Genomic DNA, 288,358 nt, shown 5'->3' with positions numbered 1-288,358 from the left:
TTGTTTTAGGATGTCGATGGAAACGTCACTATTTAATTAGGAAATGCATAATATTTCCTAAATTTCTTATTGAACTTATAACATAAATTAACAATTATTTTTCAAAAATATACATTATTTAAGTAAGCTTTTACACGCACTTTTGAATCTTTATTTTAAAAACTATAACAAGTGACACTACCAAGGGATCGGAATGTAGGTACTTCCGAGAAGAACTGGCAGGAAACTCAGCACTCCTTTCCAACATTAGAAATGGAATTTCGAAATAAACTTTATTGAGCCACCCTAATGAGCCAATTATTTTCTCTTTAAGCTCCTTTGAAGCAATTAATGTACATATTGAAAATATCCTTAACAGCAAACAAAGCCAAGCTAATTATATGTTTGATTGAACAAGTATTGCCACATAAAATATATTTCTGCTGAAAACATTTGATTGTATTATATATAACTAATATTAAAAATACACGGAAAGGTAATTAAAAACTATTATTATTATTACCTAGATTTTATCAGCTTTGTAACTATTATCTAGCTAAGAAATTCTGTTCGTGTATTTAAATACTCTCTGGATGTGCCGGATTTGCGTGTGATCGAATTTTTGTTTTAACGTACCTAGTTGCTAAATATATAGAACTAAACTAACCATCTGGATGCACAGATGTTATGTCCCTTGTACCTGTAGTTACACTGGCTCACCCTTCATACTGGAATGCAACAGTATTATTTATTGCTGCTTGGCCCTAACTTATATGATCATTAATTATATGCCAATGTAATTACAGGCACAAGGGACATAACATCTTAGTTCCCAAGGTGGGCTTCCGGTAGTCTTCAGTTTTAGTGTTTGTACCCGGAAGATAGAAAACTCATTTGAAATATTTTACGATTTCCTATAAATAAAAAGTTAATGTCACGTCGTCGTTACAATTAAATATTTTAGTTATATGATAATTTATTAATAGGAATAAATAAAAAAAAATATTGTATATAATTAAAATATATTTATATACGAAATTTTCTGTAAAGAAGTAATAGCAAGATATATTATCGTCATCAACTAGAAAACAAATTACTTGATATTTAACAAACTTTTTATTAATACACTAGCTGTGCCCGCGACTTCGTGCACGTTTGAATTTAACAAGAAATTATTGATGTAGCCTAAGTTACTTCTTATTACATCAGCTATCTGCCAGCGAAAGTCCCGTCACAATCGGTCCAGCCGTTCCAGAGATTAGTCGGAACAAAAACACAGACAGACAGACAAAAGTGGACAAAAATTTTATTTTGGTATATGTACCGTGTATATGCATTCAGTAAAAAGCAGCTATTTTAGTACTACAAACGGACACTGCAATTTTATTATATGTATAGATAGAGAAAAAAACCCATATTTAAATTCGTTTCAAGGATTCATAAATCACTTTTGACGTTTATAGCAGCCGCAGTCCAACGAAATCGAAATACATCATAATTAAATAATTGATAATTGGATTAATTTGCGGCGAGTGTGTCAACATAGCAATAATTAATGGAGCCTACGAGCAAGATTTCCACTTGAATGTGCAGAATTTTTAAACATACAAGCGAATTTATCAAAAGCCTGTGCTTAACTTTAAATAAAACCATAATATTTAACGGTAATTTAAAAATGAATAATATCGATTTTTAAGGAAGCTTGGACAAACTTGTTCTGAATTCTTGAGTGTCTTTACCTTCCTTCAAGCTAATTTCATTATTATTACCTTTGTAATAATTTACAGTCAAAGTGTAACGTGTACGTTACACTTGCTTATTGGTTGTCAAAAATGATGACGAATGACGACCTCCGTGGTCGAGTTGTGTGTACACCGGTTCTCATGGGTACGCCACTCCGAGGTCACGGGTTCGATTCCCGGCCGAGTCGATGTTTAAAAAGTTCATTAGTTTCCTATGTTGTCTTGGGGCTGGGTGTTTGTGGTACCGTCGTTACTTCTGATTTTCCATAACACAAGTGCTTTAGCTACTTACATTGGGATCAGAGTAATGTTGTCGAATATTTATTTATTTATTATTTATTCAAAAATCTACCACCAGTTCGGAAATAAAAACCTCGGACATAAAAAGAACGGGCTAAGTTTATTACCTTTTTGTAAAACCATATTTAACAAATATGTATATAATGACAAGGCTAACGCAATTTAATAAGGTTTGGAGCTTCTTTCAACGTTCTACTCCAATGCGAGTTGGTGGTGGATACACGTGTGACTCTTCATTCAATACATGCAGGTTTCCTCTTAATGTTGCCGTCGCCCACACAAGATGAATTATAAACACAAATTAAAGATGGAAAATTAGTGATCCTAACCGGGGATGTACCCCGAATCATCGGTTAGGATTCACGTGTACTAACCACTGACTTCTCTTCATTATGGTTATATAAATAAAACATCCTATAACAAAAAATATGTAATATATAAATTACGTAAAACTCTAACAAAAAAACGACATAATAATGCGAAGATATAAATGATCTAAAAGCGAATTTTCGTTTCGTTTGAGGCTTTGTAGGAATTTTGTAGGCCAACCTGTTTCACTACATGTAAAATTAAGATTAAAACTCGTGCCCTAAAAAGCCTTTGTCCGGGGCATATGTTGAAAAGATTCTGGGTGGATATTAATTTACAGACGAAATAAGGTTATTTTAGTTTCACTTAAATCTTCATCTGGGGCAAGGGGGGCGGGGGTATCATTCTGCATTGGGAGTAGTAAGAAATAAAAACTATGATACATACAGCAAACGCATGAAATTATATGAAAAAATTCGTAAGCTTTTCCTGATGAGAGACCGTATGTCTAGTCGCCGCAGCCAATATCAAAGACAAGGTCATCAGTGTGGAAGATATTAAAGTGCTCAATTAGTGTGTGCACGAACCCAAGCATAATCTCTATTCCCTGTTTAGTCCGTTGGGACCGCAATCTAATATGACCGATAACAAATCATGCGCAAGACCATCATGCAATTTAGCAATTCTGATTCATTCATTTGCCCGATTAGGGGTTCGAACTTAGGACTGAATTATCACCCCGTTTTTAGTTTATCAGTGGATACGTCATCACTATCCAATATTATATTTATATAAATCAACATCAAAATTCTAAGAATTTTTAAAGGTACTCTTCCAATATGTTCGTAAGCTGAACTCATATAAGTAGCTTAGTAACATCTTGGCTTGGTTGAAAATACTTTGGTATTAGGAAATCGTGTAAAATGAACCGCTCTGATCCCTAGAAATCCGCGAAGCCTGTACACTGTAAGATACAAATCTATATATCCCGTAAGAAACTTACTAAGAAATAAAAGTTTCAATATAAAACCTTACATTCTAGTTACTAAAATAAAAAAATGCAGTATTTTTTTTAACAATTCTACTGGTAGTTGTCTATTGCCTGTATATATTTCACGTCTAGGTTTAGGCCACCGTTTAAGGCGTACATTTGGAGTTTATTCCCACACGCTGCTGTAATGCCTGTTAGTTGTGATGTATTTTCTTTCGACACATACGGGCTGTCCTCAAATGTTTTCCGTCACCACTGAACATGAGATAAATTAAGAACACGTACTATCAATTCAGTGGTGCAGGCCATGATTTAAACCTGAATTCTTCGGTGAATCACCTCGGCTGTCGTTGCTTTCTACAAAAAATATATAAAGCATTATATATAGTTGAGAAGAACATAGCACATTATAATAATTTACAACAGTCACGATGTACGAGGATCTTGAATAATATTAATTCTGTCACTACACGTGACTCCCATTTGAACTTTACGACCGTCAAGTTTATTGACATACGAAGTTTCTTTGGATGTGAGACTCCAAAATTATGCGAATTGTCATAGTTAAATATCTTGAAAATATTTCGACCCAGACGAGAAACACTTGGATTTAATTCTTAATTCGTGTTTATAATTCATTTTGTGCTTAGCAATTTAGGAAAACAATGTGTAAAAAAATGGCGGATACAATTCTGACACGTTTGTCTGCCAGTGTTGGAGAATCTTGGTGGAATACGTTCAAAACTAATGAACAATGGAGTCAAGCAGTAAAACTTTAACGTCAGGGTTGACCTCTTGAAATAATCAGTAAGTTTGTAGGTAGACAAACTAACATAGTTAATGTATAACCTCTATCTGCGAAGCATTGACTCACTAAAGTTATTTTATACGCTTGGATAGGAACGGCCAGGAATATTCGTCGTCTATAAATATTTCTGCCGGGTCGATAACGTCTGTTTTCTTTACATATTGTAAGATGTGGTCATGTGATAACCTGATTTCCTAATGTAACCTTTATATGCATAACTATAGAGTCTATTATTCTTATGACACCATGTGGACGCATATGGGTGAACTTCAATAAATAAACCCCTGTCTTATGTAGATTTATGATATCACACTGAAATATTAGAATACATGAAATGATTTATAAATCATATAGTTAATTATTATTACTAAGAAGATAAAAAAGGTACCTTTCATATAATTATAGTAAATATTTACCAATTAAGTTCCAGGCCTGGGTAACTATGATCATTTATTTCGTGGTCGGTGGAGGAGACGAACATCTTCAAGTAACCTGCATGTTTTCGAATATAGAAGTTTGTGAGTTATAATTTAGCCGTCGAACTATTGTCGCCAGCAATGGAACATGGTGTCACATCACAAATCACAATACAATATTGAATTGTACCCCATACACCTAAACGTGATTTCAAATACTTGAAGCTTTCACAATTATTATAATAATGTTAACTAAACACAAGCCTACGGCATGATTTATTCATGAAAAACATGAATCAATGATGAGGAATAAAAAGAAACGATAATCTAAAAACGTCTGCTACATTTCCGAAAAAGAAATGTTTCACAGTCATATTTTTATAACGGTAAAACATTCTCGTGCTTAAGCATAGCTTCATCAATGCAGAGAATTATTTATATTTCTGACTTTTACATTTTGCTAGATAAACCGACCTAGTATCTTTATGAGCATTTGTTTCCCGCTATTAAGTCGTCGATGGCCTCCTGAACATTGCATTCCAGCTTTACTTGGTGCTAATGCTTTGCAAACCCCAATTTTGGTAGCCAAAAATTGAGGTTGGTAACCCAATTTTATTTGGGGTAGTCATTTCTCATCGTCTCATAAGTTCATTTTCATTTTATTATTCTTTCTAGACATATCGTCTTTCACAATCCATCCATCGTTTCTTTGATCGTCCTAGGGGATGGGGATGGATATAGAGGTAGGCCTCTATATCTCCATCCACGTCCATGCTCAAGATCTTCCTCACAACATGGTCCTCGTTCCTCAGCATAACATGCCCATACCATGACAACCGGCTTCCACATAGCTTCTTAGTTATAGGTGCCACTTTCCCTTACTTTGGTTGGTTCCACTCATTCGTCATATATTCGATCACTAAGCAGCACTACTTTTTATTTATATGTTGATTTTTTAAGGCACAAAGGACGTAACACGTCAGTTCGCAGGGTTGGTGGCGCATTGGCGATATAAGGAATGGCTGATTTTTTACGATGCCAATATCTATGGGCAGTGGTGACCGCTTCCCATTAGTAGACTATTTGCACATCCGATCCTTGAAAAAAAATACTATTGACAAATAACAATAGCCAATTGCGCTGGAGATGCGTTATAGTTCCAGTGTTCAAAACCACAGGTTCTCCCTACTAACTCAATCTCATAATCCGATAAGTCAATTACAGGAAGACGGGAGAGATGAGGTCCCAATACCAAGAGCTTTACGTGTTTTTAAAAGAAAGGCTGTGTGATGCTACCGAATTTTAATCTCAAAAGCCGCTGCTGAGCAAGTTTTCCTGTAGAGAAAAAACAACTTCACTGGTTAGGTATACAATAGCATAAGCTAACTATCGCAACAACGAGCCATTTGTTGTAACGATTTGTTATAAACTTAGTCGTAATACATTTTTATAATAACACCCTTAGCAAAGCCCTTATCTCTGACGTAATATTTAAAGAGTTTGGGATTGAATAGATACCGTAGAATTTGGTATATGCTATAAGAGGCAGCGAGGTTTTATATTTATTCGATTTATATTTGAAATTCCTTGTTAACGTATGGGGAACTAGTATCAATAAAATATAATAAATTACTATACTTAAAAAAAATGAACGGTGTCTTGCTTGTAACAAAGAGGTTTTCGCTATATAATAACAGATACAAATATATACATTTTGTGAATTAAAAGAAATAACAATTTTTTTTTTGATATAACTTTTTTAAAGAAGGAGGCCGAGTGAAATAACTCTTTTGCCATACGTGACGATTTCTACCAAGTCACTAATATGACGGTAGCATGCGCAAGCGATCCCGTAATACCCCCCTGAAAAGACGGAAAGGGTACCACTGGTTTTTGAGTGGGTATTCCTTCAGCACCGGCGATCCCCATATTACCGCCCCCCCCCCATCCCCCGCTTTACATGCGGGAAAGCAGTAAGTGGGGATTTTCAGTGAAAATAAAAAGGTCACTCTATTGTAAGCGTATAAGAACTTCTCTCAAAAAAGGTAAATACGTCAGCAATGCACCTGCAAACTCCTCGGTGTTGAAGATGTCTCCTTCACGTTTACCACCAATTTCCTAAAAAAAGTGACATAATCCATTATTTATAAATGTAAACTAATTGCCGCCCGCGACTTCGCTCATGTCCTATTTGTTAGTCATAAAAATATATTTATGTCCTTCCTTGAAGTTAAAGTTTAATACCAAATTTCATTGAATTCAATTCAGCGATTTGGCTGTGAAAGCACAACAGACACACAGCTTTACTTTGGCATTTATAATATTGGTATGGATTTAGTTATACAGAAGAGTTATCTACAAATAATCATAGATATATATGTAATTACCCTGTATAAATCCTGTAACTTGAACTACAGAAAATCAGTTCAGAACAACTTAGATACAATATTTATAGGAAACTTGAGAGAAAGTTTCATGGCAAGTAGCCATGTCGGATCGAACGATATTACGCTTTTTGGGATAAAGCATTTTGCCCATTAACGATGTATTTACTCCTTAACTGCCAAAAGAAAATATATTGATAAAAACTTTATTCTTAAATTAAGAACAGACGCAGATTAGTGAATGGATCATTTTATACCAAATCGGCTTTATAGGGTAGTACAGACAAGACATTTTACATTGTTAGTAGTCTTTATTATGTGTATAGGTATAAATTTGTAATTGTGTAATTGTAATTTGCTAATTTGTAATTTTCGTTCTTAGCTCTTTTTTTATAATAAGACGATGTATTCGGATACATAGACCCAATATTCATTGAAATCAAATTCTTTTACGCGGCTCACAGTAGATGAACTAGCTGAAATCGTCACGTAAGAAATATATTAAATATAAATATCAAAATAAGTGCTATCATCTAATTAAATAAGACAAACATACACATGTAACAAAGTTGTGATCTTTAAATTATTATTTGACCAAAGGCTGGGTTATGAAGGGTTCTTAAGACTCTTGTGATGGCCGTTCTTGAAACGGATCACATTGAACGCGGGGTTTTCGCATAACATCGACCACATCTTCACAAAACGAAAGCAAAGAAAAATTACATAAATCCTAAAAAAAAAAAACATTCACTATCCTTACTAATAAATAAGAAGACTTTTGTGTAATGTCTCGCAAAAAATCTATGCGATGTATAATATAAAAATGAATCACTGAATATATTGCTAAGCGCAAATCTCGAGAACAGATGAACCAATTTCGCTAATCCTTTTTTTAGAATATTTCTTGAAGTACGAGGACGGTTTTTTACGCAGATAATTCAAAAAATGCCGGAAAAGTCTGTTATCAGCACTTTTCTATAATCCCAAACAAATGATTCGTAATAATACTTAAAAGTTAATTTGAACTTTAATTTAAACATACCATAAAGTTTTAGTGGATAAGTTCAAGGAAGGCAAAACAATTGAGTGACTTTAGTATTGTATGAATAGATCAATGTGGCCCTTTACATCATGGAATTTAAATTAATATTTTCGAAGATATTACAGATTTAAAACACAGGGACACAGCGGTTTGTATTGTCTAATGTCAAAAAAGCTGTGAACGCTGTAGGACATTCTGTAGTATATTTAGTATACCCGTGCGAAGCGGGGGCGGGTCGCTAGTAATATTATATAACTAGCGCTTCAATCGCTTTAAATTTAGATTCAATAATCTAAATTTATGCTTGTCACGTAAATACAAGCGCGAATTTGATCGTCTTGTGTTCTATAATTGAATTAAGATACGATTGACTGATATATGAGAAATTATATTAATATTATTATTAACTAGCTGTAAGCGCGACTTCGTGCGCGTTTTAATTTAATAAAAAAGTTATTGTTCAGTTCGCACATTTTACTATAATTTATTAATTCTGTATAAGGCAGCTTTTGTGATATTAAGTCGTTGGTGGGAGGAACCCGACGTGATGGCGGCGCGATGCTGCGCACGGTACTGGTACAGTATTTGTACATTGCAGCCTGGCTTTATTATTATTTTATATATGATTCAAAATAAAAAAAGCCTAAGTTATTACAGTTCTTATTACATCAGCTATCTGCCAGTGGAAGTCCCGTCAAAATTGGTCCAGCCGTACCAGAGATTAACCGAAACAAACAGAGAGACAGACAGACAGAAAGACAGACAAAAATATGAAAAAATGTTTTTTTGGTATATATATAGTAATCATGTATATGCCTTAAGGAAAAAGCGGTTATTTTAGTATTACAAGCAGACACTCCAATTTTATTATATGTAATGTATAGATAAGTTTATCTTTACTATTTTTCATCTGTGGAACTATGGACGTACATATTTTTTGCAAAGAAATATTTTACGAAGAAGAGTTTCATAATAAGGTTTTTAGCCCAATATTCACAAATTCACGAGTAGAAAATAGCATTCTATGAAGTCGGCGACGAGATGACGTCCCCTCAACGATGATTAACTGCAGTAATACCGAAAAATGCATGCATTCCTCGATAAAAACCTTTAATAAAGACGACAATGATATTTCGAGGGAAAGAAGTGGAAAGCACAACTATGTTTGATAAATATCGAGCATTCGATACAAATATATGTATATATATATATATATAAATAATTATTCGTGCGTGTGTGTTAATGAACTCTTCCGAAATTTCTATTTTCTTTATTTTCTTTGTGCTTAAGTGGACCCCAGAATGGTTTTGATTGTACTCGGTGGATGACACCGCAATGGGTGTTACCGAATTTTTCCCTTTTTTTTTAATTCAATAAGTTCATATAATCGCCCGCGCGAAGTCGAGACAATCAGCATATATAATATACTAAACATCACGTAGGACAACTTATACAGTCACTATTAATAATATTCTATAGAGGATATTTATATTTTTAATATATGATATCGAAATAATGTGAATTTCAATTAAAATTGGCGATCTGCTGAAAGCCTTTTTACCGCACTCTAACATACTGCATCAGATTTAAATTGACAGATCTATATATGGGTAGTTAGCTATATGAATATACTAATAGTATTTATTAGTATTTTTTTATAAAGAATACTAACGCAGCTCTAAATTATATAAGGATTTTTTAAATATATTCTATTTACCCCTCTTTTAAGTTTATCACTTGTGTTAGGAGCGGGGACGAAAATAGCCCAAGGGGTCGATTCCGCGACTTTTTACAACGTAAACAATTGCGCTATTGACGCTTAAATAACTTATATTTACTGGGTTATTAATTTTATACGTCAAATACACATATATTTATTTACATAAGAATTATTAACATCAAGCCCTTAAATATGTATACAGATATGAATTAAAATAGTTACTGTATAAATATAGACCGAGTGGAATAGTGGCAGGAACTCTACTGGCATTTCCCCGTTGAATCGCAATTCCGATCCTTTGGGCAAAAAACGAACCAGCCCTCCTGTAACCAGTGGCGGCAAGAAGGCGAGGTGTTATACTTTTAATGAAGCTTTTTGCTCTACCATTCCATGGGCCAAGTGTTTCGACAGTAAATGGGACAAAAAAGTAATGTGACTTCAAGTTGAAGTATTAACATTAAATTAATCATTAAAAGTTAGTTATTTTAAGACTAAAATTTTAGTAGTACATATAGTAAAGAAGGAATCGTAAATAAATAACGTGTTTTAGTATTAGTACATCATAAGTATAAAATCTCTTGGGATATATTTTCAGGAATTTCGCACAATTAAAACAAAAGCACGTACGTTAGATCCCATTTACATAGTCGTATTTAGACTTGCAGAATATTAAAACGGGCCAACGGGTTTAGACAGCAGCTCCTACAGCACTGCGTCGTTTTTATAAAACACGGAATTAATATAATATTTAAAAACGTAACATCCTCTAAATAGTCCACGGCTGGGATATGTGGACTGTAGGGTTTCATCAGAAACCTACACCACCGTGTTGAGCGCGAGTTGAATCACCACAAAATCATTTTTTTATTATTATTCAGTTGTGAATCATTGTGTTACAGACTACCATCAGGTCGGAAAGTAGATTCTACCGAAAAGAACCGAAATGAAACTAAATTGTTACTCTTTTCCACCATTTTGTTTATTGTACTTTTAAATTTTATCCTGCCTAGAAATCAATAAAAAAAAAAAAGAAATCAATAAATATCTTCAATATTATCTTGTATTGACAAATATGCCTTATTAATCAATGTTTTGTTGACATGAACTTTAAATTTTTTAATAAGACAAGTTAAAAAAACTGTGGCACCTTATTATACATACGAATGCCGTTCCCCAGAAATGATGCGAAGTTGGAAACGAGATGTTATTAGTTTACCATTCCTCCTCGTGTCTATACAATGATTTTCACCGTTTCTTTCGAAAAGGTCTATATTATTGTGAATATACATAATATTGCTGTAAGCATATTGTAAGTATCTGTTAGTATACCCACTTTATTTAAACATCCCGAAACACATTGAATAAAACCGATTGATTCGGGTAAGCTTCACGTGTGTGTGCCTAGCCAATGGGCAACACAACTCTGCTATTGCGCCGAGATTGCCCAGTGGTTAGAATGCGAGAATGTTAACCGATAATTGTAGGTTATTGCCCATGTAAACACCATTTAATGTTTATGTGATTAATTTGTATTTATAATATATCTCGTACTCGGCGGTGAAGGAAAACCGTGAGGAAACTAACATGTGTCTAATTTTAATGAATTTGTCCGCCAACTCGCATTGGAGGAGCGTGGTAGAACTGGCTCCAAAAACCTTCTTCTCAAATGGAAAGGAGGCCCTAGCCCAGCAGTGGCACATTTACCGGCTATTACTCTATACTTTTTTTATTCACGTATCTTAGCCACTGGGTATCCTTTACTCTGAATACATTTATGTAATACGCATACGTCACGATTATAACCAAGTTTTTGTTAAACCGCGTTAAGCGCTTAGTCATCGGCATTAGCTTGCACTTATCCTGTTATTCCGGGTTTCGTATAAAACATTGCAAAAAAAATATCAGGGTGAATCTTTCCGCCGAAATTCAACCCTCCTTCGCGATGCTTTTGTTTTTGCTGGTGGGTTTACCTTCGGTTATACGGTTGGTTTGGACGTAAAATATGAACATAGCAACCATGAGCTTAAATGTAGCGAGTCCTTTTGTTCTATATGGCACAAAGTCTGTTTGATAAAAACATAAATAAAATGTTATTAATAATGAAATACAGTTGAGATATAAATGATAATTTTCTGCGTCCATACTCATTAGCTCAAGAACTCATTATTGTCATGTTAATTCTGTATTGGGTTCCAATTCACGGCTATATAATTTTGGAAGCAAATTTAAATAACAGACACGTCTGGCAATTTAAGCGTTTTAGCGCTACATAAACATCTATATTCAAAAAACGGTACAAACATCAAGTTTTGGAAGTGTAATGTTGCATTAGCATTAGCATTAGCAGCCCGTAAATGTCCCACTGCTGGGATAAAGGCCTCCTCTCCCTTTGAGGAGAAGGTTTGGAGCATATTCCACCACGCTGCTCCAATGCGGGTTGGCGGAATACATATGTGGCAGAATTTCGTTGAAATTAGACACATGCAGGTTTCCTCACGATGTTTTCCTTCACTGCCGAGCACGAGATGAATTATAAACACAACAAATTGTTGTTGATTTGTGTAATGTTGATTTTCTCCAAATATATTGACAATGTGATTATGATTATCGTGTTCTTCAATTTCAAATTGTTAAATTCCTTTAAAAAAAGTAATTCCGTACAACGAACGTAACGTAAAATAAACGCGATATGAAGCGTTTTCAGTTTCGCTCTTCAATTAAACCTAACCAAACCTAACCTGTATAACGAATGTCTAAACCTATCCTCTTTCTAAAATCGTCCTTCTATCGTTTAAACCAAACGCCCTGTCATCTTCTTTCGTATGTAAAATTACCGATGACAGAAAGAGATAAGTGTAATACATATATAATTAAATATAATTAATTATTAAGACCGATATAAATCTCTTCACTCACGAAGGCGCGCCTCCACGTTAAAATATCGCCGTGTATTAGTATGAGTGATGCTTGTGCTTACGAGATGTCTTAGTCTGCGTAAGATGACTGATGAAAGAATAAATACAGCAAAAGAAATTAAAATTACATCATACTCGTTAATACATGCCGATCTAAAATGTTCATCATATGTTTGTGTGTGTTTTTATCACTGTTATGTTACACTAACATCACTAATAATAAGCATTACATTCTATTATGTTCGTAGGAACGAAGAAAACACATAAGTTCACACACGTGAGACACAAGAAAGCTTCATTCTGTCACACACTATTAGAACTATAAACTACCCCCGACTAAGGAAAATATCACATCAAAAAAGTACTAAACGTTAAAGTATTCTCATCTGACATTCTTACCTACATATTATTCTTGTAAACAATATTTATCATTAAGATCAGATCAGATTAGATCAGACAGACTGGCGCCGTAACGCGTTACGTAACGAAGCGGTTTACTCTCCCATAAGAAGTTATCACTTCAAAAATAAGAATAATCATTAGCCATTTATTCCAGACAATCCAACCGAAAATGAGACTTAAACATAAAAACAAATAAGATCTATAATTATTTAAAAAAATATGGTACTTATTTCAATATTATGTTTCATAATGACGAATACAGACGTACGCTCTCACTTAATACTAGGATTTAATGATGATTAATTCTATAGTGAGTGTAAAACGATTACAAATTACATTACACGGCTTGAAAATGTAGGCAATTTAGTACAAACAGTTGACGCAAATAGTTCGTAGTTAGTTTAACATTTAAACTTCTCAAATTGCCTCAAACTAAGGTACCCTTTAGCTGTACGGTTAATTTTGAAATTACGTAACTTATACCGAGAATACTTTCAAAATAAGAACCATTGTAAAATTATTTTTGTAAATAAAATTTTCGCTTAGTTTTGTCACCGCACAACCTTGTCATTATATAATTAACAAGTTGTCGCCAGCGACTTTACTCGCGATTTCAAAGTTGATCGTTATGTTTAATGTATAAAGATGTACTCTCTGTCCTTCTTTCAGCTACAAGCGTTCTTCATATGAAATTTCATCAAATTCGGTTAAGTCGTTTGGCTTTGAAAGAGTAACAGACAAATTTACTTTTGCATTTATATTATTAGTAGAGATATTTAACAAATAATTTTGCTTTCAAATGAAATAATAGTTGTTTTTAAAGAATAATAGCAATACCCCAAATTAATTAAGGCACTAATATTCATATTTACACCTCCTTTTGAGCTTATCACTTGTGTTAGGAGTGGGTACGATAGCCCAAGGGGTCAGGATTGATCCTGCAACTTTTTACATTGCTAGGTGGCCCGTAAACCACTGCGCTATTGAGGTTTAAATATTTATTCATGTGTTCAAGCCTTAGTCGTATTACATATTGTCATTTTCTTGTTATAGAGAACAATTCAATAGTATCAAGTATCGCCACACACACTCGGGTTTAATTGACAATTCACCTTTCGTAGGGTTCGTCCCGAGATAAGAGTTCGAATTAATCGTGTAAGTTACAACTGACATTTGGTTGAAACCAATTGTTGTCATTTGAGGCATCTTGTAGGAGAATCTAGGCTCGAAAGTTATAGGAAACAATCATTATAAATCTATAATAACATTGAAACGATACAAAAATAAAGTAGCGTGTTACGTTAATCAGTTTTTAACATTTCAAGAGTGAAATAAAAAGCGAGTTCTTAGTGAGTTCTTACAGAATACTGCAGCAGTAAAGATGTTTAGTACGAACAATCTCAATAGAAAAACTCTCCGCAAAACATGATCGTGAAATGTTAAAAACTGACGTGTGACCTTTACTATAATAATTGATAATAATTACATTTACACGATACACGTAATAAAATTGCGTATAGACGTATTCAAAATGTCACGAGTGGGATACGATGTGAGTTTTACAGAATAGAACTGGTAACTTTTAAATTGTAATGTTTTTTATTTTACATGACGTACGTTTTCTCAGAATATCTTGAACTTGAGTCTGTGATTAATCAGGGTTGCTTGCACACAATAAGGGTTGTCCGTCCGCACACATCTACAAATCTATATACATACAGCTGTTCCACGTTTTTATGTGATGTAGGTTTACCTACAGGTTTGAAGCGACAATGTGCCAGTGGTGTTGTAAGCATTGCGATATTTGTATAATAAATATATCATGAATGAAGTATATTATTTTATAAATCCAGGTGTGTGCCTACAAAAATATGCATTTTATATAATTAGATTTTAATCTTAGATAGCATATTAAGTATCGTAATACACATATATGTATATAAATTTGGGCAATTTTGACCATTACAATACTATGGTTTAAAAAAAATGTTTTATTTTTTCCGTAACGAAGCTTCAAAAAAATCTAAAATAATAAACATCAAGAAACGAAGTAAAGCTAAAATCGACGTTATATTAATAGAAATGCAGTTCAGTTTCAAATCACAGAAATGTAATCCTCGCAATGATATCGTTTTTTACAAGGTTCTGTAGAATTCAGGCGGTATTTATCATCTCCCTACTCCCCTAACCATTATAAGGCGTCCTTCTCACTGATAGGCAGCATTAAGCACGCCTAATGGTGTGTTTCCACTGAAACTGTTTACAAGTATAACATTTTAAAATCAAGAACATTTACACTAAATTGTTTATTCGGTTACAACATAAATTTATTAGAAAAAAAAAATGGCGACAATGCACCTTTATGCAATTTTCCTTTGATAAAATCATGATATAGTATGTTGTTTTTTTTTATTACTTCTTTTGTTTAACACTATTTGATACGTCATTAGAATAGCACAAAAATATAAATATTAAAATTAAAATATATTAAATTATTTGTCATAAATAAATCATTACAACCGCAACAGTAAACTACTGACAAAAGTAAACTATTTTGACCGTATTAATGTTAAATATAATTTAAGTATAGTTCACCTTTAATGCTATCAGCGAATCTTAAGATAATATATTTTTATTCGTGGCGCTATTTGTATGAAAAGCAAGCCTAAGGTTCCTCAAGCTCCACTTCGCTTAGCGTCTCGAGTCCCTACTCATCTATAGGATTATTTCACTTTCAAATAACACCGAATGAAGCTCGGAGAATGGGAGGATATTAGAGAATTTTCAGTAGTGCTTATAAAATGTGTGAAATTCTTTTGTATATAAGTAGAAGATCTTTAAATTTATCAAATAAGTGTATTATACGAGTATGGCGGTATCTTAGTTGCAGGTTTTTTTTGATGGTAAGCAGACTTGCCTGTCTATATAGGGTAAATAGACCTTTTTTCACCGCCGCCCATAGATAAAGGTGCTATGAAATATTACACATTCCTTGCATCACCTACGTGCCACCAACCTTAGGAACTAAGATGTTATGTCCCTTGTGCCTGTGATTACACTGGCTCACTCACCCTTCTAACCGGAACACAACAATGCAGAGTACTGTTATTTGGCGGTAATATCTGATGAGTGGGTGGTACCTACCCAGACGGGCTTGCACAAAACCCTACCACCGGTAAAATAGTATCTCGGGACGAACCCTACGAAAGGTGAATTGTCAATTAAACCCGAGTGTGTGTGGCGATACTTGATACTATTGAATTGTTCTCTATAACAAGAAAATGACAATATGTAATACGACTAAGGCTTGAACACATGAATAAATATTTAAACCTCAATAGCGCAGTGGTTTACGGGCCACCTAGCAATGTAAAAAGTTGCAGGATCAATCCTGACCCCTTGGGCTATCGTACCCACTCCTAACACAAGTGATAAGCTCAAAAGGAGGTGTAAATATGAATATTAGTGCCTTAATTAATTTGGGGTATTGCTATTATTCTTTAAAAACAACTATTATTTCATTTGAAAGCAAAATTATTTGTTAAATATCTCTACTAATAATATAAATGCAAAAGTAAATTTGTCTGTTACTCTTTCAGAGCCAAACGACTTAACCGAATTTGATGAAATTTCATATGAAGAACGCTTGTAGCTGAAAGAAGGACAGAGAGTACATCTTTATACATTAAACATAACGATCAACTTTGAAATCGCGAGTAAAGTCGCTGGCGACAACTTGTTAATTATATAATGACAAGGTTGTGCGGTGACAAAACTAAGCGAAAATTTTATTTACAAAAATAATTTTACAATGGTTCTTATTTTGAAAGTATTCTCGGTATAAGTTACGTAATTTCAAAATTAACCGTACAGCTAAAGGGTACCTTAGTTTGAGGCAATTTGAGAAGTTTAAATGTTAAACTAACTACGAACTATTTGCGTCAACTGTTTGTACTAAATTGCCTACATTTTCAAGCCGTGTAATGTAATTTGTAATCGTTTTACACTCACTATAGAATTAATCATCATTAAATCCTAGTATTAAGTGAGAGCGTACGTCTGTATTCGTCATTATGAAACATAATATTGAAATAAGTACCATATTTTTTTAAATAATTATAGATCTTATTTGTTTTTATGTTTAAGTCTCATTTTCGGTTGGTTTGTCTGGAATAAATGGCTAATAATTATTCTTATTTTTGAAGTGATAACTTCTTATGGGAGTGTAAACCGCTTCGTTACGTAACGCGTTACGGCGCCAGTCTGTCTGATCTGGATCCCGTTCTCTTATACATTCTTAGTTACAATTCTTGAATATGTCCATTAGAATTTTGTGTATGTGCATATTCAAGAATTGAAATTAAGAAAATAAAATATTTTATAATTAATAAAAGATTTTATTAATAAAGAACCTTTCTTTACATTAGCATACTAATAAAGGTAGATAAAAATTAAGTGATAACTTAAGCTTTTCTCAAGTTAAACAATTTCAATATTAAATAGTTCAACTTAGATTAGTTTAAGTTATCACTTCTGTTTGGTGGATCGGCGGACGCGTAATGCGTTTTCCAGTAACATAAAAAATGGGCCAATAAGTTACCCGATGCTTAGCGATCACCACTGTACATTGACATTAGCGCTGTAAGATATATTAACCTCACCTTACCAATGTCCCACCAATCGTGGGAATTAAGATTGTACGTCCCTTGTGCCTGTCGTTACACTGGCTCACTCACCCTTCAAATCGGAACACAACAGTACTAAGAATTGCTGCTGGCACAGACCTACCACCAAGAAAATCGTTCGATTTTTAAACAGTAGAATTAGAAATAGTTTTTTAAAATGCATTGATTTTTTTAAACTTGAGGAAATTTTAACGAAATGATTAAAAAATTAACTATACATACATAGTAAAATATTACTAGGCATATCTTTCTGGGTTTATTAAATATGTTTTCACAATTTAAGACATAAATCCACACGAAAAAGTATTTATATCTAACTTAAAAAACATAAAACCTATCCACAGAATACTTAACAAATCATTTCGGATACTTAACAGATACTAGATACCGTACTTTTTCATCTGATAAATTATTGCAATATCATTTATTACCCGTTCCTTATATTTTATTCAAACATCGTAAAACATTTCTTATATTTCCTGATCCTTCGTAACAATTTTATGATAATAGGCCGTGCCGGTTTGACTTGGAGCAAAGCACGCGCTCCGAGTTGGTTCTGAAAATTATGCGTCAAAATAAAACCAATGACTAATTGGCTCAATTCGATATTATATTTACACACAGTAACACTCGTTACTCAACTTATAATTTAATAACTTTAAGTACATTAATTTTATTTCTTTATACATATATTAACTTGTGGACGTTTATCAGCGTACGATCAAGTGAGCGTCTAGACTATAACTAGGGCGTTCACTTTCATTCAAATAGTACCACACATATGTAAATTTATAATTAGTTACTTTATCAATTATTTTTTTCGCTACCTATGACGTGACGTAGCTACTGGCGACCACAGAATACCAGCGTTGAAGCTCATTTAACAATGGTTTCAACACAAGCTGAGTGGTTTACCAATTTGGGCATCACATTCTTTCCTGTTTTTTGTCATTTTGTATATTTTTTATTTTATTTTATGATTTGTACAATGTGTATGTCCAAATAAAGAGTTTTTGATTTGATTTGATTTGATTTGATTTGATATTTGCAGCCATTAAGGGTAGCCACTAGACCAATATGATTTACCTACCACATTTTTTTATGATATAGATAGGTGGACAAGTTAATGGGTCATCTGATTGTAAGTGGTCACCACCCCCCATAGACCTTGACACTGTAACAAATATTAACCATTCCTTATATCGCTAATGTAACATCAACTTTGATAACTAAGATAATATGTCTCTTGTGCATATAATTACACTGGCTCACTCACCTTTAAAACTGGATCACAACAATGCTAAGTATTGCTATTTGGTGATAGGCGAGTCACAGCTCAAGACGGACAAATCCATCCAATGAATAACGTTATAAAATGACCTTGAACAAAAACATTGTAATAAATAACGCGAAATATTAAAATTGATGGTATCATCTACAATACTTATACAATACAAGATCTCAATGAAAGTTATATTATTGTTCGGAAGATAATAGCAACGGTGAGTAAACGACGTTTTCAACAAAAAGCGCCCCAGGTGGTGACTCGGATGGATTTGGCAAAACGCTGCGTCCATTTACGGTGGAACGTTTTAATATAATTCTTCTCTAACACATTTATCGTTGCCTTAAAATGCTGCCAAAAATCTTTCAAGGACTTTGAGGTTATTTTCAGCGTGTGATTTATGTTGTTCGACGTTTATGTCATATGGATAAATGTTATTTGCAACGCGTACGTGAATAAATTTTTCGGAACGTTCCGTAAAAGAATAAGTTACGATGGCCGTACATTGTCTACGTAAAGTGCACATAGCCAAATTAAATCGAAATTCTTTATTCAATACAGAAGAATTACACTTACTTATTGACTGTCAAATAACAAACTATTACCACGAATATTCTACAGTAAAGAACTATCGATTGCTTGAAGCACATTGTGAATTAAGCAGATTTGACTATGACTGTATTTTTAATGATTTTCAAAATATCTGCCTTTAAAAAAAAAAAACATTTTTATAGTTTTAAACTTGAAAATGATATTTATAGCATCTTTCCTATAATCAATGAATTATCTATCAATATTTTTTATAAGAGCCGTAATGGCCCAGTGGTTAGAACGTGTGCATCTTAACCGATGATTTCGGGTTCAAACCCAGGCAGGCACCACTGAAATTTCATGTGCTTAATTTGTGTTTATAATTTTTTAATTAATTCATCTCGTGCTCGGCGGTGAAGGAAAACATCGTGAGGAAACCTGCATGTGTCTAATTTCAACGAAATTCTGCCACATGTGTATTCCGCCAACCCGCATTGGAGCAGCGTGGTGGAACATGCTCCAAAGCTTCTCCTCAAAGGGAGAGGAGGCCTTTATCCCAGCAGTGGGACATTTACGGGCTGCTAATGCTAAAAAATGCTAATTTTTTATTTGATAATATACCGTGTTAAATTATTACGATATGATATTATACCGATACTTCAAATATGTGATACTTGATATCGTATTTTTCATTTTGTAAATTAATGCATTGCTATTTAACATTTTTTATATTGCTAGATCCTTCGTTACATCCGTTTGATAATATGCCGTAGACCCGGTTCCACTAGAAGCAGGCGCTCCGAGTCGCTAGTGAGAATTACGTATGAGAAAAAATAATTAACTCGGCTCGACTCAGTTCATAAACTTGATGTTAGCCATAATAAGTATGCTTATACAAATATATGATGAAGAGGTACGACTTTCTTGTTGTATGTATGTTTGTTGTAGTTTTATTTTATTTGTTGTTCATGTTATTTTAGCAGCATTTTATGTGCCAAGTTCAGAATTCACAGTTTGTGGAAAATAGCTGAATAAAAGATTAATGAATGGTTCGAGGCTATTTATATAGAGACAAGGGGATTTCAACCTTTTTTTTCAACCTCTTGAACGTTGATGTGATTATTATGTAATTTTCTGCTTATCTTTTTATATTTTGACAGCGTGTAGGATATTTTCAACCGACTTCAAAAGAGGAGAAGGTTTTCAATTTCTCTGTAAGTATTATTATGTATGTTCGCTTATAATTCTTGTTTAGGGAATGATTTTGGCGGTTCCTTTTATGTTGGACACAGTAATGCTTTTGTTTTTGTTTTTATTTTTATTTTATGTTTATAAAGAGTATATATATATAATTAATAAAAAAATTTAAGAAATATCAAAATAAAATCAATATTAGGAAAATTTTAAAGGAATGTTTTTATAAGAACTTTAATTGGTACCAATTTTATACTTATGTTCTTTAGTGTACAGATATTAATTAGGTTGTACGGTAACGATCACCTTAAAGCTGTACGAAATTTGACCTTAATTGTTTTAGTGTAGTTGACTTTTAATGTTAAAAAGGTTAAACAATATTTTCGTAATAATCGTTTTCGACTTCTAGTATTCCTTGATATCCTTAATCTCTGGTTACATTTCTATTCGCAAAATTTTGTACAGACTTTTGGTACGGCTTAATTTTAAGCCAGTTCTACCTAGCTAATTACGCAAAAACCTTACACACTTTTTTCTTTCTCGAAACATTACAATCCAGTTTAGCATATTATAGACACTGAGATGGCCCACACACACACACACATCAGCCCGCATTCGTCCACTGCTGGACATAGGCCTCCCCAAATGCACGCCACTGTGGTCATTCTTCGGCAACTATGGCCCACGTGTATCATAATCGAAAATTACGGGTTCAAACCCGCACCTACGAATTTTCATGTGTTTATAACATCTCATGTTCAGCGGTGAAGGAAATCTTTGTAAGGAAACCTACCTGAGTCGGATGAAAATCAGGCACATATCTTACCTTTCTGCCTTGTAGAGACGTAGTGAATTTGCACCGCAAACCTTCTCCTCGTTAGGCCTGGGGCATAGCATTAGGACATTTATAGGCTGTCACATTTATACCAAATAATGTAATATTTTAAAATAAAATTTAGTTAAGAATTTAAAAATTTTGACTATAATTACTTAAGAATTTTGGAATAAACATCTTCATTAAATAACTCGATAAATAAATAAACTTCACATGTAATGCTGGACTCGTAATTCTACCTTCTAAATTTTGTCGTAAAAGCGTGCACCGTCGGTTTAATATGTCTCTCGGTGCAGCGCACGGAGGCAGGATTATGCATTATTCGAAAAGGTAATGCAGTGACTATGTGGTCAAGCAAATAGCCGCACATATTCGACTATTCGCTTCCATTTCAAAATTTGCTAAAATCGTTGAAACGAGAATTTAGAAAATAGGTAGTCCAAAATTATGAGTTTACGAGGAAACAGCCTTTTAATGACCACTGCTTGACAAATACCTATTCCCATGAGAAGGTTCTTCTTGACTTTTGGTAGTAGTACCATCACACAAAGAGAGCTGGTGAGTACACATATGAACTTCACCCAGCAGTAAAATATTTCATTTCATGAAAGTCAGCGATGCTTGGCAGGGTTTGATCTCGGGACCTTCAATTAAAATCCACTTTTTTCTGTCAACAACAAAATATAATGCACTCAAAATTTATAAATTCAAAGACGGAATCTACGCCATTGCTTAAGGATTTCAGTTATTCCGTATCACTCTGATTAGAAATATCCAAGTAGAAAATATTAAAAAAATATTTCAACTTGGTTGAGATAAAACATCTAATTTTGAATTTACAAGAGTGTACGCTTAAAAAGATATTATAGCTTACAAACTTCGACTATTTATGTCCTGATCACAGCCGAGACCGCGTCGAAAAAATATAGTCTACATTTGACTACTAAGTACACACAAACTTTCAACGAATTTTGACGTTTGGCGAGTGTCAAACATATGTAGCTGTCACGCGCACCAAGTTTACCCGTTCGTTGTAGTGCGACACTCTACCTATAATCCAAGCTTACAAATTATTAAACCTCCTTTAGATAGCGATTTATTAACCTTAGGAGATGGAGTTCTTAATTTGGAATCACAAATTAAGGAAGCGTTCTTTAATTAAGGGAACATTAAGATTCAACAAGAATGAGCGAGATTGCTAATTACGTGGAATTATTTATTTCGCGACGGTTAAGCAATGATTAAAATAGACATTGCATTGGCTTGTAAGTGGTAGTGCCACACTGCATACCTTCGGGTTGCAGCCGAATGGGCCGGCACGCCCGGGGAAGTACCACTCTCTCACTTAAAATCGGCGTGAAGTGGTAGCTATGTTACCGCGTTTCGTCTGGTATGTGAGAGTCCCGGAGGCCCGATACCCCCCCCCCCTTAAACATGATGGTTGTGCAGAATTTGGTTACATTACCCCAGGAGGGTACCATCAGCGACTGCGGTGGAGAATCCCTCTCTGGGCATCCATGCTCAGGACATACACCACCTGAGCAGGGATGCCCAGGCTGCCCTCCGAATTCTGGGGGGGGCAATTTTGCGCTCGCCACTGTTCGGGGCAAGCGGAGCAGGCATCATAAGGCAACCCCTACCACCCTCACTGTGGACTTCTGCAACATAAGGGGACTCAACTCGAACTTGAACGCCGTCCACTTTCACCTTGAGACGGCGAAGCCGGCCTTGCTCTTTCTTACCGAGACTCAGATATCTTCTCCTGCCGATACGACTTTTCTTTCCTACCCCGGGTATAAATTGGAACATTCCTTTGTACCACGAGCTGGGGTGTGCGTTTACGTCAGAGATGATATCTGCTCTCGACGCCTCGGCAGCCTTGAAGGACAGGACCTATCAATTATCTGGCTGCGTGTAGATTGTGACGACCATCCGCGAATCTACGCTTGCCTTTATAGGTCCCATAGCGGTAATGCCGAAACCGAGCGACTGGTTGAGCACGTCCAAATGGCTACAGATTCCGTACTGCAGCAGATCCCATCCGCAGAGATCGTTATTCTTGGCGATTTTAATGCCCACCATGCCGAATGGCTTGGATCGCGCACTACCGATCATGCGGGTAGATCTGTTCTCGACTTCGCTTTAGCATATGATTTGACACAACTAGTCCCCTCGCCAACGCGAATACCAGACGTGGAGGATCATACACCTTCCCTGTTGGACCTTCTGCTGACTTCCCATCCGGATGGCTACCAGGTTATCGTCGAACCCCCTCTGGGCTCGTCGGACCACTGTCTCGTCCGAAGTACAGTGCCGGTTGCGCGTTACTCACGACCTCGTTTCGTGGGCTGCCGCCGAGTGTGGCACTACAGGTCAGCAGATTGGGATGGGATGCGGTCCTTCTTTGCATCCTACCCATGGGGGCAGGTTTGTTTCTCGCCGGATGATCCGAGTGTTGTTGCTGACTCTGTTGCCGATGTGGTACTGCAGGGTATGGAACTATTCATTCCGTATTCTGCGGTCCCCATCGGTGGCAAGTCCCAGCCCTGGTTTGGTCGTTTCTGCAAAACGGCTTCACGCAGAAAATGGGAACGCTACCAAGACTGGGCTAACGCATCAGCGTCTCGTGATGTAAATACCAGCGCAATCAGAAAGGAATATAACTCTGCCTCTAGGTCCTTCAAAAACGTGATTGCTAAGGCGAAGACGGAGTACATTGGCAGAATTGGCGAGAGACTGGTGCGCCTCCCTTCAGGAACACGTGCGTTCTGGTCTCTCGCCAAGGCTGTCTTAGGGAATTTCTGTCAGCCTTCCTTACCATCTCTGCACAAGGACGGTGAGTCATTGGCCCATACAGCGAAGGAGAAGGCTGATCTTTTAGGCTCTCTCTTCGCAGCGAACTCGACTCTGGATGACCGAGGAAAGTCACCACCAACAATCCCGCGGTGTGATACCACGATGCCGGAGGTTAAATTCCGGCAAAGTGCAGTTCGTAAAGCACTTCTTTCCTTGGATATTCATAAGTCGAGTGGACCCGATGGCATCCCTCCAATCGTGCTACGGACTTGTGCTCCCGAGTTGGCGCCGGTCTTAACGCGTCTTTTCCGGCAATCCTATGCATTCGGCGTCGTCCCGAACTCCTGGAAGACTGCTTTGGTGCATCCGATCCCTAAAAAGGGCAACCGCTCAGACCCGTCCAATTATAGGCCTATAGCCATCACCTCCTTGTTCTCCAAGGTAATGGAGTCCATTATAAACTGCCAGCTCCTGCGGTACCTAGAGGAGTACCAGCTGATTAGCGACCGCCAGTACGGTTTCCGTCGGGGTCGCTCAGCCGGTGATCTTCTAGTTTACCTTACTCATAGATGGGCGGAAGCAGTTGAGAGCAAAGGGGAGGCATTAGCAGCCAGTCTGGACATAGCGAAGGCCTTCGATCGCGTGTGGCACAAAGCGCTTCTTTCGAAGCTTCCTTCCTATGGGCTTCCCGGGAAATTATGCAATTGGATTACCAGTTTTTTGGCAGATCGGAGCATCAAGGTCGTTGTCGACGGTGCATGCTCTGACTTAAAATTCGTCAATGCTGGTGTTCCACAAGGCTGCGTTCTATCACCCACTCTGTTTCTTCTGCATATCAATGACTTGTTGCAAATCAGTAACATTCATTGCTATGCAGACGACAGCACCGTAGACACCTCATACACCGGCCGTGCTAATATTTCTCGGGAAAACGTCGAAGAAAACCGGAACAAACTTGTATCTGAAATCGAGTCTTCGTTAAACAAAGTCTCGAACTGGGGTCGGCTAAACCTAGTTCACTTCAACCCCAAAAAGACGCAAGTTTGCGCGTTAACTGCTAAAAAAACACCATTTGTCGTATCTCCACGATTCGAGAACATTCCGTTAGCCGCTACAGCTAGTATCGGAATACTTGGCGTTGATGTTTCGAGTCTCGTTCAGTTCCGCGGTCAATTGGAAGGCAAAGCCAAATTGGCATCAAAAAAGCTTGGTGTGCTCAGCAAGGCAAGACAGTATTTCACGTCGGCCCATCGTCTAAGACTATACAAGGCGCAAATTCGGCCTCACATGGAATACTGCTCTCACCTCTGGGCGGGTGCTCCCCAGTACCAGCTCCTTCCATTTGACCGTATCCAACGTAGAGCGGCTCGAATTATCGACGATCAAGCCCTTTCCGATCTGCTTGATCCTTTGGCTTTGCGTAGAGATGTTGGATCGCTCTGCATCTTCTACAGAATTTATCACGGGGAATGTTCCGAGGAATTGTTCGAATTAATCCCGGCTGCTGAATTTCACCTTCGGACATCTCGTCAAAATTCCAAATATCACCCGCACCACCTAGATGTCCGAAAATCCACAACAGCGCGATTTTTAAGACATTTTCTGCCTCGCACAACCACTCTGTGGAACCAGCTTTCGCCGGCGGTTTTTCCGAACCGATACGACTTGGGAACCTTCAAGAAAAGAGCGTACTCTTTCCTGAAAGGCCGGCAACGCACCTGCAAGCCCCCCGGTGTTGCAGATGTCCATGGGCGGTGGTAGTCACTTTCCATCAGGTGAGCCTCCTGCTCGTTTGCCACCTTATGACATAAAAAAAAAAAAAAAAAAAAAAAGACATAAGTATCTTGTATAGTACACTTTGAGAATATAGTATGATAAAATTTGAGGTGGCCCAGTGGATAAATCATCTTGATATCTACCAGATGCAGATTTAAATTAGGCTCTTACCTATACCTAGTGACGTCCAATCCATAATTTTGATCCCTAGTACACACGTAACACGACTACGCCGTCATAATATTTAAATATTAATAAAAAAACATATCTGTTATTTTGGTGATAATTGTTGTGATGGAAAAAAAAAGATAAAAATGAAAAATCGATGTATGATGATGATAATGGTCGTCTTGAGCGATTTCGGTATCGGCGGTTAATCTCAAGCGAGATCAGCCAACTACGCAGGACACATTATAATGTGTAGTGCACAAGTGGTTTACGTACGTTTCGAGGCACGATATTGTACACACTTCCAACTGCTAGACTCTGAATATTTTTGGATATAAAAACCCAATTACTTTTTATCGGTTCTGTCTGGGGTTTGAACCCAGGATCTCGAAATCTATGGCCACAACAACGAAAATAAGATCAACGAGACAGACATATACACATACATTATATACTTTAAAATATACACTACTAGATAACCTCTATTGAACGCTCATATGTATTGGTAATCATATGTTTTTGTAACAATATGCCTATAACAACTTTATCAAGGTTAACCTGTCGTGAAACCTCTAGAGATTCGAGCACATTTCGAAAATATTATAAAGAAATATTTACAAGAAGTTGAAACTAACACGTACAACGTTGTAGGAGCTAATTCGCTAAATTAACTTCACCAGGGATTTGACTTCAGAAGTCATTGTGAGCCTCAATTCTTGTCAGTGAGACTTCACTCGTGTGCCTTTCTGTACTTTGATAAAATGTCATTTGACAGATGTGTGAAAGAAAATAAAATTAATATCGTACTCCACTGTGAAGGAAAACATCGTGAGGAAACCTGCATACTACGTCGAATGAAATTCGGTCACAAAATATGATACGTGGAATAAGTTCAAATAGATCTCCAACGTCTAACCCAGTGATTGGCTATTTTGTATTCGTTATACTATAATAGTACCGATCTATATATCAATATTACGTAACATGAAATACTACCAAAACTAAAAGATAGGTTTAAGTTCTACCAAAAGCTTTTTTATATTACTTTTTAGACGAACAGAATAAACAAAGGGTAAAGTTAACTTTGATTGATAACGGTATTCCAATAGATAGAAAAAACTCGACCATGCGTTACTTACGTGAAAAAATAATATTTATATATTGTATGTATGTTTAGTTGATCAGTGGCTATATAAGACTTTACTTGGTGGTAGGGCTTTGTTCGAACCCGCCTGGGTAGGTACCACCCACTCATCAGATATTCTACCACTAAATAACAGTACTCTTTATTGTTGTGTTCCGGTTAGAAGGGTGAGTGAGCGAGTGCAATCACAGGCACAAGGGACATAACATCTTAGTTCCCAAGGTTGATGGCGCATAGGTGATGTAAGGAATGGTTAATATTTCTTACAGCGCCTTTGTCTATGGGCGGCGGTGACCACTTACATCAGGTTTCCCATATGCTCGTCCGTCAACCAATATCATAAAAAAATAAAAATAAGACAGCAGATCCAGAGGTATTTTATTCGATGAATGAATATAATGCTTGCGCATTTTATTAAATGATTTCATACAAAATAAATTAATTCTTATTTAAAAACATATTTGAGCTACCTTCGGCATATTATACATTGATTAAAATAGTATTTTGCACTTAAACATTCAAATAAATACTTTATAAGCTATCACCGTTTCCGAATTTGTGTAACTATAAAGATCGTTCGCTGCAAAACGGGCGTTCGGATACTAACTGTAACAATAAAATTTTGACCTTTGCAGTTAGAATTGCTCAATTATGAATCAAGCCGAGACAACAAATTTGGATCTATTTTTAAAAAATAAAAATCCGTCACAAACTAATTTTAACATTTTTCATACTGTCTCTTTTATGGTCTACTCATTTACCTAAAAATAAACTTTATAAAAATCGAAAAGAAATATTTTTTACTCATGGAAAAACAATACATATTTATAGAATGAATGCTCTACAATGCTTGCGTATTTAATTAAATGGCTTCATAATAAATAATTTAATCCTTTAAGCACTTAAGACCAAGAACGTTATTAAGCTTATTTTAATAAAAACGAAGCACCCAAACACTGATTGTAATTCAATCCTATTGACTCATTCAAATAAATTAAAATCAATATTATGCATAAAAAAAATTAAATGCATAAAATGATATGAAAATACAGATCAAGCTATTGATGCATGTTTATAAAGGCGGAAAATTGTTACCGACAAACTTTTATTTTATAATTATTAAAGTCCCGACCCTTATGAATATATTCATGTTACATAAACTCAACGAATCGTCCGTGAGGTTATTCTTCGACATTTTTCTTTTTCAATGCTCCCGAGAGCATTTCTCTTTACATTTCCCTGGTAAGTTATGAATCTGCAATATTTCAATTTACGGACAACGACAATACAGATAATTATAAAGGATATAAAGTACATAGACAACATTCTTTTAATACATTTTTATTTTGATTTGTATTTATCTATGTAATGGAATCTTTCAATGTGACTTTCATCTTCAAGAAGACTGATTAACTTGACAATTAGCATTTTTTTTTGTTATTAGCCTGTAAATTTTCCCACTGCTGGGCTAAAGACCTCCTCTTCCTTTGAGGAGAAGGTTTGGAGCATATTCCACCACGCTGCTCCAATGCGGGTTGGCGGAATACACATGTGGCGGAATTTCGTTGAAATTAGACACGTGCAGGTTTCCTCACGATGTTTTCCTTCACCGCTGAGCACGAGATGAATTATAAACACAAATTAAGCACATGAAAATTCAGTGGTGCCTGCCTGGGCTTAAACCCAAAATCATCGGTTAAGATGCACGCGTTCTAACCACTGGGCCATCTCGGCTCGCCACTGGGCCATCTCGGCTCAATGACAATTAGTACACGTACTAAATAATAATTTTGTCTTAGTACCTGGGTCCGAATGGCGAGGATATCAAAGTGAAAATAAATAGACTGGTATTATTAAGTTGCCTACGTACCGTCCTCCTAGTGTCGGTAAATGATATTCCTTCGCCTGATTTTTTTTTTAAAAAGAAAGAAGTTTTAATGTCATTACGCAACTATGATATAGTCTATTATAGTATTTTAAAGTAGACTGAAAATCCGACTGAAGTATTCTCAAATTTGTTAATCGTCCAAACTATATTTATACAGAAATATTCGACGCGTTGATTTGGGTCAAAAGAGTTAGTTCGTTGGTAACGTTCCAGTTACACCCAAAATAAAGAATTTACCATTGTGTGGTAATAAATCTCAAAAGACTATTCTCACAGTAGACCGTGTAATATACTAATATACTGACGCCAATACGAGTATTGACATTATTCAAGTGTTTAATTTAATCGATTAAAGTATCATATAAATTATCAAATTCCCGATCAATTGCTAGATTTACAATTAATTTGACATTGTAAAATATTCAAAAATGCTTTTAAAAGTCTATTTAAAAAATCGAATAAGATTTTTTATTTAAAACTATGTAGTATTACATATAATTTTAAAAATTGTATATAGCTAACATTTTAGTAGCTTATGATATAAATATAATTCAATAAAAAAATACTGCATTAATCTGCGGATTCTGTATTGAACGAACATAATATTTATGGTCGGCTATAACTTGTACAGAATGCTTATCCGGCAGAAGGAATGGCGTTGATTTGATGGGCAAAGAATAATAAACTTTACGACGGTTCTTGATACAAAGATTGTTGTCTAAATCGTTCTATAAAAATTGTATTTTATTGAGTTTTAACAGACCGTTATACAAAAGATACAGAAATAAAAATATCGTAACTTTTACTTCGTGCGGTTTCACCCTTTCTTCTCGGACTTGGGTTATAGTGCAATGTTATATAGTCTATAGCCTTCCTCAATAAATAGGCTATCTAACAAATTAAGGTTATTACAAATCAGACTATGTATATCCTGCTATTAGCATATTCAAACAAAAAACTATTCAGCTTTTTATATAAGTCTAAGTAGGCTATATACATTATGATGGCAGAGCGGGGATGCTAAATCTTGCAAAAGCCGCAATATTGAAAAATAAATAATAAGCTACCCTATTTTAAACTTGTTCTTTATTTTTCCTTTAATCCTTATTCCGTAGAAATATTCTTAGTCTTAGTCCTAAAAATTTAAGTGTGACTACAACACGCATTACGTTTTAATCAACTTCTAATACGAGGTTACTAGAGATTAGATGAGTTTGAAAGATAAAATCGTTCAAAACAACTTTATATCTAAATGGCCAAGATGGATTCCGTGTTAGAACTTGTGAATCTCCTATTGGATCAACGCGCTGGTAAGTTCCAAAAACCCTTTTTATCTAATCGAGATGAGGTTTTTGCTTTTTTTTCATATCTAAACAAAATTAAACAAGAATTAATATTTTGTTTTTTTGTCGTCTCCTACAAGACACGATTGAATAAAATAACAATAATTGTCCATTTTGTGAATAAATAAGAAACATTTTATTTAATCACACGACATTCTCATGCAAATACGTTCGCTCCTGAAGTGAAAAGCTCTCTAAAGGATACTTTAGTGTGGGAAAATGGCGTTCTATTTTTAAATCTCGATCGTTGTTACAATAACGATGCTAATAGTAGAATCCCAGTACCATTTGAAATAATATATAATCATGCGGACAAAGAACAGAGGAGGATCTATCTGACAACTAGTATAACGTCAAAGAATTATGATAAATTTAAGAACTTCATTAAATAGTATAAAAAAGTCGCTTACCGCTGTCTGTCTCTGTGTATACTTAGATCTTTAAAATTACACAACGGATTTTGATGCGGTTTTTAATAGATAGATTAATTCAAGAGGAAGGTTTATATGTATAAAATACGCACAATGTAGTAGAGAAACACTGATAATCATTTTAGAGGTTTAGAACACACTGGAAGTAAATTCAAACTTTGCAATTATCGCAGAGCATGAAATAAATTATAAACCTGAGTCAAGCATGTCATGCAAACACATTTGCCCGGATTGGGAAAGGCGTTAATATATTGTTTAAGTAGTATTTTTGTTTCTCTTTTTGAGAACAACATATGCCTTTTTGATTCTATGACAAAATAAAAAACACTAAAGTTTGCCCTTTGTTTTTAGTGGTAAAACTCATCAGAAGGTTACGTTATTAATTTTGCCCCCTTCAGGCAAGAACTTCTACCAACTTTATCAAAATTATTTTTGGCATGTCTATCTCTCATTTTACAAATACAATAATCTATACACATATATAAACATATAGTTTTCAGATTAATCAACCAAATTATATCACCGCTGGACACTGGCCTCTCGCAAAGTGCGTCAAACCACCCAGTTCTCCGCCTTGTGCACCCTTTCGGGTTCCGCCAAATTGTTCAGGTCATGGGCCCGCCTGGCTTGGGGGACTCCTACGGTGCGTCTGCTAATGACACAAGTTATGCTGGTAACTTGGGATCTTCTTCGGATAACCTCATTTCAGATTTTATCTTTCATAAATACTTCGAGCATAGCTTGCTCCATAGCACGTTGAGCGACCTGTGATTTGTATATCATGACACGTGATATTTGATTGATTTTTTTTTTATTTTCAAACATAAAAAAAAAATCAATCAAATGTCACGTGTCGTATAATATAAGCATCGTAAGGACTTGACGATGGTTGCCAAATGCTGCCCATCCTAAGCGAATCCTTCTCACAAAACTAAATGATTTTGAGAAAAGAGTATCAGTTCACACAAGTGTACTCTAAACTTTAAATGTACTTAATATATTATTATAAAGGTATTACATAAACATATCAACTATTCAGTCAAATATATGGGATGTCGTACGTCAATTTATCATTAAAATATTCGTTGTATCTTCTTCGAAATGCACCAAGTCGATTTCTATTACTTATAATTTGTTGTAAGATAATATGACAATCTTTGGACAAACAAGTGGGTTCATAAAAGCACTTTTAAAGTTTCATGTTAAAGTGTTGATTGATACTGATTCGGAAAATAGATTCTACCGAGGAAAACCGGCAGGACTCAGTAGTTACTCTTTTCCATCATTTTAGTTACAGAGTTAGTCAATAAATTACAATTTAAGTCAGGTGACTTTTACCGAATGTGATGTTTAGAACTTGTACAAATAAACCACTTGTGTCTATATTTGAGGAGTTTATCCCTTAGGTAGTTGCTTATGAACTTTATGCTTTCTGTCCACATCCCCAGATCTTTCGAGCGTGCATTCTAAAGGCCAAGCTATAATGTTCTACTCGCATTAAAAATGTCTATTTGCAAGTAATCTTTATATTTTATATTGTTGTCAATAGAAGATGAGATACAGTAATATGATACCACAGACAGTCAATAGCAGTAGTATACAGTAACACTAGTATTGTTTATTGTATAGTAGTGTTGCGTCATCCAGCCTGCTATCATCACCCTGATAGCATCTATGAAATATCTTAAGCATGATTATCATTAAGATTGGTTTTTTTTCCTACTATTTTAGGTTTATAATATTTTACCAATTTATTTGATGGTAGGACATGGTGCAATCACGTTTTAGTGTATACCACCCACGCATCACATAGTCTACCACCAAACAAATTAGTATTGTTGCATTTTACTTTGAACGGTGACTAAGAATGGAGTAAAAATGGGCAAATGGGTTGATGGCCCATTAAAATTGCCTTGCCAACTATTTAAATTAACAGCCTGGTTATATTCCTCTGCAGGATTAAGGCCTCCTATTCTTTTTAAAGAGTTTATACTTGAATGACAGTATTCATCACAAACAGTGTTTCCTCACAATGTTTTCTTTCACAATCATAAACACAAATTAAGCACACGAAAAGTTAGTAATGTTTGTCTCGATATAAACTCGCAATCATCGCTTATTATTCAAGTGTTGGCAAACGAAAATCTGTTAATATTCTAAACGCAGTTAACGGTTTAATTTTAGTTATGAGTAATATTTAATGTAAGATTTTAAAATAACATGGTTAATTTTATTACTAACAGTATTTAAAACGGGAAATTTACCATGTTTTTATTTTTTTATTTGGTGGAACTCGATACTTCGACATTATCTACGAATGTCTTGTTCACGAGACTATTATATTTAATTTGGTTTTGCTAATAATACAAAACATGTCAGTCGTACTCTTTTTAAAACGGTTTATTTAAGGTATTCAATAATATATTTCAGATATAAAACATAGAACAATTTAAAAAATCGTAATGTTAAATACAATACATAGGGAGTGTGCAAATACGAATATTTTGTACGAGAATATTGAATAGATATTTAGACTCTTGGCAAAAAGTCCAAGTTGAATTCAACTTGGATTTATTATATCATGGACTAACATTTTTTCTCTTTGATACGTCACGTTACGTGAGATGAATAAAGGGAATTCTACCAAATCGCAACAAAGAAAATTATTTCTTGACTTTATCAATATTTTTTTAATTCTGTTTCAAAATATAGAATTTTGAATGTATTTAATGACATCACACATCACATCATCAGCCCATATTCGTCCACTGCTGGACATAGACCTCTCTAAATGCACGCCACTGTGGTCTTTTTTCGGCAATGTATTTAATCTTATAACAAAATTTACATAAGCGGAAAGGTTAAAAGTTCGCTGACTTTTATCTAGATTACTACATTATGAGGTTTTGTAAAGTGTTTGGGAACAGGACGCTAGCAGGTTTTCTAAGATAAGAGCTGTAAAAGGCGTATCGTGCATCTACCCGTTTTCCTTTCGCTCATATGCTTCTATCTACAGTAGATAGACGATTGCCTTGAGCTGTAACACTTTGTCCCGTTTTATTTGCTATTATTCTTCATGTGTCCATACAATTCTTAGTTTTTCTCCAACTACATAAATCAATATTTCTTATTAATACTCTCTCTACTAATCTCATGGTATAAGCCCTATCGTTTTATGCTATTTCATATCCCTCATGCTAAGGTTCTCTGAAAGACGTCGCTGCAATATAGCGCATTCATATAATTATATCAAAATATATTCTATTCAAGTAAGTTCTTTTAATCACGTTTGAGTCGTCATTTTATGAGATAACATTTAATTTAAATTTACCACCAGTTTGGAATGGTGATTTGAAATCAAGATTTACCCAGAAGAACTCACAGGAAATTTAGTATTTAATTATGTTAATGCATTTTATTGAGATAATCCTCTTAAACACTGTGGGTTCGACTAAGCAGAGCCCATCTAAATACTCGTTTGTCGTAAAACCCGACAAAAGGAACCAGAGGCAATCTAGCACATAAGCTCTTCGACCACCCGTATAATGGCGGGAAACCCACCAAAATTTTGAAGAAGAGTCATGGTCATAATGTTGTCTTAGATTTTCGCGATTATTACATATTGAAATAAAACTAGTTTTATTTCAAGAGTCATGGTCACTCAACCTAGACTTAGGGAACATATTGGTTGAAATCTAGAATACAAGGCTTGAAATTATAATACAGATATTATAAGTGCATATAACAATTGTTATGTTTATAAATTAAAAAAACAAAACATGAACGAATCAACAGTTACATTAGCAACACGTTCCATCATCATGAATATTGTAATACTGTTAAAACAAAACCTTTGAATGCAAATGTTTATGGTAATAGCGCTAGTTTCGATTCAAGCTGAACTCAAAATGCTGTCTATCCAAAGCGCTCTGGACCGTGGATAGGTTTTTCATTTTTAGCGTGGGCACGCCTTCGTGAGTGAACATATCTAACGCATATTTTATATATTATAGAAACAGTGTTGCTATATTTACGAAAACTGTGTGATTTTATCCTAGGATTCTACTGGCAGTAAAATGTTCATAAAATGTAAGCTTTAGCGATATTGGACGTGTCGATTCCCGTTCGAAACGGATGGTCGTACACATATTTGTTTTAGCCCGAGTGTTATCCGTATGGGCAAGCTTTACGTATGAAACGCATTTTTTTGCATTGATAACATGTAATAGTGCTATTATAAATATTCAATATGTGCTCCTTAATATCTCTACGCAGAAATTCTAAAGTAACAGACAATATAGAGAATATAAAAACGAGTTAAATATTCGAATAAAAACTTTAAAAAATTGTATACTATTCGTCAACAAAAAAGTATCAACGTCCGAGAATGGTTGTAAACACAGTAGTTACTCACTACCGTGTTTCTTCTCGGTAATTTGAGTAAAGAATATTTAGATTTTGAATATTGAATTTGATATTTACAAATTTTAATTTAATTTAAAATTATCACCGATTCAAAATGTTGTGTTATTAAATTCCATATTTCAGAGACCTCTTTTGTAGCATCATTAAGATTTACTCATTTGATAGTTTTAATTTCGGCGTCATGGACCCAATACCGTAGAACAAACTACAAATTAGGAAAACTAAAGTACAAAAATCTAGTAAAATACAAAACGCTATAATAACAATTTTATAAATGATCCTTCATTTGATATTAGTCCTTATTCTTTACTATTAAGGTATCTTATCATATACAATAAATAAAAGAAATTAATAGTACTGTTAGTCTTCTGCTAAACGACGCCTCGTATCACGTAACACGCATTTCTCAGGTATCAAATCGCTCACAATTTTCTGTACGTCATTGACATTATCATTGCTGAGATGTCTAACAATGGAGGATAAATTGTTATACTTTATGAAATCGCGTGCTTCGTGTTCTTTACTTCTTATATAATATTATTTTCATCGTCTAAATGTTCAGAAAAAATCCGAAATATTGGAAATATCATTATATGAAGACGAGAACTTGCCACCATTGACGTTCCTACTCATATCCTGTGGAATTAGTCGTTATGATGGCAGGGGACCCGATGGACTGGCATTGGTTCCCTGGGAACCAGGACGAGCCCTATTTTCGGACGCTACATGTGTTGGCATGCTGGCCCCATTTCATATCAGAAAAACAATTTTAAGAGAAGGAGCCGCTACTGAAAAAGCTGAACCGAACAATTATGATTTTGTCCTTTTGGCTTTTGAACCACTTGGACCAAAGTCCAAAGAGTAATAGCGCCAAAAACCTTCATTAAAAGTATAACACCTGGCGTTAATGCCTCCACTAGTGACAGGAGGGCTGGTTTATTTTTTTCCTGGAGGATCGGATTTGCGATTCAACGGTAAAATGGTGCTAACATTTTCGCCACCATTCCACGCGGTCATGATTTGTAAAACTAGTTAGTTTAATAAGTATAGATTCTAAATGAGCATTTTACTTAAAAACTTCTTTGTTCATCTAGTTCTTAATTAACCATCGTTAAAAATTACAGAACCTATTATGTGGATGTTACCACTAAACCCACGCAAAACACGAACGACGCTGAAGACGAATTCATATATTTACGTTCACTACAGACGAAACTTCAAGTGGAACCATAATATATTTCGCTGAGCGCAAGTAAAATCAAGTAGTTAAAGGCAACTTTTCAAAGAGTCTAGTACCACATAACTTGTAAAGAAAAAGCATATCTCAAAAGGGAATTCAAAGCATTCGTTTACGGTGAACTGCAGTGAAGCACGACTATACTTTACATCTGAATTCCTTACCAAAATGAAATCCGAATGAACGCTTAAACGAGATAAACCACGTTATGTACAATGTACATGCACGTGCGCTGAATCCAAAAACAAATATGTACGTAACATCTTTATAGTCTCTAAAGTGCATAAAACAAAGTCGATTTTCGAGTCTGTCTGTTTCTACGATCACTTTTTCTAAGCTATGATTTTGATGGTGGCTGGATGGTGGCCTTCACTTTGCTCTGGATAACTTATCCGGCAGGTTTTTGAGTGTAACATACATTAATTTTCATTTACTAGCTGGATTAAAGTATAAAATACACAGAATCAATATCTTACTAAAACTTTAGAAAAATAATGTGCTACGTGAAAATATATCGCTGAAAGTAATTATATGAACTCATCAGTGACCAAAATTAACTAAAACTTGCAATACAAATTGAATTACTTGTAAAAAATTAAATTCCTAAAACCGGTGGTCCAGTCATGAATACATTTTATAATACTAATATATTCGCGGGCGAATCCGAGGAGCGGATTAGTTTTATATACAATTTTCAGCACAATCTTCAATGGTTGGATTTAATCGCTCAGTCCAAATTATACGGAAGCTAACATGTTACTTGAAAATATGGGCAAGCGTTCCACTGGATAGTGATAATATTACTTGAGCATTATTGCTAAAATTAACTACAAACTTAACTCAATCAATATTAATCCATGCAATAATTCAGATAAATTGCCACTAACTAGCCGAGATGGCCAAGTGGTTAGGACGCGTGCATCTTAACCAATGATTTCGGGTTCAAACCCAGGCAGGCACCACTGAATTTTCATGTGCTTAATTTGTGTTTATAATTCATCTCGTGTAGTCCGCCAACCCGCATTGGAGCAGCGTGGTGGAATATGCTCCAAGCCTTCTCCTCAAAGGGAGAGGAGGATTTTAGCCCAGCAGTGGGCAAATTTAGAGGCTGCTAATGCTAAAAAAAAAAATCTAGCTGTACTTCGGTTTCATCAGATTTATTTGTATAAATTATATATTTCTCTTTTATTAATTGCATATCACTTTACGCACACATACATACATAATTACGATAATGTACTTTTGTACATCATTAATTTTATTAATTCTATTGAAAGATAGTTAAATATTCATTGTTAAATTGTGCTTAAAACATTGAATTGTCCTTTTATAAATCGGGTGGAAAACGCTGTCGACTGTGACATGGTTAATGATAGAACAGTCTTCAACATAATTTATTTTATAATTTACTCCCAATATATAAATTGTTATTGCAACATCTAGATTAAGAGAGAATTGTAAAATTTAAAAAAAAACAATAGTAACTCACTTTGAAAATATTTCGAAGGTTTTTATATAAACATTAAACGATTTAATAGAAACTATCTTCACTTTAATTATGTATACAAAGTAATAAGAAATCTTGTCGTAGTCCTCTCATATCATCTCATCATCATCATCAGCTTATCAGCTCATCGCTTAGTTTTCACATCTATTCTTGTAAAAAATCTTGACCATTCCTCACATTGCTAATGCACCACCAACCTTGGGAACTAAGATGTTACGTCCCTTGTGCCTGTAGTTACACTGGCTCACTCACTCTTCAAACCGGAACGCGACAATACTAAGTATAACAGTCTGGCGGTGGAATATGTTATGTTATGAATCAAAATATGTTTATATATATATATATATATATATATATATATTATATAACCCTCATTTGTTAATATATTTTCTAAAATATTATTCAAATTTATTCATTGGTATAAACAAAAAAATATATCCACGAAATTATATTATGGAAACGAATGCTTGCAGACTTTTCAACAATTTTAATATGTAGGCATAAATAAATCAAATCAAAATTCAGTTAGTCTAACTATTCTAGTCAGTCAATTTTGCTTGTTGCACATAAAAAAGGATTTCTAATCAAGCGTGACACGGATTCCTTAATATAATTCACTGTGTGAGATCGTATTCTATGGACACTTGCCCTAAGCCTAGCAATTGCGACAATGGCTACAGGGGTCGTTATGGCAGTTCCGTGGATGACCTACGTAATTGGCTCGCCTCTGTATGGCCAAATTCTACGCGATCCTGTACGCTCACATAATTTTCTGATATCAACTTCTAAGCTAGGGTTGGTAAATCTTATTTTTTTTGAAAGAATATTAACTGTTTGTCAGACAAGTACTAATAATCATATTTTCTAATTTTCCATAAAGTTAAGCGTTAATCATGTGTTCCGACTAAAACCAATAGGTTTAAGAGGTTAGGCTGGAACTTGCGACCTTCATCTCCCTTGACAACCCATACCGCTGACCTATTAAGGTTTTATACTATAAGATTTAGGTTATATTAGGTTATCTGGGGTTAATCCAATCATTAATCCCTAATAAAGTTATGTGCACTAATAAAATCTAGGTTGTAGGGCTTTGTGTATCCTGGTTTAGTGAGGTACCGGCCACTCATTAGACTTGTATTGTTTTATTCAACAACACACACAACACAACAATACTGGGTACTGCTGCTTACTGATAGAATATCTAATGAGTCCATGGAACCTACCCAGACGGGCTAGCACAAAGCCCTACAGCCAAGTAAATAGTTATTCGTTTAACATTATTATTCTATGGATAAAGATGATAATATTTTAATCTACGCTAAATATGTAAGTAAAATTATAGACCAATCAACAGAGTAGAACTGATTTAAAATTCAGTTCCAAGATTTGACTCTCGCATAATAACAAGGTGAAGTTACAATCGCTGTAAAAGCTTGTGAAAGCCATTACGTAACGTAATAACGTATTATATTTACGTATTTAAATATATACGCTTTTATATAATGCATTAGTTCTATGTCGAAGCGCAAAAGCGAAAATGCCAAGAATTACTATAATACTTAAAAGTGGTATATATACATACAAATACAGATCTTCTTTAAAAAATAGAGTCACAATCTTTGGATATCCCACTGCTGGGCTAAATGGTTCTCTTCTTTTGAGGTGGAGCTTATTCCACTCTCCTCCAATGCGGATTGTCATCAGACACGAGCGGTTCCTTTGTGATAATTTCATTCACCGTCAAACACGATATAAAATTTATTCTAAGCATAAATTAAGCACTTGAAAAGTTAGATGTGCTTGCACGGGTTTGAACCCTCAATAGTCTTTTAAGATTCACGTTTTAACCACTGTCAACTCAGTTCTTTTTTTATTGTCATAAGTCTATCTCGTAATAACGTAACTCAATATCTATATCACAAATCTTTAGAAAAATGTCTTAATATATAAAATCAAATAATCAACAAAAAATATTACAGTATCAGCACTAGACGAGTCTTTATAAATTTGTGATCTGCGAACTTTTTATGGATCTTATGCCTACGCATCCCTTGGTAATACGTTTTTCAATATTATCAAAATAAATTGAGCTCACAAAGTCCAAAAAAAACAAAATTCAATTCCATTGGAAGGTATAACATTCTTAAACAAAATTTATTTATCTATGTTTTTGTTAGGCCTATCATAAATCATAAATATTATAAATATATCATAAATATTACACGATGTGTGTAGAACCAACCAGGTTCTCCTTTAAGCGATAACGATTCAAGCTTCATCAATATCATCATGATCACCATTCAGTGCCCTACAGCTGGGTACAGGCTACTCTCTCTGCGAGCCATTATCTCGGTTCGGTGTAATTCTGGTCCAGATTGAGAAAAATACAGAAACAGTAATTGAGAATATCTTCAGTATTGCATTGCATTTTTATAGAATATAACTAAGAAAATTCGACTGAATTGATACAACTATCTCGACAAATACTCTAAGAATAAATACATTGCGTTTTTAGTAAAAAAAAAAGTACGAGCAAGTGTGAACAAATGCATAAACTTTTTTTACGACCTCAGAACAGAGACTCACATGATAAGCGCGAGAGATTCTCTGACTAGGGGGCGTGATGACGTTATTATATTATCTCATCAAAACATAAATGTGAAATGAGAGCCAAGTTCAATATTATAATATGGGCCTTGGTTGTTGACTACAACGACAAAAGAAGTGAGATCTAAATGGGTGCCAAGTTCAATGGCCTTATTTTACTTATAAGGTACTTATTTTTAATTTTGTGCATATTTTTTAATGTAAATAATTCTCGTAGTGAATTTCAAACAAATAAATTTAAAAAAATTAACTTGGCCCCGAAATATTTCATTGGCTGAGTTGCCATAAAGGATAATATTGATATCTTATTCATACATATTTAATTAATTTAAGTAGGAAAACACTCAAAAATATTATAATTGCTACAGGCTCTAATGGCCTAAACTCTAAAAATATTTTACTTAGTAATAGGGCCTCGTTCAAGCCCGTCTAGGTTTCACCAGACGTCTAGGTTTCACCAGTTACCAGTGACTTTCAGCCAGACAGCATTCAGTTTTGCTGTGTTCTGCTTTAAGGAGTGAATGAGCTAGTGTAACTACAGGCACAAGGGACGTAACATCTTCTTACCCACAGTTGGTGACGCATTGACCATGTAAGGAATGGCTAATATTTCAATATCTATGGGTGAAAGTGACCACAAACCATAAAAACGACCTAAGCACTTAAAGCCCTAAGTATTAGTAATTAGAAAATATTTTATTTACTGCACAAATTTGTTCAATATTTTTATAAAAATGTAAAGCAGTATTATAAATTGTTTTTATATTATTATTATATTTTTTATAGAAATTATCAATAAGCGACAGTCCCACGTCCATATTAATGTTCAAATATTTATGTACTGGCAATTCAAGCTTTGAACGCATAACTTGCACCACAAACAATGCTTCTAAGAGAGCCTTGCTTTCCGCACTACAGCACTATAATGAATGGGATGGTCTCGGTGAAATATGCATCTTACGTTTAATGGTTTCTGAAACATATCTTATTCAGATCTCTTCAGGCAGATAGTTTTGCTTAGCGGCGTAGATTGATGTTTTCTAAACTACAAAAGAGGACGTTTTCTATTCTAAATTCAGCAGATTAACTAATTATAAAGTAAATAATTGAACAAATTAAAAAAATAACTTTACATGACTATGACGTCATTTTAGTGACATGATATTGATGTATTTTATTTATATAATAACAACCAAAGGGAAAAATAATAATATTTGTGATACATTGCGTTTATGGGGTCAGTGAATAAGATGACGAATGTAAAGTTAATATTCTGTGCTGATTGAGGTGACAATATTGAGATGGGTTGTGAAATTTCGAAAATAGATGGAATAAGAATGAAATATTGAAGTATTTAAGCAGTTGCCTGACTTAACGTGAGAGACAAGTAACAAGTGAGCAAGCGGTGCTTCGCTGTAAGCTCCCAGAAATAATTCCTAAATATGTATTAAAAGTGAAATTAGTGGTTTTAATTATAGAGAATAAAAACTATAAAATACGTTCAGTTCTAGTTTTTAATTTTAACAGTGTTATAAAGTGTAATTATCATTGAAATTAGAAAAAAGCAAACAATTGAAACAAAAAACGGTTACTAATTTTGTGCATTTTTAGTGTTTTTGCTATTAACGCGTAAGCGACGCATTTTGCATGGCGTTTACGTCCTTTCTTTCGCAGTGATAGCGACAAGAAGCAATTCTCAGTATTTTTTTGACCCGTGCTGCGTATTCGCCGCATTTTTTATTTCGGAACATTTTAACGCGTTATGCTTTATTGCGTGCTGTAAGCGCTTAAAGTACTTCAACTGATATTCAAATAATAGCGTCTATTTTTTATTCTAACGTTTTTAAACGAACACAATGTCAACAAAAAATTGCAAAAACTGTTTAAATGTTATTAAGGCTAAGGAATACCTAGAATGTTCTAAATGCCACCAGTCCTACGATTATTTATGTGCAAACGTAATTGATAAGCGAATAAAATCCATGAATTCAACGCAAAAGATGAATTGGAAATGTTCCGATTGTATGAATAAACATCCCAAAGGCAATGCACCCGTAACCCCACTCTCATATAATGTTTCTAAAAAAGACAACGATGATACGAAAGACCCAATCTCGTTGAACGATTCTAATGTTACATTGCGAAATAAAATGTCCGTAAGCCAAAGTCCAGCATTAATTAATAATGCTAACAACGATACGCAAATTTCAATTAACACCGTGAGAGATATAATTAAACAAGAAATTAAAAATGCCCTTAAAGAAGTAGTTACGGAACAGTTTGCTAAGATGAACGATGTTTTGTCAAGCTTTCAACAATCCCTTAACTTCTTTAATGATCAGTACGAGTTAATGAAGGTATCTCTAGAGGAAAAATCTTCAAAAATCGAAAAACTTGAAAAAAATAATAACATTCTGCAAATCTCTCTCACAGACTTAACAATACGTATGAATCTCCTAGAACAACATTCAAGGTCTTGTAATATTGAACTACAAAATGTTCCCGAAAGTAAATCGGAAAACCTAATAAGCACAGTATTGCAACTAAGTAAAATAGTAAACTATGACGTAAAAGATGCTGACATTATTCATTGCACCAGAATTGCTAAAAAAGATACTGAGAGCAATCGACCGCGGTCGATTGTTGTAAAATTTTCTAGTTCTCGTCTTCGTGATGGATACCTTGCAGCGGCTATAAAATTCAATAGAGTAAACGCTAAGAATAAACTTAATACCAGTCACATCGGAATGGCAGCAGACAAAAAACAACCTATATATCTAATGGAACACCTTTCTGCTCATAACAAGGCTATACATGCAGCTGCTAGAATCAGGGCTAAAGAAATCGGCTATAGATTTGTTTGGGTACGCAACGGAAGAGTGTTCATGAGAAAAAGCGAAACAACCCGTAGTTTTTTTATCAATAGTAAAGAAATGTTAAATTCTGTTTTCTAATTTAGTATTTAATTTTATATTTTCTAGCATGTTATTATGGTTCATTAGTTTTTAAATTCGATAATCTTGATTTTTATTACCAAAATGTACGCGGACTAAAAACTAAAACTAAGAATTTTTATATAAATCTATCGTCTCATAACTATGATGTAATTGTGCTTACGGAGACTTGGCTTAACAGTAGCGTTTATGATTCGGAACTCTTCGACGATAGATATATAGTGTATAGGAGGGACCGTGAAACCAGTTCCTATAATATTCGCAAAGATGGTGGAGGAGTCCTAATTGCAGTTTCAAAACACCTTAAATCGGTAAGGCGTTCCGAATATGAAAGCACATTTGAGGATCTTTGGGTAAGCATTGAATTTAAAACTTCACGTAAAACAATTGATTATTTAAACATATGCGCTATCTATCTACCCCCACCATTAAAAAATGAAACTCTTATGACTTTTACTATACAGTCTCAAAAGGCAATTGACTTAAATAAACACACAATAATATTAGGAGACTTTAATTTAAGTAATATAAAATGGTCGGAGACAGATGCCAATTCAAATCTCTCCGAAACTTGTGCAACTTTACTTGAATTCACTTCCATTAATGATTTTACACAGTACAATAACATTTTAAACGACAAAGGTAAAGTTCTTGATTTGTTACTCAGCAATACTCATTTTAGTAAAACAATTCGTTGCACCAGACCCTTAATAAACGAAGATCCATTACATCCGGCTTTGGAATTTTGTGTTCCTCTTAATGCAGTTAGTCACTTACAAGTTAAGTCTATTAGTAGACCCAATTTTTTTAAAGCAGATTACGACAGGATATTGGAGCATATTTTCTCAATTGATTGGAAGCATGAACTTCAGAAGTGCTTATCAGTTAATCAAATGTTAGATTACTTTTACAAGACTTTAAAAGAAATAATCAAAAATTGCGTACCTATGAAAAGACCACGTAGCTCAAAATACCCCACGTGGTATTCTCCACATCTGATTCGTCTCTTTAAAGAAAAATATAAACTCCATCGTAAAATCAAAAAATTTAACAATCCTCTTGACTGCTTATACTTTGACAGACTTCGCGACAAGTGTCATAAATTATCAGTTGAATGTTATAATGAATATATAGCAATGCTTGAAAGATCTATTCATTCTAACCCCAGAGTTTTTTGGTCGTTTATTAAAGCTAAGAGAAAGGGTATTAGTTCTTATCCAGCCAAAATGCAACTCGACAGTAAAGTTGCTTCTGATGGTAAAGAAATATGTAACTTATTTGCTGAAAATTTTGTACAAGTATTTTCAAAGTCCGATAAAAATAATAATAATACATCTAACAGCGGTAATACCTCATCAAATTTCCTTTGTCATCTTTCATTTAGTACACTAGAAGTCTATAAATCACTTAAAACACTCGATGAACGCAAGGGGTCAGGTTGTGATAATCTTCCACCGGTATTTATAAAAAGATGTGCTAAAGCGCTAGCCTTACCTGTTACTTTAATTTTTAATCGTTCATTAAAAGATGGAGTATTTCCAGACCTATGGAAAGTAGCTTTGATACTCCCAATATTTAAATCTGGTGAAAAGCACCTTGTTAGCAATTACAGACCAATCTCGTTACTTTCAACTTTAGGCAAAGTTTTTGAAAAAATGATCACTGAAAAATTGTCATGGTATCTGAAACATCAAATTACCCCCCACCAACACGGTTTTATAAAGTCAAGATCAACCACCACTAACTTATTGTGTTTTACTTCCGCTTTATCCGAGAATGTTGATAACCGAATACCTGTTGATGTAATATACACAGATTTTAGTAAAGCCTTCGATAAAGTTGATCATTTGCTTTTAATACACAAACTTTCACAATTTGGTGTAGGTGGAGCGCTTCTTAATTGGTTTACATCATATTTGCAGAATAGAAGTTTCAAGGTCGTCATCAATGGTCATTGTTCGGATAGCTTTGAAGTGGTATCGGGCGTTCCGCAGGGATCACATCTCGGACCTATTCTTTTTAACGTATTTATTAACGACATCACTACATGTTTTTTCCACACAAGCTACTACCTATTTGCCGACGATTTAAAATTAATGAAGCCAATATTAACAAACGATGATGTAAATAAATTGCAAGAAGATATTAACAGATTGGAGATTTGGTGTAGGGATAACAATATGGTTCTTAATATAAAAAAATGTCACTGTATACAATTTACCCGTAATAAAAAAGCTGAGCCGAATAAATATTACATCAACAAACAACAAATCTCACTATCGCATTGTGTACGAGACCTTGGAGTTACTTTAGACTCAAAGTTGAGATACGACACACATATATTTAATATTGTATCTAAGGGATTTAAAATTCTTGGTTTTATACTCCGTAATATGAAGGACTTCAAGAACATTTCTACCAAAATTAAAATATTCATGACCCTAGTTCTTCCCATACTGGAATACAATAGCATTATATGGAATCCTCAATATAATGTCCACATCAATAGATTAGAAAAAGTACAAAAACGCTTTCTTTACCATCTCTCTTTCAACGATTTACAGGCTAAAAACATCACGAGTTACAACGACAGACTTAAATATTATCACATGACCTCCTTTATAACTCGTAGAAATACTATAGATCTTATAGTTCTATACAAAATTATACATGGGGTGATAGATTGTAGTGATCTTCTACATAAGCTTCAAATCAATGTTCCTTCTCGCTTGCCTCGTATAAAAGCATATAACCTTTTATATATTCCGAGATTTCAATCAAACCTAGGACATAACGCTGCTGTTCCAAGGCTCTGTAGACAATATAACGCACTTACTAGATGTAATATCGAACTCGATATTCATCGTTACAGCTTGTCCAAATTCAGAGTGTGTCTCAATAAAGTTTTAACGTAATATTATTAATACAATCTAAAAAAATAATTTTTTTTTTTAGTTTATAAGCTTTTTCCTAATTTTAAGATTTTAATTTTACTTTTTGTAGTTTTTACTTCTATTTACTACTTTCTCACTTTTAATTTCTTTATGTTTAAAAATATTGTTTTTTTGTGCATGCTGTGGTCTCCTGTAATTGAAGGAGCACATAAGTTGTGTAACCCTTACACTGTTTTATTTTGAATGTGTAATTAGTGTGTATCCTTTGTTGGGGACTCATAAATAAATAAATAAATAAATAAATAAATAAATAAACTGGAGGACTTTCGGAGGACGGAAAATCCGATACGACCGGAAAAAGTTCAAGGGCAGGACTCATGGCTATACGTGTTTTCCGAGGCACGGGAAACACACTATCAGATTCGGGGCTGTATAAAGGATATAAATAGAAATTGGTGGAAGAAATGAGCCCGGCGCGTTGACACTAAATTAACAGTATAAAAGTTAATAAACGCTGGAGCAACAATTAATGTTTAGAGAACGTGTTAATCTGCCAAAATAAAACCAATTAAACTACATTGGAAATTGTTTGATTACTTATTAATTGTGTAATAGTGTCGACCGCGACTATTTGATTACTTATTTGGAAAACATCGTCCATTACAACAAATAACACGTATTAATTATGTACTTGTGCTGACCGCCACGATACCGCAAACAGCACCCGAATATCTTACTAATAAAATTATGTTTATAGCCTATTCCGAGAATGACAAACTTGTTTGTTTGGACATTTCGTAACACATGTATAAATTTATTCTGCTGCGATACGCTCAATAAAGCTCTCAGACATACGTACGTATGTATAGATGGATATCTTTGCTTATGAATGGAAGAAACTTATTTATTCTCAGAAAAATTGGCGAAGAATACAGACTAACCTTTTCGTATTTATAGTCATATCTCCCTCGCTTTTTATCAATATTAGAACTATCTAGAACTTATGCATGAAAGTTCAACTTGGCGATTTTATTCGCTTAAAAAACATTTTTAATGGGCGAAGTAGGTTTGGAATTATACAGGCCCTTAACTTAATAAAAGTAATATTATTATATATATTTTGTCATTAAATTAAAGTATCAAATTCTTTTTTTAACGTAACTTTCATGGTCCGTTATACAATAACAGCCCGTAAAAGTTCTACTGCTGAGCCAAGGCCCCATATTCTATTAAGGAGGGTGCGTATGCAGATAATGCGAAATGCAAATCTGGAAAGTTATCCGTCGTTGATTCTCCGAGCAGTTGGCAATACGCCACACAGACCGACCTACATCAGAGGTCAGACACCTTGCCAATAACATATTTTTGTCGAACTCATTGTTGTTACGCTATGATATAAAAAGTTATTTACTTGATAAGTACCTTTGCCAAGTTTCAATAAAAAACACGTTATTAAAATGATAATTATTCATATACCTATTGATATCTATTTTTCTGTTACATAAATGTTGAAAACTATTGGTTTTATCGTAAAAAAACTTGCTAGTCCAGTTGACACTTGCCTTAATGTGGTTATTGTAATAAACAACAAACAAACAAACTGTTCCAATAATCTCTAAGTCAAAGAAAATTGATCGGTTCGCAAAATATAGTTTTTGGATACAAATTTTAAAACAGAAATATTTCAATTATATTTTCTCGGTCTTGAAATAATATTAAATTAAATATTCAAGAGTGGATATTGCACATTTATTATCCCTACTTTCGGAAAGTAATGGACAGTTTGAAATAGGATTTATCCTTGTTTTGCCCTTTCAGTGTTGTGACCCTAATACAGAGTCCTCAGTAGCCTTGCAAAACAAATTCCATAGGAGAAAGTACAAGATGTACACATTATTTATTTTTTTATTTATTTTAATTAAAAGTGCTAAGATAAGTATTAATTTCTTAAGAGGCTGGCGACTCACCTACAAGCCTTTAAGCCTACAAACGGTCGTAGTTAGTTTCCATCAGGTAAGATTCCTGCTTGTTTGCTACCCATGCCAAAAAAAAACATGCCTAATACTCATAACATAGCCTCAACTTTCACCGAGAAAATTGCCAAGTATACTGATTTGTCTATCTAAATTAAATCTCAGTGGAAAGTAAAAGTCGTAAAAACTATACCCATTACCATTTCATCAACTGGAGTCATTCCTTATTCACTTTTCTCCAGCTTACAGGCGCTTGGTATTCACAAACTCACATTTATTTTATTATAGAAAGCAGTTATACACAATACATGTAGAATTGTTCTTTTTTTATGGTATTGGTTGGCGGACGAGCATATGGGCCACCTGATGGTAAGTGGTCACCACCGCCCATAGACAAAAGCGCTGTAAGAAATATTAACCATTCCTTACATCACCTATGCGCCACCAACCTTGGGAACTAAGATGTGATATCCCTTGTGCCTGTGATTACACTGGCTCACTCACCCTTGTAATCGGAACACAACAATACAGAGTGCTGTTATTTAGAGGTAGAATATCTGATGAGTGGGTGGTACCTACCCAGACGGACTTGCACAAAGGTAGGGCACCTTCAAGTAAATTTTGGTTAGGACTACCGTATCTAATGATTAGGTAATCCTAACCAATTTTCTTTGGACAAAATCCCGCAAAAACGGAAAATAAAACCTCGATAAAACGAGTGCATTGAAAAAGTAAAAAATAAATATAATAATACTAAATAAGATAAGATAAGACAGAGAAAAAGAGGAAAAAGTTACTTGGAGCGGGCATAACTCTTATTCCTTACGTGACGAAATTTGAAAAGTTCATTCTACTGTAAGACGCCTAAAAGAAATTCTGTTCAAACACAAGTACACCCAATGCCTTCTATCTCCTCTCATTTACAATACTGAGCATAAAAAAGTAGAATTGTATCAACAGAGAAAAACAAGGCAAGCAACTAAATAATTATGACATAATAAAGGTTATCTTTTCTTTTTAAATAGCATAATTATCATAAAAATGAAATTTACAAACAACAGCTATATGTTTGAAAATCTTCATTTTTATTTTCAAAATTAAATATTTCTTTGTTTGTACAGTATTCTTTTTTTATTGTTCTTATTACGGAAGGTACACGATGGTAAGAGGTCACAGTCGTTCATAGACACCAGCAACTTGAGAGGAGATGCTGAATCTTTGCGTATCTCAAAGGAACCCGCATACTCCATGTTTGAAAACTCCCATATGATAACGCTCCGGGAATTCCTTACGAGGAAGACAATACCACAACCTACACCTGCATGGAATGAATTATCATTCGATTAAATTCATGCTCAATATAGTTTATTATTGAACTTTGCGTAAAGGTTTCTGGCATATCACCATTAACGGACAAAAATCTTCACAGATAAGTAATTAGAAAACAAAAATACTTTGCAACAAAGGGTAATCTTGTTCCTTATAAAAATCACGACAAAATATTTCAGATGTGAACATCACAATAAACTATTTTTAATACAAGACTTTTCTTTCATCTGCAAATTTCAGAAGAATTCATTATTTAAAGAAAGTGTAATGGCAAAGTCACTAACAACTCGGTTCCTCCGCACATTGCTATTAATATTCTTCGAAGAACTCAGCTTTCACCCATATGTTCGAATTTCGTATAACTCACATTGAATAAGAATAAGAAAAATGAGAAAATACTTTTATTTCATCGTAAGAACTAAACAATAAAATATATTACTCAATACTTATACTTATAGTTATATCATCATCTCAGTCCGAAGACGTCCACTCTTAGACTACTCGTATCCAGTGGTTTCTCGCGACCACCAGTACAGGGGGCCTAGCCACGCTGATTTTTCCGTTTCGTGGTCGCCCCTCGAGAACTTTTCTGCCCCACCGTCACCGACCGTCGATTCTACGAACTATGTGTTCCCATTCACTGTCACTTCAGTTCGGCTATACAAATTGTATTATATAGTGATAAATAAACCTCACATTCAGCATTAATTCACACAATTAAAAATAGCTCTACAGAGCTGGCGAGACCAAGATGTATTTTAGTCCGTTCCCTAATGAACCGACTGGAATACTGTAGAATAGAATAAGATATAAAAGCCGAAACCTTTTAGTTACATCCAGATAAGTTCAAGAAAGAACAAAAAAAAATAGTTAACAAAGTCTTTTCAGTCTCGAAACAATTTTCTCGGTAAATCTAGAATTTTCCAAAACAAAAGGAATAAGATAACATCTTCACGTTTCAATGTGATTTCTATCAAAGAATACAGTCGTCTTAATTAATAATAACTTAATTCGAAGTCTTAAAATTTTCAATAAAATGACGTCAGGTGGAGCTTGAATATCGTCTGGAGAGCAAAAGATCTCTCAATAAAGGTTTCTTTGGAGCGTGAAATTTCTAATTTACTTCCAATCTTATCGAGTTTTACTTAAACGGATTTATTTTTAGGCCAGATAAATGTTTAAACTTCCGTCTTCGATTCTGTTAAGGCTATGACATTTTAAAATTATTGCATAATTCATGGAAAGATAATAGGAAATCATATATCAAATAAATTGGTACGTCGTGGATGTTTTAGCATCGATTTGTGGTCTCATATCATATGAGATCAAATCGTTGCTAATTGTGAGAAAACCTAACACGTTCTTGACAGCTTTTAAAGGGTGCCATAATTCTATGTTGTGGATACAAATAAATAAAAGATGCCAAAAAAAGTAGACGTAAAGACGCAGATAACTTGAAGAAATTATCTGCGATTCATTGAACTCAGCATTTCTACGTACGTTTTCTTGCAACATAATATTTTTTTCAATAAAATGAAATAATATAAATTATTTTAGATATTTCTTATCTATCTTCTATATTTTAACATTGTATCATTTTCAGATTATATTAATGAAATATATGTTACATACATACTTACTTAATCAATCGTATATAACACGCGAGGCATAACCGTGACGCATACTTACTTTTATATTTTCTTCTTTGCAATAAAGTTCACTTCAAAAAGACAAGAACAGCTAAAGGAGTCGCTTTTTTATGATATATGTGGACGACCACCTGATGGTAAGTGGTCACCATCGCCCGTAGATATTGGCGTGGTAAGAAATATTAACCATCCCTTAAGACAGCAATGCGCCACCAACCTTGGAACTAAGATATTATGTCCCATGTGCCTGTACACTGTACTTAAACCGAAAGCTTTTAACTATAAAAGATAAAAAACTAAAAAATATAACTTTTATAATAATCTCGAAGGACCTGAATAACATGACGTAACTTGTTTCACTAAGTTCAAAGTATACGGATGAAAATTTTCAAGCTAAAATACGAACTAGCTAACTTATTTATACTCGCCGTACTTGTTTTGTAATTCAGCTGTATTATAACAAATAACAACGAACTCAATCGAATGTGGTTTCCGAACAAATATATACAAATTGCTATGATAAATAATTATCAATGCAAATTTTTTATATTTTCAATTCGAAAGTAATTGAACCTTTCTAACAGTATTATAGGTAGGAAAGGCAAATGGACCACCTTATGGTATGTGGTCACCACCGCCCATATACCTCTGCGCTGTAAGAAATTTTAACCATTCCTTACATTACCAATGTTCACCAACCTTGGAAGCTAAGATAAATATATAAATAATAAATATTGGCCAACATGTAACATTACTCTGATCCCAATGTAAATAGCTAAAGCACTTGTGTTATGGAAAATAAGAAGTATCGACGGTACAATGTACACCCAGACCCAAGACAACGTAGAAAACTAATGAACTTTTTCCATATCGAGCATAGCGTACCCATGAAAACCATAACAAAAAACACTACTCGACCAAGGAGGTCGTCAAAGTCGTAAGATTATGTCCCTTGTGTCTGTAGTTACACTAACTCTTTCTCTCCTCTAACCGGAATACAACAATATTAAGTATCGCGGTTAGGCAGTAGAATATCTAATGAGTGAGTACATACAAAGACGGATATGCACAAAGCCCAAATAAAACTGAACCTATTTTAATGATATTTTGACGGATAAAGTCTCAAAAGAGAAGATAATTTTTTTTCATTTACCCTTGAGAGAGTCGAATTTGGGACGAATTTTTGGGTTCTAGTTAGTTAATTTTTGAAAAAATGTTACAATATATAAACAATTTAATCATAAAATAGCTGAACAAATTCTTTGGTCACGACCCAAATAATACGCGGGTAAGATCATGGGTTCAGCTGGTTAACTAATTAAGGTGGCTCGGATTTAGTTCCGAATCATTTACCATAACAGATGATGCCATGAAGAGAGACGCTAAAGACCTTTACTACCACAGAGACTATTCTATCTATAGAGATAAATAGGGACTGGTTTTAACTAAATGTCTAAACTAATTATTGAATATGTATGTAAAATTGTAAAATACGATGCAATATTTATTATAGTTATTGAGTTTATATTTGTTTTTTTTTTATTTATTTATTTATCTTTATCTTGAATTTCGATCAAAAGCCACGATGGTTTAGGGAGAACTGGTAAATCTTAAACAAAGATTTCGTTTTAATAACCCGGCAAGCAAGAATGATCAAGTGCATGTATAATGGAGAAAAATGTCATGAGGTATGTATTTGATTACACCGTGTAGTAAAATATAACCTACAGTAAATATGAATAAAACGGGAATCATTTCCAAAGATATTATCGTCTACCTTACCCTACTATCAATACAGTGAAAAATTCGGCTTAGGCGATAATTGAACTAATAATTCGTTCACTAATATTTATCAGATTTAGTTTAACATTTCTAATTCGAAATTTGAATATGAAGAGAATTGTGTTAAGGATTCCGTTCACGGACTGTGGTTGGGTGATAAAACTATTGCCTGTAGAGATTTATTGGGTCACCGGAGAGACCCTTACAATCGTGAACCATTAATTAATATCTTGTAACAATGTACAGCACATTCACATTCAGTGTAAAATAATTGGACAAGTACAATTACTACAATTTTACAACGCACTTCATATTAATATTGCGTCATCTTATTTTTAAATGACGTAAAATTTTTCAGAGATGATACATTTTTTATCTGTTGCATAGTTAATTATTGTTTGATGTTTTTGCAATATTAAAATACCCGCTAAAACAATGTTGTGTTGCTTCGTGTATTTTTATTTTTAATTTATTATTTAGTCAATTATGTATCTTTTATTAATTACATGATTATGGGCCATGGCGTAATATATTATATCAATGCTTGGAATTATATCACCACCACTTTCAAACGTCCTCTTATGAGTACATAAGAGGAAGTTTGAAAGTGGCACCGGTAACCGAGAAGCTATCTGGAAACCGGCTGTCTTGGTATGGGCATGTTATGCGGAGGAATGAGGACCATGTTGTGAGAAAGGTTTTGAATATGGATGTGGATGGATATAAATATAGGGGACGGCCCAAGAAACGATGTATGGATTGTGTAAAAGACGATATGGTTAGAAAGAATGTTACTTGTGAGATGACGTCTAACAGAGAAGTATGGAAGAAGAAGACATGCTGCGCCGACCCCAAGTAAAATTGGGATAAGGACAGGAGGATGATGATGCTTGGAATTATATCATGTAGAAAGCGTTAAATAACCGACTATTAGTATTTTGATGCATTTTGAGCATTGAAAATTGTTTTTCAATTTATTTCGGAATTGCATACACTTGTTAAGATATAAAATGTTTTCAAACATTTCATCATCGAACTGTACATGGACTCCCGACACTTGCAGAATATCTTCAAGGTGTAAAATTCAATATAATCATATTATATTCAATTATATACAAGTTTCTCGTTATTAAATAATTTTAATATTATATTTATTTATATCTTAAATAACATTTAATATTTTAACGATCAAGCTTAAGTTAAACATTTTGCTTTTATTTTGTATAGACTATAATAGGGATATCGGCCACATATGGATTTTGCCGAAATAGAATATATCGTAGGTATTTTTTAGCTTCTATGAATATATTTACGCCCGTTGACCTCACTCTCCGGCCCGAACGATTGCGTAATTTAGTTTGTAATAAAATATTGTTACTTTCTTCAACTAGCCGAAAAACAAACTAAATCATAATATTCTTTATGTTATTCAAGTACGAGCCGAGATTGCCAGCGGTTAGAAAAGCGGGCATCTTAACCGATGATTTCGGGTTCAAACCCAGGCAAGCACCACTGAATTTTCATGTGTTATATTGTGTTTATAATTTATCTCGTGCTCGGCAGTGAAGGAAAACATTGTGAGGAAACCTGCATGTGTCTAATTTCTGCCACGTGTGTATTCCACCAACCCACATTGGAGCAGCGTTTTGGAATATGCTCCAAACCATCTCCTCAAAGGGAGAGGAGGCCTTAGCCCAGCAGTGGGAAATTTACAGGCTGTTAATGTAGTAAAATGTAATGTATTCAAAATAAAAGCACTTTTTCCGCCATTTTTATTAATATTTCAGTAAACAACAATTACATTTTTGTATATCCTGGCTAGAAATAAGTAAATACTAAGACCATACTTTTTTATCTATGATATAAACTTGACTAGACAGACTTCCAATATAAAGATATTTTTCCGTGACACTAAAGATAAACTAAAACATAATGTGTGATTTATAAATCGATAATTACGCGAGTCAATAGCAGCAGGCGATGATGTGTCTTACTAAATGATTCGAAAGGTAAAATAGATTTGTAATAAACATTCATAGAGACTGTCGTTAAAATAATTTAACCTGGAACGTCTTAGTCTTACTTGGCTCGTATGCTCTAAGCCTTCAGCGTGTGCTGCATTGATAATAAACGTTACTAGACTTACGTAGAGATCCTAGAACTATTGGTTATAATTTACGTCTGACTTGGAACTAAGACGAGAATAAATTCTGAGTAAAGCACAATAGAATTCCATTAAATTCATTCAACATTAGTGTTTACGTAGAATTCATAAAGTACAATATCCTTACAATGTTTCATAATTTGAAACTGCAAGTCCTATTTAATTTTCAGTATAGGATAGAAATTGACGCGTTTCAATTGTTTTATTATTTTATACACACAAACGAATATTAAATACTAGTTGTCTATGTTTTTCCTTGAAGTTCAAGCTAATCCGGTTCAGTGGTTTGGGCGTAATAGAGCAAACAGACAGAGTTACTTTAGCATTTGTACTATTAGTATAGCTTAAAGTGGCTTTTCACTTGACGTAACATTTGGGTATTTTGATTTTGTTGTTATTTATTTGTCGCCTTTCGATTATTTTTACAAACAACATTAATAAAAAATCGTCAACAGTCGTGAACATTCATATTTTAGGGTTTAGTCATATATCAATGAGTAAAATAAGCCAAATTATCGTTCATAGTATAAAAAGTTAGAAGCTATGTTTATGGTTTGAAAATAAGCAATGTATTTGTGATAACTCAAATTATTCGGTCATAGAGCGCGAAGTCATGTGAAGGGCAACGATAATATATATAATAAATTACAAAACAAAATGAAAGACGATAACTTTTTGTATAATTCATATTAACGTAATTTCATAAAAAATAAATTATCTACGTATAAAGATAAAAACAAGATGTTCTTAATTTATAGGCACGCACAAGGTTATAATTATATAAGGTTAATTTTTATTAAAGGACTTATGTTTTACCATTATTTTCAATCACTGCGAAATGTAAATTCTACCGAGAACGAGCATCAAGAAACTCAATAATTAATCCTTTACAACAATCATATTTTATAGCTGTTATCAAAGTCAAAGTCAAAGTCAAAAATCTTTATTCAATATAGAAGTGTTTGCACTTGCTTATTGATTGTCAAAAATCTACCACCGGTTCGGAATTTAACACCTCGGACCTGAGAAGAACCGGCGAAAGAAACTCAGCGGGATATATTTTTTTTTATTTTTTTTAACCATTTTCCATGTAGGTACAATGATAAGTATATTTTAGTTGTTTGAAACAGCCTGGAGGCGATCATTTCATTCCCAAGGTGTGCAGTCAACTAAAAAGTCATTAGTGTTGTAATATCCTTTAGCACACAAACGCTCTTTAACGACTCTTTTGAATTTTATAATTGAATAATTTTGAACGTTTTCTGGGATCCTGTTGTAAAAACGTATACATTGCCCCAAAAAAGAGTTACTAACCCTGTGTAATCGGGTACTTGGAGTAACAAGTTTATTCTTGTTCCTAGTGTTAATAGAATGTACGTCACAATTTCTGGGAAAATCATTTATGTTTTTGCGTACATACATAACATTATCAAAAACAAATTGAGAAGCGACAGTCATTATTTTAATTTCTTTAAATTTACCTCTTAACGAATCTTTTGGGACCAGGTTATAAATTGCACGAATAGCCCTCTTCTGCAGTACAAAAATAGTATTAATGTCAGCTGCATTACCCCAGAGTAGGATGCCATACGACATTATACTATGGAAATAACTGAAGTACACAAGGCGTGCCGTCACCTTAAATTGTCAACAGGATTTATTACAGTAAAGCTGTTCCACAAGAAGAAATTCGAAACTCACCGTAAACAGCGTGAAATTTCATAATTTGATATGCGAAATTGATATACACGTATCAAAATTGCGTACCAACATTTCGCGAGTGAGATACGAAGTGAATTCTTATAGAATCGCACTGCACTGTAGTTAAAGCCAAAAAATATCCTTGACTTTCTGAAAGGCAAATACAGATCACTATTATTTTAAAACGCTTAAAACCTACGCATTTCAAAAAATCTGCAATAACATTAAATTCTGCAGTTACACACAATTGTTATTAAACCTTTTTGATTTACCGAAGTAGGGTAAAAAGACAATTACGTAGCTTGTTATTCGTTGACCTTATATTTCGTTGCAGAGAGGTCAGGTCTGACAATCGACGAATGGACAGCAGCATTTTATCCGCTCTTCGGAACAATGAAGTCGCTGTTAAATGTCACTGAATACGGATAAAATTGTTTTGAAAAGAAAATAATATTGAAACCTTGTACAAAAATACTCCAATACTTTTAAGTCGTTTTATACAACAAAACTGTTGATTTTTTTTTAATTTTGTGGCAAGCGGAGATTGTAAAATATCACTTTTAAATTGAAACATGAAAAGATATCTTAATTAAAATTCAATATTTATATGAAAATTTATGTTTTGCGTGGTCCAATTACTTTTCGTTTTATTTTTAAAATGTTCATTACAAATACTCTGCTATAAACTCATACGACTATTTGTTTTCTGTTATATCTAATACTTAAAAATGAGATTATTTTAATTAAAGCTATATAGTTATCAAATAGCACATAGCAGGTCACTTCAATGAGAGCGATGCAAGAACTTAAATGCAAATGGAAATTGTAGTCTCGCTAATAAAATAATTTACTTTTTTTCATTTTACTTAACGTACTCAGCTTGTTTAATTTTTAACTAGTAAGAAGAGCAATCATTCTATATCATGAATGTATATTTAATTGAAAAAAACATATTGAATTTCATTAGGCTAAGATTTAATAAAAAATAAAAAATTTAACGTCAAAGTCAAAAATCCTCGTTCAATATAGAAGTGTTATTACACTTGCTTTTTGAAAGTCAAAAATCCACCACCTGTTCGGCAATTAACACCTGAAAAGAACCGGCGAAAGGAACTCAGAAGGATTTTTTAATGTAATTTTTTACAACTATTGTTTTCATGCAATAACAATTATTCTATTTTCGTTATTTGAAACAGCCTGGAGGCCATCATCTTATTCCAAAGATGTGCAATCAACTAAGAAGTCGTTAGTGTAATATCCCTTAGCACACAAACGCTCTTTAACGATTATTTTAAATAAAACAATTTAAATTATACTCCTATATTATTAATATCCTATTATAATCCTATAATTTGTTGATGATTGACACGATGTTATCATTCACAATTTTTCGAATAAATCGAAAAAATTCGAAGAGATCGCTATGTATAGCGATAAGGGCGCCAATATTGTACGCGTCTTTTATTGAGGCTATGTTGTATTTATTTATGTATTATCTCTGTGTGATGTACAATAAAGTATAATGTAAAGTATACTTTAATTCGCAATACCAGGAAATTCACGTTTTCTAACCACCAGGCCTCAGCTCAGCAGGTCTATATATAAAGTTAGCAACGTACATTTATCATTCCATATGCTATCTAAAATTGTCTTTAGTTATATTAAGGTTTGTATTCACAACAACCTCAGACTCAGACCTTTATAGAAATACAAGAAAAAAGGATTTAGTGGACTCTAAACCTCCTCGAGAATGTTTTACATGTAGGTCGGTTCCCCCACACCGGCTGTCGAGACGCTAAGTGCAAAGAGTATTTATGGAGTCTCTTAACGAGAAAATTTACCTGCTGCATACTTATTCGAATTTACGCTCGCTATTTTCGGCTAAGATCCACGTTTTCCATTCACTGATCCATTTGCGATCTTATTTATATTAATATCTACTATTTTTTTTACTAAATACAATGTTCTAATGGAGTCCATTATTTAGACAACAAGGCGTTTCAACGTTTAATTTTAGAAATAATCAATTATTAAGATTACAATCATAAAAAATAATGTATTTAATTAAATGAAATTGCGTAACTGCGGTACAGACACCGTCGTGAATGTGGTGAATTTTTAATGTGCCAATTTTTCAGAGTATAGAGGTATTTCGTTTGTACTAATTACTACTTTAAATTTAAATTACATGCGGGAATCAAGCGACATTTATTTAACGTGGATAATTGGAATAAAATATTAAGCATTTGCCAAGTGCGTGTACTTAATTATTTAATTTAAGGTAATTAAAAAATATATAGAAACTTAAATACTTAACCTTCATAGTCACACAAGACTAAAATAAATATACTTAAAATAAGAATAAAAGTAATAAGAATAAAAATAATAAGAATAAAAGTATATCATATACTTTTATTCATATATATATATATATTATGTCGCAGCGTCAGGTAATTAAATATTTTGATTGTAATCTCTTAGTTTTGAGATTTGATTCTGGATGGCCAGTGAAGTCAATCACTCTTTGTCACGTAGATTTGATTATTAATATTTATATTTCAACGAGATAAAGTTTATATTTTCTCATAAAATAATAACTCTTTATTGCATAATAACGAGTGATTGTTAAGCGATTACAATAAAACTGAGAACAGGGATACACGATTTCAGCCGACTTCAATTTGAATTTTATATATCTGTTTCACGTCGGTCAGATTTGACGACATTTTTCGTTGGCACCTTGGTGGATATAGGGTCCACATGAGAAACGTAAAAAACACTTTTTGAAATAAGTCTGGCAGTTCGCGCGTTCAATCGAACAATCTCTTCAATTTATCTTATAAGCTAACAATACCGCGTGATTTTGTCCGTTAAACGTTACCTTACATAATAAATAACTTAGACGCGAAACAAATAAAATAATCCTACGATTAGCACACTTAAAAGAACGAAATAAATCCTTTAGTAACTTTTTAATAAGTACCTATTGATAAATTTAATATTAATGTCAAGTGCTAAATATGTTAATGAGAATCCTATGCGAAGATATTAGATAGGTTTCGGCCATCCGTGCCTCTGGGATCCTAAACAACCAATAAACAGTCCCAAGTAAATTTCAGATCAATATCCTTATAACTTTTGCTATCAAAGCTTTCCTTAAGTAAACATCAAATAAAACTGCCGATAATATCAAGAAGACCTTCATTTTAGATTTAACAATAAATATCTTATACTCAAATCAAATCAATTTTATTCAAGTAAACTCCACAATGAAGCGTTTTTGAATCTTCGATATTAAAATACTACCAAAGTTTCAGAAAGCAGCCTCCACCGAGAAGAAACGGCTAATGTGACACATCTAAAATTTAAGTTTGATTTAATGGAAAATGGAAATGGATTTTTACAGTGTTCGTCGTGGTCGTCAGGCGTTAGACATGAAAAGTAACCTATGTCCTTCCTTGAAGTTTGATCAAATTGAGTGTAGTAGTTTGGCCGTGAACAAACAGACAGACAGAGATACTTTCGCATTTATAGTATTAGTAAAGATTAAAGTACGTTAAGTGCTCAAAAAAGTGGTCGCAGAAAAAATGTTTTTTTGGACAAGTCTTATATAAAATACAATATGTTTATTTAACAAAGAAAACATTATTTTTAAATATTGCTAATAAAAATTAGACATTTTATTAACAAGATTACTTGGTGGTAGGGCTTGCAAGCCCGTCTGGGTAGGTACCACCAACTAATCAGATATTCTACCGCCAAGATGAGCCAGTGTAAAACTACAGTCACAACGGACATAACATCTTAGTTCCCAAGATTGGTGGCGCATTGGTGATGTAAGAAATGGTTGATGTTTCTTACAGCGCCATTGTCTATGGGCGGTGGTGACCACGGACCCGATGATATCATAAAAAAGACATATTTTAAATGTGCCCAGTTAACATTTTACAAAATATGTTTTGAGATGTCGCTCGATTTTTACATAAAATCGAATACTTAAATGTTAATTCGCAATTAAGTTATGACTCCTTAAAAAAAAATACAACACTACGACAAATACAGTTTATTAATAACTCGACTAGCGACAATAATTGGGTCCAATTAAATACGAGTAATTTAATAATGCTATGTATTTGTACTATTCATCACCGCTACTCCGAAAAGTAGATTATAGCGAGAACGACAATCAAGAAACTCAATAATTACTCTTTTACGTCAAACGTATTACGTAACTGTCATCACCTGAAATTGTCAAACTAATTTATAACGGCAGAGCTATTCTTTAAGAAGAAACTCGAAACTCACCGCAGAAAACGAGCGTAAATTTTTGACTGAGACCATATTAATTATATTTTTTTAAAGATACAACTATCAAAATGGTGTATCCCTGTAACTCGTTGGCATATTTCACGAGTGAGAAACGAAGTGAATTCTTACAGAATCACACTGCAGGAGAGTAATATGTCTGATACATTAAATATGAGCTATATAAGCAATCATTCGTCATCCCACCCACTCTATTTTTTTTCTTATTTACGTAGAATTTGCTAGAACGAAATTGACTGGAATACAACCTACAAGTTTAGACTATTAATCATCACTTAGACAAAAGGAATATTTTATAATGAAGATGTGAATACTTCCTTAATTAGTCAAATTGTTCAGTAGTTACACGCTGACATGCCGATTTACTAACGGCTTTTGTATATAAATAATGAATTATAATGAATGAAAAGAAAAGCATTCATTCAATGGAAAATTTCTATCTTTATCAAATTGACATCCATAGAAATCGTTCCTGAACGAATTTATGTCATATTGAATATTTCGTTCAATATTGTATAAGTAGGAAATATCACACACATATACATGTACACAACGAACCTGTATAAAGAGATCCAATATTTGATTCACCGTTCAGAAACGAATGTCGCGCATATTTTTCTTTTATGCTTCAATAGAGATTGATCTATTTTCGTATGGCGTAAATAAAAACCAAATTTACCTTATAACGGCTATAGTCGCGGAGGAAAAACACTCACGAAAGCACACCCCTCCATAAAACTTAAAAAGAAAGGCTATCATAGTAAAGTAAACTAAACACACACACTGTTGAACGTAGACACTGCTTGGCTAATCCTCCTCTCCATTTGTATTGAAGATTTGAAGCTAATTGCACTACTGCTTTAGTGGGATACACATGTGACAGAATTTCAATGAGATTAGACACATGCAGGTTTCATTACGGTGTACGGTGTTTCATTGGGCAGTCTCGAGCTTATGCAGTGCCAGATTTAGGGGAGGGCATCTGGCGTAGCTGCTCTGGGGCCTCTTTAAAAGAGGGAACCCGGAATAGAGATTTCGACGAGTTAACTATTTTAATGAATAACAATGTTTAGATATCTGGATATAGACAAAATATAATAACATTATTTAGTACTATTTTAAAGGTTGCTGTTGAAAAGATTAAACATACCTATTATTCTCAAACTTGACTATCAAAAATAAAAATGTTCAAATTAATTTGTAAAATAATAATTAGGTCCTCCACACCTTGTTGCACCAGGACCTCTCTCCATTGTGACCTAAGGGCCTCCAAACTCTTCAATCCGGCTCTGGGCTTATGGTTGTCATAATATAATCTGATTTTTTTAGTCTTTATATGTTAATCCTCTCACACACAAGATACTACACACACACATACACATAAATACGAGTATCACTCACACACACTAATGCAGTACGATAACAATAATTTAGCACCTTCGTTAGTCAATAGATTCATACGCGCATTTATAAGCGGTTTTAATGAAATTTCATATTGGAAATATTAGCTCTGCATTGTTATTCCGGGTCATACATACATGAATGTGACGCGGGCTTACAGATAGTGAAGTTATTTTTAGGGAAAATATTCACGTTGCATTCAAATTCGTGATATCGGAATAAAACTTTTATTAGTTTTTCATGTTATTTTCGATTCATAGAATATATTAATATTATTTTGCATTGCAATTACATATATACTTATATTATAAACATAAGAATTGATAACATTAATTGCTTAAATATATACAGATATGAATTAAAAATAGTTACTGTATAAATCTTGACCGCGTGGAATGGTGGCAAGAATGCTAGCGGCATTTCCCCGTTGAATCGCAAATCGCAAACGAACCAGCCCTCCTGTCACCAGTGGAGGCAAAGAGTAATAATATTATAAATTTGAAAGTAATTCTGTTTGTTAACTCTTCACGCTTAAGCCGCTGAACCGATTTAGATGAAATTTTGATATGGAGATAGTTTGAGTCCCGGGATAGGAAAAAAGCTCCTTTTTTAATTTAATCCTCGATAGGGTAAAATGGGGGATGATTTACTTTTAGCATACAAATCATATGCTATAGGTAAAGTTTTATATATATCGCTTAGGTAATGCTGTAATTTAAGCAACATAAGTACATAAATATATATACTTATCTTGCTTAAATTAATATATATTGTAATTATTAAATTAATAACTATTTGGTTGCTCTCGTAGAGTCTGACCTTCAAAGAGCCTTAATTATTACGCCCTGAAAGTATCCCCGAAAAACAAAAATGCAGGAACATTCGTACGGCTACGAATAATAAGTTCCAGGTTTGAATTTCCGGGCAACTGAAACACACTATTTTTTTTTAATAAACTATCAGTTGTAGTGCGGATGACACTTTTTGAACCAGCTCGTACTTCAACAATGGTCCTTTTATATAATTTAAACAAAGTATGTGTTTAAATCAATGAGAAGACTTTTTCTTTTGTTCTGTCTATAAACAATTTTTAAATAAATCTTAAAGGTAGTCTAATCAGGAAATAACAAACAAAAGAAACTTAATATACACATTTATAATGGCGTCCTAACCGATTTCGGCTCAAGGGAGACCAGCCAACTACGTAGAACATATTATAGTGCGCTTCTGTGTGTGCAAATACATGTGCAATCTATATGCCCTAACTCTCATAATCTGATGAAACGGCAAATCCGACACACCGTAAAGGCTGAAACGGCGGTAGGTGCTTGCCGAGGCACGGGAGTATACACACTTCCAGCTTCCAGGCTCCGGGCTGTTACTGAGAAATTTCGATAGCAAAACCCAATATTTTTTTCGTCCCGACCTGAGGCTAGAACCCAAGACCTCAGAATCTACGGTCTATAATTACCCACAAGACTAACGAGGCATTGGGATATATATTTAACCAATCAACAGTAACGAAATAATATTCAAGGTGAACACAGACTGGGTTCGAACAACTAGGAGTCGGTTAAAGCTGAGTTCTCGTAGGAATATTAATAGCAATGTACGGAAGAGCTAAGCCTCTAGGAACTATGCAATTACACTTTCTTTAAAGAATGAACTCTGGCAGAAATTTCAAGCGAGAGAAAAGTTTTGTATGAAAATTGTTCGTTGTTGGGAGTTATGTGTAAATTTTACGTCTTAGTGCCTAGTTGAATTTTACTTACATTTTTATATAAGATTTTTTTATTTTTTTAATTTGCTGTAGGTATATTTAAGGAATATTGTTTGATTTTAAAAATAATCAAACAATATTCCTTAATTTTTTTTTAAATTGTGGAGATATATTACGATTATGATCCTTATATATTTATATAATCATAATACTTTTATCAAGGTATTATTTATAACTGATATGAATAATGAATACCTATTTCAATTAACACTTATTAAAAAAATATTTTATTATTATCATTTAAAAAGAGATTAAATTATGTGATATTAAATCAGAATTTCTGTACATATATTTATAAATACAAAATAAATAATATTGCATTCAAAGATTTTTTTATCTATATTTGAATAAACTTGAAGGAGTAAATCTAGTTCTCCGGGAATAAATCAGGGAATGGTTTTCCTTGGTAATCAGAGTACGCCTTGTAAACAAAATCGGAATCGCAATACAAACAAACGATTAAGTTACACTATTTGACTTTCTCTTTGTCTGTCGACTTAGTAAACTCAACCTCGGTACATTTGAGAATCAATCACAGTGATACTCGAGAGGTACAATGGAATCATTAAGATTGAAGTTGCTTGCTTCGTTGGTCTAGTGGCTAGCTTTTTTTTTATGTCATTGGTTTACGGACGAGCATATGGACCACCTGGTGGTAAGTGATCATCACCGCCCATAGACAAAGGCGCTGTAAGAAATATTAACCATTCCTTACATCACCTATGCGCCACCAACCTTGGAAACTAAGATGTTATGTCCCTTGTGCCTGTGATTACACTGTCTCACTCACCCTTCTAACCGGAACACAACAATAAAGTGTACTTACTGTTATTTGGCGGTAGAATATCTGATGAGTGGGTGGTACCTACCCAGACGAGCTTGCACAAAGCCCTACCACCAAGTAAAATATAGTAATAAGTAGCTTATAAGTTAATACATTTCTAGATCCGGGGTTTACACTCGAGCCAATAAAAAAGGTATTTTGTTATTCTGTCAATATACTATCAGTGGAAGATTTGAATCTGCAAGGGAAAAGACCTCCCGTCTTTTTCCTTGCCTCGTGAAGCACGTAAATCCAAGGTCAATGCTGATTCTCTGAAAAAGGTTTAAAAAAAGAAGCATTTCCTCATTGTAAGAAATAACTTATATTTCTGTTGTCTTAGATTTTCGCGATTATTACACATTGAAATAAAACTATCACGGGCAGACCACGAACACTGCAAAGTGCTCGAAACGTCGGGATGTTAAAATAATTAATATACGCGATTAAATCCGTTAAAAACTAGTTTTATTTCAACTTATATTTCTATTTACCCCTCCAATTGAGCCTTAAGCTAATGCTAGAAACGGGAAAGACAATAGCCAAAGTACTCAGGATCAAACCTCCGATTTATTACATTGCAAGGCGGCACACATACCATTCTGATATTGACCGTTTAAAAAATCGGTTTCTGCTGTTGTGGACAAAACACGACAATGACCTGGTCCTGCTAGTAAACGCCACAAAGGAAGACCTTACACAGCAGACACAGACAGCCGGCCCGCACTGCCCAACAGTAGCTCAAGAGAGAGAAAAGTAGAATTTTTGAAGGTTCACCAGTAAAAGGATTCTTACGAAAACTAACTAAAACTTCCAACAAATACGAAATGAAATAACTAAACATCTAAATAACATCTAATACAACTATTTTTAAAAACCAGTAATACTATATTTTTTTCTTCTATAAGTAGTCTAAGAAAAAAATATAAGTCCTTTTTTCTTAATTAATTATGGTTACGATACAGTGACACAATCTCAAAAATATCTAAAGAGATTTTACAGAACATTTAACAGAACATGCTTGACGTGTTAGATCATAAATCTGTCGACAAATAACTCAATTAAGCTGCGGCCTGCTCTGAATTCTGTACACTATTTCCTCGTATCAACCTGTCATTCGAAATTATTATGCCGTCACTAAACAATGTTAGAACTAATGGACTAAATGACGTTCAAAATTCTGTTTCGGACTAAATCCTAAGCATAAAAGCATTAACATTATACACAGCGTTCTTTATCCGTCTTACATTGCTGATTTATAATTAATGAGAGCAGAGATGTTCACTGCGTTAGCCATTACTCTTCGTTTTTCTTGATGCTATTTTTATTTTTCTAAAAGAGGAGTTGTTTAGTTTATAGTACTCTTCTACGTCACATTTATAACTTATAAAGTAGGTCCATAGTCATTTATTTCTTCGTATATCTACACTATTCCAATTGATTACCCAGTTTGACTCCCAAGCTAGAAGCTGATTCCAAACTGGTTAAAACTTATTAAATATGATGTGATAATGACAAAATAAGAATGCACAAGAATATTTCATGACAATATACCAGATGATCGTTTTATCCTGGAACAATTTATGTAATACTAGCAAAATCCTTCAGATTAATATCTGTCATATGTGTATACATAATTTGTCCGTTTAAATGGTTGTATTGTTTATACCAATTGTATAAATGGTTGAACGATATGAAAAACTTCAAGTTCACTTGTGTCCACTATCATATCGGTCAAACGTTGTCAAAGTCTTTTAATCTCAAAAATATAAACCAATATCCATTTATAACTATTGGAATTTGGACATAATCTTTTAATCCAACGCCTTTGTGAAATCAACTAAGAATTCGTTACCTACAACCCACCAATCATCTACTACGTTTGCCTAATATTTAAATAAAACTCAAAATCGTCTTTTTAATTATTTAAATAAGGTAGGAAAAATGTTTTGACCATTCTGTTAAATATACATTAATTAATTATTGAAAAAAAATCACTAAGGATTTTAAGGGTATCTTGTTACACTTTCAAAGTTACACCACGGCCTGTGGAGCATGGAATGCCGATGAGTCCTGAAATACCTCGGTTATGTCCTTGAGGTTACAAGATCAAAGGTATTCTTGTTGGAAAACATCGTACATTATTTTAATAAAAACGACATTCAACAGAAATTAATTTCTCCTACAAACATTAAATATATTAAAATTAGATACATAAGATTCTAATATTGTTATTTTTTATTAAATCTGTGGCGTTTACACGAGTTTCAATTTATTAGCATCTAAAACATATTTCTTTAGTTTACCTTTATTACTTACATTCATATTATTTTCAGTAATTCAAATATTAATTTGACATTTATTTACAAAGTTTACATTATTAACATTTATCCATCCAATCTCACAAGTCTAGTCTTCATTATTAAACATTTCTAATAACGTCTTCTTGATGCTAAATTACGTCAACAACTAACTGAACTTCTGAAGAATCTCAAAAAAAATTCTTCTCTTTGAATAAATGAAAAAACTTTAACACACGTCTCTGAAGCTCTTTCAATCGAAATTGCCTCCTCGTTCAACAATGCCAAAAGCCAATTGTCTTCAAATTCTCCACAAAAATGAGGAGTCGAATACAAAATAAAGACGACTGCTACGAGCCGTCAATAAAGATCCTTTACTTCTGTCTTAATATCCTGAATTCGTAGACGATTTTTTATATATGTATTCTGTTTTTGTATTTTATGGCTTCATTCGAACATATTGCTTCTAAAAGTTGCCTTTCATGTGTGTGTGACAAAGATAATTGTTAAAAGACATAGTAAAAAAAATATCGACTTCTTGGAATACTTGAATTATTTTTATACCATACAATTACGAATTTAAATCACAATAAAACAAAATTATCACTTTTGTTTGAAGTTATATGCCACTATTAAACTAGTCCAATTTGAATTACCTTATAATAAAAAAACCTTCACTTGATGTAGAAAAAAGGACATTAGTTTTCTATGTTGTCTTGGGTCTGGGTGTTTTTGGTACCGTCGGTACTTCTGATTTTCCATAACACAATTGCTTTAGCTACTTACATTGGGATAAGAGTAATGTATGTGATGATGTCCAATATTTATTTATTTATTTAATTTTGATATTCTGTCTTAAGTATAATATAATGAGGCGTTTAATTTTAGCTTTGGGTTACGAAGGGTCCATTTAACATTCAAACGAAGTATCATTAGTAATTCATTATAAACAAAATCATTTGTAATTAGGAAACAACAATATTTGCAATCTATTTGAGCAATTATTCTGATAAGTATGTAATTTTTTAATCAATGTATATTTCGAATATGTTGAAAATATTTTTCAAGAATTCTCTTCTTTAAGATAGCCCAATGGCTATACAAACGTGAATTCTAATAAAAAATTACAGGTTTCTTCTTGTCCGGTATTCTTAGTATTAACGACATCGTAGTTTTCATGTGCTTATTGCATTTTATTTTTTTTATAATATATGTAGGCGGACAGGCACATGGGTCACTAGATGATTTGGATTAACAACTACCCATAGACATTGGTTCTGCAAGAAATATTAACCATTCCTCACGTCGCCAATACGCCACAAACCTTGGGGGCTAAGCTAACCGGAACACACCTTGGATGATCCCTACCTAGATGAGCTTGAACAAAGTCGTACCACCAAAGAAAATGAGTGTGTTTATAATTCTTATCGTTTTCATCGTTGATAAATCACTTTATGAGAAAACTGGCATGTTTTAGACGAAAATATGTCACACGTCTATCCATCGATTCACATTAGAGCAATACGGTGGAATTAGCTAAAGGCTTTCTTCTCAATGTTACTTTTTTAAAAGTTTTAAAGTCATTATAAACGAAGAAATTTTAACCAGTTCTTTTATTGAAAGATATATTTTTGATTTAGATAAATATGGACGGTGTGCGTTGACCTCTGATACGGGTCAGCTGAGTGGCGAAATGCCAACAGCCTCCTCGGGGATTCGTCAACACATAAATCGAAGCACGTTTGTTCTAATGGACTAGCGCAACCATTAGTGATTACGTCATGCCTACTGTTTTTATATAATATACATCCTCTTTTACAATTTTTTTTTTTTTAATTTTAAAAATATCATGTTTAACCTAATTATGTTATACAAGCTACTCATTATTTATTCCACCGCCAGTTAAAAGAACCAAACAGCCACTACTACTTACAAACGTAAATACACAAACAAGGGTCATGACATCTTAATTTTCATGGTTCTCGGCGCTTAAACGATAATTAACGGGAATAGTTATATTGTTTTAGGAATATGTAAGATATTATAATAATTATTCTTGACACATTCTGAGACATGTATATTATTAGCAGAGGAGCAGGGTGATGGACGTCTTATATTTTAGGTTATTATGACATTAACGGTGTTATGTTATTTAATTCGAATTTGGAATGTATGTTTATTTTTCACGAAGTAAACTGTCCAATTAATCAATAAAAACACTAGAATAATCATATAACAGTATTGAATTAAATTTAAAGCTACCAATATTTTACGAATACTAGATTCTACTGAGAAGAACCGCCAAATACTATTTATTTTATCATTTTAAAGAAGATTTATTTAATATATTACAGGTACTATTTATTAACATAATAATTAATAACATTAAGTGCTTAAATACATACTTATATGAATTAAAATATATTAAATATATAATAAATTATCATAGATATAATCTTGTATTGAGTAATATGACTTATTTATGTGTTTTTGGCCAGAGATTTATTAAAAGTCCTAATTAAATATATCTATGGAATCTAATGATAATAACGAGTTCCGTTATAATATTAAGTTTTAAATAAGAAGTAAGCCTTTTTTAAATATATTTTTAATTAAATTAAATTTTCTCAAATAGGCATACTTTTAAAAAAAATTTATAGTCTTTGTATAAAGAGCGATGTACTCGTAAATATAAATAGGAGGTATGATCTGTTAATATGTTTTTAAGATTATTCTTAGTGTACAATTAAATTATTATAATATAAAAATAATGTTTAAAGAATGATCAGCATTATTGAAGCTAAAATTATAAAAAAATTTGTTCAAGCTTAAACAAATATATAATATTAGTGTTGAAGGTTATGTTTTTAAATAAAAGACAGTTTTGTCAGTATTTTTGGAAATCAGATATTGGAAATCCGTAAGTAATTAAATAATAAATAAAAAGTATAGTATTGAGAGATAAGCACACATCTTCGTTTTATAATTGTGGAAGTTATTTGATTTATTTTAATCTTTATTTATTTGAACGAATCTACGTTCCGAAGGTAGGTTCGTGTATGGCTTCAGCCAAAGGGGAAATTCCAAAAAATCTTAACATTCGATAGAAGTCAAATGTTTCCTAAGAATATACATATGTGCTAGTATATATATTAGAACTTTAACTTTCCAATATTTTTTTTTAAATTAAAACTTAAATATATTTGTATTCTTCAAAATATAACATGAATAAAGACTTGAAAAATGATACAACGTAGATTAAATAGCTGAATGGTTACGAACTCTGATATGGGTAATAACTTTGATGATAAAAAACGTGCATAGTTTTGAATATTGAAGACCTTTGAGGACTGATCTGGCAATTTGCCATCACGTTAAAACACATCGGTTATAACGCCTTGATTGACGTTTTCTAATGGCTATCAACTTTATGAAACATTTTTATTTTATTTTTTATTTAATAAACAAAGGTAGACATGGGAGAAGAAATCCGTACATGGACCGCCCGTAGATAGATAGACATTAGCAATATGAAAAGTAAAAGACATTCCTTATTATTATTTTTTTATGTCATTGGTTGGCGTCGAGCATATGGGTCACCTGATGGTAACTGGTCACCACTGCCCATAGGCCAAGGCGCTGTAAGAAATATTAACCATTCCTTACATCACCTATGCGCCACCAACCTTGGGATGTCCCTTGTGCCTGTGATTACACTGGCACACTCACCCTTCTAACCGGAACATAAAAATACAGAGTACTGTTATTTGGTGGTAGAATATCTGATGAGTGCGTGGTACCTACCCAGACGGACTTGCACAAAGCCCTACCACCAAGATGAGCCATAGTACAGAAGTGAAAAGTAATGAAGGATCCATCACTGATAAATAGTTTCTTTATTTATACACGTCCGAGCTTTACGCGGTTACAAATAGTATATACAACTTATAGATTGAACAAACAAAAGAGTTCTACTATGTAGGTTAAAATTCTCAGATTTTCTCTATTTTAATTCGCTCGTATTATACACATAAACTTTTTTTTTAAATCACTCTATTATTGATGAGAACCACATCGAAATCAAAGGCGGCGACTTTGTTTTATACTGTTTAGAGTCAGGTAGGCTAGATTTAAAAATGGGCCACCTTATAGTAAGTACAATTTAGACACTTCCAAACAGGAGTACAGATAAATAATCAACTTTGACGTTGAACTGACATGATATCGTTGAGATATTGAATCCTACTAATATTATAAATTCGAAGGTAACACTGTCTGTCTGACTGGGTGTCTGTTGTTCTTTCACGGCCAAACAATTGCACCGAATTTGATAAAATTTGGTATGAATCAAGCTTGAACTCCAAGACACACAAGGACACCTGCAACTGCACCTGATGACCAATCCCTAAAATGCGAACGAGGACACGTGCGACGATTATATTAATCTAGATATTCGTGAAATAATGGTGTTTTGAATTTCAGAAAATTGCTACCGAAACTTTGGAAATAAAATTAAAGTGAATAATAAAAATATTTAAGTGCACTAGTGTTGTATTATAAATAAAGATATATAAATCAAGAACTGTTTGTAATGTGCGTAATATAATAATATTAGCCAATCACATGTTATATGTAAATCTAAGGTTTGTTCTCCCCCCAATCACCACTTCGATAGGAATACTCTGTGAATATTATATTCCGTAACTTAAAACCAATGAGACCACTTTCATTGTAAATAACATTTAATATGGTGCCTACAGAATACTGAACGATTTTTTGCGGCATCGTTTAATTAAACTTTACAGAACAAATCTGTGTCGGCGAACATCGATTGCGTTTATTTATTTTGTTTTCTCTTGCCGCGCCGACAAATTGTTTCGTATAACATTCGGGACATTCATGGATAGATCTTTCAGTATAAATTGGTATAAATGACCATACAAGTAAAATATAAATTACGCGGTATCATTAAATTTATTTTGCTTTATTCGAAATAAAATAATAATTATATTACGTTAACTATGTTTGCAATTTGTCTATGTGTGGTGATCAAAACTTAACATCAAGGGGCACATATGCGAATATAATTGAAAAATAACACGATTTAATTATTAACATATAATAAAACGTTAAATACCAAAGATACAACTTGAATCTAATTGATAATTATATTCAAGTTGTATGTATATGTGTTAAGTTGTCTTGGCAATAAATTAAACGCCCTTTATCAATTTTCAACCGGTCATAAAACGTATACGTACTCTTATTTTATTGTTTTCTCTTATAATATTACTTACATATACATACATACATAAACAGCCTGTAAATTTCTCACTGCTGAGCTAAGGCTTCCTCTCCCTTTGAGGAGAAGGTATGCAGCATATTCCACCACGCTGGAGCAGCGTGTTGGCGGAACACACATGTGGCAGAATTTCGTTAAAATTAGACACATGCAGGTTTCCTCACGATGTTTTCCTTCACCGCCGAGCACGAGATGAACTATAAACACAAATTAAGCACATGAAAACTCAGTGGTGCCTGCCTTGGCTTGAACCCGAAATCATCGGTTAAGATGCACGCGTTCTAACCACTGTGCCATCTTGGCTCACTAATAATATTACTTATTTCAGTACTATTAAAGTAAAATATTTTATAAAGCATTTAATCTCTAAGCCTCATCTCTAAAGCAGTCACGGGGGATGTTGTCCACTGAACAAACTCTAAGTCTTGAACACCCAATAATCCTCCGTAAATCCAAAATCCATCGAACATTTGAAAATCCATGAAAGATTACCTGCTATATCTGAAGTCTTTTGCACACACTGGTAACTTTACTTTACACAGCAACATTATAAATACGCTACACTGCGCACACTTGTAAAAAGCCAATTTGTCTTCACTTGGACGCATTCCACTTTATTCTTTGGCCTCAGAGAGGAATGGACATGTAGATAACTACCGCATCACAACACAAGAATGTCGTAAGAGCCTAATGAAGGGTTTTTTCTTAGGGACATCCAATCAATCAAGCATGTAACCTTAATCACCCGTATGGTTGCGAGGAACCATTTCACCGGGAAAAACATTTCCAAAGACGATTGCTAAGCTAAGCTAAGCATGTGTTAGCGAGTAACCTTAGTCATAGGATGTCATAATTAATTATATCAAATTACATATAATGATTATAATCGAAACTATTTATTTTACATTATTATGTACTTATAAAATTATTGTTATAATTAGTTGTTTAATAATTTGTTAAACTTTAAATAATATTATTTTATATGGCATACTATTTAAGACTGGCACAAATGCATATACATATTATTTTTTTTCAATATTGGCCTGTCACGAGAAACAATTAGATGATTACGATATTTGTTAGAGAATTATTATCAAGCTTGCATTGATTTGTCAGCCTGATCTACTGAAATTACACAAGCGATGTTTCAAAAAACGACTGGCATATAATAACTTTTTGGAAAAATTAAAGTGAAAGTGATTACTGCCAAAGAAGACGAGATATTCAAAATGTATGCAACGGAGTTCAGGTAATCACTTTCTAAGTCGAGTAGATCACGAAATGCTCTGCCGCCCTGTTACTATGCTACCATAGTAATTGCATATTTCAAAAACAAGTAAGGCTGGCTCTTCATCGTTATCTATATCTTTGATGAGAAAATCAATCCACAGCTAATACTCTATTCTTTGGGAATAAACTCGAAATTTTAGATGCTTTTGCTTCATTGACTCCGATTATTTAATACTACACGTAACAAAAATATCAGTGATAATTGGATTTCAGAATTTTAAAATACGATCAAAGCATCAAACATATTAAATATTTTAATAGACTGTGATAAACTAATCTGTTACTTTTGCTTGACCTTTTGATTCTTAAAAAGCCGACATGACTTTAGCCAGCATGGCAGTGGTTCGAAGGCTTACGTCTTAACCAACGATTGCAGGTCCCAGGGAAGCATCACTGAATTTTCATGTGCTTTAATAGTGTTCATAATTAATGTTGTGCTCAGCGTTGAAGGTTTAATATTTCAATTTATTTTATAAATAAAGTAATAAAACTCGTCAGCTACGACACAAAGAAAAAGAATGTCGAAACATACATAGAAGAAAAAGGTACTTCAATGTTTTGTCGAAACTATAACATACATTTTAGTAAGTAAAAATCCTAATAAAAATTCCTCAAGCACTCGACTCGAGTTTCGTTTGAAAATTTTCGTTGATTAAATATATAAATTTCTTATACAATATGCAATTATTGTGTTTAGAAGTTCTTATTATTTTTTTATTATACTACTAGCAAATCCAACCTCCCCCCCCCCCCAACTTCGCACGGCTGCAATTTAATAATAAACTAAATTATAAAATAAAAATTAAATTTGTCGCCCTATAGCGTTCACGAATATCGTAGCTTTCTACGAGTGATTTTTTTTAGATACAACCAAATTTTACACTTTATAATGTCATTACAGACATAGATATAGATGTTCTATAGCGTGTAATATTATCGCTTACGCAATACGAGCTTTAGCTAAGGAAGCAGCGACGGTAACGTGGAACACGATAGTATTTCGAAGTATGCTCTTCTGAATAAATTTTCTCCAACTCAACGTTTTAGCTTCGCATCTGAATTATTTACATTTTTTATTTACCTTCTACTTTTGGGGATTGCTGGAAATATAGCGAGATTATAAAACATATTTCATTCAAATTACTTAAGACTAATATTTTTATATTAAGTATTGAAACAAACCAAATTAAATCAAAACATCTTTTATTCGAGTAGGCTTTTACGAGCACTTTAAAATCGACATTTTACAGAATTTCATTAAATGTCAAATCGTCAAGAAACTCAATAGTCACTTTTTTCAAGCATTCGAAATTCAAAGTTATGTCAGTTAAATACAAATTCATTTATGTAATACATCCTGCCTCGAAGTCAACAAATATTAACTCCATGCTTTTTTTGTGTTGAATATAATATGCCTCATTTATTATTTATTTTAACAAATGATTTGAATGTAGTTTAAAAATATATATACAGAATTTTGGAACATAAATCGTAAATAAATAAAATATAAATCGTAAAATCCTTATTAATATGATAAGTGAAGAGATAATCCACTGATAAGATGCCGATTTCTGTGTTCATACTTGTTTGTAAAACTTACGAAAATTACCAACCACTATACAACTATAATAAAATTATTAATTCAAGTCAGTAAAATGACATTTCCAGTGTTGCAGGTTTTTAATCTCAAATAAATAGTGATGTGATAGAATCTCGACTATAATTTTGGGAATTTCGACTAAAGCACTATTAGTAATTCCAGTCAGTAAAATAACAAGTGCAACTGTCACTGATACTGTTCGGCAATCCATAAGGTCCATATTTCTAAAATCATATTATTTAATACGGTATGTATTAATTTACAATAAAAAAAAACGCTTTGATACCTAATAAAATAAAGCATGACTAAATGTCGAAGTCTATTGATTGCCGAACATCACTATTGTAGCGGGTAACCCTTTTTTGTATCAGTGACAGTTGCACTTGTCATTTTACTGACTCGAATTAAAAATCGTACTTTAAGTATAATTTTAAAACAACGGTCTGGGCGAAATAAATACAGATACATGATTCCTACTCGAAATCCGACAATAATCTCAATTTTATTTTTCTAAACGCAGTTACAAACCTATATTATAGATAATACTTAATTTTAGTTCTGTATCGTTAAAAAAAAAACAACTTAATAATTCAAACTTCTACTAATTTGAAACGTTTATTAACCTAAAATATTGTATCACGAAATGGTATTTGAACTTAAAACGCAATAAAAGAAGCGAGAGTAGTCTTTTCTTTGTTTTAAAATTGAGGCAGTTAGAAAACAGAGCTTAGTACTTTAAAACTAAAATCTTGTTAAAACTTTTCTCATTAATACAAAGAGCAACGTTTCTTATAAAGAAAATAAAATAATTAAATACATCCAGTTCAACTTTATGGACGAACGATCAAATTTTTTTTTAAGTACTTGATTGTTTTAACAATAAGCCTTTATTAACTTTACTTGTGTGCTTGCGTGAAGTCGATTTTATTCTTCCTTTGAATATTGTATTAAAATTATGTAATTCTGATGATAATATGTATGACAATATCATTGACAGTAATATCTTCGTTTATAAGTCACTTTCACCTCATTTGTTTTGTTTTGTCAAACTCCATAAACTAAACTAACAATTAACGTACTGTAATCATATTATTTATTTTCTTCCAGTCAGTAATTGTCATTTTTGAGTTACTAGTGAACCGGTAAGTCGTTATGTATCATTATATGTTTTTATGTCACATAAGGGCATGTGACTTCGAAATTTAGAAAATCTTATTAATCGTTTATAATATTATATATATAGTATTATGAAGGCGAATGGTTGTATGTATGTTTGTTACTCTATCACGCAAAAACTATTGAATTGATTTTAATGAAACTTTACAATAATATAGCTTATACACCAGAAAATCATATATAGTCTATAATTTATAAATATAATTTTGTGAATAATACTTGACAACCCACACTTAAAACGCGAGCAAACTCACAGGTAAAACTATTAATATTATAAATGTTAAAGTTTTATCACGCAAAACCGGCTGGACGTATTGGACAGCTTATACCCTGACGCCACACATAGGTAACCTAACACCTGCCCTCCCCCGACACGCGGACTGAAGCTAGTCGTAACTGAATATATATTATTCACATATAAGTGACGTTTATTAATACCATATTGTGTATTCACAGATCACTCCGATATGTTAGACATTCAATTATAACTTTGTGTTTGATATATAACTATAAAATACAGAGGCCAACCAGTGGCGAGAACAGGGTCCAAGCCACCGGTGGTCAGGGCCCCAGAGAGAGGAACTTCCTCACAATACGCGCCGTGCCGAGGAGTACTGCCTTCTGCATCAGGCCCTTGACCCAGCTGCCTAACGAGGGCCTCTTAAGGTGTTGGTCGAGGCTCTTGGCCATTAGCCCATTCGCTGAAACGACTATCGGCACAACAACTGCTGTATCCACATCCCACATGTCGACAACCTCGTGAGCTAAGTCAAGATATTTTATTTGCTTATCCTTCTCAGCCTTCACGAGATTCTCGTCATGAGGGATGGTGACGTCAACAATTATCGTGCTAATAATAATATTAAAATCTTAATATAACATATACAATTGAATATATATGAATCTTTAGCACCATTGCTACATTTCCTTTTTTTTCGTCATTTAATTACTTTCATATAATTGCTTTAATTATAACTTTGATGTATTCATAATAATACATTTGAAAAGGGTTTCCGAACGGAAGATTCACGACGCCTTTAAATTTGTTTTTATATTCTACTAAAACTTGACACTTACCCATTACAATCGCCCCTTTCAATATCACTACGCCAATAATTTTGGTAACTAAGTTGTTATAACACTCGTGCCTCTAATTACACTAGCTCAGCCTTTAAACCGGAACATAACAACACTAAGTATTCATGTTTGACGGTAGAATATTTGATAACTGGATGGCACGTATCAGACAGACTTGCGTTAACCCGACTACCAAACTTAAGTCTTAATCAAAGATTGTGAGCAAGCTGCACTGAATTTTCGTATGCTTAATTTATGCTTAAAATTATTATTAATAAAATTATTATCTCGTGTTTTTTGGAAAATAAAACCATCAGAAGGCAAAATATCCATCAATCCGTATTGGAACGTCATAGTGGTTCCTACTTCAGCAATAGCCTACTTAAAAACCTTAGAAGTAGTAGAATATTTACAGTTGTTACCTTAGTATACATAAATGTATTTATTAAAAACTAGTTTCTGTCTGTGGCATTGCCCGTGTGTGAGTAGAAGGGGGATGAGGTGTTAATGATAAAAAAGTCATCAATTTGCTGTTCCAGGTTATAATCAATCTCAGTGCCAAATTTCATTGAGATTCGCTCGACCGTTCAAGCGTAGTAACAAACATCCATCTATCTTTCGCAATTATAATATTTGTAAGAAATACTACAACTTTTTTTAAATATTTCAAACTAATTCAAAATACTTGAATAGTGTTTTGATTTAGTTTGAAATATTTTAAATATTTTGAACTTCCATTTATTCGCATTTTATTAAGTTCTTATTCGTTCATTAGATTCAGATTTCTACTGAGCACTAATTTCATTCAACGCGATAAAAATTCTAAAGAAATACGTCACGCCTTGATAATTAAAAACGGTTGGATAATATATTTTTATATGGAAATAAATAACTAATTTACACTAATTTTAAGAAATAAATTATAAATTTTAGTTTACGTTTTTTTATTGAGTCATATATAAAAAAATATTGTTCCTCTTTATAATTTATTTCTATCTCATTTCTATCTCAGCGCCATCATTGTTTACATAATAAATGAAATAGTTAAATCTTACATTAATCTGTAAATCTATATATTTATCGGGTAGTTAATGCTTAAATAAAAGGAAGGCTAGAAAATAATCCTTTTCAACTTTAATGATCGAAAAGGCGGTGCATTTAACTCGGCACTGACAATAATAGACTTGGTCGGCAGAAGTTCCGGCCCTGAATAATTTGCTTAAACTGAACCAAGGCAAAGTGCCAGTAATTTCCTTTTAACACCCGCCTTACACAGTAATAATCCTAGACGACTAAAGGTTCTCCGTTCCTTTAACAAATTATTGATTCACAGCTTTATATTTGTAAATGATTACACGATAGTCCAGTGGTTAGAGCACGTAGTCATAATCGAAGATTGGGGGTTCAAAACCGAGAAATAATCATAGGTTTTTTGTATCCTGATTTTTTGTTTTTTTATTTCGTACTCTAAGGTGAAGGATAACATCATGAGGAAGCCTGTATCGGGTGAAAGCGTGGTGGAATATAATCGAAATCTTAACATAAACATGAAGATCAATCTTAGCACAGCAGAGGTAGATTTTTACTCTTATTAAAAACATTTGATTTAAAAATCATTCGATATTCAAAATTATTAAGCGATCTATATATCTATGTCATGGCATTCTAGTTAAATAATTGTATTTTTGTTAATGTTGTTACGAAGTAATACAACCGATTTCAGACTTTGCTAACAAAAATAAAAGCAAAAAGTGAAATACGAAATGGGAAATACTTAGCTGACATGAACACATCTTGTGTGTAATGACCAGCCATTGTGTCGCGAGAGAAAGTTTCTATGAGGGGCCTGAAGAAATCCTTCACAAGTACACGTTAAAGAGTAAATGTTTGAAACTTCACTTTTCTTTTGTTTCCTGCGCGTAGCATTGCTCATTAATCTTTCATTCGGCCCTTGTTCCCTCTAAGGGCTTATTAAGAAATGTGATGGTAACTAAAATGACGCTAAACACAAACTCTAGTTTATATTTAATTAAGAGATTAAATAAAAATGTTTTAATGATAGTGTATTTTTCTGCTACGCGTAATTTTTATAGTTCTACTAGTCACCGCGTTTAGTTTCAACTACCAAAGCGTATTTCCATAAGTTTCTTAATTAAGCAAGACTCATTCCTAGAAGAAGTCTATATAAAAAAGTCTTTTACTCAAAATTATTTTCAAAATATTTTCGAAGTAATAATTCTTAAAAAGTCCACGTAGCAAACTTTCCTTACCATCTTTAATACTGTCTTTAACACAAGCAAGTTAGCAAAATACATGTTACATTGTACACAAATATACATAAATATTATCGAATGAAATTTAAATAATTTAATTGGTTATCATTTAATAATTTAAACACATGTTAACATAACCGCTCAGCCGCAATGTCGGAACGTGTTTCTGCGGTTACACACGATTACGCTGGACTTAAAATGTAACGACAGTTTAGCTGTCCTACATTAACAAACAATGAGAAAAAACCGGAGCTCCGGTCCTCTTCTGAAATTGCCCCTTTCAGTTCGATTTATTCTTGTTTCGTTATTATAGGTTATTTTAAAAAAAATGGGTGTATTTTCTGTTCCAGCAAAAAAAGATCTTATTCTAAATACGTACGTTACGACATCGTAACTCTACACGATGTTGCAAACTTGTCACGTCATGACGTCGTAACGAGTTTATGTATGTTAGCCCTAAGTTTTGGATACTATTTAAATGAGCCCAAAAAAATCCGTATTATTTCCATAGTGATTGATTGCACAGTATTAAAATTGACGTGCTGCAGCGCAATCCAGACGAGTTACAATTTAATGGAATAATACATCAATGCTTTGTAATCCTATTCTGAAATGGCTTTACACTGACTCACTTACCTAAGGGTAGGTACAGATTTGCACATTAATAGTTTTAGGAATGGTTCGATATGTAATGATGGACCGGCAGATAAACAGGTCGCTCATTGCATTTGTGATATCCTATTTTGAATACGAAAAAATAATACTATTCAAATATATCAAAATCAAAATGTACTTTGAAACAGGTTTTGACGAGCACTTTAAAATGCATTTCATGAAAAAAACCTGGCAAAAAGCTCGATCGATTACTTTTTCCCCCAAACAAATAACATAAGTATTTTAATAAATAAAACCAATTTAAATTACTATTCCTTTGTTTTAATTATATAAAATAAATGCCTTTATATACTTATCGATGTAATATATATTTGATAAAAAAAAATTATCACGACCGAAAATTTTGCTGTCGACGTTTAACGTGACATGTAATCCGAGATCAAAAACACTAGTGGCAGCGCTCGCTGAGTAATAGATGAGCGTTATCCATCTTTCTCAAGTATCCTAAGAAAATAAGTTTAACTATATCACGTCGAAGCTATCGAGGCGAAGTAACGCCAACGTCGTGAAATTAATATCTTGCGATAACCGATGTCACGTCTGTCTGTACTCTTTTAAATAGTAACTTTTAATACAATATCTATTGAAAAAAAAAATTAATTCAGGGTGGTTATATAGTTTTACTGACCCAATTTTTAGGCAGTCTTTCTTAGTCGAAAAACAGATACTAGAAAGTCTAAAAGTATGTGTGAAAATCTATCAACAGTTTATTCCTTCGCCGCCAAAGATGAGGTAAATAAATAAATTAAAAAAATTGAAATATTCTTTTTTCAAGTAGGCTCTTAAAAACACTTTTGAATCTTCATGTCACAGTGTTGAATTAAATGTAAAGCTACCACCGGTTCGGAAAGTAGATTCTACCGAAAAGAACTTGCAAGAAACTCAATAGTTATTTTTTTTATACGTACACCGGTTTTCATAGGTACGCCACTCCGAGGTCCCGGGTTCGATTCCCGGCCGATTCGATATAGAAAAAGTTCATTAGTTTTCTATGTTGACTTGGGTCTGGATATTGGTGGTACCGTCGTAACTTCTGATTTTCCACAACACAAGTGCTTTACTTACTTACATTGGGATCAGAGTAATGTATGTGATGTTGTCCAATATTTATATATTGCATGTTTCTATTTCCAAATAACATCACGATCAAATCAGAATTCTGGTTTCCTAGGATGGATAGTCTTCAGACAGCCTGTCTATAAGAGGTTATCTCTATTATGGACCGCTATATAAAGATTACACTCAAAATAAAATTGAAAACATAAACTCAAAATGTAAAAACTTAGAATTGAACCCAAGTTCAGCTTCATCAGCATCAGCTTGTTTATTCCACTGAGCTATCTTAGATCACGCTACAATCTAACAATAATATAGGTAATTTATATATAATTATCGCCTGCTTATACCTACAAAAAACAATCAAAACTCATTATATTTTATTTTTTATTGTTTTAAATCAATCAAATGACGTGAATTTCATTTTATTGAAACTTAAACGAATAGACCAACCAATCAATAAGAGTTCGAGCCAATAAGAATGTGAAACAAGTCTGTGCCAAGGGAAGCCGCAATTCAATCAAGGAAGTTTTAAATTAGTTTGAGGAAATCCCTACTTGCTCCCAAATGCACATGTCAGCTGGTTTATATATTCAAGAACTCGGTCTTAGAGGAATTGCTTTACGTTAATTATGTTCTCTAAGTATACACAATGTTATTCCAAGTTACTCTTATGTAAACTTTTATTTAATATTACCTACTAAAAATGTATACTTGAATCACTTTTGAAATATTCACTTGGTTGTTGTGCAAGGGTAAGTACCACCTACTCATCAGATATTCTTCATAGTAATATTTATAGTATTTTTGTATTCCGTTCTGAAGGTTGAATGAGTCACACAAGCACAAGGGTCATAATATGCCCCAAGGTTTGTGCCCAAGGTTGGCGGCGTATTGGCGATGTAAGGAATGGTTAATATTTCTTATAGCGCCAATGTCTATGGACGGTGGTGACTACTTACCATCAAGTAGTCCATTTACCAATCCGCCTACCTATGTTGGTGGGTAAAAAATAACATTTCGTATACTAGCTTCTTACCCCGTGTGGACAAAATTTTGTATTGAACTGCTTTAAAAATCAGATGTAAGATTTGACATACACATACTAATAGGTGAAGTTTATTTATTAATCGTTTAATATTAAATATAATTTAATGACATTACATAATGTCGTGCAATATACATTGCAATCATAGGGAGGTTTATATTTGGTCTTTAGTTTGAGTATTCTCCATTACCTTATTGTCATTGTTCGTTTAACTTGCTTTAGTTTTAATACAATTCTGTAAAATGACCATTCAAAAGTGCTCGTAAAAGCCCACTCTAATAAAGTATATTTTGATTTCGATTGCAATATTTTTTTTAAACAGCTGCGCTGAAATGTGAATTCGGATAATTATAAAATATAAATGGAAGCCTGTAAAAAATATTTTCATTAATGTCACAAAAACGCCATTAAAACATTGAAGATTTCTCGTTTAAGTCGCTTTAAGACTTTTTATTCTGACAAAGAAAGTCGTCGTCGTCAGTTTAGTTTTGTCAAAAAACAATTAGACGGTAGAGCTTTGAAGCCCAATCTACGTTTTATGGTTGAGGAAACATTGTTTAAGAATTGAAAGAGTTTTCGTGCGCTGATTTAAAAATAAGTATTTATATTCCAAGAATCAAAGTCAAGTCAACTTTTTTTGTTACTGAATTTTGTGTTAATATATATTTAGGTACTTATCAATTATTCAACCGTGGAAGTCTAATTACAGGCTCACACAAGGGTACTACAATCTTAATTCTCAGTCTTGGTGGCGCATTAACGCTTAAGGTGTTATAAGTAACTTTTTATCATCTGGACAGCTTTCTCTTTCGCCTTACCATAACTTAGTTGCTAGAAACTTAATATTATTTAATTATATGTCAAAGAAGAAACCCCATTATCCTCCTTGACATCATTATTAGTATTTACAAGTCTTGTGGGCGCCATAAAGATTGAATGCGAGCACAAAACAAAGTATTAACTGTTTCGTACAATTTAATTAAAGTTTTATAATGTTCAATCGCTTTATAATACCATTAGTTCCGCCCTCAGTTCAATCGTAAAATAAAGAATTTTATTTGTGGTCATTTCTAATTTTATGAAAATTCTTATTGGTTTTATTAATTATTATTTATTATAAAGTTAAAAAAATGTATATTATTTCTTATTTCTAATCATTGATTATGTTTAATTTATGTTTTTAATACATATAGTGCAATGTGATAGGGCATGGTGACACTACCTGTTAATAGTAGAACATTTGCCATGATACTTTTGAAATGTAATCTTTTTTATTTTGTAAGATATTGTATCTACTGTTTGTTGTCCTACTTAAAATAAAATAAAATAATAATTTATTCACAGATACTAAGATTAAACATCAGTCAAACGGTTACAATCGAATCTCAACAAAACGGAGATCTAAAATCACTCAAAAAAAATATTTTATTTAATATTAACTTTTCCAATGATCCACCTCAATCGTGCCTCCTACCTCCTCAAAATTTAGGCACAGACTACATAACCATTACGTAATTCCCGCCAAAAATGCTAAGATGGCGCCCGCTACAGGGCTATTCTTCGGTCTGATTGGTCGTAAATTATGATGCAATATTGTAATAGTAATTTTGAATGTATTAGTAATATTTTGAACGCGAATAAATTTAAATAATAAACTAATCTGTGGCGGATTTTCCTCCGATATAAACATTAATATTTTTGTTACGAATATAAATCATATTTGTAAAAAGTTTTTAAATTGTCTTTGCTTTTTATTAGTTGAGACTTGACTGTATACGAGTATATGATATTTGACAGAACGCCAGAAGGCTCTATCAGAGTAGGGTCTAATAATTATACAATTTATGGGTTATTTATATGTTTTTTTTTTTTTTAATATGTACCACGACACGTCCAGTTTGTAATGGAATTCGAGGTAAATAATAAAAAAACTATGACCGTGTTTATAGCCATCCCTATTAATATTATAATGCCAAAGTCTATCTATTCACACTTAAACCGCTGAACCGATTCAGATGAAATTTGGTATAAAGATATGTTGAAGGCAGTTTAAGTCCCGAGGAATGATATAGGTTAGTTTTTATTATTAATAGGGGAGTGAAATTTTGACTAGGGAGTCCTTAATTTCTTAAATAAATAATAAAAACTTATTATAATTTAACTTTCGTTAAACAATATTTGAGCATTTTGACCAAAGGTATTAATCAGATTAAAATTCGCGCGCGTAAAGCCGCGAGTTCAGTTATAGAAATATTCATACAATATTAAAAAATATATATTGGACTCTATTCAAATAAGATATCGTAAATTTATAAAGCCAATATTGATTTATAGTCAGTTCTGTAAACTAAAGTTTGATTGAAACCGAATTGTTGTCATTCTCTTCAACATACAACATACAGCTGTATAGGTAACAGCCAATTGCCACAAAAGTTTTCGTAGCAGATTCTTTATACTTTCATCGTGACTTGTTGTTCACAGTTACGTATGACAATATGTCACAAGTCAAAGGTAATTTGCACAGATAAATAATATAAAAAGTATTCATACCAGTATACTTTTTTCAAATTCACCATAGTGTTCAACATCTGCACTAATAAATTAGAATATTTTAATGCTTCCATGAAATATTTAAATATATCTGAAACTTATATTAGAAGATGCAAAGCATTTCGATGAATGCTTTAATATAATTATGTAGGCAGCTGCGCTTCGCTGTTTCACCTGCTGTAAATTTAGATTATTGACGTGTCAAGCCAAAGAATAAAATTTAATATAAGTAACTCAAAGTAAGACTACATACAATTCATTCCAAATTGGTTTACAATTATCTAATCAAACAAAATAAAGAAGCAAGTGTATCGAAATATTATATTGAATATACAATAATGAAAAAACTGTAAATCAACAAATTAAATTGAGTTCTTATGTATTCACAAATACATTCAAAGTACATTTCGAACATTCGAAATTCTCTCGTCCGTGTGTTACATTTTTTATGTTATAAAAGGAATTTATTTAAGACAGCTTATAATTATAATTAAGTCCCTCTTTCCTGAGATAATTATAAACGTGATTACAGAAGTCAAATGCCTAATGAATAATAATGATTATTAACTCGGTATTTTGACTTGACTTATTTTGTACAGTATCTTTCGAATGTATAACTTTTATTACCATCTATTAATTTCCAATATTCAGGTAGTCATATATATTATATTGCATTTCAATATTTACTAATAAAGATAAAAAAATATATATTGTAATAGTTTCTGTACAATTATTATTAATTTTTTATTTTATTTAATAGGTGGATGGACCGGAAAATGGGTCACTTGATGTTAACTGGTCAACTGATGTCAACCGCCCATAGACCATAACCATCCCTTTCATCGTCAATGCACCACCAACCTTGCGAACTAAAATGTTATGTCCCTTGTGCCTATAGTCACACTGACTTACTCACCCTTCCAAACTGGAACACAACAGTACCAAGTATTGTTGTGAAAAATATCTTATCAGTGGGTGATGGTGGCCCAGACGGGCTTGCACAAAGCCCTACCATCAAGTTAAATATGAACGCAACAATTAAATAGTTGAATATATTTTGAAATAAAATTAAAACGGATGCTTAGTAAATACAAGTGAAACGTTTTGAATGAGAAGCGTTTCATATAAACGTTGCGTTCAAAAAGGTTTCATTTATACATAAAAATATTGAGACACAAATGCATTGAGATAAGTAATTTTCAATCGATAAATCGACCTCACTTAAATAAGTGTTGTTTAATTTTTGTTAATTAAGTAATTTCTCTCTTTTCGACCTTATTGATTTAACATACGCAAGATAAACACCTTTATTTGACTGAACAATACCTAAACAACATTTTTAGGTAATACCGTAAGTAAGTTTTAATAATTAAAAAAATCATAGCATATTTTATTACACTTATCGGTAGTATTTCTTATTCAAATTCAAATGGTACCAGACGGGAACTATACTCTCGTTAAAAAAACAACTATCCTAACCGCCTCATAATTATGCGACAGAGTTCTGAGAAACAAAGTTGAAAAAATACAAACGAATCGAGAACCTCCTCAAAAGGAGGACGTTCAATAAAAGATGAAGTCAGATAAAAATCAACACGCGAACTCTTATTACTTAGCCCACATTGCAATGTTTCCAAAACTAAAATTTCAGACCATTGCCTCAGAGAATACATCGAACCATGTCAGCCGCAATTTGTCCAATATTCCATTGTACTGAAACTTTAAATCGACGCAGATATTTTCTTTTACGACGCTATATGTTTTTTATTAACGTACTTAAGAAATGTGTACATAGCAGAGTTTCTTTAAATCCCTATATATAATAGCTACGTTCAACCCTAATATAATTGGATTTGATATTATATTGAAGAATATTTTTATACTATAAATAGTCTACAAAAGAGTATTTAATGTTTCATATCATAGAAACTATTGAAACTTAACCCAGCTCCTATTTATGAAAAAGCCTATATCCATTCTGGGACCATCATCAAAGTTTTGTAGCAATCGTATTAGTTTTATTTTAATTGATGAGTCAAAAAAAAACATATTTAAAATCAAACGATCCTCATCACATCGTTAAGTTAGTATGATGTTTTGATACTCGATTAAAAAATACTTTGGCTACTTTCATAGTATTATATTTTAGAGAATTTTTGGGGTAATGCTGCAAATATTGCTACAGTACTGAAAAAAAAAAGTTGTCCGGTCTATTTATAATCATGGAGCCTGAAACTCCCTTCGGGATGTTTTTATTAAGGTAGGAATCCTTACAGTTGCGTTAATCAATACGTTGACAATAATATTATGTATATTCACAATAATATAGAATTTCGAGAGAAACGGGTACAATCTTGGTATAGACACGAGGAGGAAAGTTAATACATTCTTCCTGGCCTCATATATTAAAAAAAAACAGTAATAAATAAGGCATATCACTCAGTACAATATTATATCAAAGTTAAAAAAGTGTGGACTTAGTATTTGTTTAATTGTACTTTACAGAGTTTCTTGCCTGATATTCTCGGTAAAATCTTCAACACTTTCACATGTCGATTCAAAAGTATTATTAGCCCTTTTATTAGCCCATTTGAATAAAGAATATTTTGATTTTGAATTGCTAATTAATTCATTTGAACAGTGTTGTTTCAGGCAGCCAGCTATTGGGATTTCACATTAGCATTCATATTGCTCGGAAGCTATGTATCAAATCAAATTAAAATCAAAATACATTTTATTCAAACAGGCTTTCAACAATTCATTGTCAATATAGCCAATGGATTGAAATATTTATATAATTTGCATATCTATACCTCTAAAATAGACCATTAAGGTTTTTTTTAAAGAAATTGGTGAACCTTTAGGAACTCCAATTAGGATGGCTTTGCGCAAATATATCTGGAAAGGAGGTACAATTTGGCTAACATGGTCTTACTCTAAATAAAACGGAATTCAGTAAGACATAACCGGCACTTTATGGTACAAAAAAAAAATATTTTTTGGAATATTTGTTCGTGTTTGTTGTTTTGCCGTGATGATGGGAATGAATATGATTTACTGTCACTGATTCCCTGAGAATGAGAATGTGGGATGTTACAAGCGTTGACATATTGATCTCCGCTCGTGTCAGAAAAATAAATTTTTAAAACCAGGGATTTTTTCAGCAGCGAACAAATATCACAAATATTTCCCTCTAATTCCGTAGTATATAGGTATGTATGGTTTCTAATTAAAAGAAGTTGGATACTGGTATAATATTAAATTTGCTCTTCAAAAACATTTCTATAAGATAAAACGACTCGTTCACCCAAATAATTAGAATTGGGAATCGACGGAAAAATACTCTCTTTTGGGCACTATTTGACGCAGTCACGATTTGCACAGTAACTATGTTTAATTTTATTTCGTATAAATTTATATTAATCTGTATTGTAAATTATGCTCAGAAATTAAATCATTACATATGAAAACACCGTGTATCAATGTCGTATAAAATATATTAATGTCTAAATTAAAATTAAAATCTTGAAATCAAAAAGTACTAAGTCCACGCTTTTAATATCCATATAAATTTCTATCGAACAATACGCCTTATTTATCGATGTTTTTTTGGCATGAGATATAAAAAATTTTAAATGTCAGTTTAAAAATAACCATCCTATTACTTTGCAAAGTCGGAAGCTAAGTGTTATTAGTTTACGTTTACTCCTAGCGTTTATAAAATGATCGTCACCTTTTTGTAAAATAACTGTAATATTATTGAAGATTTCTTCATGTTAAATAACATTTTATAACAATTATGTGAAATAATACAGATGCACAATGCACTTTGAGGGAAATTATTTTACTGTTCGCTGTCAGGGTTTGCGTTCTGTAAGAAGTAATTTGTTACAATGACAAAGCGTTCTATTTTTAGCAATACCATTAATCTTGGGCATAACAAACAGATTCCGTGAACTGAAAAAGATCAAATCCAACATTTTCATTGTTGTTAGATTAAAACTTGTACAGTCGGACTCAGAAATATTTATATATTACATTCGTAGAAAAAACTATATCGTTTATATTTATTTTAAAAGGAAGCTAATTTCAAATTATATAACGTAAGTAATGTACGTAAATTAATTTACAAATTAAAAGTGACACACTGATTGACTCAAATTTACAGTCGCATTTTTTTATCTGTCTGATACAGCACGGCGTCGATTGTCATTATAGTTTTTTTTTATTACCCTTAAATGATGGTAGGCCTTTGTGCAAGCCTGCCTGGGAATATACAATAGATATCACACACTCATATTTGATTAATAAGATATTCTGCCTCCGTACATAAATATTAAGTATTGTTATATTCTAGTTTGAACTTTGAAGCTGAGATTAATTATAGGACAAAAATATAACATCTTGCTTTCCATGGTTGGTGGCGCATTGACGGTGTGATGGAGAGTGAATATTTCTTACACAGCGAACGTCTCAATACTAATCGAAATTAAGAGTATTTTTCATTTAAAATACCCATTCATTAGAGTTACCGTTTGCACTTTATATAAACGGTACTTAAATAAACGCACGAGGAAGGAAGTACATTGTTCGGCTCAGTACTATATTATGAAATAAAACTAGTTTTTAACGGATTTAATCGCGTATATTAATTATTTTAACATCCCGACGTTTCGAGCACTTTGCAGTGTTCGTGGTCACGGGCAGACTGGCAATTAATATACGCGATTAAATCCGTTAAAAACTAGTTTTATTTCAATGTGTAATAATCGCGAAAATCTAAGACAACATTACTATATTATGATTTTTTTTTAATTAAAATTTTGTGTATTATTTCATAACGCAATCTGTAGTTCAATAGTTATTTATTTTTATACACAATTATTTAAAGGACCATACATATAATGCTCTTTTCAATGATATACTAAAACACACACATACACACACGCATACACGGCTTCACACTAGATTCTCATCTCTATACTCACTTTGTACCTTAATTATTATTTATTAATTAATAATATTTGAAATATATTTTTTTTCCTTCAAACAATATTGGCATATTCACAAAATCAAAGTAATTAAAAATATACGGACCGATGTAGTGTGTACACTGTTAAATTAAAATAAAGAAGTAACACACAACTCTATTAAAACAAACACAACAATTCCAATTCTCTAAAAAAAATATACAACAAAAACAATAATAATGCCACCCACTTATACAGATCTTTTGTAATAAAATAATTTTTTTTAAATAAATTATACAACATAATATTAGTAGCGTGTATTAATTACTGTTGGATTACCAAATAAATAAGTAAATATTTGTTCATCAGCATGTATTATTTATTACTTTGTATATACTTTATTTTGTACACTGTGTAAAATGTTAGGTAGTTGAGAAATCCGTTGTAGTTTGAAAGTGAATGCAAATTGTTGGGTTTAAACACTTTGTCCTAGGAACATGCATAAATGATGCAATCAAGGCGGAATTCAACGACGTTTTGTGAAGAGAATGTCCGTGGAAATGCAATCTAAAATGATGTCATTGACATTCATCATAAATTAAACTAAAAGGTATTAGAGCACATAAAACTATTTACAAATTACACATGACAAAATTGTAACTATTTTCCGTCAAAAACGTTACAGTAGTACGTAAAAAAAACTTGGATGTGTTAGAGTCGAGTTTTCGTCATTATATTCTTTTCGTCTAATGAATTCTCATTTGATTAATATTTGACAGATTTTGATAAAACTCTGGCGTAACCTAAATAACATTACCACATTACATTCATACCGTTAGAACGATTAATTTACTAGGATTCAAAATACAAGCCTAAACCACATAATAATTAATGCAGAAATACGTATAATGTACTCTAATGGAAGAATACTTCTGACTGTCGCTAAAAATAATTAGTCGACTTGATTAAGCATGCAATAACATTATTTTAAAGCTAATCCATTACAGTCCATTAAGGCCTTTCACAGAGAACCAATTAATCACGTGTCGTTATTTAAAAAAGTGAGATATACAAGTCATTATAACACGCGGATTTTCCAAACAGATTTGCTCTTACAAAAAACTCCGCTTCAGCCGCAAAACTTGGCACTCAACTTTGGCGCCATTTTTTCCCTTTATTTGTCAAAGGTTTCATAATCAATCTACGTCAGCTTAATCATTCGCCATCAATGAAGAAAGAAAATAAATTCCTTTAAAAACAATTGGCACAAATACAAATAAGAAGGCACAATAATTATTATAGGTGTCATTTTAAATGTACTTCAGATCCCTCATTTTCATCAATCAAATCAAATTACAACCATTCCTTACATTTCCAACCCACCACCAACCATTAGAAACAAAAAGTTCAGTGTCTTGTGCTTGTAGTTACACTGACTCACTCACCCTTCAAACCGGAACCGAACATACTAAGTATTACTGCTTTGGGTCAGAATATATGATGAGTGGGTGGTACTCACCCAGACGGACCTGCACAAAGCTCACCACCGAGTACATTATGTTACAATAGTACTTACTATTATTAGATAATTTTATAATATTCTTTCTCAATCCAGGGTCTATCATATGCTTGTCGTGGTCATATTAATGCAGTTCCGATGCTGAAATATTGACACACCTATTAGGTATTCAATATCAATATGAATTTTAAACCTATGTGTTAACAATTCTATCGTATAGATCCTTTTTTTTTAAAATTATTATCATGTAAGGCCAATAGTCTAAATTTAAGACGAGTGAAACTGCGAAGCACAGCTAATATAATATGAAATAAAATTATATACTAAGACCTTCTCTTTCGGAGAAGCACTGCATTTTATGTAGTATACATATATATAAGATTCGTATTTATTGATATTACAACAAACTCCTTCTGATTTATTAGAATAGATCATTGCGAAAGAAAAATAAACAAAATAATATTATAAATGTGAAAGTAACTTTGTCAGACACTTACAGTTTCACGGCTTAGCTATTTAACCACTAAAATAAATCACTCATTCATAACCTAAATAATATATGCAAGTAACTGCATGTAAATGTCACATTAGGCTAAAACTTGCTCTTCCTTTCAAGGAGAAGGGGAGTTTACTCCAGAATGTTGCTCCGATACGGGTCGGTGAATACAGATGTGGCCGAATGTCATTGAAATTTGACGCATGCAGGTTTCCTCCAGGTATGTTTGGCTTCACCACCGAGCACGAGATAAACATAAATTAAGTACATGAAAATTCAGCGGTGCTGAACTACTACTGTCTATAATTGAACCCGCACTCATTGGTTAAGAATCACGCGTTCTAACATTATTTATCATTGTTTTAAAAAAATAGACAAATCCACTCGTCACAAAGTATAAATTAAAATAACATTTACTCAACTTAAAAATAAACCATCTCATAGTAACACAATATTTCCATTATAAAAATAAACTGTTAATAAAATAAAGTTTATTCTAATTTATGAACTGAAAGTCAATAAATATAGAAATTGTATTATTGCATCGTAAACTTTAAATTTATTAATATCATGTACTGCACGACGAGAATGTCATGTAAATAATACAGCTAACAATATCGGTCTTCGCAAGAGAAATAGATTTACTAACCGTCAAGATGTTTCACACGTTGTTTGTTTGATGAATGTCCCATATTGTTACGTGTATGTTACGTATAAGCCTTTTTCAAAGAGTATTAAATAAAAATGCTAAATGACATTTAACATTGCACGATATATTCCACATCTTTTTCCCAAATATTGATTGGCGTGTATTGGAATTAACATTATAAAATCATAATCTAACATTAAGATGATACTAAATATAAATTCGATTAAAAATGTTAAAAAAAATAAGAAGCAAAATTTTTCAAATAGTGCATTGTACAGCAAAATGTAAGTCGTTTGTCACGGAAACATATCTGTAATTTACTATTTTTATATAATTAAATAGAGTAACGAAAAAAAAATAAACTGCAGTGGAGAAATCCAGCATGAGGTGGAATTTAAAAACCCATAAAGTACAATAACAAACATCTCATTGATGTTTGCCAGAATTCGAACCGAAAACTTATGTATTTTTAGTATTTACTTATAGCGATTAGCTTCTTTTCACGTGTAGCGATCACTTATATGAAATAAATATTATCGATGAAAATAAGGCGCCTAGCCTTATTTTCAAGCTATCTCAAAAACAAATTTGCAAGCGATATTTTAGTGCAAGTGTATCGGCATTACAATAGATGCTCTCTCCCTGTTCCTACTGCGATAATCAGTGAAAATAAATCAGGCGCAGGACCAGCAGCATGCGTTTCGGAGCATGTGTGTAGAAAAGGGCTTCCTCACTCGCTGCTAGTAGAATTTCTTGACTGGAAAGCCAAATAATATTAATTCCTATTAGCAAGATACTAGATCACTTTTGAATTAGTTTCTACGTTAATAGTTATCTACTTAAAGAAAAAATACTAGACCATATCCTAGAGCATCAACGCATGACTACAAATCTTAATGTTACGAAATTATATCAGACGTAGCGTTTAAAGCCAATCTTAATATACCAGGCAAGTTTATCCTATTTCTGAATATAAGCGTACGTAATAACTTTTATACCGCACTTAGGTAAGTAACGAACTCGATTCCCGCTGAGAGATTTTATCTCCAAAGTAATTTGGATCATCGCCATATGTGCTTCCTGAACCAATCTCTCTTCTTTTCAAAACACTACTTAAATCGAATTATACATTTGGCAATGTTTTCTAAGGGACTTTAAAATATTAGTAAGAATGTATTGAAAGCGGTTTGTTATAAAATACGTCGCCGTTACGGACTTGGATGTGATCATCGAAATTGGTGGTTTCTAAAGGAATTTATAATCAAAACAAACAATTTAATAAATATGGAGTAAAAATATAAACACAAAGTTTAATTCATAAAATGAATATATGTTTCTTCACATATATAATAATATAAAGAAACTAAGTAAATTATGTGTATACTGATGTACAATAAAGAGTATTTTGATTTGATTTTGAAGTATATAGTTTACGCATCATGCATACCATTATAAAGGATTAGAGAGCGATGGCAGCGAGCATGTTGACATAGATGAGCGTTGCCCCGCCGTTTCCTGTCCTAACATACAACTCAGTCGGACTTCATATTCTCTATTCTCGGTAGAATCTACATTCCGAACTGGTGGTAGCTTCACTTTAAATAGTTTGTTAAATGACGATTGAAAAGTGGTTTTAAAAGCCACTTGAATAAAGTATATTTTGAGTTTTATTTTTGATTTCATTGGCGTACCAACAAATGTTTTAGGTACTTAAAAGTTTAAATAATATTTAATTAAATATAATATCAAATCAATGACTGAACTAGTTTCAGTGTCATTGTGTAATTATGCAAAATTCAACGTGAAAACGTTTTGAACGAAGATATTTAAAGAGCTCTGGAATTAAAACTCCTAACATTTACTGAATAATAAATAATAATACTAATACTAATACTAATACTAATACTAATACTAATACTAATACTAATACTAATACTAATACTCGAGAATAATTATTTTAATAATACGAGAAGAGGAATAAAATGCGTATAAAAGGAAAATACACACAATACATTGAAATCGTAACAATTTCTTACCAAAAATAAGTATCATCAGTTATTAATAGCCATCTCAAACAAGATAAAATCTCTTATAATCCACAATATAATTCAAGTCTGACGCAGCTGTAGCGTTGAGGCTCAGTTTTCTTATAACATATATATATATATATATATATATACATAAATATATTTAAATAAAAGCAATATTGCGATTGTGTTTAATTACTATAATATTTATAGATTATAACAACTTTTTAACAAATTTAAATTAGTTTTGGAAAGGCGAAGTAGCACTTTGAGTCTTACTGAGAATTCAACAACAAATATATATTTACAAATAATAATATTTATGCTACATCTGAACAGTGTTATAAATATTATAAGAATATTATTTGACAACTTATCGAAAATTATATACTTTTTATCTACGTCCTTGTAATATATTTTTCCATTGTTCCACAATGAAAGTTTCACGATAACAATTTCACTACGCGGCCTTTCTGGGGTACGTGAGCTCGCGTCATAGGTGTTTTTATAAGTCCCGTAACACGAATTTCGAAACGTAAATGATATACAGTGACCACAAAGTGTTTTGAGCACTTATTTCACTCAATTTACGTTTTCGTTTGTCGAGCCTAACATATATATAAATAGAATACATATACGAAGTACGATCGATATAAAAAACCAAAAATAAGAAAATTAGAAATATAAATAACAAAATCGGAAATAAATATAAAAAAAATATTGTCAGCTCTTTTGTTTTTAAATTCAAATCGCTGCAATTATTCTCGACAATTTTGAAGACTCAAAATAAAATCACAAAAACTAAACGTCTGGAAAGTTTAAAATGACGACAAGAAGTCGGCAGTACTTTTTAGTTTGAATGAGCAACGATAGGCACAACTTTATTTTTCATTCTTAAACATAAAGCAATTAACAAAGTTTAGTTTTTAGTTTTATTAGTAATTCGTCTTTAATTTAATTAATATTCAGAATAAGGAGCTGGAAATGAAGAGCACGAATTTTTATTATTTATTGGTTTGACATTTGTTAGTGGTCGGCCATTGCGACACAAATAACTAGGATGAGAAATGCTGTAAATGAGAAATAATTTTATTATTCGCTGGATGCTAAAATATGTTTATTGAGTATAAGTATGTATACGTTTGACACGAACAGTAGCCTAATAGGCCCATTGTCATATGATACGGTGTATTAAGTTACGACATAATGTGTCAAGAAAACTTTAAGAAGATTTTGTAGTCTGTAAGTCGCCATATTGGATTTAGTAATGAGTAAACAAAAAAATGCCCTATCAAAGCAATTTAAAATCTAAATCTAAATATCCTTTATTCAAGTAGGCTCATAAAAGCACTTTTGAATTGTCATGTTACACTGTTGAATTAAATTTATAGCTACCACCGGTTCGGAAAGTAGATTCTACCGAGAATCGGCTAGAAACTTAACAGTTACTCTTTTCCACCATTTTAATTACAAAGTATGTAGATAGTGATCGTCGTCCTGACTGACCTTAAGTCATTTGGATGCGGGCCTCGAGGTTTTCCTCCTTACCCAGTTCCTCACCGGTGGCCTCGACTACCGCGTCATTTTCTTTTGACCCGAACGGTCAGGGCCAATTAGCCCAATATATTTGGTGTTGTCGGTCGTCATGTCCGATTGTGCGTCTTTTTTACGACGAAAACGTCAGTGCCATCGATGCCTGCAATAGGGCAGATGTCAGGCGACAGTAGGAGTTCCCGAAGCTGAGGACGCCCCTCTGGTGGTCAAGCATGCACGCTTGCATGCATGTCGTGGAGGTGCACGCACACACTATTGTTCGCTCGAGCGAACATCGTGTGCGCGAGGTTGCGAACGAACTCCTCCACGGTGGCCTCCCTGGTGTCACGATAAATAACATCGTTACAGAGTATGTCAGTAAACGACATTTTTTTATAAAAGTCTGTCTAGTCTAAGTCTGCCTATATACATATATATAATTATTATAATTAAATCTCATTTCTCAGCAGTAACGATTGTTATTTAAGTGCTTTTTGATATTCAAGTCAATGTATCAATGAAATATCGAAAACTCATGCGGTATCAATACGTTTCCGTGGAAAAGAAAAAACCTATAACACAAATAATCTCTCATGAATAACAAAGAAACCCGACTGGGTTCGTCAGGCCCTCGTGCCTCAAACTGAAAATGTTGAAGGCGTGAGGTGCGTATATATTTATAGCCTTGAAAACTACTCTGGTTTTCAACGCTATATATATAACTATCTTTGTCATAAGACAATTGAAATTCACTATGCTTCAATGTATGTATGTCTTTCGAACGGGTATCTATCGGTTTCATATAAACTAGGTATAAAAGAATAATTTTGGGCTAATAACTTTTCTCTTAAAATAGACATGAAACAATATATGCATTAAATATACTTTACTGTTTAATTGACGCATTAAAATAATAATAATTAATAAAAATAATAATTAATAATAAAATAATGTATAGTTTGGTATAAACAATTTGATAATTTATTAATATGTTTTACACAGATCTCAGGTATTTTTTTGTAATATTTAGTTCAATTACAGATAAGATAATAAAAAAAACGGACACATAATAGTAACGTCCTGTTTACCTTATACATCTTTATAAACATTATAATTCACAAAATTCACAAAATATTATACACACAATATATATTAAACATAAAAATAATACCGACTTTAAGATGACTGCATTTAGTTTCTTGAAAGCCCCGCAGTGAGATAACAAAAGCTATATTTTTATTTCACAATAGTCTAAAAGTCATTTTGTTGAAGTACGTCGGTTTAAAATGCAAGTTGTCTTCCTTTTGGAGAACGCTCTAATGCGGATTTCGAGATGGTCTGCGTTGAAACGTTTAATTGCATTTTATTTATGAAATATATATCTATAACTATACTAATATAATAAATGTGAAAGTAACTCTGACTGTCTGAATGTTATGATTTCCCGCCTAACCACTGAACCGATTTGATTAATTATTACTAACCTAACCTAACCTAAACTAAAACCTACGATCACTTCGCATAAAGCTACAATACAAAGCTATTGAAATAAAAGATAATTGTCGTGGGTTGGTTGGAACGATGTTGCCTTTGCTATATTTAATATGACAGACGCAATTAAATTAATAACAAGCCGAGATGGCCCTGTGGCTAGAACGCGTGCATCTTAACCGATGATTTCGGGTTCAAACCCAGGCAGGCACCACTGAAATTTCATGTGCTTAATTTGTGTTTATAATTCATCTCGTGCTCGGCGGTGAAGGAAAACATCGTGAGGAAACCTGCATGTGTCTAATTTCAACGAAATTCTGCCACATGTGTATTCCGCCAACACGCATTGGAGCAGCGTGGTGGAATATGCTTCAAACCTTCTCCTCAAAGGGAAAGGAGGCCTTTATCCCAGCAGTGGGACATTTACGGGCTGCTAATGCTATGCTAATTAAATTAATAAATAAAATTTGAAAAAAATCGATGAAAATACAATTGTTATTAATAATCCCGTGTAAATTAAAACAATAACAAAAACTTAATTTAAATAATATTATATTAAACCGTATATAATAGACAGAGATAGAGAGAGAAATATCGCATGGACCCTTCTAGGCATAACACTTTTTCCTTACGATTTCAATCTACTGAGTTCATACTGAGTTACGATCTCTCTACCGAGAGCCGCGTAATAGAACTTCGTTCTTAAAATAAACCGGTTGATGATAATTATCTAGCATGCATAAACGATCTTTAATTAGTCTAATGGATGTGTTGCATCCAACTATTCCCGTAGATTAGAGAGGGATTTATTTCACAAAACAGATATCATAACATGAACATTTAGTTGTTGATTTATACTGTCACTATTATTAGTCGGTAGTGCTTACTTGGTACAACGGAGCTCCTCCACCTGCTCGTATTCTAACACCAAACAGCAATAATGCTATATTTTTATGTTCCAGTTTGAAGGGCGAAGTATGATCAGAACCGTCAAGAAACTTACTATATTACTATTCAGATCTAATTAAATAACATAGATTTATTAATAAAATACACTCAAATTTATACATTCTACATTAAAATCAAATAATAACTCCGTACTTTTTTATTTTAAATAAAATACTTTTAAATAGTGCAAATGTACGATTACAAATGATTTATAGTTCTTGCAGTAACAGTGTCTATTGGCGAAAGTGAACATTTGCTATCAGGTGGAAAATTGGTTGTTAGTCTTAAAAAACAATTATTATTCAAATCAAACCTTTATTCAATATAGAAACATTAAAATTACTCATTAATTGGTTCATTAAAAACTACTACCAGTTCGGAAAAAAAAAATCCTTGAGTTTAAAAGAACCGTCAAAAAAAACTCAGCGGGTCTATTTTGTCAATATTTGATTGTTTCCGTAATTTTCAAACAACATAACCTAACCTGAGAGAACCAGTGATACAAACTGAGAAGGTATTTTTCTTGAATTGAATTGTTTACATATATTCAATATAAAAATGAATATTATTTAATTTCTAATGCACCAACCATGAATTATATTTATATAATTTATTATGTGTATTAAAAATCAACTAAACACAATATATAAATAACCGATAACGTAGCTCTGACAAAGTCATCAAATTTACGAGAGCCGTCCTTTGTTTTGTTTTATTCACATTCTATTGACGGAATAAAAGTATCAACAACAATAGAAGATCTTATTCCCATTCGACGATTTCCAGCACTGTCGTATTCATTTCATTGTGATATGCAAATGAAGTGTCAGTATAACCGCATTGTGAATTCTCAATATCTCTGTCAGATTCGAGGCTGTCTCACATAACAATGCTTTGAAGGGTGAATATTATTGCCTATCCTATATTTCTCTAGTCGAAGTAATTCTTTTTCTGTAGGTCCATTGGCTTATAGAGAAAATTCGTACTGTATATAAGAAATATGGAATCAAAGCTTATACGAACTTTTGAATAGTCAAGTTATATGGATGATAAAATTAAATGTAAAGATACCGACGTGTACATACTACCGAGAAAAACCAAAAGAAAACTCAGCTGGCTTCTGCATTTAATATCTTATCCTTTTCGATCTAATAACGGTACTTTTTACTGTAATTAAAGAAATTTGTATTCGAATTTTATGATTGATATGTCCGAAGTGGATGCATCATTCTTACTTGGAAAGTTTTTTCTGTTTAAATTCGCTCATCTTGACTTCGATTAACTTATATCATGCCTCAATCCCTACCACGTATTTAAAAGGTGGTTATATTATCGTTAAGGAAGCGGTACCAGCCCAACCGGGATTACACAGAACCCAATCAACTTTAAAATTAATTCCTTTGTTGTCAAAAATAATTTATAGTTTGGTGTTGTAAGCATATTTTGATCGTATAAGCAATTTGATAATTTATTAATATGTTTTACACAGATCTGAGGTATTTCTTTCCGAACAGATAGGTTATTCAATAATGAATAAGTAAGCGTAATGCTTCTATATCAAACAAAAACTCTTTAATTTTAATGTCCACGATATATTTTATAAAAGAAATACAAATTTGGAAAAGAAGTATACAATTCTATGACACAACTTACATATCTATGTGTATTCGGGGTTTTTAATATTCGGCAAAAGAATATTTTTACCGTTCTAACCACAAATATTTACAGTTCACAGTAATCTTTTTAGTTATGGCTGTATAAATATTTAAATAACTCTATGTACTGTATTATCTCTTATAGCACAGGAATAAAAAATTAAAAATATTTTAAATTTTGTAGCTTTGGTTTACTTTGACTTACTACCAGTAAAAAGCGTAGACAACTTGCAAAAACATTCAAACCTTTGTACATTGCTGTACTAGTTTGTAGAGCTTTGTTTTTCATTGTTCAGACCAAAATATAAAAAAAATATAATAAAAAGTTAGATAAGGAATGTTGGACCTTGAAAGCCGACAGCGAGTTAAACGGATCTAGTGACCTAAGAAAGACCAGTGCCTATAAGACTTGTATTTTAACCTAAGATTAAGGAGTCAAATCAGGGTTTGAAACACAATAGAAGTTTCTATGTTTAATTTGTATTTGTAAAAAGAAAAAGAAAAGAAAGCATCAAAAGAAAACCTCCATGATGTGTTCGATAAAATTCGGCCCCATGTGTATACAAAAACCGGCAAAAACATCATTAGGCAATCTCTATGTTTTAGACAAAATTTGGCGCGTATGTATTTTATTGCTGATCTACTGAAGATATACATATGAGGAATAGGTTTTCCTAATAAATCTTTATATAATGCATTGAAGCTAATATTAAAAATATACGATTGGATTAGAAATTAAGAATTTTCTAGAAACTCATAAGCATAATGGAATGATTACAATTGAATAACATTAACAGTGCATGCAAAACGAAGCCACAGCGTTGTGGTTTTTCAATATCTTTTCTAACTCTGAACGTTGTAAATAGTTATAAGCCGCCCCATATTATACAGAGACTTGTTAATGTTTAAATGCAACTGAGGTGACTCAGTGGATAGAACTCGTAGGTCTGTTTCAATTGTTGCGAGTTCTAATTTAAGCCAGTATACCATTGAAATCTCATGTGCTTAATTTGAGTTTACAATTAATTTCATGCTTGGCAGTGAATATGAAGGAAAATACTGTAAAAAACGAAATAGTGGAAAACTGAAACCTACTTAAGATTGAAATATTGACATGTATTTAAAAAAAATACAAGCAGTGATTTGAGTAATTTACTCTTATCAGAAAATTTTCACAAAGTTATCAATATATTTTTTTAAATAAATAATAAAGTACCTCGTCATTTTTTTTATTTTTTTATTTTTCCATCACAGTTCAACCTTCAACCGTATTCAACAGTGTTCAACCTTATAATAGTAAAAGGTCGCCTTTACCCGGAGACAATAGAACTGGAGGACGTATAAACAATTTCCTAAATTGTCAACGCCACCATAGGATCGAAGATGTTATTTTGGCTGTAGTTAAAAATTGATGACTGTGTGAATACCATTTAGTTCGACGAACGGGAAAGTTATATTTTTAACCTATATAAATTTTTAATGCACATTTTAGAGAACTAAGACTTATTTGAGACATTATAAAATGATTAATAATAAGACCCCAATGTGACTTGCAAAAAATTTCGGGGCAAAACAAATTACAGCAGTCCTCGTTGCAGACAATTTTCTCCGTACAGCTTGATTCAATTTTCACTTTCCCGCGACCTACAAGTTTTCCCGCAATTTCGTTGAAAGAGTTCCGAAATTACGTTTTCTGTCCGTGACATCAAAAACATTAAATTTCACCAGTTTGAATCCGTCTGTTTATTTGAGATAGTCTCCGTAATAATCCAAGGCACCGTTCTTAGTTATTCTCATCGTCATTTCATTCTTTTCTTTTTAAATTTATGAACGCACATTATTTATTTCGTATAATCATTCGAGAACCTAAGAATAAGCTACTTTGACCCTTAGCTTCGCCCATGTGGCAACGGTGGGCTTCAGGTTGAGTATCCCATCCCATAATCCCACGCAACCTGATTTACCCCGAAGGAGCCAAAGGAGGAAAAAATCAAAATGGGTGTCCTAAGAGTTAAATAAGGATATAATGATATAAGCTATCTCTATTATTCCAAATTTCAGCCAAATCCGCCCAACCGTTTTTGCACAATTGAGCAACAAACATACAAAATTTCCAGAATAACAGGTTTTTTTGGGCATTAATCCATTGTATTGTAAACCGCTTGCAGTAACGTACGTAATATTCTTCGACATATTCCCATAACTATTTTGCAATATACCTAATTGGCTTCTTGCGATCTTGGCGATCTTCGAATCAAAACCGAGAACTTTGAGATTAAATTCATTGTTCCCGAGTTATACTGAAAATCCACAACCAATAAAACCTAATTTGTAGTAGTGCGAAGTTGTGGCGCATAGCTGTAGAATAATAAGCAACTTATCAATACTGGATTATTACCCAGTCTATTGCTTAGGGAAAGTAAACTTTATACAAGAAGTTTTTTTACTACGGAACCCCAGCTATCTACATATTTCACAATTTACTTGAGACTTGTAAGGTTTTTTACGATGTCTTTTTTCAGCGCAACACGAGACATGAATGACAATTTAACTTCATAACATATTTAGGAGCAAAATACAAAGTACAAGAATAATAGAGAAATACTTTATAATAAATTTCTTTTATAATAAAGTTCTTACATGGTAACGTTGTGCTTAAAATTAGTGAGCATTTAGTTGAACACTGATTTCTCTTTCTGACATTATTGATTTGACATACGAAAGAAGAAGATAAAAATAAATTAGTTGAGTTATATTAAAATCCAACTCTCGTCTGTTCTAGTTTTATTTCTTAAATATAAAATTATACTATCATATATAAAACTGCTGTTGGCTCACCTGAACTAGACAGACCATTTATTTAACTAAAGAAAATGTATTTTCTTATTTGTACAAAGCTTAATGAAGAAAGATTTACTTAGGATGAGTTGTTTGAACACACTTACAAGCAGAATAATACAATTACAATATCTCTTTTCCATTTAAAATAATAATCTAATTCCTAAAGACCTCAGCGTTTGTTTGAGTGGAGTGTTTAATCTATAACTCATACTGTACACTCGTTTTTGGTAAGATAAACTTTAATACGAAGGTAACCCTATGCCCTAATACAAACTCATGGAAGCCTCAAACCAAATGTTTTCGTTATATTATACAAACCTGTATAACAATATCCTACGAAACGGAGTTCATGGATAACATATATTGGGAAAGATTGCCAATTGACTATTTTATATTCGTATTCATATTGGAAATTGCTATTTATATGATTATAATAATTAAAAAAAAACCGTTGAGTCTCTTTTGTCGATTCTTCACAGATCAGAGTATTTCATTATCCGAACTTATTAGTATGAATTTTAATTTCGATATATTTAATAATTTAAAAGATCCTTTCCGACTACAGCAATGCTTTCATGGCACTAGGAACGTACATTATTTCGTTGCCATCTTTAATATATGATAAAAAATACCCTTGATATAATTTATTTTTTAATTATATAATTACTCATAGAATATCTAATAAGGAAGGGACAAATAAACATAAATATATTATTTTAAACGATTGACCTTTGAAAGGCCACAGTTATGAATATGGATACAGTTGAGAATTTCGTTTTAATGAAAATTTAAATTACTTGCCCAAAGCTTGCATAATTTATCCTCTTTAGAGTTATAGTTTTTATTATTAGAATTTTAATAAAAGGAAGCATGTCGCAAAAGCCAGCTATAAAAGTTACTAAAGAAAATAAAAAATAGTAATTATTATTTTCTTATTGTTTAGTTCTTAAGCATAAGTAAATATTGCTTATTGTTTAAATAAAACATGTCTATTTCAAATCAGTGTTAAACTTAAATTAGGTTTTTTTAAATAGCATCTACCTATCTTTATGTTTAAAGGATTATGAGGATCACCATTCGTTTGCATAATAATTATATATTTTGTAAATACCAGCCTGCAAACATCCCACTTCTGGACTTAGGCCTCCTCTCCCTTTGAGGAGTAGGTTTGGAACTTATTCCACGACACTGCTCCAATACGGTTTGATAGATAGTGTGTTCAATTTTCCTCGCGATGTTTTTGTCTATATATTGTTCTTTTTATACAGAGCGTCCCAACAGCGATTTTCTTAATGAATGCTTGACCAAATAATTTTCCGTAAGGCTATAATTGCACGGCAAAGATTTTAGTTGCTTTAAGGAAGGTTCTTGTCCGAATTGCTTAGTTGACTATTTAGAAGTTATCTATAGGTATATGATGAAGTAAGCGGTGCATCATCAATGACACACGATTGACTCATAAAAAATATTTAGTTTTGATACTAAAAAAAAAACAAAAATTGTATTTTTTATCCTACCAAATTTTAGAACGAAAAATTGTAACATTAAACAGTAATGATCTTGATGCTACCGATGCTAAAATGTTTTTAGGATTAATAGTATATTCTAAGCTTCAGTAGAATGATAATTTATCGTCCCTAGCAGGAAGGCTCAGCTCCGCAGCATAAGCAGTTAGAAAAGTTAGACAACTAACTGATATTGATACCGCTCGTGCCGTATATTTCGGTTATTTTCATAGTATCATGTCTAATGGCATATTACTTGTGGGTACGAAACAAACATTGAATCTTTTTTCATTTTGCAAAAGGGAGTTGTCTGGTCTATTTATAATCTTGTAGTAAGAGACTGCCTTCAGGATGTCTTTAACAAAGTTAAGGAATACTTACAGTTGAATCACAATATTTTTACAACAATGTTATGTATATTCATTGTAACATAGATCACTTTCATAGAAACAGTTATAATAATTGTATAAATACGAGAAGTAAGGATAAGCTTATAACGCCCAGTTTCCGACAGTAGTACATACTGAGTTGCCGGTTTTTCTTGGTAGAATCTACATTCCTAACCGGCAGCTGTACATTTAATACATTTTACAGAACTGAAAAAAACTTACTTGAATAAGTTTATTTTGATTTCGTTTTTTGATATAGTATAGCTTCCCGTCCCGGCTTCACATTGGTGCAATATGGTGATTTTGTGAGAGAGATATAGAATACATAGCACGTCCTTCTTTTATTAATATAATAGCCGCTGTGATATGTATAACATTGCCTGCGGATAGAAATGTTCATAAGCTTGAAAAACATCTGAATATCTCAGGAAACGTAACACTTCTACTGAAATCATATTTGGTTATCGTTTTATTATCACTGAAGTAAAATCGTCCTTTTTTGTACACTAAACGTATAAAATAAGTATGAATATACCAGTACTCGTAACGCTCTCATCCCGCGGGTCATAACGAACAGACGATTTTTTTTAAATGAACCCAGTAACACACGCCTATAAACATTTATTATATTATAAAAATATTAAAGATAACTTTTGTAAGCATTCTCTGTCGTAACAAAAAATAACTCGAATAAAAAAGTAATAAAGTTGTTAAGCCGAAACTCGATTCACGCAATATTCCGCTGTATTCGAATATTATTCCGACAAAATAACAATTAAACTTAACAGCATATATAATAATCGTCGATATGAAGCTTAAAATGGAAAAGGCTATTAATACGATTTATAAAAGTGATCGGATATTTTATCCCTTTTTTTTACATTTGTACGCATAGCTTTAGGTCTGTGCCTTATTCAGTGTTTTTTTAATATTTTGTGTATTCAATAATGTTAATATTTTTTTGAATTATTCACGTAACTGCGATTGATATTATGTTACTGCTACTCGAACTTCCATTGGTCCATATTATTACTATTATTTATAACCAGTCTGGTGTTACCCACTGCTGGGAACAAGTCCTACTCTTCTTTACCATATACTATTAAAAGCTATTTATTTAAGAGGAAACTTAAAAGAAAATGAACTAACTAAAACCATCATAGGATGAATCCTACTATTAAATAATTCTACTATTACTGAAGTAAGTGTGTAAACGAAGTTCATCGCGCAAGGCTTTGCCTTCCTTTCCTTTGTGCCTGATCCCAACGATCATAAACAACGTAAGAGCGAAAATTAGTACAGAATTTTTCCTTATTAAAGCGCTGCGAGAGTGAATAAATTAAGAGACAAATATGGCTTACTTCTTAATTAAGTTAACCTCGAATGTACAAAACATTGTGTACTTTCATCTTGTGTTTTATTATAACGTAAAAAAATTAGACCTTATTTACAAGAGTAATTTACGAAATACTTTTATATCCTGAATAATAAATAGATACCGAATACCTAATATCGTTTGTTTAAGAGAATATTTTTTCTTTTAATTTTTATTTATGATGAGTAAAAATTATAAATGGTAAATTATGAATGGTTTTATTTAAATTTACGACGAGTGTAAATTGTGAATAGAAGAATAAAAAGAAGTCGAACCAATACACGCCTGCATCACATTAGAAACGAAGCGCTTTCTGATATTTTATTTGATGTTTTACTTTATTTTTCAAAGATGCAGTGAAGTAACTGGCCGTAATGACCCACAGCTAAGACGGGGAGTCCTTTTGAGAAGGTTGGTAGGCATTCTACTCTACGAAAAGTCGGCGGATATGTTTGATTTTTTTTTTTGATAATTTCAGACGGTTTTGCAAATGCGCCGCTAGATGGTAAGAGATCACCACCGCTCATAGACCTTCACACTGGTAAAAAAATAACCATTCCTTACAATGCGCCAGCAACCTCGAGAACTAAGAAGTTATGTCCCTTGTGCCAGCTACACTAGCTCACTCACCGTTGAAACCGGAACTCAACAATACTGTACAGTGTTTCTGTTTGGCGGTACAATGTGATGATTGAGTGGTACCTACCCAGATAGGCTTGCAAAAACCTCTACCACCTACTAAATGAAAATTTCCTCTAAAAAACAAAATGTACGGATGAAAATCCAGTCTCTTGCGCGGATTCGAACCATTTTATTTAAATCGTCTCGTTCTATTCACTGAATCATTTTCGAGTATATCTGTAGGTATACTAATACTTAAGTATTATATTATTGTATTAATATTTCTTTAATGTTAAAGTATAATTTGATACGCACTCTATTAGAGTGATGCTCGCGTGACGTACAAATGACGAAATATAAATATTAATTAAAAAAATATAAATTTCCAAGAATATGTAAAATAATCATCATTAATATTATTAAATAGCTACCTGACTGTATAATGTGTCTACTTCAATGAATCTGTTACGTTCAATTTCTCAATATAGAATAATAAATTTAAATAATAATAAATTTCTCAAGCTTCCATTTTAATATAGTAATCGGTGTTGAAATAATTTATTAAAATATATGTATGACATGATTTTATTTTGGAATATCGTTCTCGGACCTTTGTTACTTTCTACGTGAAAAAAAAATTTACAAGAGCTTTGAATTTCATAATAGGCCAAGTTAAAAATAGCTGTGGAGTGTTATTATAGAAATGAATACCGTGCCCCAGGAAGGATGTATTAACTTTGCAAAGTCGGAAACTAGGTGTTATTAGTTTACCTTTCCTCCTCGTGTCTATACAATGATTGATGATGACATCTTCGGGAAATATTCATATATCCTAGTCGTCTCGACTATATAAAGCTATATTTTATTTTATATGAAAAATACATTTTATTATCGTGATCAAACATGTATTTTTTATTTAGCTTATATTCATAATAGTAGTAGTATAAAACAAAGTCGTTTACCGCTGTCTGTCTGTCCTTATGTATGCTTAGATCTTTAAAACTACGAAACGGATTCTGATGCTGGTTATTATACAATTAGTGAGTTTATAATTGATAGCACACCTTGGGAATGAAACGATCACCTCCTAGCTATTTCTTTTCGTATTGAATATATGTAAATATTAAAATTGTCAAAAAAAGACCCGATGAGTTTCTTTCGCCGGTTCTTCTCAGATCAAGTTATTTTCTTTTCCGAACCGGTGGTTGTATTTAATTTGATAATCAATAAGTAAGTGTAATGCTTCTATATTGAATAAAGGAATTTGAGTTTGAGTTTGATGCGGTTATTTAATAGATAGAGTGATTCAAGAGGAAGTTTTATCTAGACACGCGGTAGCGTGTCAGCCAAGTTCTAGTCACAGAACTGGCGTGCAGCACCGTGTGTAATATTACACGAACCATTTGGAGCCACTTTTGACCTCCTCATAACTCAAAAACTATTTGACATAAATGTGTCAAATTTGGCTCATATATTGAGACTCGCGAGATACATATGTGTTCCAAATTTCATAAACGCATCTCAAATGGTTATTTAGATATTAACGTCTAAAAATCGTCATTTTTATCACTGACTGACCTATAGATCAAAACTATAACCTACTTCCAGATGACCTAGAAAGTTGAAATTTGGCATGCAGGTAGATAATTAGGCCAATATAAAGGAAAAAATCTGAAACTGGTAATTTTTTATCATTTTATTATAATTTTTCATTTTATTGGGTCTATAGGAACACTTATATACTTAATACTTATAGTTCCTGTAATAACTGTAATAAAAAATGATGTAAGAACCAGCAATCAAAACTTATGACAGCCGGTCTTAATGTGGATTTTAAGGTCTTCACGTGAATATATAACAAGTTGAATACCACCCTTAAGTTTTTTAAATCCAAATATTATGTTTTATTACTTATTAGTATAGCCGACTTTGGTATTTATTACGTTATTAACTAGCATTTAGCGCACATCAATGGTGCAAAATCTATATATATACTTTAAAAATAAATAAATAGGCATTTCGGTACATGGCGCGCAACGTGACGCCGAAGCAGCGGGATAGAAGCGTTGTGATTAAACCTTAACGCGGACATGTCTGAGCGAGTGGCAACCGCGCTCTTAAGAATTATTTCAATGCCTTCCGATGGAAGCTGCCTAGTCTATTCGACTGCATATTTTTTGTTTGAGTATACTAGTATACAACAATAAAATAGGTTTCGTGAGACTATAGTAGAGTATGTATATCGTAACAGGAATGTTTTAAGTTTGTACTCTAGCGCTACAAACGGGGATCCTTATTGCTTGGAAGAACAGTATCGAGCGAGCACGCTGATGTCAGCAAAGGACTGGTGAATGGGTCCAATGGAAAAATAGAGAAAGTACATTGAGGACGTCGACAACAGCAATAGCGCACGTAAAATAACAATTCAATTTAAACATAATTTAATTTGCGAACTAGAAGCCAAACCAAGTTACAGATATTAAGTAATGTACATATATGTTCAAAGGAAACAATTCTCTATTTGCTTAGCATATTCTACTACTATACACAAATCACAAGGCCTTCGCCTTGACTGTGCTCTTTTCGACATAGGCTCCTCTATATTAAGTAAAGAGCAAGCTTACGTCGGCCTCTCTAGAGTTAAAAACTTAGATGGAGAACATCTTATCAATTTAGGTCCAAGTCAAATCAAGACACAAGAGAGCTCTATTGTAGAGTACAACCGTCTGCGCACATTATACCACCCCTACATGGGCAAATTAAGTATAAACAGAAAACGCGTAAAAAATATCCGGACACTGAATAGGCAATTCAATCGAACATTTAAGAGGTACCTACAAGAAAAATAAGAACGTATAAAAAAAAAGACAATTATACCCCGTAAACATAAGAAAATAGAATAGCTTAACAAAAACCATTTGGTATTAATTTTGTTATTAATAAGTACCTACTAATAATTTATATACAAAAAGTAGTGATATCCCATCAAAAACATAAATGTAAAAATGAGAGCCAAGTTAAATATTATGATATATACCTTGGTTGTTGTCTTCAACGACAAAAGAAGTGAGATCTAAATTTGTGCCAAGTTAAATAGTCCTTTCTGAAATTTATTTATAACTACATAAAATATCATTTCTTCTTATAACTTGGGGTAATATATTGTTGCCTAAGGTCTGACTTGGCTAGTTCTCATATACAAATTATATTTTAGCCTTCGTAAGTTCTAAGCCTGTTACAAATGAATTATAAACACAAATTAAGCACGCAAATATTCAATGGTACTTGTCTGGATATGAACTCGCAATATCTGGTTGAGATTCATGTTTTCTAGTGACTGGACCATCGCAGCTCTTAATGTACGTTAATACTAACTAAGCAATACTGAGCTATCCTCCATTCTTCTTAGATGTTCTGAGTTATAATTTGTTATTCTAAACAAAAACTACAATTTGTGTTTATAAACATATAAGAACTAGCCAAGTCAGACCTTAGGCAACAATATATTACCCCAAGTTATAAGAAGAAATGATATTTTATGTAGTTATAAATAAATTTCAGAAAGGACTATTTAACTTGGCACAAATTTAGATCTCACTTCTTTTGTCGTTGAAGACAACAACCAAGGTATATATCATAATATTTAACTTGGCTCTCATTTTTACATTTATGTTTTTGATGGGATATAAATAATACACGCATAATATACATAGTAGGGAAGCACTGATATAATTTTAGAGGATTCTAATGTGATGTCGTAATTTTTTTTGCGCTTACATTGCAAACTCAGCCAGCATTCAGTAACCTTACAAAATAATGTACTACAGTATTGTATATTTTAAAAAGGTCTACAAAAAGATCCGAAATGGTATATGTCTATGTCTTAGAAATAACCCATAATAACCGTAATTAAATCATTACTTTTTACGAGAAATAATGGCTTATTTAAGAATTGAGTTTAAGCAGTACAGCATTTATCCTTATCCCATTGAGTAACTTAAATACATTGTGCATTTAATAAAGATCGATATAGCCCTTTACAGCATGCAATCAAAATGAATGAAACGAATATATTACAGATTTAAAATACAGGAACAAAGCGGTATGTATTGTGTAATGACAAAAAAGCTGTGAACGTTGTATATAAAGACATTCTGTAGTATATTTAGTATTAGCATTGCACCCGTGCGACCCGGGGAGGATCACTAGTTAAATACAAAATACAATCACAAAATAAAAACAGTTACTGTACAAATCATGACCGTATGGAATGGTGGCAAGATTACTAGTAGTATTTTCCCCGTTCAATCTCAATTTCAACGTTGTGCTTAAACAATATGTCGTCCCTATAGATTTGATAGATAGTAGGATATCTTCGTCATTATTTTTTTATTATTTTTACGTATTTTACTTTCAACTTTAGGTTCACAAGTTGATTCCGATTTTCGAATTATTAGCGCCACTCTGTACGAAAAATTGAATGAATTATTCTATAACTATTTATTGTTCACCTAGAACAGTCTGCAGTTCAGTTCAGTCAAACAGATTGAGTGTTCGGATCGCCATATCTATTGCACACCGCATATCTAAAGATGATTTTATTATTATATTATGGTACGAGGGTATTTTATCAATATTTTAAACTTAAGAGCGTTTTCACATTTTCACAACTAAAATGTATAAAATATGTATCTGTTTTTCATATCAGATCGGATCATATCAGAGCCGACACTGATGTGGTGGCGGCACCATCGATGATACCCGTGAGACGTCGGACGATATTGTTTGTAAGTGTGCTATACGTGCATTTAAATTGTCTCTGCGCAGAGCCCTATCCGCGGCGGCCATTTTTGTTTTGTTTACTTGTTTGATTGTCAAATGTCATCATGGCGTCGTCATCATTTAAATACGACATTACATTAATTGAACTGGTAGAATCAAAACCATGCTCGTGGGATGACTCCATGTACCCAATACATTCTTTGTACAGATCTTTTTTTGCGTCTCAAATATCATGTATCGGCTATCGGCGGTCAGCTTTCGTCGCCCGACGCCGACATCGGATCTGACAATGTGAAAACGCTCTAAAGCGTTAATTCTCTCGTAATATTCCTTATCAAAGATTGTAATAAAGGTCATAGTACGAAACCATTTCCACGCGAGTTCGACTCGCACATGACCGAAGTTATTATATAATTTGCTTCGGTATGTAAGCTTTATGTGATTTTGTATATCAAGCTTTCCAAAAAATAATAATATCTCACGCGTAGAAAAATATTTGACGAAGGTCTGCCATTATTCGATATTATATTGTGAATTTATAAAAAAAGAAGTGAGTAAGGTTATGTATATTTAATATTGTATATTTTATTGTAAAAGATAGATTTAATATGACGTGTTTCTATGCAATTTTATTTCGATTGAACGAAAAAAAATTGATCATTTAACTTTTACGACATACTTTACTTTCGATAAAATACTTTTTTTTTATCAGTGTATTTAAAAGGCATTTTTTTAACAAAATTCAAAAATCTTTATTCTACATAGAAGCACTAGGCTTTCTTATTGATTTTCAAAATTTTACCAACGGTTTGGAAAGAAACACCTTAGACCTCAGAAGACCCAGCGAAAAAAACTCAACGACATTTTTTTGTCCGAAATATTTTTTTGCAACCCACACGATTTGCCACACGATTAATGAACTCGTACCGATTCTGTGCACCCTTCAAGTGAAACCGACGGTAAGCCGGTCTGAGTGGGTTCTACCCATTAATTAATTATTCAATCGCTTAACACCGATTAAATGTATTTCATGTGTTTACGGTGACGGGTGACATTACTATGTCAAGATGTGATATCTTGATTCTTGCTGACATAATCATTATAAAATACTTTTGAACATTTTAGACATGAGAAGGAATACTGAATGTAAGTATCGATTACTACTATTAATACGTCGAATGCCATGTACATTTTTTTTACATACATCGTGTTTATGTATTATTCCATGTGTATTTTGTTGAAATCGACACTATACTATTTGCAAACAGCGCTTATGCTAGGAAACACAATTTCATTGATTTTATGTAGGTAGACGTTTGCATTCATATGTAAGGACTTTTATTGGATTAAAATTGTATTTTTGAACTCAGTCAATTTTTCTTTTTGTTTTTGATGTTTCTTCCTTAATTTTAAACTTTGTAGCGAGTAGAAGTGTAGTCTAAGAAAACAGTTTTAACCGTTATATTATAATCAAAGTGCATTATTCGTGTAGTAGTTTAAGAGCGATGAAGCAAACTTGCTTATCTTTGACTTGATTTTACACGGGGAAACCTAGTTAAAAATAAACCAAGCCAACCAATAACCAAAGATAAAAATAAAATATTATATATGTAGCTACATTATACGTTCAAAACAGAATTCCTTCGATTATCCAATCCCAAGCTATTAGCAAATCGCATAAAATACGTAATCAAAGTTTTGTTTATCTTTATTCCATCTTCGACTGAAATAGACTACAGTAAATACCTACTACTGAAGTAGTATGACGTTTGGCGATTATCAAGAATATCTGTCACGCAAACTAAGATAAAATTTGGGTACGTTATTTTTACATTTTTGAAAATATATGACTGGACGGTGGAATTATTTTGTAAAAACCACACCAAAATCTTCGTAATAATTTATAAAACAAGCAAACAGGAAAAAATATTGAAATACATTCCGTATTATTATTTATTTGAACGACGTTGTCGATAAAAATAACGTAGGAATGAGATCGGCACAAGCGCTTAAGGGACGAGCGTGTAAAATATATTTGTTTTTGAAAGTGCTCTTAAATTAACTTATTAAATAAAGATTTTGGCAAATCTTTGTTTTCGTCAGCGATTATCACAACTTTCAGAAACAAAATAAATCTTCTTTTTTCCCTGTACACCTAATAAAAATATATGAGAACTTTTTGGAACTTTTATCTATCTCAATAAAATATTTAAATCAACCAAATCATCAAATAAGATAAAAAATTAAACAAATATATAAACAATCTCATAGTTTTGAAGTCGATTGAAAATAACGTACCCAAAACATTGTTTTCCCTAGGAACAAATTCAACATTTAACGGCCTTTCAACCATAACAAACCCTCAGAGCCAATAAAACTGCCATATTAATTCAGCCGATAGCAATAAATCCACCACATTGCTAAACAAGGTGATCAATGAAACCAATGAGAGCGAAACGAAATTATAGGGCGTATACGTTATTGCACATCGAATTAATACACAGCTTAGGGAAAATAATTTAAAGAAAATTTGACGTTAAGTTATTTTTTGGTACGAGTTACAATAAATAGGTAGGTATTTGCGGCGTTAAAAGAAAAGTTTAAAAATAAATTATTTATTTTATCAACTGTTACAAAGTTCACTTGTTAATTAATTCACTGTGCTCTTCAACTTCTCATTTTCCGATGAACACTCCATCACAGGATGAGCCTTGCGACTCTCAACGTTGACCGATTCCACGTTTTGACACGGCATCGTACTACACGAACGTTCATTGCTACATACATGTTGTCGCTCGTATAATTGAGCCAATCTTGACTGCTCCGAATACCTCTGGATAAAATTAGGTGGCTATTTAAGAAATTCCATTTATCGAGAAGTTTGTGTATATGAATAATTTTTATTATATAGTTTTTTTTTGTTTCAGCTAACATAATCAAAGATTATATGATGAGTGTGGGCGTGCAAGTGCACTTTTCACTTACTCTCCATAATATAATGAAAACAGCAATCCAAAACGATCGGGGATTGTTCAGGTGCAAGATATAAGCTAGTCAATTAGCTGGCGAGGTTAATAATTTACTACACTACACGATTATTACGATAGCGAAGTTAGGTTTCAGTGCCAACTTATTTTATTAACTCACTTAATATGTACTCATTTGTAACCAAAGACAAACCAATTTTCATTGACAATATATAAAGCTATTATAATTTACTAATATATCCCTCTACCACTAATTTCTTGGTGGCTTTGTTCAAGCCTGTCTGGTTAGGTACCACCCACTCATCAGATATTCTATCGCCAAAAAACAATAGGTACTGAGTATTGTTGTGTTCCGGTTTGAAGGATGACTGAGCCAGTGTAGGAAACTACAGGCACAAGGGACATAATATCGTAGTTCCCAAGGTTGGTGACGCATTGGCGGTATAAGAAATGGTTAATATTTCTTACAGCGCTTGGTCTGTGGACGGTGGCGGCCACTTACCAGCAAAAAAATATATATCATAAACATATCATCAAGTCATAATATAGTTTGTTTATTATTTGTGTGTATCCCAAACCTTTATTCAATATAACATAATGGCGAGAACAATATGGAGAACATTAAAAAATAACAAGAAAAGTTTTTTCAGTATTATGTAATATGATTCTCCAGCTACTCTTTTGTTCGTATGAAATTCGAACTGTTTGTTCAATCGCGATAAAAGTACCATTCGGGTTTCGTGTTATCCTCTTGACGTGATCCATAGAAAATAATAAAAAATATTGTTTTAACTGTGCTTTATTATACGCACGATATTCGCACACAGGTTTCTATGTTACTTATTGTTTAACAATATATTAGTAATTTTATAAAAATCGTAGACCAATTTTCATTAATAATTTTATTTGCAACTTAACCTAGATATTCTGTAATATTATTAAGTCTCGAAAATATATTGATTGATTTATTGACTCGCTTGATTTATTATACCTATTAGGTATGGGTATAGTAACGGGCAGTAATAGGTTACTGCCGGTTACTTTACAACATTCGTAAATGATTAATGTTTCTTTAACAAGCAGTTTGAAAAGCATAAAATTACACAAATTTAAAGTAAGTGATACTTTATGTCAGTTTTAGTGAAGCAAAGACACTATTTTACCATTTAATTTCTGAGCTAACTTAGTTTAACGTCATTTTACACGCAGCTGTTCGCTTTTTGAGAACGTAATTAAACGATTTTACCTCGTTATAATGTTCCTACTTAGGGCAAGTGGCGACATAATAACACTTTAAAATTGCGTCTAAGCAAGGCGAAATATTAATATTTTAAATATTAAATAACTTACTTTATGGCATAAACCATGAAGTAGAGAGGATCCTATTACTTTAAAATTATTATATTATGTACGCTATGAAAGATATGATACAAAAAATATATTTTATTTTTATTTTAATAATACTTAGTGATTATGAGTGGTCTATTAGCGCTGCAAAAGTTTGGCTTTTAAATTGTATAACAAAGTTAATATTTTCTATGTATCTTCAAAGCACTTTTGAATCATTATTTTACCAGTTTAAGTTAAACATAAAGATTTAGATATATAGGTATAAAAGCTACCACCATTTTGAATTTGATAAATTCACATAAAGTGAGTGGGTTGATTTTTGTTTGTATGTGTGTATTACGGCAATAAATATTTCACATGATTGACTTTCAAAATCCAAATTGTACCTGTCTTTACTTATTATTAATCTGATCACTAAAATAAACGTATCGCTATCATAACTCCCTAAAAACGTAGGGTCTAAAAAAATCCACACTAACAAATAAATAACAACGGCCCGCGAGCTTCGACGCTGATGACTACTGGGTAGACTGTTGATATAAATAAATAAGAAACACCATTGAATTATGGTTTTATTACGAATAAAATTAGACACATTTGAAAAGATAATAAATGACATTCATTTACTTTTAAATATTATATGTCATTCACCCCCTCCCTCAAGACACAACGTAATCGTTTAAATAGTTCGGCATTCTTCGCTGCCGTGTCGAACGACGTTCTTTGAATGACGAACTCGTGGAAGGGAGTTCAGGAGGTTGATTGTATTCATCAGATTCTTGGTTAGGAATGGGATTTTCATCTTGAATATTTTCAGAATTTTGGATTTCATGTTCTTCATTACAATCTTCTAAATTTTCTGGTAGTGGAGCCAATTGTCTGTTAGAAATTGTAGTTTCTCTTCCGTCTGGCAATCTAACATACGAATATTGCGGGTTGGGCTGGAGTAATTCTACTTCTTCAACTATAGGATCGTACTTAGTAGCTCTCACGTTCTTTTTCATTAAAACAGGTCCTGGATTTAACATCCAAGAAGGAAATGATTCGCCATTTGAAGTTCTTCGGGCATGGTTGAACATTCTTTCGTGAGGAGTTACATTAGTACTAGTACATAAAAGTGACCTGATGGAGTGTAAAGCCACTGGTAAAGCTTTTTCTCAATCTGATATCTCCATATCTTTAGATCGGAGGTATAATTGTATGTTTCTCCAAAGAGTTCCATTAAGTCTTTCAACTTGTCCATTCCCCTGGGGATTATATGGAGTTGTTCGACTACAAGCTATCCCAAGAGAGTAAAGAAATTGCTTCAATTGTTCAGACATAAATGTCGCTCCTCTGTCTGAGTGTACATAAAGCGGAGTGCCAAACATAAAGAAAAGATCCTTTAAACATTTAATTACAGTCGTTGCAGTCATATCTTTGCAGGGATAAGCGAATGGAAATCGGCTGTATTCATCAATAATCGTTAACATATATTTATTTTGCGTATTGGACGGCAAAGGTCCCTTAAAATCGATGTTCAATCGTTCAAATGGAGAAGTAGCCTTAATGAGTTGATATTTATTTTTATTAAAACGAGGCTTGATTTCAGCACACACTCTACAGGAAGTAGTTATAAGTTTTATATCATTGATAGAGTATGGAAGGTTTTTCGTTCTTACCCAGTGTGCTAATCTTGTTACACCGGGGTGACAAAGAAGTTCATGAATTTCTTTCAACTTACTATTATCAAAATTAATATGAGCACATACTCTAGATAGAGTGTCAGCAACCGTATTATCCTTACCAGGTCGATAAATAATTTCAAATTTAAAACTGGAAAGTTCAAGCCTCCATCTTTCAATTTTTTCATTTTTTATTTTGCTTGAATGTTTTTGATTGAACATGAATACTACAGACTGTTGATCAGTTAAAAGCAAGAAATGCCTACCCGTTAAATAATGCCGCCATTTACGCAGAGATTCAACGATTGCACTTGCCTCCTTTTCTATAGAAGATTGTTTGCACTCCGAGTCAGTCAAAGTTCGTGAGAAAAAGGCAACCGGACGACCGTTTTGAGAGAGTGTAGAAGCAATGGCAAATTCTGATGCATCTGTTTCTACCATAAATGTTGCATTTTCGTCGACCACTACCAAAGTAGATTTACAAACATCTGACTTTAAAGAGTTGAAACATGTAACAGCCTCCTGGTTTAAAGGAAAATGCTTAATACCAATAAGTGGTCTGATCTTTTGAGAAAAATTTTGGATCCACTTCGAATAGTGAGCAAATAAACCTAAAGTCCTTTTTAAGGTTGGTAAATCCGTAGGAATTGGAAGATCTAGTAGTGGTTTGAGACGGTCATTGTCCGGTTTAATCGTATTATTATATATTGAGTATCCTAAAAGATTTATAGAGTCGGTTCCAAAGACACATTTACTTTCGTTTAGAGTTAATTTGTATTTCTTAACTGCATTCATAAATTTATTAAGTTTTCTATCGTGGTCATCTTTACTCTTACCACAAACTGTGACATCATCTAAATATGCGAACGTTCCTGCTAATTTTTCTGTATCGATAATGTATTGTAATGTTCGCTGGAAGGCCGCGACGCCGTTTGTTACCCCAAAAGGTATCCTTGAAAATTGATAAAGTTTGCCACATGCTTCGAATGCTGTATATTTTCGTTCCGACGACAAAATTGGTACCTGGTGATAAGCGCTTTTCAGGTCGATTTGGCTAAAAAAATTAAATTTCGCAACCTTTTCAATTACAGACTCGATGCTAGGTAGAGGAAATGCATCTAGTTCTGTAAATCTGTTTATGGTAAGCGAATAATCAATAACAAGCCGCTTTCGATGTAAACCACCTCCTGTAACTAATACTTGTGCTCGCCATGGAGATACGCTGGGCTCAATGACGCCTTCTTCTAGTAATTTAGATATTTCATTGTTTATAAATTGTAAATCTTCTTCAGAGTAACGTTTGGATTTTATAGATATCGGTCTAATATTAGGAGATAAATTACTAAATAAAGTTGCAGGAGGAACTGATGCTTCTATAACACTGCAGACTTTCAGCGGTCCTTGGTTACCACCAAACTGAAATTCAAGCACTGAATGATTTTGTAATAAGTCATGCCCTATAATAAGGTCTGCACAAAGATTGTTTACAATTAAGAGTGGTTGACGTTTATAGATATGTTGACCAATTTTGATTGTCGCTACGCAGGAACCTTCCACAAAAGATATGTGATTAAGTGAGGCTAAAGTTATGGCCTGCTTACAAGGGTTTCTTTTCAGGTTTATTGTTTGCGCTAAAGAACCGCTTACGAAACTTACTGAACTACCAGTATCAATAAGTGCATCGGCTTCGTAATTGTTAATTGTTACTGATACCGTAGCTCTTTTTAAACTAGAAGGTGAGGCGGCAGAAATCATAGCAACTTCGACAGGTGCATCTTCGTTTACAACGTTGTTAAGTGTTTCTTTGTTACTACGGCAGACATTGGCGAAATGACCTGTTTTGGTGCAAAGTTGGCAGGTGGCATTACGAGCAGGACACTTAAATCGTCGATGAATGTTTCCACCACAAAAGAAGCAATGTTTCTTTCTTGAATAATTTGCTACAGCTAAGTTTTGTTGAGTTGGCGTTTCTTGCTCCTGCTTAGAAAGAGCGTTTAGATTAAAAGAATTATTATTTATATAGCCTTGAGAATTTCGTTCGGCAGTTTCTAAAGCAATCGCTTGATTCAGGGCCTCATCTAAACTTAAGGTATTGTTTTCTAAGAGTCTCTGTCGTATTGTTTGGGATGTGATCCCAGCAACAAATGCGTCACGAATGTATTCACTCTTATATTCTTCAGGGGTCACTGCTTTAAAATTACAATCATGTGCTAATAATTTCAGTGCGCGTACGTATTCTGTAATAGTTTCGTCCTGTCTTTGCTTTCGAGCAACTAGAGTATATCGAGCAAAAATTTCATTTTTGGGCTTTAAATATATGTGATCTAATAACGATACGGCATGCTCGTAGGATTTATTATCGCGTATATAGGAGTACACGGTAGGAGATAGATGATTTATTAATAATTTGAGTTTCATTTCATCAGTTTCGTTACAAGCTTCTTCTGAGATAAAATTTATAAATGTATACCGCCAGTGTAACCATCGCAAATCTGCAGACGCCGTATCAGGTTCCACATTAAAAGTTTCAGGACGAAGATATCTTGACATGGTCGATATGTAAGATGGCATAGAATATTCTTCTGACATTGAAATTATTTATTCGTAATAAATTGATATAAATAAATAAGAAACACCATTGAATTATGGTTTTATTACGAATAAAATTAGACACATTTGAAAAGATAATAAATGACATTCATTTACTTTTAAATATTATATGTCAACTGTCTTAGTTCCAAAATATCGCATCCCATTCTGGGATGGCATAAGACTAATCTTAATTAAATGCTGTCACGAAGAGGACACCAGGAAGAAAAAACCGCTTGAATGAAATTACTCCATTGGTATGATGTATTACAACTAATACTTTATTCGAGTGGAATGTAGATTTAACCAAGAAGAACCACCAAGGAACTCAGTAGTTACTCTTTTCCAATATTTGATATACTAAGTTATGTCGGTTAATTACAATACATATATACTGCCGGAATGACAACATCTATGTAATCTTGAGTTAAATATTATGCCTTATTTATTAAATGTTTTTTAACAATCATTTTAAATTATAAATCGGAAAAGTAATACTCCCGTTGTTACTGAAAACATTTCACATCGCTTTTTTTTAAATTTCTCGAAAATAAATCTTATAATGAATACTTTTATGTGCTAAATAATATAAAAAACAATACATAGGTACATGGAATACTACACTATTACACGATTTAGATTCTGCTTTTAGAAAAATAGCCGATCACTTATCGGTGAATACATCCCAAAAATTAGAACTCGTTTAAATTAACTTAAATCTATGAATATTTTATTTTGTGTTTTTTTTTTTTAATTTATTTAATGTGTACAATTTTTAACGATATACGTATCAATGCATGATACCAATTATTTTATTTATTAGAGTAAAATATGAAATACTTTGAACGCTTACAAAGCTTATCTAGACTATTTTTTTTTTCTTAAAAATCCTAATAGCATAAACGTAATTAATATTTTTTATTTATTTTTTCGTTTTTGTTGTGTAATTTATGTAGTAAAATGATAACAGAACCGATTCAACGTAAAATAGTAGAGTAGTAGCAAATGGACCAATCCACTCGATCAATCTATTTATTCATTTCATTCTATTATTTTATTATATTTATATATTTTGTGGATAGGTTGATAGGTGACTGGATAAATTTCACAATCTTATTACTCATGCGAATCAATTGCATATAGTCAGTAACTCGTTTGTCAATCAACTAAATTCTAGAATGATTTCATCGGATACATTTTACAAAACACCAGTTTTTACTGTTAGATTCAATCATAAGCATTTTAATTAAAAAAACGACAGGGCATAAAAACTTTAAGATAACTTTTGAACGCTCCTTAATCATACACCAACATTTTCTTGTCATCTGTCAAATGTCAATACTTTATAATCTGTCTCTGTACGTATATAAATTGATTTGTTTAAAAACGTGATGATCTCACAAATCAATTAGTAATTACTCAAAAATTTGAATAAGAAATAATACACACCTATCACATTTAAAAATAGTTGGCACCTACGTAACATTAACAATTTAGTTTATAAGAAAGTGTTGTCAAAAATGTCACAACAGATTATTTTTATCAAAAATGTCTGAAGTTGTAGAGAAAGAAGAAAAGATTATCGACTTTGATCCGATATTGCCAGACAAGGGTATTTTGTTTTATGAAGAATGCCCATCCGAGTATGAGATTGAAAAGCCTATATTACTACCGTTGAAATCTCCAACGCAAGTTCGTTTTGAACAATTACAACACGAAGCTGTGCAAATGTGGAAAGAAAAACAAAAACTAATTAAGAAAAACTAACATATGTGTCTTATTTTTTAACGTAAACTTAAAACAACTTAAGTAAAATGGCTTATACATTGTTTGTGATTGAAATTATATCGGCGTTCATATTAGCTGCTACACTATTATACAGATATGGAGACTGCTATAGAAATCACATATTAGTGACTGTGTCTGTTTTAACAGCATGGTACTTCTCATTTGTTATTATGTTCATTTTACCTCTGGATGTATCATCAGTGAGTATTTAAATAATAGGTTATTATTATTACAAAAAGAAAAGATTCTTGTTAGAAAACTAAATATCGCTTTGAAAATTATTTCAAAGCAATATTTAGTTTTCTTTGTTGTTTATAATTTACTTAAAATGTCAATTTGAAACATAATTCATGCATACTTTTACATTTTTAATTATATTTATTTATCATAATTGGCTACCTGATAGTAAGTGGTTGACTTCGAACATATATATTTTTGACTGCATGCTTCTTAGAAAGGATGCACCACCAACTAAGTATCAATGATGCAATGCCCGTCAAATCAGAATCTTTCTTGTATATATATATTTGTAAACTTGTGCTATTTGTAAAATGGAATCCTCATTTACTCAAAAATGCTATTGATGATGTCTTAAGAAGGACAAGAAATACAGTAGAATTAGTTTACAATATCAAACTTTATTTTTATAAAAGTACAGTGCTATAATTGAGTTCAAGTATATCAGTTCAAAAAAAAACAAAGGTGTTATTGTTTCATAATTTATAAAAAAATCAAGCTATTATTTCTACATTCTGAATTATGTATCACATAATTTTGTTTGCAATTTTACAAAGATATTAAGAGATTATACAAAAAAACTCATAATAAACCTCCTTACTACGGTTAACTTTTAAAAACATTTTCTTATATAATATATTATATTTCAGACTTTTTATCGGCAATGCCTAGATAACTCAACACATATAACAACTGCAACACCAGAGATTGCTATACCAAGTACAGCAGCACCACCAGAAAAACATTGCCAAGAACCATGGAGTTTTGTACCAGATTCTGTATTTCCTAACCTGTGGCGAGTAGTTTACTGGACCTCACAATGTTTGACATGGTAACACATTTTTTTTAACTTTTGTATGTCTATTAACGTAACAGCCTAGCTAATGCCTTTCGTCTTCTTGGAGGAACATTTTTGGAACCAGAATACTCCAATGCGAATTAGTGAATCTAACACATGCCATCTCCCCACAATGAATTCTAATACATGCGGTCTCCTAACAATGTCTTCTTTAATACTAAACTTCAATCCAAACATCAATGTGTTTTTATGTTGCCAATTAATTTCATAGTTTCTATTAATTAGGAACAAATTAAACAACAAAATTTCTATGTAGTTGTAAAAATGTTTATAATTATAACTGATGATTTTAAACATTGCCAACCTTGAGAAATGTTATGTGACTTGTGCCAGTACATTAGCTCACTTTACCATTAAACCGGAACAATTAAATATTGATATTTCAATAGAATATGTAATGAATGGGCTGGCACAAAATACCTTCCCCCAAGTAAAATATACAAGATATATACAAGTTGTTGCATAGCTTATTTTATACAAAAAATGTTTTGTCTTATCTAGGCTCCATAACTATTATTATCATTTTATTACAGGCTTATCATGCCAATGATGCAGTCATACAGTAAAGCCGGTGACTTCACTGTAAAGGGCAAACTTAAATCAGCATTAGTTGACAATGCTATATACTATGGTTCATACTTATTCATATGCGGTATACTGCTCATATACATAGCCTTGAAACCAGGAGTATATTTAGATGGACCAAAGATTAAAGCTATTGCATCATCAGCCAGTAATACCTGGGGACTGTTTCTCCTGATTTTACTTCTTGGCTATTCCCTCGTTGAAGTACCGAGAAACTTATGGAATAATTCAAAGAAGAATTATACTTTAACTTACACTTACTTTAAGATTGCTAAGTTGAGTACAGATAAATGTGAAGCGGAAGAAACTGTTGAGGAAATTTTAGAGGTGATTTAAATCTTTTTTCAATCTCTTATACTATCTAACGCCTAACTCGTTACCCTGATATCCTAGAATTGCTGGTTCTAATCCTGTATAGGGTTAATAAATAATGATGTGTTTAAAATATCAGCCTTATATGGCCATATCTTAGTCTACATAAATAAATAAATATTTGCTGTTTATGGCCTATACATATGATATCACAAAAACTTGATCTTGAATTGAATTAGTTTTAGAGATGGTGTTATTCATATTAGCCTATATATTTAGTTCAAAAGGACTAGCTTTCTAATTTCTATGAGATAACATTGTAATCATATTAATACCTTTGCTTATCATATTTTATTTTGTGTTTCTTAAGGTAATATAAAAAAGGCCCATACTTATTTTTCCTTATTTTTATATAATTACTAGCTGTGCCCGCGACTTTGTGTGTGTTTGAATTTAAGCTTTGGTTATTTTGGCATGCATATGTTTTAGTAAAAAGTGGTTATTTTAATATTACAAACAGACACTCCAATTATATTATATGTATAGATTAATATTCCTATTTTATTCTTCAATTAAGCACAATGCATAGAAGTCCTAAGCATTATAAAAGTACAAGGAGAAGGTTTGAACCTGTGACTGGTGTTTCTTTGCTTGTATTCCGATGAGCCGTTGAGGATTAAATGCTTAATATTAATAATGTTATTATACTAATCAAATTTTAATGAAATTCCATAGAGCCTAAACTCCATCACTGCAGCAGTAGGCCCCGGTCACCCCCTCCACCGGCACGTAGAAACAATAGTGCAGAAGTTACCCATCCAATTACGTGACAAGCTTAACTCTCGAGCACCACCTGAAAGACCTTCGCCACCTTCTCTTAAGTCACTCGTTAACTTGCATAAGAAAGTAAGTGAATAAATATTTTGATGTTGAAATATAAATGGAATTGTATTGAGTGATATTTGCCCAATTTTTATCTACTGGCTAGTTCATGTGACGGCCTAGGCCTAGGTCTAGTGGCTAGATATTAGGCTCCTGAGCCCTATGTTCTGGATTCTAACCTCAGATTGGGTTGATGAAAAGAATTTAAGAAAATTTTTCGGTAGAAAACCCCAATGGTTTTCTACCGAAAAATTCTCAGTAACGGCCAATAGTTTGGATTTTGAAAAAAGGTAGCCCTATCTTGGAATGCTTTTCAAGATATGGGAGCGTACATAAAGGCGATGGTCCTGCCCTTAAACTGTTATACTATGACGAATATGTCAGCGTTTACTCTTGCTCTATATTATATTATATTATATATATTAGGATTAAAAGATTAAACATAATGTTAATTTGTAGACTATTAAGTCTCTGCACGTTCTGCAACGCACGGAGACGCAGTGGGGCCTGATGCTGGAGCGCATATTCCACCTGGAGGACGTGTCGTCCAACTGCCGCTCGCCCGACCAGCGCTTCCAGCACACTTTCCACACGCCGAGACCCAGGATACAGCGGCTGCTCTATCCGCCTATTTTAGGTGACTTTAGATTTTATTTATATGAAAACGCTTTATATTTATTTATTTTATAAGTAACTTAAAATATGAATATACATTTTAAATTATGAGCCCTTTCCGAGATGAATAATATTTTTTTATGCTATAAGGACATGCATATGGGCCACCTGCTGGTAAATGGTCACCACTGCTCATAGACAAAGGCACTGTTAGAAATAGTAATCACTCCTTACATGCGTAACCAACCTTGAGACCTTGGAAACTTTGGGATGATATGTCCCTTGTGCCTATAGTTACACTGGCTAACTCACCCTTCAAACCGGACCACAGCTGTACTACTGCTTGGCTGTGGAATAACTGATGAGTGGGCAGTACCTACCCAGACGGGCTTGCACAATTAATATATTATAATTATATAAATTATTACACATTTTTGTCTGGGGCTTTTTGTATAATATATTTATATTTATGGCTTCGCTTATCTAATCATTGTTTATTGTTTGTTATCTGATAAAATGATGCTCAGAATGTTTACCACATTAAAAATAAATAACATACATAAAATAAACTTAAAGGTTATTATGTTATCAGAGGACTGACATAATTAAAAATTAAATAACCTGATAATCTTTTTTATATATGTCATATATAAATTGACGCGACCATTATTTTAAGATTGTAAATGTTTTTACTTCAAAATTTGTTGATTCAAGTAAATTTGATGCACTGTTATATTTATGTGTGCCATTCTTGCATACTACTGCATATCTCTATAGTGGATGCATATATCATAAACCAATTTAAAAGCATTCAGATATAATTCATAATTTAACTTAAATTACAACATTGCAACTTGCATTGTCTAGACAAAAAGAGAGGAAGGAAACCATAGTCTAGAAGTGGAGCACATCAATATTTATAAAACTGAAAATCTATTATATATTTGACGACCTCCGTGGTCGAGTAGTGTGTACACCGGTTTTCATGGGTACGCTACTCTGAGGTCCCGGGTTCGATTCCCGGCCGAGTCGATGTAGAAAATGTTCATTAATTTTCTATGTTGTCTTGCGTCTAGGTATTTGTGGTACCGTCCGTACTTCTGATTTTCCATAACACAAGTGCTTTAGCTACTTACATTGGGATTATTATTATTATATTATTATTGTTTTAGAATGGTACTGGGAGTGCTTCTTCAGGCAATATTTCCTGAAAGCAATGGCCGTTGTGACATGCATCATGTCGGTGGCTGTCGTGTGGTCCGAGGTCACGTTCTTCAGCAAGAAGCCCGTGCTCTCCATATTCGCTAATATAGTCATTACTGCAAATAAACACTACAATTATACTGCTATTGTGGTAAGTTATCTCTTATACTTTATATTATTAAAATATTATATTAAAATGGCATGCTTACTATGAATAATAGTAATAAATAGTTTGCTGTCATCGACATTACATATTTACCATATAATGGAATATCTCATATTTGTGTTATAAATAAATATAATTACTTTAAAATATGTTACAGTGATAATATAATATATATATCCCAATTCCAATGCCATTATCCTGATTGAATTCTGCCCAAAGTGAATAATTGACCGTGTATGTAGGAGATATTGAAAATGTAATGGGTACTCTCATCGTCCAATACAGTACAACAGTAATAATTTTTCGGGCCCGAGCCAGAATTCGAATCTGGAATCTCATGATCTGCAACTATACAGATTATCCATTACTACTAAACCAATGACACCATAAGGTTTGTTTTATATTAAAATATATTATTTTCTAGACAATATCAACATTAATCATCGGCTACATGTTCTACTGCGCGTACTCGACGGTGCTGAAGATTCGCCTGCTGAACCTGTACTACCTCGCCCCCCACCACCAGACCAACGAGTACAGTCTCATCTTCTCCGGCATGATGGTCTGCCGGCTGACGCCCGCTATGTGTCTCAACTTCCTCAGCTTGGTGCACATGGACTCGCATGTTATCAAAGAGAGGGTCATGGAGACATATTACACTCAGGTATGTAAAAATATATTTATTATTAGTATGTAATTATTATTTATATTGGTATAAGTTTTATATAAAAATAACAAAATATTAAGTAAATGTTTTAAAAGAAAATAGATATTGATTATGATTTAAAAGTCCTTGAATGAGATGTATGTTTATTATTTTCAATTTATTGATAAACCAATTGATGTATTAAGATCTAAGATCTGTTTGCCACCAAACACTGGAGCAATATGACTCTTGAAACTGGAGCAATATGAAACTTAGGGCTCGGCTAAGATTAATTAAGATGATGACAACAAATCATAAAGTGATTCGGATTCGTTGCTATTGTCACCATCGACAATTCGTATGAATGAGGTCTAGATTAAAATATTTGATACATTTTTTTTATTCAACTACAATTTTACATTTTTTTCAGATAATGGGTCACATGGACGTGTTGGGTATCATCGCTGAGGGATTCAACATATATTTCCCGATGCTGGTGGTTCTGCTGTGCCTCGCCACCTACCTCTCTCTGGGCAGTCGGCTGCTGTCGCTGTGCGGCTTCCAGCAGTTTGTGGGTGACGACGAGCTCACTACCGACCTCGTTGATGAAGGAAGAGAGATTGTTAAGCGAGGTTATTATGTCTTAACATCGTATCCATTATTCTCCTGCTAACATTCATAGTCTGTATATTTTCCGCTATGCATATGTGAGCCAACAGGCACCTTAGTTCCCATAGTTGGCGAAGTAGTGACCAATGAAAGAGTTCTCAGCAGTTCTCAGGATTCTTGTGGTCCGGTTTGAGTGAGCCATTGGTAACTGAAGGCATAAACGACATAACATCTTATTTTCCAAAGTTGGTAACAAATGGGCTATGTAATTCTTAATTTTTCTTACAGCACCATTGTCTATGAGCGGTGGTGACCACTTACCAGCAGCTGACATTATCTTGCTCGTCCGCCTATGTTATAAAAAAAAACTTAAATAACTTTTCGTGCTCATTCTGCGTTCTTAAAAAATAAACTAAACATTACATCATTTAAATAAGAGTCAAGACGCATAGAACACGTGAATTGTACGTAGAAATCCAGACAAGCGCCACTATTTGTGTGCTTAATAAGGAAGTAACAGGTGCTGTATAAAATTCTGACATGTGTCTGACACATAGGAACTCAGCCCAGCTGTGCGACAAACACATGTTGTTTTTATAACGTATTTATTTTAAAATAAAATATTGTTACAGAAAAACGCAAACGCCAACGGGCTGAAGAATCGATAGCACGCAGCCGCGAGTACAACGAACGCTTCTCCAACTACAGATCTGCGAGGGACAACCGAGACGGAGGTAATACGACCACGTTTGCTATACGGTGTGTTTTATTGATACAAATGAGTCAGCGGTTCAGTAATTTTGGACACACACTCTGGTATCCCTAAATCCCTTTTATATATAGGCTATACACAATCACGCTACGATCAATAGAAGTGAAGCATTCATGAAAAAAACGAAGGAAAATTATTTCTTTTGAGAGTTTCCGTTTCGTGCGCTGCTCTGCTGTAAACGATTGATTAAAGTTTTTCAAAAATATGTAATATAGCCGAGCGACGTCGGGATAGTTTAACATAACATTTTAACACGTAACTAAGCCGTGTCACTATATAGCACAGATAATGCAATCAGTTATTGTGCACGTCGGTCACATTCCAGCCCGCACCGGGCTGCTCAACGACGTGGACTCAGACTACTACGTGACGCCGAGCCCCGAGACGCAGCGCGGCGGCTACCAGCGCGCCGAGCCCGACGGCGCCCTCGCCGACCTCGAGCGGCGCCTCGGCGACGGCGCGCTGCCCGCCGTGCGCACCGAGCGCCGCGACAACATGACCATGCCGCCCCGCGGCCTGTTCGACGACGTGTAGCGGCCCTGTGGTCTATGTACAGACGCTAAATAAGGGACCGGGAGATCAAAAAATTACGTATAATAACGACCACACATCTTACTCATAAAAATCGTCTCGCTCGTTGCTAGAATTAAAATAATTGTAACCTAGAAATTCAAATAACAGACAAATCTAATCCTAAGTGTAAAAAATTACTATTGAAAGAGGACTAGTAAGTTTCAGCCTCCTCTTGATATAAATTTTTCATCTCAATCCTTCTTTCTGGAAACTAATGGAGGATAACTTTTATCGACTTTTTTTTGACAACTGTACGTCACGTGTGTGCAATGTTACGTTTCGCACGAGCTAACATTGTTTCCGATATACTTTTAATACTTTAGTATATTTATTAGGAACGGTCCTCAAACATGTTGTGAAGGTATAATTACTCGGATGAGAATGTATTATTTATATATATATTGTACGTAATTAATATAATTATATTGTCACACGTATTATTAGATTGGTTAAGATGTGTTATATTTTCAAATATTTTACAGGCCTAATATATGTATGCATGATTTCGCTTTAAAATATAAGTTAAAAACGTAAAAAAAAAAAACAAACTTCAAAATTGACGATTTTTTTTAATTTTGAATCGGGACGTTATAAAAATATTTATTATTATTATGAGAGTTATGGACTGAGATGAACAAAATTGTAATATTTTTATTTTTATATGTCCCTTCATAACATCTTGTCTATAACTTTTGAAAATAAATACGTCATCATGTAATAATTGTTATTTAGTAATGGTTATTTTTACACATTATGCATGTAAACCAATCTTTACTTGAAACGGGTACAAGAGACTACTGTATATTCACACTTCTTCAAAACCACGAATAAATAAAACCATCTGTCGTGATTATGGAAACTGTCAATTGATACCTTAATGTTATCATATAAGTTTGTAAATTATTTGTAATTACAATAATAATAGCAATTTGTATATCTGCAGCTGAGAAATATTAAATATATAATTAAACGAAGTAGATTGTGTAGTACTAGAATGAGCTAGCTAACATATTCTTATATAAGAAATATTACAAATCTTTACCGCTATCGTTTGTCAATTTGAATTGAAAACATTTTGTTTTTTATTTAAATCATCAAAATACATTAATACATTAAATTAGTACGTGTAATATAATAAGTATTCATCATTCGTACGTCCGTTATTTTGTAGAATATAAAAGTTTGCTATGTTTAGTTCAACTTACAATGTAAATATAATCTTATAGTATATAAATAATACTTATTCAGAACTGCTCGCTTATATACAACGCAGATCCATGTTGGGCCGATCAGTTATTCGGTTTTTCAGATGAAAAATTTTCAGTAGCAGCTCGTCTGGAAATTGCAAGTATGTATACTCCCATCATCCATGCCTCGAAAGCACGATAAGCCATCGGTCCTACGCCTGAACTCTTTCCTAACGCCTCGGTTTTGCGGTCCTATCGGACTATAAGGGCGAGGGATTAGAAGTGCACCTGTGTCGGCGTACGCACTTGCGCACTATATGTTCTGCGTAGCTGGCTAGTCTACCTTGAGATTAGCCGCTGTGAACAAAATCGGTCAAGATGACATCATTATCAAAAACTTATTATAATTTTTAGAAGGTCACATTTGTATGTATGTCTTCACGAACCCTTCACAGACTAGTTGTAATATTTAAAGGTATCACATAAAATATATTTATGTTGCGTGCGTGCGTGCTTATTTTTAAGACTAGTGATTTTTTTGTACAAAAATAATATTGATTTATGTGTTGTTTTTGTTATTTAATGAATAATTTAAGCTTTATTTACATAGGTTACTAATGTTTGCCATACGATTCTCTTGCAAATAATTTAATCTACTAATAAATTATATCAAATTATATTCAAAGTTAAAAATGGGTTAATATATTATGGATTTATATTATATTTCTAACATAAAATCTTATTAACGTTTATTTCATCATTTAATCTTCGTCATATAAAATGATTTTCAAAGTTAATAGAGCGTACAGCATTCCTTTTCAATAAATTAAAAAAAAAAAATGGCAATCTGAAAATGTCCTAATTTCCTCTTAAGTTTTTGGAGCTCATTCCACCAAACTGTTCAAGTGTGGGTCGAATCACTGAACAGACAAGATTAATTACTACGAACTAGTTTCTGTAAATTATAAAACCAGCTTAAGTGCTTAATACATACTCGATTATCTCTTCATAATAATACCAAATTGCAGACATAATAAAGGTCACTTGGAATTTTGCTTTAATTTTTTGAAATATTTTTTGCATGTTTTTTTTCAGTGTTGCATTTCTTTGTTTTAACATAAAATCAGTGATAATTAATGTATTCTTATTTTGTAAAATGCTTGAGACAGTCAGTTTTTAGGCGGAATTATAGTAATTCATACTTTTATTGGACAAGTAGCAAACAGGTAGCGCTAATACTTCTATTTATATGCATTCAAGTTTAATTTTGTACTTTGGAGTTAGTTGATATTTAAAATACTTGTGTGCAACGGACACCTTGGATCAGAATTATATTAATGAGTAGAAAAAAACCATTTAACTGATCAATTGTATAATAGATATTTACTCTGAACTAATGTTGCTGTTTACTAGTTTAAGTTTTTGTACATACAATATAGTCAGATGTTTACAAGTAATGTCAATTTAATATTATAATGTATTCTGTTATTATATTATTATCGTTTGTTCCATTCCATTCATAAATGCGATGCATTAAATATATGTGATAAATTTGTATGTTTGTTTTTATTTTTGTCAAAATTTTCAAAATTAATGTATCATCTCCGTACCAATTTTGACGACCTCCGTGGTCGAGTAGTGTGTACACCGGTTTTCATGGGTACGCCACTCCGAGGTCCCGGGTTCGATTCCCGGCCGAACGATGTAGAAAAAGTTTTCTATGTTGTCTTGGGTCTGGGTGTTTGTGGTACCGTCGTTACTTCTGATTTCCATAACACAAGTGCTTTAGCTACTTACATTGGGATCAGTGTAATGTATGTGATGTTGTCCAATATTTATATTTATATTTAATTATATTTTTACTAAATATGTATAAAAAATATTTTAATTTTTTTGGAAATAGTTACTATTTAGAACCATCAGATCAAATTTATATAGAGAATTCTATTCTAATGAAGTATGAGACAAATAAGACTTAGACGTCCAATTAACACAATACCTTGAATAATCTTTGATATTCGTTCGAAAGTTTGTAAGTGAAATTAAAGTGGATATATATTGATTAAAAACTATTAGTACTGCATAATATAGTAAGAACTACTAGAAAATGGTATGGAATGTGTAAGTCTAAAGGATTAGTTATATCTGCTCTTTCGATTGGAATAGCCTATAAAGCCATTCATGAATTTTTATTATCTTTTTTTTTTGTTACATTTGTATCTCCACAGATTTGTCCGTGTCTTTGGTGTGTCTATGATTAATTTGTGATTGTTTATTTTTGTGTGTGTCCCTGCAAAAAAAATTCATTACCAATCAGCATCAAAATTTAATTTCCAATATCATTACGAGTGTAATGATAGTATCGAGTCAAAAAAGAACAAATAAATATTCGGGGTATTAAAACGTTTAGAACAAAATATTCTCTTGAAAAACAATTTATTATAAGATTATTACATTTTACGTCAGTTTCTGGTATAAAGAACTCAATTGACACTGGTATTATTTACTACTTAAAGTAAACTTTTATATTATCTACTTTAGTTCGCAGTTCGTGTGAAGACTCCTTCGATAAATCTTGAGCGTAGGTTTGGTAAATGGCCTTTAACTGATTTAATTCGTCTGTTTTTTTAATTTCTGCAAAAATACCAAATAAATACAATCAGATATCGACATTACAATAAAGTATAATTTTAAGTAGCAGAAAAGATTGTCCATGCATTCGTTTTAAAGTACTGTAGAGGAATTCTGTAAGAAGAGGCACGTACTTGCACGTACGACAAGAACCTTGGAACATGATAGACTGAGACGCAAAGTGACCTCATAAAGAATTGCATTGCAGGTCATTACATTGCATTGAATATAAGCACGGTGAGAAACAAATGGCATGCATAGATATTCTAAGACGGTGCTGCAGGTATATTGTTAATGTTTCATTGCTTCAGAATGGCAATTAGTTTCATAAAAAAAATGACTTAAATGTTCAAAAATTAAAGTTAAATACCTTGTAATTGTTTTATCAAAATTTCCATTAAATTAAGTGCGTCTCTTCTATGCCGCACTTGATTGCTATTCTCTGTAAAACAAATAATAATGATAACCCTCGTTATACAAACATCGATTAATAAAAGTGGTAGTTAAAATATTACTTACTAAGTGTATACTCTATGATGTTAGCTACATGAGTGGTAACACTGCTGATTGCTTTATCCCGATTGGCCAAGGACATGTTATCCGTTTCCATCGGCTCTCCCGCAGCGCTCAGCACCGCGAGACGCTCGACCACACTGGCAATGGACGCTAACATCGCGAGTTGCGTCGACCGAGTGCTCGTGGGGTAAGACTTCGAACAATGCTCAAAGAATAAATCTTGATACTTTTCTGAAATTAAAATATAATTTGAATATATTTGATAATAACGGGTAAAACATGTCATGACTTTCATTATAATCGTTATTTTCGATAAATTTCAATTTAATTAACCTTGCGTGTGCGGATCTTTCGGCCACGCTTTTCCCAGTAAATCATAAGCAGCTTCTTTCAACGCCGTTAATTCTTCTCGTCTCTTTTTGAGTCCCTCATTGTCCTCCTCGTCCGATTCCTTATCCAACGAGTGCTCATCCTGAAAGCATTTCCTTCGAGTGAATTGACTTACTCCGAAGCTCGACCGGCACCGGTAACGGACACGGACCGAAGGTCATCGGGCACGGGCCGGACTTATCGCAGTGACCTTGGAGAGGATGAGCTTGACGAGCTCGTAGAGCTGGTGGAAGCTGTGCGGCGGCGCGTGCGGCAGCGTGCGCGCCAGCGCGCCCAGCGCGTGGCGCCGGTGCGCGGCCGAGCGCTTGCGGCTCTCCGCCACCAGCGCCTCCACGCACTCCGTGCCCAGCGCGCCCGCCAGCGGCGCCGCCCCGCCCGACACTCTGCACGTGCGTGTGGGTTTACATCATGTTAATGTTGTTCATTGTTTTTAGAGTTAATATATTTTTATTGTTTGAAGTGACGATGTGATTTGCAGATAATAAAGAAGGACGTAATATCGGGTGATCATATTACTTTGAATCTACAATGTTCTAATGAAAATATCACTCACGTGCAAAGGTCGGCTAAAGCTTCTAAAAGATGATGTTTGCCGTCGAACGTCTTTCCTTGGATCGCAGCGAGAACTGAACGAATAAACGGCTCCCTCTCCTCCCCTAGGTCGCTGGATAGCTCCTTGCATATCGTAGATATTGCTTTAGCCGCCTACAAAATATAAATTAATATTAATTTTACTCGCTTGTATTCTTTAAAAGCTTAACATATTTCAATCAGTGTGTCCTGTCACGCGCCCCGACGCCCTCACCTGTATCTTGTCGCCCCAGCCGGGCGCGGCGAGCGCGCGCTCGAGGGCGCGGCGCAGCGCGGGCAGGTGGCGGCGCACGCCCGCCGCGCGCGACGGACTCATGTCCGCCCAGAGCTCCTCGAACGTCTCCGCCGACGACGTCTCTGCGTTATATTCATATTATTGGAAGGTAAGTCTTGAAAGTATCTAGCTATGACGACGAGCTCTATCTGGGCCGTATTCATCTCCGGCACAGACCGAATAAAAAAATCCAATTCCAACGATATATTTAAATTATTTAGGTGTGTATATATTACCGTAAGATTACAAAAATCGTTAGATTACAATCTATCTCGTCAGAATGTAAACTGTCCAAATATTGTCAACCGTGAAATATGAGTGCAAATTAATGCATTATTTCGAATGAACGATGTTTGTAATCTTACGGTGACATATACATTTCCAGTGTCGACATTATTAAGACATAATCTTACCGCCGTCTTTAGGGCCGTGCATCGCTAAGAAAACGACGGGCGCCAAAATCTCCTCGTTGTCTTTTATATGTTCTATCTTAGCTTTCGCCACAGACTTCAGTGTGAGCGCGATGGCAGATCTCGATGCTTCGTCTTCCTTTGTTTCGTATAGATTTACCAATTTCTTCATTAATTTCTCTATCGATTGAGGCTGCAACATTAGACACGTTACTTAGAGCACGTTATCAGTTCAAGAAAACGTTGCTAAAATATTAACGACAACTACATCTACTTTATTAACTGTGCTGCAATTTAATCAGTAAATATATGTTAACAATTCAAAAAAAAATATGCAAAACAAATTTAGTTTACAAAAAACTTTAAATATTCACGGGAAATAATTATTTACCTTAGCAAAAGCGGATACTTGTCCGAGAGCTTCGGCATAATTTTTTCTAATCGTTGCGTTTCTATCGAAGATCCCATTCAACAGACTGGTCATGATTTTCCCCGCCACGGGCTCCAGGTCGGTCCGCAGGTAGTGCGCGGCGAGCACGAGGAAATGTGCGCACGACACTTTCGTGCCGAGTTGCGGAGACTTCAACAGTTCCAGTATTTTCGGTAACATCTCTTTCATTATTTCTATATTTATATACGGCATACACTGTAAATTAAAAAATAATTTTATTTGCAATGGTAGTTATTAAAACACCAATCGTATGTGTCGTTCGTGTCCGACCTTGACGATGGTGTCGGTGGTGTAGTGGTGGCGGGCGGCGCTGGCGCGCATGTCGTCCAGCATCTCCCGCGAGCCGCTGTCGGCCAGCGCCGTGCTGAGGTAGGACAGCTTGGCGGACTCCAGCTCGCCCGCCGCGCTCGCCAGCGCCGGCACCAGCCGCGGCAGGAACGGCGCCAGGCTGCTGCCCGCCGCCGTCACCAGCTTGGACACCGTTAGCAAGCTGCGATAAATCACACTCTCATATTTAACTGTGCGATTATTAGAATTATCATTTAAATGTTTTTAAATACAGAACTTAGATTTATGTTATAATTTCAAACAGCTCGCAACGTATACTATTACATATTTTTGGTAACAAATCGAAAACCTCTTCTTCTATTATTTTGTTGAAATATCTTAACACAGCAATAAGTTAGGTAAAGTCACAGACAAAGGTGTTCGACACGACTTGATAACAAGGGCTTACGAGATAACACCTTTCATCCAAGTAGTTTTTGCCGTAGAAAAAATAACAGTTGATGCACGTGAACATAATTTAAGGTAAAGAAAATTTAAAACTTAGGATCTCATTTATTTCAACATTAGGTCCATAAATAGGATACAAATTAGCGTTTTGTCGACCACTTTGATCTGAAATATCGCAACTTTGGTTAGGAATTCTAAATTCAAATTTATAAATTGATTTAGCTGGTACATTTGAATTTGATTTGATTTGAAACAACATTAACAGCCTGTAAATTTCACACTGCTGGGTTATGGCCTCCTCTCCTTTTTAGGAGAAGGTTTGGAGCATATTCCACCACGCAGATCCAATGCGGGTTGGTGGATACACATGTGGCAGAATCTCGTTGAAATTAGTCTAATTCAGTGGTGCTTGCCTGGGTTTGAACCCGCAATTATCGGTCTCGGGTCTTGAAAATAGTTATTAATTTTTTTACGAGTACGAGGTCTACCGTGGCACCAGCGCTGCAGGCACAGCTCAAATGATTAATGACGTGTACGGCGCTGGTGTGGCAAAAGAAAGCACGGTACGTTTTTGGTTTCAACGTTTTCGTTCTAGAAATTTCGACCTTCAGAACCAACGCCGTGGACGGCCGGAGAACAAAATGAAAAATGAAGAATTAAAGGCTATTGTGGAAGCGGATCCATAACAAAGAACTTCAGAGATAGCTGCAGGCTTCGGGGTAAGTTATAAAGCTGTCTTAATCCACTTGAAGCAAATCGGGAAAGTAACAAAAACTTGAACAATAGGTACCTCATGAATCGAGTGAATCGAACTTGCAAACACGCATCGACTGCTGTGTTACTTTGCTCAACCGACACAGTAAGTATTGAAGGGATTTTAAATCGATTCATTACTTGTGATGAAAAGTGGATACTGTGCGATAATCGCTGAATCCTGAAGACTATATAGACTGGAGATATTGTTTTATATGAAATGAATAATAGTGATATGTTGCAATACCCCTCGCCATAAAGTCATTTAGATACAAAGCATTAAAGTTTGTACCAAACCTAAATCTTTGCCATAAGTAGTAAAACTCACCTAACACTCCTGACTTCTTGGACGAGGTTCGTAATTCCTGTGTCCAGTAGCACCGGCAGTATAACCGACACTATTTCCTTGCCGTCCTTACCCTGGTTCACGTCGGACGCCTGAATACATAACTGCGGACAAACAATTTTAATATTTATACTACTACACGCACACTCGCATTTTTATTTTGACCTTATGAGTTTTTGTAGTTTTTATTTGGCAATTTATAATTTAAAAAAAAAATTCAATCATACATATATTTCGTATTACTTTTACAATGAAATTATATTAAAACGAAATAATAAAAAATGGGGCGCTGTAAGTCTTAATCTCCCGAGGGGCGCCAAGCGAGCCCGCGCCGCCGACCTTGGAGAGCACGTTGGCGGCGGCGGCGGCGGCGTGGCGCGTGCCCTCGTGCACGTCGTCCATCACGCGGAACAGCTGCGCCCACACGCACGCCAGCTGCGCGCGCGACGCCTGCAGGCTCTGCGCGCCTCTGCGCACACACGCACTCGTTGTAGCTTATGTCACTCGGTACTATTACACGATCGCGATTACGCTTAGTTATCGTTCGCTGACCTCAGGAGATCGGAGAGTGCGTTGCAACACGACATCCTCACTCTCCACTGGTTTGAAGTGAGGTTCGTCACCAGGTCGCTCAGTATCTCCTTGTGGTACTTGTGAACCTGTGGAATACCCCGTTTAGACAACGAGATTTCAAAAGGCACACGCGTTAATAACCAAAATATTTAATCATATTAATTGAGTTTTTAAGTATAGTACAATTACTTTTATTTCAAATTATGATTCTACAAAGGTTGACGTTTATTGCTATAAGTATATTTTTTGTATTCAAGTGTTGTATTCAAGATTATACACAAGGTAAGACCCAATTTAATCTAAGAGTAACTAGTATTACTGGCAACCTTATTAAATCATTTAAAATCACCAACGTCGTTAGACACGACACTAGTTGACTGATCACCATAAGATCACTAAAGCGTCAACCTTGCAACTATTATTGATATGTACTGTTATCTACATTATGAATAGTGTGAAACTAGCTAACTAGCAAAACATCATGTATAATCCACTCCGATCGCAGGATAAAAAGCAATCAACAACAACAATAGAGTCTAATTGGTGCGAGACATTTTAAATTACAACATTAACATGTATTAATAAACTAACGATTTGTAAATTATTTTTATTTTAAAAGTAGTTTTATTCCAGTAAATTACACGAATTAAGGCTGGAACTGTAATTGTCTTCTCCTGCCACCAGAATGGACCGCTGGTGTGTGTGAGTGTGTGTACGGGGGGGGGGGGGAGTAGTGGGGTATAGCTCACGGTGCGCTGCGTGTCGGGCACGAGCGCGTGCCAGATGGCGGCCATGGAGGCCTGTATGCGCGGCGTGGGGTCGAAGCGGTACCGGTAGAGGCGCGGCACGATGCGCGGCGCGTGCGCGCCCAGCGACGCGCCCGCCTGCTGCGCGATCGACTGGAACCCGAACGCCGCGCCTGCCACGCGCACTCCGTGTTACTCCCGCCCCTGCCCACTCATTGCCCGATTCTGCCGAGAAACTCTCAGCACACGCGCACTTGGCGAAAGTTGTTGAAAATTGTTGAAAAGCAAGCAACACTCGTGCTCTTCAAAGCACGACTTTGGTACAGCATTGGCGAAACCGGGTTTTGAGAGGCTCTTGAAGGACACACGTTTTTTTACAAATTTGGATTGAGTTAAATGGTTACTAGTCTTTTTCGAGGGGAGTGGGGTGTTTGACCACTGCATTTTGGGGGTCAATGCGCTGCGTTTACTTTGTGTTTACCCACGCCCTTACCTGGCTACACCAATGAGGTACGATTGCATTTTCCGTCGTATCGGATTGTCGTTCCATGAGATACTTTCTTTATTATTTTTTTATAAAATGAAATAAAATCCTTTTGACGTTATTATTATACTTAAAACATTACAATAATTCAAGTTAAATTGCTAAATTTTTATTCTTTTAAAAATTATATAAGTAATATCATATGTTACCTCTTTTTGAGTTCCATACAGAATTGTGATGAGCCAAATGCATGAATTTGTAAAGCAAATCTGGCTGATTCAAATCCGACGCAAGCGAACAGATTTCTTTATATGTCGAGAGATTTCCACTACAAAAATACAAAAAAAAAAAAATGTTTTTAATTTGTTACTAGCTCAATTGATCTTGATATATGTCTCGGCTTTCAAATTGCATTGTTCAATAAGAGTGCACTTTGTGTCGTTTACGACTTTTTAATTATATAATATATAATCTACTAAATGCCGCACGAAAAATTTATATATACTTATCTTATATCTATCAAATAACTGATCTAACTTGCAAAGTTTTGAAGGCATATTTTATTTTGATAAGATTCAATACTCCTTGAAATGCTTGCTTATTAAATATTAATTAATTCAATACCCAGTGGGAGCTTTCCCTAGCTGTCCTTCTTCAAATAACTTCGTGTCCTCGGTGACCTGCGACACGGCTCTTTTACCACTTGTGAGCTGGTCTATGATTTCTGCAACTAGCGCCTTCTTTTGACTTTCGTCCGAATTCTGGTACACGAGACTTAAGCCTTTGCTCGCAACGTCTTGCACTATATCTGTAACATTATCAAATAAAATAAAAATGGGGTAACGTTCCATATTCAAAGCGTCCGCTTAAAGTAGAAAACCGGTCAACAATATTTTATAATATGTAACGCCTTACCGCTGTTCTCAGATAAGAAGTCCATGAACATTTCCTGCATTTGTTGTAAAGAATTCTTTATGGGCTCGCGCTCGGGACAACTCTTCAACAAAGCCAGTAACCAAATACTAGTTGCCTGTAACAATTAAATATGATGTTCAAAAAATTGCAATGGTATAGAAGAAAAAGGTCTTAACTCCGTTAAATTACTGTTCAATTTATACTTTTGTTTAATAAAACTGTTTCCACCTTGAATATGTTTAACTTAAAGTTCATAACCAGCTTAGAAGTTTAAAAACTCAGTAGTTAGTATAGAAGTCAAATTTCCATCCCGCGTGCAATTTTGCGGTGAAGTCTACGTATTACTCCGTTTGTATAAGTAAGTTTAGCTATAGTTAAGTAAAGTTGAAATCAGTACTACGTTTGCCGAGTGTTAACACAATTTGGAAATTAAGCAACCACCCCAAACTACTTCAAACTCCACTCAGTAAGAAAACAATTAATAAAAAAAATAATACTTTTTACGAATAGATAGTACATTTTTTGTATAAGTTAATGTAATCTATATTGAGTATAAATATTTCAAGTTCGACTTACCTGTCTAGAATGTGGATGCGGCTGTCTGCCGATCGTGAACAACTCCACAAGCAACCATTTCAAAAGCTCATCATTCTCTTTCAATGCATCAACATCTTTTATTTTTGCATCACCCTGTTTAAATAGGAAAATAAACATTACTTCCATAAACACTTAAATTAAGGATAAATATAATTAGTATTATGTTACCTCTTTCGGTAATTCGGTCCAAAGATCTCGATTCTCATTCGAATTAACGCCTTCAACGCATAATACTAACGATTCGCCTATTTGAAGATGTATCTCGAATTCTTTGCTCTGAAAAAATGATAAAATGTTTTTAATATTTTACTAGGAAAAACGTATCACTTAATTAATAGTTGGTGACAATTAATTTTAAACGACAGAGGTTTTAAATGTTTTCTTGGTTTTTTTTTTAACAAGTGAAATGGTAACGTACGACACAATTCATATTTAATTTTTTTATATTTTTTTATTATAATTGTATAAGAACAATATACAGATATTAAGGTATTGTTAGGTGATCCCCACCACCCGCGGATAATGGCGCTCTCAGAAATGTTAACGATTCCTTACATCACCAATGCGTCACCAACCTTGGGAGCCAAGATGTTATGTCCCTTGTACCTATAGTCTGGTACTATGGCCTTGTACATATAGTGTTGTACTGGCTCACTCACCCTTCAAATTGGTTTGCAATAATGCTAGTTAGTTTAAGTATTGCTGTTTTGCGGTAGAATATCTGATTAGTGGACAAAACCTTACCAGAAATTAAATATGGAAGCAGTTGTTGAATTTCTAGTAGACATTTTGGGGGATATACAAATCTCTCGTACATAATATATTGTGTATATCAGAACAGTTTTAGCAGCGTTCGCACAAAAATGCCTCTACTGACGATTTTACCTGTTTACTGAATCCCACTGCTACTGGTTCAATATCCTGCTGTCCATTACCTGACGTACTTCCGCCTTCACCTGTCCATTGACCATATGGAGTTGTTGAGTATTATATTTCGAACTAAACTAATCCATATGATCAAGGGTCAAATGTAGGCTACCGGCTTCCGATTCATCCGACTCGAAGGACATTAAAGTTAAACTTATATAATAATCATTCAAACGATAACATAAAGGTTTATAATACCTAGGCTTCTAATAATAACGCTACGCTATTATATAGTTTAAAATATTAAATTAATGTTAAGGGGAAACTTTATTAATGTTTAATTCTTTGTTATATTTTCCGAGTCATGGGTGATCAGTGTTCTACAATGGACTGATTCTAAATTTACTAACGCGTATCACGTGTGGTACCGACCATCGACTCATGTATTCGGTGGTCATTGCACAAAACACACACAACTAAACTAACGAAGAAGTGCATGACATATGCCCAAGTGGTGATACAATTACTAGCATGTCAAATAATCACTATAACAAAATCTATAAATAATATGAGCACTAGAAACCCACGAATAAGAACTTCAAATAATACTTACATCTTTGGCCATTTGCAAAAATCCTTGAACAATTTGTTTTGCGAACGGTAGCCTCTCGCCGCAGCACATCAAGCCGAGCGTGAAGAGCGACCTCTCTTTGACTTTTGAAGGCAATTTCGCGTTCTCAACGATCCTGAACATTCTTTCGGCCACGGAGAACTTTGTCACTTCATCGTCGAGTATTGTGGCATTACTTTGGTCGGATTTAAACGGATTATCCGATTGTAAGAGGGACTCTTGCTTGGGAGAAATGTTGGGTAGAGGCAGAGCACTGCACCGGACCAGTAAAGATATCGCAGTGCATGACGTACTTACTAGGAGGGTTTGGGGGCTTGCTAGGAAATTTGCTGAAAAAATAATTATATTTGTTTTATAATGACATCGTTCTAAAATTATGTTGGATGGAATTAAGTCTGAGTATAATAAAGTATAAATCTGTATAAGTTTTAAAGAAAAGTGAATATACTTTGGTAAACAACGTGTTGCTGTTTGTCTATACAATATATTATATATTCAGGGGATTTACAAAGCACCACCAAATAAAACAATCAATGAAAGAATTTCTTACCTAAGCATTTAGCGCCATCTTTATAAGGTTCCCAATTACTCGGACTGAATCCCTTACCACCGAAATTTCCTTTCTTCGACAATACTATACACCTCTCGCACAGGTACGTGAATGCGATCATATAACCGCATTGAGATTCTAAATTCTTATTTTTCTGACTCTGCGTCACATACTCCTTGATCTCGCTTTCTATGGCTGCCTTCGTATTCGTATGAACTGTGATTATTGCGTAAATAGCGGCAGCGTTCTCTCTAATGTCTTCTTTAGTGCTGGTCGTGAATAGGTTCTTGAGGAAAGGCAAAATGTTCGTATATTTTTCGGACATCTTCTTTGGTATACATCCCACGACATCCAGAAAGCAGGTTAGCGCCATGACGCCTACAAGTTACGTATATAAGTTAAGTATATATTTTTGGTGATGATAAATAAACAATAAAAAAAATTCGAAATATGTTTTACATTAACAAATATATACTTTTATAATAAATTAAATAATGTCATAGAATAAGAGAAAAACATATAATCCTTATATTACCTGGATTAGCATTTAAGAGGGAAGTGATCATCGTTAGGTATCTATCCAGTGATTCGGTTTCCAGTAAGTTATCTTGGAAATACTTAGCGAGTATCGGAGAAGTAGCGTTGGGATGATTGGAACAATCCTTGAGGTTAGCGTCGCGGTTCAAACACATTCTCAGGTACCTCAATATCTTTAGAAAGAGAAAATATCATATGTCAAAATGTCATCGTGGAAATAACAAGTGGGACTTAAAGGAAGATTATTCAAATACGCGAAAGTTCTAAGTTCACTAAGTTTCATGTTTTTAATAAAAGTAAAGAAAAGTAACAGCATTTTACGTCTCACTCTTGGATAAAGGCTACCTCTGCCTTTAGAGGAGAAGGTTAAGGGCTTAAGAAGGGCTCCAAGGCACGTTCAGCGCGTGGAGGTCTCCTCGCGATGTTTTCCTTCACCGCAGCTCCAGATGAACAAATACAAATTGAGCACACGAATTCAGTGATGCTTGCCCCTGATTTGAACTCAGAATCGGTTAAGTTTCACGCCTTTGAGCGGTTGGGCCGACACGGCTCTTTGTGTTTAAAAATTTTTATGTAATCCATCTCGTGTTCAGTAGTGTTGATACATATTTTAAAGACAGCTATAGTTGACTGTTACTCTTTTAAAAGGCCTTATCACTCCCCATACTTTAAGGCTCTATTTAAATAACATATACAAACCTCTTGGTAAGTTTGAGGATGGAACTGCAGTACTTGATTGCTAATAACGAATCGATGCTTAGTGTTTGAGCCCTTCTTCCGTTTCTGCATCTGATCCCATATATAATTTACGACATCCTTAAAATTTGGTACTTTGAACTGAACTTCTTTTTTGTCCTTGTCTTTCGTAGAGACATCCTCATCTATACTCGCTACGTTCATCTCTTTCACTGAGACGTTGTTAACTACGTCTTCTATTTCATTCGGTCGTGATGTCCCATATAGATATTTCAACGCCTCTGTTGAAACGTCGTCTTGACTGGAATAAAGTATAAATTTCAGAATTAAATTATTGTTTGCAACCTTCGCTTGCTTGCTAGCCTAATAGCATCCAATTGGGGTCTACGAAAGAAATTTTTACACGCGAAACAATCAGTTGAAAAACGGAGAATATTACAGAACAGCCTTACGTCATACAAAACAATAGGATCCTAACGAACAACAAGCGTAATTGAGTAACAAATGTAAATACTTATTATATGGATAATAATGATTTTTAGTGAATTTAATGAAATGAAAATTATGAGTTTTGTATGAATATACATAAGCCTAATATATATATGAGATAAATACCTATCACCACTGGCTAGAAGCAGCAGGTATCTCGATGGAATATAGTCTTGAGGAAAGACAGTTGCCGAATATCTCATAGCAATGTACCGGATCATTGATTCCTCGCTATGCATGTAGCTGAAATAAAAAAAAACATCATAAATAACGGTTAAATTGCAATATAAAGATTGTCCAAAGAAAAACAAAGTTTTAAACATTTTTAACATAGCCGTGTAATACTTTAAATCTTTTTTAAACGAGCTCAAAAAAAAAGGAGGTTCTATGTATGTATCTTATATATGTTAGGGCATAATTTCACTATAAGTTATTTATTTTAAAAAATGCCTCATCCATCCATCACCTTAAATATCTTAATGTTACTTACTGGTCCAAAAGTGCAAATAAAGCAAGAGCTTGCGGCTCGTCTAACGGACTGAGCTTAGATTTCTTGCTCTCCGAACTCTCCTCTACATCCATGTTGTCGCTTTGAGAAGTGCTCGCTATTTCTGTTGTATCCATCGGTTCTGATTTATCTGTTGACATTGATAAGAGCGATTATTGTACGTTTCATATTAACAACTCGCGCCTTATTTCTGTTAAAATTAGTTGCTCATATTTTCTACTTATTTTTGTAAGGTCGCAAGAAAATTACTAACTAAATAAATAACTAGTACTACAAATAATGTATTATCTTAATATCTAAAAATCTAAAAAAAAGAAACATTTTATGTTATACATAAATATAGTCGTGATGCCCAACTTCGTGACGATTTTCTTGCTTAAAAACTTTGTTAAATTTTCTATCTTCCGAGTGAAGAGAATTGGTTAACAAAGTAGCATTTTAAATCTATAAAAAACCAACCTTCAGCGTTAATCTTATACGCAACAGCCATCTCTAGCAAAGCATCCCGAAGAGCGGTTTTCATTTCTGGGACAGCTTCTGGAATCTTCTTAACGAGCTCCTCGAATAGAGAGAACTGATTGTTAAAACTGCTTGGGCATTTCATCGCCAATCTGCCTGTGGTACGAAAGAGTGTAAACTCAGTACATGTAAAAACTTTTTATGTCAGGAACTCTGTACTGAAAGCCTTGCATATAAAAATGTTACATACAAATTTAATAGTATCATCACAATCCATGAAGACTCACTTCAAGAATTGAATCATTGTTTTTTAAACGACTGGTTTATTTTTAATTAGAAGAAATTATTTTTACCATTTTTTTACAAAAACAAAATAACAAACATATTTTTCAGAAAAGATAACAGGCGAATAAAAGTTTAACAAAAAAAACTCATTAATGATGACTCATTTAATAAATTTGTATGAGAATACAAAAGTCATAAAGATTCTGTCTCATAATATTAATTACTCATGACTCATACCTAAGCACATATATGCTTTTGGTTGGTGTTCCGTATGCTCATCAGATCTTATTAACTTCAGTAATCCTTGAAGGAATACAGTAGAAACTTTCTTCATTTGTACTTCGTCTCCGCTAAAAAAAAAAGACCATATTAATAATCAACTATATCTGTACAAATAATCCACTAAATATTCACTTGACCGTGAAGTCGTTACACACTTTTGTCTAACATAAGGTAATAAACTTTGAAGCCTATTTGCAGTTAATAGTATTTAATTAAATGTAAACTGTAAATGACAGTTTTATTTTAAATAAAATTTTAAGCACAATGTTTAATTTCTTTTTTTTAGTATAATAAATGATTTAAAAAATAATCTCTATATTATTAATTTTAATAAAAAACTTACTTATTGATAACATTCAGCAGAAACATCAGCGCCATGTTGCGAAGACGGGTATTAGTGTTAGGGTCAAATAAGGACGAGAACACGACCTACAGTCAAATATTTATATATCAGTTTATAGTATTGTATTTTTATAATGTAACAAATGCTTGTTTGTGTACACATAGACACAGTACGTAACGTGTATGTATACGTGTACGTGGGCGTGTCAATTTATGCGTGCAGTATGTGTGATTGAGTTTGTGCTTTAGTTTAATAATTATTTCATGACAAAATAAAATAAAATAATAAGGGAAAATTACGTATATTCAATTATACTAACTTGTACACAGTGAGGGAACATAACAGCAGCACCGGTTGCCTTATTCAAATATTGAATCAGCTTAAGACGCAATCTCGTACAAGCTGGAACCTAAAATAGTAAACAAAAATTCCTTAAAACTTTATAAAAAAAATACAATTTATTATTATTTTTCTGTTAAATAAGAACATATAATTTTACTAGTTGTGGCTCATATGGGGAATGAAAATAATTGCATACCTTGCGATCATCTGGGGGCACTTTCATTCCCCCCCATGTACCCAAGTACAGAGAGTACAGCGGTCCCACCACTGAAGGCAACGACCAGTCGACAGAACTGCAAATTAACAATACAGCATCAGTCGAGCTACATATTTTCTTTCAGATAAAATATATTTTTCCATTTTAATGACTTTCTGAACGATTTCCAACAAAGCGATTAAACACAGTAGCCTTTTCTAACCAATTTGTGTTAAAATTCTATGAAATTCATTATGGATTGTCACAAAACTTGCGTTTTAAGTGTGGGCGAAGCTGTTATCGGATCTTTGGAAATAAAATTAATGTGGCTTCAAGTAGTGGACTGAAAATGTGTTATATATTACAAACTAGTTTCCGGGAGCGGCTTCGCTTGCGATGTTATGTTACATTTGATATGTGCTTTTCCAGACCATAATCTATGCCTAAATTGTAATCAAATCCGTTCAGCCGTTCTGCTGATGTAACAAACATCCATCCGTTCAACCTTTTGCATTTATAATATTGATTAAGAACTGTTTCTACTGATTAATGTTACAGAGCTATTAGCAAATCGTATTAAATTTATTACGCAAACATACTCCAGGAAGATAGCTGAAGATAGCTACAGTGTACAAACTACTATATTTAAGAGAACATTATTTATACCTGTTAACACGAATGAGAGGACTATTAGCGTGGTTGGCAACACTGAAGCGAGAATCGGCTGCAGCGACGATAAGCGGTACAAGTATATCGTTCATGTTGAATATATCTTTACTTATGAAATTCACAATTGATAATTTCATCTGAAATAAATGAGTTATGTACTTAATTAAACTAATGTAAATTCATTGGGAATCATGTCACAAACATACTGTAGCAGACAACATTTGCATAGAGCAGGCTAGAAAAACATTTATTTAAATAGTTGTGAGCAATCAAATAATAAAGTACAAAACTCTGTAGATATTTAATGAATATATATATAAAAATAAATATAATATACACAAGGGTACTTGTAGACAAACCAATGACAGAGTATAGTAAGCAATGGTCAGTTCCACTCGCTACACTGACTATACAAATTCTCATATTGTAACACATTATATAATGAATGATACAAATCAGTCGCCTTAAGGTAAACATGCTTAGCACATATTAAGAATTAACATAATGAACAATACCTCTTCTAATTGATTGGGGTTAATTTGATTCTTTTCGACAAGTCTCTTGTATGATTTCATACTCATTCCTGGTGGCACTTGAAAGTCACTCTCACCAGCATTGGGCAATGCTCTAGAAATAAAAATGAATAATTACCAAATTTAAAAAAAATAATCCTTTTATAATAAATTCTGGTTAACTGTGATTATTTATACATGTTTGTTGTTTTTTTTATACAACACAAAGAAGAATCTTTGTTGTCCTGCTTCTAGTATACTACTACTACTATAGTAAAGCCAATTTAAATCTTTAAAATATATAAAATATGAATTGTTATGTAGGTACCATAAAATACAATTTTTTTTTATCTTTTCTTATATTAATTTAAACAAAAAAAAAAAGCTCTATTATCAATGTTTAACTATTTAAAAAAAACTTCAGCATATTGCTATTCACTAACAGTACTCACCTATAAGGCAACAGTAGAATATCAGTTGCAAATTTTAAGATTAAGATTGACAATTTGGACTTCTCTTTAAAGTTAAGATCTGTATCCTTAACATCTCCTAACAGCGGCATCACTAACATTAAAATGCTGAAAGTACAAAATATTACTCATTAACATCATTAATACACTCAAAATCACAAAAGATTAATTACAACAAAAAAAATTCACAATACCAACCTGTCTTGGTGACCCGCAGGTTTATTCTCAATTGCCTCAAGTAAAGATGGAGTTAAACTCAGTTGTTTATCTCTAGGAAGTCTTGGAAAACCCATTGTTATGTAGATTATAGAAAAATTCTAAAAAAGTAAATTTTCTTTATTATTAATAATAGGAAAAATGTTTATTCATACATATGTACCAATTAAAATAGATAATAGTTGTAGTATGTAGCTATGTGTAAATAAAATGTTTCAAAACCAAAACCATATGTGAAACATTTGTCAACTAAAATAACAATTGAACAATTTTATTTACCACTTCTTGGACTCTTCAGATAGTAATCAATACAGAAAATATAACTTTAAAAAATTCCAGGGAATTTCACTCAATGACTTAGAACTGCTTCGAAGTTTATAAATTTATTTATCATATTATGATAACATTAGAATACTAATAACAATATAAGTAAATATGTACTCACAATAATAAAACTATTGGCAGTTGGGTCCCTGTAAAGCTGGAGTAGAGTTTCAACCGGGAGTTGCACTTCGTTTCGACATTTAACCCTCTTGTTCACATGAATCAACAGCTCCATCACTTTAGTACGTATCTGATAATAAAACCAGTGATTTAAACCACGAAATAATAAAAAAAATATAAATCAATCATATTTTAAACATAGAATTTTATAAAATTACGATTTTTTTTAAAACGACTTGAGGATAGTCAAATAAATTAAAGCATTGTAGTAAATGTGTTGGCGTACAAACCTGCTCGTGAGGAGACGAAAGTTTCAACATAACAGGAGGCAGAAATCTGCTTAAGCAACTCTCCAACTGTTCATCGGTATTAGCATTCCCAAGTCGCAAAAACACTCGATCCAGAAGAACTGAAATAAACATTTGCAAATATAATTTATCATTTTATAAACTGTTTTATGTCATTAATAAGTAGAAATGTTAATTTACGCGAATCATTTGAGCATTCATTATTGCTCTCTGATATATCCATTTCAGACATAATTAAACATTAGCAATATAATTTTTGTTTAATATTTTGTATTTGTTCAAAGCGCCTTAGCCGATAAACGAAACAGAATGACATACAAAATATCGCTTGACATTTAAGACACTGACACTGACATTTTTCTGCACAATTCTTTTTCCTTTGAACCAGCAAAGGTATTAGCCGTACAGCCAAGTTATGGGACATTATTTTATTAAGTTATGTTTAAGAACAATATTAGAAGCAATATTACCAAATTAAGACACAGTTATTATTATCGATCAATATTATTCGTCTTTATAGTATTTAATCTATTTTTTAAATAAATAATAAAGTAAATAAACAAAGCCAGTTATTGCAACATAAGTTTTATAATGACAGACAAATAAAAAAAAAACAAAAATTGTTACAAGTTTATTCGGAATCGACTTAAAATATATTAAAAATTTGGCCTTAAAAAAACTGGAAAATAAGATGATAAAATAATTTTAGGTCCTAACAATATCACATTATACAGATTTTTAATTTAATTTAAACAAAAATACCAATATTAACATATGGAGTAAAATCTAATTAGTTTTACAATACAAAGAGCGACACAAGTACATTTTATATTACTAACATAACACAGCACTCTATCACTAATCTAAAAACAGTAGTAAGACCTGACCTTGAAAATATATTTTCTAATATACTATAACAATAAAGATACATAGTTCCAAAGTCACATTACACCTAAGAGTACTTTAGGAATGTTTAGCTATCCAATTCGAAAACAATACATTATTCAAATACCTTCACACTTCATTTTTTTAGAATATCAAACCAACATTTTAATTATTGTACTTTAGCACATTGGTATCAAATTATATTCTTACCTAGCAACACTGTTACTCTGAATATAATTATTATTATGATGAATTTAAAGCCTGAGTTTGCTTTTTTTATCATCAAATACATGTAATTGCATATATTTTTAGAAAATTTTGAGTCTTATTTTCACTTTACTCTATACCATGGGCGAATATCATGACAAGCCCAGGTTCCACCATCATGTGTTCATCAACATGAGTATTGTCACATTGTAATACCAGCACAGCTTGCTTTCCCGGTACTCTTTTACATACATATTTCTCATATAATCTGTGAAAAGAAACAACATTTTAAATACAACAGAAAAAACCTATAAAGTACATGACCAATTTCCAATGTAACATAATAAAAAGGGTAAATTTGTAGAACAAACCTTCTATTATTTTGTCTTGTTTCTAAGGAAGATAGACCAGGTGGCCACCGTCTTTCATGGCAATTCTCCATAAGATCATCGATAATGTGAGGAGGACAGCCCGACTCAGACAAACTTCGCTTGATCATCATCTGTATTCAAATAAATTATACTTAGGCCACTTTATAATATAAACAACCATTTCTGTACATGGAATTCCATTTCTCTGACAAGAAACTGGCACATTAGGTTAAAGTTATGAGAACATCCACTAATTTAGTTTATTTTATGAAAACTAGTATTGGATAGTACTGGCTGTATTAAGACTTGTTTTTATATGTCAATAATTATTCTCTTTATATGAGAATCAGATCTAAAAATATTTGTAAAAAATATGACATATTGGATTTGATAAAATTAACAAAACAAATTTAAATATATTCAAAACACAATTCAGTTAAAATTAGATTTTAAATAAAGTTATGATTGTGAAATAATTGAATAGTACAGAATAAATAATTATATGTTTATAATAAATGTACACTAATTCTATGTTACTATATAGTATAATTATAACATATTAGAGATCATCTATCATTTCTGTTTTCTATTCACATTTATTATCTTAAACTTAACCTTAACTCTGTTATATAATATGATGCAAATTATATTTCAGTGTTCCATAGCATAGCTTCACACACGCCACGCAAGCGGTTTGTGCGCAGCTACACTGTTGTGATTATTACCACCTGCAGGACGTCATCCGGAGTAGAGATCATGCCGCCCCATCGCGTAACACGCGCGCGAGCCAATGAGTTTGCCCAACGGATCACCTCTTCACGTTCCATCTGATCAGCCAATGCTCGCATAGTAGGATTTGATACGCGCATCGCTCGCATGAACTCCTTGAGTGGTTTTAAGAAAGTAAGTAAAATACTATATAAATAAATTATTATAAAAATAAAATCAATATGATATAAAGCAATAATATGAGTATAAGTGTTTATAATTATAACTCTGTGTAGTTTATCATTATCATAATTTGAAGCATCAAAATTAAAGGAATAAATAAAAATGTGATTCCGAAACTAACTTTAAGAAGAGCCAATTCACGCTTATGTTCATTAATAATAAGTCGTTGTTCGGCAAGTTCCTGCTGGAAATCTGTAAGTTTTCCTTGTTGTGTAGCTATAAGTGCTCTTAATTCACGAACACAGTTATGCTCTGCGAGTTCATCTTTTGGTATAACCAGACCACAGCCTGCCTCACATGGCATTGGTCTTTTAGGATTGAATTCACCTGTGAAAAGATTTTAAATTATTTACTTACACATTTAATTGAAGCATTTTATTATTTGCATAGACTAAGGTCTATTTATTTGTAATTAAGAGAAAAAAAAAACAATCTAGCAAATAGTTTATTACAGGTGTGGGTTCGGTTCTGCCTAAGGACATTGGAACCGTAACAAGTAAATAACTTATTTAGTGCCTATGTGTGCCAACAGTATAATCCATGATTTTATGTCCCTCGTGTATGAGCTCAGATAAATTAAACTAAATTTTTCTGTCTCCATAATTACACTTCATGTCTCGAAGAGGTGTGTTTAACATTTCAATAGAAATGCAAACATTAAAAATGTAAATTGCATGTCTTATTTTACCCCTTTAGCTAGGCTCATAACAACTTGTATAATTCAAGATTTACCATAATAACTTACCAGAGGGAAAACAGTAATATTGTGATTCTTTCAAAAACAAAAAACTTGCATATGAAAATAGTATTTAAATGATTAAGTATTATTGAGAAACATAACCCTTTCACTACTAATATAAGGTAACATGGACAGACAGGGTATTGAATGTCACTATGCAAGTGTCATGTTTCAAAGAAATATTTTACATAACTAGATAGTTTATTATATTATTGGTATAGAAAAGAGATTTGTGTTACTTAAATCTGAATAGGTGTAAAACTAAATATAACTGAAAACAGGTCATAAGTCATGAAGAAAAGATAACTGGTATAAAACAGGATCCATCATCTCCTCAAAAGAGTAGGCTAAAAAATTATCACTGCTACTACTTCTAGGTACAACTTAGCCAAGTTTTCTGAGAAGTAAGAAATGAAATCTTGAAAGGCAATAGAATTATTTGGAAAATTCTACAGAGATAGTAAAATTACATTTAATGAGACTATTCCCAAACAGACAACTAAATGGCAATCAGACTAATAAGAAAAATGTTGCAACATATTTTAGTTATACTTTAAGTGACATTATTACTAAACACAATTGTATTGTCTGAATAAAAAAGATAATTTTTTGTCTCAACAATTGGCATACTTACATTCAACTAAATGCGAAGCTAAAGAGTCAAGTTTTAAAACCGCATTACATCCATGAGGTGCATTATCACAGCCTGTACATAGTCTGAAAACAAATTAACATAATTATGAAATAATTACTACACATACTGACTACAAATAAGTACTTCTTTTCCACGCTACTTTTTTTAATAAACATTAAAGTCATATTTCTATAAATACATATGTATTTAATTGCGTATTTGTTTCACCTGTAACCAAAAAGCATAAACAAAGATTGCATATTTGCATAATTTTAAAATTGGACATATCCAGAAGTACTTAGATAAATGGCAATGTATTGGTGAATATATTCAATTCTTTTTTTTATGCAGTTGAACTTTTACACTATGTTATATATTTTAAATAAATGTATAAATCATAGTATGAATGTTCTAAATGAAATAAATGTAGTAAATGGTGTTTTATGGCAATGGGAACTAGGCTAAGTTCCTTTTTTTTGTAATATTAATAATATTGAGCCTTTGGACATTTTTCTAATGTATATAAATCAACTCCGTAAAGAAATATGTACTAACTATAAAATAGTAAAGTCTTACAGAAAAATTCATAACCTGAAAGTTAAACTAGTTATTAAATACTTTCGTGTTATAACATCACATTTGTAAAATGACCCACCTCGAAAGTAAGTTGCGTAGTATTCTTGGAACAGGTCGCAGCTGACATGCGGTCACCGCCTGTCGGTCCACTGGACAAGTCGGCTGACGATTTATCCATTCTGTTATACATGCACGGCAAAATGCATGTTCACAAGTTGGTGCCTACAAAATCAAACGAATCTTAAGTAAACATTTGCCAATTACTTTCTTACCATTTCTGTAAAAGTAGCTCAACCTGTAAAGGGTCTTCTAAAACTCCAGAACAAATGGGACATATAAGTTCTTCGTCGACGTCACCTTGAAACCTTTTGATTTCAAAGCCCATTCTTAATTTTAGGACTGTTAAACATTAGCCTAGCTATCTTTGTGTATAAAATAATAACAATCTTGTAATAATCAATCAAATACTTTTTTTAAATTCTAATATGTCACACAACACTCAGTCTACAGATTTGTGTCATCCAAATCCAAGTGAATATCAATAACAATAACTAACTAAACAACAAGCAGCAGAGTACGGAAATACAGTATCGTGCAACTAGGGTTGAGCTCAAATTCTTTTACAGTATAATTTAACTGACAACTGATAAAAACCGTTATTTTTTATCAATAATTTGTTAAAGATATACAGATACTAATAATAATTATATAATAGATACCATGTAATTTTCTGTTACATATATACTCGTTTATATGTAAAACAGTATTTCTGTGTTACTACTATTGCTATTGTTGTAAATTAAATCCATAAAACCCGCAGCTAGCGAGTTTTTACGAAGAAAATGGCTAATGTGGTTAAAAATCGTACGAAATTCTTTAAGTCGGAGTTCAATAATCTACAATATTCTTAGTGGACATATCTATCCGACATTCAGTATCGTAAAATTTAAAAGTTTTTGTTTCTTTTATAATTATATATATATTAATTTCCCAATCGATTTTTTCGATATAAATTGAACATCACTATAAAAGTATAAATAAGAGTCTTATACGTGCCTGTACTGAAAAATATATCTTTAAGATTAAAATAATTTGGTTTAATGCATTCGCATATTTTACAACTATTAACATTATATTTTTAGTTGATTATGTATCTATAAGAAGAAAGATTTTAGAAAGATCTCAATCTTTTATTTTATAACTATGTTATATATGGTAACATTTAATTCTGCCACTTTACGAAACCAATCTGCCATTCTGCGAATTATCTTTTTCTCTGTTCTCGCCTAGCCGTTTATGATTAAAAATGTATCCAAGATTTAGAATCAATTAATATGTGTCTATTTATTTTGTGATTTTTGAAATAAGTTAATATAAAACGATAGTCAACATGAGTGTTTTCAAATCTGCAATGGGGTACTTCAGTTCTGCAGGTGCCAACGGTGGCAGTGATAATGATTTTGTTGGGCAATTTGTTGAGATAGGGAACATGAAATTAAGAGTGAAAAAAGTTATCGCAGAAGGTAAAAAACCAAAAACAAAGTTTATTTAATGAACTCTTAACAAAAGAAAGATTTCTTATTAAGCAGCACTGGGTCATTGCATGCTATAAAAGTGGATTGGGGGCGTTAAAATTCATTGTTCAACAATTATATACTTCCCGTTCATATTTATATATTTATTCTTAAAACAAATTGATTCAAATAATAATTTAAAATGGCAACAAAAATATTATTACATTTATTGTCTCATGCAACTGTTATTATTATTAAATTAAAATGATACAAAATTATTTAGGCTGTAAAAAAGCAAATATTAATGAACATTTTTAATAAAAGTTCTCTTTATAACTAGCATTTTCTATTACAATGAAAATATTGTATGCTGATTTTTTTATTACATTTTCTTTCCTTACTTGTGACATAAGTTGGCTTTGATCCAAATATACAACAGATTATACAAATTTTTTTTTTACAATTATCCTTTTTAAAATCAGCTAATAAATTAAATTCTTACAGGTGGATTTGCATTTGTATTTGTTGCTCAAGATGTATCTTCAGGTACAGAATATGCTTTAAAAAGGCTAATGGCTGCTGATGAACAAGCAAATAAAAATATTATACAAGAAATTAGCATACTAAAAAAACTATCCGGACATCCCAATGTAATTAAATATGTAGCTGCTTCATTTATTGATAAGGCGAAGACTACCCACGGCATGGGTGAATATTTGTTACTAACGGATCTCTGTAGTGGAGGAAGTTTAATGGAGGCTTTACAAAATAGGGGGCAAGCTTTTCCACTTCCGACAATACTGAGGGTGTTTTACCAAACATGCAAAGCTGTGCAGCATATGCATGCACAAGTACCTCCTATCGCGCATCGTGATCTCAAACTAGAAAATTTCCTAATTTCTAATGAAGGTATGTGTTAATTATTACAACCAGTTCTGGGCTATCGATAGTGAGTTTTATGCAAATGATTGTGAGCTTCATATTTTTGCACATTGTTCTTATGTTTGTGGTAATGGATTTTTGATACTGACTTTTCTAATGAGATATTTGATATAATTTTTTTTATATTACTTAGCAGGAACCTGAAATGACAGTTGTTTCTTATTATGTATTCATAATTTGTTATATAATTTGCAAATTTTTTAAATTAGGCCTTAGTTAACTTCGAGATCTTTTCAGGTACAATTAAATTATGTGACTTTGGTTCTGCAACTACTGATATTTTCGCCCCAAATCCTTCTTGGAGTGCAAATCAAAGAAATATGCTAGAAGAAAATGTAAGTTTTTTCTAATATTTACATATAACCAGTAACTTTACTGGATTGTAAAAATGATTGCATAATTATTTATATTATTAGTTATTGTCCATAAATATTTTTAAATCAATTTAGGTGTTTATGTATGAAATCAAAAGCTTATTCTTATTTATTTTTTTATATTTTTAATGCACTGGGCTGTCTTAGGTGGATAAAACATGTATAATTGTAGGATTATCCTGCTAGATTTCCGTTGTTAGGTAATAAAACTTATCTATATTATATCATCCTAAACATTTTTCAGTTGGCCCAATTCACTACCCCTATGTACCGAGCCCCTGAAATGCTTGATACTTGGGATAATCGTAAAATAGATCATGCTGTGGATATATGGGCTCTAGGATGTATTCTGTACACATTATGCTACATGCAGCATCCATTTGAAGATTCAGCTAAACTGGCTATCTTGAATGGAAACTACAATCTGAACCCCAATGATCAACGATACAAATGCTTTCATGAAATCATAAGTAAGTATTTTATTATATAATATATGCTTTTTATTGTCAAATATGAATAGCAAGCAAATGTAAGGGATTCTCCTCTATGTTTTTTTGGCAAGTGCTTCTGATAGAGTAGGATATTGAAATCCTCCACTACACCACCTTTGAGGGATTATATTTTGAGGTGAATTTATTGAAAAGGATATCAAGTGCTCAATATGTATTAAACAAAGTATTTTAGGAATTAGATTTATTTGCTTAATAAAATAACAAAGAATAATATGAGCTCCAATTGAACCATTATAGAGGTCCTATACGCCAGTCTTAAGTGGCTTATAATAAAATAATCAAGCATTAATTCAATATTGATTGATACATGTGAAATCATCCACTGAGGTAGTTCTTGTTTGCTGTACAGTCAGCTACAGTAATTTGCATGAACAGTGCAGTATATAATGCAGACTACACATTGGAGCATTCCCAAATAATTTAGACAAGGAGAAATCAATGTTGACAATGAAGTACAGTAATCGGGATCTCACTTTCCACCTGTAAATGTATCGATAAATTGGTCTAAGCAACATTTTACTCATCATCTTCTTACTGATGAGAATGCTATATGCCTTGTTTTTTATATTTTAATTAAACTGCTATTTTATTAATCATAATGCAATGCAATAATTGTTTTTTTTTTTTAAAGTATGTTTGCGAATTTTGTCAAACACAATTTGAAAGATTAGCACATTGATCATATTTTGAAATATACTTTTAACATAATCTTTGTTGCTATCAATCATTTACCATTGGAACATTGCTTATATTCAAGATCATTAGTCTTGTCTTGTGACTGGTTTAGATAATGATGATCAGGGAATAATAGGTAACGGTCACCGCTTATTGATTTTTGACACTTTATGAAATGTTAATCATTCCTACATACATACAACGCTTACTCGCCACCAAACTTGAGCACTAAGAAGTCATTGACCTTGTAATGCCATTGCCTGAAATGATGCTGAATCTCTAAGACTTCTAACCGTTAAGTCCAGATAAGCTTGCATAAAGCCCTACATCATTACATTACATTAGCAGCCTGTAAATATCCCACTGCTGGGCTAAGCCTCCTCTCCCTTTGAGGAGAAGGTTTGGAGCATATTCCACCACGCTGCTCCAATGCGAGTTGGTAGAATACACATGTGGCTGAATTTCGTTGAAATCAGACACATGCAGGTTTCCTCACGATGTTTTCCTTCACCGCCGAGCACGAGATGAATTATAGACACAAATTAAGCACATGAAAATTCAGTGGTGCTTGCCTGGGTTTGAACCCGAAATCATCGGTTAAGATGAACGCGTTCTAGTTAACGTACCGCATTCTAATTACGCGTATATTATATATATATTAAATAAAGCCCTGCCAATTATTAATATCAGAATTAATTTTAAAATAAAAATGATTTTATATTCAAATATAATTCTGTTATACATTTTTCAATAGTCGTTTAACTGTGGGATATTATTCCCCGTTTTTGCTCCAGGCTTGTGCTAAGGTATGTTGAACTTACTACCAAGGAATATTTGGTTTATACTTATGTTATATCGCACCACTCTCTTAACCAACTGACTAATATTAATTGAAATTTAAAATTAATATAGGTCGACATGTTTGAAATTCGAAATGATTTTTTTTAATTTAGGTCCAGTAAACAAATCCAAGGTTAAATCTAACTGCGACATTTCTATATACGTTTACAAACGTTTGTGTCCCAAAAGGTTTCATTTATTTCATTCTGTCACGTTATTAAATATAATTGCACATGCTTTAATATTTTATAAACTGCCATTGAACACGAACATATTGTTCGCTAATATTTTTACATTTCATAAGATGTTATTATTATATTTAACTTTCCTAGTAACTTAAAAATTTCTGTTTTTTTTTTTGTAACAATCCTTTATTATCAGTACTGCTTTATGTGGGAGATGCATATTTACATAAACTTGCTCTAAAAAATAGATCAATTTACATTATAACTGTCTTCAATGATTTCGTTCGCGATGGCAATTCTTACTGATATTAACACTGATAAGCTGGTGCACAGTTGGATTCAAACAGGTGCACTCTATATTTCCGCTCGTAATCCGATGGGTAGGTTATCGGATATTACCGGAGTGTGTTAAGTCTACGTCTGTTCTACGGCTTTACGTCCCCTTCGGAGCAATGGTGTGTAAACAGAGCCAAATTTCTAACTCCAGACAGGTACTGAGAATTCCCCGATGAACCCGACTTTTGTATCCAGAATTACGGAAATTGTAATTTTATCTATATTAGAAACTAGACCATCGACGTTAATATACATTAATATGAAATAAAATCAAATTATAGGCTTGTAAAAGCAAGCTTTTGAATCGTCATATTACAGTGTTCAATTCAATATGAACCTACCACCGGTTCGGAAAGTAGATTCTACCGATAAGAACCGGCAGGAAATTCAGGAGTTACTCTTTTCCACTATTTTAATTACAGAGCATGTCAGTAAAAACTAATTAAAATAAAACCGTAGTATTAAAATATAACAACGTTAGTGGTATACATATGTTCGAAGAGGTTTTATTTTTGAAGCGAATGGGGTGGCAAGTGGTATGTTATATAACTGTACTCGTCCACAGATGGCTGCCTGACAGTGAACCCCGAAGAGCGTTTGCCCATAAGCAGTGTCCTGGAGCGGCTGGCGGCGATAGCGGAGTCCAACAACGTCAATCTCAAGCAACCACTCAAATTTGAGCGTAAAAAAGTTGAACAATCTGTGGCCACTAGCTCGCCAGGTAATAAGAAGTCAAGTAAATATTACACTACCATATCGTAAGACGCGTCGCGGCTCGTCGACACTTGTGATAACCGGAGCGCCTTAACCGTTCGAAGTCACTAGCGAATCCCTCGACCAGCTGTCCACACCGACCGGTCCATTATTATGTTCTGTTGCATTTACAACTCGAGCTATAAAATGGTCAAGTATTTTTTGACTTTTTACACTCAAATTTTAATTTTTTTTTTCATTTATTTCTCATAGTCTGTTTCGATTTGAGTTTATTGGTTAACTAACGGCAAATGTGATTTAACATTCCAATGTCGGTTACCGCCAAAACGAGCGTCGCCGAAGGTAAGAACTGTATTGGATAATTGGCCGATCGAAGGTAGTATAGCATTTATTTGACTTTTCATGTTTCTTTATTTATAATATATACTATATACGCGGATGCTGTTTTCAGTAAATATTCAATGATTATATTGCTTGAGCGACGCTAAATACTTTATGGTCTAAATAAGGTTAAATTGAATTAACATTACTAGTCCCAATTGAATGAATATTTCTAAATTATAGTCATGGTTTGAATATAGAAACTGTAAGCTTTATATTATGTACCAGGCTTACCTGGACTATATGAAAAAAATAAATAAAACTATGATATAGGTGTCTCAAATAGTCTCCATATAAGAAGCGATGAATCAGTATAAATTATTATTATTATTATGATAAATAAAGTTTTATTACCAAAAAGTACGGTACACATTTGAGAAGTGTGTCCATTATTAGATTTAGACTAGCATACTATATTTACATGCACTGTTTTATTCAATTACAATGAAGTCATGTACATTCCTCTAGGTTTAAGATATATAATTATATCATAGAAATCATGAAACCCCATAGAATAGTCACAAAAATATATTTTTACACGCATAATGTATTGTTTATATACTTAGGTGTATATTAACTGTGTAATAGACATCCATATGGTTTAAGATAGACGGTACATTCCTACATACTGATGACACTTGCATTGAATATCATCGATTTGTATTTGTGTCTAAAGTTCATTATGATTTATATTAGGATAAATATAATACAATATTAAAATGTTTAGGTGTTTCATATATTGCAACTAACATTTGGGAATCCATTACGAAGACTATGAGTCTGCACTAACATTTTCGGTGGCTTGGGTTCCAGCACTGTTTTAAAATTTTGTATTAACGGTCATTCACGTTCTATTGGTGTATTTTAACTAGTCGAAGGCTTAAAATATAATTCTAAGATAATTAAAAAAAAAAAAAGAAGAAAACATTGTACAAATTGGTAACATAAATCATGGATTTATGAATTCCCAGGACAATATACTATATAAATATCAGTGATAAAATGATTATTATATATGTAAATGAGAGTATAAATTTGTAATACTTTTAAAACCGCTCAAGCGTTTTATATCGTGGCGATATCATTTATTTAAAATATATTGCCAAAATAATTCAAGAATATTTTTTTTTTTCTGTTTATTTATATGATTATGTTAGTTAAAGGGAAATAAATGGATATATTATCATCATTATTGGTTTGTTTTTATTTATTTATAAACAGTTGAAGCAGTTTAAAGGAGGAATACTTTCGATGGGAATTCGTGGATATCGTAACACGGGTAAATTCACTTAAGATTATAAACTACCGCTACACTAACCGATTCTGTTTTTAACACTTATTTGTAATAAACGCTTACTAATATTACTTTGTCAGATAGCACATAACTCTAATTGGTGATTATTTTTATGTATTAACTGTTGTAACTAATAACTCAACCTGCATTAATATTTCAATGAATTGCATATTTTGTTAGAAGTGAAATTGTAAAAATACTTTTATGAGATTTTGTTATCTTCTATAGTTGAAGTTTTATTAATTAAATTTAAAAAATGAGATTTTTTTAAGAAATATTTTCATCTTGGTTATCTGTGGCTGTGTAGGCAACGTTCTAGGGGCATATTTAAATAAAATTGCGGTGAGGTAGGAAAAATATATTTCAAAAAGGTAGAAAATGCTACGTTTTCTCCGAAACCTGCATTGGCTATACCCGACATGCTTAACCCGGCCCTGAGTAAATCTACTCGTAATGTCTACAATTTAAAGAACAAAGTTTTGGCATTCCATAACAAGCTAAGTGTGTATCCATAAGGAAACAGATTGATGTTGGAGTTATAACAAAAGGAGAATAAGTTGTCGTACACCACTCTAGTAATAAAATGTGGAATGAATGAATGGAATGTGCATTTAGTATCATCTTCACAAAAGGAGGAATGAACTCTATTTTTCACTAAAAACAACGGAATTCTTCCACGATATATTAGAATAAGTTCATTTGCCAATATTCCAATCTGACGCCCCGGTACTCGGCTTGGTTCGACTCTCAGTAGAATTGAGAGGGAACACTTTGATCATTTCCTCCTTACGGAGCATCGGAACCCCATATTCCCACCAATCAGCCGATCTCCGATCTCCGTTTCTGAAAAATAAAGAAAGAAGAGTCAGTGATTCAAAAATTACAAAAAGGAGTTTCACCAAAATTGACAAACGCCAGGAGTGAATCGAACTTACGTTTTTAGGTTGCTCTACCACCAGGCATGCGGCTGATATACTTACTAAACGTAGACTGAACTTCAGTACGCTCTCCTCCGATTAAGAAAAATACTCAGTATATGTGCACCGCTGTGCATTAGTGTGCCATACTACTCTATGATTACGTACAATCCTATTGTGTACTTGTGCCTGTAAATAGTACTTTACGTTTGCGTGCCTCTGCTTCGGGCTTTCCCGCCCTTGCTTCGTGAGCAACCTCTACAATCTCACAATCTTCCTCTATAATTGGTATCTAATAATTCTAAGTGGTTTTACGAATCACAGAACTTTTTATTTGGATTTCGTCAAAGAACTTATTTTTTCTTTTGTAATTTTTTTTTTAAATATATTATTAATAACTTTCCATAGGGTTCCATACAAATTATAAGACAAATCATCTTTCAAATATGACGATTTTCGGTGTTATGGAGAAACCATCTCAGAAAATAGCCTTACATGATAATAGTACATCTGTATGATCGTGAATCTTAACGTTTTCGGTTATACGCAGTACAAGTAACACGCGTCCCATTATAACGTACTTCTAATGTAGTTGTAGAGACGAAGACAGTACATGAAATGTACCGCCGTTACACGATTGGTCGTAGCAGTCCCGTATCAACCTCAGTGACCCTTGGTATTGTAAAAACGCCCCATTATCGTAATATTGCTTTAAGTAAATATTTTCGATACACAATTTTTAAATAAATAAACAGACTCTCTCATAGCCGAAAAAATATTATATGTATATTTTATTATTGAAAGATTTTAATTATAATATCGTATAGAACATTTTACTCATCTTCCTAATTTTACCGCTCATGATTTTTTTTTGGGATAGGCATTAACCCTGAGTGATACTGTAAATCCAGCGCTGGATCGTACAAGGTGTCATTCTAATTAATATAGTAAATATATAGGTAGAATTTTTAACCAAAACTTTATCGTTTAGATATTATTGACCTTTGGATTGTTTTACTTGCATACGGATTTTTTACATAAGGCCATTTTCAAACATTAACTTCGACGTCGCAAATAGTTCTCCTCAAAAATTCTACTCGACGTACATAAATCATGTTATTATGTAGAATTTAATGAGTAAATAGGAGAAGTTTAACTTCTGTAAATGTAGCTTCTACAGATAAGCTTAAGACATACGGCTTGAAAAATAGTGTATACCACTACACGCTCAGGATCATTTAAGTGTAACAATACAATTTCAGCAATTTTATTAATATTGGTGTTGGTAATTTATAAGCTTGCTAGTATTTCTTCTCTTTATATACTTAGTTAATAATGCATTTTATTGGGTAATTAATAGGAATTAAATAATGTTACATAATTCACATTTTCAGGAGAACTTATTTTAGAGTTGTCATTAGTTGATCAATAAAAGGTTCACAGATGAACATGATTATTACAAACACGGTAGTGATAGTACATAGAGTAATCTCTTTCTTATTTATCGAAAGCGAAAAAGTTCAACACAGATTCACCTATCGTATTTATTCTGTATATGATTTGCATGTAATTATTTATTAGTCGCTTATTCGTTTTTTTTTTTAGTATGAGCTAATTCATTGCATGTTTTTCTTTATAGTCAAGAATGAGTCTCATGCCTTTGTTTTTGTCATTATTAAAACGTACAGACGTTAATGATTTTAGAGTTATTTCGACTATAGTTGTAGTTTGTACTCGATGTAAAAGGCATGTGACTTAAACGACGATTCGTTCTGTCTCCATGCATATCACGTTTTCTTTTTCATTTTAGGTGTTTTCAACTTTTTCGGATGCCCGATTGTTTTCTCGTTTAAATGACACGTGGCGCATGAATACTTGGACAACGCTCGCATCTTGAAAGCTTGCTAGAGATAATGGATATGCTCGCAATGATGAGTATTGTTTTTTTTATTAGTATTCTACAACGATATCGCGCCGCGCTGCCCGTCAACTAAACCTGTGCCAAATCTTAAACAATTGTCGTTATGCTTTAACATAACTATTTTTAATATTTATAGTTCAATTTTACTCCAATCTGAACGCTACGTGCGAGCAGATATAACATTCCTATAAAATTAATAATAAACTTTATTTTCATAGTAATAAAAGCACTTTTACAATTAAATCGATTATTGTCATAAATGTGACTGAGAGAATTTATAAAATTTCAGGATTGATTCTCAATAGTTGATATTCGTAACATATTTCTTGTATGGGTCATAATCTTTTGTAATATTTTTTGGTAATAGACACGAACGTACGCCTGTGTCATCGTTATAAAATTGTGTTATTAATTTCAATTGACATGACGTTTAGTGAGAGGTCACGTCCAACAATTGTATGGTTACTATTTTCGGAACAAATAGCAATTTGTTTTAATTTGCCACGATAACGACTAAATGTATCTTTGCGGTGCGGCGCTTTTGCGGGGATACTTTATTTTACTGCTTAAGTAACGTTTTTTTTCTTTTTGTTGTTATAAATTTAAGATTCTTAATTTAAATTATAATTTATTATCTTTCTTTTTGAATATATATATATTATGATAATATTAAGGTAATTTTAATATAATTTCATTGAATTGCTTTTATAAAAATCCTATAGATTTAGGTCTTAGACAATAATAATTAATTAATTACAATTAACGAGACAAATGTAGTATTATCGTAAGAATGTTTTTAAACATTCCATTAAAAAGACATAAAAAAAAATATACATATTGTTGAAAAATTGAATGAAAAATATTAGCTTCTAATAAGTTCCACGTAAGTGTTAATTATTGTTGTAAATCACAAGTATTTTTATTTTTTATTATTATTTTTTAATTTTAATAGTAAATTCGAAATTGTGTTGAAAACATATTTTTATATAATAATAAGTATTTGTGATAAAGAAGGTTTTGCTGTGCAACATTTAAAAATCTTTTATTTATCATAACAATGTGATGTCTTATGAACTTATCTGTGAATACATTTTGTCCTCTTTTGTATTTCCAAAGATTTTTACTAAATAAGCTTTTAAGCAGTAATGAAAACGGTATTTTTTTGTTTTTGATAGACAAATGTTCTACAGATAATGCTGAGTTCATTAAGGAGTTTTGATACTTTTTAGTTACCTTATTTTAATGAAATATTATTTTTTTTGCTAGCAATATATTTTAAATGTATTATATAACTTAAAAGAACTATTAATGGTCATAACAGGTGAATTAGCAGTATTCTTAAAATAATTCTTTAAGAATCAGAGGTAACCGAGAGACTAAATGAAATTAATGATAAAATATTTAATGCAGAATGCATTATTTTTTAATTATGCTCAAATTATACTGTTTGTAAATCTGTCCGTATTCGAACAGCCAGTAATAAAAAAAAAAATCGCAAATTTTCCGTCGTTGGTAATGTGTTGAAAAAAATATTAACGGTGTTTGTTTAAAAAAAATCTTTTGAAAAATGATAGTAAACATAGTACATACTATACTGTCTGTTTGAATTGTTTGAAGATATTCTCTTAAATATGCGAACCAACTCGCAGGCCTTTAAGCAATGGAAAGTAAGCATTTATTACAATAAACCTATTTTTAACAACTTACAAAACATTTTTTTTTTTTATTAAAAATTAAATAAAGAATATTATAAAAGTTCGAAAGTATTCCTCGAAAATTAATTTTACACTGTGACTTCGTAACTTCAAAGCATGTTTAAATATAACAATTTGTAATTAAAAAAATATTTTTGTATTTTTATATTCATAATTTAATATTGAGCTTAATTTAAATAAAGTCTTATGTGATAAATACTAGTAGTGAATCAATTTTGTCGCGGAGCAAAATGCCGGAATCCGATATGTGTGATTACTTTTTTAATGAAATATCTTTCAATTTTACATTATCAACTTTAGTACATGAAAGACGACAAATATATATTTTTAATGTTATTATTAATATACTTAAATATATAATACGTCTGTAACGAACCTAGTTACAGACGTGCAATCAACAAAATTTATTAATTTGTAAATATTAACGTGTGTGTGTGACACGTGCAGCCTATTCTAATCAAAATAAGAATGAAGATAAACAAACCTTAGATTTACTTGTTCTATGCAATTAGCTAATAACTCAAACTTTATTGTGCGCTACTTTATTAGTAGATTCTTGATTGGCATATCTTTATGATATAACAATATCCACTTAAATACTTATATCCACTTTAAATTATCTTTCAATGTTCCGATGACAACTTAGTCGCTTTTTTTTCTCAAATGTATTGGTTTAATCAAATCAAACTGTACTTTATTCAAGGAGGTTTTTACGAGCATCGTTGAATGTTCATTTAACAAACTATTTAAAGTTAAGCTACCACCGGTTCGGAATGTAGATTCTGCCGAGTAGAACCGGCAAGAAACTGAGTAGTTACTCTTTTTCAACATCTAAAAATGCAGTCATGTTAGTTAAATGCAATGATATATGTATGTTGTCACCTGCCTGGAAGTCAACAAGCACTAACTGCACGCTTTTTTATCATCTATATAATTTTTTATTGAAGAATATGCCTTCTTTACCAATGTATTATTTACAAATGTCTTGAATGTATGAAACGGCAAAGTTAAGTATTATTCAATCTCTCCACCAATTTGAATGTTTGGAATGGGATATATTTTAGTTTATATTTTAGATGCATTGCATTGATATTGACAGTACGAACTCCGCTCTCCTCATCCCTACCGTTTTCCCTTTTGTTTCTCAATCAAGCGACCGGTTTGATTCACTACTGGTATATATTTAAACGCTATGGTGATATGCTGTTTTTTGAATTTAGAATTTTATTTTTTTATATCACAGTAATTGTACCATAAATGTTAAATAATACAATATATTACCTTTTTAAGCAATTTGTCGCTTATCGGCATACGTGACATTGGCAGAATATTTTGCGCACATTTAACACGTTTAAAAAATATTTTAAGTGTTTCAGGAATGTGATAAAAGTTTGACGTTTGTTTTTAAACATAAAACGTAATATTATTTATATTAAAAATCTTAAATAAAACTGTTTTTGGAATTGAGACAACGGCTTGATCTACAAATATTGTATGTTGTATATTTCATCACATGAAGTAAATTTTAATGCAATATTTACCCAATATTAATTATCTAAGTAAAACGCTACAATATTTTTGTTACTATTAGATTTTAAGTGAAAAAAAAAATATGTAAAAATGTAAAGATTTATTTAAAGTTAGAAATAAATATAGAGTTAAAAAATGGAATGTGTGTTTTTATGTTAACAAACTTATTGTTACAACTTATAACGCTGAACTAAGACCAAATTTTGTCACTGGTAATTTTTGAATTGTAATTTAGTTTTCTATTTTACAAAACATAAATAAAACATCTTTTCAATTTATATCAATGATATAGAAAAATATACCTAAATTAAAAAAAGGTAATAAAAATATTACACATTTATATTTTCTGATGACAGCCGGCCCAAAGTTTTCGTTTTTATTTTGCAGCGGCCACCGATCCGGTGCCAAAGAGCCAAGAGCCCGTGAACCCGCGCCCGCCGGAGCCCACTCGCCCCCCTCCGCCCGCGCGCCCGCCCGCGGCGCCGCACTACCACGCGCCGCTGCCACAAGCCCCGCCCACTTCTGGCGGTCTCTTTTCATCTATTAAGGATGGTGCTGGGAGCTTTTTGAAAAATTTAAAGGATACGTCGTCCAAAGTAATGCAGACTGTGCAGCAGTAAGTTATATGTCATATTTTTATACTCTAATAATAACTGTTAATTAAACGCATTAATTGATTGGCCTTTATATTATCAAGTTTAGTTCAGTACACTATGACATCAGCGAATATTAATAGAAGTGTATCGATGTGATTTTTAAATTATTTTGAGCGTGCTACTACTAACTACTAACTACGTTCATAATTTATTTTGAAATATATACCCTTTTTTTTATTTAAGGATTTCTTGTATTGGATTTTGTAATGTATGTAAACATTAAGTTTATAAGTAAAGCTGTGTTATGATTTTCTAGGTCAATAGCGCGGGCGGATCTCGACATAAGCTATATAACGAGTCGTGTAATAGTAATGTCGTATCCGTCAGAATTATTGGAGAGTGCATATAAGACTAATCACATCGAAGACGTAAGGGTATGTATAGAAGATATTATACATCCTTATTCGTGGATTTTTTTTTAATGATATAGTTAGGCAGACGAGTAAATGGACCGCCACCGCCCATAGACAATGGCGCTATAAGAAATATTAACCATTTAACTAAGATGTTTATGTCTCTTGTATTTACGATTAACTGTATCTACAAGTGGTGCCGTTTGGCCAGACGGGCACGCACAAAGCCCTTCCACAAATTAAAATCGTCGATTACCCTCTGGCAGAGATTATGTTTTGGTGAATTTTAATATTTTTTAGAAGATTGTCAAGATGCCAAACTAACTCTTAATTTAAAACGTAATCGACGCGAAAGATCGGTCGCAAAGGCCCCGACCGCGTAACACTCCCGCCACAACCGCGCCAGGCGTCGAGTAACCCGTGTGCCGTGGCCGCAGCTGTACCTGGAGAGCCACCACCCGGGCGGCAAGTACTGCGTGTTCGCGCCGCTGGAGGCGCGCGCGCGCTTCCCGCGGCGGCAGCTCGTGGCCGACGCGTCGCTGTGGGCGGCCGACGAGCTGCGCGCGCCGCTGCTGGCGCCCACCTACGCGCTGCTGCAGCGCATGTACCGCTACCTCGCGCAGGACGACCGCGCCGCGCTCGTGCTCGCCTGCCAGGTCACTGCGTGCACCACCAGCCTGGAAATTTCCCGCCGCTGGGCTGAGGCGCTTTTTAACTAATTTTAACGCTGCCCCGATGCGGGTTGCTGGATACATATGTGGCAGAATTTCGTTGAAGCTAGACACGTGCAGGTTTCCTCGCGATGTTTTCCTTCACCGCCGAGCACGAGATGAATTATAAACACAAATTAAGCACATGAAAATTCAGTGGTGCTCGCCTGGGTTCGAACCCGCAATCATCGGTTAATCGACTTTGAGTTTTGACCTCCACGCAATATAAGCTACGAATACAGGTTCTATTGACTGGAAAAAAATAAGAGGTGGTCGAATCAGCCGGAAATTCGATTTGTTCGATCTCACCCCATTGCTGATCTTGCCCCACAGCATCCTACGTTACGCAGGAAGCGCCCGCTATCCGTATCGATACCTGACGACCGCTTGCAATGTTACACACGCCGAGCCAAACGTCCAGCCAACACGTTGAAATTTTTACAGGCTCGTTGAGGCTTGAAAAATGTGTGAATTTTTGGCAAAGTGTTTTTACGAGGAATTTCTTAAATTCCGTCCAGTTACTCGTAACTTCTTTTTAATACTATTGTTTTACTTATCGCCCATGGCTTCTTAGAGATATGTCATTATAAACATCAATATCTTTTCTAGGACGGTAAATCCAGATCCTGCCTGCTGCTCTGCGGGCTGTTGATGTACGCGAGGCTGGTGTCGGTTCCGGAAGACGCGCTACAAATATTTGCTGTAAAGCGTACGCCGATCAACCTCCCCCCGAGCCAGCTACGATATCTGTACTACCTAAATAATATAATAAGGTATGTAATCAATTTTATTTACTGTTATGCCTCTTTCTTATTTAATTAATAGTAGTGATTATATTTACATATTTATAGTGCACAAATTGTAATGGTTCACCTATGTTTAAAACGCAACATTCGGTTACAACCGGCTTGGTCCTACAAATTAAATTAGTACAACTCAGTGTATTCAGGATAAATTATTTATTACACACAGTTAATAATACGCGTAACATTAAAAAATAAATATTATTAATTATTAGAGAATAATCTCCTTTGCTTTTAAATTTAATATATTGTTATAAACTGTTAATTCTCTCTCGTTTCAGACCTGAGCCAATACTCCCGCATTTCAGGCCCGTGTCGCTGGTGTCGCTCACGATACAGCCCGTTCCGCTATTCACGAAAGCAAGGTTACTATCGATTGATAATAATGTTATATTATATGGAGAATTATCGAAACTAGCGAGAAACACAGAAGTTAGTCTTTTTGTATTTAATTACATATATGTTAATTATAATTGGTGGCACCACCCACTCATCAGATATTCTACCGCCGAACATCAGTACTCAGTATTGTACTCACTGCAGCCAAATATATTAGGAGAACATTATAATCTTTAAAACCTAAAGATAAAAATAAAGAAACTATCGATGCCATCTATGATATAAATAATTTTTTTCAGGGACGGTTGTCGACCATTCCTAGAAGTATACAACGAAGATAGATTGGTCTCACCTCCGTTGAGAAATTACGAAAGTATGCATCTGTTTATGATGACTGAAGGGAAGGTATGATGTTTAATTATCGTATTTTATATAAAAAAAGTAAATGTTAATAAGTTATGACGATGAAAGATATTCTCCACACGTCCACCATTAATCAAACTGTTGTATTCTCAAATTTAACAGTTTGACTTGGCTTCTCATCAATATTATAAATCTATATTAAGATTGTGACTTCTGTTCCATGCATATGAATATTTAAGGTAAATACGACACACACGTGCTCGACATCGAATGTCTCTATAAAAATAATAAGGTAATTCTAATGTCATAAATGTTAGTACAAGTGCGATAGTCTTTAAAATAATGTAATATATCATTCACAAACAATTATATATTCATTAAAAAATATTGAATAACTTTTCACAAGTACTCATTAGTTAACAAAGTTATAATATGTATTCTAGAAAATCACAAAAACATTAAGGACTATTCAATTTTATCTCTTATGGCAACTGATGATGGCCGCCTCGCCGGCCGCGTGTCATATATTTTCTCACACCACGTCATCTGTCCGGTGACGTCACTTCCCCGGCCACGTCACTCAGTATTCCTTCAACAATAATATCATATTGTATTATTTAGAAGATGCTAATTCCACGACGGCTCGGTCGGGCCGAACATGAGGTAGACATTAGGAATAGTGGAGCTGATCCCGGTGTGCGTGGCAGGTGACGCTGCCGCTGGACTGCACGGCGGTGGGCGACGTGTCGGTGTGCGTGTTCCACCTGCGCCAGCAGCTCGGCCGCCTGCAGCGCGTGCCCGTGCTGTCCGTGGCCTTCCACACGGGCTTCCTGCACTACGACCAGCACGTCGTCAAGTTCACCAGGTACCGCCCCCTCGCGGGACCACGTACTACCTTCCGTTCTATATCGCCGGCAATGGTTATGTTAACTAAGCACCGGGTCGATGTGTAGATTCTACCCTCAGTACATTCTATTCGAATTATGCACGAGTATAATATAATGTCTTAAGAAACTTTACATGATTGCATGGACTAATGGTATTCGTTAAAATTTTTAGATCAGAGATCGACGGTATAGACGAGTCGGGGCCGGTTAACGAGCACTTCTCGTCCAACGTGTCAGTTGTCATCAGCCTCGTCGTACAGAACGGAGAACGACGCAAACCACGCAGTGACATCTGGGAGGAGGACCACTCCTTCCCCGTCAGGACTCCCGACGTACTGTTCTCCACCACGCTTGAGAGAGACGAGACCATAGACAACTTTGGTGAGTTTGAATATACACTAAAAGCTCAATGTTTGTACGTATAAAATACAATAATAGCTGATGTATTGTACATTATATTTAAGAAGAGAAGTACGGGTATAAATGTTGATTTCTGTAAGACAAGAGGTGAAACAAAAAAAGGGATGGATGCTACTGCATTGGGTGTGTTAGAAAGGAACAGGAAATAAATAGAGATAAATAATAGAAACATTGAACTTGGTGTTAGCGATTTGTGTAATTTTGTCTGAGTATGTGACCACTCATCACTTATTCAGCCAATAAACAGCATTTGTATTGTTGTATTGCAGTTTCATTTGTGAGTGAGCCACAAGGGACAGTACATCTCATTTTGCAAGATTGTTAGCACATCAGTAATGCAAATATTTCTTACTGTGATAATTTCGTGGCAATTACTGACAACAGGAGGGCTGTTTGCTAGTCTGCCTACCTATTAAAAAAATAAAAGTGAAAATATCGACCCCATAATGAATAGGAGTTGGTTTCGTACATACGATAAAAGTTAATATGACGAAATATTAATATATAATTATACACTACTCTGTAAGAATGTATGTGAAACTAATTTATTTATGTATTACGTCTTCGTGAAACTTTTATATATTTAAGTATTTTTAAATTTATTGTGTGTATATTATCGCAGCTAATCTCCGAAGAGATCCATCGGCCATACCGACAAGTATGTTATTGATGTGGCGTAGACACGTTTGTCATATCTGTAGCTGCATTTATATTTGTTTATTTACTAATATATTGCAATATTAGTACACGCTTAATAACTTTTATCATTACATCATATCACAGTCTACCTTTTTTTAAAAAATAAAACAACACTATAACACACCGTTTTATGATTTCAATATAGTGCATGTTTGTAAAAGAATAAAAACGTTTTTTGGTTTTATATTTATTTTATTATAATTAATATTATTAATTGCATACTATATTTTTACTTTAAAAAATTAGACAATCAAAGGCATTAACAGCCAATAAATCGTTCACCAGTGACAGCCGAGTTCCCGGCGCGCGAGGCGGAGGCGCGCCCCCCCGCGCCGCACCGCCCGCCGCCGCCCGCGCCCGCGCCCGCCGCGCCCGCGCACACGGCCGACTTCCTGAACATTGCGAACAAACCCGCGCCAGAACAGAAACTCGATGGGGCAAAGACTGAGAAACTGAAGAGTGAGGACTCGTTCGACTTCTTCGGCATGCTGGAGAAGCCTACCACCGATGAGTCGTTCGGGGACTTCCTGAGCAGTAAAGTCGCTGAAAACCCACAGGTGAATTTTGCATTTTTCGAAACCGTTCTTATACGATGATAACTTTTGGCAATTATTATTCGATGTGCAGACTTTTTTTGCCGATCAATGAATATTCTATCACTATTCGACCAATACTTAATAACGGAAATAAATATCATGTAAAGTTGTAAATGCTGAAAATACCTAGCTCGTTCAAGAAAACGCTTTGAGATTCGAAACAGTGGTTTTTGACTAACCTAAGTATGTTTCAGCCATTCGTATCGGAATCAATATTCGGCGATCTCCCCCCACCGCCGACGACCACCGCTGCCAGCGTGAACGTGAACGCGACCGATAATTTCGATCCGTTCGGTCTCAACGATCCGTTGCCGAAGCAGGAGCCGCTCCTTACTCCACTGCCGGTTAAAGATGACGGTCATTATTTTGTAACTTTACCAAATTTGTACAAATTATTGTGTTGCATTTTTCAATTTTGATGAGTGTAATTATATGCACAAGAAACATTGGATCCTATGTTAAGTGTGATTTATAATACTTAAAATGCCAGTGTTAGGGCGAAAGTTTCATAGATTTTCGTACAAAGAAATATGTGAAATCGTTTTTCAAAAATAAAATATAATATATAAAGATTCTGAATATTGTGTGGATATGGATGAACAATAAATAAAAAAATAATACTAATAGATGCAAAGCATTTACCTTCTTATGTTTAAAGCAGATTATTCATTGTTTTATTACTTGTTATTTTCAGGTCGTCAACAAACGAATGCAGAACAAACTTCAGAAAAACGAGATCCCTTCGCAGATCTCGGCATGCTAGGGGCGGGATTACCAGGAGCTGCTCCAGCTGTCACGCCCATGACCACTCCTCTCGTTACGCCCATGGTTACCCCCATGGTGACTCCCCGAGCGTCCCCCGCACATACTCCCGCGCATCAGCCGCATACCCCCGCCAGGTCACCGGCGCATCAACCGGATTACAGGTAAAACCAATTTTGACATTTTGTATAAAATATTACTTGGAATATCTTGCCTAGGAAGTGAAAAAAATATAAAATAGGGTCAAGTATGTATTCATAAAATTTATTTTTTTATTCTTTTCTATCTAATTTAATTTAACTTTTTCCAGTCGTACTCACTTTGAGACAACAAAGCCTCCAACGGAGGAAAAAACTAAGAAGACGGGCGATGTTTTCGGCGATTTATTAGGTAGCCAAGGGTACGACTTCGCCAAACGTGAGTCTGGGCCTAAGACGATGAATGCCATGCGGAAAGAAGAAATGGTTAAAGAAATGGATCCTGACAAGTTAAAAATACACGAATGGGTAGGTATTGCTAAAGAGGTGAAATTAATAAATTAAATAATAAATCTAATGATAAACTATCTTATTTAATTTAATTTAAATTTCAATATGCATTAAATTGATTCGTAAAAGTGATAGCGCTAATATTTGACGTGACTACTTCAATGAGAGGTCATTGGCCGGTCGCATGTGTAACTTAACCTAACTCCGGAACTCATCAGACGGAAGGCAAGAAGGCCAACATCCGCGCCCTGCTGTGCTCGCTGCACGGCGTGGTGTGGGCGGAGTGCCGCTGGACGCGCGTGGACATGGCGCAGCTCGTGTCGCCGGCTGACGTCAAGCGCCACTACCGGAAGGCCTGCCTCGCCGTGCACCCCGATAAGGTATATTGTGATTGCGATAAAGTCGGTTTAAATAGTATTTTTTTTATAAAATTGGCTTTCACTCAGCCGAGAACCATATACAGGCTCCTATGAAAATATAACAAACTCACAATCATCATATACGAAGCGAAAAGGAAAAAAATATAATGGTAATACAGATTAAACTTTCTATAAACATCATATTAATAATTGTTTATAAGCATTTCTAAGAATCAGCATTTAGTCACAATTTCCTTTTCGAAATATCTCTTAAGATAACATTTTTAAAACGATTATAATTCCAAAATCATATAATGCAAGTCTATGTTTTCAGCAAATGGGTACGCCGAACGAGAACTTAGCGAAAATGATATTTATGGAGCTAAACAACGCCTGGAGCGATTTTGAAAGCGACGCGAAACAACAAAACTTATTCCAATCTTAATGTCACGTGATGACCTCATAAATGCCGATCCCTTAGTATTAGACAAAATAGATAGGTCCAAATGCCTCAACTTAATTGCTTCGTATATTATTTCTTCGTTCAAATATATATTTACATAGGAGAATAGATCAATGCGTGTTTAAAAATAAAGTTCAACGGGAAAACGCGGTAAACAGTGTCTAAATATAAGCATGCTTATTTAGCTGAACCTTCAACTAGGTAAATATTAAACGGTTGGTAGATGACAATTTACACTTTATCCTTTATCCTTTGGATAATTCGATTCATAAAATTATTCATTGAAAGTATCACATATGGATTATCCATGTAAGCAACGTCGGCAACTAAATGGGAAAATATATCAAAGCTGTTTTAATTTTCTGATGCTGTCCTTGTTTTTATAAGACAAACAATTTTACAAAAATAACTTTGTATTATTTTGATGTACGCCGAGATATTAAAAATGTGTCTGTTATACTAAGACGTAATAACCTACAAATGAGGAAAGACGCTTCGAGACTTGCATTGGCTTCACATGGCTGCTCATGTATGGTCTGTATAAACAAATGCAACAATTAAAACTTAATTATTTTAACGTATGTGCCATATTATAATTTCATCAATTTCATAATCAAGAAATCCTGAATGCTTTTTAAATAACATTTATGAAATGCGGAAAACAATGTCGATACAACTCAAGATGTTTAACCTCGTGTACTTATTACAATTTAATTGTGTAATGCAAATCTTATTCTCTTATTAGTAAATACACAGAGCAGCTTTATTACGTAACTTAAATCTCTTTACTAAATTATACAGAGATCCATATAAAATGTTTGTATTATATAAAATTAAACCGCATGCCCCAAACTAACAATGTTAATTTTAAGATTGAGAGTATTCAAGTGGTGCACATAGTGTGTAGATATCATTATACCAAGATAGCGGGTGCCTGTCTATATGAATCATATGATTTATTTATTTTTGTATTATGTATGTATACATGTGAGAATAAACACAACTTAGTGTCCATCAGATTAATTTGCAATCATATTTTTCTATGTTAGTGTTTTTTCTGACAAGCAAATACTCTACTCGATAAACATCAACTCGAACTTCTTCGTTAAAGCTACGTAAATAGCCAGTTAGTTATTTTTATGATTTAATATTCCATTACTATGTTTTTTCGTTAAAGTTTATTTTTGTATTATTGTAACGACTCAATGTAAGATATAATTATTAATGGTTAATTTGGCTATATTTAAAAATTTCATCATTCATAATGGATGTCGATATGAAAATATTTAAGAATATTTACTTATTAATTTTTGTACAGACAAAGTCTGAGATAGTACTTACCCAGTTAATAAAATTTAATTTGTATTTAGGCTTCAATATTTTAATATTCAGTTAGGTTTTTAGGAGGATATTTAAATAAAGAATGGAGAAAAATGGATTATCAGATTCTCATTGATTTTTAATAATATTTTCATGCAAAACTTCTAGTGTTTTACTCGGTTACAGTTTTATATGTAATATAAGTTTCAAAAGGGTGTTTGATATATTGTTTAATAAGATTCTTCGTTTGTACATTCCTTACATTCTGGGTTCTAATTGAATAAATGTTATTAACATTTCAATATTCTGGTAATGTTATTAAGTTAGTTTAAATTATAAATATATTTATTATAAATGGATATAATACATACAATGGACTTAATTTCGTTTAGCTAGTGCGATTGTTCCTAGATAATTTTTATAGAAGCTTGCTAGGGCCTAGAATTAAAGTAATATTAAGCCCATTTACATTTTTTATTTTGAATTCTTTGTATATTTTGCTTAATTTTGATTATGTAATAAAATGTTCTGGTCAATAAAAAAATTGTTCAAGAATAATAAATATAGCATACATATATATAAACTACTTTTTTTTAAAAAGGGAAACCTATGTTTAAACTAATTTAGAGGAGAATGGGGAAATTTTAAATAATAACGCTTTTTATAGTTACAAATATCCTATAACTAAATTTATTCTTACGTTAGCTCTCTTCCATTTTTACATCTAGACAACCATATTTTTCTAATAGTTCCTGTTTTTTCCTTCTTAATAGCGCTTCCTCAACATCTCTCTGTGATGGTACGGCCACATGTGATGTCTCAATGGGTTTTTCTATTTCTTCATCCTCTATCCTCTTGTCATCAGGCTAGAATAGTTTAAGAATAAATTATTAAATTAATAAAATATATTTTTTTTTTAAATTATAATAAACTGAAATAAATTGTAATATACTCACATCTTCTGGGTAAATATTTTCTTCTTCTGTTGTCTCCTGGTCTTTATTCTCCTCTTTGTTTCTTTTCCATTCATCGACGGCTCTTTCTATTGCTAGAAGACCAAAATTCAGCATGATTATTGTATTATATTCACGTAAGGACTGTAACACAATTATAACATTTTTCACATATTATGTAAACATATAAAATAAATTTATTAGATTTTTCAAATATTAATATATTAATATGGTTAGTGGAATGATTAGTGGAATGAAGTATGATAAAAATTATTATCCAAAAATTAAGTCATACTATTATTCTTTAAGTAAGCGAACGTTTGTAAATAAGTCAGTCCAGTTCAAATGTTGTGTAAATTTTTAAGTTATAAGATTTTTTTAGTTAAATCGAAAGTATAATTTAAAGTACTCTCTATCTACTGCTAATACTAATACTAATCAATACGCTAATATTCTGTGTTCTGGTTTGAAACGGAAGCCACTATACATTACAGACACGAGGGATATAACACCAGATTCCACAGCCCACGGTTGTCTTTGTACTTTTGATGTAAGGAATAAATTAATTATTTTTAATTAACTATAGACTTAATCACAATTCATATAGTACTTATGAAGTATGATAAAAAGGTGTAACGCACTTGCTTCGAAAATGCATATGTACTTGCATTGCCAGTGTCTCGTCGCAACATACCACTAACCAACAAAAGGTTCATTTGCTCGTTGACCGTTCAAGAATATATAAATAAAAAGTCACCTTCTTTCTCCGCTTCCTGCTCTAACGGTAACAGCATCCCGTCGTCGTCGTCTCTATAGCCGTAGTAATCCGCGTCGACGTCACGCATGAGGTCCGCGCGAGTCCGCCGCGGCGCCGCGGGGGGCTCCTGCTCGAACAGTTCGCGAACACCTATGCGATATAATAATTAGTTACCTGGAAACTGCAGCGACGATATGTTTGTATTAAATAAACATATTTCATGCACACATACACATTAAGTATATAACTTAATAAATATACAACTGGACAGAAAGGAATTATTAAAATTAATTATATATATTGAAAATATTTTGTTTAATGATCACTATAAATCGGTAATATTATGAACAGAATGAGTACTAGTATTTGCGGTGTGGTCCAAAGTTGATCATAATACATATTTACAGTATATGAAAAATGTAGGAATATTTTAAGCAAAGTTCAAAAATTAAACAAAAAATAAATCGGTTGACGGAGAAGATTTTAGTACTGAACTCTTTTGTTCGACTGATATGTAAAATGACAAGTTTAAACAAACCATATTAAAAGGTGTCTACTATATAAATTTAAAAGGTACCTGGTAAATCTTTAGCAGCTCCGAAATATTTATAGCCTCTGTTTCCCGGCACTTCCTTTCCGTCTTGGTCCAACATCCTCGGCCCGACGCGAGCGTGATCAGGTCCGCCGAGCGATTTTATTTGTACTTCCCAGTGACGTTTCTCCCGCATCAGTTTGTTGATCTCGTCGTTCAAGTCTCGAATACGAAATTCACCAAGACCAGCTGAAATATGAAACGAGCGTTACAGTTATATACTGATCATCCGGTGTCATGTTGTGCTTACGACGAAGCTGCTTTCCTGGTCAAGAGAGATTAAGGGAGGACAAAGAGAGAGCAAATTAGATTGTGTTTTTAACATCAGTATCAATTAACTCGACTTCCTACTAAAATACAAATGCATTTCTATCGGAAATCTAAAGAAAAAGTTTGAAAAACTTCTTAAAGAACACAAATTTCGACTAATTGTATGATAATATTATTTAAGACTAGTAGTCGCTTTGCGTTTTAGGGGTTGGTCTTCGTTGTAAGGATAAAAAGCCGTTGCCCTTCTTTGAGGTTCGAGCTTGCTTCATACCAAAACTCATCAAACGGTTCAGGGATTTGCCCGTGAAAGCAACAGACACATAGACAAAGTTACTTTTGCTTTTATAATAATAGTATAAATTCAATAAAAAACATAAATTAAATGAGTTATTTATTTTTTTATAAAGAGTTTTTTTTTTCTATTTTTTATTCTTTATTGATTTCGCAGCACTTTTGGCTTTGCTTTTTTTACTTGTTAAGTTAGATTTATTTTTCTTCTCTTTCTTTCTATCCTTTTTCTTATCTGATTTAGATGGTTTCTCTCTCAATGTATTGGAACTACATTGCTGAGCGATGTGATTGTTATCGACTAATCGTTTATCGCATGGAGCCTTTGGAGTAACGAGTTCTATTTCGAGATCGGTTTTTTTATCCCGAGTTTCTAGTTTCTTGCCTATTTTTAAAATGAACACGTCTTTTTGTGGGTGAACCATCTTTTCCATGTTAATTGGGACGGGGCAGTTAGAGGGGGTGACGTTTATTATTTTTCTGTCCCTGTTGTCATAGCCTTTATAAGTGTATTTCAAATTCGTTGAATAGGTGTTTGAACTCTTGTCCGGATAGCTCAACTCTCTGGGTAAGCCGAACTGTATTTGATCACCGGTATTATAAGGATTGTCTTCGCAGGAACACAGCTCTTGTATTCTATCATATTTGCCCATCCTCTCTATTTTCGTTGTTTTCGGGACTCGGATTTTTAACTCGTTTGTATTCATTTTTGTAAATATTTCATCATATTTTGCCAAATCATCTGAAAAGTTTATTTTTTTAATTTTGTGTGTAACATTTGTAATATTAATCTCAATGATACGCTAATGTACAGATGATAGTTTACAAGCGTGTGCGTAAACACAGAAGTAGAGAGCATTTAAATAGAGCTATGGCTATATGGAACGGCGATCCATAAAGGACGGTTAATATTTTTTACAGTGCCAATAGTAGTGACAATTTACTTGGCCTATTCGCTAGTCTGCCTATCTATTTGAAATATAAAAAGGCAATGGCTTTATGTGTATTCGGAGACACCAAAGTGTAGCACTTCTAACTTGCTCTAACTCTAGATTGCTACTAAGAATGGACGAAAGTAAAAACTTAATAATATTCGATTGGAAATCAGGGCAGGGAAACAAAATAACAGTAATTATAAATTACCTCGTTGATACCTGCGAATATAGTCATTCTTATTTAAATATTGTTTAGTAGACCCTTGTCTGCTTGAAAATTGAGATAGTGGACTTTCACACCCTCTCGCTGACACCGTGTTACTGCTTTTCGGTGCTTCCTTCCTCGTCAGGGTATTTTCATCTAATAAGATTTTACCCTGGCCGTCCATTTCAACATTTTGACACGAATACATTGACATACCATTATCCTCTTTCATCAGAACTGAGGTACATTTTGGTTTTGAGGAAGCGCAAAACGCTGTAGTGATTTCCTTGCCGAGAAATGACATTCGAGTTGCTAACTCAATAATGCCTATAGAATCACTGTGGCCGCTGTCGCCACAAGACAGATAATACATATTTCTGTTGAGTGGAGTCGACGTTGTGCATATTATATTGTCGTTTGGTTGCTCCTTCGTCCACTTCTTGCAGAGTTCATCTCGTAACTCTTTGAACTCATTTGTATAGTCTATTTTCGTTTCGGCAATTTTCGAAACACAATTCGAACAAGGTGGTTGTTTAGTTAGTGATAAATTCACGATGAAATCTGTAATGCTGCATATCTTATCATATGTCATTGCAAATAAGGCTGATTTTCCAACGTTCAGATCGGAAAAATCGTCAATTTTACCATACGACGAATCGTACAGTGTTATCGGTGGTTTTCCCAAAAATGTTGCTGCAATAACCAAGTTGTTGTAGTCTAACTCAAAGCATTCGCATTTCATATTAATTTTGTTGATTATGATTTCAATTAAAAAGAGATGGTATGGAAAATTGATATCTTCTTTTTGACCCTTTAATTCTTGTTTTGTACGAACAATACCTTCAGACAAGCTTTTTATCGATTCCCGCAAGGCATTGGCTTCATCTGTTAGTATTTTACTCATGTTTGATATTTTATTTATATTACTGTAAACGGGTGTATTGTGTAAGTGTTCTGTATTATCCGTAGGTTCAGCCTGCATTTTTTTTATTTCATTATTATTGTTATTCCAAACCTTAGGACTTGATAAGAAGTCCTCTTTTCCTATCACATTCTCTTCTCTGTTGTCATTCAAATCTTTCCTAAGGCTTAAACTTTTCAAACTTTTATTTTCTACTTGAGTCGCTTCCAATGATTCATTTTTGATACTTTTTTGACTTTTAAGTGACAATTGCACAGAACCTTTAACGGATGATGCAGGCGTAGTGACGACTGGTGATGTACGAAGAGTGCTGGTTTTAGGTGATTGAACTTTAGGCGACTGAACTTTTTCAATAGGCATGACAGGTGTAATTGGTTCAAAATCATTTCGTGATCTGATGCTTGATTCTCTTGGAGACTGGGAATTTGATAGCTTTGCTTCATTCACTTGTTCATCAGCCATACCTGTTCTGCTAGATTAATCTGGATCGTTATAGTAGAAAATATTTTCACACTACATAATTTTGTAATGTTTTATGATGTATTATTACCATCATAGCCTAATAGATTTTTATAAATTTGAATAGTTTTTTTTTATTTCATATAATATGCCTGTAAAATTAATTGTGGCTTTATAATGTGACTTACCATTTTGAATTTGTGCAACTTTTTTTGCAATTTCTCGGACAATTTGAAGTCTCCATTTTTCTGCTTGTGGGAGATCATTACACTCAGAGGCAAGGTAAGGGCGACGCTCCCTTTGCCCACCCGCTTCTTGTACTTGTGCAGCACGCCAACGGGCCAATGTTGTCCTATAAAAATATAAAATTTGTGCTTAAATAGTTTTTTTTTTTTATATAAACCAGACATTATCAGAAAATATTAAAGTATAAATTTAATATTAGAATGCTTTAACCGATTATACAAGTCATTAAAAAAAACCTACATTAAATGAAAACTGTGACTTTGAAAAAAGTATAAAAACAAAAAGTTAATATATTAATAAAGAAATAAATACAAGTTGACCATATGCATTTTAGGGTCTCATTAGCCATCATATTGTGATACAAGCTGTGTAACACTACGCTGACTAAAAAAATTAACAAAGAAGCACCATCATAGGAGAGATTTCAAAATTGAAGTACAGATTTCTGTCTGATGACCAATCATAGGTGTTGCTTTTGGTATCTATATGTTAATAATATACATTGAATATATTTTTATAAGAACTCATTTTTAAATGTTTTTTGAATTTGGTAATTTAAGTTAATGTTTTCTTTTGCATTGGATATATACTGGTATTATGAACTTACATAGCTTTTTCTGCATTTCTTGCCTGTAATAAAATAACAATATATTAATTTCATTTTGATTACATATGAACTAAAACAACAAAGTGCAACTATTGCAACAAATTACAACTTAAGTCGAAAATAGTAAGACAAAATACATATATAGATTAATATATCAAATGCAGCAAAATATTTAAGGCAAACACATGATTTATGTTCAAATAAGTTAAAAACTTAATAAAGTAAGAAACTCTTTTAATAAAAAAGAAATTAATGTTTGGGGGTGAAAACTAAATCGAGAAGACTTTTCTATACTATTAAATAGTGGAAACTATCTGCGTTTACTTACCATGTTTACTTATTGTTATTAACTTATTATTAAAAAATTACTAAAAGATAATATCTTTCAAACAATGCTCTCCAAGACTTATTTTGACATTGACATTTTAAGACATAACTGGCATTGAGATTTGACAAATGTTTTCATAAGATTTTTCGAATTCAGCAAGGCAAAGAATTCCCTCATACGGCCGTTGTAACCATAACAATCCATCAACTATTGTCAAACTCATCATTTATTTTTGAATAATGACTAATTTTATTTAGTTATAAGGAGTTTTTTGATTTTGAGGATTTTGAGGAATAGTTGATGCTAGTTGTCCGCCAAAATGAATGTAATAATTTAGCAGTAAGGACTGCTAAATTATTAATATTTATGGACGTAAGGACGTCCGATTACAAAAATAATATAATGATTACGTAACGTATTTTAAAAAAATGTTTTATGTTTCATAAATATACATTAACGATATTTTTATTATGTACATACTGTGAGACCGTGAGACGCTAGTATAAGTGTCTGACGACAGTTGACAAAAATGACACATGTTGTCAATTGTCATTGTTTTTGTTTAATGCTTATTTTTAAATTTTTTATTAAATAAATAAATACAAAAAAATAAATAAATAAAAATAATAGATAAATAAATGCATAATGCTGTTTATTATATAGTATAATTTAAATTGTATTTAACCATTTTCTTGCCTCCTTTAAATAAAAACTTATGCTAACTTTAAACAATACAAGGTTTATTCTAGCGTATTAATAATGTCTTTAGTGAATCCAAATAAACATATATCTTATTGGGCGAACTGTCCTGCTGATATTTTGCTAGTAATTTTCAGGAAATTGGATTTTAAATCTTTGTTGAATTCCATGTTTATCAACAAATATTGGCGAGATGTTGTTGAATATTACTGTCATGTAAGCCTTTTTACCAGTCTGTTTTCAATACAAAAAATACTTAAATATCGAATAAAAATGTGAAAGGTAAACATATAATTTTATTTTCTATAGCATTTTAATATCTGGGACAAGTTGATAGAACATGGAATTGATAATAAAGGCATGTCTTTTTGTGAAAAATCTACATTGGGCTATAGAGATATTATTCAATGTGCTCAGCGATGGTATAATGTTAAAAATGCTGCTGTACGTTTCCATCATCATTATACATTTGAAGTAGTTAAAAGTATATGTGTTTATAAGGGTAATAATATAAAATTTTCACGAAGGCATATTCCTTCTATATTAATTATATAAATTATATATCTTTATTGATATGTATTGGTTAATCATTCTAGATAATCTTATAGTTGTGACAAATGAGACTGTGAAGTATTTTTCCCTTGAAAATTTTCTACTTATGAAAATTTTAAACAGAACATGTAAGTTTGATAATCAATGAATTATGTCCACTGTTTAACTGTCCATTATTAATAACCCTACTAATATTATAAATGTTCAAGTAACTGTGTGTTACCTGTTCACTCTTAAACTGCTGAACAGGTTTAGATGAAATTTATTATTGGGACAATTAGAGTTCTGTGGACGGACATAGTGTACTTTTTTAATTTCATGGGGGAAAGAAAAGGTCATGGGTTAGTGGACTATAAAGTTTATTAAATTTTGTGCAGGTACCACAGGTTCAACTAGTAATGTATTGCTTTTGTAATCATGTACAAAAATAATTTGAAAATATTTTTTTGCTGGATAAATGGCATATTACAACTTATGAGAAGGACCTGCTCACCTTTTGATTATTGATTTGTCTTTATTGAACATTGAGCTTCATTGCAACAAAAGAAACAAACTATATACACAAATATATACAATATAGACCTTTTAAATGTAACCAAGATTATGTTAATGTATTCAATAATTTTGTCTTAATAAACATTGTCCAGGAAGGTATTTATTTCTGCACATAGAGTCTTAGAATAAATGAGTTTAATTTTTGTTGTATATCAATATGTAATCTATCAGAATTTAACAAATAATAATTTAACAAGGAAAAAGTAAAGTATGATTTAAGAGGACTACAAGAGCTAAGTGCCCTTGAGAATCGCACGCACACACTTACAAAATCGACAAAAACGGCAAGCCCGTGTACTAAGGGTTAAGCGAGGTAACGAGATTACGCCCAAATATTCTAATAGATGGCGCCAAACCGAGCGACGTAAGATCAATCATAAATCTCATAAAAAATAGATAGGACAACAGAATTATTTTTATTTCTTTCGATGTTAGTTAACAAATGATTATGAAATAAAACTGATTCAATTAAACTTACAATATTTTTATTTATATTTTGTATACAATAAAATAGACAGTTAGTTTTAACCTTTTTTTCTATTATTTATATTATTATACCACAATTAGTTCTTATACTAAATATTGAAACATACCAATTTTTAACATTTTATAAAAGTTTAATGATCTATTTATATAATAAAATCGTAAGTGTTCGAAATCTGTAGTGTAGTGACCGTGGGGTAACATATAGCGTAGTATTTGTTCGTTTTATTAATATTGGTTCATAAAGAAAAAATATATATTAAATTAAAAAAAAAAAAATCTAAATATTTACTAAAAAAGAAGTTGTCAATTCGGTTTGGTTGAATCATTGATGAATGAAAGGTTAATCATAATAGGTTTAATCATAAATCTCATAAAAATAGATAGGATATTAGAATTATTTGTATTGCTTTTGACTGTTATTCGAAAATGATTAAAAAATAAAACTGATTTAATTAAACTTAAAATATTTTTATTTATATTTAGTACTACAAAAAAAAAACATTTAGTGTTAATTTTTTTTAAAAAAATTTTATTTAATTTCACTTGTATGTATTAATGTTATTACATATGTCCTGGAATCTTGGAATAAATATTACACCCACTTTCAGCTAAAAGTTGGCACACATATTTAATCTCGATGACAATGCACGATTCATGAATTGCTGCTATATTCAATCCAATATGGCGGACGTTACAAAAAAATTTAAATTTATGAATTACGTACAAATGACACTTCTAAATATTCTAGTTCTCTGGTTCACAACAATTAAATTTTTTTTGTTACGACTTTACTTTTTTTTATTATTATTAAAATTAGTTCATACATAACTTTAATTCTTATTATAAACAATCGATAAAATTAAACTCTTACGCAATATAAATAGCTTCCGTGTTATTGTTTTCGACTTTCTTTATTCTGTAAAAAATAAATATATGTTAGTAATTACATTTTTATTAATTATAAAATTATGTATTTAAAAAATATGTATCTTAATATGTCATAGTAGTTATAATGAAAAAAAAATGCTTCGAGTTCATGGGGATCGAATGTAGTCACTTGATCCCCATGAAAGTCAATTGATGTTTTCCTTCCTTTGACCAAATACTCTATCGTAATTATTAAGAATTGCTCGAAAAATCTGATTATATGCAAACTGATTGCACATTTTTCTAATAGATGTTTTCAATATTCAAAATTTATAAAAAAAAAAATATGTTTACTAATTAAATACTCTTACCTTTTAATATCATTCATATATATGTTCGGCGCTTGATTTATATAAACGTTTTTTAGTTTTCCTCACGCGTTTCACTTTATTTCCCATATTTACACAATTAAAATTTATAACAAAAAATATTATTAAAAATCAAATGCCTAATTACTACTACACTATTTTAACTTAATATATTTATTTACAAGAAAGAATAAAATTTATTATAAGAAAACATGAAACAATGAATTTACAATTAAAATTACAAAAAAATATCTCGTAACGTAATGAATGATGCGGCGAAAAGATCGACACGTCTGTATAGCATCAGGCCTCGGCCGGCATTGTCTGTACACGGCGTTTACGCACACATGCGTACGCATTTTGTTCGAAAATAAGAATATCGGATTTAAAAAAAATCTATTGATTTTACTAAAAAAGTGAAACCGAGGTTAAATAGTATATTGCTTGTAGAATAATCTGACAAAAAACCAGAATTATGAAACGTATATAAGTATAGTTATTATTGATTAAAAGATCTTTTTAGAGGTAACTTTGTGATTTTTTTCTATCGTACCAAATTAATTACATCATGTTTTCAAAATAACAAATACTTAGCATGTATCCTGAAGATTATCATATATTTTTTTCATTTGGTTTACTGCATTGGATCATATACTTTTTTGCATTATAAAACTTGCATTTAGCTCATGTAGTCCCCTTAAGGGTTCCATTTTATACAATACACACTAAAACGAAACATTTCAATACACAAAATATTAAATATATATTATAACAGAGTTTTACACTATGATATTCCTGAACATTTTTATAGCCATTTTAGGCATGCCAAATTCGCGGTATGATGCTATTTTCCTGTAAAATAGAGTTTTAGCGCTGAGTTAATGTGTTGAATTTATGAGACAACAGTCGCCAGATTATTTCTTCGACGTATTTCATATACGGACTTACTATTTATTTACAAATAATGAATCAAAGTCCAGAGCATCTTTTTACCGTGAAATGAAATGATCCATATAATTGGGTCAGAATCTTCAACCCATACACTATTATGTATAATATTTTATTCAGCATGAAATATATTCTAAATTGACCAGATGAAACTCAGTGGTTTTGAGCAAATCGAACTTAAGCTTTGCATTACTTGCGGCCTTTTATCCACATGCTTTATCTAACGATATAACTCGTATATATTATTATTTTTATCATAACTTTATGTTTTAAGGCCTTAAATATGAGGAAACTAGCTCATTAAGAGCTAACTTGAGTCTTCCAATGGATGGTGTGATTGGATACAATGTACTTACGCTTATAAATAAATTACATAATGAAGACTGTGATTGTACTCAAGTAAGAAAGGCTGAGCTTTATGATATAAGTACATACAAGTAAGTTGTATAATAACATTTTCATGATCAGCTTCGTTTAAAGACACTTCGATTTTCAATTTAAATATACCCGCCCGACCCGGCTTCGAAAGGGTGCAATGCTGATACTGAATATTCTACAGTCTTTATATACAACGTTCGCCAAGTTTTCAGTCAATTCCAAGAATTCAGGGCCATATCGATCTATATTAAACGCACATTATATTTAAGGTACTTAGTTGGATAAGGATTAATGCTGTATTACTTAAAATCGCTTCGTAAGTAAGCCATTATTTATCGTATAAAGTTAAGGATAAAAAATGGTCACTGTGGGTTATCTCTAAAGGATAGACATATACCATCGTAAACTTTTTTGAGCTGTACAATACTTTAATAGACTATTTTTATCTATCTCGTAGGATTCAGCCAGCTTTTGCAATGTAAGCTAAAAAATGTGTTTATATATGACATAACATTAGAAACTAAAGTGATCAATGTTTCTCGAATAAAATATATATATATATATAAATATATATATAACCTTCGTCTGGAATCACTCTTTCTATTATAAAAAAAATCGCATCAAAATGCGTTGTGCAGTTTTAAAGATCTAAGCATACACAGGGACAGACAGACAGCGGGGAGCGACTTTGTTTATGCTATGTAGTGATGAGTTTATGGTTCATAATCTGTTTCTAGCCTTTGTCTCTGGACTAAATTTCATCAACAAGGTCATAACAACAAGCATGGCCGACCTATACAGTATTTATAGTATTCATATGAAAATATTACAATTAGCAAAAAATATATTTTCAGAGTGTATTCGAACTGTTGCTATGTTATTGACATAAAGAATGTTCTATGGGTGTACAAAGCCGATAAATGTGAATGGGGTGTTAATTTTATGGCAAGATACTACGGCAATAAAGATTCCATATGTGGTCTGAACGTAAACCAGGAGGAAGTGTATGTTTTACTGAAGAGAGGAGATGTCCTTCGTGTTGATAAGGAATGCAAGAAGTTTGAGAAGGTTTTTGAATTAGATGTTCCAATGCATTACTTGGATACGAAGCCGTATATGTTTGGGGACTACAGTGTATTATGTGCGGGTGAGGCTATCTTCTGTATGGCAATTTTTACGTGGTGGTAGGGCTAGTCTTTTGTGTACCACACTACACACTCGTTGATTTGGTCGCAATATTCCCAGTCTGCCTACATATTCTCAATTCTCAACTTTTGTATATGATTTAATATATAAATCTGCAAATGCTTGCTTTTTAAAGATTTACTTACTTACTTACTTACTTACTTTTTAAAATATTATTAATAATAAAGATGCTTATTCACCAAGCGCGAGAACAGTAAACAACAAAAAAATATTAGTACATGAAATAAAAAAAATCTCTGGTGAAAAAGTTAGTGGATTGCACTAGTATTATGCACTATTTATATAATTAATTACAATATATTTAAAAACGTTTCATTTTATAAGTTCCGACTGAAAAGGAGTTCCAAATCCACTCACAAAAAGGAGGAGACCAAATAGTAGCTGCTTGTCCCGGGCTCACATGCGTGATGGAACACGGACACGTCTTGCTATTGGGATACGAAGATGGCAAGGTATGATTTATGTCATAAAAAAATAAATTAAAGTAAATGTTCAACTTTATTATTATACTATAATCAAGAGCCGAGATGGTCTCGTGCTCGGCGGTGAAGGAAAACATCGTGAGGAAACCTGCATTTGTATAATTTTATCGAAATTCTGCCTCATGTGTATTCCACCAACCTGCATTGGAGCAGCGTGGTGGAATATCCTCCAAAACCTCTCCTCAAAGAGAGAGGAGGCCTTAGCCCAGCAGTGGGAAATTTACAGGCTGCTAATGTAAATGTAATGTAAAAATATAATCAAAGTAAGACAGACAGCAGAGTACACTAAAGATGAGCTAGTAAGACGTGTGCAGTTTAATTTATTTGCATCACAAACCAACCGTAACTCGATAAGTTCTCGATCGTTTGTTCCTTTAAAGTATGCTCATCATCAACTTCCTATACTCGTATTTCCTAAGGCACTAACTTCGAATGCCCTTAACGTACTCCTTACGATTTTATTATCATAAAAAAGAACTTTTAATTATTTTATTTTCAATTTATGATTTATGCAGATCGAGATTTTCCTCACGAATAATTTGATAAAAAATTTAACTACACCAGAGCTGCGATTCTTTTTACAAAGCTATTCAGAAACAACTATGACAAAAATCATCGCCTTGGACGTGTATGAAGACAGACATGGCCATCATCTCTTCGTAACCACCAAAAGTAATATCTACGAGCTCTTGATATACGACAAATGACATAATACTATTATTTTTAACGTGACACTTCTTAATAGCCGACTCGATAAAAATTAATACGAGATTTAAGAAAAAAAAATTACGGACGTGTCACATTTAGGCACATTTCGCTGCATGTGAGAGAGAGAGAGAGAACAGATATGTCTTCTTCTTTAATAAGAAAGAGAGCTATATATGTATACAGTCACTGCGCTAGTGGAGCAAAGGAGAGCGATATAAAGCGATAGAATAAGATAGGTTCGTACATATTCGCGTTGTAGATCTACGCCTTCCACGCTACATATTATGAACTATATACACAGGTGTTGCTATTTTTTTTTTAAGTTTCACTAATGTTATGTATACTGTGCTGCACGCGTTTTTTTTTGTATTTTATTTAAACAATTATGAGGCAAAGGTGGTAATTATTGTCGTTCCGTTTTATACTTGATTATATTTGATTGTTGATAATTTTATTTAGTATAACGGTACAAAAGTATGGTGTAATTAATACAGGTGTAGTTCAGATTAGAATAGGCTAAAGATTCCCGGAATTGTTAATAATTTTAGTATTTTTATTACAATTATTTAAATATTAATTGTTCAAAGTTTTGTTTAGTATTTTGTAATACATACAAAATTGGTATATTATATTTCTTATAAGAAAATTATAAAAAAAATGTAAGTAAGAAAAAAATATATAAAGATATAACTTTATCTCATTTATTTTCTAAATAATGTTACATTTGATATAATATGTTGAAAATCTACTTATGTATAAAATATGAATACAACATCGTGATACATTCGTCTACTAACATTTGTGTTCCAGACACGATACAACTCTGCCTAATTGATATGTACAATTTTTATATTACATAACCATTGTGTTGTAAATAAAACTTTTAATGCTTAAAACCTTATTCGTTTCTTTTTTTAAATCACACTCCAATTTATTAAAAAAAAATACCAATAGTAGATGGTTACCTTTAACCATATTTTTTCTTAAACCATCGTCTTGATCGATGATTTTTCTCTAAATTGATTAATTAATCCACTGTTCCCATATTCACATGGCATAGTGTTATTGAAATTCAAACCTTATAGTTTAAATGGAAGGTCTATTTTAGCGGTCTGTTGCATTGGGATTTGTGTACGAGAATCCTCTGAACGGTTCTTGATCCATCGATTTGAGGACCTGTGGTTCGACAGCAGTGAGCCGAGGCCGCTCGCCAGTAAAAGCCCGGTCGAAGTATTGAGTGTCCATTGGATGTCTCTGAAACAGTTATTTTTAAAATTTATATTCACCCTCATTTGATTTTTTTTTGGTCTTCAAAACTAAATTATATGTTGTGTCAGTGTTTATGTTCTGCTTTTTTTTTGACAATTCTCAGCTTAATTACGTCAGTAAATAATACAATATCACAAATACATATCGCATACCTACAAAAAGAGAATTATTTCTAGGTACTAAAATTAGAAAAGGACCTTAAATGTGTCCTTGTGGAACACCCATTTTTAGCACAGATACAGAATAATTTATTCCATTAATGAAAATATTGACTTAAGTATGAAGCAAAATCCCAAACATAAATCTAAGAAGTATCAAATTAATTCCTTTAACGACTACCTATATATTTATGTAAAAAAACACAAACGTATCCAAAAATAGTTGCCACTAGAAAAAATGAAATCTCACCACACGTGGTTTGAAGGTCGCGTCTAGTTCACGTCTCTCGAGACGATCCCATTGTACGGGATGGAAGAAGTCCTGGTCCCGGATGTCGCCGTGCATGCACTCCGCGCCGCCGAGCCGCGTGCGCGCGTCTTTGTCCAAAAGCTACGGAAACATAATTTTACAGAACAAACTTAATCTTAAAGTACAGATATGAGTGCCACATAATACATTGTCGACATAATATTTAATAACTATTAGACATAAATATTTCATAATTGTGATTAAATTAAAAAAGATCCTCTTATTCAAAATTAATTATTTCTTTAAGTACAAACTTACCCTTGTTAATATGCTAAGAGCCTCTGACGACAAGAATCGCGGGTATGAGGGCATTTCGTTGCAAATTGACCAGAACAGCTCGTCCTCATCACAGCCACTGAATGGACTCTGACCGATTAACATTTCATACAATAATACTCCAAAGGACCACCAATCGACATTTTGACCGTATTTTAGACCTTTGATTATCTGAAAGAAAAGTTTTTATTTTATTATAACAATAAAAAGTGAATTAAAAAAATAATAATCATATAACAGAATAGGCGTGAACGTGGATATATTCAAAACTTTTAAGGGTGTTTCTTCAAAGTATTAAAAAGAGACTAACTGAGAATAAGACTTAGAACGAGATGAATAGTATACAAGATAGAGATAAGGTCAAACAAATGATTATATATAAGGAAATAAAATATAAATACTTCAGGTGCCATATAGTCCGGTGTGCCGCAAAACGTATCCGCGGTCTTGTCTAGGTATATCTGTAACTTGCACATGCCGAAGTCTGCTATCCGCACGTGACCGTCGAAGTCCAGTAAAATGTTATCCAATTTCAAATCTCTATAAAAATATATATCGATTATTATATGATGTTAACATAGTAATTGAAATCGATTATAAATAGTTCCTTGTATAGTCATAATCATCCTATGGTCCAATTCTAAAAACGTAATAAAACATTACAACACATGTCAAAGATTGTATAAACGTAACGTTAATGAAACCAGTGACCGAAATAAGCGGTAATTTAAATTCCTACCTGTAAACAATGCCTCTTTTATGAAGAAATTTAAGTCCCGACACGATTTCGGCCGCATAAAACCGCGCTCTCGCTTCCGGAAAACGGCCGCTTTGTTGAATGTGAAACATTAGGTCACCGCCGTTCAAGTACTCCATTACGAAGAACAGATGAGACTAAAAAAAGTAATCAGCATTACACCCACGCATCGTTTTATTGTAATCGACGTACTATTTTATTCAACCGAAATATTTTTAAAACTTTAAGTGCAAAGCAATTGCTTCTACCGTCTAATTACGTCAAAACATTTGCACTAAACATAATTTATAGAGTCAGAATTGATCTCAAATAAATTCTGTATAATATATTACAGACTAACATTTATATATCAGGCTGTATATACCACATGCATATATTTTCATGAATAGTATATACGTTTATCTGTATTCAAGACTAGACCATTCATTAAGTGATTTTGATAATAGGATATGATTTATAATTAGATATGTTAATTATAAGCTACAATATATCTAACTAAGTAAATGCACGTCACAACTATGTAATAACGTCTGACAAGTCATATACGTAATTATATACTCACGTCTGTTTGGAAAGTCGCGAACAAATGGCAAAGGTAAGGATGATTTGTACCAAGTGCGAGGACTTTTCTTTCGATGAGTGTGCATTCTACGTCGTCATCTTCCAAGACGACATCTTTCTTTAAACATTTAACAGCGTAATAATACTCCGTGTCTCTCAACTCTGCTAACATGACCTGGAAAGTTTCAAAGATCTCAATAAAAATACTATTTTATCAATAAAATACTTCAAGCGTGTCTTGATCTCATTAAATTATTAATTACGTATTATATTAAAATTTAATTCATAAAAATCTCTTTCATTTAATATTTAATGTCGTAATTAACGAGAACATTTTGATGGGTGTCCATAAAACATTATAACAGCTTTGATTTATATAGCACGAAATATTTGACAAGCGTGCAACGTGTGCGAGGTTTTCATTTTAATCCTAATAAATTAGCGCTTTCTCCGTAATTTGGCCCATCGTCAAAGGCAATTGGGCCATGCGCCGAGCAACCGGGAAGACGTTCCAGAACACGGCCACCACGTCTCTAACTCTCTAAGCACGTGTCTAACGAGATAAACACTCGGGATTTGTATAATAACTTTAACCGTTAAAATAGTTCATACCTTTTAAAGTTCATGCATAAAAATTCAATAAGATCACCTACTACGTATCGAAAAGTTGTAGAGATAAATTCTACGTAGACGATATAATAGAATCTATCGCAATTATGTTTATATTGTCTTATGTCAGCAGGTGTGAGTAATTAGAATATAATTATAAACCCTAATAGTAATTATAAAAGTATAATATCGATTACAAATGGACACGAGGCCGAGGCCATTGACACGTGGTCTTTGACGTTTTATACGAATGTGGGCAGTGATGTCAAAACCGAGAATAGACCGTGTATGTAGTAATACTTGCAGGGCAGGTAAAGGAGAAATGCAGGTGGCAAGCTGCCATTATGTTCTGCCAGATTTCGCTCCATATAGATAATCGAGACCAAACACAAAGAACACGAGTATAGCGCTGACTCTGATAACCATTAAATGATCCTGTTCAGTATTATCTACAAATTACTGAAACTTATGAAGTTAAATTGGAATTATACAAGAGTCATAATTTAATCGTAAATTAAAGTAAAACTAAATAAATTACTAACTGAAATAATTATCTGATATGGTATGATATACCTATAAGATTCTTATTTATAAAAAAGTAGTTCGTAAATAAGATATTCTGATAAATATCAATGCAGTGAAAATTTTCGTTACGGTGCCAACGTGCCTACTGTAACTGTTCCTCCGAAGGTTCATCGTACTCAACTTGTTGATATAAATATAATTTGACATTTCCATACTGCCGAGACATAAGCGTCATACGTAAACGATATATTTGTCATTGGCTCTTTTGAATCAACCACAATTAAGAAAATAATTTAGTTTATTTAAAAATCATCTAACATTATTAAATTATTTGTTTCGTATTTGTAATGTAGTAAAATAAATCGACCGTTAAGAGAAAAAAATCATTTAATATGAATCATTATTATGACTGACACTTCGCCACCTACATTTTGTGTAATGTCTCCGCTATTATGAAATAGTTTACATGCAATTTAAATTGTTTCTGGACATAAATTGGTTATACTTTCATCACGTTATAAATATAAAACGAATTAATTTGATACGTTGTTTTTAAATTGTTTACATAAGACCGTATACCGTGCCGTACTAAATGTCCGTACATTTAGTACGGCACGGTATCATATCATTTTTAAAATTGATATGATTTAAATTATTTTTTGTCATTTTTGACAACAATATTAAAAAAAATGTCTCAAAGTATAAAACGTAGCTAAAAAATGTCTTAAAATATTAAGTTTTAAAAAGTTGCGTAACAAACCATTTTCCAGTGGCCCACTTTCATTTTTATATTTCTGTTTGTGGAGCAGATATATTTAATTTAATGCGTTTTGATTTTCTCAACGTTGAAACAATTATTGACAAAAATATACTAAGTGTGATCATTTATACGCCTGCAACACGATTCCTTATTTTTAATAAAACTGATACCAGCCAATTGAATAATTTTGGCATAAAAAGCAAACCATTTTTTAATTCCTTTTTTAACAACAAATACAAGAAAAATCTAAATTATTTATTATATTATTTGCAGTATTCAATCAGTTGATACAAATACAGTTTCAAGGCTTACACATATAAACAGATGAAATAAAATAAAAGATTTTGTACTCAATAAATATATAAAACTATAACTTTAGTAAAAATAATTAAAAAAAGGTGTTTATACACAGGAATACAATACATTATTTATATGTCAAAAAACTGTCAAGAATTTATGCTGAAAAATACTGAAAACTTTGTGTCGCTTCTTTGTTATATCTAAATTAAAACACGTTCTATTTTAATCTTGGCCATGATGAATTCAATCAGTGCGCCAAAACAAAATTTTTGTTACAATTTTAATTACATATTAGATATTAGTATTTACACATTACGGGTTTTTGCTCATTAGATAAACGTCTATACCGACCATTTTGTGGATGTTATCATCAAATATTTTTTTATATTTTTCAATGAACCTTGAATTTGGACGATAAAATTACAAAACATATACGCGAACTTGTCATTCTAAAAATAATATTTAAAAAAATAAGACAAGGGAATTTGCCAAGAAATAAGTAGCTTTCGCCTACAACAAAACGATTTAGAACCGGCAGCTTAGACACACGACCAATATGTGTGATGCATGTTTACGTTCTGAAAGACGTTTGATAAACTATTGTGACAAACTGCGTGCGCAATGCCTTATTGTACGAACTGCGTACTTCAGGTTAATGTTTATTTATTAGGTATTTCCTAAACCTTATTAATAATTATTAAACTAATTAAACTTTTAATTTAAATTCACTTTAAGCCGATAATAAGGTTATCCCATATGTACTCCACTTATATTTATTATACGAAATATCGATCAGTATTTAAATCAAAAAGTTAATAAAAAACCTGACTAATTATATGTATTAATAAATATGCTGAAATCTGATATATTTAGATGACATTAACACCAACACTAATCGTAAGTATGTGCTAAATGTCAGCTGAAATGATTAGATAGAACTGGTTTTGAAATTCAGTTATAACATTTGACTCGCACTAACAGGTGAAGTTAAATGAAAATAATAATGTTTAGTGGATAAGCTCAATCTATTGGTTCCAGATACAAAAAAATATATATTTCTACGCGCTATATAAGTTCCTTAAATAAATATCCGCATATGAAAGACGCGCTAGACGGCGACGAATCTGTATCTATTTATATAATAATTTATGTTTTCTCTGAAAGTATTCCTGAGGAAAAATAAAAGACTCATATCAAAGGCCTAATATTTTTGAATACCTTTGTAAACATAGTAAGCCAAATTTAGCTCTAGCATTTGTCGATTCTCTGGCACTCTACACTATTGACAATTGGGTCAACGGCAGAAAATAATACATTGGTATAGAAAAATACACAGGTCTCTTTTTAATTTACACTGGTCAACCAATTATAATTATAATAATATTATATAACAACAACACTACATCATTTTATTTTATGAAAATATATTGCGAACCTTTCAAAGAAATTTATTACTACTAAAAAAGACATGATATTATTAAGGAAACTAAAAATTGTAAGAAACATGTTTTTCTTTTAAAAATAATACTATTTTGTAATTTTAATTGATTTTACCTTTTTGAAAGGCATTTTTAAATATTATTATCCAATTCAATTCCAATTAAATTTTTTTAACTCGATGCTCGATTTGTCTATAAAATGTATAAGATCAACTTATTGCTGCATCAAAATTAAAATACTTGTATAATAATGGTAAATAGAGAGGAAGAGAGCGGAGGTAAGAGAGAGAGAGCGATAGAAGTATAAATACATAGTCACTATGATCAACACCCATCATTCAATTTTGCTTCTCACGTAACAAACAAAACAGGAATACTTTTGTTCTAAGAAAAAACAAATGCTTGTAGTGAATGTAAAAACCAAAAGAATAAATAAACAATTATTCTATTGAGTACGCAACATACTTAAAAAAATACTTATTTTAAATGTTATTTTTAGTCTGGTAGTTTGATTATTCTCAATATTTAATTTGGTTAGAAAGTAACTCACCTTGCCAAAACTTCCTTTGCCTAAAACTTTTATAAACTGAAAATCTTCAATCGTATATTTTCTGAATCGTGGAATGAATCTTGCGGGAGGCGTAAATCGTCCAGTTTTTCTGAAGAGTTCATATGCCTTCGAATGTTCTGGAAAAAGTTGCATCATATTAAATGTTATATTTTAGTAGATAGAAAACCCATTATATACGGAAACAAGTCTTTGAAAAAATTAGAAAATTAAGTTAATAGATAAAAAAATATAAATCATAAAATTATCTCAATATTATCTCTTTCACAAAATTTTAACCATGCTGGCTCGAGAGGTGTAGAGTTATGAATTAAGAAATTACGAATCCTCATTACAAAATAGTAAATAGCTATATATAATTACATAAACTTTTGGTAAATTTTCGTATAACACGTATTTATAAAGAATAAACCATCATCTTAACGTATAATTCGTTTATGCTTTATAAATAGAAAATATGTGTAATATTGTAAAATTTTAGCAAACTAGGTTATTTATATAGGTTTAATTTTATTTTTAAAAATCCATTCGATATCCTATTTTGACTTTTTTAATACGATTATACATTATATGTCTTTTTAATAAATATAATTTGTATCAACAATTTCAGAATACGACAGAATACTTTAGTAGTGTTAGAAAAATCACATGCCCTCTAAAAATAGCCCGTTAAAGCAGCAATATCAAGGTCGATAGTAAATATTGAAAATTTATATAAAGCTAAGATTTTTATAAAAACGCATCTTACATGTTGTGCGTTATATGTTGTATGCAAACGATCAATAAGAAATAAGAAAGTGTGGACATAAATCACAAATGATTTTTTTTTTTAAATTTTAATTTATTACTATGACGTAATTATTGAATATTATTTACTAGGGCTAAGTTCACATCACTGAATGCTTTTTTTACTTTTTTTATTTAAATTTATACATTAAACGTTTTTGTTCGAGTATAGAATTTAAAAATGTAACGGTTGGTACACATGTTTAATCCGCACACTCTTTCAGCCAGATTATAATTATCGGACAACATGTATCGTTGTAAATAATTATAACAATTAGTTGTTCTGGCACTGCTTTAACTCAACGTCTCATTTGAATAATTATGGCAAATAAAACAAGAATATACCGTTTTATTCCTATTGCATTCAACCGAAATGCATGAGTGGATGCAACGATTCGACAATGTCAGATATTAGAGAGATGTATTTAAATGTAAAAAAACAATATAATATTATTCACGTTGTTATAGCTTGTCTGTGAAGACAAGAAATAATCATAACAACCTTATTTTTTCGATAAAATTTACTGTAATTATTATTATTACCTGGACGTCTGCCTACTTAGACATATTTAATTTAAAACATTAGAATGACTTTTTTTCATATTCTATACGCTTTTAAGTAGACACGCTAATTAATATCATAAGAAAATTTTATTCTACCTACACAATATTATGAGTAGAAAAGTATTGAGCATAGTTTACAAATTTTATTAAAATAAAAACCGTATTAAATAATATAGAGCATAAATTACCGCGTAAACATATCCAATGCTTTTTTTGTTTGTTGAGCCTTATTCAGAAATAAATTTCGCGATATTTATCCTCTACTAGTTTTTCAGTATCAAAATGAAAAGGAAAACAAGTTTGTTTATCGGCTTTTATTTTGGACACGAATTATACGATAATGTCGCGTCTTTCAACTGTGACTGACAAGTCTGACAGATTATTTGGCCCCGACATTTTCCTTTATTCCATTTCAAGGAATTTAGGGATTTGCTTCATTTTATTTAAACATTATTATTATAGCACACTTGTTGTTTATATAAAATTGTCTACAAATACGTGAATAACGAAAATTGATAACGAGATATTCATATATAATTTAAAAAGTTCTTTCAGAATAGACAAATACGCAGTTATGCGAGCAAATGTTTTTAAATGTTGAGAAGCAGCAATTGGAATAAACACTAACAGAAACTTTAATTAGTACAATACAATATATAATTATTTATAAATAATGCTATTAGTACCAAGGAATACATTTAATCTTTTATTTATAATATAAATGAAACTTACTATAATTAATGATTTAATAGTTTTTTATGCATCTCAATGTTTCCGCTGAAGTATATAATGAAACGTATTTGTCGTATAACAATATGTGTTTGTGTGGTTATTTGAAATATTAAGCTGATTTTAATCTTCTTTGGAATGCGGATTCTAATACGATTTGAAGATTTGTAAGAGAAAGTCCTGACGTTTTCAGTGTAGATATTATTAGATAGTTTCGAAATTCGATTCGCTTTTTGCCAATTGTGTCAAGAAGCCTTTATTTATTACCTCCCAGCTCCCAAACGAAAGTTCACTCCGAAATAGAGATCGTTGAAAAGTTTGTTCGATAGAACTAAAATAAATCTGACGAATCATAACATGCAAAACAGATACTCACCGTTATCAAATATTATAAATTAGGTTATAAAATACATGGATAAATATAAGAATATGAAAGAAGTGTTTATACAGGACAAATATATACAAATTAGTTATATACAGCAGGCGAAGCATATGAAAGGTAGTTTATAGATAAAGAATACAAACAAAATGTTTAATACGTTTTTAAAGAGCTTATATATGTTTTTTCTTACCCAACTCTTGTTCTAAGATGTCGTGAGTATATGTTTGTGATGTTGAAGGTCCGGTAGAGGTGCTGGGATTGTCTCCACCTGCATATAAATATGATAAAACACTCTGCCCTAAGTTTCCTATGAGATTGAAAATGAAATTCGGCAAAATATTTACATAACGTTTTACTTAAAACCATTTGTTGATAATTTAACGAGATTATCAACGTAAAGCGTAATACCAAATTAAAATAATTTTATGTCACAATCCATTAGTTAGAATAAAAAGAGAATATTAAAATATTTAATAGGAATAGTTAGATGGAATAAACGGAGAAAATCTCTTTTATCAAATTCGTTAAGTGCCTGTAACCTATTTCAACCACAAGAAGAGTAAAGACGAATAACCGAATAAACAAAATTTTACATTGGAACGCTATCATTGGTCGAAAGCTTTAATAATTTAACCTATGATATTTATTACGAATTCCCAAAAAAATAGCGATTTGGAACTGTTATTAGAACTTTGGAAGTAAAATTAAAGTTGATATGAATATTTCAGTTCCATACTGTTGTATAATAAATAAAGATTTATTATACTAGAACTGTTTTGTAGTCCATAATATAACAGAACTATTAGCGAATCGCATGGAATACGTAAATATAATTATTTTAAATTTATTCATACTTTGATGGGAATAGGTTAGGTAAGTGTTTCTTAAGAAAAATATTTCAACAAAATACGATCTAAGCAAAATAGGATAATCTAATTAGCTAGTTTATTTCATTTTTTAGTAATTAAGTTAAAGATTACTGTTAATAAATTCGCTAAAAACACCCTAAAACAATACCACTAACGAGTAATGCCAACAAACAAGCGGGCGGTCTGGACGGATAAAAATACGTGACGTTTTGAAGGCCCGCCAAATAAATCGCCGATCATCGTATCTTCGCACTACGGGAACTCAAATACTGAGGTATCGATTTTACGTATTCTCGTAAACTAAGTGTACAATATTTATTAAATATAAAATTTTTAATATAATATTTTTAGTTTTTAAAATATGTATTACGTTTTTGAAGACGTTATGTTTACCGAGTTATATAATTAGGTATAATATTATTTCTATTGTACAACTTTAATATTAATTTATTTCCTTATGTACACTTTAAAAATAGAAAATTTTGGAAGAGTTATGCTGTTATAGGTTATAGCTATCTTGTTAACATTACTGGTTTTTGTTCAATCAAAGAATAGCTTCGTGATGCACCTACGCCGCTCCATAACGTAAACAGTTAAACTATATGCGGAAACATAATATATTCTTTTTAAGACTTTAAGCATGTTATGGTTTTGGAAACCTACCTCTCTTTGATGTAGTGCGTGATGCCAGTGCTTCGACTAAAAGCCGCTGGTTAACTCCACATAAATTCGCCGTCAATTTTTCACATTTTCGATGACAATTAACATCGCAGTCTATAACAAATTCATAATACCTTTGCTTGGCCCATAAAAATTAATCGATTCAATGTTTTTCCCTAACGATATTAGTGTGCTTAAGCCATGCAATGCTTTCATGCCCAAAAATAAAAATATAACTTAGGGATAGTTGTGTGTTATGTACAAATTAATTATTTTACACCTATTAACACACCGTATATGTACATGTTATTTTCGCATTTTTTTTTACCTTTTTTCGTGTATAAAAATCCTGAAGGAGACGTCGGAACTGATGAATCAAATCCGGAATCGTTAGATCCTGTTGAAGTTCTTCCATCCGGATTGTTTTCACATTCAAAAAAGTCAGCAGATGCTTCACTGGATCCTGACTCGTTATCATCACTCTCTTCATCAGATGATTCATCATCAGACGATTCAGAAGATGAAGACGAATTTACAACGTGAGGTTTCTTTTTTTGCAGCGGTCTTGGCGTAGCAATAAGAACCATCGGAGCTTTTTCCCTTTTTACAGGCTTTGCAATAGGCAAAGCGGAACTGGAACAAGGTAGTACTTCTTCTTTATCTGGTTTTGTACCTATATTATGTGTTTCATCGTTTGAATTATTTTCAATCGATTTCGAAGTCGAAGTTTTTTCTTTGCAATTATCCGTTGGAATGTTTAAATTATCAGCAATGTTATCATTGCTTAGAGATGATGTTTCTACAGCTAAAGTATTTAAACTATCTTTTTCAATACTTTTAGCTGGTTTTTCCTTTATATTTATCCCTTTGGAAATAATTTGATTTAAGTCTTTAGTTACAGAGTTAACTTTTACACCTGTCTCTTCGCATTTTGTTTCTTCTGGCTTATTTTCTTTTATCTCACAATCAACAGTGACAAGGTCTTCTTGTTCAGATACATTTGATACTGAACGTATTTGTTCTGTATTATTGATTAATGGTTGCACGTCATCTAACTCTGTATTAATTGGTCTAATAATATCATTGACGATGTTTTGTTCACATATGGGTATTGTCTCAATTAAATCTTTACTTGTTTTAGTCATTAAATCTGATGGCAAGTCCAAACTTTCACTTGGTATCTCGGTATTTCTATCTTCCGTTTCACTTTTTTCAATTTTGGTTATGATTTTAGATTCATTTTTACTTTTTTTATTCAATTTATCTAAAGGCAAAGAAGTTAAACATTCCGATGGAGATTCCTTTATTTCTGCAATAAGTAATACTTCTGTATTTTTTTCTATAGAAGCGTTCTGGTCATTGGGATCAGTAAAGCTTAATACCTTGTTATTATAATTATCGGAAACGTTACAGGTTTTATCCTCAATAGGTAAAGGAATTTTCTCTTTGATTTCTGTATCAGAAATATTCTCTTTGTTTTCAGTCGAATGTTTATCTTGTTTTTCTAACAATATTGGCACTGAATTAATTACTTCGTTGGTGTTTATAATCGTCTCTTTCACGTCGACACTTTTTTCAATTGTATTTTTTTCCAAGTCAATGGGGTCATTGTAATTTATATAATTTATCTCAGCTTCCTCATTTTCCGGAAACCAATATAAACGGTTTGATTTTTCTTTAGCTTCGTCTATGTTTTGTTTTCTGTTGATTAAGTATATTGTTTCTCTTTTACCGATTTTATCCCAAAAATTTCCATCGTCAGGTTCTGGAGATTTTAAATCATGATTTTCAACAATTCTTTTTGATCTAAAGCTTTTTCTGTGTCCTTTTAAAACCTTAAGTGGCGTTTCATTCTTTATTTTTTCGCTCATTTGTAATAAGTCATTTTCCTTAGTATTTGAAACTGTTATATCACAATTGATTTGGTTAGCCTCTTGTTTTGGTTTCGTCTTTAATTTTCTGCTTTTTCTATGTCCTTCTAAACTAACTAATTTTTTGGCCGTTGGGTCATCATCTACTGTGCTACTGTATATTATACCCTTTTTATATGGTACACATTTTTCTTCAATGGTTACTTGTTCCACAATAAATTTTAATGGGCTTGGTGGTGTTGTTGTTACTTCTACTGTAGATGTAATTTTTGTTTTAATTTTAGGTTTTAATTTTTTACTTGTTTCTTTTTTACAAATTTTATTTGCGTCTTTTTTTTCTGGTATAGTGGACACATCCATAGTAGTTAAATTTTGAGGTAGTTCTGTTATACGATCTAATTTGCAGATACTGCCACCCGACGAACACTTTCTTAAGCTTCGTCGTTTTGCATGTTTTGGGTCTTTCAATCCTACTGATAAAAGACGAGTGTTCAGAGAATGATCTGATTTTGTTGTTGTTAAAGGATTTTCCTGCTCTGATTTTCTTTTTTTGCTACTTTCTGATTCGGTTTCCTCAAAGCCAGAGAAGCTTTCGGAGCCAATTTTACTTAAATCTAAAGGCACAGTACTTAAATTCTCTCTCCTTATAAGGGAATCTAGCAAGGAAGCTTGTTCAGCTAAAAGTTCCATAGAGCAACGTCTACCTAAAGATTTATTTGAAGATATTGTTTCAGTAGGTATTTGAATTTCAGGTAAAATTTCTTTATCTATTTGTCTTGGAGGAGTCTTTTTTGTTATAGTAATGAATTCACTATCATCTTTATCTTTAAGTGTAAACTTTTCTACTAATTTAGCTCCCAAAGATTTCTTTTCTTTTGGTACTTTATATTCTAAGTCACTAGCTAATTTTTCTCTCCACTTAACTTGTTCTGATTGCTTTTCACTATCAACATTTGTACATTTTGAATCTTCATAGGACTTACGTGGAGAATCTCTTTCTTTTCGTTTTATGGTATGGAGTCTAACTACTGCGCGATCTCTTTTTATGGTACTACGATGAGGTCCAGGTGACGAGTCAATACCAGTATCGGGTTTATCATGTCCATTATCTCTTTCTATGATTGGACTACTACGTCTAGGTGGTAATCCGGTGACAGGAGCCGAATTCGAATCTGATAATTTATTTCGATATTTGTCTCTTGACACGTCAATATCAGCTGTATTTATATTTATAGGTCGAGGTGTATATGTTGACGTGATATAGGTTCTACTACTTATAGGTATCCTTCGGGGACTATTTATTCTCCCTGGACTTGATGTTCCTTTTTCAGAAATAGTACTTAATATTGGAGAATAGACCCTACTTCCACTTGTTAACCATCGGGATGTCAAGGGGGTTCGAGAGTACCCTCCCAAAGATGAATGAGACGAATAATTACCCCCTGGATTTAAGTAAGATGCACTGTAAGACGATCCATATGGTGACACTGAACTACTGTAATTATATGGCGAACTAGTATAAGACGGCGTTCCACTGTAATACATGTTGCTGATATGATCGGAAAACAGAGGCATAATAACGCGACAGGGATCTTGCGCGCGATATTTACCCAACAACGATGTCGGGCAAGCGCGCGACGCAGACTGACTGGGAAGGTCGCTCTAGCGCAGGTGAGCGCTCCGCCCACTATCCCGCCCGCCTAACAAGCCGGTTGATTGATTGGTGACGTATCAATGACAATAATAGTTTTCACTAAACCATCACTAGGTAATTTTTATAAAATTTTAAATTAATATAGACAAATTAGAATTTTTAAATAATATATCCGTAAACAACTTAATGCACTTGTTGGCTCGATTCTAGCGCGGAATGACGAAAATAAATCATCATACGAAATCATTATATTTAGAGGTGTACCGTGTTCTGTTTTAAAATGTTTTATGTCGGGTCTATGAATAGTATTTTCTATATAAAAGCAATGCTACGCTGCACTTTACGTAGAAAAGGATAATTTAAAAAAGAATGCATATTGTCGTGCGAGAGATAAAACAAATAGAATTAAAAACAGTAAAATTGAAAAAAGCAAGACAGACAGATGAAAATTTTTGTTTTCTTTAATTGTAGAGTAAAAAAAATAATTGCCTATAAATTTACCACACCTGGGAATAGTTCTCTCGTCTCGAGGTGAAAGTTTTACAGCTTATTCCACCTAGCTAATCCAATGCGGTTTTCTCATGATGTTTTCCTCTATAGCCGAGCACTAGATGTATTATAAACATAAATTAAGCACATAAGATTTCAGTGGTGCTTACCTGGGTTTGAATTCGGAATCAAGATTCATATCTTCTAACCACAGGGTCATGACGGCTCTTTTTTATAAATATTTATTATTATTTATATTTTTTACTCTCCCTATTAATTATAGACGGCCTTTTTCAGGGTTATTATTGATAATACTTAGTCAAAGCCTACCAAACAAATAAAATCATTAGTAAACAGAGTAGAAAAGGTATTAAAACTAAACTGATTTCCTACTAAACTAACATTGATATCTCAGATATATGAAACAGCTACTCGTCGCTATTTCACGTGGGCATAATAAGATTCGTTTACATTGAAGAACACACATAAAAAGAAAAGTTTGTTTCTTTTCAGCTAGGCAAGCTAAAATGCTCGACTTTTCTGTACTAATATATATATACATATATTAATGTATACATGTATTATATATATAAAATTTCCTCTTAATTTATGATATGTTTATTTATTAAAATTTCGTTAAAATCCGTTGCGAGATGCGACTTTGTTTTACACTATGTAGAGATACGTAAAAGGTGTTGAAACTTTTATTATCAATTGACGCTTTAACTTAAAGTCGCTTCGTTTTGCGCTACCGACGATTGTTATTTGCTTTGAATTTTGTATTCGCTTTTGTTGATTCACTATAATGCTTCGAGTATAATCTCCCTTTTGATTTATATTATTATAGTAATGTACAGACTCGTGTAGTATTACTTGTATCGTATGTTGGTTAACAAAACGTGTCGTACCTTCGTACGTGTCGTATATTAACGTAACTACATCAATAAAAATAAAAACGTAATGACATTATAAAGTTGATGAAACTAAACGTTATATTATGTATATAGTATTAATTTACATATATACAGTATAAATACCAGAAATAAGTAATAACGAAAAAAGAAGCGGTTGTAAAAACTACTAATTCAAAAACTGATAAACTAAAATTTACACCATACGACAATTTCAGTTTCACGTCTTTCATGTCACGTCAATTGTATTGGAAACCTAAAACTTTATAATTATTTATTTAATGTCAAAAATATTATTTATTTAGTAGTTCAATTAAAAAAATAATAGAGGGAGACTCATTTAGTGGTCGCCGATGCCAATAGGGCTAAACAAACTAAACAAAGAACTGTCTTTGTATATATATATAAGTTACAAAAATGTATTGCTTTAAGTAGAGTAATAGTCTGTAACTGACTAACTTTTGAAGAGAAGGATTGGAAACTCTACTACGCTGCTCCAATACGGGTTGGTGGATATCGTAGCAGATTCTCATCCGCTGCATGCAGGATGTTTTCCTTCATCTCCGGACATGAGATGAATTATAAACACAAATTAAACACATGAAAATTCATCGGATCACCGCGTACCTGTTAAGACTCATATCTTCTAACCGTTGGAAAATTAAGGATTTGTTTTCCCAAGACAGTCAAAAGCTTTTTTATGTTTATATATACTATATAATATCAATTCTCAACCTACAGAAGCAAATAAGTAATATAAGCAAATAAGTATAACAAAGCTAATGTGTCTAATATCTGTGGGTTTTTGACAGACAACGCCGGGTTTATTGGCAACTTTTCTACTCCACCCTCAAGTACTAACTTTTTCTATGAAAAATCATAGCCATCGAAGCCAACTTATAGAGCCCAAGTACTATGCCTTAAGCTTTCGAGAAGCTAGCTAGTAGTATTAATATCCCTTCAGCAACTATGAAAATGGCTCATGATTTTGAAACGGGTACATATTTTCTGCAAAATTTACAATTATTCAAATTCTTAATACAGAATATGGATTCTAAATCATATGGCGCCTCGAAATCATTGGTTATTGGAATAAATTCTGGTATTTTCGTTAGGATATAAACGGACTATAACTTTGTAGCTCTAGAGATAAATATGAACAAGATTAATATTTTTAAGAAGAATAATAATATTTAGAATAACGATAACCCTAATTATAATTTGTAGGTATCTTCTTCTTTCTTAGTTTTTTTTTTTAATTTCTAATTGAGAAACCTTTAAATATATTTCACTTTTTTACCTTTGAAATACAACTATGTATTGATAATAAAATAACGTAACCTTTCATCGTAGCGTTCACATCTCGTAGCCTTCGTAGCTTCGAGCTACGAATAGTTTATGAAGTTTATACATCAGCATAATTATTTGAAAAATATACTCCAATCGTTTTACATTAATTTTCGTATTCAAAAATATTACATTTGTATATTATGTGCAATAATGTGACTTTCAATGAACGATGAATTAAGCATTCCATTGCAAGAAACAAAAACAAAAACATAAAAAAGAAATACATGTCAGTTAATAAACACGAATAGGCTTATAATAAATAATGCGTTACTTGCAGCATTTGCATAGTTAAAGAAATAATGAATAATATGAATATTTATTATTATTAATAAAAATCATTTACAGACTAAGATTTACATAAAATTACATAAGTTATCCTATCTATATCTATTATATATAACATTTAGTATAATAGTAATATCGGGCTATAAATCCTATCTCAAAAATAAAAAATAAATCAAATCAATTGAATTATTTCATATCAAACAAATTCGTATAAAACACATTTTGTTAAAACATATTATATATATTTTCTACGTGTAAATAAAAAGATTGAAGTGCCACGACGATAATTTCTTATGAAATGTATCAAGTATTTTGAAACGAGAAAATAAAATGAAATTTACCTTCACACTTCAGTCCTTGCTTGAAAAATCCATAAAGAAGTGCACCGCAGTGATCGCAAAAAGTTGGAGACATAAATTGATGAGGACGAAAGCGATGAGGCACGTCTACTTTGAATCGCTCTCTCAAGTACTGTAACAAAGATACTATGTGAATATATAATATACATGAATATAGAGAGACAACTTATAGTTTTTCGACCTCACACATGGTAAAATAAATGTCCACAACTGGGGATAGATCTCCTGTCCTCTTAAGGTTAGAGATTATCCTAACACGCAATTGTTATGCGGATTTGTGTTAAATATCACCTGAAACAAGGAGGTTTCCTCGGCATGCTTATTATTATGTAACACTTTATAATCTATTGAAGCAGTCTGACTAAGCTTTAGGCGCTTTGTTTTTGTTTCGAGCGAGCTTAGTTAAATGCATTCGATTGTCGGAATTCTTTTTTTTGTAAAAAACAAAGCATCTTGCGCTTTAATATCAGTTCTATTTCCTTTTCCATGGAGTCGATAATACTCATTTATTTACTTTTTTTTTTATATAGTTTGACAGACAAGCAAATGGGCTACCAGATGGTAAGAGGTCCTTACATTCCTGAGAGATGCCTTACATCGCCAATACGCCACCAACCTTGAAAACTAAGATATTATGTCCCTTGTGCCTGTAATTACACTGGTTCACCCGCCCTTCAAACCGGAACACAACAATACTGAGTACTGCTGTTTGGCGGTAGAATATCTGATGAATGGGTGGTACCTACCCAGACGGGCTTGCACAAAGCCCTACCACCAAGTGCAAGCTGTTCATTGACAAGTGAAGTAGACAGCGCATAGAGCGATGTTTTTTAATTAGACTGTGTTGAAATGTTCAGTTTTATCTCACACAATATAATCTCTTTTTTTATATTTCGTAAAACAATAGCAACGTCTATCACAAAAAATACTATTAGGTATACTTATTTTCCTCTCTAATTAAGCGTAATTCTTGTGTTAGTAAGTACTGCAAATGGTCTTTATTATTTATATTTATCTTTATTACGACATGGACTTCGTTTGGTGACAAGTATTCCGTTTAGCTATTGCAGCTTTGAAATATAAAGTGCAAGGTACTTTATATTTTACATTCGTTTGTTGAAGCGTTAATCACAATCTGAACAATGACTATTTATATTTTAGTTCCTTTGAATGGCCTGCTATAACTTTGATTGGAGTACTCAGTTGTTTGTGGATTTAACCAATTCAATCTGCTAGTAACGGTTATATCATGAATAATAAATATATTTTAAAATACTATAAATTACACATTTATGGTTACATTTTTCTCACACCTTATAAAGAGCCTTGAGGTAACATATAATTTTAAATACATATATGTTGCTTTAGGTTTGCCATATATTCATAATCTTGCCTTTGTTAGAAATAGGTTTGTTAAACTAATCAAAAAGTAGTAATTTTCTACGAGATCAAGACTAATTGTTATAATAAAAATTGTGTACCAATATAATTGTTGCATATAAGGCTTGTTGCCTTTTTTTTTTTTCGCTGGAAAAACGCGTTACGCGTTTCCCCCACGTGGAAGTGGGGGGGTATGTGGGACTCGCCGGTGCCCAAGATGTTAGCGGCACACCGGAATACCCACTAAAAAACCAGCGGTACCCTCTCCGTCTCATCGGTAGGCGCCACGGGATCGCTTTCGCATACTACCGTGACGCCCTGACGGTCAGCCCACCTATGCGGGCCTCCAATTCCTAGGGGGGATTCCCGGGGTACTGAGAACCCTCCTAGCCCCTGTGGCAAGGCTTGTTGCCTTCTGTTGGCCATGTTGAGCAATTGAAGATGACCATAACAACTGAGAGCAATCGTTTGGAAGTAAGCCTCAGACTGGTGCATTCATTGCACTTTGAGATCAATGCAAAGAAACCCACAGCTACATTGGTGTTTATATAATAAATATTGGACAACATCACATACATTACTCTGATCCCAATGTAAGTAGCTAAAGCACTTGTGTTATGGAAATCAGAAGTAACGACGGTACCACAAATACCCAGACCCAAGACAACATAGAAAATTAATGGACTTTTTCTACATCGACTCGGCCGGGAATCGAACCCGGGACCTCAGAGTAGCGTACCCATGAAATCCGGTGTACACACTACTCGACCACGGAGGTCGTCAAAAAAAGTTAAAGAGCCAATAAGTGTTATAAAAGTTAATATTCTAAGAATAAGAAAACATTTTGTAACAATAAAGGCCTTTAAAATTAATTCCCGCTTCTCACATTTAACACATATTTTTGTATATCAATCGACTGCAGGGTCGATTTCATTTAATTTCTTTTTAGTCACTTATTTTCTTACCCTGTAGCCATTGTATGTCTGATTTCATCCTGGGCGTATTTTAAAAATGGGCGCATAAACCATCCTTCAATCAATGATTTTATTTAATATGAGATTTAGCTTATTTCCAACAATAAATAAAGAATAATTGTGGATGATGTTGTAGTGTTTATTTTTTATTTAAGTTTTTGTTATATATTAATTATATTAATAATGACAAATAAATTATACAATTCTAAAAAGTAATAAAATACAGGAGTTACAGAAATCTGTTTTTATTTATTTTAACAGAAAATTTTATAATGTTTTAGTTTCCTACGTGATCGTATATAACACACATATATTACTATACTTACCACAGTGGCATCCGAATAGGCAGTAGATCCAGGACATTTTCCCAGCAATTTGTTATGGCAGCGTTTGTGGACAGCAGTCTGGCATACAATGCAGCGGTAACCCTGCTTGCCGAATCCCCAGAGAAATTCTTTGCAGAATGCACAGAATGTTGGCTGCCGGAAAAATTTTGCCACGAAGCGATGTCCGTTGACTTCGTGGATTCTGAAAAAAAAATTAAGCATATGTTAATAATAATTATAAATGTATCGCGGATTTCATTTGAACATCTTGAGGAAAACTTAAGAGTGAGTTGTTCACTAATGCGAAAGTTAATTTCTGTTTGTCTGTTTGCTGCTCTTTCAAGACCAAATTGAATCGACTTTATTAAAATTGTGTATGAAGCAAGCTTGAACTCCAAGGATGAACCAAGGCTAGTTTCTATGCTTAATTCCTGACGACCAACCACTAGAATGGGAGCGAAGCCACGGGCGACAAATAGTTAATAATACATGCGGCAAAAGTACCTAAATCTATTTACGTCCTAAATATTTCACTCGAAAGTTATATAAAAATAAAATACCGTTGTAATTACTTTTGATTTAAATTGCATTCACATCGTGCCCGAAAGATTTCTACTTAGAAAACAATGTTTTTATAAAAATGTTATTTGAATTATTCTTTAAAGTAGAAAGAACAACCAAACATATCTATTCAAATTCTTTAAGAATAACTGACACCCACACACTGGTATAAAAACAAATACAGCGTTATTTATATCTGATGTTATTTGCCGCGATCTAACAATGAGTGTTTTGTAATTCATTCTTGGTAAAGTGAATACTTTCAATTTTATTTTCTCTGTACTAATTGATCACTTGAATGTTATTATTACTGTGTTTGAGTTCTCGGTATTTATCCATATTTAAAACTTTGTATTCTTATTGTTGACAATTGCATTTAGGTTTCTGATAACAATGAACTATTAGGTCGCGAATTGCATCGAATAATTTGACTATTCTTGATATTAAGTATAGAATAGCATACAAACAATTGTGCATAGTAACTCCGGCCTAAAAGTAACAGCCGCTTAAACAAATGTAGAGCAATTTAAGGCACCGTTCGTTAATTTGTAATATTGGATGATATTGTTTATAAAAAATAACTGATTTTGTAATAAAGAACACGACCATACCTAGTTATAATATCTAGTAAATGTTACTGATCATTATTTGTATTAAATATTTGAGAATATCACTGTTCAAATGTTTGGTTAGTTTTAAGGAAGGAATAAAATAGTAGATAACTGTAACATTCGAGTAAAGATACTCATATTTAAATATAAATTGATATTACAAATAATCATTTTCAATATTATTATTTAAAAAAAAAACATTTGGCCAAAAAGTTCTTTGTTGTTCTTATAAAAAAATAATAGTTCATGAATAATTTGAGGCAGACGTCAGGAGTTCGTAGTGTACAAAAAAAGTTTTAAAATGTTTTTTTTTTGGAAAACGGTTAGCTTTGTAAATAAACTTGTTACAATTGACACCGATTGATTTGATTTTAATTCATACAAAGAGTTAATTTACGAGACAAATGATTGGTGTGCATACCAGACGTGACACGTTAATTGACGGATGAGATTGCCAAAATCAACATCGCTATTCGTAACCGAACATTTTCCTCGTTATAAGTACCAAGAGAGCAATTGTGAATGGTCTTGTTATGATAACATTTTCATTGAAGTTCGACTACACACTGTTTACGTACAGATTCAGGCCAGGCTGTTAAAATGTTAAAGTGTTTTTATGTCGAGAAATTTTCGGTAGCCGCCTGGTATCTGTGTGTAGGCAATGTTAATACTCCCGTGCCTTGGAAAACACATAAAGTCATTGGTCTTTGGCTGAACTCTTTTCGGTTGTTTTTTTTATATGGCATAGGTTGGCGGACGAGCATATGGGCCACCTGATGGTAAGTGGTCATTAAAATTAAATATTAACCATTCCTTACATCGCCAATGCGCCGCCAACCTTGGGTACTAAGATGTGATGTCCCTTGTGCCTATAATTACTCACTCACCCTTCAAACCGAAACACAACAATACTGAGTACCTACTGTTGTTTAGCGGTAGAATATCTGATGAGTGGTTGGTAACTAGTGGGAATAGAGAGTACACTTGTACTCGTGCACATACTTGTGCACTATTATTAATCCTACGTAGATGGCTAGTCTCTCATGAAAGTAGGTCCGCCATTCTGGCTATATCCAACTCTAATATACGGATTTTTTGTGTTAAGCGTTAAAGAAAGACAGTAATCTTTTTCTAATAAATAAGAAACAAGACAAATATTTTTGGTCTACTCTCAAATAAATATTTGCACTGTTAGTTAAACTTACTTATGGTGCTTGATGGCTCCGCGCCGCTGCGTGATGCGCTTGGCGCGGGAGCGGCGCACTTCTGGTTCGCCGTCACCTCGCTCGCAACCGCGCCCGCCGCCTCCGCCTGGCAACCACTGAAACCGTAAGATAACTAAATTAATTATATTAATATATAAAGAGTTATATATATATATATATATATATATATATATATATATATATATATATTTAATATAAAATACAAAATTGAATCACATAAAATATTTTAAAACTTTGCTTTTTTTAGTCTTGCTCGATGAAATCATTTCATTACCTACTTGTTTTATTTAAAAAGTAGTTAATTATCATCAACAACAGCACTACCTCGTGTGACTAAATTTGAAGTAGATATATATTGTATCGTAATTTTGTATGATTTAATTAAATTTGAAACTACCACAATATCAGATCTTAAACTATAATAAAACAATAATTTAATGATTACTTAAATACATTATAAAAGTTTTTTTAAGATGTGGTTGAAATTTATTTATTGGCAAAGCTAAAAAGGTTTTAAGACTTTTTATAAAAAAGCAAAAGCCTTGCTTAAGACAGGATAATATTAATCTCATGTTTATACAATGTTTGTCACTGTTACGACCAAAATAATCAGTATTATTATGGATATATATAATATTAAATAAATCTGCAATTTTTTTTAAAACATCCCTGGAGGGCGTTTCGAGCTCAGAGATTGTAAATAGCCTCTTAATAGACTCTTTTTTTTATACTTAACTTTTAATAATTGATGCAGTATCATCAGTAAACAACACAATATCAAAAATATCTTAAACGTAAAAAGTTAAGTCATTAATATATATTAAAAATAGAAAAGGGCATAAATTTGATCCCTCTGGAACGCCCATTCTTAGTACAGACCCAGAAATCATCCAGTAAAGAAAACTTGTTGAGGTCTTTGAGTCAAGTATAAAGCAATAAGATCAAAAGATTTCCCTTTTGAAGGAAGAACTAACGTCAGTAATACTTATTGTATATGATATTTTATTATAAAACTCGTAAAATCTTTAATTTTTTTAAGGATACCAATAATACTCCCATGGGCTTCGATGGACATACAACATATCATATGTTAATATGTTAAACATTTTTTAATGTATGTGTTAACGTTGTCGGAGAGAAAATTGTCGGTCTGGGCGCTTTCCAAGTGAACGTTGCCAAGACAATAAGACACACGACAGTTTGTGCTAGCATCATTCATAGACAGGACACAGTAACTAATTTTATTGCAGTTGAAGTATACTCAGAAACTTTTGATTACTTGCATTCAAAGAAGAGTTTAAATTTACAGCATTTAAATTAATGGCGTATCAATGTGTAATTCTACTTAATTGTCAATACATTTCAAAGTAATATAATTATGATTGATTCTATAAATAAAACTAAGTATAACTGTTGTGAGTATAAAGGTGCCGTGCTCCACGGTTTGGTCTCAGGCAGTTTGTACATGGGCGAGACCCTCACGGAGTTGCACTTATTGCTTAGGTAGATACTTTCATTTATCAAAAAGTTACGGCTCTCGCCTTACTACTACATGTATTTACTAATAAATATCAATTGAAGTAGTGATATTATAATAGTACGGGAGATAGTGGTCCGTTTCTTATGTGAATTTATGCCACTACGTTTTTTTATTTTATTAATAGTTTAAATACAACTAATAAAAGCAAAGGTAAAATATATATATATATTATTAAATTAATTAGTCTGTAATAGTGTAATATAAAAATTCAACTACAATGTTTGATGTACTACATTAATGGGATATACAATTCAATTTATAATTCAACTGACGAACATTGAACTTTGTTAAATGCTTAAGTGTGACGAAATCCGAAATTACTCTCCACAAGTGACCGACGCATTACTTTTTTATTGTTGTAATATTTCTTTCCACAGAGCTCAGACGCATAACCAAAGGTTTTACACGCTCTCAATGCATAAGATGGTTAACACTGCATGCTCTAAACTTTCAATTGAGTTTTTCTTAACAGAAACCTTAAGAATTTATTGGACCGAACCGGAATTTGACCTAGAACCTAGGACATGAAAATCTACAACATTATGATCTAGATCAAGAATCACTAGACCGACGAGCTGCTGATTATTATAAATAATTTAAATATAAATATTGGACAACATCGCATACATTACTCTGATCCCAATCTAAGTACCTAAATCACTTGTGTTATGGAAAATCACAAGTAACGACGGTACCACAAACACCCAGACCCAAGACAACATAAATCAAAATCTAATAAACTTTTTCTACATTGACTCGGTCGGGAATCGAAACCGGGACCTCGGAGTGGCGTACCCATGAAAACCGGTGTACACACTACTCGACCACGGGAAATTTTCACAATTTAAACAATCATTGTGAAAATTTTTGAGTCGCATGAAATTAGTTTGGCGGATACTTTGTAAGTTTTGTATGTTTGATGGTAATCAAATGAAACCCATTACTAAAGCGGTCACAGGTATTGTGATGATTTTGTGATTTTTAAAGCTGCTTCCAAGGCCAGTAGCGAGACAGAAGATTGGGCATATCTATTGCTCAAACGTCATCCATAAATATGATTTTAGTGAGTTCCAAATATTGTTATTAATACTAAAGAAGAGTGGCTTTTGGTTTTATGTGTGTGTGATTCCTGTTATTAAAAATGAAAATATGCTTGTATTATCAAGATTTATTTTTATCAATACTATATTGATTATGCTTAATATAAATGGTGAAAATAGCAAATATTTAGGTAAGTTTGAACAATAGGGCGAACTTTGTACAAGTGTATCATGGTGGGTTAGTTAAGTATCACTCATTAGTTATGCTACCGCTAATAATTTTTTTTTGCTCTATACATTATAGAAAGCAGTTTTAATTTTTAAAGGTAAGGTACTTTTATCTGCATTAAAGGATGCGTGATATCTATTTTCAATAAATAAAAAATAATTTATCTTATACACAAATTAAATGTTGTACTAAATGTAATTTTATTTTTGAAGGTTTTGCCCCGTACTACAAACAAAAGCATTAATATAGTAATCGATTAAGCAATGAGTTACCGTAGTTTATTCGATTACTAATTCCGAATTTTGGATTAAATTAAAAAGTTGATGCATTTATATATCTCGCTCGACATTTAAAACATAATTTGTGATACAATAGATAACATACCCGAAACAAACGAGACATCCCACTTCCGCCGAGGTTAATTGTCGGTACATCGCCAACTCGGACGCCAGAAGCGTACCCCAACTACCTACTTAATGATCTGATTTGTTTATTTACATTTTGTTTACACCAATATGGCGCCCTTACAAATGAAGGGACGCTATCACGCTACTAGATACGTCGGTATTCGCTAAGAAATCGTCGCAACCTCAAGGTCTCATATGAATTCTCTGGCATGAGTCCGATAGCTGCTGAAATGGTGTGAACGAATGGCTAATATTGTGAATTTGTTTGACATATTCGTATCTGACGAGGCCGCGTCATTGCGATCGTGACTCATTCAAAACTATTCATTCACCCAAAGTAATTCTGTATAACATTATAGTAATCGCAATTCAACCCTTATTAACTGCTTATAAAATATAAAATTGATTTATTACCAAATAAATAGGAGAAATAGGTAGGTAGCCTGGGCAAAACCTACACCGTAATGATCACTTTAAAAACAAAAGAAAAGAGTCAAAGATTGTAAAAATGTTTAATTATTATATTATTATCATTGGAAACAGTTCAAACGTAAACTACAACACAAAGACTGTTTTGATATCGACTGCATCAACCCATACTACAGGGTCGGTATTCAGTATTAAATTTTATTATTTTTTTAGGAATTTCGAAACCCATGATAGGTTTTGTTTTGATTCAATTAATTGTAAACTGCAAGTCACTCATCTACATTTGGCGCCAAAGTGATGAAACTTTATTTAAATGTAGTTTTTAATATCAAACAATTTACTTTATTTTAATATGGGGGCACCATGGCAGCATAGAATCTATAGTGATATCAAAAAATTTTGTAGTTTCAATAAGGTCCAACTCTTCCAAAGTTATTACATTAGTTTTACCATAATTTATATTTGGAGTAATAAATTTGATACATTTAGTTTTTAGTAATTAATAGTACTATAAATAATAATATATACTGAACCAATGTACTATTTCAGAGAGAGCATTGTTTACATAGTTTGTCGTTTTTTTATTTTAAAAATCAAGGTAGCGTTATCAGAAGACAGTACTATTATGTCCTTCTCATCCAAAATATAAGGTAGGTCATTTATATAAATGAGGAAGAACAATGGACCAATAATAAATCCTTGAGAACCCCCATATTTCCCCTAGACCCGAAAGATCGAAAGGTATGAAAACAAAAAAGATTAAGTGCGGCCCTCGTATCAATATATAATTTGTTTAATTGCATTTTGGAAACATACAATTTTTGATTACACAATGTACAACCCGCACAGTCGTATATAAGCTAACTTCGGGAACCAGTAAAACACTTCACTTTTTACACTGACATTTTATTCTTCACGTATACATTATTATTTTTGAACTGAATACACAAACATTTCTCGAACATTAGTATTTACAACAATACCAAACGTTAGCGCGATTGAATTTTAGTACAGTGACATATATTATTTAAATAATAAAACATATTAGAAATGACTTTTAACTAAATACTTTTTGCATAGCTCTGATCTGACGTTGTATTTAAAAACTTACACCTAATGACACTAATCGAACTATAGCGAGATTATACACACATAAAAAAATGCATAAGTGAAGTATATATATATATAAGTTAAAAAAAAGAAGTTACATTAGCTATATAATTAAAATATATAAAACAATTGACAAAATAAAACAAATTAACAACGCTTAAGAATAATTAAATGAAATTAAGCACAATTGTTAAAAATCCCATATGAATTAAAAACAATAAAAAAATGAACTTTAATAAATATTATATAAAATCGTATATTATATAAAGAGACAGAGACAAAGAGCGAGAGAGAGAAAAGTTTCCTGGAGGGGACGAAACCCTTTATATGTTATATAAGCATTTAATTTGCTTTCCGTTTGCTTTCTAAAGTTTTTAATAATTAAAAACCAGCCATACGTTACATTTTATTGTGCGGACCATTCTACTATGAGAATTTACAATACATTCGACGATTCCATCAAACGTTTAACGCATTAGTTCCCTCTATTTATATCCGTGCATTTACTCTTCGATACTACGCCACTCAACCTTGATTCTTACCCAATTCCCCTGTACCATTCCAGTTTACCAGATGGCATGATATCTGTAATCGATTTCCATTGATTTAGATCGTTAATAATTGTCGTGTAAATTGGAAATAAGCAGACTCTAGTTCACATCAGGGAACGGTTTACATTAGTGCGCCAAAATGTATATTCATATAATGTAATTATATTTGTGTTGTATTGCAATGTGAGTTCGACCAATTTCTTATTAAAGATGTTCTAGTTTAGATTTAGAAAAAACACTAAATTATTTAAGGCAAATTAAAAGTAACAAGATTTATTTTTATATACATACATATACTACATCTATACTAATATTATAAATGCGAAAGTAACTCTGTCTCTTAAACTTTCACGGTCAAACCACTGAATTTAAATTTAAATAAAATTGGTATGAAGCAAGCTTGAAAAACTTTTGATGTCTAACACATGTCGATGAACTCCTTAAAGGCGAGCTAAGCCGCACATAACCACCAGTTATAACTATATGGGCGAAATTCATCAATTCCATTTTATATAAGTACATAGATTAATTTTTAGTTTCATATCTCTACTTTTATATAACACAGTTTAAGTTATTTAAATATGTACCCTCTTTTATTAAAATATATACGATATTCACGTATTAGAGACTAGAGTTTCGTATCATATTAATTCATAAGATTTTTTTTCTTTGTTTTATATATAACCTAGTATGTGTACATTTATTAATGTATATCGATTAATGAATGATTTATTAATTTATTGGGATTGAAGCTTACTTCATTGCAAAGTTCATCAAATTCAGATTAATAGTTAGCTGTGAAAGACAGACACACAGAGTAACTTTGCTATTTGTAGAATAGTTATAGGTAATATTATTGTATGCAATGACTGATTTTCGTTCGACACAAAGGATTCTTTCATGGAAAGTTAACTTATTGTTTAGGTAGGTAAGTTGGGCTATAGTCTCTAACATTTGTACCTGCCAGGTACTGTTTATTTCAGTCGGGGCAATATTCATCTTATGTTTGTCATGGTAAATTTCAGCGTCGGCTTTATCGGCACAGAAATTATTATAGTACACAGGTCTCTCTCATAGTCAAGAGGGCTCAGGCGTCGGAAGTGCTTTTGAAGTCATTCAAACTTGGGTACTCGAGGAAATAAATTTTGTTTGACTGGGTTTATATGCAAAGCCATGTAACCTAAATTTTGCCCTATTTTATAATTTCTTAATAAGTTACCTTTATGGAAGCATTTCATCCCTTTGTTCTCGGAACAATATGTAGATCCAGGACTCAAGCTTTCACCGTGATTCACTTATTAATAATCAAATTTTGAAAAGATACTTAAAAAAAATATTCAAATGTAGAAAAAATAAGTATCTAAAAGTAAAGAAAAAAAAAAAAACTTTAAGTTCAAATAGACTTTATTTCTGTATCGTAATTTAGAAACGTATATTGGAAAGAACCGGCAAGATAATTAGAAGCAATTTTTTCATGAGTCATATAAATTTAATAATTATATACATTTTTTTATGTATCCTGTAATTAAATCAATGAATACTAAATCCAAGCTCTTTTATCACCTACATAATCTTGTACGGTACAATAAGCCTTATTTATTAGTACTTTTTAACATGAGCTTTAAAATGATTTATTGGTAAACGTAAAATGGTCGTTGAAATGAATTTATAATCGGATCCCTGCCCCGCAAACGATATATTAATATTACGATCGTGTATCTTTACTTTTCGTGTTTATACATCGTTAGTCATCTATAGATATATAAAATAACATGTCTGACTGACTGTTTCACTGATTAACCACGAAATCTCAGACAATATAACAACTACAAACTTCAAATTTGGCAGAAAGGTTCCTTATAGGGTGTAGACATCCACTAAGAATTTTACGAAACTCCACCCCTTTGGGGGTACAACGGGCGTTGGAAGTTTGTGTTTTCTAAATTTCTCGCGGTTAAAACCGCAGAATCAGCTAGTTTTTCTATAAAAATATTGCATGTAACAATAGATATACATGATATCGTGACTCAACCGTAAGTATCCTTTGTTTTATAATATATCTGTCTGACCTGTTGTCCGTGCTTTTGGTATGTCTTATACTAATTCTAGTTTAGTAATTTAATGTACCTGTTTTATTTCCATTTAGCATCAAAATTACAAACCATTTTTTGTTTGTCTTCCTTCTTGTACCGTAAGTATACTACACACGTCCTGAGAGAAGTCTCTGGTTCCAAGTTTACAAAGAGTGTAAACAGCACGTTTCTGAACAATGATTACCTTTTTATGACTGAAGCGTTAACCCAATATACTTAATACCCAAAAGATATATACATATATAGCACTTGATTGTAACACTATACATAAAAAAAGGTAAATTAACTTTCAAATTTGCTTAAAATGTACACATATAGAATTGGTAAAATATACAAATAATTACCTATATGCAGTACGAATTATTTATATAAACATGAGTGATTAATTAATAAATTCATTCAAATGTCGTTATCCGAGTATTATATATAAAATTATAGAGAAACATACTGCTTATATATAACATCATTTTTGTTTATTAAGGATATTTTTACATCACTAAAAAATGTATACACTAAATGAAACTAAAAATATTAACACCAATTTATTTGTGATAAGGTTTAATACGATATTGTTATTTTGTATGTAAAATAATAAACAAATAAACCAAGGAAAACTGATAATGTTTTTATAACATCAATGAAAGTAAACCAGGGCAAAAGCTTTTAAGCTCACGCTTCTAGTTACAACGCAGACGCATGACATGACTCGACGGTACAATACGCTCCTTCCTTGTTTTGTTACAAAATAGATTGCTATGTGAAGGAAGATCAAACTTAACCTAAGTTTGAAATATTGGAACGATTTCTACGATAAATTGTCAGTATTGTTCGTAATTTAACGATACTTACGTTTTCAGCATATAGACGCTGGTAAGCGGGAGGGCGCGTGCGCGGCGGCGCGGGCGAGGTGCGTCGGCGCGCCCCCCCGCCGGTGAATATCATCGGCGCGAGCGCATCGTCGCCGTAGACTCTGCACGCGCACCCAACGCACGCCGCGCCGCCTCCGACAGGCGACAAGCGAGAAACACGCTGCTTCGCCTACCCGTACCACCCGCAGTCGCGTATTTATAAACGAAATTCCACGCGCGCTATTCGCAGCCGGATACAACTTTTTACACGACTTTCGGCACTTACGACGTACGGAGCACTGAAGAGGCGGGTTCCTGGATTGTCTACCGGAGTCCGTGAGTCAACCGCCTCCGCCCGCCTTCGTTCGACGAGATTTTAAACGATATACAAAAATGCCACTCTTAAAATAATTACAAGTATATGAGAATGTTGCGGCAAATAAATGATAGAGATACTATTTATAGTGAGTTGAAAATCTTTATTATTTTCAGATTCCGAGAACAGACAACTGTTGTCGGTTTTCTTAACATCACAATAATTGAGGAAAAACAGCAAACAATTTTATCGTTAATACTCATTAGTAATCGCCATTTATCAGTAAACTAGAATGGAAACGAGCTGAAAAATATAATATTACTGATTTAACGATTTTGTTACTTTGTGAAATGTAAATTTCTTATTTATTAAATTTTAATTTATATTGTTTTTGATACTTGGTCAAAATAATGATACAAATTAAGTACTTACAAAACACATTTTGTAATTATAAATCAAATCATTTTAATGTGTTAAAATAACATTATTATTAAATAAACAGACTTGATCTCTTGATTAAAATTAAAATACTCTTATTTAAATGGCAATTTATGAATTTGCTAATACTGAGTTGATTAACTTCTTCCATAACATTTCTGTAATTATTTTTTTTAAATAATTACCTTACAAATAAACAAGAATCCTTACAAATAAATCGTGAACTCATACTTTATTTTTTTTTATTTAAACGAATTATTATTTACGATTAAGAATAGTAAAGAGTGCGTAGGAGGACCTTAAGACCTGAAAAGAAACAAAAATATTTTACAACAGGATCCCAGAAAACGTTCCAAATACGTCTGTTGCCAAATTAAAACAAAAATAAAGGTACGATTGTGCGCATACAATTAATGAGTTCATTGGGAATGAAACGATTGACTCCTATTCTTTGTGATATCGAATATATGTGAACAATAACAATTTCACAAAAAAAGCCCGCTGAGTTCCTTCGAAGGTTTTTCTCGAGCAGGTTATTTATTTTTCCGAATCAGTGGTATCTGAATTTGACAAGTATCTGTAATGCTTCTATAAATACTAATATTATAAATGCGAAAGTAACTCTAACTGTCTGTCTTTCTGACGCTCTTCCACGGACAAACCACTTAACCGAATTTGATTAAATTAGGTGTGAAGCAAACTTGAACTCCAAGGAAAGACATGGTGTACTTTTTTGTGCCTAAAATCTGGCGACCAACACCTAAAAGACGAGCGAAGCCACAGGCGACAAGATGTATTGAATAAAGAAATTTGATTCGATCGTAATAAAAATATATCTTTAATTAATAGGTTTATAAAACTTCGACGATAAATGTATATCACTACTATAAAAAATATATATTCTTACAGATATATAAGTGTCCACAGATAATGGGATTACGCGGGCTATGCGAGGCTCGATCATACGTTTGCAACGTTCCATCATCACAATCAGGCGACGACGGAAACCAGGAGAGAGTGACAACCAATCCGACTGATAGATTGACTCGTTCACCAGCTCACTCTAAAGTAATAAAACAGCTTTTAAAACTAAAAATAATAATAGTGCTATAGTAAAAATGTAAGCGAAAATTGCAAATACTTATGATAATAGAAATAGTAATTTCTGTTTCTATGTTCACTTGGTTGTAGAACTTTGTGGAAGCCTGTCTGGCTATCAATTTCTTTTTTACATTAACAGCCTGTAAATTTCCCACTGCTGGGCTAAGGCCTCCTCTCCCTTTGAGAAGAAGGTCTAGTAACCCACTCGTCAAATATTTTACCGCCAAACAGCAATATATAGTATTGTTGCGTTATCTTGTTCCGGTTTGAAAAGTGTGTGAACCAATGTACTAGGGACATGCATATATCTTACCTTCCATAGAAAGCGGTACATTGGTCATCTACGGAATGCTTAATATTTCTTACAACGTCTCAATATTATGTTGGCAATGGTAACTAGATACCGTCAGTTGCCCATTTTCTCGTCGACCTTTACACATTATCTTATAAAAAGCTAGTGTTCGAGGAAATTCGGCCAAATATTTACCACCAACTCAAATTAGATTGTGATTTCTTTCCACTATACAGGATAAGAGGCCTATATCTAACAGGCAGCTGGTTTAGTCTATTTTAAATTATTTTTATTACGAATATAATATACCTACTTCAACTCTAAGATGTGTTCCGTAATAACAGTAAATAAACAGCTGCGCCAGCATACAGCCAAGGTACATAGCCATTGACACAAATTCTGCCGAAAATAACGGAAGCTGAAAAAATTTTTACAAAAAATTAATTATTTTTGCCTTTGTTTTCGAAAAAGATAAAATGGGCTTGTTGCTACTTACTCCGACTATCTTATACAGAGTCATGCAAATGACCCACGCTACAATAAAAAACTGGACAATCATTGCTTCGCTGAATATTGATTCTATTTCATGGACATACCTAAAAAATATATAATATATAAGTTTTTCTAAAATGCTTGTTTTGTAAAACCAGGTTGGAAATGTTTGTTATTTTATTTAGGTCAAGTCTTGCAAGCCGAATCAGAAATTATCTTATATTGCAAAATTAAATCTGTATATGTTAGCTCTGTATATGTTTCAATGAATATACATTTTTATCGTTAGCATGATCTGATTCTATACACAGAATTGGCTCCAGACGAGGGAACTTCTCAACGCTTAACAGCTTAGGCACGATTTTTTTATAAACATGCCTGTCTTTTAGTATACCTAATTATTGCCTACATAGAAGATAAATAATAAATAAATACATTTGGCCGAATTTTTAACATGACATCTTATTATATATGATGTTAGGGATTTGCCGAGTGGCAAAGATACCTCGCAATAATAATACGATATGTCCGATCGACCAATCGGAAGATCTAGAAAGACTCAGATCTGGGAAAGACATCAAGGGGCCAATTCTACAAAGTTATAATGATTACGATACGTTCCCGATTCTATTTCGTTTCAACTTTAACTATTATTCACAAAAATATTTCTCAGCTGAATCGTAACTAGAAACCAATTCTGCTAATTTATAATGGTTACAATACATTCCCGATCGTTGTGTAAGAAGAATAGGGATACGGCTGAAGGACAACGGTTACTTTTCGATTCGATTGCGATAAAATTACATATTGTTATTAAAAATTGGCACCCAGACTTTACGTGTAACACTGTCATATCCAATATTTATTTGTCACAACACAGGAATCAAAGCTTTGAGTCTCATTTGAATGAGCTAACAACTGTTCCCGACAGACAGCTATTCATTAAGCCATATTACTATACTGTTGCGTATTCATTTTCATAAAATATAATAATTCAATGAAATTACCATACAATCTTCTCATAATGCTTTATACACTGGACAATCTTTTTGTGTAAAATTTGCCTTAATTCCAAATCGTCATCGGCAAAATGCTTAAGAGCTCCTTCGTATTGAAATTCGTCGGCAAGATGTTCTAAGTTATATCTTAAAATTTGTAATTGAATTGTAGCAAAAGCATAAAATGCAACGATTGTACAGTCCATCGTAACATGTCCGTAACCTTGTAATGATATGAGTACGCCCAAGTAAGTGGCAGCTATCTCAAACCTAAAAATTAAATAACAATATTTCTAGTGAAACAATAAACGCTAGTTATCTATATATAACAATTATAGCCTAATTTTTAACAATAAATTCCATATATAATAAGAAGTAAAAAAATACCGAAATAATAGGGCTGTTCGTGGTTAGTACCAGCTGCTCATTAATTTCGGCAAACTGTCAAACTGCAGTTTGAATTGCTCAGTTCAAGTTTGGAGGGTGAGTATAATAACAGACGCAAAACGCATGACATCTTAGTTCTTATGATTAGCGGCAACGCGAGGTGGCTGATTTAATCTTAGTCGAAACTTATTGTTTTAAACAAAAATAACTTCTACAAAGATTTTTATACTTACGTTGGCGAGACGCTTGTATCGAACGGTACATACCCAGTAAGATAAACGTCATTACCTAAGGCTTTATCTATGAGTGGATAGGCTATAAAAAGGACGCTACAAATGAATATTGCAATATGATAGAACATTAAAAGGCGAGACATCGATAGGGCATTTGATCGCATCATATCTTCGTGGCAAGCGTTCTTTGGAGCAAAAAGTGAATCTGTAACAAACAATGTTAATTCTTACATATTAGAAAAAATAATTTTAAACATAAAAAAACCTTATTATTTCCATATGAACTCGAATATTCCAAACGTTCTTAAATAAACGAATCAAAATAAAAAAGTCCTGTGACAAATAAGATTCTTGCAATCATTTCAGAAACCATTCTACATTATTCTATAAGGTTTTACAAAATATAAATCTACCACAGAAAACCACTCTGGGTCTATAGACAATCGACCAGAAACTTAATAGTTGTTGTTTTCCAACAAATAAATGACATATGTAGTAACTAAATAAATAAAAATATTAGATAATTAATAAAATACGTTACAGTAAAATACTCACCATTGATTAAATTAATAACATTATCAACGCGTTTTACTCGGACATTAAATGATAATTGTTTCCCAAGAGTGTTCAAAGTTGTGAGCAATATAAATAGAGTTCCGACTAGCTGCTTTGTACAGTTTCGAGCCTAAAACGAAAGAGTTTTAATCTATGCATCCTTTCTTAATAATATAAATAAGAAAGTGAATTTATTTGTTAAGCACTCAAGATTTAAACTCAATCGACGATCATGAAATTCTACATATACGATGTCAGGGGTGCAAAAAGGACATTATACCATGGAATAGAGTCGAGAAGCCTTTGCCCAGCAGTGGGATTATTAAAGACTTATGCTTTACTTGCCTGTATTGCGCGTATGATATGTTGTAAGTTATATGCAACTACGCAAATCCAAATAAAAATACGATAATAATAATGTAATGTGTCTTTCCATTTGACATCTCTCTTAGAAACAATTTTAAAATACCCAACTCTCGCCAAAGCGTTAAAGTGGGATTGAAATGCTTGAAAACTTTCGTACATTTTGTGTAGATAATAACAAATGTTTAGGTTTTATATAAATCTGATAAACGAAAATTTTGAGCTACAGGATGTTGAGAAAAAATATGCATAGTTATATTGTACATTAAATGACAGTTATTAATTCATAAGTCACATTGTTTATGTTATTGTTTATTATGTCACTCAATTAATGTTATTTCTAATACAACGAAATTAAATCCTTTGAAAACGGTAGATAAAACTACTTTAGGAAAATTGCAATGCCTAACATAAACAGTCAACAGTACATAACCCAATAAAAAGGTTATGGCACCGTAATTACAGCTATGATTGCATTATTTGTATTCTTAATTAAATGCATACTTGTATATAAGAGTAATATAGTAAGGATTTACTTTTAAAGGAAATGCTAACATGCTGTATTATTATTTTTTTAAAGCTGATGTTTTATATTTTGGTAAATCACACATATCATAGAACTTATTCTTTTGCCACATTTAAATATTTAATGTAATAATTACTCTGTAGCATAAAATTAAATGATTTGTGAATTTAAGTGTCATTAGACTCATTAGCTTGTACTAATTAATTTTTCGATTCTATAAGTAATTATTCTCTCTCTATACCGTAGAGAAATAAATATATCTTTGATTTTGTTTATCGGTGAATGTCCGTCCGTTAAACTTTTTATAAAAATTGGTAAACTGTACAAGTAGATGTAGTACTTATTACAGTTCCTTAAAATAGAGGTAATGTTATTTTTGATTATAATATATTAATATTGTCTATAGTTTGAAAAACCATCAATCATCTATCGTGGTTAATAGTTGCAACTAGTATATTTAATTTTACTTCAGTGTAACTTAGCCATATGTGTATATTAAATGAACTATTTTTCCAATTTATTTTGTACGGAATCACCAATCTCCTAGTCTGAGTTGACATTGCCGGTTATCGAAACTTGTAATTTGTATTGTGATTGGAACATTCTTTAAAAAGAAAATATCGTAGTAAGTATATAATTAGGTGTGAGTTCAATTAAAATATGGTCAGAGTCTCATTAGTGATTTTATAGGAATAGGTATATAGTTAAAAACATATTTACTAGTTTCTTTAGTTTATTTGTTGCGCTGTATATACTTTCTTTCCTATTTGTAGGGTTATTTTTAAAATAGACAAACAAGATAAGTTATTTTCTTCTTTATTAATGTATGCCAGCCTAACTGAACAATTATAACTACTGACGTGTTTTGGATCAAATTAATTTAACGATAGCAAAATACAACTAAGATCACTTTAAAACGTAATATAAAATACTGTATTTTGATAATAGAAACAATTGATCTATAGATGATAATTTATTATTAAAAATATATTATAATATTTTGCAACACGTTTGCTGGTATGACTGAAATGGACATTACTGATCCAGTGGCGTAGCTAGGTGGGCAACGGCCCCAGTGCATAGGAAAAGAATCGGGCACTCACCCCCTCTTTCTACCCCCTCTTTAACTTATATTGCCCTTCAAAATTATAGATATAAAAATAAAAAAAATCTTGTGATTAGGGTCGAGGTTTTCTAGCCTTAGGAGCTGGCGAGTTGGCAGAGCCGCTCTTCTCAGAGCTTAGGTTAGAGGGCCCCCTTAGCTCCGGGGCCCTGGTGCACTGTACCACCTGGCCCTACGATAGCTACGGCACTGTACTGATCTATTTTAGACGAGGCATAATAATAATGAAGTTAATGAAAATTGAAATTATAGAAGGTAATGAAGTAAAAAAATTTCCCTCTACAAGATTAAAATAGAAGGTGAAACTGAGAAATTTTGTTTAAGCTATTTCTTGCCAGGTAGTACTAGAAAAGTTTAAGAGGATATGTATATATACATATATAATATTTACTTCGAATATCTCAATTAACATGAAAAGAGGTTATTAAAAGTTTTGTTAAATGAGTAATTCTCATGGTATTACAATCGTGAACGATCACTACCTTGAGGTCAGAAGATGATCGTTCAGGCTTGGCTTGGCTCCAAAAAAGCGTTTACGCGAGTAACTTTCACGGACGGTGCACTACATCACAAGAGTCCTCAAGTGCTGCTGAATCACCTCGTATGATACGTTAAGATATCTCCGCGCTATGCCAATGGTCATCTCCACTGCGAACACTGAAATACTTAATTGTCTAGCCATGTACAACAGTCTGAGAGATCGACAGGCGCCAACTACAGAGGCAACTTCCTCCCTTTGTCACTTAAGATGAGGCACCAGCCTGTGCATGGCACAGTTGTGGAACACTATGGCATATCGAAGTGGTGTACCTCAATACCTAAAAATAACTATTTGTGGAAAACTTGTGGAAGTCACTGGTTTAGTCACTACTGCTCATCGGTATGTTTGGGCGTTCCGCAAGGATCAAATTTGGAATCATCTCAATTTTTGTTGTAACTAACTAATAACACCTAGTTTCCAAATTCGCAAATTTAAAACACACTTCCTGGAACACGCCATTCGTTTCTATAATAAGATTAAACAGTTATTTTAAATAAATTAAATAAACTTGGCCTATTAAAAAATTTAAAGCTCACATCAAAAAACATTGATTAAAAAAACGTGGACTAGTATTTTTTGATTACTTGGTAGGATATATAACAATTTAATTGTACTTTACTGATATAATCTGTAATTGGAATGTTTTCTTTTCAGTAGAATCTACTTTCCGAACCGGTGGTAGTTTTACATTTAATTCAACACTGCAACATGACGATTCAAAAGTGCATACGAGAACCGCAGTTTTTATCGCCATTTTTCCAATATGGCGGCACGAGCGACGGATACGAGATGCCAAAGTTAAAATTCGAATGTATCAGCAAGTTTAGATTGTTGACGTGACAAGCGTGAACGTATTGTTTTTGTTAGAAATAATGGTCACAGATAAAAAATAAAATAAGCAGATACAAGTAAGACTCTTTATTGTTATTATATTTCAGAAAATAAATCACATGTTTATGTATTTGGTATTCAGCTTCGGCCGAATCAAATGTTTAGTGAATTCGCATTGCAAACATTGGAATGTTTTGTAACAATCGCCAAACTGATTTTTTTTTATAACTAGGTATATAGATGTAGATTATTCATACTAAACACAATGTATCCAATCAGGTCTTCTTTTAGATAATAGATATTACTTTAATACTATACCAACACTTCATTATGCTTTATTAATTTAATCATAAATATCCCTACTCTTTATTTACTTCATTAAATTTATAGCTTTTAGCAAGGAATTGATTAAATGAAGTTCTTATTTCAAGATAACATCACATAATTTTACACTGAGACATTTATTTACACTCACTAACATTCTTGGCACTGTCTCTTAGATGAAGTCTCATCATCGACAGGTTCTTTCCGTTTTAGTGCTTTAGTTTCTTTATCTTCGGACATATCTTCGCTCATGTTAGATTTTTCATCGTCAGTCTTATCATCTGAACAGTGTAGTCTATTTTTTGTGACATCACCTTGCCTGTTTGTTGGGGCATCTTCTGTCAGTTGTTCTTCGTCAAAATTAGAGCCTTCGTCTTCCTGATTTGAATCATCTACAGACTTTTCAAGGTAATCGATTTCATCAGCAGCTGCCTCCAATCTCTCGGCTGATCTTTGTGAGTTTTCGTCTTCTTTGGGGCTAATGGAACTACGCTTACTGAGTGAGATCCGCGCCATTAGTGCCCTGTGTAACTGGGAGATGTCAGCCGGCGCTCCCTAAAACATTTTACAGATAGACATTAATTCTTGGTGCTTGCTCAGTGTTACCTACTAAGCATTTGGTAAAAGATTTAATGTAATCCTATTAATTCATGGAGAATAATCTAGAGGATTACTTAATTATTTAACATTTAGTTTAGGTAATTTCAATAGTAGTCTTATACATACATACTAATATAATACCTGTGAAAATAGCAAACACTCTTGACATTTCCTAATGACTAAGCAAGTATATTTACAGTTATTGTATTGAATACTGTAGTAATAAATCCATATTTACACCAACGGCATCTTATTGCCAAGGATCTCGTAACGACAATATTGCATGCACTTTCAAACGAATTCGCACATGATACAATTACATTCATTATATACTATAAGACACTAACCATGATTAGGAAGAGTTTAACTTGCTGCTGAGCATCGGCAGCCGTTATCCGGAGCGACTTGTTCCCCGCGCGCTCCACCACCATGTCGGGCCACAGCTTGGTGTTGAGCACGACGCGCAGCGAGCCCGCCACGCGCGCCACGAGCCGCGCGCCGCCCGCCGCCGCGCCCCCCGCGCCCCCCGCGCTGCCCGCCGCGCCGTCGTTGAGCCGCAGCACGCCCCGCCCGCGCTCGCGCCAGCTGCCGCTCTCCCAGGCGAATAGTCTACATGATATCTGACAGAAGGAACATTACATAATATTATACATTTTTCATTTGTTTTTCGTTCGTGTTTAGTATAGGGTCGCAGCTCCTGAGGTCCTGCGTGCAATCCTCAGGTCGGGCCGATAATAAAGGTATTGGGTTCACTGTCGAACAATTCTCAGTAACATCCCGGAGTCTGGAAGTTCGAAGTGTGTACTCTTCTGTACCTTTGAGAGCACGTAAAGCTGTTGCTTCTGCGGTTGAAGTCTTTCCGGTCGTGTCGCATTTGTCGTCCCATCGGATTATAAGAGTGAGGAACAGAGATTTGTGCACTATAATATGATCTGCGTAGTAAGGCTGTCGTGGCTGAGGACGCTTATGAGGACATCATAATAATTCGTTAAAGACGAGAAGTTTGATCTCTATAAACTTTTATCTTGTTTGTGGTTAAATAACAGTATGCATGAATTTACCTGGAGCACATTAATTTCATCCTCCTCGCCGGTCATGGTACAGTAGGAGGTGGGGGGCGGCGGTCGCGCATGTGAACGTTCGTACTCAGCCGCCGCCGCCGCGAGACCTTCTCCACCTTCCGCGGCTGCCTCGTCTTGTACCTGAACAGAATATATTATTTCGATAAATCTTACTTGAAAACTGTTTTTTTTTAATTAACTAAAATTTAATCGGAATTCATTTATGTATATAATTTAAATCAGTCACATACAAATCAAAGTGCCCAAGTGTTTGAAAATTAACTTTTCGGAACTAGCTATTACGGCAACATAAGATATTGACTATCGTTTCGATTATTGGCACTAAATTAACATGTTTATCATTTTTTCTTGTTAGAATAAAAATGTTCTTTATTTTATTCAATCAGGCAATTTCGAGGCAGGTTTCGACGTATTGTGCTTATTATTAATACATTTTTTTAAAAAGCTGCTCTTTTCACTTCAAATTCATTTTTTTTTATGGCAAATAATATCTTAAAAATATTTAGCAAATTGTTTGTCGTATATAAATACTGAAAATTCAATGGACGCCTATTACGACATCCGTCCAACATTCAAATTAAAGTCAAATTATTTAATCTAACTGAAAGTAACTCTTAGTTACTACAGTTGTTACTGAAAAAATGAGTATGTAGATTACACAACATAACTTACTGGAACATTTTCTTTTACTGCCGATGCCACGGCACTAGTGAAAAGCAGCTCGGATGAACCATTTGAAGAGCTGTGATCTATGGATGCTTCACCATTATTTACAGTTTCTTTAATCACTACCCTCTCGCTTAAATTCTGACCAAACACAAAACCACTTGAGGATGTGCTTGTAGTAGGTTGCGCTGGAGCTGGAACTGATGTTGTGGTTCTTGGAGCAACACTACTAGATCCTAAAGGAACAAACTTTGGTGCTTCTACATCTTTTGTTTCGTTTAGTCTGGTATCGACCGATGTTACTGTTTCATTCTTTTTCTCAGCATTGCCTCCTTCTGGCTCAGACACTTTGAGAAAGGGATTGTTTCCTGGTTTTAGTTGTGGTGGACGCAGAACAGATCCTGCAAATAATTATTTTGTATTAACAATTGTGTATTTAAAACCATTATTGTTCTAAATGATAGTTGTGAATTTAAAACCATTATTGTTCTAAACGATAACCCGGAGATGTAAGGTTTTTTTTAATGATAAATTACCCTGGAAATTATAAAAAGTTAATTTATTTATTCGTCCCCGGTATTTAGCACAAGTGATCGCGTATGCGTAATTCTTAGTTGCAGAGGATAGGTGAGCATCATGTTAAAAAAAGAGATGGCTCAGTAGCAGTACGAATGCGATATTACCACTAAATTTTGAATATTTGTCATAACTAATTAAAATACCAAATATAAAGAGTAGACTAAATAAATTTTTGAAAACTACAAATTTGCCATTTTGTTAATCTATCTAATTCCTTCCCCCATTATATATATCTTATATTTTTCCCCATTTGTGTACAAAAACTTCTAGTAGAATTAGTAAATTTTCGAGAATTTTAACCATGATGAAGACGAATATTGTGTTTATTTTCTGTTCAAGGGTTTGGAACACATTGAACTTGTGTATCAATACAAAAGTATAGTAAATGATTATGGCACTGATAAGTTGGTATATCAGCAAGACGACATACATATAAGTAGAACACAACTGGTAACTCAGCTTTCATAACTCAACAACACATTTTTTTTAATTTTCTACAAGCACAGAAACTTAAATAGCTACCAAGAAATTATGTACTTACTAATATTTCCAAATATTAAAATATGATTCCCAAATATTATAAATTATCAGTTAGATATTAACTTCTACAAGAATTTAGCCTAGTAGGAAAGTGTGAGTCCACTCCCTATAGTGGACACCTTCACATTTAAAATAAAATAATTAAAGTTTGGTGCTTATTGGGAATGTGTGCCACAATGTGGAGTGTGGATTCACATATGTGGCAGATTTTTATCTGACACATGCAGATTCTCACTATTTTTTCATCGCTGGGCACAAGATGTATTTACAATTATAAGCACAAATTAAGCACATGAAAATTCAGTGGTGTTTGCTAGCGTTAGAATCGCATCCGTGTTCTAATCATCCTAGCTCAACTTGATTAAAATTGATGTTGCACAAATAATATTTAACATCATTAGAGTTTATATTCACTTATTATATTTTCTTCGTAAATAACCAAATCATATATAATTAGATTTTTTATTTCTTTGAAAGAATAAATCAATACCCTACCTTTGCACACAAATAAAATTAAAAAACTAATAAACCATATAATAACCATGCTATGACATTTACTATATTATATTCCTATAATAATTCGATGGTTAAAACATATAAAACATTTTCGAACTAATATTGAAGCATAAATTATTTTTACCACTTTGCATGTGTTTATAATTTTAAACTGAATTAAAATAATCATAATAAATTAACATACCAAATGGGTTACAGCTTTTGCTTGAACTAGAAGCGAAACTAGAAGTCCCAAATCCGCCAAGACGAGGTTTGGCAAGGACCACTCGAGATTGTGATTGTCCATTGTAAAAGTCTTCAGGTGTTTTACCTAAAAGTCAGGTTAAAATCCTAGAATATATTCTCTATGCAATTCGAGACTCCAAAATTTGTTACTCTAAAATTTTCCATATCTTTTTGATAATGTTTACTTACAAGAGTTACAAGCAAACACAAAATACGCCATTTCACATTTTACAAGGAAAAACCATTAAAATTAAAGAATTGTAATGCAGTCAGTAAAACAATTAACTGGTATTACGATTTTCAAAAACACTAAATTATAACTTTTTATCTCATTTCTGCTTCTATTTAAGAGAAAAGTGTAAAAAACAACACAACATTCAAACGTTCGGAGGTATTATTACCAGTAGATCATGTTTACGGAAAAAACGACTAATAATTTAAGATTTTTAACTGAGCGATCATAATATATTGAATTGTATTGTATTTATTATAAATATAAGGCAAAGTGCACCTTAGATGAATTTAAAACAAAAAATGCTGATGTTATAAAGTATGGTTATCTGGAACGGTGGCTTAAAGTGTAACCTCTATAGGTAGCCTTTAAGAGATACGATATGGTAAAAATATGAATAGATTCACATTTTCAATAAACTAGCATTAGAAATTATAACTGTTTGTACGAAATAAATCGACATACCTTGCTTAGCATCTGCCATTGTCGAATATTCACAAAGACAACACAGATTATAACAACAATACTAAATAGTTATAAAATGCGTAATGCAGCTTAAACGTGGGCTGCCAGCATAACTTTTTAATGTTTAGGGTTATTAAATATTTAAATTTACCAAGAATTTCTGAATTCAATTAAGGTACTGAAGAATTGGACTTATAACGTTTTATTACTTTTATTTATGAATTGTAACTGACTGCCAGCCTAATTTTATTTTATTTTTCTTATATTTATGGCTGAAAATAACTTTTTAAAGTAAAATTAACATTCTTAAAACGTAGTAATTATGTAATAATTATTTTTTAGTTTCTTATAAAAATAATTAAGGAATTGTGGTTTTTCTTAATGCAAATTCATATTTTTTTTTTGAGACTGGATAGAAAGTAAAAATATTCCAATCTGTTAGGATCTTTTATGTAATAAATATATTATTTTATGTTTTCTGAAATAATCACTTGGAGATTTATTTTTCCTTAATTATTGAATTTAAATTGATAGGGGTGTCATTATTACGTCACATAATGTTATTATGTCAAATGTTAGTTGTCAATTGTCACCAGTCATACTGATATCGTAGCTACCGTGTAGCTACGTTATAGTCATCTGTGGTGATAGGGAATAGGAATTATATGAGCATAATTGCATTTTTAATTATAATTTGATATACATATACAAAAAAAACATCACCTACCATATACGGACATTCCAAATTGTTGCTAATAAGATATTATAGTTTGTGTTTATTCAGAACCAATTTAATTTTATTAATTGTGAACTGTGAAATAATAAAGATAAAAAGTTTTACAAAGGATGGTAAAACATAGTCGTGCCTACATTTACTTTTGATTAAGTATAACCTTTCATATAAAGAAGGTAAGTTATTTATTAACTAAAATAAATTTTACAACCATTAAGTAACTATGAAAGCATTAGATTTTTTATATAATATTTGTACAATGACACTTTAAATACTGAATATTAATAGGAAAAATGTACATATTTATTTAAATTTGTTAATGCGTCATAAAAATATTTAAAATAACCGTAAATAGTTCTACTTTATTACCTGTGAATGACATGAATAATTTTGTCTTTCAATAAAAATGCACTTCGTTAAAAGCAATTCCTTTATAAAACAACTAAATTTTATTTGTATCGACTTTTAAAATACTTAACTATTGTTTTCAACCTTCATCATATTCTAAATTATGTTAATCAACATATTCTGTAGACACTAATATCCTTGAAAGTCTCAATCATTTATTTATTTGGTCCACTTCATTTCTTAACTGGTAAACTTGAATACTTAGAGATTTGTTTTTATTTTGTCGTTGAGTATACATGTTACTCTGTGCTTCGCTTGAGCAAAAGTAATCAACAACACTAAAGTACGATTGTGCAGATAATACACTTATCTATATAAAAAAAAAACTCAGTTTTACCTCTTAATATTTATTTATTGAAGCTTCTAAATGAATCTGATGAAAACCAGAAGTAATTAAACTAGTGTAGTGTGTTCTGTCCTTTTCTTCTAAGACTTAATTTCATACAAAATTATATTGCTAAGGTTTTTTATAGATATTTAACAGCATAAATGAAAAATGAGTTGAAACATTCTAAAGTATTACAAAATGTATGTAAATGTGTTTAACAAATCTCAAATGTGACATTACAATAATCATGTTGAAAGGTTACTTTGAAATTTTAACTACCTATAGATCTTACAGGTCAGTCATGTGTCCTGACTATTGTGATTGTAGACTATAACCATTTTTTTTTTAAATAATAATCATTATTATCATCAATTTGAATTTTCTGCTGCTGCTGATAATAGGAAACTCTCACGGTAAATTCCAGTACATTGTTAAAATTTAAGAACAATTTAAGAACATCACAATAAAATAAACCCTAGACCTGTGTTACGAGTTCTAACGGCAGTGTATATGGTTATAACAAAACTAGCTGTGCCCCAGGGACACGTATAATCCAAACATTGACATGTATGTCTCGTGCCTCATAACTTGATAGATTGATATCCTCCCAAGGTCCTCTATCTGCTTGACTTGTCAATTAAATGATGTTGTCTATATCCGTCTTCAATAAATGAACTATTTAATGCCAAATTTTATTTTAACTCAGATTGGTAGTTCGTGACATTAGCTCGTTCGGTCATACAAAATATTTTAAAAAGTTAAAATTCGAGATAAAAAGATCGTATTTAAAAAAATAGAAAACAAGTTGTAATATAATTATAAGTTTATCTTTATACTATGTCAATAATTTAAATTAGTATTTACATGCGTAAATAATAATCAGAAGAATATTGAATTCAAATATTTAGCTGAGTCAGTGTATGGGCTAAATCGACCGCGTGATGTGACAAAAAATCAAACAAAAATCAGTTCCCGCGTCCGCGGCGGCTAGGACGACCGCTCACATATCCTGCGCATGGTTTTACCATATTTAAATGTTTGTGACGAAAGTAAATGGTACAATATAGTGTTAAAAATATAAAAAATAAAAAATATTATTACGTAGGCTGTAAAGTGTATGATCGTTTCTTGTAATTAACTGGATTTTATAAATCATGATTGATTCACTATTCAAATATGTGGGTAAGTTAGACTATTAATAATAATGTTTACAATCCAATTAATATTAAAAAAAAACAACATACGTGTATCAGTTCTACTAGGAGGAAATAATTCATGTTTATGTTAAGGTAACACTGAATCACTGAACTTAGGAGCGGAAAAAAATATCTTTTGAAGCTACAAGTTCTACTGTTTAGTAAAATTTAGTATGTCGTGATTAAAGAGTATTTATTTTTAATTTCCGTAACAGTTTATTTGCACAGTGTTTTAAATATTATGTTAACAAAAACGTTCGTAATTCCGAGCAATTACAAACTTTTATCTCTTTTATAGGGATATAGATGCGTTCAATTTAATAAAAATAAAAAAGTTAAATGTGGTTGATTTTATTTTAAATTCAAATTAAAACCCTCAGAACTCTTATTCGATACCGGTAGGTATTTTCTGATAATTTCCCGATTGGCAGCCCTAACCTCTATAAATTTTGACAAGTTACACTATTTTACTATCAAATTAAAATAAATTCTTATTTACACGAATATTTATGGATGGCAAATTTTTGTAATCCATTCGAGAGAAAAGGCGAAGGGAGAGCGGCAGAGGGAGGCTTCTCTGAATGATCCCGATTCGCTGCCAAGGCCATAAGCAGATATTATAGAGTCCTACTCTCATAACCGATGGGACGGCAAACCGATTCAACCGCAGATAGTTCAGGAGCTGACTTTATGTGAACTAAAAATGGAGTACACTTTTTCTAAGATATATTACAAATCATTATATATAATATTATAATGCTTTGTACTTAGAAACGATGGAGACGGAAGATGACGTCGGACGCAACCTATTGGACGACATGCCACCGATAAACTGTGATCTGTTTGAGGGACCCTATGGTGGCAGCAACGATATTGGAGATATGACATTTTGTCTCGGAAACTACGTACCTGACTTTATGAAGGTAAATTTTATGTTTTCATTGATTTCATTCATTCATTTATTCAATAAAAATGTAGCTGAAGTTATGAATGGCGGAGGATCTTCAGTTGGAGCAACATTTGAAATGACCGATGCGAATGAGTGTGTGCTCGGCACAATGAACGATGAAATGATTGTAAGCTAAATAATTTATAGCTATATAAAATATAATTAATTATGATATTACTTCTCAAAAATTATATTTCTTCGGGAATATAAAAGTAGGTTGGTTAAATTTACCATCCAATGAAACACCTAATTTAACTTATAATGGCGTCTCTTTACTAAGAGGAGCCAGTCAAATAGCGGTTCTCCTGTTATTTTTTTTATATTGGGTAAAAAACCCAACTCAGTTAACTCTAAAACTCTATATGGCAAGACCACTCTTCTTTTTTCTTCTTTTCTCTAAAGTTTTTTATAGTAACCGAGGGGAATGTGGAATGTTATATTGTAATAATCGGTGCCAGCACTGCCAGCCAGCAGCAGACGCGTATAAATATTTGTTATTTATTAAGTACATTTTTTAATTTGTGTTTGTTCTGTGCTGGCTGGCAGCACTCCGTGTCCGTCCAACCAACATTATGTAATTATTTGGGTGTAAGGAAATCTTTACACATTGGTACATTTGCTGACAATTAACCCATGAAATGACAATCAAGCTGATAATGAATTTAGGATTTTAAACGCCACCCAAATCCTCATAAGTTCCGTTTAAATTCACATACAACGTTTCGTTAACATTAACGAGGTACAATTGTTTTAAGAAGTCATTTACTATACAATATTTAATTATATTCTAGTCAAGTATAAAGATGTTCGTAAAAATAATAATGAACGAATTACAATTATTTTATGAAGTGGATAAAAGAAAGGAAACTTTTTATATGACGAAATCAATTGAAATCTAGTAATCGTATGATACAGTTCTTAATGAAGATTATTATATTTACATATCTTTGAATCTACCATGTGGATTCGAAGTTTTTTTTTTTTTTTGATTTGACAGCTCTTTTATTTAGCATTGTAATAGAACGTATAATAAAATTCTATGATATGTCATTTATTATTAAACAACCTTTATAGTATCTATAATATTAAATATTTAACATAAAAATAAAATCTATGATAATGTACAATCTATTCCAACCATAACAGGAAAAAGGCCAAATAAACAACATTTGACAACAAATTGACGCGTTATCATTGGTCGAGAGCTTGATTACTTGTTAATCTATGACATTCACTATGTTCAGTAAAAATCAACTGCTAGGCTAAAGCCTCCTGTAGCTAATTGGATGCGGGTTGGTGGATAAACATTTGGTTGAATTCAATTAAAATTAGACACATGCAATCTGCACGTTGTTTTCCTTCACCGCTAATCACGAGATTAATTATAGAACAATTTAAGCACATTGAAATTCCGTGGTTCTTGCTTGGGTTGAACCCGCAATCTCGGTTAAGATCAACGCGTTCTAACCACTGGGACGTCTCCGCTCTTTAATGTAACCTCTGAATTATATCAATAATAATGAACCAAAATAGCAGCATTAAAATATTATCATTCGTCATCATTAAAATGTATTTCAGTTCGTTTATCAGTTATAATATTTTTTCTAATTTTTGCCAAGTCATTGAGATTTAAAAATACAGTATTTGTTATTTGCTTAGTCATTTACATAACATAATTTAAGTGCAAAGGCACTGCAACTTTCCAAACCGGATGTAGCTTTACATTTAATTCAACTAAAGTATAAAAATATCAAGATATTAACTGTTGCTTCTCAATATATATTCTGTAATGTTTTGTATGTACGGAAAAATATTAATGATTTTATGAGAAAATGTGATTCCCATAGCATGGGTACAAGGAACAAACACAATCTTGTTACTCCTGTTACTCGACTGCATAGAGTCAGTAACTCTTTTGTGGGACAATGTATACGGTTCTACAACAGGATCCCAAAGCTTTCAAAATGCTTCTGTTGCCAAATTAAAAAAAAAATGTTACGGAACGCTTGTGTGCGAAAGGTTACTTACTATACAGTTAGTGAGTTTATGATATATAGTACACAGTGGTAGTGTTTAATTTGACTATCAATAAGTAAGTGTAATGCTTCTATATTAAATAAAGGTGTTTGAGTTTGACAAAAAACACATGACGATTCAATGAGAGTTATTGATAATAAATATTTTATATTCGATACTATTTTTTATAATAGAGTTCTCCGACATAGACCTACTTTGACAACTAGTTTACACACACACATAACCATATGATTGTCTATACAATACATTGATTTGATAAAATCAATTAATACACTTCAAAAGGTAATATTTGGTTTGTATTTAAAATTGCTATGACTTATAGATGTCGTGTTGGCTTGTTAAAACACTGAACCGTTTATGAATCAATGTCTTGCTAGAAAACTTCACAGTATAAAGTTTTTGATAGCTGGTATTCCCGATGTATTAGCGCAAGGTACATGTAGTTTATATATGTTTACAGTCGTTATCGCAGAATGTTAAAATAACGCAAGACGCCATGACTCGGCAAATATTCACTCTTACACGTTGTAAACTAAATTATTTTTTAACACCGTTTATTTCCGTATTATAATCTTGTCTCAAAAGCAATCGTATTATTGAAAATATAATATTTGTAAAGTTTTCTTTATTTGCTTCTTTGTAAATATAATATAAAAAATGTGTTATGTTCGCTCGAGTTATAATATATTTAATAATATGTTGATAGATATAACTTTCATGATAATCGGTCATACTGTGTTCAAGTCTAGATATCTTTAATAGACGCAAAACAAATTAAACGTGACCAGCGTGATACAATCATCATTTTAGTATAAAAGGCGAACTCAAAGTTTTTTTTTTCTTATCTTTATCAAAATAAGATACGCTAGGTTCAAAGACCGAATACATTGAGCGCAACAACAGCTTGCGAAGCCTTGTGACGTCACTTCATGATACAGTTGATTGTTTACCTGTATTATGGAATCTAAACGCGTTCTTACGGTTTAAAAATCTCCAAGGTACAAAACAAAATTGATCACCGGTGGTCGGTGGTAGGCGCTAGTTAGTGTAGCCTTCAGTTCTAAGATATATAAAATATATACGATATAATTATTTATTCATGTGATATAAAATATTATGATAGTAATTCGTACGTCACTTTTATTTGTCCGCCAAAAAAGGGTGTTGACTTATTAAACTTAACTCAACAGATAAGAAATACTACAGTACCTATTCAATTGTTATTCAACGGACAATCAGCAATACTTTATGTCGTTCCGTGTGAGTAGTCTGTAGAGAGTAATTGTCAGTGTAAACCTGTAATACACTGGCTAACCTAATCGGACTCCGACCGCGGGTCTCCACGAAAGAGGGACCCGTAATAAAAAATTAAAAAACAGAAATCATCCTAATTCCGACGATTAAACACATTTTAATTTTGTGTATATATGTAAAATATAATAATTATACTTATGACAAGACAACTCCGTTACTGAGTGTGATTTGAATCCGCGGTCTCTGGTAGAGCACCACATGCTCTGTTTATTGAGCCATGTCAACTATTGATAAGAGACAATTATTTTAATAAAAGGATGATGTGCAAAAAAATAACCAACTTAGATAAAGAAAATAATCAAATAGAATAAAAAATAAGATAAATGATATGTAATAACCTTGACATTGGGTTATGTTAATTGATTAGTGAGCTAATTCAGATTTAGTTTTACTCTGTAATTTATTGTTATATACATAAACGGTGTAATAATGTTTATTATTCTTTCCAGATGTTGTTTACAATGCGATCGCATCATATGCTGACTGATGTTGTCTTGGAAGTGGGAAACGAATTGTTTCATGTCCACAAAGTCGTTTTAGCCGCTGGAAGCCCATATTTTAAGGTAAATATTATTATTATTTTAATTTTAAATACCGAGACAAGACTTGAAAATTGGTCTTCTGTTGATAAGTGGTAACCACCGCTCGTAGACATCGATACTGAAAGATATATTAACCAAGTCTTCCATCGTCAATGCGACACCAACCTAGATAACATAACATGAACACAATAATACTTAATATTGCTGTAAGGCACTGTGATATGTGATGGTGGGTGAGCCGGTGTATTTATAATTAACTTGAACATCTCCAAACCGATCATAATTGGTGTATCGACGTTTCTAAAAATCGATTTATACTTCTAATAGAGCAAGTCTCTGTCGAAAATACTACTTTCGACCAGTGCAACGTTCTACGATATATATGCAGAAAAATCGTGTGATTTCATGATATTCAGGGCCGGATCTACCATATGGCTTTTTGGGCTTCAGCCCAGGGCCCCGTGGATCAAGGGATCCCCAGCTAAGTCAAGTCAAAGTCAAAATAGATGATAATGATAATAACGACAGACCGTATGATTTGCAGCCCTGCGAATCCTGCAATTAATCAAACCCATTCAATTCATTTAATCATGTGTGTCTTAGGTGGGCCCCTAAGTAGTATTAGCCCAGGCCCCCTAAACTTACGGTCCGGCCGTGATGATATTATTATCAAAAAATCTTGATATAGTTGTGCAATCACACCGACGGTACGACATGAACTAAACAGAATACACATGTGGCAGAATTTCGTTGAAATTAAACACATGCAGGTTTCCCCACGATGTTTTCCTTCACCGCCGAGCACGAGATGAAGTATAAACACAAATTTAGCACATGAAAATTCAGTGGTGCCTGCCTGGGTTTGAACCCGAAATCATCGGTTAAGATGCACGCGTCTAATCACTGGGCCTCTCAGGCATATTGTACGAATACGTTAAATTTCTTTATTCACTATCGCATCATTACAATCACTTATTCCTTGCTTGGTGTAATATTATATAAGACTACTTATTCTAATTAACACTGATGTAACGTAATATATTCATATACAGCGCTAATGTAGTTATTTATGCGATACATACATTTTCATTTATTCCAATATATTTCGCTAATATCAATGCCATGTTTACGCTTAGGCATCCCGAATGATAGTTATTTACGAATATTACATGTATGAAGTCTCTAGAAGTCTTTAGCGTATGTCGAACATCAAAAATTAACTATAAACGACTATTTATTATTGGGTATATTCAAATCACATATTATCTCATCATAATCTTAGCGTATATTCTGTAAGAATAAACTTAACTCACCGCGGAACGTTTTCCATGACGTTAACGTTTCACGGTCGTAATCGTGAAATGTCAGAAAGTTATGCACACGACATTGACTTTAATAATTATGACATTTAAAGGATACATGTCTCAAAATCGCTTATCGCTGTACGTTGTTTTCGATTTTTCATAAGTGAGAAACGAAGTGATTTCTTACAGAATATGCCTCTGATCAATTTAATTTATTATAATTATAGCTGATGGTAAATTTTGTTACATTAATTATGCAATACTAGAGTTCGGTCCTCCTTGAACTCGTCTGAACACTGGCTCACTCCTACACAATACAACTAATCGGTTTGTTTCTAAAGAATAAAACATGAATTTGGTTTAAAATACACTTTCAACAGTTATGATTATATTACAGATAATATGTTTATATTTTAAGCTTTTTCCAATTTAAATTTGTTAATGTACAATTAATCGCAGGCAATGTTTACAAGTGGGTTGAAAGAATGCGAGATGTCTCGCGTTCGTCTGCAAGGCGTGTGCCCCTCGGCCATGGCGTGGCTCGTCTACTTCATGTACACGGGGAAAGTGCGCATCACGGAGGTCACGGTGTGCCAACTCCTGCCCGCCGCTACCATGTTCCAGGTACTATACTTATATATATTGAACGAAATCGTACAGATATACATATAAATATATATAAATAACATAGTCAATATCTAATTGAATCGAGCAAGTATAAGAAACTAATTTTCGCCTGCGACTTTGCCCATGTGGGGGGACATGTTTATGATGATCATGATTTCGCTATTGTTCAGTAGTAAAGACGTGAACGCCTAACAAACAAACAAATATACAAACTCACTTTCTCATCTATAATAATAGCTCAAACCGCGACTTTAACGAAGTGAAATTAATAAAATTCGATTCGAAGAGTGAATTGAAGTAGTCTATGTTCTCTCTTGGGGCTTAAGCTCACTCCGTAACAAATTTCATCAATATCGGTTCAGTGGCTTAGTCGTAAAAGCGTAATAGATAGACAGGCAGACAGTGATACTTTCGCATTTATGAAAAAGTTAGTATTCCGATTTTTTACTTTAGAATTTGGTACCGTCGCGCTAATCTCATAATAACTAGGAAGTAAAACTCTCAAGTTACTCTTGAGTCACGTTTTTACCTTTGAGAGTCAAATACTGTCATGTCACGCAAGTATCAAAATCTTTTAATTTAACTATAATATTTATTTTTCTTATCTACTAGTATACACGGTGATTCATATTAAAACGCTCTATTTATTGTGTCAAATGTATTATTTAGGTTTTATTATACAGTATGTTCGCTTATAATTAATTGCGTTAATATTTTTATATTAATAATTTCCAGATTGTTATCAAAATGTAGAAATTTTTATCTTATCATGAGAAATAGTTTTAATCTGTGAATACTTACGTATTATAAAACAGGAAATTGGTAAATGTTCGCTGTGAACAAGTGAATTGTGTAAAATTGTGTACATATTTTTCTTTATGACAAAATAAAATATATAACATACGATGGTATGATGGAAATTATTTAACGTTGTTTGATAATATGCTGATCAATTTTGGGTAGTAGGGCTTTGTGCAAGCCCGTCTGGGTAGGTACCACTTACAGATATTCTACCACCTAACTGCAGTAGTTAGTATTGTCATAACATCTTAGTTCCCAAGTTTGGTCGCGCATTGGCGATGTAAGGAATTATTAATATTTCTCACAGCGCCATTGACTATTTGTGATGGTGACCACTTACCGTCAGGCACTTACGCTCGCTACCTAGGTGCCTGGATGGTTAACGTTGGCCCTGGATATAAGTAGTTAAGTGGTGTTGTATTGTAAAGATTTATTAATCAAGAATTGTTTGTAGTGTAGAAGATACACCGTTAACGTCAAATAGCATGGAATATTTCAATCGAAGTTTTGCTTATCTTAACTCCGTCTGACCGATTTCGGTCACGGCGGCAAATCTTAAGGGAGCCTAACTGACAACAGCCAATATATTATAGTGCAAAAGTGGGGGCGCAAACAAGTGTACTTTATTCTGATGGGACGCCAAATCTGACCCGACCGGAAAGAGTTCAGGCGCAGGACCAACGGCTTTACATTATTTCTGAGGCACGAGAGTGTGTACACTTCCAACTTCCAGACACCGGGCCGTTACTCAGTTTGTTTTCGAATAACAAAACCCAATAAGTTTTTATCGGTTCGATCTGGGGCTTAAATCCAGAACAGACCCTCGGAATCTATGGCCTTATATCAGACCAACGAGAGAGAATGTGAAATAGGGTACAGTAAGTATAAACAACCAAGGATTGACGGATTATAGTTGCTGTTTATAAAACAATACCCACAGACCTTGAACGACAATATTCCAATGCTTAGAAATATTACGTAAATTTCTTCTGTTAACAATTCTAAATGTAATGCGGTTGTAATTATAAATGTACATATTTCATGTTTAAATGACGTTGCAGGTTTTGTTTTATTTTATTACAATTGAACGACTAATAAATTGTGTAGTCAAATAGAACGGCGGAGCAATTACGAGTTCGTCATAAAAATGTAAAATATAACTTTATTCAGCTCTTAATATTCAATCAAGGACATTGTCGACATTAAAATAGACTTCAACGATTGCAATATGTTGAATTATTCAAGAGTCGAACGGTAATATTCTCTCGAGTTTGATGTTAACTTAAGCAATAATGATCAATTTATTATTCCTAGATTTGCGTGATTTTGAACTTGGTTTCAATAAAAAGTTGTAATGTCAATCCTTTGTTCTTTTTGGTAACGTAACAGTTTCTTATCTAAGTGCTTAATTATGTTCATATAGATAATATAAATAGTTTTATTACTTTAATAAATTTTTTTAGATGTTACCCTTTTTTTAACATTTTCTGAGAACAAAATATAAATAATGTTAGAACTTAAGATATCCCTACACTTTAGTACTGCCTATGCAGTCCTATGAGATACGCTTAATTATATAAGTCGCTATTCCGTTTGAATGCCAAATTTGTCTCTGTGTAATTGTTTTTTTTTTTAAAGTTTAGTATTACCAATCTATACTAACATTATAAATACAAAAATAACGTTGTCTGTCTGTTGCTCTTTCACGGCCAAACCATTGAACTTAATTTGATGAAACATCGAAAAACCAACCCTATAAACGCCAGCGAAGCCGCAGGTGACGACTAGTATTTTATTTTAATTATCTTGGGTCTCATGGTGACAATGAACTGTTTAATAACATTTGTAAAAAGATGATTAGAATGTGAAAGGACATATATTGTAGTTGTGTGCTCCAGATATCGAACGTAATAGATGCGTGCTGCGCGTTTCTTGAGAGGCAGCTCGACCCCTCCAACGCCATCGGGATCGCCAACTTCGCGGAGCAGCACGGCTGCGCGGAACTCAAGCAGAAAGCGAACCAGTTCATTGAAAGACATTTTACACAAGTGAGATTATAATTTTAATACTAAATGTAACATTTTGTAACTGTCATTGGTTCTCCTTTTTGGGAGTAGGTTTAGATATTATTCAAGCACTCTGCTTCCAATACAAGTTGGTTGATACAGGCAAATTTTCAACCGACAGGCTTCCTCACCATGTTTTCTTTCGCCGCCAGGCACAAGAACAGCTTTAGGACTTTAAATTACTGTACTTTGCTTAACGAGCACAACATTAATTATTCTAATCACAAATTGTATATCGTCATGGAAATTCAGCTTTGCTTGCATGGCGATTTGAACCCGCAATCTCGCTTAAGATCCAAAATTTTAAGAAAATACAGAAAAACCTTTGCAACGTTGCCAATAATTTATTCGTTTAGGATGATCAATGTTATCTACTGCTACGTGATAATCAATCATTTATACTATTAACCAAATCATCTTTCCTTGCTATTTTTTATAAAATAAAAATAAAACAATAATGAGCGTGTGTGTTCAGATAAGGATTTGAAGCTTCTTGATACAGATAAGTTCCTCACAGTCATTTATAGATTGAAATATTAGTTATTCCTTTTAATATGTAGTTTAAAAATTGTGCCTGACACCGGACGGCCGACCTATGTATTACATTGATGGTAAATAAAATAAATTGTAATAAAAAAAGTACCAACAAATAAATATGGATTAAAACACAACACGGCGCAGTGGACAGGGGGCATGTCGGCACAAGATAGCGTAATGCCGTTTACTGTCACTCGTATGTGACAACTCGGTTTTACCCCCAAACTGCCCCAATAGATATTTCACGTCAACAATGTTTTTCTTTCTTATTTACTTATTAACAATAACAACTTCTCTTTGTATCGAACCCGAACAGAGTGAACTCGCTAAATCTGCATATTTTCGGATCTAACAGATTTTCGCCTTTGACAATAATTTGACATTTGCATCAACAATATGTACACAAACGTCAGATATTTTTAATTGTCTACGACAAGTTCAAATGATTTAGGAATAAATTTAACGATAAGATTTTTTAATTGTTTAAGTGAGTATAAAAAAATGGCGAAAATATTTTATTAGCGAGACTATATCCAGCAAGAAATCTTTGTAATCATTAAATAAATATATACTTGAATTGATTACCGCAGACCGCTCAAAAACAGCAATATCATTGCATTTTATCTGCATTACACTACATTAATAAACTTTCGCTGTGAATATTCGCTTAATCATCTTTGTAACCGACGCGTATTATTCCATTTCATTTCAACCTACGAATTGACGTCCAAGTAAAAAGATAAGAATATAATTTTTCACGAAAAACGTTTTATAATAATAAAAGATAATATACTAGCAATTCTGACACGACTAGTGAGTGCACTAGTCGTATCAGAATTGCTTTTAGTAATATTGATTTAGTGAATCTTTATAAGTTTTAATACCTCTGGCAGAAGCTTTCACGCAAACTTAGCGTACAAAGCCTCAATTCAAGGATCGATAATGCGTGAACGTGTCGAATATCAACCAAAACCAAGCATAAATCCACACTTGTTACATATTCAATGCGATTCTTACTAAATCTTTAGATCCAGTTTCATTTTACTTCAAAAATTCCAACTGAACTAGAACTGGTCCACATTCAAAACGGCATTTTTCACATATCCCTATGATATCATACACTTTTTAAACCTTGACCAATTATGTTTAATCATGACAATCATGACAGTTCAAGGTCGAAGTTGTTTATTTTCTATACTCTGACATTGGAAAAATGTATAAGTTGATTGTACTATGCAAGAAACCTTCATCCATGTTTCAACAATATTTGTACAAAGTTTCAATTTAATCGGATGAACGATGTTTGATGCACGTACATGTTTCACGTAGAGTTCGTAAATGTTATGTTAACTTTATTTATTTTTTAAAATCCTTTTTGTAGTAGAGTAGTACATAAAGTAGATTTTATAAATCAATATAAATTAAGAACACATCGTGATGGAAATATTTTTGGAGAACTAATGTAAGTAATTATACCTAGTTTGATTTTGTAAAGTCACTTTAACTCTGGGGAAATCCCCGACACCGTGAAGGAAAGTCCGCTTTCCAAAGTTGATATCGGTCACGTTAGGATACACTTATAGATACTCAATACAGATACTTAAAATTGATATTTTTCAAAATCAAATGTGTTATTGAGTCTTACAGTTATGGTAGCGTGGAATACAGCTGAATGAAAACGAAATGAAACAAAAAAAAAAGAACTTTTTCTCCTATTTTAATTTTACAACTAAATTTAGGCCATTTTTAGCACTGTGACAAATATAAGACGGTGTCCTTAGATTACAAAGAAGGGAAGGTTATAGAAATGAGGTCTTGAATGGTAACATAGGTTCGAACTAGTAGCATACTAAGTGAACCTCCTTGCTAAATATGTTGCTTTAACGTTTTACACCAAATCTTGTATTACTTTACTTACTTTCTGACCTTACTTCTCACTATAGTGCGGTAAAAATTAAGGTCAAGCAATATCTATTAGTTTATTTAATCGTGTGATAACAAATAATTGGTGATTTATTTATTTTGATAATCGTCAGGTTTGCCAAGAGGAAGAGTTTCTACAGTTGACGGCTCAGGAATTAATATGTTTAATACGGAAAGACGAGCTCAACGTGAGAGAAGAAAGAGAAGTCTACAACGCCGTGTTAAGTTGGGTAAGTTAATGCGATAATATTTCTCATTGTAACCAAATGATCTTTGACATAAAGTATAGACAAGAGTGCGATTTCTTCCTAGCAACCGTAATGCCTACTCCACACGAACTGCTCCCTCCACGTGTAAAGAGGTAGTTCGTGAATGCTTGAGGAACTTGAATCGTGTTGGCGACATCGTTCTGATGCGGTAAACATATCAGTGTCAATGTATAGCATTGAAGCACAGTGAATGAGGTTGGAACGTATGTTTGGAGAGTCAGTTTTGATGATGATGAATGTCAGAATGTTGTATAGTTGGATAAACGTGTGGAGCCTACAATTACGGCACTATTTACTATCTGACCTTGGAACTTATGAAAATATTTAGTTGGACAATATTTTTATGCATACAGATTATATAATAACAGAAATATAAGATTAAAATGTAAACAAAAAAACAGCTAAAAAGAGAATTATCAATTCAAATCTTTTTCCGTACCCCAAATAAATTAAAAGTGATATTTTTTTCACTTAGAATCCTAATATGTCGAATTTCAAGTACGAATAGCGTACGTCATTTCTAAATTCGCTCCTCGACGTTGTGTACGGTACACAGTCCGAATATTCAAGAACTAATCAATTAATCAACAGATAGCACGAGTTGAATCATATTGGTTACTAATAATAAAAATTGTATTGGAAGATAAAAATTAAACTCCAAAAACATTTAATTTTCAATGAGAAATAAATAAAAACAAAAAAAAAATGTTATTTTTTTCAATTATTTAACCAGATGAGTGCGCGGTAATCTGAATGACTCCGAAAGTCTACTAAACTTTTATATTGAATATCAGCGCCCTTTCGCACACGTAGTTATTAGATAATTTCTAATCAAAAAAATCCATGACATATTAAAATAATGTGAAAAATTTGTATATAATCGAGACTTAAAGTATTTTGTATTTGATTCTTACATTTATATGATAGTTTAAGGAAATAGCTCTTATATTCATTCCACTATTTCCTTATTCGTATTCGTTAAATCCGCGCAATTTCTTATAATAACGCTATTTTAATTTTACTTGGTGGTACGGCTTTGTACCCTAGCCCGTTAAGGTAGGTACCACCCATTCATCAGATGTGAGCCAGTGTAACTACAGGCACAAGTAAATAACATCTTAGTTCCTAAGTTTGGTGGCGCATTGGCGATGTAAGGAATGTTTAATATTTCTTATAGCGCCATTGACTATGGGTGGTGGTGAACACTTACCACTAGCCCGTTTACTCGACGGCCATTTGTATTATAAAAAACGTAAACTATATAATTATTTATAATTGAAATAAATGTTTCTAAATAAATTCTAGAAGATCATTAATATTCGTTGTAAATATTTTAAGAAATAATAACGGGATTCACGTACGATGACACGGAAAGATTTGAACTAATGACGTCGAATGTATACGAGGTTACTACATAATAGGTTTAACCCACTTTGCTAGTTATGATTCATAATGAAAGTAATTAATAATATAACACTTACGCAATTATTGACAGTTATTTAACCTATCCAAGGGTGACTCGCTGTGTACTGACTTCGAATGTTTATTTAGCATATTCAATAGTAGAAGACAAAATTAAACTTTAGATTTAAATTCAAATTTTTCAATAGCGATTTACTAAATGTCTGCTATATTGTAAACTGTGTACTTATTTACACTTAAATTTCACGACAACTCCGCTGAGGATAATTAAAATTCAATTTCTTTCACGTAAACCATAATGTATTAAAATAGATTATTCTAGATCGCTATGACGTTTTGTCAATTCAAGGACAAAGTTGTTTATTTTTCTTTTTTCCTTCTGTAATTGAATTTACAACTAATTTAGATTTCATAGATAATAAATAGCGCTATTATTCACTAAAAATGTAAGCAATATGACTTGACAAGGCGTGGTGGTTCTATATTGTTATCATATCATAAAAATATTAAATTCACTCAGCTTTAATTGTACTATTTAGCCGACCGTTGAGCCCACGCGTAATCTAAAAAAATATACACAGATAAAAACTGCTGAAAAAATACTAGTGAGCTGTGACTATCTAATTTTAATTAATTACGGCACATCATTATATCTTATTATCAATAAAAATGTATTTTTTTGACAATATTGTTTGAAATGTGAAATTTATACGAACAACCTTTTTGGTAATACGTGATATATTCTCGACATAAATTAAGTTTTTACATTAAAATTAAGTTGTAAAAAGAAACCGAATCCCAAAACATTCCTTCTATAATGAAATTACCATATTTTTTATTATCCTAGTTTATGAAATACACAACCTATTCTAGTCTTGGCAGGAGTAAAAAAAAACCTTAGATTTACATATTCTTAACATACATACATTACAATATGTAACTTCCTTGTTTGATATGTATTCAGTTATAACATAACAATTTTCTACTTAACTGTTAGGAAACTGGATACATTCCATTTAAATTATTTATATATATATCTCGAGTGTCGCTCAATCAAGAACTTAAACAAACGAACCAAGTTTATTATCTTGGTGTGTATGAAAGATACGCTTGACAATCGCCAAACGTTTTTTGGTGGTAGGGTTTTGTGCAAACCCGTCTGGGTAGGTACCACTCAATCATCAGATATTCTACCGCCAAACAAAAGCACTCAGTATTGTTGTGTTACGGTTTGAAGGTTAACTACAGGCACAAGGGACGTAACATCTTATTTCCCAAGGTTGGTGGCGCTTTGGCGATGTAAGGAATGGTTAATATTTGTTACAGCGTCACTGTCCAAGGGCGGTGGTGACCACTTACTATCAGGTGGCCCATATGCCCGTCCGCCAAACTACACTAAAAAAAACGTCGTACTACTTTACTAGTGCACGCAACTTAGTGGCTAACTCATAGCCACTATTTTTTCGACACTAGTTTTTTAACAGCAAATCTAGAACTGCTTGATGAAAGCCTTTATTACTTCTGTATTAGGTTCACTTAGAGAAGTTCTATATAATTTATAAACTAACATCCTTATGAAAATATGGATAGAATAAGTATTACGAACAAGTATAGCTCAATAAAATATTAATTATTTACTCCAAGGTTAAATTCGACGAGGATCGTCGGTACCCGCGCATGGAGCATATCCTGCAAGCCGTGCGTTGCCAATATCTCACACCCAGCTTCCTGAAGGAGCAGATGAGTACGTGCTCCGTACTCAAGAAAGTGCCTGCCTGCAGGGAATACCTCGCCAAAATATTTAAGGTTTGTTTCTTGTCTTAAATATAAGATCGAACATAACCCTTATAATTATAAAAAAAAAATAACTAAGGTAGTCCTGGAATGCCCAAAATTCTAATTGATTATTATTTCTTATTTAAGGCGTTTAAAGTGAATTAGACCTAATGTATAATGAACTTGTAACTTTATAGGATCTGACACTTCACAAAAAGCCAGTAGTGAAAGAGCGTCGACCCAACACGCCGCGTATCATCTACGTGGCGGGCGGTTACTTCCGGCATTCCATCGACGTGTTCGAAGCGTTCAACATTGATGACAACTGCTGGATAACGCTGCCCAGGCTCACCGTGCCTCGGTCTGGCCTAGGAGCTGCTTTCCTTAAGGTGTTAAAAGTTACTTGTATCATTATCATGTCATTAATTATTGTGAACATTACAAATAATTTATGAATTGACTTACAACTTTCTACTAAATTAAAGTGTCTTGTCTTTTTCTTAAATAATCCTAAATGCTAACGTCGAACGATAATTTTGTCTTCTAAAAAACGATGACGTTTGTAAAATTACACATTGTTGTGTTGGTATAGTTTTTCGAGCTTATAGGGAGGGGAAGGAATATTTTTTGGACTTATCGAGGTTCGTCTAAATAAGGTTATTTTTGAAAGATATATGTTGCTAGAATATACTAGAAATGGGTTACCTGATGCTTAGTAGTCACTGCCGAAAATAGTCATTAGCGTTGTAAGAAATATTAACCATTCCTTACATCGCCAATACGCCGCTAATTAACTACAAAACTAAGACGCTCTGTCCCTGTCTGTCTATGTCCTGTCCTGTATTTACCCAGGCACGCTAACCGTTCAAACCAGAACACAACAATACTAAGTGTTGCTATTTGGGAGAAGAATATCTGATGAATGGGTGGTACAAAGCCCTACCACTAATGTTCTACTGCATGTTCTACTGTATATTCGATTTACAGAGGTCCATAGTAAAAATCATTACAGTGACATCATCGGTGTTAAACTTTTCAAGAACCAGCTCTTATAATTTATTTTCGTTGTACTCGTGTCTCAAATGTGCGCGCGTAATTCGTTCGCAGGGCCTGTTCTACGCGGTGGGGGGGCGCAACACGTCGCCGGGCTCGTCGTACGACAGCGACTGGGTGGACGTGTACAGCCCCGCGGGCGAGCACTGGCGCCCCTGCAGCCCCATGGCCACGCCCCGACATCGCGTGAGTTCTGTGACAAAATCATTCCTAAGTTACTACTTTAGCTTTTGTTCTACTTACAGTTTTATTTTATAACGTATAGTCATCTATCTCAGGTCGGAGTGGCGGTGATGGACGGGCTGCTGTACGCGGTCGGCGGCTCCGCCGGCACGGAATATCACAAGACTGTCGAGTGGTGAGTTCGCTCGGAATGTCAGTCAGTGTCACTCTGCTCGTAGTGGATGGCAATGGTTAGGCTTTACTGATCTAGATCTATGTTATTGTATATTGTGTTTTCCGTGAATAGTTACGATCCTGAGAAGGACGCTTGGGCGTATGTGGCGTCGATGGGTCGCGCGAGACTGGGCGTGGGCGTGGCCGTGGTTAACCGTCTGCTGTACGCGGTGGGGGGATTCGACGGCGCACGACGGACCAATTCCGTCGAGTGCTACCATCCCGAGAACAACTGCTGGTCTGAGGTCGCCCCCATGCATTATGCGAGGAGCGGCGCAGGTATACTATCTTCAATTATGTTATAATAGTTTTTATCTGCGACATTGCCCGCGTTTTGGGGGTTGATGTTTCCTGATTTATAAAAAAGTAACCTCTACCTATTAAACCTAGTATTCGGCGAAGGTAGCCGGCGTCGGGCAAGAGTCGGCAATAATTAACCGTGTGCTCTCGTTCAGGCGTCGCGGCGCTGAACCAGTACATCTACGTGGTGGGCGGCTACGACGGCGCGGCGCAACTGGCCACGGTGGAGCGCTACGACACGGAGCACAACACGTGGGAGGAGGTGGCGCCCGTGCGCGCCGCGCGGTCCGCGCTGTCGCTGGCCGTGCTGGACGGGAAGCTCTACGCCATGGGTGAGTGTCGCGCGGGCCCGGGGGAGCGCGGGGGTACAGTCGGACCGCCACTCACGCCGTGTGTCCGCAGGCGGCTACGACGGCACGGCCTTCCTGGACGTGGTGGAGATCTACGACCCGGCGAGCGACACGTGGCGCAGCGGCACGGCGCTGTCGTCCGTGCGCTCTGGGCACGCGTCGGCCGTGTGCTACCAGCACGTGGCGCCGCCCGAGGCCGAGCCCGCGCCCGTCGCGCCGCTCGACGTGCCGCTCGCCAACAACATCATCAGCACGCTGGCCAACGCGCAGCGCCCCGGCGACACCTAGCCGCCGGCGCCCTGAGACGACGCCGACGAGACATGTGTGACGCCGCAGAGCGGTCGTGCCGTGACTCGGCCGCGGAATGCCCCGGTGGCGCATGTGACGAGCCGTGAGAGACATTTTGACTGTTATTGATTACAAAATAATCTAGTTATTTATTCATTCTGCCATATTTATACTTACGTTAAGAGTGTCGTCCGTTAAACATCTCTACGAGTCCACGAAACTGAATATTATTTTTAAAGTGATTACGACAATCAGTGCCGCTTGAGATAAAGTTAAGCGTGTGTTCGATAGTATATTACAGCTATTTTAATATTTTTTTATTATTGTTTAAATTTACGAGTCGAATATTTCTTTTATTTACTTAAAGTTACCTAATTTAATTCGTCAATATTCAATTATTATCAACACCAAAATATTTTAAAGAAAAAAAGCCTTGCATTTTGAAAACCATTTTTGTGTTTGACAGTTCCCAACATTCGTAGTAATATAGCAGTTGTATAATTTTGATTTTCATCAAAATTGCGTTCAATGTGACAAAGACATTGACTCAGTTTTAATAGTTGTTCTCGTAAAATTGGTCATTTTAACTCGTAGTTCAAGGTCACGTGGTGCGTGGCGCCTCTAAGCCAACACTGATTAAATATATGAATTAGTGACATTCCTAGTTTAATTGGAACTAGTTAAATTTATGTTTTATTATAAGCTGAACGGTTAAGAGATTTTAACTGATTAAAGTAAATGAATGACAAATATTCTCCTTATATAAAAGTTTATGTTAGCAGATCACAGTTGTATATATTCCATTGTATTATCTACAATGTCCATTCCTAAAACGAAGTGGTCCGTGTATACTTGATTGCAGTGGCGTAGCTATCGTAGGGCCAGGTGGTGCAGTGCACCAGGGCCCCGGAGCTCATGGGGCCCTCTAACCTAAGCTTTGAAAACTTCGACCCTGCTCACAAGAGTTTTTTTCCTATCTATAATTTTAAAGGGCAATATATGTAAGTTAGAGAGGGGGTAGAAAGAAGGGGTGAGGGCCCGATAGTTTTCTATGCACCGGTGCCCTTGTCCACCTAGCTACGCCACTGCTTGATTGGTGTGTGAACATATTGATATACGTTGTATTGTTAAACAATTAAGGTGCTAAAACTATATAAATACTTATTATTAGCAATAGTTGACATCACAAAAATCGTCATTAGATTTAAGGAGCTGATTCTAAGAATCCAATATTAGCTTTAAGTTTTTTATTTCGATTACGACTCTTGTAATATAAATATATATATTTTTCAATGTTATATAATACGCGCGAACTAAGTTGGCCGGAATTAATTTAGTTCTACGAGATGTCTGCACGTGTATCGTATCGGTCATGCGTGCGAAGAGAGAATATATTCCAGGAGGTGTTAACGTTTTAGGTAGTGTTTTCAAGACGAACGATTGCTATCTTTTTTAATAGATCTGTTATGTCTCATAAGTTACCGAAGTCCCGGATGATTCGACGACTTCAGTTTTAATTTTTGTTATTGAAATAAATACAAATTATATTCGAACAATTTGAAAAAACATAACAATCACGCGAATATAATTACTAAATTTATTTTAAAACTATATTCAACTATGTTACCCGCCCGCTTCGCTTGGAAAAAAAGGGAAACGTCATCGAAATTAAAAACTTTAAAAACCTATCTGGCCTAAGTACAGACCTAAGAACGACTCCGCGTCGATTGGTCAATCTCAAACCCCGTATACAAACGTTCAATAGTCTTTACGCATACGTAATTACAACCACAATATTTGTATCTGTAGCGTTAGTACCGCCCGCACTTTGATCCCAAAAACAGTTTCTGCGCAGTTACTGGTACAACTTCAGTCCGGCCAACTTATATCGCACCTGTAGTGTTATGATTAAGAGCCTACACAATTTATGTATTCCAATTGTAGAAGGAAAAAAGGTAAATAAACAAATTTGACTACAGTTTCAGGTTTTTTAATTAGCGTGATTTCATATAGAGTTGACTCTGATACTTGTGATTCAAAATTAATTTATTTTATATCAGATATCAGAAAGCATAAATTATAAATTTTGATAACGCCAAATAATGCGAACCGTGAGGAAATATATTACGAGATATACGACGACGAATAACGAATCTCTAGTGAGATTTGAAACTGTTAAACTGTAATTAACTAAGTATTATTGCTTAAAAATCAACCCTTATTTTCACCTTTTAATATGATAGGAACTTCATTTATTTCTAGAAAAATATTATATACAATGATAAAATGTTTAAGTAAAATCGAAATAAATTTATTTTTAATTAATTGCTTCGTCGTAAATTTTATGTATATCAGACAAAATGCAAATAATCTAAATGTCCCTTGGACAAAAATGTTTGGTTTTAAATGTCGATATCGGATCGGAAGTGTAATTAATGTGTTTGTTCCAGATAATTTTATTCGTTATAAGATATATTACCTAAAAATTCATTGTAGTCCGTAAGTAAATAGCACAGAATAAATTTATATATAATAAATATTCATTCACCCTTTTTCCCTTCTTCAATTAGAAAGATTTTATGAAAAAGTGTCAAATACAAGTTGTAATAATTGTATTGTTTTTATAACTCGACGTAATATCTCAGTTTTTGAGTTATATATAATCAAAAGCAGTATAAATGTATAAAACTTACTTTTTGTAAATAAAAATCGATTATGTAACTTATATTATGAATGTGAATGTTTACATGTATTTAAACGGTGTGAATACAATTACTTAATATGATTAGGGATATTTGTAAGGAAAATAAAGACTGCTATGGGAATAATTAATCTCTTTTTTTTTTATTCTCTTTTATTTTAAGTATAAAACTAAAATTCAGTCTATGTCTTTTTGATAGAGAGACAAGTTGTGTAAACCTAAAAGATGGCTTTTCACTAAGGATAATTCGGTGGATCGTACGCAAAAAAAAAGAAATAATATAAAATATTAATCTAAGCGTGATTAAAAATACGTTGAGCAATACTGTTATTGTATGTACATTATTATCGTTTGGTCGAGATTAATAAAGACCATTTTTTTCCATGAGCGCCAATCAATAAATTTTGTTTATTGGTGCATACTAAGTACATTTCGTTCCCTCCTGTTCCTATAAATACTTATAAAATAAAATATTCGACAATTTTAGATACTCATATTTATACATATCCCACAATTTTATTTATTTTTTCCTAGATCCCATAGTGAAAAGCCGGCTTAAATATATTACAAGATGTAATAACTAAACACTAGCACTCTTTAAGATAACTTAATATAAATACAGAAGTATTCTACAATAAATCTTGACATCTATAAACTTTGAAACTGAGATCTAATTCACACTATAAACAGCCAACTATGTAGCTTTTCTTACTGGTTTCCTCCTTCTTCTAACAAATATCCTAACATCGGGTATGTCTTCTCTTTGAAGTGCATCTGTATTGTTGAGACTAGAAGAATTAGTCATGTTCATTGAGGCACTGACATCTTCGGAAGGCGCGGTACAGAAAGAATCTCTCTGAGCAACATCAACATGTTCAATACATTTTTGCGGTGTGGATGTTGCCAGAGCTTTAATACTATTTAATGGACATTTTTTTAAGATAACATCATTAGTAATGGGTGCTAGTGAAGGTGCATGGATTTGTGGAGTAGCCACTGATGTAGAACTTTCTGCTGAACATTCCGGTTGGATTCCTGATGATATTATTACTGTTTTAACAATATTAGAGCCATCTGTTAATGTTTCCGATTTAGTATTTTCATAAACATTATTTAAAGGTGACTGTACATCCTCTGTCTTGTTTTCAGCATTTTCATCAACAACAGTTACATTTACACTAAAATTACTCGTAATGAAGTCGGCTACTTTTTTGTCTTGTGATTTATCTACAACACTATCAAAGGCGTTTACTTTATTGGCCCTAGTTAGTGTTTTAGCAATATCCTCGACACTTAAATCAACTGCATCTTGAGTATTATCAAATATTGATGTGTATTTATTGGCAGGCTGTACTTGCATGTTGTTTAAACCAAGATCATCTGGTGTTATTAAGCTACTACTATCGCCAAATAAGTCACTAAATTTACTAATAGTTTGCTTAGAAACCATTTTTTTGCTTTCTTTTCCTTTTGACTTTTTTGTATTATGACATTTCTCATTGTGTTGCTCTAATGTAACAGAATGTGTTTCCTTTTGTTCGATTGTTTTTCTTTTACTTTTACGTTTCTTACTACTTTCTTTCAAAGAATCTTTTGTTACAGATTTAGGTGTGTCAGCTTTTTTTGAACTTATTGGTTCAGGTGTAAGGGAAGTTACATCAGATTTATTTTCATTTCTAATAGTAGAATTTGAGTCTTTATCCATGTTTAGGATGGTTTTAGACTCGTGTGAATTATCATTCGATTTTTTGTTTACGTCATTGTGAAACTCCACAATATCACTTGCTTCATCACTTAATTCCAAATCACCTTCAATAGTTCTTATTATGTCTTGTGTCCTTTTATCAATTATAGCTTTATCAGGTTCTGAATTGTCTTTAATATCAATTTTATTATTATATTGCTTATCAGAAACAAGTTCAATATTTTGTATAATATGTTGATGATTTTTAACACTAGTATCATCTGTAATTTTTTTCTTAGTTATATCACAGGGTTCTTGGTGGGCTAAATCTTTTTCATTCATTTTATCAGGTTTTTTAATTTTTGGTATTTTAAACTTGGTTTTTAAAGATGTTTTAGTATCAACTTCTTCCTTAGATATATTTAAATTTCTTGTTTCAGAATCGGTATTAGCTTTACTTAATTCATCTTTTCCATTGTCATGTTCTTTATCAATTTCCTTTGAATAATTTGTTGCTATGTCATCATTGAAATCGTCTATTTCACCTGATTCTAATGTATGATGTAATTCTGGATTGTCAATATCCATATATATTTCTTTTAATAAATCATTATTTTCTCTGTCAAATACTGGTTTAGATAATACAGCTGGAACATCATTCTTTTCGATACCCCAAAGAGCTTTATCAACAAATTGCATATCAATATCTCGACCAACCACTGTTGATAATATGGTACTGTCATTGGATGTTTTTAATATATATTTTTTACTTGATATTCTAGGATCTTCCAATTTCGTTTCAGCTGTGTTCATTATTTCTGAAAAAAAGTATAAGGATAAAATTGATTTTTAATAAAAAATGCATAAATGTTGAAGACTAGTATATTTAAGGTCCTTTTACATTTATTTAGTCAGTAAATATTACATACAATAATATTAATAATATAACTTTAATAGTTAAAATATTTAGCATTTTTGAAACACAGATGAATAATAAGCTTGAAGACAACATCAACTTCCATGCATCAATGGACTCCATTTTACTTTGCATATCAATCTAATTAAAGATAATCATTAATTTCAAAATTATCAATCATTCACAGGGCCAGAAGTAGTTCTTCTACAGTTTCATATTTCCATCGACCTCTTCCCAATCTTCCTTATTTAATTTGTTTTAAATCAATGAAATGATATCATTTTTGTTAAATTTTGAAACAATATTTAAATACTGTTTCAAGACTATATTGTGATTATAACTGCTTGCCTAGCAGTTCTAACTATTCATAATGGCTTATTTCTTTCTGGAGTTGAAGATATCCACCTCATGAATACCTACTTATACCTAGGATAACATACCTTTAACGAAGTGTTGAGAACCACTATTTTCAACATTTACATGATCCGGTGACTGGCAGGATGAATTTAGTTTATATTGAGATTTTGAAACATGATTTCTCTCAGTTAATTCTCTTTCCTTATTGTTCGCATAAATATTCATTTCTGCTGCACTTTTACCATGTATATCCATTTTCTGTCGCTTACTACAAGGCTCGTCATAATCATGTCGCGTTCTGTACTTCACTGCAGTATGCTCATAGTATCGATTGGAATGTTTATCGTTTTCGCGATAATTATCCCGGTCATAGTTAAACCTCCTGTCTCGACTCTTTGAACGGTTATATTTATCAGTCGATGGACTATTGGTTCTTGATAGCCTTTGTTTTCCATAATCTCCTCTTACATGATATTCTTCATTATATTCATTAATATGTCTCTGCTGGTCTCTTTCTGGACTGTATTGTCTCCTATTTTTTTGGAAATTTTCATGTCTGTCTACATTCCTGAACTTTTCATAGTTTGTATATCTGCTTGTCCTAAATCTAGAATATTCTTTGGATGGCTCGTAATATTCATGAGGTTCTATCCTATAATCTCTGGTATCACACCACTCATTATGTTTTAAGTCACTTCTAAGAGGTGATTTTCTTGCAGTGGAATATTTTGCTTCAGCGTCATCATCTGAACTAAACTTTGCTTCATGTTGGCTATAAATAAGTTATTATTTAATAAATTGTTGAGAACATATTTTAAAAATGATTATAATCATTTAAATTTAAATTTTGAATAAATAGCTTATAATAGTTATGTTTAAATTAAATTAAATGTTTACAAGTTATTGATAAACTTCAATTATTTTAATATAATATGCATCTTACCTCATTCCTTGCATAGATTTTCTTCTGTTCATAATAACTTTTTTACTAGATTGTAAAGACTCATCCTTATGACTATCTTTTGAATAATTTTCTTTGTTTTTATTTATTTCGCAAGACTCCCCTACAGGCTTAGTTAGTTTTTCTTCACTAGATGTAGACTTATTACCAGTACTTTTGATTGAAATAGTATCTATAGATGGAGTGTAACTAGAATCAACTCTGAAACCAATCATTATACTTATAAAACATTGATGTTTAAGAATAATTTCAATATTATCAATCTATAATTCAAAAATTATCCATGGGATAATTTGATATCAGCATTAGATTTGTGGTACAATCAATGTAATTAATAAGTCTGCGGTCCATCTATACAAGAAAAATTATGTACACAAACATAAATTTGAGTTTGTAGTTACATAATATTAGAACATTCATTTTATGTGACAGGTAAGGTTATTTGACAAAAAAAATCCATATTATGTCATAATATGAACAATTTATTTTATTCAGTTACTAACTTCACCAGTATTATGAGAAATATAAGCCACTTTCACACAAAACAACAAATCATCTAAGATGGTAAATAGTATCTTAGATGTTTTGTACATTTCTGCCTATCTACAAATATGCATATATTTGTAGATAGGCAGAAATGTACCTGTATAAGATATTTAAAAAAAAAAGATAAAAAAGAAATGAATTACCCATTATCTTTATGATGATTACTCGCTGGTGCAACTCTAATATTTGGTTTTTGTTTATTAACATTATCTAACGTTTTATTGTTCGTTTTACCCTTTTCTTTTGGGTTGAAATTGCCTTTTTTTACATTTAAGACATTCTTACCAGTTGCCTTCATTGCATTTATTACTATCATATCTTTTCTGAAAGAAATTAAGGTATTCATGTATACAGTGAAATAATATCGGTTAAAAGGTAATTTTGAGTCAGGTGATTTCAGAGAACCAAATTTTTGAACTTAAATTAGTAATCTTTAAATTTAAACCATATTATCCAAAGCAATCTTTTACCATGAATATCTACAGGAAGTGATTATATAAAAAATTGTACTTTGTTGTAAGTCTGTTCATTCTACAATAGTATGACAAAGCCTAAGGCAATTTTAAAATAAGATTTGTCTTAAGTAATGTTCGCCAATCAAGGTGGGTCGAAATAATTACAGTAAAATAGTCTTATTAGCCAAAAATAAAAAGACAATAATTCTAAATCTAATTGCGAAATAAAATATCTAGTTGAAAATAGTATGAATATAGAAATAAAGGCCAGAATTTACTTACTGAAAGTTTAAATCTTTAATCATTTCAGTTTTTCTCTCAATCTCAGCTCGTGCTGTTTTTAATAATGAGGAGTAGTTAATTTCCAACTGCTTATATTCAGAATTCACTTTGTCAAAATCCTGCAAAATGTTCTAAAATATCAATGCACATCCATTCCTTTATACAAATATTCAGAAACAGAAACCAATTCAAAAGCCAAAAACGAATGATTAATGCCTTTTAATAGTTGTTTAATAAAATAATGTACGGTATATTTTGAAATGTTTTGAGTATTTTTTTAAGATTGGATGAATTAATAATTATGAGATTTCCAATGTCATGAATATATGTTCAATAGATTTCTGAGAATTTCTTACTTTTTGCAATTTACCCATCGCCTTAGAAATCTCTTCAAGTTTTAATTTTAGCTCCCTATTTTCACATTTTAACTGAAAAAAAATATATGCATTAAAAAAGATTCAATAAAGTGTAACATAATGAGTTGCAAAGTATAGAATGTTGCACAACAAAAGTTATTGAAAATTACTTAAATTTAGACGTAGACAAAAATGACAAAATAATAATTGGCGCTAAAACTCCATACCTCATCAACGATATTAACGTCGTTATAGTTTTCCAAGTTATCGTACAAATCACCCATTTTACAAAGAAATAAGAAAACACACGACTTCAAAAGTACGTGAAATATATGTTTATGGATTAAAGAAACAAATATCAAATATAAATTTAAAATAAAATCTTTTAAAATAAATAAAACTGGATCACTTTACATTCAGATTGTGACAGCATTAATACCAGTGTTGCCACTTGCCAGGAGAGTAATGAATAAATTGCTCCTGTAGTGTTATTTTATGTGTCACGATTAGTAAAATCGCTTTCATTATAATACGTACTTTTTTTAAAAAAATAACAATGCAGGACAGGAAATTCAGCTACAACGTAATTCCAATGCGTGACTATATTAATCTCTAATCTAAATAATCTTTTAACGGACGTTCAATGCGTAAGTCTGACTCATGGGACGTATAAGCTCAAAAGATTATTTTCTATATAGAAAATAACTAATTGTGACTAAAGTGAATACAAAAAAGCTAAATAATAATATTGCACCTTTAAGTTTAAGCATATTTTTATTTATTAGGCCTTAAAATAGGTAGTAATCGTAGGTAAAACCGAACAATACGTTATCTGTTTTTAAGTAATAAATAACTTTATCTTAGTAAACTATGATATTCAATGAAATTAGTCCTAAATAAAAAAATATCGCTCAACAAAAATTAATAATTTATCTATGGTTTAATGAAACAGCTTATATTTAAATTTAAATCAACGATATTGGGATTAGTGTTACTAGTTGGTTGATATTAATCCAATATGTAGGAGTATATATTTACACTTAGCACAGTATTACTTGAAATTTTAGATGAGCAACTTTCAAATTTTCTATTATTTTACGATTATATAATTTTAAATAAATTTTATATTATATTTTGTCCGTAAACTTTCTACAATAATTTTAATGTCAAATGCATTTTGAATGTGCTATAGGGACATAATATTTTAGTATCTGGCAGCTCTAAGCAACACCAGCTACAAAATGCAATAATAAAAAGAACACTTCGTAATTGGTTGTTGCTCTTGCTACGCCTTACGCTGTTTAATGTTAGAGTAGCTCGCTCGTTATGGACGTGAAAATTGTGTAGTGTTTATTTATGTATGAGATCTTTATATTGAGTAAAGATATGAAACATTCTGTGTATCTTTAATGACTCTAACAATGATAATGTTAATAAACTCAATCAGTTCGTGAATTATACGCAGTAGTGAAGAAGTGCAACAGGCGATTTAAATTCCTTGTAAACAGAGGAGTACATCGTGAATACAAAATGCCTACAGATTCAGAATGCGATTATGACTTAGTTTCTAAGGAGTGGCTTTTAGCGAAATTACGCTCAGACGAAAGAGATACTGTTCTAATAGATTGTCGAGGGTCAAATGAGTACTCAGCATCTCATATACGTTCTGCAGTGAATTTCTCCATTCCCAGTATAATGTTGAGGAGATTAGCTGCAGGCAAAATTGAATTGGTATCGACTGTTCAGTGTAAGGAACTCAAAGCACGAATCACACACTGCTGTACGCGGGGTACATTCGTGCTATACGGCGATGGTGCTCCGCGGGATCCCGACTCAGTTCATGGTATTCTGCTGAAGCGTCTTAAGCAAGATGGCGTGCAGGTCGTCTGCCTGGAAGGTATACCATAAATTTGTATTAACTTAGAATAATATATTTATTAGCTTGTATTTATTATTATTATTCTCTAATAGAGCCAGATAGACCTGATATCATATGTTATATACTTTAAAATTAAATAACAAAGCTAAAAAAATTATACAAATAGTAAACAACTATTACTTTGGTAAACATGTTAAGTAAATATTTTATTTATCATGCAGTAATAGTACTGTCACTTCTAAAGAAAAAATATCCAGCTCTCCCAAAGACCTTTAAGCTATAAACACCAAAAAATAGAATAAATCTTATCTTACATTTAAAAAAAAATTTTGAACTTAAAAAAAGACTAGTTCTGTAAGATATCTATAATTATATAATGAATTTGAGTAACTTTGATACAAAATATTTTTTATAGAATTAATTTAGTTATATTTTCTTGAATTTTACATTTACCAAAAAGTTTTTACATTTTGGTCAATTATTATTTATGTCTTCACCATAAAACTTGATGGAAGGTGCAAACCCATTTGGGTAGATACTAGATAATGTACCACCACCACCCAATCATCACATATTCAACCATCAAACAACGATACTCAGTATTGTTTTGTTCTGATTTGAAGGGTGCACAAGATACATAATGTCTTAGTTCCCAAGGTTAGCTTTTTGGTATAAAGAATGGTTAATATTTCTTACATTGCCAATGTGTATGGGCAATGGTGACCCTTACCACTAACTGACCCATAAACTTGTCCGAATACCTATTAAAAAAAAAAAAAACTCACGACCACTTACTTACTTCGGCATACTAACACTCCACATTGCTATACATTATTAGCCACAGAGTTAAAACTATACCAACTTAAAAAAACATAGATCAGACTGTAGTAGAAAAAATGTTTTAGCGTTAAATACATTTAAAGTCAGAATATTCAAATAAACAGGTTTAGTTTGTACATTTTAATATTCGTATCTTATTTAAGAAAACTGATTCCCTGTACATGCTTACCCCCAATTTTAAGACGGATAAATAAATAGAATATGGATGTTTACTAAATATGATGGTTTAAAATTTTGATGGCTGTCACTTAGTTTGAAGTGCAACTTTAAAGGAAAACATTGCAAGGAAAACTGCCTGTGCCAAATAATATTCTGCTAATCAAATCTTCATTTTATAAAAAAAGTTAAACTTTACCCAGCAGTACATGTTTACCAGTTGTTGGTTTTTTATTATTTAATGCCAGTTAATTTAGTTTATCTTAGATAAAACAAACCAATAACATTAGTATACTTTACTACAAATTTATTACAATTTTATCAACACTGTACGCTTAAATCTTTATTTATAATTATGTGATAAGTGTGATTAGCAGTTGAAAGAATCTACGTTAGGTATCGTTCGGCCGTTAAATTAATATTATGTGTCTTAAAAGTAATGCCGGAGGTCGCAAGTCGACGCATCCGCTGTTCCAAACGTGGGAGAGGAAGTCTGCTACTTATTGTGCTCCTCAATGCGAGACGATAGATTATGATCGCCGCACTAAGTCGAACTCGTTTGTGTTTCCGTCTATGGTATATTTTATGGGCTAATAAAATAATACAATATCTTCATACACGTAAATAAGCGCTTATTACGTATTCGATTAAAGGAGAACGGCGCTGTCTATGATTATGCTATGGAAATATTATGAACCAGTACGCGCAGTCATTGCATAACGACGTATATATATGTACCTACTAATGAATCACAGCAATACCTACAATACAACCGCTGACGACATATTTACTATCATTTACTACAACTTGTTTCGAGTCTTGTCATTATTATTTTATGCTTGTAATTCATGTTTTATTTTACATCGAAAAATTAAGCTGTTAACGCAATTATATGGCTTAGGAACCTCGGAAAATCTCGAAAGTTACTCTAACTCCATTTTCCGAGGTCCGTCTGTTTGTTACATCATCGTGACTAAACCAATCTTTAACCTGGAACCTTGATTAGATATAAGTATATTCAATTAAGGGATTTACGGGGAAAAATGCAAGCGAATGAAATACCTGGGTAGAGGTAGTGAAATATAATTATAGGTACTAAGGACGGTGGAAGCGTCGTCTACGTGATCCTATTTTGTGTGTGTAAATATAACAGTATTAGCGCTATTTCAATGTTATCCACATTATTTAGGGCAAAGTAATAAATGTGTAAACTTAGACTCGAGAGGTTCAGTTGGTTGTTGCCGGCGAAAGCACTATGAATGAAGCATTAACACTAATAAACATACGATCAAAGGCGGCCGGATGCCTGCATTGCTTCGGTCTTCGTCGGACGGAAGAGTGCCGCAATTTTATTAATAAGTTCCTGTTTCACTCACGTCCTGCCGATTCCATTAAGTCAACTAAAATAATAACTACGTAATTAAAACTTTATATTATCAAACTGTTCATTTCTATTTAGTTTTGTCAAGAGTATAATAAATAATTCATTTAATTGTATGTATACAATTTCAGTGTTTTTACCATGTGATAGAGTATAATGGTCATCTTCAATGCCGTATTCACCATACGGGGGCCCGAAGGACTAGCCTATTAGCATACGCTGTTTTTATTTCATTTTAGATTAATATAGCCCAACAAAAATATTTAGAGAGAACTTTTTGGTTTGGTATGCGATTTATTAAATAATGAGATTCGCAAAATCAGAAAAAAGGGGTCGATTACAATTTCGGGCAAGCACGGCTATGGAACACTGCCCCATGTTTTCAGGAATCGTCTAAGACTGTTCACCTTCGCTTTTCGCGTGTAGACAACTCCTTATACCGTTGATGTGCCCCACCCATTAGGCCTAAGGTGATTGTATTCCTTATGCCTGTGATTAAACTAATGATGTTGTATGGGTAACCCCTCGTCACGAAGTCGTTTGCTATATACCACCATATATAGGTAGCTGTAGTAATTATTAACATAGTATCATATCATATATGTAGTAGGTACATTAATATAATAAATAGCTAACGTATAAGCAACAGGATGTTGCCAGCTCATCTCGTCTCGGATGCTTTTCATTTTAATAACGTAGGAAATGGCATGCATCTGGTTCTCGTAACCGGACATAATGAGCTCATACGTAATGAAATTGTAGTGGGAAATGATATCTTGAGAAATTAGAACGTTGACAACTGGAATTGCAATTAAGCCTGTTAGATCGACTCGTTTCTACTACAATTAGAAAATATAAGCAACCAAATTGTTATCATTATATTAGAGTAAACATTACACGTTTCGACAAAAATAATTTTATCTTTACCAATATTATAAATGCGTAAGTAACCCGTCTGTTGCTCTTTTGTGGCCAAACTTTACATGGCGTAATTTGGTGGGAGCAAGTTTGAATCCCCAAAAAAGACTGCTAACAAAACACACTCAATTGCGATATAAAGTAATCGATATTAATTTGAAAGTAGGTAAAATATAGAGAATAGTTATTTGAAAGAATATTGCACGCCTCATTCACGAAGCGTTGATTGAGTGTGCTACGGGTTTTTCATACGGGTGCTTCATTGCTGTCGGATATTACACTGACTTCAAATTCTTTCAACATTTTTCATAGTGAATTGAAGTTGTTTAAAAATCGATACTACTAACCACTACTCCGACGGTGTTTTTATCGGCACCTTAGGACAGACCAATTAGGATATTTCTGCCTTTAAATTGGCGAACTTTTAATATAAACTTTTATCTCCTATTAAGATGATAATTAAAAAAAAAGAAACCCTTCTTGCTCACCTACGTTATAAGGTACTCTGCAAATGCATCTAACCAAACCGGCTTGGGCTGTGGAGCGTCAGTCAGTGTTAGATTTATTAAGTAGATTGCTCTCGACTATTTCAGTGACTTTACATTCTTCACTTTTGATAATACATTAAAATTATATATCGACACCATTTTTAAGAAATTAATTTCTAAAAAATATTATTACCTGTATTATACTTGATTTATATTTACATATATAATTATTTTTTAAACAATATGTTATGTCCAAAACGTTTACAACGTGTTTATCTATTGAATAGGCGACGTAAAACAACTAATGAATAACATTTTGGATTTTAAAATCTTCAAATTTTTAAGAGAAATGTCTCTTTTAAATCTCTTTCTAGTTCCCTTCTTCCAAATAAAACTGTTGCCGGCAGTTCACTATAAATCTTTGCATACGTTCTTAAAAAAAAGTCCAAGCTAATTCTGCAGTAGCATTGTATCAAATTTGTTTATATAGTTCGATGAATAAAAACGTATTTTATTTTAACAAAAACATCTTAGGAAAATAATTCATTGAAATGTTTATGACTTAATTTATTTTAACTTCAGTTACCAAATTGTTTGAATAAATTCCTCGTTACAATACAGATTGGCTTTAAGTTATATTTCGTTTCGTTTCGCAACGTTGATCATGAGTTAACAACTGTGTAAGACTATTTGTTATTATATTTTATAACTTAAGTGTGAATTTCAATATTTTGTTATTATTTTTAAACACTTTTTTTAATCTGTGTTAAATTTACATATCAATAACTTCCTTAGTTTTTTGTCGAAATTTAAAAATCGAATAGGATATTTGTTTATCAACAGAGATGATGAATGTGTAACAGCCAGTAAATGCCTACTGCTAGGACTCCTACGCCTAAATACACATTTCCTTTTGAGAAAGCAACGCCACCACGCTACTGCAATGTAGTTTGGCTACAGATGTTTCATCATTCATCTGACACAGGCTGTTTTGGTCAGGATGTCTTTACCCTTTAACACGAAATAAATTATAACCACTACACTTCTAATTAGAACACAGCACAGCAGAAAAAATAGTTTAGTTTCCGTGATCTTCAGTTAACTTTCACATGGTCTAAGAACTGGTTTATCGGCTCCATTATATCAGTAAATTCCCATTAATTTTTGTCTAATAGTACAGTGATGATAGGACGAGGATGAGGTCGGGCGCAGTGCGGCGACTGTTCCGTTGATACTATTATCTGCAAATTATCTCTTGTCGGACGGCGCCACGACCATTATCAACTTGAAATCGAGTCATCTCTTAATTGGTTCACATGTTATAGCGTTTATTAATTGAACGTGGCTGGAAAAATCACTTTGTACAAGTGATTTCACAGCATTCATTAGAATATCATAAAGGATTAATGTGAGTGTTTACGTATCGAGGTAAATATTTTGTTCTATCAAATCTCGATAGCCTAGAAATGTGGCAAATTGATCTGCAATCTGTTTTATATATTCTCAGAAGATACGTAAAACGATGCGAGCCAATTTCAACTAGGAATCATCTTTCCCTTTTTTTTAACACCTCTATTTTTGTTCGAACGTTGAACGTCCTATATTAATATCCTCTGGTTTCTTGGAAGTTGAGTTGAATGCAATGACGTCAATCTTATATATTCCGAGAAGCTAAGTTAAATATTGATCTTACATTAACCGACCTATTATTATTAGTTGTTTATCGTAAATTTACTAAATAAACGTTTAAAACACAGAATGTATTATAGTAGCTTTTTTTGTAAAGACTTTGTTTTCGATTTTGGAATCTATTTGTAAGGCCGCGTTCGACCGAAACAAAAAAATAAGTTTCAGCAAAAAGGTTTCACTTGTGTCACGTGTTCCGATTTGCATTATTTTTTTATATCTAATGATATTCGTCTAGGTCGAAATTCGTCCAGAATTATTGTTGGAAAAATGAGGAAAATTTTTACATTTATGTCTTACTCGTAATTTTTTTATTGATAATTCTAAACCTCTAAATAGATAAACAGAAAAAAAGGGAAAACCGATAGAGTAAGAGAAAAAGGTTTGGTTTTGCCTTTGCCTATTTATTCATAAATAAAATTGATTGCGAGTTTTCTGTATAAAGTATCTATAGACTGTTTAATGTCAAGATGCTATGTACTGGACATTTGATAGTCTTGATACAATTGACCTATCTTTCAGTAAATAATATCAATCGTCGCCGGGCACTGTGTGCAATGATAACTCGCCCACTATTTCTTTAAATTGAAACCAATTGTCAGATGACATGATTAGGATTAAAGCAAGAATATTCATTATTGAGCATTGGTTTACTTGTTAAAACCTATGAATATATGTTTTGGTAGGTAAAAAAATATTGTAAATAATGGTAAAAAATTATCCACACATATTATCCCCTATTGAATATCTCTAGCAACGAAGGCGCACAATCATTCGTGCCAAATGAATGAATGAAGTCGAGTAAATCACTTTTTTGAAAATAAATTTATGAAATAAAATAAAAATATAAATAAAATAAAAAATAAAAATATTTATTTTATAGGGAAAAAGTTTTGGTCAAAAGCTGTTCCATGAAATTGTACTACAATTTATTATTGTGTGTTACTAATAATCGTTTAAACGACTAATGACGCAATTTCGTCGACAAAGGTAATAATAATAATGATTGTAAACCAAAATGAAAATCTGCGTGTTTAGTATTCATCCTTGTAACTAGTAGTGGGTAGCACAAGGTTGTCGGTAGTGCGGAGGACGCAGACCAAGGCTCGCACCTGCCTCCCACGCCGCCCGCTCGCTCGCCGCCTCTCAGCCCGCGTCGTAGCACCCCATCCCAATGGCAATTATATTCATGTTATGTCAACTGTGTAATCAGAGATTCCGCTGTTTTTAGATGTATCGGATATACACGAATCGCTTTTGTTTCTGGAAAGCGTCTAAAACGTATGGAAATACACGAATATGATTTGTATAATATTAATTTTACTGCTGCTAAAAGAACTTTGGATGCTGATAAGATAATAAAAGCATGTTTTTTTTCAAAACGCTATGCTATACTTAAAGTTTAATTATAAAGATAAATGAAATACGCTGCTAATGTATCAATAAACTGATGACTGTTTCATAAATATCACATTGTAAGGGAAAATAAAACTTAAACAATTTAGGGAGGTAGCTTTTGCCGGTTCTCGTCAGAGCAGGACGTTTTCTTTTCTAAACTTTTTCGGCGGTAGTTTCTTTTTGACTATTAAGCAAAGGTCAAATGATAATTCATCTTGGTATGATAAAATATCGTAAATTGTTTATTTTTAATATATTTTATATATACTGTAAGATCGTTCCCTAATGAGAATTATAATTATGTAGAACTTCCTAAACTACAACCGACTGTACATACAAAAAAACGTTATAATACTTATCTATTATATGTATATAACATAGTAGAATCTTTATCATAATAAAAAAATCTTTATTTAGAACCTATTCAAGTTTTAACTTTTTGCTCGAGTTTTTGTATAAATTTTAATGATGTACTAAAATAACAATCCGTGGGTGTTTTCGTAAACCTCTCTCGGCTGGTTAAATGATAACGTTTTCTTTATGTGGGTGTAACGGGTTAAGGGATTTGATTCAGCCGACGAGGGGCGAATGTAATAGAGTATTTGGTACCAAGGATAAACGTGGGGGCTGGCAATGAGACGTGCGAGGGAGGGACGGGGAGGGGGGGTCTACGGCGTTCATTGAGAGCGGCGGATGAATGGGCTGCGATGACTCACCGGATCGATGCGGACACCCCGCCCCCCGCCGGCGCACACCCGCCACCCCCGCCTCCCCCGCTCCGCACCCGCCGGCGATGTCGCGCGGCTGCGTGCTGTGGCCGATCTGCAACACCGACTCGGCCCAATTTTTTACATAATTCATTATTCATGGCGAGCCGAACGCCGACCTGCACTGGATGACTCTTGAAACCTCTTAAGTTTTCACTTTCCATAATTCTTTGCGATTTCATTTGTTTATCTTGAATTTCATACCGTTAACTAAGAACAAATAATTCGTCTTTAGGTATAAATAGATACATAAATACATATTTAGATATAGTTTGCAAATATGATGAGCGTAATGGGAGCGAGCAGCATTACCATGACAATGGGATTGGCTGACGGCAGGAAACTGTCGGCAGGCACGCAGGAAATGTCGGCTAAAGCTGGCTCGGAACACTGGACGCGCATTAAAACGCCTCTCCGAACACAATCGGTTATTAATATATACGTGCTTAGGTTTTAAACAACATCATCGGCTCCTTATGTTTATTCGACTTCCTTCGTACTTCGACAGAAAGAGATTTGAGATTTAATATGTACTTTATGTGGTACGATATCTTATACGAATATGCTTACATATCTATATACATACGGATGCCGATATCTCTTTGAGATTAAAATACTTCGACATTGCTTGATCGATCGCCATTAAAGTTGGCACATAGTATGTGGAAAGGACCGAACGCTGGCGCGCTAAAATGTTTCTATCGGGAAATTAACTTGAAACCCGTTTTCCCAAAGTACCATTTAGGCGTTTAAGCTCTTCTTCCTTTCCAATGACCATTTGTATTTTTTATGTTCAGTATTTTAACTCGCTATTAGGTGATGCTGCAGCATGTAGGAAAATAGATTAACCAACCAATTTGAAGAAGTAATTCAACGCTTGCACTTACTACCTAGGACTATATTGTTGCTTTCAACTTTATCTCCAATACGATAACGAATACCGAGTGGATCGTTGAATACTCTAACTGAGAAATCAGTAATCATTTGTATGTCAATTAGATGGTGACTTACATAACTTGACAAAGGTCTATTGTGTTTTCGCCAGGAGACTTCGCGGAGTTCCGTCGCGCCTATCCCGAGTGGTGCAACGAGGCCAACGCGCAGCACGTGCCACATCTGCCGCTCATGGGATTACGGTAAGATCGGATACAGATCGAAATCATGGATTAAACGACACTTTCTAACTGCATTTATGAATCTTACAACTGTAACAGTAATGTTATTAATAACCTTTTAAAATAGGTGATTGGTCACCGCCGTCCATTACTTAAACCATACCAGCGCTAATCATTCCTAATAAGAATTAATGTCCTTTTTTATGTAATCAATGACACTAACCCTTCGAACCGAACAGGTGGTAACATAACTAGCGGCTAGATTGTACCATACCATAGCCAGGCAGATCTTCCCACTGTTAATAGTACCTGTGTTTCTTTTCTTCGTCAATTTGCTACGTAACGCAACTTTTTCCTTGGCGAAACGAAACTGATTGGTACAACTACCTACAGTAAGTACAGTATTAGCAACGCACTCGGCAGCATTACGCAGCGAGTTTGATTGGAATCTAATTACGCGAATGTGAAAAACAAGCACGCGTGGGAATCCGATTTCATGCGCGTGAGACTTTTTCCTCGATTACAATTTATCGTTTTAGAAAAAGTCGTTCGTCGAGTCAACCAACCTATCCCGTATCGACTGGATGTAGAAGCTAGTTTCACGAGATACGCCCTTGTCGGCTGTCTTAATTACGCGCATTCTGTATACTTATATGATGTACGTACGGCACCTAATGGATTTAATAGTCGCGGCTAGATCGATACCATTTAAGGAAGTACAGATGGCACACCCTTCGCTTTGATACACGAATCAAGTGTCTTCTAAAATATCTTAATATTATGTTTATCTTTTAAAATCGTTTCATTGAAGCACATCACAGTGGGCGCTGTGTAAATAAACGCTAAAATTCTGTATAAAATCGAAGGTCATTAGTCATAGTGTAAAAACAGTGAACTATATTTAGTTAAAGGCATTGAATTATACTGCTCCATCTAATTGTCCCACACATCGGATAAGTTCGACCGCTGAAGGTTACCTAGCGATTCTATAATAGCTTGTCAATGTTATACAGTTCATTCACAAGTACAAATACACTATACCTAGTGTTCGTTCGTTGGTCTTGTTGATTCGTTCAATTAATGTCGAACTATGTTATAAACGCAATATGCTGTATTTTTATTGAAATATAAACAATTTTTACTTGGATTTGTGGCTTTTTGCACTTTTGTCGATAATTTTCCAACAAAAACGAACAAATTTAATTTAGTCTTTATCTAGGAAATTAAAAGTATTTATAGAAACTAATAAAAACAACGATAAACGAAAATGAAAACGACTAAATTTATATTTAATATATAATTGATATAAATAATATAAACGTGTACGGAGTTTCACGCGCACACGGCGGCGAAGACAGCAAAGCGCACACATTGATAAGCAATAAATTAAAAAATGGTTAATGAACTCATTCATTTAACATTCGTGCCTGCGCCGCCACACCGCCTCATTGATGTAGGTGTGTGCGGTTAGCGAACTGTGTTATGTATTGCATTAGAGAAACGCAAGTTGCGCCTTCAATGGCGTCCGCGCCATTCATACATCGTCCGTGCACACGGAACCGTTCACTATATTTTGCTTGTCAGGGCAAAACCGTGCTTACAATCAGCTCATGTACGAGTGCTTATGATACGTCGCCGCTGTGAACGTAACAATCGCTAGTTTCTGACAATGCTCTCGTTTCGTGTGACGTCATCCGACTTAATATAACTCCTTTCTTGCCTCTATTGTTTTCGTCCGAAAAAAGATACTCTTTATTCTGTTTTCTGCCTTTGATCCGTTTTCCGCCTACGGGTTTCCCTTTCGTAACATCTTTTTTATGTCTATAAATAGCATTATATGTACACGGCGTAAAAAAATTGTATTGGCCCATTGCAAGCGGCACTATCTATAATGTTAGAGAGACGTACATCGGAATATGAATAAATGCATTATTTTAAATTTCAACTTGCTAGTCGAACTAACAACATTTTATATAGATAAGATTAGGTACTTTTCAAATTAAATAAATATAAGTATTGTATATATAAATGAGTTGGTACGTAAGACCTTTATTGAAAAATTGAAAAATTCTATCTGTAAATGTTTTAGTATTGTTTTTGTTGGCTTAAGCTAGAGAAACTTGACCTTCAAATATTTAAGGTCCTTAGGCGTTCTCCTAATCAAGAATCGTTACGTCAATAACAATACAATGAAATATTACTCATCGATATTTTTTTACTAGTCGATATTATTTGAATGATTTGAGTCGTTTAGAATTTGTATTTAGTAAACTAGATGGTGTATTGTTTTTCTTTTTGGAATCGAATGCTTTTTCGTTCATATTTTTTTTTATTTGCAAGTTTCTATTTCTATTTGTCATTTCTATTTCTAGTCCAATTGTTGATGAATCGTTTTGTGTAAAAGGATGTGGATGAAGTGTGAGGAAGATGGCAATGTTACACTCCGATAGCATGCCGTTGGTCCTGCACCTGATCTCACCGGTCGTGTCTGATTTCCGTCCGGATGTCGGATCGGATTAAGAAAGTGAACGAATAGAGAGTGCTCCCGTGCTTTCAAGTATAAGTCAGTGCACTGTAATATTTCTTACCCAGCTTTATTAATGAGATATTTACTAATGAACAGGAACATTAAATTAACAATCTGTATTCATATTGTAAAGCCATGAGTACGCTTTCAGACCAACCGAACAGTGTTAAAGCGTTCCTCAAATATATACTTTGACAAATTCATAATTTTCTTTTTGAAAATGAAATCTAATCTCAATACAGTCTTTTTTCCAAGCCGTAATCTGTCTTATAAAAGTTTTTGTCATGATACGATAACAATAAAGATAAATACAAATCAAATGAATATTCAGATATAATGTAAAATATTGTGCGTTGCGATAATAATATTTGTCGATTTTCTCCTTACCCATGCTATATAAGAGATAAGTACATGATCCTCGTATACATCGGCGGTTATCGACGTCACGAAGGCGCCTGACGTCAGCGAGAAGCGTTCTCGTGACTCCATTCACGAATTCGTCCCATCACGGCCACGGACGCGTCTCATCTCATATCTACACTCATTTATTAAACCAATAAACAACTCTTCCACTTGTGATTCAACTGAATCGTCATCTTTTAAATAAAGTTCGCGTGATGTCTAAATATATGTAGTCGAGCACGTTTACGTGAATCAGTCTCAATTTAATTATTTATTCATGTATGATGTAGCAATTTATCAACGGAAGTCATATGGGGACATATATAAATTATATAAGTAGCTAATTAATTTGTATTAATAAACAAATTATTCTTGACCCTGTTTCGGTCAAAAGTTATGAGCTATCAGAGGTACACTTTCAATCACCTCACTGCATATTCTGATTGGATGGAACTGTGCCTCGACGGGATGAAGATTAGGATCAGAATTAACCGTTTTACATGTCCGAGGTACATAAGTGTAACACTATCCACTTCCTTACACTGTATTCACGTACTACTACCTAAAACATGACGAATTATCAACAATCGGATAACTGCCAAACGCTTCTGATAAATATAATTTATTGACATAAAAATATAAAAAATTCTATGGCCTTACCCTGGAACTGGCTCTTCATCCTTATAGCCACCAGGCCAACTAATCAGTTAAATTAGCAGACTTAGAGCAATTGTCACCAAATCGATATCTGAGAAAAATAACTCGTTAGTGAAAAACAAATAAAAAATATCAATCGTATCTAAATTTAATTGTTAATTTGTGCAATCGCAGTGTTAATTTTAAAAACGGCAAATTAATCTTTTATCTCTAAATAATCTGGTAAATACAATCATTCGGTCGGGACGTGTTCTTGTTATGTGTTTTCCATTGATATAAATAAATTGATTTCGAATCGATGTAATGTTTTTATTAATTGACGTAAAAGGTTTTATTAAAGATTGTAATCTTTTATAGACACTAGGTAAATTTTACAGTCTAGGTACGAATCGAAGGCACTTTAACTTGGTGGTAGGGCTTTGTGCTAGCCCGTCTGGGTAGGTACCACCCACTCATCAGATATTATACCGCTAAAGAGCAGTATTGTTGTGTTCCGGTTTGAAGGGTGAGTGAGCCAGTGTTACTAAAGGCACAAGGGACATAACGTCTTAGCACCCAAGGTTAGTGGCGCATTGGCGGTGTGAGGAATGCCTTAATATTTCATATAGCGCCATTATCTTTGGGCGTTGGTGACCACTTAACATCAAGTGGCCCATTTGCTCGTAAAAAAATCAAAATCAAATTCAAAACTAAAGTAATAACTAACTAAATAACAATTGAAAATAAAAAACAATTTATATTTGATAAGCGCTGTTCATTTTTTCATCCAACATCAATTATATTATAGTTTTATATAATTCTCATTAAAATAGTCAAATGAGACCAAACTCTATCCGTTTATTAGTTTTTATTAAATAGATCCACTATCCACCTCCTGGCTCCGTTGTCACACTAAAACGACGCTACCAAATTATTGTATTATCAAGTTTATTACGTATAAATCAGGTTATCAAATAGATAAATTAAATCGAAATAGTTTTAAATAAATTTACACGCTGACTTTTTAAAAAATTGAAATTATCGCACTAGTAGTTTGTCAGTGTTGTGCAAGAATAAACCAAAAGTTATGAAGTAAAACAAAAAATATATGAAATGTCTTTAAAATAATATTCATAACATTATTGTTATATACAATTTTACAGGATAAGTGTCACTATATAGTAAAAGAAAACTCTTTTAAATCTTAACAATTTTGATTAGTGCTTCTGTGGGAACATTCCTGACCGACACGGTCTGATCGTAAGACTCAACCCTTTACTTCTCGCTCATAACGTATAATTGACTACCTGAATATTTTTTACATGACCTAACACCGTGCTACCTTCCTCTTCTGGGCGCATGTCCGACTTGTAAGGTACATCGGTGTGAACTAATAATAATTAAAAAAAAAAATTGTTGTTTTATTTTTTATTAGTACATTATACAAATTAATAATATGTTCAAGAAATAGAGACACAGAAAGGTTTTTTGTTAATAAAGAGAACAAAACATCGCTTACGAGTTTTTCCCGAAAACATTGGGTTAGGTTAGGAATTAAAAAAATAAGTAGGCTTACGTATTAAGTATATTAAAATTGACTTTCGAAGTATGTTAAAATTGACTTAAATCTTGTATTCATTAATAGATTAAGATTAATATTTACATAACGTTATATTTTCTAATTTAAAATTCGTTATGATTATGGCGACGAGTTAGGTATTATTTGTTTGAAAGTGGAAATTATGTTCGACTGAACGTTATTCTGATTACAATACACAATAATAGTTATAGGTAAAATTGTAGCGCGTCGCCACTCGCAGAGACACGGTACGTTTTGTTTTCAAGTCTCATTGATCATTTAACGAACTCTGTTCGTTGTTTTTCATTGAGCGGTCGAATTACTTCAAGGCCGTTTCATTCAATAGTTGCAAAACTAGTACAAAAACTGATTTTAACCAGTTATAAAACAACAGAAGATTTATTTCATGCGAATGTTTTAATTTTGCTTCGGTGAATATTTTATTTTATAATTTTTAAAACACGTTCTTAATTTTATAATTATTTAAAGTACAGAATTAATAAAAAAGATAAATATTAACGGAAATGTATAATATATACGTTAAATGCGCGCAAAACTGAGTTATTATAGTTGTTCGCGACAAAATCTATCAGAATGAATTTAGAATACATCGCTAAAGGTCTTTGTTCGGACAGCCTAGCTCGTTAATCCTGGCAGGATGAGAACTAGTAAGCAAGGCATTAAAAAAGAGTCCCTTGCAGGCGGTCATTGGCTGCGGGCGGGTCGGCGGTCCGCATTCCTGTGCGCCGGCGCACCGCACGAAACAGCACGCCCACACGCACCCGCTCTGTAATCTACACACTATTAACCGGCTCGCTATAACGATTTCTAACTCGCACACACTGCGAGCGATTCACACGTACTCCATTCTCGGCAGCCTTATACACGGTACAGACGCTTATGTAGAGCTCGTTCATTAATAACGCGACCGGCCGTGTCACGGCTTCCGGTGGCCCCGCGCTCGCCTCCATTCAAATACAAATTGGATTCGTATGAAGTAGGCATCATTTTATTACACAATGCCTATATTATTCATGACTTGATAGTATTTTACACGAATTACTTTTTAAATAATTATATCATTTTTAAAACGCCGAAACTGTTGTAACTTGTGCCACCTATAAACCTATCAAACACGAAAACGGGTGCCCTCAAGGTGTTTTTGATAAATTAAAAATATAGTTAACATACTTTCGTTAGTTATCTGTTTTTAAATTATTTGTCATTTGGAAGAAACGTTCATTGAAAACATTTAACTATAAATAATAAGGGACTATAATTATATATACAAGTTTTAGATTGAAAACAAACAAAAAATAATAGATTTTGTTATTTTTCCAACTATATTTAATTAAACTTCAAAAACGGTTCGTTATGAAGTTTACTTGAATAAAATTGATTTGATTTTTGAACTAAGCTAGTTGAACGGCTTATTCTATTTTTATTGATGAAGACCGCATTAAAATCCGTTGCATAGTTTAAAAGATCTAAGCGTACAGATGACGAGAAGCGGCTTTCTTTTATACTATAGATATATACTCCTAAAACATTGTAACTCTAAAAACAATTGTAGCATTATCAACTTTAGTTAAAAATTCGACATGTGGTATGTCGATTGATATGTAGTTGGTTGAATTCGTATTGGAAGTATTAATGATAATTTATTAATATACAATAATTATATATTCAATAATTGTACAGAATTCGTCATTTCGGATGGTAGGCGAATAGAATATTTTTTAGTAACTTTGAAATTTAAAAATTTGAAACATTTTACATGCCAGCACTTTTTAATACCTACAGGTATAGTACAGTGCAGTAACAGTTTTTAAATTTCCCATCGCTGGACTCCTCATTGGGGACTTCTCCTCATTGGAGATGTTTGCAGCTTATTCCACCACGCTGCTCCAATGCGGTAATGTTAGTGGATAATACGTAGGTAATTGATTCTAATTAATTGAATGCATATGAAACCTCTTTTGTTTAAGATTTCTACATTTGTAGCGAAAAGTTTTGGGTGCCCGTTTTTTTTGCCAATGGGTGAATGTGATAGACAAAACATAGGAACAGTTTTAACGACCGTTACTCATATAAGGTTTTGTTAAATTTAACTGAAATAATACGAAAATGCTTTAATTAAATTCAAATTATCTCGATGGTAAATAAACAGGTGAGCTCGTGATAAAATTTGTCCGTACACCCACATTAAAATCGAACGAAATAGTTCTGTTGTTATTATCAGATCAGAATGGCGCGGCGCGTGGGCGAGCTCCCCTGAATGGACGTGTCGAGGCTCGCCCACGCTCGGCCTACGCGAGCGCCTTTGACGCTACCATATGCCTAGTTCGTTACTGCCTACAAACGCGAATAACATTTTATTCAATAATCATTACTGACTGATCGGGGATTCTACTGTTATTGAAATATTCGAATGTAAGAGAAATCATTTTGAGAGATTGTCGAGTAACGGTCTAATATTGTTTGGCAAACTTAATTGTTTACTGAACTTGCTTTATTGTATACTAAGTTATTACTTATATACATATGTTATATTGGTACAACATTCAACCATGAAGTGTTGATAAATATTATGTCGTATCGAGTATTTATTTTGCTAGAGGTTTTTCCATCGATTCCGAATCGGTAACCGAACGTAGGCGTTCTTTTATTCATTCCATTCATTTATAGCGATATAAGCGAACATCGGCCGCGTGCTCGAGTTATATGATTGTTTTCAATAAAGGCAAACTGAATGACGTGGAGACTATTAAGAGGGCGAATCCGGGAAAGTATCGCGTGGGAGTAGACGCGTTGGCGTCGCGCGGGCTCGAGTGGCGTGGCGAGGGGAATGGCGGGGTGGTAGAGTAAGGACACACTGTGTGGGCGGCCATTGATCCACGGGGGCAGGTGAATGGTGAGCCCCGGCCTCCTCCCCCATTGAGCAGCCCCGCAGGCCGCGATCGATGCGGCCTCTGCCCGGGTGCCGCACCGCGCCGCCCGCATCTTGCTGCGGCAGCGGGAAGCCGAGCCTTCCATGGTCGCGTCGGTCAACTTATAATTAATCATACAACATACATTTATAACAAATGAAATCATAAACCAATCCTTTATGATACATTTAAAAATGTACCATGTAGCAGACTTACAGAGAGCGCCATTCGATTTTTACATTATTTTAGTAGACATCGACCCTTTCGAACTGACGTTTTATGATTAACTTTTTTTCATTATCTTTGCAGAACCAAATATTAAGTAGCTAATTATTTTTAATGGTATTTTCGGGTCGTATTGTATATTATTTTAATTCGACATGGTTCTTACTATTTGTTTAGAGCGTAAAAAGTTTCATTTTAAAGTTTTTGTTATTTATCAGATACTTATAAAGCTATTTGTAATTACGTATTTTTTATTTTATATCTTAAATAATTGGGTTACATTAATATATCAGGAAATTGTCTTACATTATAATATTTTGGCTACTACCGAGCACTTCAATTCAATACTTACATGACGAGTCATTAAATTTTACTTTAATACAAACCGATTTGGAATCGTCACTAATATCGTTAAAATTAAAAGATTTTCTTATTTTATTGGAAGATTAATAGTTTGGTTTCTTATATTATAAGAATAAAGGACTCTATTAATTTCGAATTAAAAGTGACTTGTACAATTTCGTACAGCTTAGGTAGTTTATGAACGTATCTATCGACATTATTATCGAATGCTGTGATATAACACAATACATATCGGTTTCATTGTTATTTTCCAGACGTAGATTTTTAATTCAACGCATCGCACGAGCAGCGTGTTTTTAGAAATAAATAAATGTATGTTCAAATTATTTCTTCGGAATACCAAATATATGGATTTGTCCATTATTAATTTACTACGTTTTTATAAGGAATCTGAATATTAGTCGATGGTGACATAATAATTCATCTCTTTTTTACACATTTCGCTGTTAAGTATAAAATGTAAACGAAATATATTTGGCATATGTATGTGGTATTCCACTGGTTTCTGAACGTTTCCGTTCCGCCACGTGCATATCGTATATTTTTTATATCATAGAGAAAAACAAGTGTCTCTTTTTTAAATTGTCAGAGCGCTGGAGGTTTGCTTTTTATATTCTATCAATAATATTCTACCTTGGTGACAAATTTGAGATAATTCGATATATATTTTAGACTCGCTAGATTACCTATGCTCACACTTGACATAAAAACAAATATATTATAAGTAATTATTCTTTTAATTATTATTATATTATCGTGTTATGTTTCCAGTTCGCTCCGCATATCGGGTTCGGGCTGCGACGACGCGTTGTCGTCGGGCTCGTCGTCGGAGTGCGAGGACGCACACACACATGTGCACCAAGACTTCCCTATCGAGATACTGCCCAATCTCTATCTCGGCAACTCCACCAACAGCGAGGACTGCGACGCTCTCGCCAGGCACAACATTAAGGTAAATATTTATAAAAAATTAAAATATAATGAAATGGAAACAATGAGCCTGAGGTTAGGCCTCATCACGATCCTGCCACTGATCGTCGATCTTTATTCCATTGTCAACGGAGAGTGATCTAATATAAGAGACTTTTGAAACTTTTAAAGATTGTGATATAAATTGTGCAATGTTTGCAGTACGTGTTGAACGTGACGCCGGACCTGCCGAATACGTTCGAGGCGGAGGGTTGCGGCATCAACTACTTGAAGATCCCCATCGCTGACCACTGGAGTCAGAACCTCGCCGTGCATTTCCCGCAAGCCATACGATTTATAGGTTAGGATCTTTTAATTCCGAACAATTAACTCCATGTTTTATTATAACGTGATGAGTCACCAAGTATACAAACGTGATAAGTAGAGGTGACCCAGCGGGTAAAGCAGGATGCAGTCAGATCAGTGTCATGCCGCCGCCACGATCAGCATCGGCATCAGTAAAATTATCATATATAAAGCAGTGCCGTGTCCGCAGAGGAGGCCATGTCGGCGCGCTGCGGCGTGCTGGTGCACTGCGTGGCCGGCGTGTCGCGCTCCGTCACCGTCACGCTGGCCTACCTCATGCAGCGCCACCGCCTGTGCCTTCGCGACGCCTTCGAGCTCGTGCGCAGCCGCAAGACCGACATCGCGCCCAACTTCCACTTCATGCGCCAGCTGCACTCCTTCGAGCGCGACCTCGGCCTGCACGAGCACAGCGCCAGCCTCGCCAAGGTGCGCCTCGCCGGCCGCGTGCCGCGCGCTGTGCTGTAATACGCTCGGACTCGTATTAGAGCACAGGGCGGCTGCCGCTGGCTCCCCTAACGGCGGCGTGTTGGCTTGCTTGGGCAGGTGCTGGAGGCGCTGGGCGAGCGCGGGGCGCGCGGCGCGGGGCGCGCGGCGTGCGGCTGCGCGGCGCGCGCGTGCGCCCGCTGCGGCGCGTCGCCCGACTCCGGCATCGAGTTCGACCGCTGGAGCGCCGCGCGCGACACGCCGCAATGACGGTTCTTCTCGCGCCGAACCCCGCCGCTGTGCTCCTGGGAGGAACATTATTGCTAGTGAAATATTACGTGTCCTCTGTTAGCTGTCCGGTGAGCCCGCCGTCGGCGAGGTCGGCGAGGTCGGGGCGGCGGGCGCGCCTCCGGATGCATTCCGAGATATCTTCCGCTGCGTTATGCGTTTCGTGTCCATTTCGATGTTTCGTTTAAAGAGAGCGTTGAAGTTTGTATATTGTTTCTATTCCATCGTCCCTTTGGCTGATGGACCGCCGTTCGTGTTACTTTCTCCTCTGTGAGGACGACGCCGCCGAGGGGGGGGGGCGGTTCCGTGTATTGGCGCCGCGTGTCGGGGTGACCTCGGACGATACTTGCGTTGGATACTTGCATACTTTATTTTTAAGTTTTAAAATTTAGTAAAACAGGTCTTCTTATATTGATTCTTCCATTGTTGTTATATATGGTTATGCAATCGACGTGCGTGCGTTTGTAGCGGATAATATATAGATGATTATTAGCTTAAGATGATTTAACACTTAATTAAGCGCCCAAATAAAACTTAGGGTCTTGTTCTAAAGGCGATTAAAGAGGTTACAATAAAATCTATATCGTGCCCCTGACAACAGCTATTTCTACATATTAAATTTAGATTGAGAGTATATTTATAGTTAAAATATAGATTAAATATTAAAAAATGATTACTCTTTATTTTTCTATCGATCTTCTGCAACCTGTAATGTTAATATAAAAACTCAATTATTTCCCGATTGTGATGT

The 288,358-nt window shown here is 33.0% G+C and overlaps 12 protein-coding genes across 27 annotated transcripts; 5 read left to right on the top strand and 7 right to left on the bottom strand.

The window, feature by feature from the left end:
• Positions 1 to 123,034: 123,034 nt before the first annotated feature.
• LOC125064425 (LMBR1 domain-containing protein 2 homolog) lies at positions 123,035 to 133,360 on the top strand. 3 transcript variants are annotated; one of them, XM_047671421.1, is made up of 11 exons: positions 123,035 to 123,359; positions 124,047 to 124,228; positions 124,789 to 125,167; positions 125,888 to 126,058; positions 126,494 to 126,671; positions 127,822 to 128,003; positions 128,443 to 128,682; positions 129,095 to 129,296; positions 129,906 to 130,007; positions 130,371 to 130,393; positions 130,587 to 133,360. In XM_047671421.1, the coding sequence occupies exons 1-11, from the start codon at positions 123,186 to 123,188 to the stop codon at positions 130,665 to 130,667; spliced, it is 1,914 nt and encodes a 637-aa protein (XP_047527377.1). In that variant the 5' UTR covers positions 123,035 to 123,185; the 3' UTR covers positions 130,668 to 133,360. The 3 variants fall into 3 exon arrangements, with proteins under 3 accessions (XP_047527377.1, XP_047527376.1, XP_047527375.1); XM_047671420.1 differs by lacking the exon at positions 130,371 to 130,393 and having other exon boundaries at positions 130,404 to 133,360; XM_047671419.1 differs by having other exon boundaries at positions 130,371 to 133,360.
• Positions 133,361 to 134,224: 864 nt separating this feature from the next.
• Positions 134,225 to 151,342, bottom strand: LOC125064424 (proteasome-associated protein ECM29 homolog). Its single transcript, XM_047671418.1, has 37 exons — positions 151,202 to 151,342; positions 151,004 to 151,122; positions 150,715 to 150,843; positions 150,252 to 150,370; positions 150,036 to 150,161; positions 149,587 to 149,698; positions 149,069 to 149,208; positions 148,403 to 148,499; positions 148,184 to 148,273; positions 147,865 to 147,950; positions 147,477 to 147,589; positions 146,955 to 147,110; positions 146,478 to 146,625; positions 146,114 to 146,230; positions 145,502 to 145,799; positions 144,801 to 144,975; positions 144,266 to 144,643; positions 143,698 to 144,044; positions 142,386 to 142,493; positions 142,197 to 142,310; positions 141,621 to 141,735; positions 141,330 to 141,513; positions 140,915 to 141,033; positions 140,225 to 140,394; positions 139,455 to 139,561; positions 139,242 to 139,371; positions 138,885 to 139,006; positions 137,339 to 137,558; positions 137,009 to 137,263; positions 136,621 to 136,810; positions 136,148 to 136,290; positions 135,896 to 136,047; positions 135,533 to 135,725; positions 135,286 to 135,424; positions 134,956 to 135,183; positions 134,807 to 134,878; positions 134,225 to 134,439 (listed from the first exon to the last, which is right to left on the bottom strand). Exons 1-37 carry the CDS (start codon positions 151,251 to 151,253, stop codon positions 134,312 to 134,314), a joined length of 5,691 nt encoding a protein of 1,896 aa, XP_047527374.1. The 5' UTR covers positions 151,254 to 151,342; the 3' UTR covers positions 134,225 to 134,311.
• Positions 151,343 to 151,643: 301 nt separating this feature from the next.
• LOC125064068 (E3 ubiquitin-protein ligase NRDP1) lies at positions 151,644 to 155,994 on the bottom strand. 2 transcript variants are annotated; one of them, XM_047670845.1, is made up of 7 exons: positions 155,680 to 155,994; positions 155,464 to 155,606; positions 154,809 to 154,891; positions 153,557 to 153,762; positions 153,210 to 153,368; positions 152,485 to 152,615; positions 151,644 to 152,381 (listed from the first exon to the last, which is right to left on the bottom strand). In XM_047670845.1, the coding sequence occupies exons 1-7, from the start codon at positions 155,767 to 155,769 to the stop codon at positions 152,243 to 152,245; spliced, it is 951 nt and encodes a 316-aa protein (XP_047526801.1). In that variant the 5' UTR covers positions 155,770 to 155,994; the 3' UTR covers positions 151,644 to 152,242. The 2 variants fall into 2 exon arrangements, with proteins under 2 accessions (XP_047526801.1, XP_047526802.1); XM_047670846.1 differs by having other exon boundaries at positions 153,213 to 153,368.
• Positions 155,995 to 156,632: 638 nt separating this feature from the next.
• LOC125064434 (cyclin-G-associated kinase) lies at positions 156,633 to 178,966 on the top strand. 3 transcript variants are annotated; one of them, XM_047671439.1, is made up of 20 exons: positions 156,633 to 156,907; positions 157,403 to 157,807; positions 158,078 to 158,175; positions 158,459 to 158,684; positions 161,328 to 161,483; positions 169,622 to 169,850; positions 170,147 to 170,264; positions 170,681 to 170,899; positions 171,563 to 171,726; positions 172,038 to 172,121; positions 172,395 to 172,500; positions 173,166 to 173,323; positions 173,518 to 173,726; positions 174,388 to 174,423; positions 174,750 to 175,021; positions 175,255 to 175,417; positions 175,755 to 175,986; positions 176,133 to 176,328; positions 176,529 to 176,690; positions 177,004 to 178,966. In XM_047671439.1, exons 1-20 carry the CDS (start codon positions 156,775 to 156,777, stop codon positions 177,112 to 177,114), a joined length of 3,477 nt encoding a protein of 1,158 aa, XP_047527395.1. In that variant the 5' UTR covers positions 156,633 to 156,774; the 3' UTR covers positions 177,115 to 178,966. The 3 variants fall into 3 exon arrangements, with proteins under 3 accessions (XP_047527395.1, XP_047527396.1, XP_047527397.1); XM_047671440.1 differs by lacking the exon at positions 174,388 to 174,423; XM_047671441.1 differs by lacking the exons at positions 170,681 to 170,899; positions 174,388 to 174,423.
• Positions 178,967 to 179,086: 120 nt separating this feature from the next.
• Positions 179,087 to 185,113, bottom strand: LOC125063994 (pre-mRNA-splicing factor ISY1 homolog). Of its 2 annotated transcripts, XM_047670756.1 has the most exons (7): positions 185,015 to 185,113; positions 184,687 to 184,709; positions 184,022 to 184,185; positions 180,740 to 180,943; positions 180,163 to 180,312; positions 179,409 to 179,500; positions 179,111 to 179,318 (listed from the first exon to the last, which is right to left on the bottom strand). In XM_047670756.1, exons 1-7 carry the CDS (start codon positions 185,015 to 185,017, stop codon positions 179,154 to 179,156), a joined length of 801 nt encoding a protein of 266 aa, XP_047526712.1. In that variant the 5' UTR covers positions 185,018 to 185,113; the 3' UTR covers positions 179,111 to 179,153. The 2 variants fall into 2 exon arrangements, with proteins under 2 accessions (XP_047526711.1, XP_047526712.1); XM_047670755.1 differs by lacking the exons at positions 179,409 to 179,500; positions 180,163 to 180,312; positions 180,740 to 180,943; ... (1 more) ...; positions 184,687 to 184,709; positions 185,015 to 185,113 and adding an exon at positions 182,806 to 183,913 and having other exon boundaries at positions 179,087 to 179,256.
• A 615-nt stretch (positions 185,114 to 185,728) lies between these two features.
• Positions 185,729 to 192,797, top strand: LOC125064129. Of its 2 annotated transcripts, XM_047670941.1 has the most exons (7): positions 185,729 to 185,929; positions 186,023 to 186,215; positions 186,310 to 186,393; positions 189,764 to 189,926; positions 190,722 to 191,014; positions 191,398 to 191,525; positions 192,071 to 192,797. In XM_047670941.1, the coding sequence occupies exons 1-7, from the start codon at positions 185,774 to 185,776 to the stop codon at positions 192,260 to 192,262; spliced, it is 1,209 nt and encodes a 402-aa protein (XP_047526897.1). In that variant the 5' UTR covers positions 185,729 to 185,773; the 3' UTR covers positions 192,263 to 192,797. The 2 variants fall into 2 exon arrangements, with proteins under 2 accessions (XP_047526897.1, XP_047526898.1); XM_047670942.1 differs by lacking the exon at positions 186,310 to 186,393.
• A 145-nt stretch (positions 192,798 to 192,942) lies between these two features.
• Positions 192,943 to 224,138, bottom strand: LOC125064316 (putative protein kinase C delta type homolog). 6 transcript variants are annotated; one of them, XM_047671286.1, is made up of 13 exons: positions 224,031 to 224,138; positions 215,762 to 215,877; positions 213,385 to 213,586; positions 210,687 to 210,816; positions 203,789 to 203,899; positions 202,447 to 202,524; positions 199,778 to 199,914; positions 195,596 to 195,769; positions 195,016 to 195,170; positions 194,678 to 194,816; positions 194,259 to 194,447; positions 193,941 to 194,081; positions 192,943 to 193,517 (listed from the first exon to the last, which is right to left on the bottom strand). In XM_047671286.1, the coding sequence occupies exons 1-13, from the start codon at positions 224,121 to 224,123 to the stop codon at positions 193,368 to 193,370; spliced, it is 1,815 nt and encodes a 604-aa protein (XP_047527242.1). In that variant the 5' UTR covers positions 224,124 to 224,138; the 3' UTR covers positions 192,943 to 193,367. The 6 variants fall into 6 exon arrangements, with proteins under 6 accessions (XP_047527242.1, XP_047527243.1, XP_047527244.1 ...); XM_047671287.1 differs by lacking the exon at positions 224,031 to 224,138 and adding an exon at positions 218,976 to 219,120; XM_047671288.1 differs by lacking the exons at positions 202,447 to 202,524; positions 203,789 to 203,899.
• A 903-nt stretch (positions 224,139 to 225,041) lies between these two features.
• Positions 225,042 to 229,366, bottom strand: LOC125064318 (odorant receptor Or2-like). Its single transcript, XM_047671291.1, has 8 exons — positions 229,187 to 229,366; positions 228,842 to 228,971; positions 228,287 to 228,491; positions 227,676 to 227,936; positions 226,673 to 226,772; positions 226,490 to 226,594; positions 225,691 to 225,846; positions 225,042 to 225,089 (listed from the first exon to the last, which is right to left on the bottom strand). Exons 1-8 carry the CDS (start codon positions 229,364 to 229,366, stop codon positions 225,042 to 225,044), a joined length of 1,185 nt encoding a protein of 394 aa, XP_047527247.1.
• A 2,931-nt stretch (positions 229,367 to 232,297) lies between these two features.
• On the bottom strand, positions 232,298 to 237,528 carry LOC125064317 (ran-binding protein 3). 2 transcript variants are annotated; one of them, XM_047671290.1, is made up of 6 exons: positions 237,455 to 237,528; positions 236,717 to 236,842; positions 234,904 to 235,298; positions 234,211 to 234,351; positions 233,497 to 233,769; positions 232,298 to 233,104 (listed from the first exon to the last, which is right to left on the bottom strand). In XM_047671290.1, exons 1-6 carry the CDS (start codon positions 237,471 to 237,473, stop codon positions 232,700 to 232,702), a joined length of 1,359 nt encoding a protein of 452 aa, XP_047527246.1. In that variant the 5' UTR covers positions 237,474 to 237,528; the 3' UTR covers positions 232,298 to 232,699. The 2 variants fall into 2 exon arrangements, with proteins under 2 accessions (XP_047527246.1, XP_047527245.1); XM_047671289.1 differs by lacking the exon at positions 237,455 to 237,528 and adding an exon at positions 236,947 to 237,081.
• Positions 237,529 to 238,062: 534 nt separating this feature from the next.
• LOC125063945 (kelch-like ECH-associated protein 1B) lies at positions 238,063 to 260,759 on the top strand. Of its 2 annotated transcripts, none has more exons than XM_047670676.1 (13): positions 238,063 to 238,363; positions 240,891 to 241,042; positions 244,869 to 244,982; positions 246,725 to 246,889; positions 249,592 to 249,741; positions 252,333 to 252,449; positions 255,555 to 255,716; positions 255,884 to 256,075; positions 256,794 to 256,925; positions 257,018 to 257,097; positions 257,209 to 257,414; positions 257,591 to 257,767; positions 257,838 to 260,759. In XM_047670676.1, the coding sequence occupies exons 2-13, from the start codon at positions 240,896 to 240,898 to the stop codon at positions 258,071 to 258,073; spliced, it is 1,878 nt and encodes a 625-aa protein (XP_047526632.1). In that variant the 5' UTR covers positions 238,063 to 238,363; positions 240,891 to 240,895; the 3' UTR covers positions 258,074 to 260,759. The 2 variants fall into 2 exon arrangements, with proteins under 2 accessions (XP_047526632.1, XP_047526631.1); XM_047670675.1 differs by lacking the exon at positions 238,063 to 238,363 and adding an exon at positions 240,029 to 240,105.
• A 169-nt stretch (positions 260,760 to 260,928) lies between these two features.
• Positions 260,929 to 266,756, bottom strand: LOC125063944. 2 transcript variants are annotated; one of them, XM_047670673.1, is made up of 7 exons: positions 266,559 to 266,756; positions 266,332 to 266,403; positions 265,976 to 266,106; positions 265,382 to 265,561; positions 264,675 to 264,893; positions 263,815 to 264,503; positions 260,929 to 263,276 (listed from the first exon to the last, which is right to left on the bottom strand). In XM_047670673.1, exons 1-7 carry the CDS (start codon positions 266,613 to 266,615, stop codon positions 261,469 to 261,471), a joined length of 3,156 nt encoding a protein of 1,051 aa, XP_047526629.1. In that variant the 5' UTR covers positions 266,616 to 266,756; the 3' UTR covers positions 260,929 to 261,468. The 2 variants fall into 2 exon arrangements, with proteins under 2 accessions (XP_047526629.1, XP_047526630.1); XM_047670674.1 differs by having other exon boundaries at positions 265,976 to 266,094.
• An 831-nt stretch (positions 266,757 to 267,587) lies between these two features.
• LOC125064106 (dual specificity protein phosphatase Mpk3-like) lies at positions 267,588 to 287,618 on the top strand. Its single transcript, XM_047670899.1, has 6 exons — positions 267,588 to 268,228; positions 276,890 to 276,980; positions 286,393 to 286,573; positions 286,753 to 286,891; positions 287,087 to 287,322; positions 287,440 to 287,618. The coding sequence occupies exons 1-6, from the start codon at positions 267,862 to 267,864 to the stop codon at positions 287,587 to 287,589; spliced, it is 1,164 nt and encodes a 387-aa protein (XP_047526855.1). The 5' UTR covers positions 267,588 to 267,861; the 3' UTR covers positions 287,590 to 287,618.
• Positions 287,619 to 288,358: the final 740 nt, after the last annotated feature.

Source organism: Vanessa atalanta, chromosome 5 (genome assembly GCF_905147765.1).
Source record: "Vanessa atalanta chromosome 5, ilVanAtal1.2, whole genome shotgun sequence".
In the NCBI taxonomy this organism is placed as follows: Eukaryota; Metazoa; Arthropoda; class Insecta; order Lepidoptera; family Nymphalidae; genus Vanessa; species Vanessa atalanta.
The sequence above is the reverse complement of the archived record's forward strand: the minus strand, read 5'-3'. Positions and strand labels throughout refer to the sequence as shown.

Excerpts from the sequence above, each read along its gene's own strand:
- LOC125064425 (XM_047671419.1), top strand. The coding sequence starts at position 123,186 with ATGGCTTATACATTGTTTGTGATTGAAATTATATCGGCGTTCATATTA. Across the intron at positions 124,229-124,788 it reads ACCTCACAATGTTTGACATG|GCTTATCATGCCAATGATGC; the intron begins GTAACACATTTT and ends ATTTTATTACAG. Across the intron at positions 128,004-128,442 it reads ACAATTATACTGCTATTGTG|ACAATATCAACATTAATCAT; the intron begins GTAAGTTATCTC and ends ATTATTTTCTAG.
- LOC125064424 (XM_047671418.1), bottom strand. The coding sequence starts at position 151,253 with ATGTCTGAAATGGATATATCAGAGAGCAATAATGAATGCTCAAATGAT. Across the intron at positions 139,562-140,224 it reads TGCCCGACACGCAGCGCACC|GTTCACAAGTACCACAAGGA; the intron begins GTGAGCTATACC and ends GGTATTCCACAG. Across the intron at positions 135,726-135,895 it reads GCTTTAGCCGACCTTTGCAC|AGTGTCGGGCGGGGCGGCGC; the intron begins GTGAGTGATATT and ends ACGCACGTGCAG.
- LOC125064068 (XM_047670845.1), bottom strand. The coding sequence starts at position 155,769 with ATGGGCTTTGAAATCAAAAGGTTTCAAGGTGACGTCGACGAAGAACTT. Across the intron at positions 153,369-153,556 it reads GTGAATTGGCTCTTCTTAAA|GAGTTCATGCGAGCGATGCG; the intron begins GTTAGTTTCGGA and ends AAACCACTCAAG. Across the intron at positions 152,616-153,209 it reads CGGATGACGTCCTGCAGGTG|ATGATGATCAAGCGAAGTTT; the intron begins GTAATAATCACA and ends ATTTGAATACAG.
- LOC125064434 (XM_047671439.1), top strand. The coding sequence starts at position 156,775 with ATGAGTGTTTTCAAATCTGCAATGGGGTACTTCAGTTCTGCAGGTGCC. Across the intron at positions 157,808-158,077 it reads TTTCCTAATTTCTAATGAAG|GTACAATTAAATTATGTGAC; the intron begins GTATGTGTTAAT and ends AGATCTTTTCAG. Across the intron at positions 176,691-177,003 it reads TCGCCGTGCACCCCGATAAG|CAAATGGGTACGCCGAACGA; the intron begins GTATATTGTGAT and ends CTATGTTTTCAG.
- LOC125063994 (XM_047670755.1), bottom strand. The coding sequence starts at position 183,836 with ATGGCTGATGAACAAGTGAATGAAGCAAAGCTATCAAATTCCCAGTCT. Across the intron at positions 179,257-182,805 it reads ATGTATTATCTGTCTTGTGG|CGTACCATCACAGAGAGATG; the intron begins CGACAGCGGCCA and ends ATCACATGTGGC.
- LOC125064129 (XM_047670941.1), top strand. The coding sequence starts at position 185,774 with ATGTCTTTAGTGAATCCAAATAAACATATATCTTATTGGGCGAACTGT. Across the intron at positions 191,015-191,397 it reads CTACAGTGTATTATGTGCGG|TTCCGACTGAAAAGGAGTTC; the intron begins GTGAGGCTATCT and ends TCATTTTATAAG. Across the intron at positions 191,526-192,070 it reads TGGGATACGAAGATGGCAAG|ATCGAGATTTTCCTCACGAA; the intron begins GTATGATTTATG and ends TGATTTATGCAG.
- LOC125064316 (XM_047671282.1), bottom strand. The coding sequence starts at position 207,231 with ATGCCTCTGTTTTCCGATCATATCAGCAACATGTATTACAGTGGAACG. Across the intron at positions 202,525-203,788 it reads ACGCACTACATCAAAGAGAG|GTGGAGACAATCCCAGCACC; the intron begins GTAGGTTTCCAA and ends ATTTATATGCAG. Across the intron at positions 194,448-194,677 it reads CGGACTATATGGCACCTGAA|ATAATCAAAGGTCTAAAATA; the intron begins GTATTTATATTT and ends CTTTTCTTTCAG.
- LOC125064318 (XM_047671291.1), bottom strand. The coding sequence starts at position 229,366 with ATGTACGAAAGTTTTCAAGCATTTCAATCCCACTTTAACGCTTTGGCG. Across the intron at positions 226,773-227,675 it reads CATTATGAGAAGATTGTATG|GTATGTCCATGAAATAGAAT; the intron begins GTAATTTCATTG and ends TATATTTTTTAG. Across the intron at positions 226,595-226,672 it reads CTCTGTATAAGATAGTCGGA|CTTCCGTTATTTTCGGCAGA; the intron begins GTAAGTAGCAAC and ends AAATTTTTTCAG.
- LOC125064317 (XM_047671289.1), bottom strand. The coding sequence starts at position 236,977 with ATGGCGTATTTTGTGTTTGCTTGTAACTCTT. Across the intron at positions 235,299-236,716 it reads CAAAAGCTGTAACCCATTTG|GATCTGTTCTGCGTCCACCA; the intron begins GTATGTTAATTT and ends AATTATTTGCAG. Across the intron at positions 233,105-233,496 it reads TTAAACTCTTCCTAATCATG|GGAGCGCCGGCTGACATCTC; the intron begins GTTAGTGTCTTA and ends AAAATGTTTTAG.
- LOC125063945 (XM_047670675.1), top strand. The coding sequence starts at position 240,078 with ATGATTGATTCACTATTCAAATATGTGG. Across the intron at positions 240,106-240,890 it reads TTCACTATTCAAATATGTGG|AAACGATGGAGACGGAAGAT; the intron begins GTAAGTTAGACT and ends CTTTGTACTTAG. Across the intron at positions 257,098-257,208 it reads TATCACAAGACTGTCGAGTG|TTACGATCCTGAGAAGGACG; the intron begins GTGAGTTCGCTC and ends TTCCGTGAATAG.
- LOC125063944 (XM_047670673.1), bottom strand. The coding sequence starts at position 266,615 with ATGGGTGATTTGTACGATAACTTGGAAAACTATAACGACGTTAATATC. Across the intron at positions 266,107-266,331 it reads CGATGGGTAAATTGCAAAAA|AACATTTTGCAGGATTTTGA; the intron begins GTAAGAAATTCT and ends TTGATATTTTAG. Across the intron at positions 263,277-263,814 it reads TTCTCAACACTTCGTTAAAG|AAATAATGAACACAGCTGAA; the intron begins GTATGTTATCCT and ends ACTTTTTTTCAG.
- LOC125064106 (XM_047670899.1), top strand. The coding sequence starts at position 267,862 with ATGCCTACAGATTCAGAATGCGATTATGACTTAGTTTCTAAGGAGTGG. Across the intron at positions 268,229-276,889 it reads GCAGGTCGTCTGCCTGGAAG|GAGACTTCGCGGAGTTCCGT; the intron begins GTATACCATAAA and ends TGTTTTCGCCAG. Across the intron at positions 286,892-287,086 it reads GCAAGCCATACGATTTATAG|AGGAGGCCATGTCGGCGCGC; the intron begins GTTAGGATCTTT and ends CCGTGTCCGCAG.